The 250,021-nt window shown below is 51.9% G+C and overlaps 97 protein-coding genes and 1 non-coding gene across 98 annotated transcripts; 54 read left to right on the top strand and 44 right to left on the bottom strand.

Annotated features, from left to right (window-relative positions):
- The first annotated feature begins 15,554 nt into the window (after positions 1-15,554).
- On the top strand, positions 15,555-17,013 carry BO94DRAFT_536790 (bifunctional phosphatidyl-N-methylethanolamine N-methyltransferase/phosphatidyl-N-dimethylethanolamine N-methyltransferase). The gene is made up of 5 exons (XM_025612111.1): positions 15,555-15,689; positions 15,751-15,790; positions 15,855-15,871; positions 15,992-16,418; positions 16,553-17,013. The coding sequence occupies exons 1-5, from the start codon at positions 15,641-15,643 to the stop codon at positions 16,626-16,628; spliced, it is 609 nt and encodes a 202-aa protein (XP_025466102.1). The 5' UTR covers positions 15,555-15,640; the 3' UTR covers positions 16,629-17,013.
- Positions 17,014-17,329: 316 nt separating this feature from the next.
- BO94DRAFT_520137 (RXT2 domain-containing protein) lies at positions 17,330-19,382 on the bottom strand (the record flags this gene model as incomplete). The annotated part of the gene is made up of 4 exons (XM_025610094.1): positions 19,118-19,382; positions 18,932-19,053; positions 18,665-18,818; positions 17,330-18,597 (listed from the first exon to the last, which is right to left on the bottom strand). Exons 1-4 carry the CDS (start codon positions 19,188-19,190, stop codon positions 17,330-17,332), a joined length of 1,617 nt encoding a protein of 538 aa, XP_025466101.1. The 5' UTR covers positions 19,191-19,382.
- A 184-nt stretch (positions 19,383-19,566) lies between these two features.
- BO94DRAFT_625677 (uncharacterized protein) lies at positions 19,567-23,980 on the bottom strand. Its single transcript, XM_025617302.1, has 4 exons — positions 23,484-23,980; positions 21,660-23,277; positions 21,449-21,562; positions 19,567-21,389 (listed from the first exon to the last, which is right to left on the bottom strand). Exons 1-4 carry the CDS (start codon positions 23,772-23,774, stop codon positions 19,618-19,620), a joined length of 3,795 nt encoding a protein of 1,264 aa, XP_025466100.1. The 5' UTR covers positions 23,775-23,980; the 3' UTR covers positions 19,567-19,617.
- A 2,215-nt stretch (positions 23,981-26,195) lies between these two features.
- BO94DRAFT_469249 (alpha/beta-hydrolase) lies at positions 26,196-28,971 on the top strand (the record flags this gene model as incomplete). The annotated part of the gene is made up of 2 exons (XM_025608286.1): positions 26,196-27,972; positions 28,037-28,971. 2 exons carry the CDS (start codon positions 26,196-26,198, stop codon positions 28,969-28,971), a joined length of 2,712 nt encoding a protein of 903 aa, XP_025466099.1.
- On the top strand, positions 28,968-29,399 carry BO94DRAFT_124737 (uncharacterized protein). The gene has a single exon (XM_025605596.1). The coding sequence runs from the start codon at positions 29,105-29,107 to the stop codon at positions 29,348-29,350; it is 246 nt and encodes an 81-aa protein (XP_025466098.1). The 5' UTR covers positions 28,968-29,104; the 3' UTR covers positions 29,351-29,399.
- Positions 29,400-29,527: 128 nt separating this feature from the next.
- Positions 29,528-31,010, top strand: BO94DRAFT_536786 (glutaredoxin). The gene is made up of 3 exons (XM_025612110.1): positions 29,528-29,959; positions 30,030-30,405; positions 30,487-31,010. The coding sequence occupies exons 1-3, from the start codon at positions 29,885-29,887 to the stop codon at positions 30,786-30,788; spliced, it is 753 nt and encodes a 250-aa protein (XP_025466097.1). The 5' UTR covers positions 29,528-29,884; the 3' UTR covers positions 30,789-31,010.
- Positions 31,011-31,565: 555 nt separating this feature from the next.
- On the top strand, positions 31,566-33,237 carry BO94DRAFT_599870 (60S ribosomal protein uL6; the record flags this gene model as incomplete). Its single annotated transcript, XM_025616335.1, has 5 exons — positions 31,566-31,611; positions 31,865-31,912; positions 32,064-32,319; positions 32,477-32,654; positions 32,720-33,237. 5 exons carry the CDS (start codon positions 31,566-31,568, stop codon positions 32,768-32,770), a joined length of 579 nt encoding a protein of 192 aa, XP_025466096.1. The 3' UTR covers positions 32,771-33,237.
- Positions 33,075-35,753, top strand: BO94DRAFT_536784 (triacylglycerol lipase family protein). Its single transcript, XM_025612109.1, has 4 exons — positions 33,075-33,495; positions 33,555-33,685; positions 33,746-34,562; positions 34,613-35,753. Exons 1-4 carry the CDS (start codon positions 33,415-33,417, stop codon positions 35,366-35,368), a joined length of 1,785 nt encoding a protein of 594 aa, XP_025466095.1. The 5' UTR covers positions 33,075-33,414; the 3' UTR covers positions 35,369-35,753.
- Positions 35,754-36,233: 480 nt separating this feature from the next.
- Positions 36,234-37,853, bottom strand: BO94DRAFT_587201 (putative amino acid permease; the record flags this gene model as incomplete). Its single annotated transcript, XM_025615808.1, has 2 exons — positions 36,234-36,271; positions 36,332-37,853. 2 exons carry the CDS (start codon positions 37,851-37,853, stop codon positions 36,234-36,236), a joined length of 1,560 nt encoding a protein of 519 aa, XP_025466094.1.
- Positions 37,854-38,760: 907 nt separating this feature from the next.
- Positions 38,761-41,113, bottom strand: BO94DRAFT_557948 (uncharacterized protein; the record flags this gene model as incomplete). Its single annotated transcript, XM_025613964.1, has 3 exons — positions 38,761-38,888; positions 38,942-40,969; positions 41,101-41,113. 3 exons carry the CDS (start codon positions 41,111-41,113, stop codon positions 38,761-38,763), a joined length of 2,169 nt encoding a protein of 722 aa, XP_025466093.1.
- A 3,706-nt stretch (positions 41,114-44,819) lies between these two features.
- Positions 44,820-46,412, bottom strand: BO94DRAFT_547779 (uncharacterized protein; the record flags this gene model as incomplete). Its single annotated transcript, XM_025613349.1, has 1 exon — positions 44,820-46,412. One exon carries the CDS (start codon positions 46,410-46,412, stop codon positions 44,820-44,822), a length of 1,593 nt encoding a protein of 530 aa, XP_025466092.1.
- Positions 46,413-46,778: 366 nt separating this feature from the next.
- Positions 46,779-48,975, bottom strand: BO94DRAFT_520119 (rhomboid protease PCP1). Its single transcript, XM_025610093.1, has 5 exons — positions 48,081-48,975; positions 47,916-48,019; positions 47,528-47,861; positions 47,282-47,456; positions 46,779-47,218 (listed from the first exon to the last, which is right to left on the bottom strand). The coding sequence occupies exons 1-5, from the start codon at positions 48,916-48,918 to the stop codon at positions 46,951-46,953; spliced, it is 1,719 nt and encodes a 572-aa protein (XP_025466091.1). The 5' UTR covers positions 48,919-48,975; the 3' UTR covers positions 46,779-46,950.
- Positions 48,976-49,153: 178 nt separating this feature from the next.
- On the top strand, positions 49,154-49,624 carry BO94DRAFT_469584 (uncharacterized protein; the record flags this gene model as incomplete). The annotated part of the gene is made up of 1 exon (XM_025608293.1): positions 49,154-49,624. One exon carries the CDS (start codon positions 49,154-49,156, stop codon positions 49,622-49,624), a length of 471 nt encoding a protein of 156 aa, XP_025466090.1.
- A 245-nt stretch (positions 49,625-49,869) lies between these two features.
- On the bottom strand, positions 49,870-51,767 carry BO94DRAFT_536779 (Mob1/phocein family protein). Its single transcript, XM_025612108.1, has 3 exons — positions 51,071-51,767; positions 50,890-51,004; positions 49,870-50,811 (listed from the first exon to the last, which is right to left on the bottom strand). The coding sequence occupies exons 1-3, from the start codon at positions 51,306-51,308 to the stop codon at positions 50,307-50,309; spliced, it is 858 nt and encodes a 285-aa protein (XP_025466089.1). The 5' UTR covers positions 51,309-51,767; the 3' UTR covers positions 49,870-50,306.
- BO94DRAFT_587195 (Paf1-complex subunit LEO1) lies at positions 51,497-53,794 on the top strand (the record flags this gene model as incomplete). The annotated part of the gene is made up of 4 exons (XM_025615807.1): positions 51,497-51,588; positions 52,245-52,517; positions 52,570-52,744; positions 52,802-53,794. 4 exons carry the CDS (start codon positions 51,497-51,499, stop codon positions 53,792-53,794), a joined length of 1,533 nt encoding a protein of 510 aa, XP_025466088.1.
- A 449-nt stretch (positions 53,795-54,243) lies between these two features.
- On the bottom strand, positions 54,244-55,533 carry BO94DRAFT_442340 (Zn(II)2Cys6 transcription factor rglT; the record flags this gene model as incomplete). The annotated part of the gene is made up of 2 exons (XM_025607512.1): positions 54,244-55,337; positions 55,404-55,533. Coding segments are annotated over 2 exons (1,224 nt in total), but the record flags the coding sequence as incomplete, so codon positions are not given.
- Positions 55,534-55,758: 225 nt separating this feature from the next.
- erb1 (ribosome biogenesis protein ERB1) lies at positions 55,759-58,470 on the top strand. Its single transcript, XM_025612107.1, has one exon. It carries the CDS (start codon positions 55,807-55,809, stop codon positions 58,168-58,170), a length of 2,364 nt encoding a protein of 787 aa, XP_025466086.1. The 5' UTR covers positions 55,759-55,806; the 3' UTR covers positions 58,171-58,470.
- Positions 58,471-58,485: 15 nt separating this feature from the next.
- On the bottom strand, positions 58,486-60,884 carry BO94DRAFT_536771 (putative AAA family ATPase/60S ribosome export protein Rix7). Its single transcript, XM_025612106.1, has 3 exons — positions 60,800-60,884; positions 60,503-60,733; positions 58,486-60,414 (listed from the first exon to the last, which is right to left on the bottom strand). Exons 1-3 carry the CDS (start codon positions 60,845-60,847, stop codon positions 58,498-58,500), a joined length of 2,196 nt encoding a protein of 731 aa, XP_025466085.1. The 5' UTR covers positions 60,848-60,884; the 3' UTR covers positions 58,486-58,497.
- A 192-nt stretch (positions 60,885-61,076) lies between these two features.
- BO94DRAFT_536769 (ESCRT-III subunit protein VPS20) lies at positions 61,077-62,112 on the top strand. Its single transcript, XM_025612105.1, has 3 exons — positions 61,077-61,190; positions 61,301-61,664; positions 61,727-62,112. The coding sequence occupies exons 1-3, from the start codon at positions 61,147-61,149 to the stop codon at positions 61,949-61,951; spliced, it is 633 nt and encodes a 210-aa protein (XP_025466084.1). The 5' UTR covers positions 61,077-61,146; the 3' UTR covers positions 61,952-62,112.
- BO94DRAFT_495681 (PITH domain-containing protein) lies at positions 62,037-63,313 on the bottom strand. Its single transcript, XM_025609272.1, has 3 exons — positions 63,047-63,313; positions 62,875-62,986; positions 62,037-62,689 (listed from the first exon to the last, which is right to left on the bottom strand). Exons 1-3 carry the CDS (start codon positions 63,189-63,191, stop codon positions 62,278-62,280), a joined length of 669 nt encoding a protein of 222 aa, XP_025466083.1. The 5' UTR covers positions 63,192-63,313; the 3' UTR covers positions 62,037-62,277.
- Positions 63,314-63,677: 364 nt separating this feature from the next.
- On the bottom strand, positions 63,678-65,824 carry BO94DRAFT_547769 (putative ATP dependent RNA helicase; the record flags this gene model as incomplete). Its single annotated transcript, XM_025613348.1, has 3 exons — positions 63,678-63,809; positions 63,871-65,568; positions 65,600-65,824. The coding sequence occupies 3 exons, from the start codon at positions 65,822-65,824 to the stop codon at positions 63,678-63,680; spliced, it is 2,055 nt and encodes a 684-aa protein (XP_025466082.1).
- A 275-nt stretch (positions 65,825-66,099) lies between these two features.
- On the top strand, positions 66,100-67,862 carry BO94DRAFT_536765 (uncharacterized protein). Its single transcript, XM_025612104.1, has 5 exons — positions 66,100-66,259; positions 66,321-66,621; positions 66,681-66,905; positions 66,964-67,233; positions 67,294-67,862. Exons 1-5 carry the CDS (start codon positions 66,239-66,241, stop codon positions 67,650-67,652), a joined length of 1,176 nt encoding a protein of 391 aa, XP_025466081.1. The 5' UTR covers positions 66,100-66,238; the 3' UTR covers positions 67,653-67,862.
- A 158-nt stretch (positions 67,863-68,020) lies between these two features.
- BO94DRAFT_536764 (mitotic-spindle organizing protein 1) lies at positions 68,021-68,669 on the bottom strand. The gene is given in 5 exon segments (XM_025612103.1): positions 68,021-68,120; positions 68,198-68,275; positions 68,333-68,335; positions 68,350-68,358; positions 68,426-68,669. 5 exon segments carry the CDS (start codon positions 68,501-68,503, stop codon positions 68,040-68,042), a joined length of 249 nt encoding a protein of 82 aa, XP_025466080.1. The 5' UTR covers positions 68,504-68,669; the 3' UTR covers positions 68,021-68,039.
- Positions 68,670-69,059: 390 nt separating this feature from the next.
- On the top strand, positions 69,060-69,542 carry BO94DRAFT_587186 (GNAT family N-acetyltransferase; the record flags this gene model as incomplete). The annotated part of the gene is made up of 1 exon (XM_025615806.1): positions 69,060-69,542. The coding sequence occupies one exon, from the start codon at positions 69,060-69,062 to the stop codon at positions 69,540-69,542; it is 483 nt and encodes a 160-aa protein (XP_025466079.1).
- A 293-nt stretch (positions 69,543-69,835) lies between these two features.
- Positions 69,836-73,236, top strand: BO94DRAFT_124158 (putative transmembrane glycoprotein). The gene has a single exon (XM_025605594.1). It carries the CDS (start codon positions 70,128-70,130, stop codon positions 72,945-72,947), a length of 2,820 nt encoding a protein of 939 aa, XP_025466078.1. The 5' UTR covers positions 69,836-70,127; the 3' UTR covers positions 72,948-73,236.
- Positions 73,237-73,280: 44 nt separating this feature from the next.
- On the top strand, positions 73,281-75,640 carry BO94DRAFT_625656 (MFS transporter). The gene is made up of 5 exons (XM_025617301.1): positions 73,281-73,988; positions 74,042-74,174; positions 74,231-74,651; positions 74,707-75,150; positions 75,219-75,640. Exons 1-5 carry the CDS (start codon positions 73,526-73,528, stop codon positions 75,228-75,230), a joined length of 1,473 nt encoding a protein of 490 aa, XP_025466077.1. The 5' UTR covers positions 73,281-73,525; the 3' UTR covers positions 75,231-75,640.
- Positions 75,641-76,872: 1,232 nt separating this feature from the next.
- Positions 76,873-78,950, top strand: BO94DRAFT_547765 (PP2C family serine/threonine-protein phosphatase; the record flags this gene model as incomplete). The annotated part of the gene is made up of 7 exons (XM_025613347.1): positions 76,873-76,908; positions 77,296-77,614; positions 77,723-77,796; positions 77,860-77,944; positions 78,006-78,212; positions 78,267-78,446; positions 78,592-78,950. 7 exons carry the CDS (start codon positions 76,873-76,875, stop codon positions 78,948-78,950), a joined length of 1,260 nt encoding a protein of 419 aa, XP_025466076.1.
- Positions 78,951-79,139: 189 nt separating this feature from the next.
- On the top strand, positions 79,140-79,927 carry BO94DRAFT_124038 (uncharacterized protein). Its single transcript, XM_025605593.1, has 2 exons — positions 79,140-79,206; positions 79,228-79,927. The coding sequence occupies exon 2, from the start codon at positions 79,261-79,263 to the stop codon at positions 79,645-79,647; it is 387 nt and encodes a 128-aa protein (XP_025466075.1). The 5' UTR covers positions 79,140-79,206; positions 79,228-79,260; the 3' UTR covers positions 79,648-79,927.
- A 407-nt stretch (positions 79,928-80,334) lies between these two features.
- On the top strand, positions 80,335-81,874 carry BO94DRAFT_436964 (choline-phosphate cytidylyltransferase; the record flags this gene model as incomplete). Its single annotated transcript, XM_025607494.1, has 4 exons — positions 80,335-80,858; positions 80,911-81,261; positions 81,314-81,725; positions 81,788-81,874. Coding segments are annotated over 4 exons (1,374 nt in total), but the record flags the coding sequence as incomplete, so codon positions are not given.
- A 137-nt stretch (positions 81,875-82,011) lies between these two features.
- On the bottom strand, positions 82,012-83,658 carry BO94DRAFT_536759 (uncharacterized protein). The gene is made up of 2 exons (XM_025612102.1): positions 82,368-83,658; positions 82,012-82,338 (listed from the first exon to the last, which is right to left on the bottom strand). The coding sequence occupies exons 1-2, from the start codon at positions 83,402-83,404 to the stop codon at positions 82,179-82,181; spliced, it is 1,197 nt and encodes a 398-aa protein (XP_025466073.1). The 5' UTR covers positions 83,405-83,658; the 3' UTR covers positions 82,012-82,178.
- A 591-nt stretch (positions 83,659-84,249) lies between these two features.
- Positions 84,250-86,419, bottom strand: BO94DRAFT_536757 (DMT family transporter). The gene is made up of 2 exons (XM_025612101.1): positions 85,715-86,419; positions 84,250-85,633 (listed from the first exon to the last, which is right to left on the bottom strand). Exons 1-2 carry the CDS (start codon positions 86,066-86,068, stop codon positions 84,608-84,610), a joined length of 1,380 nt encoding a protein of 459 aa, XP_025466072.1. The 5' UTR covers positions 86,069-86,419; the 3' UTR covers positions 84,250-84,607.
- A 355-nt stretch (positions 86,420-86,774) lies between these two features.
- BO94DRAFT_520075 (UTP25 family protein) lies at positions 86,775-89,157 on the bottom strand (the record flags this gene model as incomplete). The annotated part of the gene is made up of 5 exons (XM_025610092.1): positions 89,043-89,157; positions 88,620-88,987; positions 88,374-88,570; positions 87,741-88,318; positions 86,775-87,693 (listed from the first exon to the last, which is right to left on the bottom strand). The coding sequence occupies exons 2-5, from the start codon at positions 88,939-88,941 to the stop codon at positions 86,775-86,777; spliced, it is 2,016 nt and encodes a 671-aa protein (XP_025466071.1). The 5' UTR covers positions 88,942-88,987; positions 89,043-89,157.
- Positions 89,158-89,422: 265 nt separating this feature from the next.
- BO94DRAFT_547760 (eukaryotic translation initiation factor 3 subunit F) lies at positions 89,423-90,583 on the top strand (the record flags this gene model as incomplete). The annotated part of the gene is made up of 3 exons (XM_025613346.1): positions 89,423-89,527; positions 89,595-90,307; positions 90,361-90,583. The coding sequence occupies 3 exons, from the start codon at positions 89,423-89,425 to the stop codon at positions 90,581-90,583; spliced, it is 1,041 nt and encodes a 346-aa protein (XP_025466070.1).
- A 615-nt stretch (positions 90,584-91,198) lies between these two features.
- BO94DRAFT_520068 (putative transcription initiation factor TFIID subunit 13) lies at positions 91,199-92,476 on the bottom strand. The gene is made up of 2 exons (XM_025610091.1): positions 91,940-92,476; positions 91,199-91,855 (listed from the first exon to the last, which is right to left on the bottom strand). Exons 1-2 carry the CDS (start codon positions 92,298-92,300, stop codon positions 91,407-91,409), a joined length of 810 nt encoding a protein of 269 aa, XP_025466069.1. The 5' UTR covers positions 92,301-92,476; the 3' UTR covers positions 91,199-91,406.
- A 13-nt stretch (positions 92,477-92,489) lies between these two features.
- Positions 92,490-92,844, top strand: BO94DRAFT_587175 (protein kish; the record flags this gene model as incomplete). Its single annotated transcript, XM_025615805.1, has 3 exons — positions 92,490-92,605; positions 92,667-92,748; positions 92,821-92,844. 3 exons carry the CDS (start codon positions 92,490-92,492, stop codon positions 92,842-92,844), a joined length of 222 nt encoding a protein of 73 aa, XP_025466068.1.
- BO94DRAFT_536752 (pentatricopeptide repeat protein) lies at positions 92,840-95,739 on the bottom strand. The gene has a single exon (XM_025612100.1). It carries the CDS (start codon positions 95,644-95,646, stop codon positions 93,103-93,105), a length of 2,544 nt encoding a protein of 847 aa, XP_025466067.1. The 5' UTR covers positions 95,647-95,739; the 3' UTR covers positions 92,840-93,102.
- Positions 95,740-96,069: 330 nt separating this feature from the next.
- On the top strand, positions 96,070-96,657 carry BO94DRAFT_495643 (CCDC12/cwf18 family protein; the record flags this gene model as incomplete). The annotated part of the gene is made up of 1 exon (XM_025609271.1): positions 96,070-96,657. A coding segment is annotated over one exon (588 nt), but the record flags the coding sequence as incomplete, so codon positions are not given.
- Positions 96,658-96,849: 192 nt separating this feature from the next.
- Positions 96,850-98,029, bottom strand: BO94DRAFT_567162 (zinc finger CCHC-type containing 10; the record flags this gene model as incomplete). Its single annotated transcript, XM_025614608.1, has 3 exons — positions 96,850-97,698; positions 97,751-97,876; positions 97,941-98,029. The coding sequence occupies 3 exons, from the start codon at positions 98,027-98,029 to the stop codon at positions 97,002-97,004; spliced, it is 912 nt and encodes a 303-aa protein (XP_025466065.1). The 3' UTR covers positions 96,850-97,001.
- A 758-nt stretch (positions 98,030-98,787) lies between these two features.
- On the top strand, positions 98,788-101,646 carry BO94DRAFT_123740 (putative R3H domain protein). Its single transcript, XM_025605591.1, has 4 exons — positions 98,788-99,042; positions 99,103-99,890; positions 99,950-100,090; positions 100,160-101,646. Exons 1-4 carry the CDS (start codon positions 98,992-98,994, stop codon positions 101,577-101,579), a joined length of 2,400 nt encoding a protein of 799 aa, XP_025466064.1. The 5' UTR covers positions 98,788-98,991; the 3' UTR covers positions 101,580-101,646.
- A 273-nt stretch (positions 101,647-101,919) lies between these two features.
- On the bottom strand, positions 101,920-103,034 carry BO94DRAFT_536749 (mitochondrial 54S ribosomal protein bL17m). The gene is made up of 2 exons (XM_025612099.1): positions 102,610-103,034; positions 101,920-102,504 (listed from the first exon to the last, which is right to left on the bottom strand). Exons 1-2 carry the CDS (start codon positions 102,823-102,825, stop codon positions 102,142-102,144), a joined length of 579 nt encoding a protein of 192 aa, XP_025466063.1. The 5' UTR covers positions 102,826-103,034; the 3' UTR covers positions 101,920-102,141.
- A 129-nt stretch (positions 103,035-103,163) lies between these two features.
- BO94DRAFT_495630 (MICOS complex subunit Mic12 family protein) lies at positions 103,164-104,020 on the top strand. The gene is made up of 2 exons (XM_025609270.1): positions 103,164-103,505; positions 103,584-104,020. The coding sequence occupies exons 1-2, from the start codon at positions 103,485-103,487 to the stop codon at positions 103,929-103,931; spliced, it is 369 nt and encodes a 122-aa protein (XP_025466062.1). The 5' UTR covers positions 103,164-103,484; the 3' UTR covers positions 103,932-104,020.
- A 1-nt stretch (position 104,021) lies between these two features.
- BO94DRAFT_536747 (DUF5315 domain-containing protein) lies at positions 104,022-105,299 on the bottom strand. The gene has a single exon (XM_025612098.1). The coding sequence runs from the start codon at positions 105,135-105,137 to the stop codon at positions 104,358-104,360; it is 780 nt and encodes a 259-aa protein (XP_025466061.1). The 5' UTR covers positions 105,138-105,299; the 3' UTR covers positions 104,022-104,357.
- A 174-nt stretch (positions 105,300-105,473) lies between these two features.
- On the top strand, positions 105,474-106,612 carry rps23 (40S ribosomal protein uS12). Its single transcript, XM_025612097.1, has 3 exons — positions 105,474-105,513; positions 105,718-106,006; positions 106,154-106,612. The coding sequence occupies exons 2-3, from the start codon at positions 105,748-105,750 to the stop codon at positions 106,330-106,332; spliced, it is 438 nt and encodes a 145-aa protein (XP_025466060.1). The 5' UTR covers positions 105,474-105,513; positions 105,718-105,747; the 3' UTR covers positions 106,333-106,612.
- Positions 106,519-108,574, bottom strand: BO94DRAFT_536744 (translation initiation factor eIF2B subunit beta). The gene is made up of 5 exons (XM_025612096.1): positions 108,444-108,574; positions 108,208-108,383; positions 107,846-108,141; positions 106,928-107,780; positions 106,519-106,870 (listed from the first exon to the last, which is right to left on the bottom strand). Exons 2-5 carry the CDS (start codon positions 108,303-108,305, stop codon positions 106,798-106,800), a joined length of 1,320 nt encoding a protein of 439 aa, XP_025466059.1. The 5' UTR covers positions 108,306-108,383; positions 108,444-108,574; the 3' UTR covers positions 106,519-106,797.
- A 587-nt stretch (positions 108,575-109,161) lies between these two features.
- On the top strand, positions 109,162-110,738 carry nemA (Nem1-Spo7 phosphatase catalytic subunit NEM1; the record flags this gene model as incomplete). Its single annotated transcript, XM_025613345.1, has 2 exons — positions 109,162-110,536; positions 110,596-110,738. The coding sequence occupies 2 exons, from the start codon at positions 109,162-109,164 to the stop codon at positions 110,736-110,738; spliced, it is 1,518 nt and encodes a 505-aa protein (XP_025466058.1).
- A 1,117-nt stretch (positions 110,739-111,855) lies between these two features.
- On the bottom strand, positions 111,856-113,600 carry BO94DRAFT_536742 (alanine--glyoxylate transaminase). Its single transcript, XM_025612095.1, has 2 exons — positions 113,061-113,600; positions 111,856-112,997 (listed from the first exon to the last, which is right to left on the bottom strand). The coding sequence occupies exons 1-2, from the start codon at positions 113,147-113,149 to the stop codon at positions 111,926-111,928; spliced, it is 1,161 nt and encodes a 386-aa protein (XP_025466057.1). The 5' UTR covers positions 113,150-113,600; the 3' UTR covers positions 111,856-111,925.
- An 870-nt stretch (positions 113,601-114,470) lies between these two features.
- BO94DRAFT_469527 (LOG family protein) lies at positions 114,471-115,222 on the top strand (the record flags this gene model as incomplete). Its single annotated transcript, XM_025608290.1, has 2 exons — positions 114,471-114,511; positions 114,574-115,222. 2 exons carry the CDS (start codon positions 114,471-114,473, stop codon positions 115,220-115,222), a joined length of 690 nt encoding a protein of 229 aa, XP_025466056.1.
- A 290-nt stretch (positions 115,223-115,512) lies between these two features.
- BO94DRAFT_536740 (vacuolar protein sorting-associated protein 29) lies at positions 115,513-116,517 on the top strand. The gene is made up of 4 exons (XM_025612094.1): positions 115,513-115,657; positions 115,716-115,730; positions 115,808-116,221; positions 116,273-116,517. Exons 1-4 carry the CDS (start codon positions 115,601-115,603, stop codon positions 116,387-116,389), a joined length of 603 nt encoding a protein of 200 aa, XP_025466055.1. The 5' UTR covers positions 115,513-115,600; the 3' UTR covers positions 116,390-116,517.
- A 537-nt stretch (positions 116,518-117,054) lies between these two features.
- BO94DRAFT_123574 (RNA-binding domain-containing protein) lies at positions 117,055-118,287 on the top strand. Its single transcript, XM_025605590.1, has 3 exons — positions 117,055-117,247; positions 117,390-117,788; positions 117,849-118,287. Exons 1-3 carry the CDS (start codon positions 117,179-117,181, stop codon positions 117,999-118,001), a joined length of 621 nt encoding a protein of 206 aa, XP_025466054.1. The 5' UTR covers positions 117,055-117,178; the 3' UTR covers positions 118,002-118,287.
- Positions 118,288-119,908: 1,621 nt separating this feature from the next.
- On the top strand, positions 119,909-122,940 carry BO94DRAFT_587160 (NEDD4 family E3 ubiquitin-protein ligase; the record flags this gene model as incomplete). The annotated part of the gene is made up of 10 exons (XM_025615804.1): positions 119,909-119,928; positions 120,031-120,053; positions 120,138-120,176; positions 120,251-120,356; positions 120,414-120,547; positions 120,621-121,824; positions 121,872-122,165; positions 122,213-122,350; positions 122,397-122,792; positions 122,841-122,940. The coding sequence occupies 10 exons, from the start codon at positions 119,909-119,911 to the stop codon at positions 122,938-122,940; spliced, it is 2,454 nt and encodes an 817-aa protein (XP_025466053.1).
- A 690-nt stretch (positions 122,941-123,630) lies between these two features.
- Positions 123,631-124,463, top strand: BO94DRAFT_547743 (GPI anchored serine-threonine rich protein; the record flags this gene model as incomplete). Its single annotated transcript, XM_025613344.1, has 4 exons — positions 123,631-123,788; positions 124,016-124,114; positions 124,269-124,386; positions 124,422-124,463. The coding sequence occupies 4 exons, from the start codon at positions 123,631-123,633 to the stop codon at positions 124,461-124,463; spliced, it is 417 nt and encodes a 138-aa protein (XP_025466052.1).
- Positions 124,464-124,744: 281 nt separating this feature from the next.
- Positions 124,745-126,572, bottom strand: BO94DRAFT_625632 (arylsulfotransferase family protein; the record flags this gene model as incomplete). The annotated part of the gene is made up of 3 exons (XM_025617300.1): positions 124,745-124,977; positions 125,026-126,147; positions 126,192-126,572. The coding sequence occupies 3 exons, from the start codon at positions 126,570-126,572 to the stop codon at positions 124,813-124,815; spliced, it is 1,668 nt and encodes a 555-aa protein (XP_025466051.1). The 3' UTR covers positions 124,745-124,812.
- An 855-nt stretch (positions 126,573-127,427) lies between these two features.
- Positions 127,428-131,178, bottom strand: BO94DRAFT_495600 (uncharacterized protein; the record flags this gene model as incomplete). Its single annotated transcript, XM_025609269.1, has 3 exons — positions 127,428-128,236; positions 128,324-128,756; positions 129,237-131,178. The coding sequence occupies 3 exons, from the start codon at positions 131,176-131,178 to the stop codon at positions 127,528-127,530; spliced, it is 3,084 nt and encodes a 1,027-aa protein (XP_025466050.1). The 3' UTR covers positions 127,428-127,527.
- Positions 131,179-134,060: 2,882 nt separating this feature from the next.
- Positions 134,061-135,957, top strand: BO94DRAFT_123378 (glycoside hydrolase family 5 protein). Its single transcript, XM_025605589.1, has one exon. The coding sequence runs from the start codon at positions 134,527-134,529 to the stop codon at positions 135,685-135,687; it is 1,161 nt and encodes a 386-aa protein (XP_025466049.1). The 5' UTR covers positions 134,061-134,526; the 3' UTR covers positions 135,688-135,957.
- BO94DRAFT_536734 (putative vacuolar transporter chaperon Vtc1) lies at positions 135,735-136,875 on the bottom strand. The gene is made up of 2 exons (XM_025612093.1): positions 136,548-136,875; positions 135,735-136,413 (listed from the first exon to the last, which is right to left on the bottom strand). The coding sequence occupies exons 1-2, from the start codon at positions 136,579-136,581 to the stop codon at positions 136,073-136,075; spliced, it is 375 nt and encodes a 124-aa protein (XP_025466048.1). The 5' UTR covers positions 136,582-136,875; the 3' UTR covers positions 135,735-136,072.
- A 1,422-nt stretch (positions 136,876-138,297) lies between these two features.
- BO94DRAFT_469565 (uncharacterized protein) lies at positions 138,298-139,365 on the top strand (the record flags this gene model as incomplete). The annotated part of the gene is made up of 2 exons (XM_025608292.1): positions 138,298-138,892; positions 139,004-139,365. 2 exons carry the CDS (start codon positions 138,298-138,300, stop codon positions 139,363-139,365), a joined length of 957 nt encoding a protein of 318 aa, XP_025466047.1.
- A 352-nt stretch (positions 139,366-139,717) lies between these two features.
- BO94DRAFT_576451 (dynein light chain Tctex-type family protein) lies at positions 139,718-140,880 on the top strand. Its single transcript, XM_025615138.1, has 5 exons — positions 139,718-139,797; positions 139,987-140,065; positions 140,198-140,236; positions 140,357-140,431; positions 140,493-140,880. Exons 2-5 carry the CDS (start codon positions 140,036-140,038, stop codon positions 140,775-140,777), a joined length of 429 nt encoding a protein of 142 aa, XP_025466046.1. The 5' UTR covers positions 139,718-139,797; positions 139,987-140,035; the 3' UTR covers positions 140,778-140,880.
- A 77-nt stretch (positions 140,881-140,957) lies between these two features.
- Positions 140,958-142,725, bottom strand: BO94DRAFT_536731 (WD40 repeat domain-containing protein). Its single transcript, XM_025612092.1, has 4 exons — positions 142,637-142,725; positions 142,517-142,538; positions 141,964-142,459; positions 140,958-141,902 (listed from the first exon to the last, which is right to left on the bottom strand). The coding sequence occupies exons 1-4, from the start codon at positions 142,656-142,658 to the stop codon at positions 141,261-141,263; spliced, it is 1,182 nt and encodes a 393-aa protein (XP_025466045.1). The 5' UTR covers positions 142,659-142,725; the 3' UTR covers positions 140,958-141,260.
- Positions 142,726-142,929: 204 nt separating this feature from the next.
- On the top strand, positions 142,930-145,361 carry BO94DRAFT_123275 (uncharacterized protein). Its single transcript, XM_025605588.1, has 3 exons — positions 142,930-143,141; positions 143,209-143,399; positions 143,534-145,361. The coding sequence occupies exons 2-3, from the start codon at positions 143,394-143,396 to the stop codon at positions 145,250-145,252; spliced, it is 1,725 nt and encodes a 574-aa protein (XP_025466044.1). The 5' UTR covers positions 142,930-143,141; positions 143,209-143,393; the 3' UTR covers positions 145,253-145,361.
- Positions 145,289-147,307, bottom strand: BO94DRAFT_536730 (SUR7/PalI family protein). The gene is made up of 2 exons (XM_025612091.1): positions 146,426-147,307; positions 145,289-146,366 (listed from the first exon to the last, which is right to left on the bottom strand). Exons 1-2 carry the CDS (start codon positions 146,829-146,831, stop codon positions 145,783-145,785), a joined length of 990 nt encoding a protein of 329 aa, XP_025466043.1. The 5' UTR covers positions 146,832-147,307; the 3' UTR covers positions 145,289-145,782.
- Positions 147,308-148,186: 879 nt separating this feature from the next.
- On the top strand, positions 148,187-150,077 carry BO94DRAFT_536728 (PI-PLC domain-containing protein). Its single transcript, XM_025612090.1, has 3 exons — positions 148,187-148,927; positions 148,991-149,590; positions 149,642-150,077. The coding sequence occupies exons 1-3, from the start codon at positions 148,351-148,353 to the stop codon at positions 149,860-149,862; spliced, it is 1,398 nt and encodes a 465-aa protein (XP_025466042.1). The 5' UTR covers positions 148,187-148,350; the 3' UTR covers positions 149,863-150,077.
- Positions 150,078-150,148: 71 nt separating this feature from the next.
- BO94DRAFT_536727 (peptide alpha-N-acetyltransferase complex A subunit ARD1) lies at positions 150,149-151,393 on the top strand. Its single transcript, XM_025612089.1, has 2 exons — positions 150,149-150,656; positions 150,793-151,393. The coding sequence occupies exons 1-2, from the start codon at positions 150,287-150,289 to the stop codon at positions 151,161-151,163; spliced, it is 741 nt and encodes a 246-aa protein (XP_025466041.1). The 5' UTR covers positions 150,149-150,286; the 3' UTR covers positions 151,164-151,393.
- On the bottom strand, positions 151,184-153,953 carry BO94DRAFT_495570 (uncharacterized protein). The gene is made up of 2 exons (XM_025609268.1): positions 153,894-153,953; positions 151,184-153,803 (listed from the first exon to the last, which is right to left on the bottom strand). The coding sequence occupies exon 2, from the start codon at positions 153,634-153,636 to the stop codon at positions 151,483-151,485; it is 2,154 nt and encodes a 717-aa protein (XP_025466040.1). The 5' UTR covers positions 153,637-153,803; positions 153,894-153,953; the 3' UTR covers positions 151,184-151,482.
- Positions 153,954-154,195: 242 nt separating this feature from the next.
- BO94DRAFT_536725 (COPI-interacting protein CEX1) lies at positions 154,196-157,383 on the bottom strand. The gene is made up of 9 exons (XM_025612088.1): positions 157,056-157,383; positions 156,835-156,972; positions 156,662-156,772; positions 156,457-156,603; positions 156,026-156,399; positions 155,676-155,970; positions 155,416-155,619; positions 155,193-155,365; positions 154,196-155,140 (listed from the first exon to the last, which is right to left on the bottom strand). The coding sequence occupies exons 1-9, from the start codon at positions 157,176-157,178 to the stop codon at positions 154,384-154,386; spliced, it is 2,322 nt and encodes a 773-aa protein (XP_025466039.1). The 5' UTR covers positions 157,179-157,383; the 3' UTR covers positions 154,196-154,383.
- A 1,951-nt stretch (positions 157,384-159,334) lies between these two features.
- On the bottom strand, positions 159,335-163,035 carry BO94DRAFT_469681 (putative PAB1 binding protein (Pbp1); the record flags this gene model as incomplete). The annotated part of the gene is made up of 5 exons (XM_025608298.1): positions 159,335-159,543; positions 159,600-161,951; positions 162,013-162,286; positions 162,342-162,528; positions 162,872-163,035. 5 exons carry the CDS (start codon positions 163,033-163,035, stop codon positions 159,335-159,337), a joined length of 3,186 nt encoding a protein of 1,061 aa, XP_025466038.1.
- A 1,804-nt stretch (positions 163,036-164,839) lies between these two features.
- Positions 164,840-165,654, bottom strand: BO94DRAFT_123138 (uncharacterized protein). The gene has a single exon (XM_025605587.1). It carries the CDS (start codon positions 165,520-165,522, stop codon positions 165,064-165,066), a length of 459 nt encoding a protein of 152 aa, XP_025466037.1. The 5' UTR covers positions 165,523-165,654; the 3' UTR covers positions 164,840-165,063.
- A 473-nt stretch (positions 165,655-166,127) lies between these two features.
- Positions 166,128-169,539, top strand: BO94DRAFT_123128 (formin-mediated actin nucleation enhancer). The gene is made up of 2 exons (XM_025605586.1): positions 166,128-166,388; positions 166,492-169,539. The coding sequence occupies exons 1-2, from the start codon at positions 166,236-166,238 to the stop codon at positions 169,486-169,488; spliced, it is 3,150 nt and encodes a 1,049-aa protein (XP_025466036.1). The 5' UTR covers positions 166,128-166,235; the 3' UTR covers positions 169,489-169,539.
- Positions 169,540-170,943: 1,404 nt separating this feature from the next.
- BO94DRAFT_495556 (uncharacterized protein) lies at positions 170,944-174,048 on the bottom strand. Its single transcript, XM_025609267.1, has 2 exons — positions 172,244-174,048; positions 170,944-172,168 (listed from the first exon to the last, which is right to left on the bottom strand). Exons 1-2 carry the CDS (start codon positions 173,575-173,577, stop codon positions 171,115-171,117), a joined length of 2,388 nt encoding a protein of 795 aa, XP_025466035.1. The 5' UTR covers positions 173,578-174,048; the 3' UTR covers positions 170,944-171,114.
- A 133-nt stretch (positions 174,049-174,181) lies between these two features.
- On the top strand, positions 174,182-176,144 carry BO94DRAFT_519970 (MFS transporter; the record flags this gene model as incomplete). The annotated part of the gene is made up of 2 exons (XM_025610090.1): positions 174,182-175,048; positions 175,098-176,144. Exons 1-2 carry the CDS (start codon positions 174,599-174,601, stop codon positions 176,142-176,144), a joined length of 1,497 nt encoding a protein of 498 aa, XP_025466034.1. The 5' UTR covers positions 174,182-174,598.
- Positions 176,145-176,369: 225 nt separating this feature from the next.
- BO94DRAFT_536721 (glycosyltransferase family 69 protein) lies at positions 176,370-178,348 on the bottom strand. Its single transcript, XM_025612087.1, has one exon. The coding sequence runs from the start codon at positions 178,166-178,168 to the stop codon at positions 176,600-176,602; it is 1,569 nt and encodes a 522-aa protein (XP_025466033.1). The 5' UTR covers positions 178,169-178,348; the 3' UTR covers positions 176,370-176,599.
- A 387-nt stretch (positions 178,349-178,735) lies between these two features.
- BO94DRAFT_t195 lies at positions 178,736-178,807 on the top strand. Its single transcript has one exon. It is a non-coding gene; the product is annotated as a tRNA-Met (tRNA).
- A 432-nt stretch (positions 178,808-179,239) lies between these two features.
- On the bottom strand, positions 179,240-181,371 carry BO94DRAFT_625613 (glutamate--cysteine ligase; the record flags this gene model as incomplete). The annotated part of the gene is made up of 7 exons (XM_025617299.1): positions 179,240-180,139; positions 180,194-180,746; positions 180,794-180,919; positions 180,970-181,079; positions 181,125-181,190; positions 181,236-181,308; positions 181,361-181,371. 7 exons carry the CDS (start codon positions 181,369-181,371, stop codon positions 179,240-179,242), a joined length of 1,839 nt encoding a protein of 612 aa, XP_025466032.1.
- A 1,784-nt stretch (positions 181,372-183,155) lies between these two features.
- Positions 183,156-185,030, top strand: BO94DRAFT_599803 (Zn(II)2Cys6 transcription factor; the record flags this gene model as incomplete). Its single annotated transcript, XM_025616334.1, has 4 exons — positions 183,156-183,228; positions 183,281-183,957; positions 184,006-184,701; positions 184,749-185,030. The coding sequence occupies 4 exons, from the start codon at positions 183,156-183,158 to the stop codon at positions 184,905-184,907; spliced, it is 1,605 nt and encodes a 534-aa protein (XP_025466031.1). The 3' UTR covers positions 184,908-185,030.
- BO94DRAFT_123075 (NAD(P)/FAD-dependent oxidoreductase) lies at positions 184,932-186,421 on the bottom strand. Its single transcript, XM_025605585.1, has one exon. It carries the CDS (start codon positions 186,239-186,241, stop codon positions 184,955-184,957), a length of 1,287 nt encoding a protein of 428 aa, XP_025466030.1. The 5' UTR covers positions 186,242-186,421; the 3' UTR covers positions 184,932-184,954.
- Positions 186,422-186,923: 502 nt separating this feature from the next.
- BO94DRAFT_576437 (MFS general substrate transporter) lies at positions 186,924-188,619 on the bottom strand. Its single transcript, XM_025615137.1, has one exon. It carries the CDS (start codon positions 188,512-188,514, stop codon positions 186,976-186,978), a length of 1,539 nt encoding a protein of 512 aa, XP_025466029.1. The 5' UTR covers positions 188,515-188,619; the 3' UTR covers positions 186,924-186,975.
- A 220-nt stretch (positions 188,620-188,839) lies between these two features.
- On the top strand, positions 188,840-193,192 carry BO94DRAFT_519956 (uncharacterized protein; the record flags this gene model as incomplete). Its single annotated transcript, XM_025610089.1, has 7 exons — positions 188,840-188,876; positions 188,924-189,779; positions 189,838-189,936; positions 189,995-191,424; positions 191,480-191,665; positions 191,716-192,919; positions 192,976-193,192. 7 exons carry the CDS (start codon positions 188,840-188,842, stop codon positions 193,118-193,120), a joined length of 3,957 nt encoding a protein of 1,318 aa, XP_025466028.1. The 3' UTR covers positions 193,121-193,192.
- Positions 193,193-193,682: 490 nt separating this feature from the next.
- On the top strand, positions 193,683-195,064 carry BO94DRAFT_536717 (uncharacterized protein). The gene is made up of 2 exons (XM_025612086.1): positions 193,683-194,916; positions 194,967-195,064. Exon 1 carries the CDS (start codon positions 193,688-193,690, stop codon positions 194,894-194,896), a length of 1,209 nt encoding a protein of 402 aa, XP_025466027.1. The 5' UTR covers positions 193,683-193,687; the 3' UTR covers positions 194,897-194,916; positions 194,967-195,064.
- A 389-nt stretch (positions 195,065-195,453) lies between these two features.
- BO94DRAFT_576435 (alpha/beta hydrolase family protein) lies at positions 195,454-196,541 on the top strand (the record flags this gene model as incomplete). Its single annotated transcript, XM_025615136.1, has 1 exon — positions 195,454-196,541. The coding sequence occupies exon 1, from the start codon at positions 195,483-195,485 to the stop codon at positions 196,539-196,541; it is 1,059 nt and encodes a 352-aa protein (XP_025466026.1). The 5' UTR covers positions 195,454-195,482.
- A 568-nt stretch (positions 196,542-197,109) lies between these two features.
- Positions 197,110-199,045, top strand: BO94DRAFT_495536 (cytochrome P450; the record flags this gene model as incomplete). Its single annotated transcript, XM_025609266.1, has 5 exons — positions 197,110-197,293; positions 197,354-197,571; positions 197,621-197,807; positions 197,857-198,884; positions 198,938-199,045. 5 exons carry the CDS (start codon positions 197,110-197,112, stop codon positions 199,007-199,009), a joined length of 1,689 nt encoding a protein of 562 aa, XP_025466025.1. The 3' UTR covers positions 199,010-199,045.
- Positions 199,046-199,059: 14 nt separating this feature from the next.
- Positions 199,060-200,651, bottom strand: BO94DRAFT_536715 (kinase-like protein). The gene is made up of 5 exons (XM_025612085.1): positions 200,378-200,651; positions 199,993-200,324; positions 199,600-199,940; positions 199,386-199,545; positions 199,060-199,309 (listed from the first exon to the last, which is right to left on the bottom strand). The coding sequence occupies exons 1-5, from the start codon at positions 200,560-200,562 to the stop codon at positions 199,137-199,139; spliced, it is 1,191 nt and encodes a 396-aa protein (XP_025466024.1). The 5' UTR covers positions 200,563-200,651; the 3' UTR covers positions 199,060-199,136.
- Positions 200,652-201,047: 396 nt separating this feature from the next.
- Positions 201,048-203,030, top strand: BO94DRAFT_536712 (putative GPI anchored protein). Its single transcript, XM_025612084.1, has 2 exons — positions 201,048-201,968; positions 202,030-203,030. Exons 1-2 carry the CDS (start codon positions 201,326-201,328, stop codon positions 202,557-202,559), a joined length of 1,173 nt encoding a protein of 390 aa, XP_025466023.1. The 5' UTR covers positions 201,048-201,325; the 3' UTR covers positions 202,560-203,030.
- Positions 202,847-204,234, top strand: BO94DRAFT_536711 (putative mitochondrial 2-oxodicarboxylate carrier protein). Its single transcript, XM_025612083.1, has 5 exons — positions 202,847-203,032; positions 203,087-203,097; positions 203,163-203,192; positions 203,253-203,339; positions 203,402-204,234. The coding sequence occupies exons 1-5, from the start codon at positions 202,955-202,957 to the stop codon at positions 204,105-204,107; spliced, it is 912 nt and encodes a 303-aa protein (XP_025466022.1). The 5' UTR covers positions 202,847-202,954; the 3' UTR covers positions 204,108-204,234.
- Positions 204,235-205,320: 1,086 nt separating this feature from the next.
- BO94DRAFT_469425 (basic helix-loop-helix domain-containing protein) lies at positions 205,321-206,808 on the bottom strand (the record flags this gene model as incomplete). The annotated part of the gene is made up of 1 exon (XM_025608288.1): positions 205,321-206,808. One exon carries the CDS (start codon positions 206,806-206,808, stop codon positions 205,321-205,323), a length of 1,488 nt encoding a protein of 495 aa, XP_025466021.1.
- Positions 206,809-209,667: 2,859 nt separating this feature from the next.
- On the top strand, positions 209,668-210,247 carry BO94DRAFT_536707 (uncharacterized protein). The gene has a single exon (XM_025612082.1). It carries the CDS (start codon positions 210,000-210,002, stop codon positions 210,210-210,212), a length of 213 nt encoding a protein of 70 aa, XP_025466020.1. The 5' UTR covers positions 209,668-209,999; the 3' UTR covers positions 210,213-210,247.
- A 3,752-nt stretch (positions 210,248-213,999) lies between these two features.
- Positions 214,000-215,968, top strand: BO94DRAFT_122613 (putative Golgi traffic protein SFT2). The gene is made up of 4 exons (XM_025605584.1): positions 214,000-214,542; positions 214,871-214,991; positions 215,242-215,392; positions 215,735-215,968. Exons 1-4 carry the CDS (start codon positions 214,314-214,316, stop codon positions 215,885-215,887), a joined length of 654 nt encoding a protein of 217 aa, XP_025466019.1. The 5' UTR covers positions 214,000-214,313; the 3' UTR covers positions 215,888-215,968.
- A 574-nt stretch (positions 215,969-216,542) lies between these two features.
- BO94DRAFT_576429 (tRNA ligase) lies at positions 216,543-218,999 on the bottom strand (the record flags this gene model as incomplete). Its single annotated transcript, XM_025615135.1, has 1 exon — positions 216,543-218,999. One exon carries the CDS (start codon positions 218,997-218,999, stop codon positions 216,543-216,545), a length of 2,457 nt encoding a protein of 818 aa, XP_025466018.1.
- A 289-nt stretch (positions 219,000-219,288) lies between these two features.
- BO94DRAFT_536704 (ankyrin repeat protein) lies at positions 219,289-220,610 on the top strand. Its single transcript, XM_025612081.1, has 2 exons — positions 219,289-219,460; positions 219,519-220,610. Exon 2 carries the CDS (start codon positions 219,535-219,537, stop codon positions 220,189-220,191), a length of 657 nt encoding a protein of 218 aa, XP_025466017.1. The 5' UTR covers positions 219,289-219,460; positions 219,519-219,534; the 3' UTR covers positions 220,192-220,610.
- Positions 220,611-220,803: 193 nt separating this feature from the next.
- On the top strand, positions 220,804-221,640 carry BO94DRAFT_469727 (vacuolar protein sorting family 37 protein; the record flags this gene model as incomplete). The annotated part of the gene is made up of 2 exons (XM_025608301.1): positions 220,804-221,078; positions 221,154-221,640. The coding sequence occupies 2 exons, from the start codon at positions 220,804-220,806 to the stop codon at positions 221,638-221,640; spliced, it is 762 nt and encodes a 253-aa protein (XP_025466016.1).
- Positions 221,641-221,864: 224 nt separating this feature from the next.
- BO94DRAFT_519926 (phosphatase PAP2 family protein) lies at positions 221,865-223,270 on the bottom strand (the record flags this gene model as incomplete). Its single annotated transcript, XM_025610088.1, has 4 exons — positions 223,029-223,270; positions 222,765-222,941; positions 222,421-222,704; positions 221,865-222,355 (listed from the first exon to the last, which is right to left on the bottom strand). Exons 1-4 carry the CDS (start codon positions 223,139-223,141, stop codon positions 221,865-221,867), a joined length of 1,065 nt encoding a protein of 354 aa, XP_025466015.1. The 5' UTR covers positions 223,142-223,270.
- Positions 223,271-223,481: 211 nt separating this feature from the next.
- BO94DRAFT_536702 (aldo/keto reductase) lies at positions 223,482-224,921 on the bottom strand. Its single transcript, XM_025612080.1, has 4 exons — positions 224,531-224,921; positions 224,207-224,468; positions 223,822-224,152; positions 223,482-223,759 (listed from the first exon to the last, which is right to left on the bottom strand). The coding sequence occupies exons 1-4, from the start codon at positions 224,668-224,670 to the stop codon at positions 223,560-223,562; spliced, it is 933 nt and encodes a 310-aa protein (XP_025466014.1). The 5' UTR covers positions 224,671-224,921; the 3' UTR covers positions 223,482-223,559.
- A 175-nt stretch (positions 224,922-225,096) lies between these two features.
- Positions 225,097-226,317, bottom strand: BO94DRAFT_599766 (uncharacterized protein; the record flags this gene model as incomplete). The annotated part of the gene is made up of 3 exons (XM_025616333.1): positions 225,687-226,317; positions 225,517-225,630; positions 225,097-225,471 (listed from the first exon to the last, which is right to left on the bottom strand). The coding sequence occupies exons 1-3, from the start codon at positions 225,867-225,869 to the stop codon at positions 225,097-225,099; spliced, it is 672 nt and encodes a 223-aa protein (XP_025466013.1). The 5' UTR covers positions 225,870-226,317.
- A 1,473-nt stretch (positions 226,318-227,790) lies between these two features.
- Positions 227,791-228,538, bottom strand: BO94DRAFT_536699 (GFA family protein). The gene is made up of 3 exons (XM_025612079.1): positions 228,491-228,538; positions 228,235-228,414; positions 227,791-228,140 (listed from the first exon to the last, which is right to left on the bottom strand). Exons 1-3 carry the CDS (start codon positions 228,496-228,498, stop codon positions 227,837-227,839), a joined length of 492 nt encoding a protein of 163 aa, XP_025466012.1. The 5' UTR covers positions 228,499-228,538; the 3' UTR covers positions 227,791-227,836.
- Positions 228,539-228,837: 299 nt separating this feature from the next.
- Positions 228,838-229,941, top strand: BO94DRAFT_536698 (coiled-coil-helix-coiled-coil-helix domain-containing protein). The gene is made up of 4 exons (XM_025612078.1): positions 228,838-229,226; positions 229,312-229,346; positions 229,472-229,586; positions 229,657-229,941. The coding sequence occupies exons 1-4, from the start codon at positions 229,177-229,179 to the stop codon at positions 229,757-229,759; spliced, it is 303 nt and encodes a 100-aa protein (XP_025466011.1). The 5' UTR covers positions 228,838-229,176; the 3' UTR covers positions 229,760-229,941.
- A 175-nt stretch (positions 229,942-230,116) lies between these two features.
- Positions 230,117-232,742, top strand: BO94DRAFT_495498 (nitrogen permease regulator 3 family protein). Its single transcript, XM_025609265.1, has 2 exons — positions 230,117-231,248; positions 231,310-232,742. The coding sequence occupies exons 1-2, from the start codon at positions 230,153-230,155 to the stop codon at positions 232,650-232,652; spliced, it is 2,439 nt and encodes an 812-aa protein (XP_025466010.1). The 5' UTR covers positions 230,117-230,152; the 3' UTR covers positions 232,653-232,742.
- Positions 232,731-233,292, bottom strand: BO94DRAFT_121924 (uncharacterized protein). Its single transcript, XM_025605582.1, has one exon. The coding sequence runs from the start codon at positions 233,139-233,141 to the stop codon at positions 232,809-232,811; it is 333 nt and encodes a 110-aa protein (XP_025466009.1). The 5' UTR covers positions 233,142-233,292; the 3' UTR covers positions 232,731-232,808.
- A 4,119-nt stretch (positions 233,293-237,411) lies between these two features.
- Positions 237,412-240,341, top strand: BO94DRAFT_121813 (La domain family). The gene is made up of 2 exons (XM_025605581.1): positions 237,412-239,583; positions 239,645-240,341. Exons 1-2 carry the CDS (start codon positions 237,812-237,814, stop codon positions 240,120-240,122), a joined length of 2,250 nt encoding a protein of 749 aa, XP_025466008.1. The 5' UTR covers positions 237,412-237,811; the 3' UTR covers positions 240,123-240,341.
- Positions 240,342-241,844: 1,503 nt separating this feature from the next.
- On the top strand, positions 241,845-243,635 carry BO94DRAFT_536695 (SPFH domain-containing protein). The gene is made up of 2 exons (XM_025612077.1): positions 241,845-242,381; positions 242,477-243,635. The coding sequence occupies exons 1-2, from the start codon at positions 241,906-241,908 to the stop codon at positions 243,306-243,308; spliced, it is 1,308 nt and encodes a 435-aa protein (XP_025466007.1). The 5' UTR covers positions 241,845-241,905; the 3' UTR covers positions 243,309-243,635.
- Positions 243,636-243,778: 143 nt separating this feature from the next.
- On the top strand, positions 243,779-247,971 carry hir1 (putative histone transcription regulator Hir1). The gene is made up of 6 exons (XM_025615134.1): positions 243,779-244,099; positions 244,246-244,320; positions 244,412-244,633; positions 244,710-246,267; positions 246,294-247,465; positions 247,531-247,971. Exons 1-6 carry the CDS (start codon positions 244,063-244,065, stop codon positions 247,626-247,628), a joined length of 3,162 nt encoding a protein of 1,053 aa, XP_025466006.1. The 5' UTR covers positions 243,779-244,062; the 3' UTR covers positions 247,629-247,971.
- Positions 247,972-250,021: the final 2,050 nt, after the last annotated feature.

The raw sequence follows: 250,021 nt of genomic DNA, 5'->3' as shown, positions 1-250,021 counted from the left end.
TAGCTAAGTATATAAAAGAGTGTCCTTATATCCTATCCTTTATCATGGCATCGCCATGATATATTATGTCGCTGATATATTATATTATAGCGCTGCCATGTCCTGTCATAGCGCTGCCATGTCCTGTTATAACACTGCCATATTATAACATGTCGGTGACATGTCCGTTGTGGTCACGTACTGTGTAACTGTCCTTGTTCATAGGTTACTCAGATCAGGATTCTACTTGATAAGAGTCTTTGCCTTTCAGACGTAGCCTTCTGCCTAACGAGTCCGCCTTATTAATTCATTTAGCTAGCAGGGGTCCGTAACACCACTCCCCTCCTTCAAGGTTTCTTGTTCCCAAGGAACATAAATGTGCAGTGCCTCTCTTCTGAGATGAGTGTTTAGTATCATTTCCTAAAAACTTTTGTTCAGATTATTAACCATATTATTTAGTTCTTCTGTTTATAAGAAGAGTCTTTACCAGTAGATTAAGAATAAAGGTTTTCTTATGGTTTTTCTTTATAAGTGCTGTATTCACCTTCATAAGGTTTACATCAAGTCTGAAAATTCTGACTGCTGTAATAAATATATTAAAATAAATAGTGTCTGTTGTAAAATACCTGATCCTTCCTTCTCTGATACTGAGTGGAAGTGTTTAGTCAAGGCTCAAAACTTTATTAAAAAGAAAGAAGAAGTTATCCTGGCAAAACTTTTTTGATTGTGGAAACAGAAATGATTATTATAAAAACGAGCTAGTGATTTTATAGTTCATGATATAAAGGAAATCAGGAAGCTGGAAGAGCTTGAGAAGCAAGAATAAAAGAAATATAAGATATAAATAAGACTGTGTGATTAGTAAGTTATAATATCTAAGATTAAGATTAATATTATTGCGGAAGATGTTAAACTAATTACTGTATCTGAGCTTGATCTTAGTTTGTCTTAACTTATTGGCTCTCCTTCTTTCTGGACGAGTTTTGACCTGTCTACTAGTGATACTGTTTCATAAGCTAGTAACAGTCTGTTAAATTCTTAATAAGTTCTTATATATTTTCTGAGATATCATATTCTACTTATTTTACTAGATACTGCAATCTGCTGCTAATCTTCTTATAATCTAGGATCTTTTTAATTTTATATTCTTTCTTTATATTATTATTAATCTCTATATTTTCTATAATTCTAACATTCTTTGGTGCGGGTTCCAACAATGAGATATAAAATACTGGATAAATTTTGCTCATTGATTTTAGCAATCTTAACTTATAGTTAACTAGTCTTTTCTTATCTTTGATAATAAATGGTCCTAGCTTGTGATGATTAAGTTTCTGACTTAATCATTTTATCTTAATATTTCTGCGGAGTAGAAACATCTTCTTTCCTCTTTTAAGATCAGGTTTCCTCTTATATTTATGATTGTAATATATCTTATTATATAAGTTCATGAACTCAATGTCTTGGGATAACTATAAATACATGTTTCCCATGAATATAATAATATTCTTAGCTATATTAATAACTTACTACCTTTTTAATAGCATCTCCAGAAACCTTGAGTAATATTTGTAATTAATGTAAAACAATAAGACTCTAATAATTAAGTAACTGATATTATTATATAAGAACTATATTATTAATAATAGATTTATCTAATTATTCTGCTAATAGTTCACGTAGTGTCTTAAATATTGTTTAATTATCTGATTAATTCTTTCTATTTACTCATTCATCTGCAAATAATAAGCTATTATTATTTATTCTTTAATTCTTATAAGATCTGCGAGTGATCTCCAAAACTTTAAGATAAATAACTTGTCTTAGTCTAATATAATGTACTTTAATATCTCATGGTATATAACAATATTTTCTAGAAATAATTCTACTATCTGTATTACTATTATTATTATCTTGCTTAATATAAGATAGATATATTTAGTAAAGTGATCAGTGATGATTATGATAGTATTAAATCCTTCTGATTCTAGTAATAGACTAATAAAGTTAATTATTATCTATTCTTATGGTTACTGTAGCGTTTTCTGTACTTATATTTATTTATAAGGTTAATATCTCACAGGCTTGTTCCTGATATAAGTCTTATATTATCTAATATAATCATATACTTTCTATCTAAGATTCAGAATATAGTAATTTTTTGTGATTAATTCAGTTATCTTTTCTACTTCTAAGTAACTTTTAAGTGGTTTGTCATAGTATCTAGCCATAATCTCTATTCTTATCACGGTTAATATAAAGATTAATCCGTAAAAGTACGTTAGTTTATCTTTATTAATAATAATCTTGTCTGGTAAGCCTTTGCTCATTTCTTAGAGTATTTTATTATTTTTTATATCTTTAGCTAATTATTTAATTAGATTACTATCTATTTTTAATGTTGCTGCTAAGTTAGTCTTATTATAGCTTATTAATCCATCCGTGTTTTGCTTTAGAATGGCCGGTTTAATAGTCTTTTTACTTAATTTATAGTCTGGCCTGCGGCTCAGCATATCTATATGTCTATTCTCTACTTTCTTACAGTATATGATTCTGAAGTTATATTATGACAGAATCTTAGCCTATCATGCCTGCCTTTTGGTCAATTCTTTGGTTGTTGTGAAGTAGGTTAAGTTCTTATAGTCTGTCTTTATAATAACAGTATGCTTTACTTCTTTAAGATAGACTCTCTACTATTTAAATATTATTACTATAGCTAGTAATTTCTTGTTATGAATGTTGTAGTTGAGTTCTGCTTAAACTAACTTCCTTAAATAAAATATAATCAGTCTCAGCTTTCTATCTTTCCTGGGTTGCGTTATACACATACCAACAGTATAATTTAATATATTGATTTCAATGGTTGTTTCTTTTTCTGGATTATGCTGTACAAGTACTAGTAATGTGGTAAGTTGCTGCTTGATATCTTTAAACGTGCTTTACTGTGGTTCTTTCTACTGGTACTTCTTCGACTTCTTTATAAGCTTGAAAAGTGGTGTTATATGGATGGCATATCCGTCCACAAATTATTGATAGTAGTTGACTAATTTAATGAACTACTGTAGTTTTTTCTCAGTCTTTGAAAAGATTAATATATTGTCTAAATAAGTGATTATAAACCTATCAAGATATTCTCTAAGAACTTTATTAATATATTACTGAAATAATACTGGTGTATTGGTAAGCTCAAATAGCATAATCAAGTATTTAAAGTATCTGTACTTTGTTTTGAATATGGTTTTCTATTCTTTATCTTTTATAATATATATATAATAATATATATCCATGATATTGAGTTTAGTAAACCACTTTATTCCTTATATTTTATCTTATATTTCCGAAATTAAAGATAACAGGTATTAATCCTTGATTATGATAATATTCAGTGACTGATAATCCATGCATAGCTATAAACTACTGTTCTTTTTTAGTATAAATAGGACTCCATATTCTACTAGTAACTTTGAAGGCCTGATATTATCTTTAGCTAGCTGGTTATTAATATATTTTTATAGTATCTGTGATTTCTTTTTAGATATCAGATAAATCTTTCTATATATTAGTAACTTTTCTTCTTTTATAGAAATAGTATGGTTATACTTTCTGTATTAAGATAATTTAGATTACTCTAGCTACTTAAATAAGTCTTTAAATCTTTTATATTGTGATAGAATCTATATATTATTCTTGACCGCAGCTAGAAGTTTCCATAAATCTTCTAGTTCTTAGATAATTATCTTAATCTTTATATTAGAGCTGTTAATGCTATACTTACAGTATTCTTTTATTATTATTAATACTTATCCTGATAATTCTATAAGCTGATCTCTTTATAATGGCTTGGTTACTGCTATTATTTATATAATTATACTTAAAATGTTATTTTTCTCTAAGTTATCTCTAATATCTGGCGTATTAAGCTTTTATAATAATCTTAATCTCTTCTTATTAGATTATTTAGTCCTTGCTTCAGCTCTATATTAAGTAATAGACTGTACAGATCTAGACCCTATATCTAGTCCTTGTTGGTGTTATCTTGGGCAATCATAATTCATGAATTAAAGACTCTTAATCTTTTAATCAATCTACAGATTATGATTCTTAAGTCATAAAATCTTTAATATAATATTATACTATCTTAAAGATGTTATATTAAAGTCTATATACTTATAGTGATCCTTTATAATCATAAATACAGTTCCTAACTTGACTGTTAATATGAGAGTTCCCAAATTCTCTCTATTTAATTTTGTGATTAGTTTAGGTTTTTCTTTCTATTATCTAAATATCTTAAGCTATTATATAAATCACAGATTTATGAAGTTCCCGGTTGTTCCAGAGTTTATTAATACTTGGGCTAATTAATCTAATATAACTACTTAAATCTTTAGATATGGCCCTGACTCTGTAACTGCTAACTACTATTCTGGTTAGTTAAGTTCTAACTATTATGGATATCTTCTTAGAAATCTTGAACCTTCTATCTTTACCGCGTAGTATATTATATACTAATTATTAAAATATATTAGTTAATATATTAATCTATAATAAGAATATCTCTGGTATTTTTTATATGCGCAATTAAAGATATTATATAAATAATAACTTATCTTAATTCTAACTATTTCCAGTATCTTAGATTAATAGTTAGTGATGTACTTCTAATTATGGTATGTTAAGCATATGTTTATATAGTATATAAGTTAAGAGAGTTTATTATATTTCTAATAATCTTTACTTTTTTTAAAATGAATATACAGATATGATTTATTATATTAAGACTCTGTTCCTGCAATGTTTATCTTCTAGTTAATCTCTAATAATTAGTAATAATAATCTATATTATCTTATCCATATATTAAACAAACTTTCAGATAATAAGAACATCTCCATAGATATTACTCCCAAGTCTTATTTTATGATTTTTAATATTTTAAATCTTAATGTGGGTAATACTATATAATTATTTTAAATTCTAGATAAAATCATGCTGGATTCTCTAAAATCTTCTTTAAAATATAGTTTAATTAATAAGTAATATCTTCTTAATTATTCTTTTAGTTCTTCTTATCCTTATCTTACTGTAATGAACAGAGTTTACTAATTTCTGATAAGGGTTTTTTAAGAGTATCAGGTATCTTGCTGAATCTTTTCTTACTGGGTTCAAGATCTTTAAATAATATACTATACTCTTTATCTGATGGTTTATCTTTATTTTAAGTTATACTAAGATAGTTATTTCTTAAAACTAGCTTATAACTATTATTATTAATTTCTGTAGTCTAAACTAATAGTACAGATAATTATTAATCTTTTTATTAACTAGATAATATTATTAACTCATCCGGGATGGCCTGTTATCTTAACTAATCATGATATATCTTATTCTCTAACAGCTAACCATGCTAAATAATATGTAATTTCTTATTATCTAGTGTCTGCGTCGCGGATTCCATCCAAACCTTGTGCTAAATAGCGGTGATATCATAGGCTTCTCTGCCTTAATCTTGGTTCATAGTTCTTAATTACTTCTGAGGCTGTTTCTGACTGCAGTCCTTTGACTGGTGACCTGCTTTGCCGCAGCTGAAGCACAAGCAGTCTTGTTTACGCTGTTCGAGTTCCTTCTTGGACACTTGAGTCTCTTGAGTCTGATGCTGTGCTGCATCCAGCTCCATGGGCTTCAGCCTGTAGGGATCTTTGTATTCCAAGCTTCTAGGTTGTACCAACCTTTCATTGTTAGCTCAGTAACCTGGCTGGTTATTGCGTCAAGGTATAGACCCACTGGTCTACCAACTCTCTTATTATTTTATATTAAAGTTATACAGCTTGTTATTAATCTTTACCGCTGCTTCAATCATCTTGATCAAGGTATCCAATTATTCTTATTAAATAATCTTCTCTTAGATCTCTATCTTGAGTCCTTTTTTAAATTATAAGATATAAGTATTATCATCCTAGTCTAGGTAATTGATAACTTGCTGAAACTCTGAAGCATATATAGATACTGATTCTGTCTACTTAAATCATTATAATTTTTATTTAGTATTTTATACTGTATCAATATCTCTGAATATTTATTTAAAACATTGTTTAAATCTAGCATAACTAATAAAAAGTTATTTTATATCATTATCCTGGTTATTTACTGACTTTTCTTATCGCTCGCGGATATATAGTTTAAACTAATTAAATACCACTCCAGTAAGATAAGTAAACATGAAAAAGATCTTATTTTCTTTATTCTTAAGCTTTTCCTTGTTCATGTTAAAATACAAGTCTAACTGGGTCAAGAAAGCCCTAAGCTTCGCTTGTTTGCTGTTAAATAGCTCGGGTAGTCAGACCTTGATAGATTTAACTAACAAGCAACCTTCGAGTAACTGGTTCTTCTGTTCTAAGGCCGTGATGCTTTCTTATAGCTGACTAACCATGTCCATTAGTTCCTTAGTTGTCAGGCCCTGCTGCTGAGGCGCATGTGATATGTTCAATATAGTTAACATGATGACTAGTTGTCACTGAATAATACTTGTACTGACTGGTGCTCAATGTATCAAATCCTAGAATTGTTTTTCTCTATTTCTATTAGCTTAACTCCCGTTCCAATACGTACCTTATAAACTGAATCAAAGATAGTCAGGTTGTTGACTATCTAAAGATAACTTGATCTAAACAGAAGAAGAGAAGTAAGGCCAGATAGTGCCGCGCAGCTATCTGTAAGTAAGTACAGATGAATGTTATTACTAAGCTTTATCAAAATATATGGTTACTTAAAGATAATTAGATTGAGCATGAAGAACAGAACTAGCTAAGTACATGAAAGAGTGTCCTTATATCCTATCCTTTGTCATGGCGTCGCCATGATATATTATATTACTGATATATTATATTATAGCACTGCCATGTCCTGTCGTAGCACTACCATGTCCTGTCATAGCGCTGCCATATTATAGCGTGTCAGTGACATGTCCGTTGTGGTCACGTGCTGTGTAACCGTCCTTGTTCATAGGTTACTCAGATCAGGATTCTACTCGATAAGAGTCCTTGCCTTCCGGACGTAGCCTTCTGCCTAACGAGTCCGCCTTACTAGTTCGTTCAGCTAGCAGGGGTCCGTAACATTATTCTCTACTCTCTTATAGTATATGATTCTGAAGTCATATTATGACAGAATCTTAGCCTATCATGCCTGCCTTTTAGTCAACTCTTTAATTATCGTGAAGTAAGTCAAGTTCTTATGGTCTGTCTTTATAATAACAGTATACTTTACTTCTTTAAGATAGATCCTTCATTGCTTGAATATTATTACTATAGTTAGTAATTCCTTGTTATAAATATTGTAGTTAAGTTCTACTTAAACCAACTTTCTTAAGTAAAATATAATCAGTCTCAGCTTCCTGTCTTCTCCAGGTTGTGTTATATATATACTAATAACATAGTTCAATATATTGATTTCAATAATTATTTCTTTCTCTGGATTGTGCTGTACAAGTACTAGTGATATGATAAGTCACTGCTTAATATCTTTAAACATGCTCTGCTGTGGTTCTTTTTATAGATACTTCTTTAACTTCTTTATAAGCTTAAAGAGTGATATTATATAGATAGTATATCCGTCCACAAATCATTGATAATAATTAATTAATCTGATAAACTGCTATAGTTCTTTCAGATTCCTAGATTAAGGTTAATCCCGTATGACTTATACTTTAGCTTGCTCAGTATAGATTCTCTCTATAGATATCTAATATTCCAAGAATTCTGTTTTCTGTACATGGAATTTATACTTCTTTAGCTTATATTATAACTAATATAAGTATAGTTTATATAGAATTAGTCTTATATACCTTACATATTCTTCCTCAGTCTTTGAGAAGATTAATATATTGTTTAAATAAATAATCATAAATTTATCAAGATATTCTCTAAGAATCTTGTTGATATATTGCTGAAATAATGCTAGTATATTAGTAAGTCTAAATAATATAATCAAGTATTTAAAGTATCTATACTTTATTTTAAACACGGTTTTCCATTCTTTATCTTCTACAATATATATATAATAATATATATTTATAATATTAAGTTTAGTAAACCACTTCATTCCTTGTATTTTATCTTGGATTTCTGAAATTAAAGATAACAGGTGTTAATCCTTGATTATAATAATATTTAATGGTTAATAATTTATATATAGTTATAAACTACTGTCTTTTTTTAGTATGAATAGGACTCCATGTTTTATTAATGACTTTAAAGGCCTGATATTATCTTTAGCTAGCTAGTTATTAATGTATTTTTATAGTGCCTGCAATTTTTTTTTAGATATTAAATAAATCTTTCTACATACCAGTGACTTCCTTTTCTTTATAAGAATAATATAATCATACTTTTTATATTAAGATAATTCAGGTTGCTTTAACTGCTTGAACAAGTTCTTAAATCTTTTATACTATAATAAAATCTATATATCATTCTTGACTGCAGCTAGAAGTTCCCATAAATCTTTTAGTTCTTAGACAGTTATCTTGATCTCTATGTTAAAACTATTAATACTATACTTACAGTATTCTTTTATTATTATTAGTATTTATTCTAATAATTCTATAAGCCAATCTTTCTATGATGGCTTAATTACTGTTATAACTTATATAACTATACTTGAGATGCTATTTTTCTCTAAGTTACTTTTAATATCTAGCATGTTAGACTTTCATAGCAATCTTAATCTTTTCTTACTAGGTTATTTAGTCCTCGCTTTAGCTCCTTGTTAAGTAACAGGCTATATAGATCCAGACTCCATATCTAGTTCTTGTTAATGTTGTCTTAAACAATTATAATTTATAAATTAGAGATTCTCAGTCTTCTAATTAATCTATGAATTATGATTCCTGAGTTATGGAATCTCTAATATAATATTATACTATTTTAAAGATATTATATTAAAGTTTATATACTTGTAGTAATTCTTTACAGTTATAAATATAGTTTTTAACTTAACTATTAATACAAGAGTTCCCAAATTCTCTCTATTTAATTCTATAATTAGTTTAGATTCTTTCTTTTATTATCTGAATATTTTAAGCTATTATATAAATTATAGGTATATAAAGTTCCTAGTTACTTCAGAGTTTACTAATACTTGGATTAATTAATCTAATATAATTACTTAGATTTTCAGATATGGCCCTGATTCTGTAGCTGTTAATTACTGTTTTAGCTAATTAGGTTCTAACTACTGTAGATATCTTCTTAAAAATCTTGAGTCTTTTATCTTTGCTGTATAGTATATTATATACTAATTATTGAAACATATTAATTAATATATTAATCTATAATAAGAGTGTCTCTGGTATCCTTTACACACGTAATTAAAGATATTATATAAATAGTGACTTATCTTAGTCTTAACTACTTCCAGTACCTTAGGTCAGTAATTAGTAATGTATTTCTAATTATGGTATATTAAGCATATATTTATATAATATATAAGTTAAGAAAGTTTATTATATTTTTAATAATCTCTACTTTCTTTGAAATAAATGTACAGATATAGTTTATTATATTAAGACTCTGTTCCAGTAATATTTATTTTTTGGCTAATCTCTGATAGCTGGTAATAATAATCTGTATTATTTTATCTATATATTAAATAAATTTCCAGGTGATAAGAGCATCTTCGTAAATATTGTTTCCAAGTCTTATTTTATGATTTTCAATATTTTAAATCTTAATATAGGCAATATTGTATAATTATCTTAAGCTTTAGACAGAATCATGCTGGATTCTTTAAGATCTTTTTTAAAATATGGTTTAACTAATAAGTAATATTTTCTTAATTATTCTTCTAGTTCTTCTTGTCCTTGTCTTGTTATGATAGACAGAGTTTATTAATTTCTGATAAGGGTTTTTTAGGAATATCAGGTATCTTGTTAAGTCTCTTCTTACTAGATTTAAGATCTTTAAGCAGTATATTATATTCTTTATCTAATGGTTTATCTTTATTTTAAGCTATATTAAGATAATTATTTCTTGAAACTGGCTTATAACTGTTATTATTAATTTCTGTGGTCTAAATTAATGATATAGATAATTATTAATCCTCTTATTAATTAGATAATACTGTTAACTTATCTAAGATAGTTTATTATCTTAACTGATCATGGTATATCCTGTTCTTTAATAGCTGACTATGCTGAATAATATATAGTTTCTTGCTATCTAATATCTGTGTTATAGATTCCGTCTAAACTTTATGCTGAATAGCGGTGATATTATAGACTTCTCTGTCTTAATCTTGGTATGTAGTCCTTAATTATTTTTAAGGCTGTTACTGTTTCTGACTACAGTTCTTTGACTGGTGACCTGCTTTGCCGTAGCTAAAGTATAAGCAGTCTTGTTTATACTGTTTGAGTTTCTTCTTAGATACTTAAGTTTCTTGAGTCTGATGCTGTGCTGCATTCAGCTCTATTAGTTTTAGTCTATAGAGATCTTCATATCCCAAGCTTCTAGATTGTGCTGACCTTTCATTATTGGCTTGATAACCTGGCTGGTTATTATGTTAAGATATAGACTCACTAGTCTATTAATCCTCTTATTATTTCATGTTAAAGTTATATAACTTATTATTAATCTTTATAGTTGCTTTAATTATTTTGGCCAAGGTGTCTGGTTGTTCTTGCTAAATAATCTTTTCTTAGATCTCTATCTTAAGTCCTTTTTTAAATTGTGAGATGTAAGTATTATTATCCCAGTCTAGATAATTAATAACTTATTAAAATTCTGAAATATACGCAGATACTAATCCTATTTACTTAAATTATTATAACTTTTATTTAATATTCTGTACTGCATCAATGTCTCTGAATATCTATTTAAGATACTGTTTAAATCTGGTATAACTAATAAAAAGTTATTTTATATTATTATCCTAATTATTTATTAACTTTTCTTATTACTTGCGGATGTATGGTTTGAATTAATTAAATACTGTTCTAATAAGATAAATAGATATAAAAAAGATCTTGTTTTTCTTATTCTTGAGCTTTTCTTGTTTATGTTAAGGTATAAGTCTAACTGGGTCAAGAAAGCCCTGAGCTTTGCTTATTTACTGTTAAATAGCTTAAATAATCAGATTTTAACAGATTTAACTGATAAGTGATCTTTGAGTAACTAGTTCTTTTGTTTTAAGACAGTGATGCTTTCTTATAGCTGACCAATCATGTCTATCAGTTCCTTAGTTGTCAAGCCCTGCTGCTGAGGCGCTCGCGATGTGTTCAATATAATTAATATAATGACTAGTTATTACTGAGTAACACTCGTACTAACTGATACTTAATATATCAAATCCTAGAATCGCTTCTTCCTGTTCCTGTTAGCTTAGCTCCCGTTCTGATATATATCTTGTAAACTGAATTAAAGATAGTCAGGTTATTGACTATCTAAAGATGACTTAATCTGAATAGAAGAAGAGAAGTAAGGCTAGATAGTGCCGTGTAGCTATCTATAAGTAAGTACAGATAAGTATTATTACTAAGCTTTACTAAAATGTAGGTTACTTAAAGATAATATGAATTAAACATGAAGAACAGAACTAGCTAAGTACATGAAAGAGTGTCCTTATATTCTATCCTTTGTCATGGCGTCGCCATAATATGTCATGTCGCCAATATGTTATATTATAACACTGCCATGTCCTGTTATAGCACTGCTATGTCCTGTCATAGCACTGCCATGTTATAGCGTGTCGGTGACATGTCCGTCGTGGTCACGTGTTGTGTAACCGTCCCGGTTTGTAGGTTGCTCTGATCAGGATTCTACTTGATAAGAGTCCTTGCCTTCCGGACGTGGCCTTCTGCCTAACGTATCCGCCTTACTAGTTCGTTCAGCTAGCAGGGGTCTGTAACACAATACTATTAACAGACAGGTTAAAGTTTGCCCAGAAAAAAGGAGAACTAACTAACTAAGTCAGACTAGAATTATCTGATATAGTGGCAAGCTGAGCAGTATTATACTTGTCAGCTAGATACTCCAGCTCCTGGAGATCCTCAGTGCTTGAAGAATCCTTATTATCTAGCAGATTTAACATATTCAAGTTGTGATCTAATATCTGACTACCATAATTCTTAAGAAATTTTTGATATTTTTATAAATATTTTATTTTCATAAATAACTGCTCAATCTACTCTTCAGTCTCTTCAATCTCTTGAGCTATCTTTTCTTTATTATATTAAAGTTTATCCTACTCGAAATCACTGTGAAAATGTTTTTTATACTTACAGCCACAACAAATGCAGGCCACATAATTTCAGCTCTTAGAATCCATAAAGCAAGAAAGACTGTGGAAATCACACCAGGTGTAAGAGAATTTGACCTGAATACTGCTGTGAATGATTCAGTTAGTCTAGTAATAACACTCCTTGTAGTGATTACACGGAGACATGATGATCTATCCTGGAAGAGAAAGGAACTGAAGGACTTAGATTAACACATACGGGGACACGCATCTTTATATTCTTGAGGATAAGAATCTTGAAGTAAGAAAGGTGGTGTTACAGATCCCTGCTAGCTGAATAACTAGTAAGGCGGGTATATCAGGCAGAAGGCTACACCCGGATGGATGACTACTCTTATCAGATAAAGTCCTGAGCTGAGTCATCATGTGTTATATATCATATAACCATGGTATATAGATAAGCATATGGTATATAATATATTATCATGGTCTATAACTATTAAACGGGTATATGGTAGACCCGATGGTATATAGAATAATATATAAGGAATAAGATATATAAAAACACTTCTTCATATACTTAGCTAGTTCTATTCTTCATGCTTAATATAATCATCTTTAAGTAACCCTATGTTTAGAAACTTAGTAACAATACTCATCCATACTTACTTACGGATAGCTGCGTGGCACTATCTGGCCTTACTTCTCTTTTCTAGTTTAGGACCAGTCACCTTTTAGATAGTCATCAGTCTGACTTACCTTGATTCAGTTCGAAGGTACGTATTGGAACGGAAGCTAAGTTAACAGGAACAGGAGAAGCGATCCTAGGGTTTGACACACTCGTACTGACTGGTGCTTAATATATCAAATCTTAGAATTGCTTCTTTCTGTTTCTGTTAGCTTAGCTTCACTGATATATATATCTTTAAACTGAATTAAGACAGTGTCAGATTAATGATTATCTAAGAGCAACTGATCATAAATAAGAAAAGAGAAGTAAGGCTAGATAGTACCGCGCAGCTATCTGTAAATAAGTATAGAAAAGTATTATTATTAAGCTTCTAAATATATGATTACTTAAAAATGATTATATTAAGCATGAAGAACAGAACTAACTAAATATATAAAAGAGTGTCTTTATATATCCTATCCTCTGTATATTGTTATTATAATATATTATACTATTAATATATTATCTCATATTACTGCTATATCTCATTGTAGCGCTGACATGTTATAGCTTGTTAATAACATGTTTATTATAGTCACGTGATATGCAGCCATTCTAGGTGTTGTGATGGTAGTTCTCAATAATAGTTCGGTCTCACCCGTGCGCTGCTCTTATCAGTGCTTTCTGCCTGACGAATCCGCCTTACTAGTCGTTCAACTAGCAGGGGTCTGTAACACTATTCTAAATAATATCTGTTTAAAAAACATGTTCACAAGCTTGTGAAAAGGCCTCTAAGAAATCAAGCTTATTGTTACGAACCCCTGCTAGCTGAACGGACTAGTGAGGCGGACTTATTAGGCAGAAGGCCACGTCCGGAAAAGCAAGGACTCTTATCAAGTAAAATCCTAATACAAGTAGTCTACAACCAGGACAGTTACACAACACATGACCACAACGGACATGTCACCGACATGTTATAACATGGCAGCGCTATGACAGGACATGGCAGCACTATAACAGAACATAGCAGCGCTATAACAGGACATGCCAGCAACATAATATATCATGGCGACGCCATGACGAAGGATAGGATATAAGAACACTCTTTCACGTACTTAGCTAGTTCTGTTCTTCGTGCTCAATACAACTGTCTTTAAGTAACTATACATTTTAGTAAAGCTTAATAACAACACTTATCCGCACTTACTTACAGATAGCTACGCGGCACTATCTAGCCTTACTTCTCTTCTTCTGTTCAGGACCAGTTGCCATTAGATAGTCATCAGTCTGACTTACCTCGATTCAGTTCGAAGGTACGTATTGGAACGGAAGCTAAGCTAACAGGAACAGGGAGAAGCGATCCTAGGGTTTGACACTTATTTATATAATTAATTCTTAAGCATGCCTGCTTCTCTATCAAGCTGCCGTACGCCCGCTTTAGAGGTGAAAAGCAGCCAATATTTAGAGACTGTAGTAGATGTGATAAATATATAAATATATAGATAGAAATAATATCATTCTTACTATATGTTTAATCAAACTAAGATATTAAATAACTACTATAGCCGTCAAGAATAAGAAGACAATATCTGCCAGTTATACAATTAGTAATAAGAATAACGAGATTTTGAAGCCAGTAAAGACCTATCTTATCTATAGTCCATCTGTTAGGATTAATCTCAATCCTACTATCACGTGGGAGTTTGATATCTTGATACCAACCCTCTATATAGACCTTACCTTTAAAGATCATATATAGAGGAAGCGCCCAACTAATAGAGTTAATATACTTAAGTAAAGTAACCTATTCTTGATTATCTAGCTATACAAGAGAGGTCTTTCTATAATAGTTAGCTCTAGTAACTACTTAAGCAGTAGTTACTAAGCCCATAGCAAAGCCAGTTTTATCAAAATTATAGATATCTTCCTGTGTGATCCCGTGTTATATTATCATGATTTATATACAGTTAAACTATTCTTATATAATCTTAGGATCTTTATATTTAGTACTTTGATAATCATAACATCAAGTATAGCAAGTTTTCAAACAATCTTATTATCTAATAAAGTTAGTGACCCAGTTCTCTTTAACTGATTGAACTGGGGTAGTATCACATTGAGTAAGTAGAATATTGGCCATTTTTCATATATAGAACGGTTAGGGAGGGGCTCTATATTAATCTAACACTAGAATTCATTATATAAGTAATTCCTCTTTATTTTGAGTCAATTTATGACTATTAGCGCGTGTTTCTGAGCGTGAAGATATACCGCGTAATCGTCTGCGAAGGGTTGTTTCAGAGACATTATATATACAAGCTGCTTCATGAATACTAGAGATTTCTGATTTTTTAAAGCAGAAACAGCTAGTACAGCTCTACCCTCTTTCTCAGCTAAATTTCTTGAATTTTGACGCGCTTTTGGAGGCATGGTTGGTGGTTGATTTGAGCGAGATTTTTAGTCGCGTATAAAATGCGAGAGGTGCGCCGCTCGCTTATGAAATACGTTAAATAACGTACGAAGTATGTATAAGCATAAATTATACTGTCTACATATAACTATAGTGTATCTCGTGACTGCTGACTGATGGGAATGCCAAGAAACCCGTGTTCCCGATGTCATGCCGTTTCGGGCTGTTGTGCCTCTCCACTTGTTTCTTTCTCTTCCTTCTTCCATCCCATCTTCTTCTTTTTTTTGCTCCTCCTCTCTCCCTGCTGCTTCTTCCTCCAGTCGTACTAATCTCTCATATCTCCGGCCCAGCAATCATGGCTTCCCTCTCCCACTTTGTCAACTTCTCCCAGCCGTCTCTCCAATGTACGTGGATCCCCCATTCTTTCTCCCCGCATGTGATTCTCAACTCCCATCTCTTCTCCAGGGGCCGCGCTGGCCATTGCTTTCAACCCCATCTTCTGGAAGTAAGTGCCTCAACTCGATCTGTCCGGTACGATCACCTCTGTGACTAACCGATCTTCTATCCAGCATCGTCGCCCGTGCTGGTTGGTCCTACCCACCCTCCCCTCATCCATGACCAGGCCCACAACTTCTGCCTGGGTCCACCTATCCACCCGTCTTCGGTATAAAAGGCTTATGGCACCCCCTGTCATCTTGTTCTGTAGAGTATCGGAGTCACTTCTTGACTCGTATATTCGGTAATGCCTATTACGGCTGCTACTTCCTCGCCATCACCATCTTCAGCCTGGGAATCCTGCGAGACCATATCTACCAAGTGGCCCTGGAAGATCAACCCTACTATGCCCCGGTGCACCAACCGATTCTTGGCGGCTTCCTTTTCGCCGTTGGCTCTGTCCTCGTTCTATTCAGCATGTATGCCCTCGGAGTAACCGGCACCTACCTTGGAGACTATTTCGGTATTCTGATGGATTCCCCCGTCACCGGATTCCCCTTCAATGTCACCGGGTCCCCCATGTACTGGGGAAGCACTCTGAACTTCTTGGGAGTTGCTCTCTATCGGGGCAAGGTGGCGGGCGTCTTCCTGACGGCCGAGGTCTTCATTCTGTACTGGTTCGCTCTTCAGTGGGAAGAGTAAGTGCCCGATCTTCTTTCCCTCTGTCCACAATGGTCATGGGTACCCTTGCAACTGAAGCCTATACCCACATGTTCCAAGCCCCAACGCAAAAAGTCATGGACATGGTACCCCACTAACCCCGGCCTGGTAGTCCCTTCACGGCGGAAATCTACGCCAAGCGGGAACGTGAGCGCGCCAAATCGAAGCAGGGCGGCAAAAGCTTGTAAGCCTAGGCCCATCGGCATTTTGGAGGGTCTGGGCACGTACTCTACTTCAACCCTCCTGCAATGCAATGCAGACCAATTTGCCTGCGGGAGCGGAACTTGGACCTTCAACTCCCACGCCATTCCTGCCAGTCATTGAGTGAAAACACAGACCTCCCCCCAGCCCTAGGATCTAGGTAGGTAGGTGTTATGGTAATGAAATTCGAAGCCTAGCAGAGGATACACTCGGTCTTCAACAATGATCTGCTAGTCCACCAGTCAGTCGAGAGAAAGGAAAGAGAAAGAACAAGAGTGTGATGGGCAGGTAAGCAGTATCTGGCCATGCAAGTCAAGCGAAAGGGGGAATTGCTTGTAGATAACTAGGAGGAGAAAACCACCATTTCTATCACCTTTCATGTAGCAGGAACAACGGGTATCATTTGCTACGCTTGTGTAGTTCTGCGATGATCACCAGTTATCATAACCCACACCGTATCCCAGAGGGAGTTGTAAAGCAGCTAATTCACTAGGCAAATCCAATCAAATACCATCGTATAATTGTCGCGGATAGCCAAATGACACCGGATTCCCTCAACCAAACCGCCAACTCCACGCTATGGATTTTCAAGAGTGGAAGTGATGCGTACGTACACCTGGCACCAGCGCCGTCCGAGCTACAAACGAGCAAAGGTATATAGTACGCCTGCCAACTTCCAAGGCTCGGTCTATGCCCGGCGACCTCTGCCTCTCTTGTTCGCTGTCCGGCTTTCCTCCACCGTCTCAATTTCGTCTTCGTCGGCACCCTTTTTTAGATCCTCCCCTTCCGCCAGCCCCCATCTCTGCCGGTCATACCAATCTTCCCCATCGCTCAGCTCGCCGACGTGGCCCTCCGCCTTGCACCACTCTAGCACGTCATCTTTCATCCGACAGGCTCGAAGGAGAGACTCCAGCATGTGCTCGAACCCACGGACAGTCTCCTCCTGTTTCTGGACATAGGACCAAAGCAGTCGACGTGTATCTTCTGCTTCATTGGGCGGGAGACCGAAGTTTGCATCTGGCCGGATCGAGTCCGGTATAAGGAAAAGCGGATGTGGTATTGGGAGACTCCCTAGAGTGTCGTCAGATGGGGACGGAGAGAGTGACCCGAGTTCTTCCTCCTGCTGTGGATTCGCTGCGTTGGCCTGGGCCCGCGTTGTCATTCGCCGGGGTGGCTCGGGTGATGATCCGTCTTGCATTTCTGCATCTCTGTCCGTCTCATCTGCCTGGATATTGTCTCGGCGGTCGGGGTCGGCATGCGCATTGCCCTGGACGGCAGAACCTCCGGGTCCTTTTCCATCTCTGTCCAGGGTGCCGTCTGAGTCCGACATCCGATCCTCATCAACTTTGTTGTTTGCTATATTGCTTCCGTTGACTTGCGGTTCCAGGTTGGTTGTCTCCGAGTGATGCGGCAGGTCGCCAACTGGTGTATCAACTTCTTCAGATTTGGGCTCTCGGGTCTGTTCAAGCGCATTCGAAACAAGGTCTTTGGGTATCGTTTCCTGCTCATGAGCATCGGCCATCTCAACGTCCTTTTCCGCCGCAGATTGGCTTCGGATATCCTCATTCTGCGTGGCCCGGGACAACTTTGCATCTCCTGTCACTAACGACGCACCTTGTGTGCCGTTCTTCTGAGCAGCAGGCGCCCCTGACGCCAAATTACTGGCAGTCCCGTTGGGCTTATACTGACTCACCGATGAGCTACGTGTAGTACTAGCCATCCGGGGCTCAAAGATCGATCGATCTTCAGACGTTTCAACCGCTCCCGATGGCATCCAGGAACTGTCGCCCAGAAACTGCCGGTGTAGATTTCTTGCCCGCCATAACAATGCTCTTTCCTGACGTAGCTTGGCTTCAATAGCCTGTGTCATGTGTAGCAGAGCCTTCGAAGTATAAGCGTGTGATAGAGAAGGATGAGTGGGGAGTTCGGACGGATGTTTCAGAGGGCACAAGAAATCTGGTTGCAGTAGATTCATTAGTAGGACACCTCTGATATCCAGCAGATAATGGACAAAAGGCCTCACTTTCTAGCGCGATTTCCGAAAATGGATTTTCTTCCGCCGCAGCGGCATCGGCCTCGGAGTCTTCATCATCCTCGTCCAGCTCATCCCCTTCCGAATCATAGCGCACAGGATTAGGCTGGAGTATATAACGCGTATATCCAGCATGTTCAATTTTCTGTGAATGGATACGTCCCACTAACCGTCAGTCGTCTTCAGTGCACATGCTTCATCACCGTCGTCGACCAGTAGCCCAGGGAAGAGATGAGGGGCTGCGGGGGTGAAGCCAACCTGTTTGTAAAGTTTCTCGGGGTGAATATAGCCCAGTGCACCCTCCCGGACAAAATTAGAGTTTGCGCGTAGCTTGTTGCCCCGGTTTGTTGGTTGACTGATCGGTTCATCGGGTCCGGAGTCTAACAAGAGCAACAGTCAGAGAGAAAGTCGAAGTAAGCAAGATGAACACGAGATCGGACGGACAGTCATTCTCCTTGCGGAGGGCTCTTTTAATGCCAACAATTGTGTCGGCAATCAGGGCCGCCTGCGCCGCCATGGCTAGTAGGATTGTAGTGAACGGACGACGGCAGAGGCAGCCAACGTGATAGCGACAGAAGTAGCCGAAAGAACGAGAACGGCCACCAGCGGTCGGACGAGGCAAACGGAAGGGTGGGGGGAGGGGGTTTGACAAGAGAGACTGACACCATACGGAGGAAGGGCCGCGGGGGAGAAGGAGCGAGACGAGAAGGGGGGGGGGGAGAAGGGAAGAAACGAGGGCAAGGAAGGAAGGGGAGGGAAGTCGAACGGGCGCAACTCTTCCTCTGCAGCCGCAGGCTCTCTACGGATTGGGACCAGCTGCGGGCGCCGTCCCGATCGCCGCCGCTAGGCCGCTTCGGGCAGCGCGTGGATAAAGGGCTCGGCACGTGATGGATACCAAGTATCTACAATATGTAATTCATTGTTGCAATATACTACCTCCTCGGTTAATCCTCCGCATCAACCCAGACTAATATCCCTTTCTTATCCGATCGCATCTCCTCCGTCGGAAGTACCCGCAGCGTCTTGTTGAAGTACGTATCCACCACAACGAGCTGGGGTTGGATCCACAAGCCTCGTTTGGACGCCAGCAAGTTATACCGGACCGTTTGCCGGCTCAAGGGCACCAACTGGACCACCATCGTCTTCGGCCCACTGAACGCGAAATTCTCACTGGCTTCCATGTTCAAATTGAAAGTCAGAAAGTGCATCGACGGGTTCTCTAGCGTGTAGTCAAGATGGATCAACCCGGACAGCGTATTGGAGGCCTTGGCCGAGGCGAGCACCCGAGGCTCACCGGCCGGAATAACAAAGCGGGGGATAGCAAGCGTGGATGCGGTGACGGCGGAACCGTTAGTGAGCGGGCCATCATCGGCTGCACTCCGCCTCCACTGGATTTCTAGGGCGAGGTTCAAGGCTGTGGATCGGCGGTCACCCAGTATCTCCTTCTGGACATCGACGATGAAGTTCGACTCGCGAAGCTCTTCCGGATGGATCTCCACCACCTCGGGGTTGATGGCCTCCTCCGGCCCGATGAGGCTGGAGGCTGCGCCGCTGAGCCCGAGCAACGTCAATGACATCTTCTCGATAACCAGAGGTTCCAACGCAAAAGAGACAACCTTGGAGTTGAGACACCATCTCTGTTGCAAACCCCCGGGTCTGGATTCCTCCCCATTCGTGAGCAAATCGTCTTCCACGGTGAAGAAATCCGGCCAGGACTGAGGATGAATGCGTGGGAGAAATTCGTAATTAGCCTCGAACGGCCGGGTGATGGTTAAGCCAACACGCATGGTTGCGATGATAGGCGTCTGGGTATCAGAGATTAGGTTGTATACAGTGGATATTTCTAGCTCGTAATTCGAAGCATCATTGGTGTCTGTGACCACAATCAATAGCTCTTGATGAGAGGAGCGCTCCATCACGCCTATAATCCGTTTGATGTAATGAGAGACGCCTTCAGTTGGGGTGCTTTCCCCAGAAGCGTGCATCTCCGAGGAACTCTCCTCATCGAACCATCGGATCTTGGCCGCTGACTCGGGACGACCGAAAAGTCTAGTCTCAGCGGAAACATCTGCAGCTTCGTCTTCTTCGTTATGAATGCCAACCCGGAGGACAATTTGTTCGTTCGTGTAGTATGTGCCCCGGAGATTTAGTAGCTCTATCCGTATCTTTGGCGGTTTGGGCAGTATCTTGCACCGGACAGTATCACGGCCTTTACCCACGCGTCGTCGGCTTGGGCCCTTCGTGGTCTGTTGCCACCAATATGACTGAGATTGGGTCAGATCAGTTATAGCGCTGGCAAGATCAAACTTTTCTTCTTCAACTGTTAGAGTTATCGATGCAACGCGCGACTCCCCGGCTTCTCTAGGAATACATGTAATGTCATACACCTTCGTCTGGGAAGGCCCGAGAGTCAGATCGGCAACCCCAGTCAAGGCCGCCAGCCCACTGGTGGGTGATTGAAGAGACGATGGATCTTCTGCTATGGTAGGATCACGTAGAGATGGCGACAGTATTGTGCAAGGGACAGTTTGGTCAGCATCCAGGTTGTGATCAGCTTGAAGTCTTATTGAGCGAAGGCAACCCTCGAAAATGACTTTAACCTCGGAGAACCTGATGGGGCTTGCTGATGGCTGGGCGCACGAGGATATCACGAGTTGGCCCTTCAACGACTCGCCAACATTCCCTTCTGGTCTTTGGAATACGAAAGATGCCGTGACTGGAACTCGGGAAACTGTAAGCATATGGATGTCACAGGAGGCTTTGGTGGCAACTTGCCGCTAGATGTTATATCCTCCGCGCGCATGACAACCGATGGCTTGGGCTTTACCAAAGGAACGCTCTCAAGGCTGCTGTGGAGGTCGTAAGGCCACTCAGGCCGCGGTGGAAATACTGATAAAGGATAAGTGGTTAGATGTGGGGTCATGTGGGGTATTTGAATCACAGTGGTCAAGCAATAGGACACAACTCGAAACAAGAAAATCCTCACCCTTGTGTAGCAGTTCCCAATCAACCCGCAGAACCATATCGCTGTCGTGTACTCGCAAGGCACATTCCCGCAAGGCCCAGCCGAATTGTGCCATGAGCTGCCACCAGCCCGAGCGCCGCCACGACAAGGTTGGCCACAGTGGGTGAAGAATTTCATAGGCCTCCGACCATGAGCCTAGACGCATGTGTTCTTCTGCAATCTCCAAGCAAAGACTCTCTGCTTTCCGAGTTTGGTCTCTCTTAGAGAACTCCTCGAGTGCCGCTTTCAGCGCATCTAATCTCATCAATGAGTGATTGAAACCCCTCGCTCCTGGCTGGGGTGCTTCAACATGGGGCTCAGGCACCAGGTAGGTGTCATACAAGTAAGACTTATTTGCGATCTGTGAAGCAGGGGACTGCCCGGGAGATAATCGATCATCCTCCGGGATTTGCTCCGCCAGAATTCGACGATACTTGGTGTGTTGTGCCGATCGATAAAACCAATATCCCTCGTGGTGAAGCTGTTCCCACGGAATGTACGCGTCTGGCGTCGATATAGACTTGTCGCGTGGGACGAAGATGGAGTATTGCTCTTGGAACTGATCCTGGGGGATACCCAGCGAGGTGAAGTGTGGGATACCGGCTTGACGGACTAGTTGAGCCATTACCATTGACCATCTGGCTTCCCAGGCTTCCCAGCCATAGTTTTTGGTGCCTTTGCCTCGACGATCGATGATGTCTTTTGAGCGGTTTCGATGACCCGCCCAAGACCGCACCGCGAGAGTTGTTTGTCCCGTCAGCAGCAAGCAGCGAACGATGCGTACGGCCAACGCGTCACCTAAAAGACGTGCATCATTGAATCTAGGGTTCCAGCCAGCTATGTATTCGAATACCTCTTGTCCGAATAAAGTCTCGTATGCGCTTTCGTAATTTCTCAATGCTGCATCTATTTCTTGGCGGAATTCCGCAAAAATTCCCAGTTTGAATTCGTATCGGACATTCCACCCCTGAGTCGACAAGGTCTGGGAGGTTCCACTTGTCGGCGGCGCTGTCGGCGGCGGAATGGTGCCTCGGTTTCGTTTGCGCCTGGCGTGCTTTGAAAGATCCCGGTAGTATTCCATCACCGATGGCTGAAGAAGAGACAACAGTGATGTTGCAAACTCCTTCAGTTCCACCGAAGTCGCATCGGATGGAAGGAGAAAGATGGATTTCTGATCTAGGTTGGTTGCCCTCCGGATGCTTGCCATTCTGTCCTCGGCATCCCCAACATAGTTGCCTGTGCTCTCCTCCGACAGGAGGACAACTATAGACCGAGTCTTGTAGGTAGAAGAGACCCATTCCTTCTTCAGCTCATTTATTTCTATCTTGAGTTGGTTGTCGCGCAGCGAGCTCATATTAGGGTCGAAGCAAAAGGGGAAGAAGTTGATTACTGCCGCAGGAACGAGGTCCTGGTGCTTCGTGACCCATAGAGGGCTAAGCAGGCCATCCGGGAAAGTTGGCGAGCTCGGCGTCAGCGGAGATATAGGCGAATGAAGAACAAAGGATGTTCCACGCGATATGTCACTGTCTTGTCCGGCCGTTGGGCTCGTCGGGGTAGATACGGGTGGGGGATCGGCTTTGCGCGGGGGGAGACTGTAGGACTAGACGGGCTGTCAGTGGAAATGCACGCGAGCCTGGGAGTAAGGGAATATATGGAGGCCGGATGGGGTCTAGCAGAGGAAGCCAGCGCGTCGTACGAGTATCACACTTTGTCTGTGGGCTCGGGTGGGCTATTTGTTTGTCTCCGGTGTCAAGGTGCAGCGGAGAAGGGGGGAATGGTTTTGGCAACCAACATGCATCGACTTACCCGTCCAACACTCTTGATTTTGTACTTGAACTTTGATGGATTCTCATATGCGTCATCCCTCAGGTCCCATGGGACACGGGAAGCGTCCTCTTCTAGGAGCACACGCCGTAATTCCCCCGCGACTGGGCCGCTCAAGGACGGGAAATCCGAGTATATCTTCACGCCCTTCTCCCGGAGGAGAGGATAGTCGGCCCGCACACCTTGCAGGTCATCGTCTGAGTTTGCCTCAAGACCGGAGAGCAAAATAAATGGAAGGTTGTGGGTGACATAGTCTTCCGGATAGGCGTCCATTGCGGACACAAGCTGCTTCGTGGTGCTGTCGGTCACCGCATCTCTGGCTGGATCGAGCAAGGCGTCTTCAACGGCCACCACGGGGTGACTAGTCTGATAATATCTAGCTTGCAAGGCAATGTATAAGGTTCCGTGCTTGATTCGAGTGCACTGTGGAGAAATATTCCTTTCGCTGTTTGCGATCGCGGGATTCCACCTGGATCAACATTCAAGTCGGACTGTCGGAGACGATTTGATGGTCCGTTTCGGTTACTATCGCCGAAACATGCCAAGCCTGTCTGTACCTGTCAGGCATCATCGGAACTTCAACCATCCCACGCCATGCCTTTTCTCGTGAGAACATTTCACTGTGGTCAGTCTGATTCCTTTTCATTGAAGACGTTGGATTTCAGCTGGTCTGGTTGTGTGGGACCTTTGGTGTCACAGAACCTTGCATGTCTATCTCATAGCTACTTGGGCCTGCCACGGTGAAGTCAAGATATATAATTGGTTCAACCAAATTCCCCAGGAGCTCAGTAGTAGCGAAAATGAAAACATGCACGAAGCTTTTACGTCTACTGCCGGTTCGAGTCCGGTTCTAAAGTGCTGGAGACCTCCCCTCCGCCTCCAAGCAGATTTAGATGGTTACTCCACTTCGTACTGAATTGAGTTTGACAACCTCAGTCTCTGCAGTCTCCAGACACCAGCGATATGATCATTACAGTATCTGTGCATTTGGCGCCCGAGTCAGAGTTCAGACATGGTCAGATGGACCTCTAGCTGCTTTAGGCGAGGCATGTGTGGCAGTGGATCCGCTTGAACTTGCGGATAATTCTGCGGTTTTTGCCAGTCCAGTCATTATTATTCATCGTCTGCTTTGTGTACATCTTTGGTAGGTAGATCAAGTGCGATATAACTGATATTTATATTCAGATGGACCGTACCTGGCTACTGTGTATTCGCACCATGACGCCATAGCATGCAGTCCGAATGCAAAACGCCCATCCAGATCATGGTCCTAACGACCTTGCATATCGTTCCCGGATGGGCGATCATCAGTATGGTTGGATCATAAGGAATTTGGGACTTAGGAGGCGGCAAAGTCCGCCCCAGGCTCACGGAACCATTGACCCTCATTTCGATCTCAGCCAGCCTGTGGTCCGGTGGGGAATTGGAGGGCGGAAGCCTCCATCCAGTCCCTGGCGATTTCGTCGCTTCCGTGGACAAAGGACAAGCTAATACAGAAGCATTGAACACATGCCACATTGGTATTGGGTAAATTAACATAGATTATCTAGGTTAGGGTGAGCCTGGTGGGACACTCATCGCCATCATCAGCATTATCAGTATATAATCCTAGTTCGCTCACTCTTACTCCCTTGATTACGACCAGGGGTTCTGTCCTATCCAATGTACAGTGCGGCCATGTTGAAAGTTGAAACATACCGGATCAACCATAGAAGGGAGCCAGGTTCCCCTGGATAGGCATGATGATATACTCCGTACGGAGTACAGTAAAAGAAACCTGCCACACCCTTAAAATTTGGATCTGCGAACTGTGCGGAGGATGAAATGGCGTATTCAATTGGAATTGAGGAGTGGAGGTCATGCAGGGACACTAACACCGGGCGGGGACCTGGCCGGGCAAATGACAGTGCAGAATCGCCCTCGGATTTCTCTTAGTCGTGAATTAATCTAGTAGTTCTCTCTTTCCTGTCTTGCCGTCCGCAAAGCATCAGGTGAGGGAACAAACGAAGCAGAGGGCGCTGCTGGTTGCGGAAGGAGGACCGGGGACACTTCTGGGCAGTGATTTTCTTTTCTTCATCTCAATGGCTTTGGACCAATTCTATTGATCTTCCTCTTTCTCCTTTCTTTCCCCATCCCCCGATCCTCCTGCCCCTCCATCCATCCCTCGTCGTCCTCTCTTTTTCTTTTTTTTGGTACTTCCCTCTATCGTACTTCCGTTCTTGCCTTTCCTGGGCTTCCCCCTTTCCTATTACGATTTAATGCGATAATTACCTTATCCACTCCTTTCACCAATTCCTCCCCATCTCCTCGCGCCCTGCCGCATACCTACAAACAAGCAGTCTCAAGTTCTTCAACTCCCCCTCTCCCCTCGGATCGGCAACCCCCCCTCCCTCTCCGTTAGGGTCTCGCTTCTAGACAATCACGTTCGGCAAGGGGGCTTACTTGCAGAGCGCAGGGGCTTTGATAGGACCACCCTGGATCTTCCAGCCTGCATTCTGACTGGCACATGCGCCAAGCGCCCGCAGTCTATTGATTATTGCCGTTAAGCTACTGAGCTTGCAGACGCTATCTTGCGTTCTCACTGGATCATGCAAGCGCGCACTACGCTCGACCACATATATCGTCGGTGACTGTCTCCTGACTCTGGCCGGGGTGAAGTCTTTTGGACCGTCATCTTCCCTGTCGATGGCCGCCATGGATCGCGTGGAGGATCCTCTGGCGTCAAAGGTTGATGCCCCTTTTCAGCCCTCCCCTCTGGTCCCCCGGCATCACAAGTCCATTCCTTCGCGCTCACATCCCACTGACCCTTCGACAACGGTCGACCCGGCCTCTCCCGAAGTTATCTCCTCTCTGATCTCGTCACTCTCTACGATCTCGGTGCCCCTCCAGTCTCATTTCGACAACGTTCCGCGCATTGGTTCGGAGACGGCCCCTTCTGCGCCTGTGTACATCCTTTCAGGTCAACATTTCAGCCCCGACCAACATCAACTCAGCGAACATGGTTTTGGAGTGAGCAACAGGGCGCGCCAAGCGTCCGAGGAGGCATTACAGACCCCCTTCCTGCATCCAGATGATGCGGCTGCTCCTCCTGTCATTCGCATGGCACGGGCGCCTCCATCCCCCAAATCCAAAGCGACTCTCGACCCCCCTTTGTCACCAGGAAGGCCAACATCTAGGGGCTCGTATACATCATCTAAAGCGGCCTATGAAGACTCTGCCTTTGGTACAATCACAACGGAACCAGGGCCTCGAGTCTCGACTGCTAACAGTGTCGCATCCTCGGGCTCCAGAAAAAGCCTGAGAAACCAATTTAACCTGCTCAAAAGGCCGTCCCGCGAGTTTTGCGGTGATAAGGATAGGCCGACTGACCGGCTGCGCAAGACTAGTAGTTTTAACGACGGTCTGAGACACAATATACCGCGCAGTCGTGCCAGTATACGCTCATTGTGTTCTATGGCCGACGTCGCCGAGGAGACACGCCCAGTACGTTCAGCCACCGAGCCCACCAGAGAAGCAACATTTAGCAGACCATCCAGTAAGGAACGCCACTCCTTGCAAAACGCTCGCGACAGTGCGCCGAACACGCCCGGCGGCATCGGCAGCGGACGGATTATTCCCGCCCGGGAGTCATCTTTACGGCACAGCTTCTATTCCAGCCCAAAGCATCGCAGATCCGCCCGTCATAGTCGGTACTCGTCAACAAGTAGCAGGGAAATGAAGATGGACAGCGCAGTGTCAGCCATGGGCAACGAGGCCGAACAGGTAACAAAAAGGATTCAAGAGTTGAAAGACCAACAACAAAAGATAAAGAGCGAATTAGAGATAGATGATACCCCAGACAAGCCTTCTAAATTTGCACCCGTCGCACCTGTTCGGCAGCCGCAACAGATCAGGGACAGCGGCGAATCTATTGGCCATGGGCAGGTGGCCCGCCAAGGAGATTGCGCTTTCGACGAAAGCGCGCCGGCCCCGGCAGTCATGACGGGCAAGAGCCGCTTCATTACTCGTAACGACCCTCCGCTGGCCTCCAAGTTTACCAATACATTGCCGCAGTCTTTGGATAAGTTAGACCCGCTCGCCCGCTATAGGGGACCTTTGGAGCAATCAGCTCCAGCTCTATCTCACAGGCGCTCTCCGTCTGATTCCGCTGCTCCTGTCTCGACTGGGGAGGATCGCCCCTCAAGTGCCGATTCCATTGACCTTGCGGTCTACGACTACATATTATCCCCAAAGCTTACCCAGAGGGTATCCCATCCCACATCAGGCCGTGCAATTGCGTTCTCGGAGGTAGGGGACCCTAAAGGTTATGTGGTACTATGTTGTCTTGGCATGGGCCTAACAAGATATTTGATGGCGTTCTATGATGAACTGGCACGGTCCCTGCGCCTTCGGCTCATCACATTGGATCGTCCAGGCGTGGGCGAGAGTGGGCCATATGTGGATGAGCCGGGAACTCCTCTCAATTGGCCTGGTGAGTATCATCTGTCTGATATGTTGTCATGCATTTGTTTATGGATCAACTGACGATATTCCAGACGATGTTGCGATTGTGTGTAACCACCTTAAAGTGACCAAGTTCTCGATAATGGCGCACTCTGCAGGTGCAATCTACGCGTTGGCCACGGCATTAAGGATTCCACAACATATCCGGGGTCGTATTCATTTGTTGGCTCCGTGGATCCCGCCTTCTCAGCTCTCTAGCATTGGATCACAAAAGGCCCCCGTCCCCACCAATGCCGTCCCATACTCGCAGCGTATACTTCGAGCACTCCCAACGTCTATACTCAAGGTGGCTAATTCGAGCTTCATGAGCGCGACTAGTGCAAGCCTTACGTCCAGTCTACCCAAGTCTCCTCGACGAGCTAAACGAAAAGCGATGCTGAAGGACACCTCCGGATCCACTGGTCCTGAAGCTAAGGGCACGCAACGACTCACTTCCAAGGTCTATCAGCAAGGAGCGGACTTTAAGGCCCTTGAGGGTCTGAAGGCACCGGATATTTCTGTAGGGGAGAGTTATCACAGGGCCGCTGAGCCGACAAAGAGTGAGGTCTTGCTTGCCTCGTCCCAAGAACGCGAACGCCAGACGGATTACGACAATCGACTTACCCATAAGATTTGGGAGCTGGCTACTACAAATGCGAATCCAGCGGTGGATTTGCTGGTTTGTTTAGAGCGTCGCCAGCCGATTGGATTCCGATACGTGGATATCACTCGAAATGTTGTTATTCACCATGGAAGTCGAGACACCCGTGTCCCTGTTGACAATGTCCGATGGTTGGGCCAAACGATGCGGCGTTGTGAGGTCCGAGTTCTGGAAGGAGAGGGCCATGGGCTGATGGCTTCTGCGGCAGTGATGGGCAATGTTCTAATGGAGATTGCCAAAGAGTGGGATGATTGGATGATTGTGGTCCAGGGCAAGCGTAGAGCAACCGTGGGGACACGTACAGGAATTGCAGTTCAAGCATCATGAATGCTGAAGATACAGTGAGTGCTGGGTGTTGCTCGCCCGGAACCCCTTTAGGAAGCGAGGAGAAGAATAAGAAGGAGGAAAAGAAGAAAAGAAGAGGGGAGTGACGGAGATGTCAGTCATTGAATAGATCCCCATGGGATCAGTTTCGAATGCTATGCGAATGGCTCAGCTGTATCGCTGCAGGTTTTGCGGTTCTTCGCTGCAGCTCTTCCCTCTAGCAGGGCATCCTACCCCCCCAGATCTTCAGAATCGCAGCTGTGAGCGGGCTGCGTCCATATGCCCCTGCATGCCACTATCAAGACTTGAAGCCTTGTTTTTTTTTTCTCTCTCTCTTTTGATCATGATACCATCCGTTTACAGCTACATACCCCGGTCATAGCATATATATATATAGACATTTGATAATTTAATCCATAATAAATTCCGAATCAACCATCGGCAGTATTGCAGTGTGTTGGCCGGGGCACCGAAGTACTAGTGCTCCGTGCTCCGTACGGAGTACCATACGGAGATATCGTTCGTTCCGCCCGACCCTCGCTGCCCCCACTCCTTACTACTCTTGTGGCCTCTACCTAGGAGCGCCCCATTCTTGCCCTGGGTTGTTTTGGAACCTTGCCCCGAAGGTCTCCTCTAAACCCCCGGTCTTTCCCCCTTCTTATATATCTCCGGCTTTGTACAAAGGTTGTAGGTTGCTTGCTCGCCCAATGTCCAGCCATTCTTGGTATTGGAGCTGCACCTATGACCTGTCGGCTCAACCAGCCTACTCTTGAACCACCCTAACTGATGCGCAAAGCTGCCATTGGCTCGCAAACCACCCGACGGTTCATAATAATCGTTACTACGACTCTGAGAAATTTCAGTGAAATCGCTCTTGTTCTGCGTCCTCCATCGAACAACGTGTCCCCTGTCAAAGATGCTTTCGCAGCGGCGCATTAGGCTTCTGACCATTGCCGTGCTGGTGATGGTCCTGATGGCCTTTTACTATTCGGTACGTCTCCTCTGGGCTGGTTTTCTTTGAATGGATACAATGGCTGATGCATTGCATGCCTTCCATCCAGAGTGAAGCACGGAGTGTCCAGAACCAACAATTCTATCGGTCGACCGTGGCGGCAATGGAAGCTCGAAAGCAGGCCAAGGAAGCGGGGACCCCAGCAAACATCCCGGCACCGAAAGAACAGACCATTCAGAATCCAATTAAGGAAGAGATGAAGCCTGTAGGGAACAACGACCGGGAAGAACCAGCCATTCCCAAGGCCAACGGTGCGGAAGAAATGGAAGAGATCCCAATCGCGGGCCGGACGAAGATGACGATACCCAAAAACCGAAATGATCTGGAGAAAGAGAATTCAGAACAGGCTCATGCCCAAGAGCCTGAGAGAGATGACCACGCGGCCGCGGTTGCTGAGTTGAATGGGATATTGAAACGAGCACCAAGTACGACGTTCATCATTTCTTCCGCGTTTGGAACTACTCACCCCGTGGGGATACCTGCTGACCATATACCTCCGCATCCAGTTATTGTCTTTTCGAAGTCCTACTGCCCGCATAGCGCCCGAGCGAAGTCCATCCTCTTAGACAAATACTCCATTGTCCCTGCGCCTTTCGTTGTGGAACTGGACCAGCATGAACTGGGTCGACCACTGCAGACATTGCTGGGAGAGAATACCGGCCGTCACACCGTCCCTAATGTGTTGGTGAATGGGAACAGCATAGGAGGAGGGGATGATGTGACAGCCCTCGACCAGAGGGACGAATTGGCGTCAACATTGAAAAGCTTGGGGGGCAAGTGGGTCCAGGAGGTCCGTCGCAAAGAATGAAGCCACTAGATAGTATGCAGATAGATAGACCTCATGACAGAGTGACCTGGATGTCTATGGCCAGAGTGACCGAGACATTGAGGGCTCGGTTTCCCGGCCATCATGCCAGTCATCGAAACCCTGGTCTCTTGTCAGTGGCACCCAATGGTTGGGCTGATCTCCAAAGGGGGACGTTGGCTCCGAGCAAATGGGATTACATGGGAGATGGGATTTGGGACGGGGGAGGGGGGAGGGGGTTTCTCAGACCATAATAGTACTACGTTGTATAATATTTAATCATCATGCATGTGATATTCTAGGATGAGACCCCTGCCACCATACTGCGAAGAGGGTGATTGTATGGAGATAACACCATCTAGATAGTAGTACGTTGCATGCTTCTACATAGTGGGACTTCCCATGGCATGGCAGGTGAGTAATGAGACTTCAAGACCACCGATGAGAATGAGGATGAGTGTAATAATACCTAGGTTATATTATTACTCTGTAGTATTATTAGTATTATGATGATTATTATTACTATTCTAATTATAATTAATATCATGAAAACCATGGGAGAAATAATACAAAGCCCGGGTCGAGACTATACCCAAAATGGGCAGCCCTAGGAAGACGGAACTAAACTGGATTGGGTCGTAAGCGACGCACAACCCGTGATTTTCGCTCCACCACTCCTCGACTGCGGTTTGCCTTGTCGAATTTCGATCCTTTCGACGACCGACCGCTCGACGATATCGACAATTCCCCCTCGGACACACCACAGCCCACGCAGTCAAGATGCGGTACATTTACTCCGAGGAACGGCTGCCCATCCCCGAGAATGGTGAGCATTCGATTTTCCCCGAGCGTCGTCGCTCTGTTCGCTGGTTGGAGGTGGAGGGAATCTGGATGGAGGGACAGGCATGCATCGAGGAGTTGGGGATGTAGGGATTGGGACGAGCGATGCGCCCGCTTCAGCTGGCGATCGCTGACAACAGAGATGCTTCTGATGCCTGTCCCGGTGCTTTTTACTGCACTGCGATCCAGTTTTGGTGATGTGGAGAGAACTCAGGACTGATTCGAATTTCCTCATACAGTGAAGGTTCACATTCGCTCGCGCATTGTGACCGTTGAGGGACCCCGAGGTATGCAAAAAATTCCACCATGCAACACCCCCGTCTTTCAACGAATTGGAGCAATTCGTTGTTTCGGACGTCGTGGCCCATCGCCTGGGCAATGTGCCCGGGTTTACTTGTATCCAGCGACACTAACATGGGCGTTTTCCCTACCGTTCAGGCAAGCTCGTCAAGGACCTCTCCCACATCGCTGTTACCTTCGGCCGCCCCGAGAAGAATGTCATCTCCATTGAGATGCACCACGGTGTCCGCAAGGGAATCGCTTCCCTTCGTACCGTCCGTACCCTCATCAACAACCTGATCATCGGTGTTACCAAGGGCTTCAAGTACAAGATGCGCTACGTCTACGCTCACTTTCCCATCAACGTGAACATTGAGAAGAACTCCGAGACCGGCCTCTACGACGTCGAGATCAGGTATGCCGAACTCACCCATCGCACGGATCGGAAGCTGGGGCTTGAAGCGGGTCGGAATGGGCATCATCTCTGCTCGGACTTGGGCTTCTTGACTCATGGTGGCAGGTCAATATTATGAAGGAGAAGACACTTACTGATGGGTATTGCGTTTGAACAGAAACTTCTTGGGTGAGAAGTACGTCCGCCGTGTGACCGCCCAGCCTGGCGTTGAGGTCATTACCTCCCCCAACGTCAAGGACGAGCTCCAGCTCTCCGGTAACTCCCTGGAGGGTGTCTCCCAGAGTGCTGCCGACATCCAGCAGATCTGCAGAGTCCGCAACAAGGATATCCGTAAGGTAAGCAGAACTTTGTGGTGTCCCCCACTAGTGCGACAGCTGCTGACGCGGGTTGCGCGGAACAGTTCCTTGACGGTCTGTACGTGTCGGAGCGGGGTAACATTGTCGAGGAGTAAACGGTGGTTGTCCGCCCTGGTGGGTAGTGAAGGATGTCTGGAGAATCTCTTTTTCGCCTACTTGCATAGGGAAGCAACGCGGAATTTAAAACCAAAATCATGGAATTCAAATGCCCCTTTACGTGTCCACGGGTCGGGATGGCTCTGTTCCTCCACCGGGGAGAGAGTGGTGTGTAGACAAAGAAAGAAAAGGTCGGATTTTTTTTTTCTCTTGTGGCGAACAATTCAATATCCGCTTGTCGTTCTTCCACTGCTTCGTCGGAGGTGTAGTGTAGGGATCCGTTCGTGTTCATGTTCGCGGAGGTATTGCGGGGAACCACCGTTGCGATCATGTCATCCATCATCCATCATCCATCATCCATCATCCATCCATCCTCCAGCCTATTCATCGTCTCTCCCGACTCACCCATGCATTGTCCATCGGTTCCTTCTTGCCCCCCCTCAATCCCCCACACCCGATTTTTCTTTTTTCAAAACAAAGAAAAACAAAAAACATTTGTCCTTGGTCGTGAAGGTAGCTTGCATGCTGTTCACGATCTCCGGAGTCCGGCGAGCATGTGAATGGTACTGCCCCTCGTCATGTGCCAATGCTCTTCTTGAACCAACGCCCCGGCCTAGAAATCCTCGGTTATACCTCAGTCGCCATGGAGACTTGGGTGACCCTCTGCGGGCTTTTCGCCGCGGTCCTTGGTATGATTTTCGACGTGGCGCGGTTCTGGAAAGAAGTACGTTGTCCTATTGAAGCTAGTAGCTGGATAGGTAGCTAATGCCGCCTGTCGTTCAGCGATTAATCTCCTGGTGGAAATCCAAGTCTCCTCAGAAGCAACTGCAACATGCTCTGGCTACAGCGCTCACCTTTGAAGAATGGGAAGAGGCTGCCTTCGAGCTCGATGAGCTCCTTAGCATGGACCTATGGTAAGCTCGCCAAAGGTCCTGCATCGAACACTTGGCCTCGTTTTTGACCACCTGGAGTAGGCGCCAGAACCATACTAGCCGGCATTACGACTACCGGCTGATTGTAGGTAGAATGGAGGCTCTTATGAACGCTCGAGCGGATGAGGATATCCTGAACCTAGTTAATCTCCTTCGGTCTGGGTTACTTCGCAATCTCGGCAACATTACCTCCCCCAAGATGTTTCTGCACGCCTATGCCGGCACCAAACTTCTCATCGATGACTATATCACGCAGGTTGCCCTCTCTATTCAGCAAGTCACGACCCTTCAGACTGTCCCGGCCCACGACAGTGGGTTCACCTCGCAAGCAAAGCTGGAACTTCTGCACGATACCCGGCAGGCGTTCGGGAGGACGACCTTACTCTTACAAGGCGGGTCCATCTTTGGGCTCTGTCATCTCGGAGTGGTAAAGGCTCTCCATTTGCGTGGCCTCCTGCCAAGAATCATCACCGGAACAGCGACTGGGGCACTCATCGCGGCCCTGGTGGGTGTTCATACTGAGGATGAACTGCTCACGTTCCTGGACAGCGACGGTATCGACTTGAGCGCCTTCGATCGCCGGCGGAGGATGAAGACCCCTGGCGAAGACAGCTGGTGGCTGCCGTCTGATCTCGGAGACCGTTGGCTGGGGACTCTATTACGGCGAATCAAGCGATTTATTCAGAAAGGCTACTTCTTCGATGCGGAGGTCTTAGAAGAATGCGTGCGCGCCAATCTTGGTGACCTGACCTTTGAAGAAGCTTATGCCCGGTCCAAGCGCATCCTGAACATCACGGTTGCTACATCGAACAAAAATGCGACCCCGAATCTCTTGAACTACTTGACTGCACCAAATGTGGTATGTGGCCTTGTACGCTCTCATCCCTCGTGAACTAACATGGCTCCTAGTTAATCTGGTCCGCCGCTGTAGCTTCCAATGCCTCCAACAACTCGCTTTACCAGCCAGTTACAATATACTGCAAAGATGAAACCGGCTCGATTGTGCCTTGGCCGCATTCTCGGGATGCGACCTTTCAATCCTGGCGTCACGTCCACTACAACGACGGAGAATCACCACTGGCCCGAATTGCCGAGCTATTCAATGTCAATCATTTTATCGTATCGCAGGCCCGGCCATACCTTGTCCCGTTTCTGCGGTCGGACTTGAACCTGCTAGATCGGCGCCCAACAGGCCAGTGGAATATCACTCGGTCGCTGGTGCGTCTCATCATAGCGGAGGTCCGCCACCGTCTTCGTCAACTGGATTACATGGGTCTACTCCCGACCGCCCTCGCACGGCTCCTCATCGAAGAGACCATCCCTGGACCCAACCTGACCCTCGTGCCCGATCTCTCCTTGATGGACTTCACCAAACTCTTTCAGAACCCAAGCAAAGAGAGTCTTGCCCACTGGTCCCTCAAGGGGGAACGGGGCGTCTGGCCCGCTGTCAGCGCGCTGAAAGTTCGCTGCGTCATTGAGATCGAGCTCGACAAGGGCTATCAGAATGTCCGCCGCCGCCGACCAGCAGGGGAAACGTCAACCGCGCCGCGTCGCGTACCTAACGAGGGACTCCCGCGCCGACGCCGAGGATACAGTATTGACTACGGAAGAGATGCGATCAACTTCTCGGGCAGTTTAGATTGCCAAGATGATTCCAATTACTGAGTTGTTTATGCTCGTGCGCAGGCCACGCCCTTCTTGCTCATGCTCAATAAGTATAACTATGGTTACTTAATTCCTGGATAAGGATTTACCATTCCCTAGCTTATTTCTCTTCTTCTTCTTCCTCGTACTTCCCCCCTCTTCCCTCTAATATTCCATCATCTATTGACTGTGATCATCAATCCCCACAAGTGTCACAAAGGTATAGTTATGCGCTGCCAACTTGCCTGAGGTCTCCTTGTTATCTAATTGATAATGCATATGCATCGATGAACCTGTTAATCAATCAACCCACCATGAGTTGGATTTTTAGTTATAACTATGGAGATTCATTCTCTCTGATTCGAGATGTGAATAAATGAACTACAAATTAATCAATAAAGAAGCACTGCGTTGACTATGCAGCTGAAGTCGCTAACCGCTATGGATACCTTATAGAAACTGGTATCAAGAAAGGGAAGATATATACCGGGTGGATGATCTAAGTTGAACTTTGTATAACTCACTGGAATACTAAATGTTGGGTAGGAGAGTATAATGGGTTTCTTACTTGAGCAAGTTGAGAGCTGTGCCTCATGGGGCGTTCGTCAGGACAGAGGATGTCACTTCTCAACAACTTTGTCTGCAATTTTTTTCTCTGCTTTTCAACCCAAGGAGTTGGCCATGAAGTCAATTGCACATCGGATAGCAGTGAATATCGCTCACACGATTCCTCTTCAAGTAGTGTCCTGTATAATAGTAGATAAGAGAATGCTATATAAATCACATATACTCATGACACTGATACTCCAGCCCGGACTAAGACCGAGCGATCCACCGTCATAAAGCAGCTATGTAAATCACGAATTGTCGTATTGATCACATGAAGTCATGATAGCTCGATTGATTCCGGCGGACCCTTGAAGGCTACAGCGCGGTTAGCTGTGAGAGAACATAAAGGTTTTATATGGGACGGGGTAGACGTACACTTCCGCGCATACACAGCGTACCAGAACGCCGAGATAACCATGAACCCTACGAAGACAACAGAGCCGTAGTTCATAGAAACTCGATCGACAGGCAATGAGGTCGGCATGCTGAAAAGAACCAGCTCGAAAGCGATCCAACACAAGGCGATGATATTGACGATCGGCCCGAGGATGGGTCCGCAGGTCCATGGCGCATGGGACACCTCGCGACGGCCGCTGAAAAGGCTCAATGCGATGGGAATAGCGTAAGAGGCCGCCAGGGCGATGACACCGACCGAGACGAAGGCCGTGAAGGCGCTGCTGCTGCCGAGGTTAATGAGCCCTAGGAGCATCTGAATGACGGTCCCAAAAGCCAAAGACCAGACGGGTACACCGATGTCTGGGTCCACGCGCGACCAGAGTCGTGAGAGAGGAATAGCATCATCTCGAGCGACGGCCCAGGTGGCTCGTGAGGCGGCGACGGTAATGCTGATGCTGGCGAAGAAAGTGATCATTAGTACAAGGATGGTGAGGGCGAGACCACCGCCGGGGCTGCCCACAACCAGATGGAAGATATATGGAAGGGCCTGGCCAATGGGGGCCTGGATGATATCTTCCATTGGGGGTAGGGTGAAGCAGATGGGGAGTATGAAAAATAGCCCAGCGATGCCGCCCACGGGAACGCAGAGGCTGATCGCCCGTGGGACCTTCACGGCTGGCTTGCTGCATTCCTCCGCCATGGACGAAATCATGCCAACAGCCGAGAAGGTGTATGCGGCCGGGAGAAGTCCGATAAAGAAAGTGAAGCCGGACCAGCCCGAGAAACTGGAGTCGTAGTGGCCCAACGCATAGGCAGCACCGTGCCTGCCCGCGCCTGCTTTGACGGAAAGCGCAACGAGGATGACCAGGATCGTCAGCAGGGTCCAGGTGGCGCATATGATATCCACCTGGGGTAGGTATCGGTTACCGAAAGTGCAGATAAGGAACGTTCCCAGGCAGATGGCGTAGAAGATCAGCAGAAGCTGCCAGTTAGCAATTGTCCATCCTGGATGGAACATTGAGATCGAGGCCGAGACCATCGACGCGAAACCGAAATTGACAGACAGGGTGATGGTCCAGTTGCCAATCAACCAGACCCAGCCGGTGACAAAGGACACGGCAGCTTTGGAGCTCCCTGCGATTTGGAAAGACCAGTAATAGGGCCCGGCTGAGGTGGGATACCGGGACACAAGCTCGGCCAGCGAGAGGGCAATGCACTCGCAGAAGACGCCAACCACGAGCCAACCGACGAAGATGGACAATGGGCCTCCGCCGTAGATGGCACTGAGCAGAGGGCCCCCTTCCCCAAAGGGAATCGCGGCAATGGCCAGCGTCTGGAAGAGGAGTGTGATGACCGAGCGGTTGCGACGCAGCTCCGACTTGTATCCCAAGGCCTCGAGTCCTTCCAGCTCGTGTTCGTCCCCCGGTTGGGATGCCTGTGCGACCTTCGCCTGCGTGGTGCCGTGAGGCCCCGCCAGTCCGTCATTTACCACGGTGTCCATGGTGAAAATTGGCATGGGCAGCGACGCTAACGAGGACTGCCCAACTGAAGCGGGGAAGGTGCAAGATCTGATGAGAGTGGCATTCGTCTGCGGGATATACATGCCCTTGCCTGTTGCCCCTGGGCTGCATGCCCGGATTCGGTCACACACACCCTTGCAGGCCTGCATTAGATGTGACATTGGCCATGTGACACAGCAGACAATATACGAAGTCATTAGTGACAATCAGGCATCATGTTCCTGCATGCACACTGGGTGAGCACCCTTGCATGGCGCGTCATGCGGGATAAGGGCTAAGTAAGGATGACGGCCGAGACACGAGACACAAGCTGAGAACCCAACAGATCGAGGGCCATTATGAAATCCAACCAAGGACAGCCAATGCAGGTACAACCTACAATCCTCTGCAGGGAGGCAGCAGACATGGTTCCCGGTAGGGCTGGTCGCCCGGATGTGCGGGCTGGACAGGTCAGACAAGTTGGACGATTAGAAATAGGGTTGAGCTCACACTCAGTGGTGGCATACAATCCAAAGAGATGCCCCGTCATGGAAAAACGCATCAAGGCAAAGACCTTGCGACAATGCATAAGGGATAGAGAACGAGTTCAAAAAGCTGTAGAGGTCAAAGGCTAATGATCAAGCTTGAGAAGCACCAACTGGAGCCGATGGGCATGATCTGAGAGCTAAGAGACGACGAACGGAGCTGATGAATGGGGACAATTGCATTAGGGAATCCAGATAACAGATTGTATATGACACACAAATGGATATATCCTACACAACCACAGGACAATGCCGGCAGTTCCAAAACAACAAGAGTGGCCGAGTCTCACCTAGATTTCGCACCATGCTGAGATTACTATTAGCGGTCACGATCGGTACGACCAACGAATCCCGCCAGTGTCTACTACAGGGCTGCACTGTGAGGACGCGCCGACTGGCGAGATGGAGGCCGAAGGGACCGAGGTCGTAGGGAGCGGGAGCGTGAATTAGGGCGAGAATCGGCTTCTGATGGCACATACGCCAATGCAGGAACTACACCCGAGGTTAGTGAACGAACATCAAGCAGAGATGCACAATGAACCTACTGCTGAACGCATAGCCGTCAGTCGCCGCCTCTCGATCTTGTGGGTTGATTTCCACTCGTATGGTTACGTCCAGCCCTCCTGGCATGTCACTGCTGCTGCTGAATCCATCGGCGGCAGGGTGACTGGAGCCGGCGTTCGCTTCGCCTTTGTGGAGTGGGGAGTGTCCGTCCATGGGGATGGGGAACGCGGCAATATCACCCTGAGTCGCTGAGGCGTTACCGTTGGACACGGGCGTGTCAATCTCGGTGATACAGGCATAGTTTCGCGATGGCATTGTTACCTTGTTCCAGGAAGCACTCTTCTCCTGCCCACCCGGCTGGCGGTCAAAGAAGTCCATCAGCGTCTCATCGGTAGATGAGTCCATATGGTGGAGCTTATTTCGCCGCGCGAGGAGGTTTGCGACGGCCTTCGGCGGCGGTTTGTTGGTGATCGCACTGCTAATGACATTGACCATGTACCGCGGGTCGTGCTCGCTGGGAATGCGAAGGCTGGGATTCGAATAGAACCGTCCGATGGCTGCCAAGTGTACGTCTCCACCCAGGATCGTCACACGCACCGAATGAATCTTAGAAAAGTCTTGGAGACGCTGGATAAAGATCCGTCGTTCCTTCTTATGCTGACGAGCTGTGTAGTGGTCATCCAGGTCATCCAACAGATCCACCTGGCCGTCAAACTGGTTGAACAAACCACCGGCAAAACCAAACCGTTTGTTCAGCAGGCGGATGGGGGCAATGATGGGAGAGCTGAGGATGTTCTCGAGCCACGCAAGGCGGGGATAAGCGATTGGGACGCCCAGGAGCACAATAAGGTGTTTGATATCCCCGTTAGCCGCCGCCACTTCGCTTTCCAGCCGAGAAAAGATAAGATCGTATGTGTCTGGGTAGTTCACCTGGTGACGGGTACGCTCGGTACGAGCATCAACGCCAATGAAGGCCATCCGCTTGCCGAGGCGCATGTACAGGTTCCTGCTCTTCTCTTCCACATAGGGCCCAGGTCGCTTCCCGACGATCCAGCTATCATCTTCCTGTTGCTCGTCCAGGACGAATGTGTTTTCCAGCTGCCGTGGATCTGCGCCTGCAGTCCCGTTGACGGCGTGCATGGTCTGTGGAGCATCTGTGGTGAAGGTCGACTTTGGCGGCGCAATATGATGCTGGAAGAGGCAGTAATACTTGAAAGCAACGCCGCCAATGCCCCGGAAAACGGAGCAACGCATGAAGTGGTCGGTGTAGGAACCAAAACCATCGATGATATCATGATCGTCCCATATATTGATCTGGGGAATCCGTCCGTTTGCTGCCTTGAATGGCTCGGTAGAGTACCATCGAATATAATTTGCGTAGTAGTATTCATCGCATCGGGCGCGCAGGTCATTGTCAAAGTCGTGCGCGCGCCTTGTGTGAGGATTAGAGATGGAAGTCCACTCCTTCAGCGGTCCATCTACCCGGATGCCGTCGTTGTAGAGTTGATCACCGCCACCGATCATGGCATGGAAGGGTTTCTGGGCATGTACTCGCAAGACATCATTCCACAGATTAGGTCCAACCCATGCATTCATGTCGGTGCCGACTGAAAAGCCGTTGCAGGAGTGGAACATGAGGCGCATGGACTGATTTACGGAAGAGACGGTGAAGTCCCACGGCGAGTAAACCTCGTTGCCCTCTGCATATCGAAATCCAGGAATGAAGTATTCCCAGCGCGCTTCATAACTCTCGAGGGGGAGGGCAAGGGAGAAGCGCCAGAAGGCTTTCTGGGGATCCTCGTATAGACGAACACCGTCAACGGCGACAGCAGCGTCGTTGGAGTGGGCTCCATTACCGGCTCCATTGCCTCCGACAGGACCAGCCTGGCGCAGGAGGAGCCGTGGCTGACTTTGTCCTGGCTGGATAACAATCAAGACGCTTCCACGCCAGATGGAGGAAGATGGGTTCACATCCATGTTCTTAAAATTGATGAGAGGGCCACAGATCACATCCACCTGCGCATGGAGGTCGGGCGGCTGGCCGTTCGTGACCGCGGCCGGAGCATTTTCTGGAGGGGTCAGTCACAACCCCCCAAGTAGTATGGTCCATGATAGAGCTGAGGGGATGCCGGGGAGGAGGGGGAAGGGATGGGTCGAGGGAGGTGGTGCAATTTTTGCAAAGACTGAGGAGAGGACTTACCGGGAAGAGCCATGCTGGAGTGAGAGAGAGATCACGGGCAGCCAGAAGAAGAGGTACAACAACCACAAAATTACCGAAAATGAGTACGTACGGCTTATTCAAACTCAAGAAATTATAAAATAAGAAAGAAACAAGTAGAAATCAAGAGAAAGGATAGCAAATGAAAAAAAAAGGAACTTGAAATGGAGACGTAACTACTAGTAAGGGTATCGAACAGCCAAAATCGAAAAGATGAACTAGGAAGGAAGGGAGGTCGGAGAAGGAAGGAAGGAGTTGGTTGTTGGGAAGGAGCGACGGGATACAGCCAATGGTTATAATCGACCAACCGCCAAAGGAAGGCTGGCTTGGTGCACCTGAATAAAGCGAATGAGAGAGAAGGAGCAAGGTTCTGGGCAGGCTCCAACAAATAACGATAGGAACAAACAGGTTCAAGCGACGGTCGCACGGAGAAGGGAAGATCGGACCGCGTCCAGAGGGAGGGGACGGAGTAGGGCTGCAGGGCTGAGATGGGCAAAAAGAGCGACGAACAACGAACGATGAGGAAGGATTATTATTGATGACGAGACTAGGCCTGCTTGCATGCAGTGACCTTCGTACCTAGGTACTATTAGATAGTACCTCAAAAATCAAAATGGTCCAGTACTTAGGTAGTCTTTCTAAATAATGGCACCAATTCTCCGACAGGTTAGCGATCTTGGCAGCAGCCGCCCTCAGGGGTGAGTATTCGTATATCGACGTAATAATGCAAATAAAACCTATCCAAGTATTCCAGTAGGCAGTAGGTAAGTAGTAGACACTACTAGGTACCACTACCTACCTATCTACCTGGTCCCAGCCAGTTGACCCGAGGACACCCGCCCATCCCTCTTCCCTTGGCTCATCTCATGAGCTGCCTTTTGATTGGACAGGAGGTGGACTGGGTGATGATGGCCAGAGATAGCGGGGCATTTGAATCCCAGAATTGGCCAATGACCAGCAGCCAGAATTTCTCGGTGGGGCAATTTATGACTTCAGCCCCATAGCCAAGCCACAGGCAGCAACACGAGCATTGCGGCTAATCCCGATAGGTGGGAGGCGGTGCAGCATGCTGTGGCTGACTGGCTGGCGGGTGGGCTTGGCGGTGGATCGTAATCATCCGATGGTACCTACATAGGTAGATAGTACATAGGAACTCCATACATATCTACTAGTACTATCTACTAGGTATGCAGATAACGTATTTGGTAAGCGAGCCGGCCATGTAAGCGAGCAGGCCGGTATGCCTCCCATATCGGAATTTTGATTTACATACAAAATTTGCAGTATATTAAAGCCTTTATATAGCTGTTTAAACGCTGGAATCAAGCCTCCTAGATGGGCATCTTGTACGTATATGTCCAAGGACTCCACACGCGCTGCAACGAGGTGGTGCCCGGCGGCGTGGTTGGTCATCTCCAGGCCCTGCATCACCGGCTGCTTCCTCCAAGGCCTGGACATTTGCAAAGACCTCACGGGCTTCCTGAATGGCTTCACCATTCAGGCCGTTCATTTGATGTTGATTTCGCTTCTGCTTTGCTTCCTTCCTCTCCACGGCCATACGGAGTTGGTGGTTCTCATGTTCCAGGAGAACCGCTCGGTTCAACGCCACCTCTGCGCCTTTAACAATATACGATAAAGCCGTTTGCATAGGTGAAGCCGGAGAATCAGAACGTCGAAGCAATTCAGATATCGCCGATTCATGTCTTTTAAATTGCTTCAAATTCATAGGCGTTTTGGTGATACTTGAAGTAGTGCCTTGGCTACTTGGACGGCTCTCCTCCCTGTAGAAGATAAGGTTATCTAGAACCTTGCTTGGATCAAAAGGAACAATTCCCGAGGCCCGAAAGGCACTTTGTATGTTCATGGATCTGAAGGCTTGAACATGGGCTTCTGGATATACATCAAGGAAGTCAATCTTGTCAATATGGTGATATCCAGTTCGTATAAGGTCCTCAATCCGGCGGCTGTACGCTTGCTTTAACGGTGAGAATACAGCTATATCCAATGGCTGACAAAGATGAGAAGAATTGGCCGGCATGCACACTGGAATAACATTATTCTCACGGCATATATCGTCGAACTGAGGCGTTAAATGAGAGTCATGTCCGTCAAGGATTAAGAGGCTATATTGGCCAGTTCTCCGGTCCTTGATATAGGGAATAAAGTGCTCTTTAAGCCAGTGTTCACCGATTTCTCGATTGGTCCATCCATTTGGTGATATAGCGATACGCCATGAAGAGGGTAGACTGCCTTCATACCATGCCTGAATATGCGTCTTGGCCTTCAATATCAAGTATGCTGGCAAGGCCCATCCAGCGGCGTTGATACACTCGATTGAGGTTACCCATTCGCGGTTTCCAGGCTGTATAAAGAAAGGTCTTCCTTGGCAGGATGAACGTGTCACTACCTTGGCTGTAGCCACCAAGCCCATGGCGAAGCCGGTTTCATCAAAGTTGTAGATATCTGCATCTGCAATTCCGTACGTAGCGACGGCAGTTTGAACACGTTGAAACCAGGCCTGAATAACGTCAGGATTCTCGCAGTTGGCACGCTTGTAGTTGATTTGACGCGTAAATCGACTCTTTAAAGAATTATGCCGAGCAATGAAGTTATACACCCATTTTTCGCCCACTGAGGAAGTCGGTTTTTGACTGCGTTTCTGCATCAAAATTGATGCCATATCACGTATTTGAAAGTGCCTTGGTGAAGCGCCACGTTGATCCAGTAATACAATCCATTTAATAAGTGATTCCTCCTCCGAAGGAGTTAGTTTATGGCAGTTGGCACGTGTCTCTTTGCGAAAGGTGACTCCCTTAAGGCGTTCCTGGAGAGTTGAACGCGGAATATTGAAAACTAACGCAGCTTTGCGAATTGAAGAAATTTGACCTTTCTGTATAGCCTCAATTGCAAGGCAAAGCCTGCCTTCTTGTTCCACTAATTCTTTTGATGATTTAGGCATTTTTGGTGGAGAAATTGATGTCTGAATACACTCAGTTTCATAGACGTGGTGGTGGTGGTTGAGGTGGTTGGGGTGGCCGGCTCGCTTACGTGGCCGGCTCGCTTACCAAATACGTTATGCGTTATTAGTCATCCCTACTGACATCTCGAGGGGTGGCTTTTGCAGGAAGTAAATGGATGTGCTCAACCACGTGATAGAAGGATGTATTTCCCTCTCCGACCAACGAGTCTAAGATTGGGTTTCCGATAAGATTCCATTACAGTATTGTTTTTCACATGATTCCACATGGTCGACATTGTTCGACATTAATCAAATAACCATTTTGTCAATATTTCTTCTACTCCTTTTCTTTTCGAAGTAGCCCAAATCTCTTAAAGCCTACTGGTTTGCTGATCCAAGACCCATCCGTACAACTGTCAAGAGATCAAGAGGCCAAGTTCCTACTCCAACGGCATAGTGCAGCAAGTCCTGCCATGTGAAGAAGAGTAACCGGACTCCAACAATACACCAGGATGGTTTATCAGATCGTTTCAAAGAGATCCCAAACGTCCCACGGTCAGAAAGATTGCGGACGAAAGTCTAGATTTCGTTGCTTCCAACGCACTGCAAGAGCTATCCAGCCAAGTTCACCCCAGAAATCAAAGCCGGGCCTGGGAAGACGTCCCTGTCCATCAGCTTAGTTACTTAGCTTCTCGTTCGCATGGGTTACAGTCGGCGCAACCATACCTTTGTCTATGGGTGTCTACACCATACTATGTTTCATCTCTGTCAAAATAGTTCCCAACTGACCACGAATGCTGAAATTGTCGAGTTCCGGATGTGCCTGCCACAGGTCTGACATCCGCCTTAAGAGCACCGGCACTGGGTCCTCGTGGGATTCAGTAGCTTCGAGGAAGTTGCTTTCTTCAGTCGAGGAGGAGAGGATTCCCGGATATGTAGGGATCCAGTCATTCTGGGGTTGAGTCCCAGATGGGGGAGGCGAAGTAGCCCGTGGAGTCTTAGGAGAAGGCAACATACTCGAAGACAGTGCCAATTTCGACCTTTCAACTATTTCTCTGAACGTGGCACTGGGGGACATGGGGGTCGTGCCCTTTTTAGGCCTGATAAAGACGTCCTGCAAGCTCTGTTCGCGACACTCCTTTCGTCGCCCTTCATACTGTCGGCGAAGTCTTTTGGCAATGTCCAGGTCCGGTGCACGCCCCTTGTCCTCTTTCGTGTCATCGTTCGTAGGCATGCAGAGAGCCATCAGGTGATCAATGTTTCGGTTCTTGGTTTTCTCGCATCGTTCCTGCTGTTCAGTATAGCCCTTCCGAACGTGTTCCCAGAACCTGGCTGAGGCACAGGCTAGAATTCCACGGCACTCTTTTTCGTACCGTTTGAAGTCTTGTATGAGATTCTCGGTCCTTGACACATGTCGTCGAATAAGCGGCTCTGTCATATCCAAGATCCACAGACAGAAGCTTATTACAATGACAAGCTCCATCCCAGGATCCTCGCTGGCTTCCGCAATCTCCCAGCTACCCACGGCATACTTGCCCTTGCTGAGAATGCCAACACCCGGATCCAGCTGACAGTCATCGACGCATTGCCTGAGGGTGTCATGCAAGGCTTTGATTTGCACTTCGTACCTGTTGAAGCCTTCATTCCACACGCACCAGACGTCGTCAATGTAGTCAGGGAACCACCCGAATTGGCGGACGAACAGATTCCCCGTATCAAAATCGAAGCCCAAGATATAGGCCTCTATGGCAGGAGAAGCGGGGTTTCTAATGACAGGCAAGCAGTTGAACAGCATGATGGGATCCCTATCTTGGCCGACACCGTTTGGAAAATATGTTCGTAGATCCGATAACTGATCGTAAAGGCAGGGACGACACTCTTCGCCATCAAACAGGAGCATACTGTTCCGTCTCAAGTGATCATTTATGCCTCTCTCGTTGTGGGCGAGATACAAGTGGTAGTCAATCCTATTCAATCCAAACCAGGTCAAAACATAAGCTGGAGGCTCGATATCTCGGCGTTCATCAATATCTGGACCAATATCTGGGATTTCATCCATAGATGTCCCGTGAGAATCGTCTGATGCTGCTGAAGCCGTTTCGAGATATTCGACAGCATGCCCGGGCGTCTCTGACAAGTCTGCCTGGATAGAGCTCGGGTTATGGTCCAAGGCCTTACCGTCTGAGAGGGCCTGGTCGGATTCCTCGAGGTATGAAGCAGAACTGTCGAGCTCTAGCTCCTGTTGATCCAATATGGATCCTTTGCAGCTCTTCACCAGTTTCAAGATAAGGGAGGGGGTCTCGACTTTAGGGTCAGCAAGGAGCATGGCTGGCATGTCGGCCTGGATAGGCAAAGATTCGGAGCACGCGAGAACTGGTTGTTCAACAGTCACGACGCAGCCACAAATTCAAAGGCTGTATCTGCAGAATATAAATGGTTGAGGGTATTCACAGGAGCAACGGAGAACCAGGGGTCAAGGTCAATAAACCGAGAGGAACAGCCAAGATGGATGAAAGGATCTGAGATCCTGGTGGAAGAAAGAGAGGGGGCAAAGTTAGGGAGGGCGCATTGTAACACTCTCACGCGCGAGCGAGGTGCCATTCACTGGCGTGCTCGACTGGGTCTCGCCGATTCCTCCCGACTACTGACCCGTCTACAGAGGAAATTTCTTGCTAGTCAGTGGATAGGGCATGATTCTTTTCGGACCAGGGAGTATGGAATTGATACTAGGGTGATGCGGCCATCCGCGAAAGATTGAGGAGAGAGGAAATATATATACATATATAGCATGCTTTCCAGCGGTTAAATCTAAAATTACAGATCAGCCGAGTCAGGGTATACTTGACTCTAGTCCCGGCTGATAGGCGATGAACTCAACCCTTGAAAGACCGCCACGTGAACCAATGATTAGCCTCGCGGGGGGTTCTCTCGATCTCCTTGCTCCGGTATAAAGCCCAGGTGATTCCTGTGAAGTATCCGCCCAGATGACACCAATGATCGATTTTGGGTGGGTTGCGGAGTCGGCGTCGCAGGACCAGAGAGAGGATATCGATGGAGACCACTGTGGCGATAATGGCCCATCCGGGGGCAGAGAGGACCTTCTTCCAATCATCCGGGAGGAAGGAGGCTTGGAGGTTTTGGCTATTCGAGGGTCAGTGAGCTGGTTCCCCGATGAATTCGACCGGGAGGGAAGGGGGTTCGTACTCTGCGTGAAGTGTGCAGTAGGCTGCTAGGAGGCCGGAGAGGGCTCCACTGAGGCCGAGAGCGGTGACAGTCCATTGTGCTTGGAGGCAGTGGACTGCCACGGTTGAGAAAGAGCCGACAACGCCCGAGGCTAAGAAGAGGGAGAGAAATTCGCCTCGGCCGATTTCATCGTGCACTGCGGTGGGAGGATGCGAGTCAGTCCGGAGCCTGGACAGGAAGGAGTCGGAGATATTGGGACACACTCACATCGGGGCGCGATCGCCGCGAAACACAGCATGTTCGTAAACAGATGCATGGGGTACTGATGGCTAAAGATACTGCCGACGAGTCTGAAGGGGGGATTAGGGTTGGCGACGACGTTGATGAAGTAGCGGTTGAGGAGTCTCCAGGCTGGAGGGAACCACCATAGACCGAAGATGCCGACATTGATGCCCATGATGGCCAGGGTCGTTGCAGCGGATCGAGGGATATTGGGCCACATCCGGTCAGCGTTGGCGGGAGGCTCATAGTACATGGTGAAGGCATAGCAAAGCCCCAGGGTCAGGAACATAAAGACAAGCGAGGGAAGAAGCTGGCGACTCTGTTCAGGATGTAGTTAGCCCAACGCCCTCCTCCCGATACAGGAGGACCCTACCATTGTGAGCTTGCTAATGTCCAGATCCAAGTCCTGAGCGGCCAAGTAGTTTTTCTGGACCCATGCCAGAACAGGGCGCTGCCGGGGGTCTGCAAGTTGCCGATCTACACGCATGAAGTCGGTCAGCACAAACACGCTACTAAGCAGGAGTCCATTTTCTCTTACCTTTCGGGGCAATTTCCATGGCAGTCTTCTCATCCACATTCTGGAGGGCAAGACTATTCGTCTCCAGCGAGCGCTTGAGCCTCTCGTCGTGGTGCTGCCCCCCCTGTAGCCATTCCTGGCGTTTCCTTTCCTGCTCGGCCAAGAGCCACGCCTCGTTCTTCTCCCGGAAGTCTTGCAGGACACTTCTGCCGGAAGGATCATTTGACTGGCCCAGCTCGGCCCCGTACGAACCACTCTGCGGCTTATACCGATTTGTATCCATCGCTTCCTCTTCATCCATTTCGCGGTGGACCCGGGCTAAGATCATGGCATCCTCATCCATCGGATACTTCGTGCGGAGATACACCAGCGCTGCCTCGAGACTGTGCGGGGGTATGGAGCGGTGGATATCGGCGGGTAGTTTTAGGTCGAGGGTGCCTTGAAGACGCCGGCCATGTAGAACGGCCAAGGCCCGGTTTCCCATAGCAGGGGATATTTTTGAGCGGGCTCCAAAGATGGATTTGAGTTCAGCGGCGGAGAATGGTTGGGAGCGAGGACTGACGCCATGTTCCACTGGGGGAGCCTGCCGGGAGCGGAGGGAGCTGGACCTGTTGAATGAGCGGACGGGGATCGAGAGAGAGCCGGGGGACGGTTTGGAAGAGCGAGATGCAAGAAGCAGCGGACTTGACCAGGAGCCCAGAAGGCGCCTGGAGAGGCTATCCGGACGCCATGGGAGAGCAGAAGGTGTGGAGAGACGCTGGGCGGAGCGCAGCGGTGATGAAGTGACGGGGAGGAGCCAGCTCGAGGCTCGGAGCCCCGGGCAAGGAATGCGCCGGGCTACGCCGAACGCATTGTTCATCTCCTGCAACTGGGGGGTTGAGGACCTTGCTACAACGGCAATGATGAAGAATCACGGCGTCGGGGACGATGTAATGAGGCCCAGGCCATGGTCCAGGAACCAAATCGATGGAGGGTCATCACGTGGTGATAAGCCTTCCTCACGCCGATAAGCCACAATCATCCATCGATGCTTCATCCATCATGGTTGATCAATGATCATCACGATTCCACCAGCCCATCCAATCTTGCCAGCCATGTCCAGCGAATCCCTCCCCATCGCCCCTGCCGCCTTCACCGAGGCCATCAAGGAGCTCCCCCTCCCCGTGCTCTACGCCAAGGTCTCCGAGATCCGCAACTCGATCGCGCACCTGCACCGCTCCAACCAGGAGCTGCGAACCTTCATCGCCGAGTCCTGCGAATCCGAAACCGACAAGCGAGAACTAGAAGGATACATCGTCGAGAATGAAGGTGTCGCCGTCTCTATGACGAAGAGAATTGACCTGCTCAAGGCGGAGGTCGAAAGTCGCGGTCAGCAGTGGATCGAACTGGACGAGAAGGAGAGAGGGGAACAGAACGGAAATTCAGCGCCGTCGCCCTCCCAGGCTGCTAATGGAACGGCGGAAGATTCAGAGGCTACAGCGCAGCGGGGTTCGCCCAACCCCGCATCGACGGAAAATTCTGGAGATGCACAGGCGGGCCAAGACGAAGAGGGTGTCTACCTTTGATGCGCATTCTTGTTACTCATATCTTGGAAATTCGAGACAAGCAAGGTACAGCGGAACTTGAGTAGGATCGCCTACTGCGGCTCTGCATGAGGGACGGGACTCCGATATGTTGTGCTACTAGTCAACCTGCTGTGGAGGTAGGGTTCTGCTACCATTCGTCCAGCCACTCCATCAGCAGTCAACTTTATCTACTCGATACGGTCAAGGCGCGTCGCGCCGGTGGTGGTATTCCTCAAGGCATCATGTCATGCATGCTAGTCGAAACGGGCCCTCCCGAGCTATCTCTATGGTCTACTCTATGGGACCGGGCTCTCTGTTGTATTGTTCATAATCTCAGTTTGGCTGAACAGTGCCATCTTCACATCAGGCTAGTTCCAGAAAATTCAACAACCCCTCGTCCAGCCAGCATGCACCATGTTAATCTAGGCTACAGTAATCGCATAGTTGGTGGGGGATTGCCACATGATATGCAAGAGTGACAGAAAGAAGATATTCACCGCATGCTAAATGCTTTAACGCCAACTTTGTGTCATATAATCCATGGGCTCCATGTAGAAGGCAAGACACCAAGAAATGGCGATCATAGGAACGAGTATGGCCGCCTAATCCGATAGTGAGTTCCAACGCCAGGTCAGACAACTTCTTGCTGGTGAAAGAATAATATGTTCGGCTACACTCTAGCTCAGCTAGAGGCTTGCTGCTGGCCCCAGTGGCCTCCTGACAGGGCCTCTGGAGGAATGCGCTGCTGCTTGATGAACAGGTCGATGAGTGGTTGCATCGGCTCCATCTCTTTGTCGGAGACGAGCTTGTAGTACTTGGCCACCGTGACGAAGTGGACGAAGCACATGTTGAGGATGTCGTGCTTGTTGATGTGCCAGAAAGGGTTTAGCCAGTGCGCATGGTACAGATGGGCGTAGCAACGGAACATCTGCTTCATGATGCCCTGGCAGTCTTTGTAGAACGTCTGCGGGAAGCCGCTAGACTTGCCAATCCACTCCTCCCCAGAGGTAGCGCTGGGGCCTCCCGCTTCATTCAGCGCAAAGGTATCCGGCATGCCCGTTACCTTTTCCGTAGGAAACATGACCGGGTCATGAATCTTGCTGACGATCCATTTCTCGACACGGTTGATGAACTTGGGGGCCGAGATCTTGGCGGCACGGCCGTCCACCAGCCAGGTGTATGTCAGACTATAGAGCAACAGACGTTAGGAACATTGACGCAAGAATACCGAGCGCGGACAAAGAGAGAGAGAGCGATCGACTTACCGGCCAGCCGACATGGTGGGGCAAGTGTTCTCGTTACAGATCGGCAGTCCAGTGAGGCTATTGACCTCTTGAATCACCTGAAGCATGCCGTGGAGCAGGCGATATTGTTCGACAACTGCAAGAAGCAAACGATCAGCACCAGGGGGCTTTTCCAAACGGAGGAGGTTGCAAGTCCGCTTACTCTGATGGGCCAGCCATTCACCCAGCTCCACGTTCTTGGGACAAGCACACAATGTCAAGAAATTGCCCTTCACATTGAGGGGGGCATATTTCTCTTGGAAGAAATACTTGGGAGCATCGGGGTCGTACGTGGCGGAGGTGTCGACGGAGAGACTCGAGGTGAGCGATGGAGAGTTGGGCACATGGCCGGCCGTGGGGATCTGAGGGGTCGGCGACGGGACCGGACTTCCATTGTTCATCTTCGCGTTGTTGTTGTTATTGTTGTTGTTCTTGTTGTTATTGCCTCTGCCAAACCCTTGGCGGCTGGAAAGGGAATCGAGTCGCAAGTCAGTTCTAGCTGGTTCAAAAGAATATGTGGGGAGGGGGGAGAGGCGAAAAGGAGAGCGCCAGGAGGTGAGGTGCTGAAACAAAGGACAGCACGGTGCTCATGGCCACAGATTCAGGGGCATCATTCTTTGTGCGCCCCGGCATGCAGCAGCACTGGTCCACCGGCGCCGAGATGCAAGAGTTAAGGGCCAGGTAGGAAGATGCATAGTTGAGAGAACAGGAGAGAGAAGGGGGGGGTAAAGGGAAGGAGGGGAACCACATACACACTCTGAAAGAAAGTCGCCATGATGAATGAACTAACACGTGCGCGGAAGACTGACTAATCTGGCGATAAGAAGAGGGGAAGGAAGGAAGGAAGGAAGGGGGTTCGAAGGGGAGAAAACGGGCGACGAAGGTAGGCGAGGGGATTAATGAGGAATGAGGAGGAGGAATAATGACTTTGGGGATAATAGTTCAGTTAGTTAGTCCCGAGTTACTAAGTCAGTCTCCCCCCGATCTGGGCCTTAATCAGTAATAATAATTAATGGGCGTTTCGGCTTTGCTCTTTCGGTCTGGCCCGTGGAGCTGCCCGCTGGCCCTAGCCCGCTTCGGGCCCGGACCGGATCATCTGGTCTCCCGCCCGAGAGTGTCTCTCTTCCCCAAGACATTAAAGACATTCTTATTCGCAATCCATACAATGTTCCTCCAGGTCGGAATTTGATATTACCCTTCCCCGGCCATTCTTCGCCTCCCCCCTACCACTTGTTCCTTCGCATTTCCTATCAGGCTCTTTTTCTCCCCTCCTCTCGGAAGGTTCTGTTGACGACAATCTCCCGACACCCCTCAAAACCAAAAGTTGTCCCTCTTAGCAGCAACGACCTTCATCGGCTGAATTGTGCGCACCCCGTCCGAGCTCCCTCGCCTTCAAATCCAATGTCGTCGTCAGATGAGGATATCGTCCGTCGCCCTGGGCGTGGCACAGGTGCCGCTCAACCAGGGAGCCCATCTGCTAGCGAACACAGCGAGGTCCCAGCGCGCAGCCAAAGTCCCATTGGCTCAGACGCGGGCAACGTGAACGGTTACGACGATGCGGACCTGTTTGGCTCGGACGCCTCCGATGGAGGGTTTGGCGATGATAATGAGTATAGTCATCCATCCCTTCTTGTGGCATGACATCCACTGACCTGTCCAAAGTCGACCCCAACGGAGACTCGACGACGAGGAACTCGATTCGGGAGATGACGTGGATCGCAACGATCGCGTGGGAGAACCCATGGATTACGAAGGGGGCGCAGACTATGAGGAGACGGTGAATATCATGGACCTGGGCCTAAGTCGGGCGCCGGAGCCAGTGACTTCTAATGGTGAGGTATGTTTCAAATATCTACCGACTCAGTTATTCTCTGGTTCACCGTTGGCATTCTAGGTATACACGATACCGGTCCCCCATTTTCTGTCCATCGAAACGGAGGAGTTCAACCCGGAGACCTATGTTGCGCCTCCATTTGCGACGGCGGCCACGTCTCTCTGCTGGCGCCATGATCCCGAGGACGAATCGCTCCTGCAGTCGAATGCTCGAATTATCCGCTGGGAGGATGGTTCCATGACCCTGCAGTTAGCATCCGCGCCGAAAGAGCAATACCGGATCTCGACCAAGCCATTGGCACCTCTCAGCAAGTCCGGCGAGTATGATACCAAGCTAGATTCGCACGTGTACCTCGGAGCAGCCGCAGAAGCCTCCTCGGTGTTCCGACTCACCTCCCACCTCACCCATGGACTTACGGTTTACCCTACGACCATGGAAACTGACGATGCAGTGCAGCGTCTGCAGGAATCGCTCGCTGCGGCCACCCGTGGTGCCAAGAAAACACTGGATGGATCGGCACCTGTTATTGAAGTGAAGGAAGATCCCGAACTTGCCAAACGGCAGGCGGAGATGGCGGAACGCGAGAAATTGAAGGCCGCTCGTCGCCGCCAGCAGCTACAAGACCGCGAGCTGGATCGCGGCCGTCGCCACGGGTTCCCCCATCGCACCGGAGGTGCTGGCCTTACCGTGGGTGGATTGGAAGATGACGACGGCCTACTGACGACCCGTGCGAAGAAGCCTCGCAAGCCTAACCGCCGGGGCGAGATTTACACGGATGACGAAGAAGAGTATGACCGCCGCGGCCGGACTCGGGAGGATGAGTACGACGAAGATGACGGTTTCCTGGTTGGCAGTGATGAAGAACCGGAAATCGTCGACGATGACGATGAAGAGGATGTTCTGGAAGATGACGATATGGACGCCGAAGGCGACGAAGAAGACATCCCGCCCGCGAGACCCAGACAGAAACGAGCCTCTCCCGAGGCTGAGAGGGGCACTCCCCCAACCCGGAAGAAGAACCGCTATATTGTGGACGATGACGACGAAGAGTGATTGGCTCTGCTGTCCCTCGTGTCCCTCGCGGTCCTATAAACCTTGACTTCCTATGCTAATGACATGTAACTGTACCATCCATTTTTGGGAGTCATCATCGGCGCATGAAAGGTCGTTCCCACCTCCAATGTTATACTTTGATATCAGGACTCTACGGCAGAAATACTTGACCGGGCGATTTGCGAATATGTACATACGGTGCAGGTAGATCAGCCTTGATCGTGAGAGCGAATGCTAATATCACAAGGGTAAGGACACTCAAAAGGTAGAGAGGTAAGAGTATAATCGTCGTGAATCGTGAGGTGAGGGCCGCCGATCGACCTAGAAAGGAAAGCGGTATTGCATGCCTCCGAGGACATAGCCACGGAACCCGATAACCAGCAACGCCGATTCCCCATTATTTGGCCCGAAATAGTAAGTGGCCATCGAGTCTACGTAGAATCCGGAGTGTCCGGGTAATCGCATGGCTCGAAATTGAATTTGGCGATGACATCGCGCGCACTTCGGATAATGCGCATACAGAGCGCATCCCGCTCGTGGCACGATTCCTCCTCTGATGAAGAGCCTAGTTCAGGCACAGGAAGATGGCGCTCCTCGACTGGCAGTGGATGTGATTGATGCCACCGTCGTTGACGTGCTTCCATTTCTTCAATGAGAGCAAGGAGACTGGCGGTGTCTGAGCACACGGGCAGACCAGCCGGGTCATATGGTCCTCCGATAACACCGTGTCGCACGGTTTGCCGCAGCCAGTCCTTCCAGCCTTCCATGGGATCCGATGAGCTATCGATTGTCGCTGCATAGGTAGGCGGTGTCGCCTGTCGGCCAAGATCCATGGCATTGGCTTTGGAAACCCGTAGCCAGGTATCGGCGATGACTGTTAACAGGGTCCCCGTGAAGGTGACGTTTTGCATGCCTGTCGTGAAGCGCATCGGACATATTTGACAGCGGATAACTGCCTGGGCAGTCCTAGCCCCAATATATAAGGAACACAGGGTATTGTGGGAGACTGGGAACGGCGCAAGGGAAGAAAGGTGGCTGAGACATAGGTATAGACAGGAGAGACAGGGGCATTGGCGGTCGGACGAATCCGAGTCCGGGGAGGAGGTAGGAGGGAACTGCATCTGGGACAAGTCGGGCGGTGGTGTGAATAGATTGGCGGATGACGAGGATACATCGGAGAAATCGGGCCAAGGGCTAACTGTCGTAGGGATTGTGTCTATGGGCTTGTTGAGGAAAAATTGCCCCGCGTGGTTGTCGTTGCCATCTGCAAAGAAAGTATGAGGACTGGGTTGCGATGTGCAGTTGGACGGCGTGTTCTCGGTTGTTCCAAAGGTTGATGATCCGAGGGAGGTCAAGTCTGAATCGTTGGTCCATGGCCCATTGTATGGTAGGCCAAAGGAAGGTAGATCGTCGTTGTCTTCTCGCACCCGTTTCTTGGGAGGGCGTCCCATCTGTTTCTGTACTGAATAGTGGCAAGGGAGGCCTTGTTTGACGCAGCGAGTGCAGCCGGTTGGCTCCCCCGAGCATTTCAGCTTGCGACTTCCTAGAAAAGGAGGCCACGATTAGCTCCCACCAGCATCGAGCTCATCCGGACACGACAGCAACATACTACACTCGTCACACGCCGCATGTCTCTTCGCCGACCGCGCCATGGCGGTGGCGGCATCGCTATGTGCCGCATTGTTCTCAAATGCCGGAGGGGGTTGACTGGGCTCGGAGTAAAGCTGCTGATGCATCATGATGCAGAACTCGAGGGGCTCAGCACCAGGAGGGGCGGAGGGAGAGAGGCAAAGAAGAATCAAGTATAATTAAGTATAATATAAATAGAATCACTGGATCGGGATCGATAAGTTATCTGCCTGAGGCCTGGGAGGGGAATCGATAAGCAAGGCGGTGTGTCACGTGAGCGGTCGGGAGGCCGCAAGGCTCCGCCGCAGCAAAAAAAAAAGTCGAAAAAGTTCAGCTTCGAGTTCTTCCAGAGGTGCTTCTCGACAAGGAAAAGGTACGCCGCCATGAATGCCTCAAAGCTTTCGAAGAAGCGCAAGGCTGTCACCAGAGACGTCGAGGAGGAGGCAGGTGTCTTCTCTGGGGACGAATTGAACGTGGGCGACATCAACGGCGCGCTTTCCGACAACGCCAACGAGCTGTCGAGTGACGAGGAGGATTCGGAGGTCGAACTGATCGATGATTTTAGTGATGAGGAGAACGATGATGAGGAGGAGGAACTGGACAGCGATGAGATTCCCTCGGACGGAGAGGAGCCTCTGAATAAGAAGGCCGGCACCCCCGCTGCGGACCTGGAAGTACCTACGAACGACGAAAGCTCGAGCGAGGAGGAGGCCGAAGTGAACTTCCGTATCGAAAAGGATGCCAATGGCAATGACCGTTACATCTATGATGAGATTAACCCGGACGACAATTCCGACTACTCTGACATCGAAGAGAACGCCAACACAATCGGTAACATCCCGTTGAGCTTCTACGACCAGTATCCCCATATTGGCTACGATATCAATGGAAAGAAGATCATGCGTCCCGCCAAGGGTGAGGCCCTGGATGCCTTGCTCGACAGCATTGAGATCCCCAAGGGTTTCACCGGCTTGACTGATCCCTCGACCGGAAAGCCTCTGGAGCTGAGCCAGGATGAACTCGAGCTGTTGCGCAAGGTGCAGATGAACGAAATCCCCGCCGAGGGCTACGACCCGTACGAGCCATTGATGGAATGGTTCAGTAACAAGCAGGAAGTCATGCCCCTCAGTGCTGCCCCGGAACCCAAACGTCGATTCGTTCCGTCCAAGCACGAAGCCAAGCGGGTCATGAAGATCGTGAAGGCGATCAGAGAAGGCCGCATTCTGCCTTACAAGCCCCCGTCAGAGGAGAAGGAGGAGAGCCTCGATCTCGTCAGCTTTGACCTGTGGGCCGACGAGGCCGAGCGGCCTGATCACCCCATGCACATTCCTGCCCCCAAACTTCCCCCGCCCGGCTACGAGGAGAGTTACCACCCTCCTCCCGAGTATCTTCCCAACAACAAGGAGCGCAAGGCTTGGGAGGAAGCCGATCCCGAGGACCGGGAGCAAGAATATCTTCCCACCGACTTTGGCTCTCTTCGCAAGGTTCCTGGTTACGGGGAGTTTGTCAAGGAGAAGTTCGAACGTTGCTTGGATCTCTACTTGGCCCCTAGAGTGCGCCGGAGCAAGCTGAACATTGATCCCGAGAGTCTCCTTCCCAAGCTGCCTAGCCCCGAGGAATTGAAGCCGTTCCCGTCTGTCTGCGCGACGGTGTTCCGGGGACACAAGGGCCGTGTTCGTTCCCTTGCTGTTGACCCCACTGGCGTGTGGCTTGCGACTGGTGGCGATGACGGCACGGTTCGCGTTTGGGAATTGCTCACCGGTCGCCAGTTGTATAGCGTCAAGGTGGGTGAAGAGGACGCTGTGAACGTAGTCCGCTGGAGGCCTGGCAAGGACGCTGTTGTTCTGGCTGCCGCTGCGGGCGATGATCTCTTCCTCATCGTGCCCCCGATCCTCGATCCCGAGCTCGAGCAAGCCAGCTTGGAACTCATGGATGCCGGCTGGGGATACGCCGCCTCGAAACCTACCCCCAAGGCCTCGGAAGAAAAGAAGACCACTCCTCCCCAGTGGGTGCGCCCATCGCCCGCTCTCGCCGACTCCGGCGTGTGCGCCGTCATCCCCCTTCGCTATGTGGCCAAGTCTATCTCGTGGCATCGCCGCGGTGACTACTTTGTCACCGTCTGCCCGGGCTCTTCAACCCCGGCTTCCATGGCCATTGCTATCCACACCGTCTCCAAGCACTTGACTCAGTACCCCTTCAGCCGGCGTATCAAGGGTGGTGGCCCGCCTCAGACTGCGCACTTCCATCCCTCGAAGCCCATCCTTTTTGTCGCTAACCAACGCACCGTTCGTGCCTACGATCTCTCGCGCCAACTCCTCGTCAAGATCGTTCAGCCCGGTGCCCGCTGGATCTCTTCCTTCGACATCCACCCGACCTCCTCCACCGCCTCTGGCGGAGACAACCTCATTGTCGGATCCTACGACCGCCGTCTGTTGTGGCACGATCTTGAGCTTTCCCAGCGTCCCTACAAGACACTCCGTTACCACCGCAAGGCTATTCGCGCGGTCAAGTTCCACCCCAGCGGCCGCTACCCTCTGTTCGCCGACGCCAGTGACGATGGCTCTCTCCAGATCTTCCACGGCAGCGTCACAGGCGACATGCTCAGCAACGCCAGCATCGTCCCTCTCAAGGTCCTCAAGGGCCACAAGATCACCGGCGAGCTCGGAGTGTTGGACCTCGACTGGCACCCGCGCGAAGCCTGGTGTGTCAGTGCCGGTGCGGACGGAACCTGCCGGTTATGGATGTAATTACACGTCGACTTGCAAGCGTATATTATCCGTCGTCCCTGTTCTCACAGCCGTCCTTGTATCCTGGTCCATCTACGTGGGAGGCGTTTTGGTGTGCATCCTTTAGAGTTTCTGATATCCATCCATACAAAAAGTTCACTCCTCACTTGACCTCCTATCCCCAGTAGACCACCATTATCAATGCCTCTACATCCTGTACCTGATCGTTAATCAGTCCAGCATCAAGCACTCATCTATCCACCTACCCAAAAAGCAGTTTACGATGCACCCTATATCTATGCACAGGAAACCCACCAAGAAAAAGTCGAAGATGTTATAGTATTGTATTTACATGACCCCACCACTCCAATCCCTGCGCAACTTCTCATACTTCTTTAAATCCGTCACACTGGGTCTAATAAATGCCTTGGCGGCAACGAAGTCCTCGAATTTGATGGTATCGCGTCTCTTGATAGCCGAGTAACCGGCGCGACGAAGCAAGCTACCCAGATCGGCACCACTGAAGCCCTCGCACTCCTCGGCCAGACGGTGAAGGTCCTCGTTGAATTCGATGGGCAGATTGCGGACGATGGTTTGCAGGATCTCAACGCGCTCGAGGGGACTGGGCAGGTTGACGAAGAGGAGGGTTTCGAGACGGCCAGGACGGAGCATGGCGGGGTCGATGATATCGGGGCGATTGGTGGCGGCGATAACATAGATGCCCTGGCGACTGCTGCCGAGGCCGTCGAGTTCGGTGAGGAGGGTGTTGACGACGCGGGCAGAGGCCTCGGAGAGAGTGTCGTCGCGACGGGGAACGAGGGCGTCAAGTTCATCGAAGAAGATGACGCAGGGGACGGAGGAGCGGGCACGGACGAAGACCTGGCGGACGGCGCGTTCGGATTCACCAACGAATTTGTTGAGGAGTTCGGGACCCTTGACGCTGATGAAATTGGCGCGGGACTCGTTGGCCACGGCTTTGGCCAGGAGGGTTTTACCACAACCTGGGGGACCCCAGAGGAGGACGCCGGTAGGGGCAGTGATACCAACGTTGGCGTACACTTCGGGGTTCTTGATGGGCTCGACGATGGCCGTGGCCAATTCGTCGCGGATACCGCCCAGTGCACCGATGTCGGCCCATGTGGTGTCGGGGATGGTGGCGAAGCCTTCACGCTTGGAGGAGGGTTGGATCTTTGGGAGGGCCGTGAAGAAGTCGCCGTTGGAAACCAGCACCGTTTGCGTTTCGTCGCCAATAGGCGTTTCTTTGGCGTGGGCGATGAGCTGGCGCAATTCCTTGACCTTGGGGCTGATGTCGTCCTGACCCTCGATCTCCATTTCCTCGCCGCTGTTGGCCTTGAGGAGCTCGAGATATCGCTTGATGGCGGCAGAGCCGGCGGTTGCGACGAGGTCGTTGAGATCTGCTCCCACGAAGCCGGGGGTTCGCTTCGCCAGGGTTTTGAAGTCAAGGTCGTCGGCGAGACGCAGCTTGCGGGTCAAGGCGCGCAGGATCTGCTCGCGGACTGGCTCAGATGGCACGGTCATGTTGATTTCCTTGTCGAACCGGCCTCCTCGACGCAGAGCTGCGTCCAGGCTATCGGGCCGGTTGGTGGCTGCGAGGACGATGACGGGCTTTCCGTCCGTCTTCTCGAGAGCCAGGTCATCCATGCAGGTCAGAAGTTGGGCGACAATTCTCTTTTCCATTTCTCGTTGGGCGCTTTCACGCTTGGGGGTGATGGCGTCGATTTCGTCGATGAATATGAGGCAGGGAGCGATTCTCTTAGCCTCTTCGAAGTACTCTCGGAGAGCCTTCTCGGATTCTCCCGACATTCCGGAAATGACAGATGGAGCGGATATGGAGATGAAGGGGACGCCCAGCTCGGCTGCGAATGCATTCGCAATCATGGTTTTACCGCAACCTGGCGGACCATGTAACAGGACACCCCGGGGAGGTTGGACGTTGGACGACATGTAGACTTGCGGGCGGGTCATGGGCAGGATGACGAGATCTCCAAGCTCCTGGACCACATCGTCCAAACCACCCAGATCGGCAAGACTGACATGAGTGGGAGGAGAGCGGTCGACTGCGGCATCGGCCTTGCGCCTCTTGGAGGACTGTGACTCACCGCCGTGGTGTCGTTTCTTCGTGGATGTGGACGTCGCCGGCAGTGCTGTAGTCTCGGCGGTGTTCGAATCGCTCTGTTTCGACGGCTTAGTGGCGGTGCCTGTGTTCCACATGCCAACCAGGCTCTTGTTAAGGCTGTTGGACTCCTGCTCCCGTCAGTACCGTCCGATTGCCAGCCAGATATAAGCCGCTTTCAAGGTGGGCATCCCGCGAAGCAGAACGTATGTTCCATACCGGAGGTGCCGGTTGTTCCTCCAGCCCTTCAAAGTCGCCGTCTATCGAGTCGTCCTCATCTTCCCCGAGTACTCCCACTACTCGCTCGATGCTGTCCTCGAGGATCCTCTTGGGCTTCCTGTTTAAGCTGGAATTGGACCGCTTGATGGTATCGTAGATCCCGGAGACCGATAGGCGGAATTGGTCATTCTCCGCATTGTCATCTATAATTTTGCGCACGATCTGGTAGATCTGTGAAGGGTGGGTTAGCGAACATATACATCGACATGGGCCACGCGACTATCTCGCTGCTCTTACATCCTTGTCGAGGCCCTGCCTCAGCGTCGGTCTGCCCCCACGGCGCATCTTGACCAATGCAGGGACTGGAATGGTATAAATGTAGAATCTGGCAGCTTGATAACGACGAGCGCAGGCAATCTTTCCCACAATTTTAGAACGCCGGAGAATCAATCTCCCGGCGGAGAGGCCCATAATACCGGCAGTTTCGCAAGCGGTCTAGCCCCCCCCCCCCCCATTGGGCCCACGGCCGTAATTATTACGATAACGGGGACCGGCGCTGATACCGGCGCTGATACCGACGCACGTCATCTGTCTTCAGGTTGATCTCTCCCTATGCTCCGTGATCGACCCAACATGCCCTGATAATGGGGAACACCAACAGCTCTCATAAGATCTCCGCGCAGGACCGGTAGGCTATTCCATATCCCTGCCTTGTCACCCGCTCCATCAGCGCCGTCCTGCATGGGTCCCTCACCCGTCAACCTATCCCCGGCCGACCAACTAACCGCAAATCCCCAGGGCAATCCTCGATCTCAAGAACCAGCGCGACAAGCTCCATCAGTACCAGAAGCGGATTACAGTTCTTACGGACCGCGAAACTGCAATCGCGAAAGATTGTCTTGCCCGGAATGACCGCAAGCGCGCCCTGCTCGCCCTGCGCCGCAAAAAGTACCAGGAGTCGCTCTTGGATAAGACCGATAAGCAACTCGAGCAGCTGGAGCAGCTTACGGGACAGATCGAATTTGCACTCGTGCAGAAAGATGTCCTTTTCGGCCTGCAGCAGGGCACCAAGGTCTTGCAGACCATCAACAAGGAAATGGGCGGCCTTGAAGGGGTAGAGAAACTAATGGGCGAGACGGAGGAGGCGAGAGCCTATCAGGAGGTAAGAATGCGTGATAGACAGTTGGATAGGCTTGATATGCTGATGAGGTGGTGGCTTTGCAGGAAATCAGCGAGATGCTCGCTGGGCGTTTGTCCACTCAAGATGAAGACGAAGTTGAGGAGGAACTGGAGGCGTTGCAACGGGATACACAGGGCCCAGTTGTCCTGCCCAATGCGCCTAGCTCTACACTCCCAGAGCAGGCAGAGGGCGAGGCGTTCAAGGAAGACGAACAAGTTGCGGAAGAAGCAGACGCCGCGGTTGAGGAGCGAGTTGCGATTCCTGCTTGATACTGACGCATACATACGATGCTCCCATACGGGAGGCTATTCCATTCGCAAACGTTGGCATTTGTGGCGTTGGTGGTTTCTAGGGATTCCAAAGTATAGCATTGTTAGATTTTCTGCTATTCGAACGCAAGTAACTAGACAGCTGAACATGGATTGGCGCGCGTTATCTCAGTAGAGTCCAGCCCCATAACCAAGCGAGGGGTTGCCGCTGCTGCTAATCCCCCGCCGTCTTTGGGATCTGGTCTTCTTAGAGTGGTTGGACCAGCATGCGAGTGCCTACGATCGAGTATCGCCAACCACACAACGATCCCATAAGACTCTTGCTCTCACAGTATTCTGCTGCCTACACCATTCACCCCCTGGATCGCGACATGATCATTTGGATTGGCGGCTGCCTCATAGAGGAAACTGATGGGCTCCCTATTCAAAGCCATGAACTGTCCCTTGAAGCCAATGTAGCCAACCTTGGTTATGTCTTCTTCGCCGTCGCTCCAGTTGTCCTCGAAGAACAAAGTGACGGAAGTGGTAGCGTTCCAGTGCGCACGATTTAGCGGCAACTCGAAGACATCCGCTCCAGGTACCGGCTGCGGAATATCAACCTTTTGCGTAGGCTTGAGTTCCGAGGCCGTTGCAAAGTCCAGGTCGTCCCGGTTCTTGAACAGCTTCAGCGTCTTGGGGGCGGACGATGTAGGGGCGGTGTAGATGAGGAGAGAGTGAACATTGACTTGACCGGTGAACCTGAAATTATTAAGATGGTCATTAGTTTGGGGGGTGGGCGCGTTGAACGGAAGAGAATGGTGAGTTATACGCGACGTGAAGGAGACGAGGGGATGAGGGGCATTTGGCGGGGTAAAACCACCACCACCACCAGAGAGTTGTCCGAAGATCATTAAACACCACAATAAAAAGGAGATATAACTTACGGGATATGCATCAACAGCTGTTCGTCGGCGTCGCTCTCTAGCTCCGGTTCATCGTTCAGTCTTTCGGACCATGTCTTTTGCACAATCGCTGCGCCCGACTTAGGGGTTGCCTCTGCAGCTCCGATCAGCATCACTTGTAAAGACTTAGCAGAGAAGATCTTTTCTCGCCTACCGTTCAATGTAGTGATCGAATCAAATTGGATTTGGGAGTAGAGAAGAGACTGGATGGCGGGAGTGATGTCGTTGGAATGATCATGGCCATCTTCTCCATGGCAATGTCCGCCGTGTTCGTGGTGATGATGATGATGGCCCGACATCTTTCGAAGGATTGTCCCCGGGGAGATGCTGGGCTTATTTGGTTGGATCCCTGACTTATGAGCAATTTAAAGGTTGAGATGAAACATGAGTCCAGGTGGTGGTGGTGGTGGGTGCGTTAAAGAGCGCCGGTCGTGCTGGTGGGAGAGCGACAGAGCGACGAACCTCCCAACCCTGGCAACCGAGCCCTTTTTCTTTTTCTTTTTCTTTTCCTTTTTTTGTTTTTGCCATCGCTCTACTCATGACCTTTTGCCTCTCTCGAGCTTGCATTTCCCCTGACCTCTTCTTACCCGCTGGCATAATTGGCATGGATGGTTCTACGTCAATGACTACAAAGGAAGATATGCATAGCCTAGTATATCAGGATATCACTCTAGAGAGCAACGCCGGTAGGTATAGTACAGAGAGCTTGTCAATGTCATCAGTGAGAATTACTAGGAAGCTCACATTGTATTCATCCCATAAATCGCGTTCCATGGCGAATCAAATCAATGGACTTGGTAATAGTTCGGGGCGTATTCCAGGAGATAGTTCTTTTCGATCTTGGTGATGTCGCGGATGAAGGTCTTCTCGCCGGTTTGCATTATCTCATGGAAGATGACCCAGTCGGCTTTTCGATTCTGCATAACAGTCAGCGAATGATCTTATGCATAGCACAGGGAATCCGGATTCATAACATACAAACATCAACGAGCTGGGATGAGCATGGAGAGTCAGGCCTCCGCTCACGGTCTTGAACGTCCCGTCGGGCTGCATCTTTGCAGCATGTGCAAAATAGCCCATAGTAAGACACCTTCGAATCTGTTCTGGGAGATTGCTTGGGTCCTCTTGCCTGGGCCGAGCGGAAAGGGTTTCGTCGACCTGGATCCCAAGGCGCTCAAGGTACCGCTTGAGCTGGCCCCTTACGCTCACAGCCCGCTGAAGAGATCGGTAGTTTAAGAGGTTGTCCCGACACCATTTGGAATCCTTCTTCCCCTTGGTGACAAATGCCTGGTAAACGTTAAGATACGTTAAATGGTCGCCTTCTTCGACAGCGAACTTCCTGCGGTGGCTCTCGGATGATTTCCTATCACCCTCATGCTGAACCCATACGGATCCCTGAAGGCTCACCATGGCTGCGATTGACAGAATCTCGCTCAGGCAGTTGAAAGACGGCGCCGAAAGAAGCACCTTCGCCATCATGGGGTCGACTGCCAGCTCCGCCATTCGCATACCCTGGGGTTTGGTGAGCTTGGCATAATCGTCAATTGCCCCCAGCGAATACAGAAGTTCGAAGGCGCGGATAACCAGCTCTGTGGGGGGGGAAGTCAAAAAGTCGAACCTGACGATATTGTCGATGCCGAGAGCCTTAAGCTGCATGATAACGGGTGCTAGGTTGGATCGCTGAATCTCTGGGACGGTAGCTTCAGGGAGCTCTTCATATGCTTGCTGATTATAGAGGCGGAAACACTTCCCAGGTTTGGTTCGGCCAGCTCGACCTGCACGCTGGACGGCTGCTGCCTTGGAGATTGGCACTGCTGTCAGGGTTTCTATACCCGTGTTGGGATTATAAGCCCTAAGCTTCGCAAAACCACAATCGACAACATACACGATCCCGTTTATAGTAACAGAAGCCTCGGCGATGTTTGTCGACACGATGACCTTACGTGTATTCTCTGGCGCTGGTTCAAAAACGTACATTTGTTGATCCGTTGTGAGGCCAGAATAGAGCGGCAGCGGCAGGATGGCATGCGCCTTGGGATGCAGAGTCGCAGCCCGTTCGGCAATCAACTGGACCGTAGTATCGATTTCCTCCCGGCCAGTCAAGAACACTAGAATATCGCCTTCTGCCTCTTGTAGGTGAATGTCGAACACGGTTTTGACCGCACGTTGGACGTACTCTTCTGCAGGAGACTCGAGGAAGAGCATGTCCACCGGATACATGCGACCTTCCAGGCTGATGATTCTTCCCACCTTCCCACCAATTTCACCGGACTCCGCCTTGCTGTCGAATTCCTCGCCGGCAAAGAATCGCAGAAAGTCTTCGGCCTGTAAGGTTGCACTACTGACCACGATCCTAAGCTCCGGTCGTCTTTTCAGGATCTTCTTAAGGATCCCCAAGAGGATGTCGGTACTGAGAGATCTTTCATGAGCTTCGTCCACCATTATTACGGAATACCGTGACAGCAGAGGATCTACGAGGGCCTCTCTAAGTAACATTCCATCTGTTAAGAATTTAATTCTTGTTGAAGCCGAAGTCAGGTCCTCAAAACGGATTGAGTAGCCCACCTCTTCGCCGAGCTTGCAACGCATTTCTTCAGCTACCCTAGCTGCCACAGTGGTAGCTGCCACCCGACGCGGCTGTAGTGCATCAGCTTCATCTGCTGCCCCGAGGTTGGGCTGGGAAACAGGAGACAGGGAAGGGAATTACCTGCGTCACGGCGATGGCTTTTCCGTCTGCACACCATCCTGCTTGGTCAAGATACTGGGGTAGCTGTGTTGTTTTCCCACTTCCTGTCTGTCCGACAACGATGGTCACGGGATATGTTTCGGCTAGATACAATAAGCTCTGTCTGTGCCTTGCAATTGGAAGCAATGCGGCCGGCTTGTATAGAGACGGGATGAAGCTGGCTGAGAGATCCAACTCGGAAGTCATTTTGATTGGGTCGAGCGAGGAGTGTATTAAGAGTGCGCTGGCAGACCTGATCTGAACATGTCGATATCAGCATGCACCGAAAATCCCTGCGTCAGAAGCGAAAGCCTTCCACTGCCCGAAAGACAGAAAGGCATCTCGTTATTATTATTGTTTGGCCGGCCGGGATGCCGGGGCACATACGGCATTGCTTACCTAATCTCCGGTGCCATCACGTGGCGCAACGTCACTCCGCGGGCATCGGAAGGGGGCTGAGATCGCGAGCTCCAATCGCATCACCCCCGTCTTGCTTTCTGCCTGTTGGGCAAATTCTCCCATTGCATAAATACTTTCGGAGCCTGCGCGATCTTGGCATACTGGTCGATCTCCCAACCCACACTCTTGCGAGGCTCGTTCATCGCCAGAGTCGTTCTCACGATGTCAGAAGAAGACAAGAATGTAGGTGGTTCTTCCTCTATATCCGCCGGTTACCCCATGCCACCCACTCACTCGAAGCCAGACTACCAACAAACTTCCGGTTGGGCCCCTCAGCCCCAAACCAGAGTCGCCAACTACTGCGCGCCCGCTGGATTTTGATGATGAGCCTCAGGAGACAGGCGTCATTTCAGCCTCGTCTACAGCTCCTGCTCAGCAGGGCGCTGCGGAAGCTGCCCCGCCAAAGCCACCCCGCCCATTGAGCCCCCGGCAACAGGCCGAGAACACCCTTAGGGAAGCATTTCCATCTATCGAAGCATCAGTGATTAAGGCAGTCTTGGTGGCAAGCAACTGGGACGTGGAACGATCTTTCCATGCTTTGCTTAGTACGTGCGGGAGTGAATCGGAGGTACTGTCGGGCGGCATCACTAACAAGCCCCTTTAGGCATGACGGACCCGACTGCTGCCGAACGCGATGCGCCTCCCCCGAAGCCACCACGCCCAACCGCTGCGCAGAGGCAGCTGGAGGCGGATGAGCTGTATGCTCGTCAACTGGCCGAACACTACAACCGTCGTGCGCCGCAACCCCGTTGGGAAAACGAACATCCACAGCAGCGGCCGCGAAGTGGAAGTGACATGTCTGACGAAAGAGAATACAGTTTCTTTGATGGTTTGTGGTCTGGATAACATGATTGTCTGTCCCAGATGCTGACCGATGGCCTGTCTAGATGATCTCCCCGTAATCCGTGAGAATATCCGCAAAGGATTCCTAGATACCCAGACGAAAGTCAACTCATGGGTCCAGAACCTGAAGAAGCGGCTTGATGGTGAATCACCAGAGTCCGAACCCTCTGCCCAGGGCCACCCCGAAGAAAGCTACGGTAGACCCAGACGAAGCGGGGACCTAGGGCGCCGTAGCGGTGATCGTGAGCGCTACGATGCCGACCACCGCATTCTGAATGACGACTTCTCTGCGCTTGAGCTGAGAGATACAGAAGGTGTGTCGGCTTTAGTGCTTTCTTTTTATACCGACCATTTCGACTAACCTGCATATATAGCCCCTCCTGCGCGACCCCCACGACCGCTTGCCAACCCCAACCTGTTCAAACCCTCCTCACCTTCCCCCGACAGACGCAAGGTCTCCTTCCAGGAGGGCCCGCCAGCCGAGATTGACAATTTGTACGATGCCTCTGAACCCGTCAGGCGCGCCCCTCATACAACAGGAAAATCAAGCAAGTGGCAGCCCCTGTCAACCGTTGAACCCTCCCCTGTCGGGGAGCACGATCCATTCAGTCTAGGTGACAGCGAGGATGAGAAGGAAAAGGAGACCAAGGCCAAGGACCATACCACGACCGAGGCGGCGGCCGGAGAGGCGTCACAAGACAGCAATAAGGCAGAGAGCGCTGGCAAGTCATAGTGCTGGCTCGATCACTTGATTATCCTTAATTTTTTTTATTACCCCCCACCTGACACATCCCGTTCATCCTTAACACATACTGCTACTTGTACTCTGCATACCATTACCTTACCAAAGCCTCAGGCTGACGTTAAAGATACCAAAGACTGCAATTGGGCGATCACAGACCATGGTAGTCAATTCGAACTGACTGACGAACATCTGACGAACATAACCACAATCAAGTAGACCTTCCCTGTAAGGTCCTCTCTGCTCCGTAATAAAGCCGGAATTGCAAGATTCAATCAAAGACGGGTATCACTAGTAAACCACATGCACCCAAAAGCAAAAAGAGACCAGACACCTCCAAGGCAGAAACACCAGAGATACTCCGTATTACCTTTGCAATCATTCCGGCAAGGTCTGCTGGTCATTCACGAACCCTCGCGAAGTCATGGCCGCCTCTTTCCGGAGATCTTTGATCACGGCCTAATCCGACATCAACCCCACGAGGCCTCATAGCAAGATAAGAGGGGGAGGAACATGATAGAGCATCAGAAACTTACCGCGAGAGCATCCGGATTGACTCCATTCTCGATCAGCGACACGCAAAGAGAGAGCTCCGTGCGGTCTAGGTTGGTGTTCTAGATGGGCCGGAGGCATCAATCAATGTGTCAGATGAGACGGCAAACCGAGTAAGCAAGCAGGCATATACCTGAATGGGGTGCTTAAACGCCATTCATAAGAATGATACTGAGGCGGGGAGGAGGGGGGAAGGAAGAACTTTCACGTACAAGAAGGGTGGAGATCTCGTGAAGAATGTCAATTACTTCGCGGGCGGCCTGTCGTTTGTCGTCGGCTTGGGAGGGCATTTTTCGGGAGAGAGGTTGTCTTTGTCTTTGTTTTCGTCTTGATTTATTTCTATTTTTAATTTTTTTTTTCGAAGGAGGAGGTGGGGGGGGTGGTTGAAACACTGGGTAGAATACTGGGAGTACGCTGTATAAGACTTTGACTAGGTTAGATATTAGAGAGAGAAGTTGGTTGTTGTAGTTGGATGATAGATGTTGGATTCCCGGTAGGTCTGTAATCTGCCGTATGTCACGCTCTGCTGTATTGGACTAGGCCCGAGTGAGACATCGTGCTATGATTGGTTCGGGCCATCCATCTTCCCGGTCACCGTACTGAGTTTCTTCTCCAACTGGAAGGATGGAAGTATTCCGAGCAAGCTGAGCCTGAGACCAACTACACCATTGCTTGCAAGCAATTGGATCATCACACGAGATTGGGTATCTGCTACAAGCCTAAAAGCCTACAAGACGGTGAGGGGTAATTTATTTACCACCACAGTGCCGCATTTCCGGTGGCACCCGCCCTGTCCCTCCCATCTTCAAACGATCTTGGATGTAGATCCTGGAGGGGCTCGCAGGAATGCCGGCTGACCTGACCATCTCAGACATCCATTCCTTACCAAAAGACCAAGCACTCGAAATTCTTGCCGAGATTCAACGCGTCGAGAAAAAGACGTTCCCCACTAATGAGGCATTCGGGTTCGGTGAGGAACTCTGGCGCAAGAAGCCCAACACCAGGGTCCTGTATGTGACCCGTGCGGTTCCAGATGCTCGCCCAACCCTGCTGGCCTATGCCGTCTATGTCCGCCAGAAGGGAGTAGCCCTGCTGCACAAGGTTTGTGTGGGAGAAGCCTATCGCCGTCAGGGCGTCGGGATGCACCTCATGAATTATCTTCGTGTTCGGCTGCAAAGGGAGGGATGCCAGCACGTTCAACTATGGGTCGACAAAGCCAGATCTCCCGCGCGGTCCCTATATGCCCGCAATGGCTTCAAGGAGCGCGAGCAAATCCTGGACTACTATGCGCCAGGGCGCACTGGGATCAAAATGATCCTCGATCTCTAGTGGGGGCCCTTGACCCGCCCTGTCGCCTAACTGAGCATGGCCCTCGGCCCCTCGATAGGACTGTCTCCCACTCCCCTCATGCAATGGAAGGGACCACGAGACTTTTTTTTCTGGTACCGAACATAGGGTGTCGGTGCCTGTCAAATATCCCTTAAGCCTTCGGGGAATACGAAGCCGCCTAGAGGGGTTGGGATGGCTATGCTCCTACGCTCCTGCAGGTCATCCCTTGCAGGGGCGTGCATTCGCAACGTGAGCTTCAACACTCGCGCCGCGAACCACCTATCTCGGATCATTCCCATACTTTAGTGACGTCAAACATATCCAGGTATGGCTCTGTTGAAGGGGCCACACGCTTCGCGCCTCTCCTGTGCCCAATTGGCCCTTGGGCGCGGATGCCCTTGGGAAAGTCCTTGCCCTAAGGGCAGGATGATTCCAATGATTTTGCTCCCCCAGCTGTCATTCCTCTCTTCGCTGCCTCTCTCTCACACAACTTAGCAGAGTATATCGGGCTGTGCTCGGATGATATCTCTGAAAGTTCTATAGGAACGTGTTTCCAGCGCGTTGTTTGAATATTTGCCAGGAGATATGGCGCTCTTTGCGTTGGTTCTCCTCAGCATCCTGGTGACAGTTGATGCAGTTCTTCAAACCAGCTACCCCGTTAATGCACAGCTTCCTCCCGTGGCCCGGGTTTCGCAGCCATTCGAGTTCGTCTTCTCCCAAGGCACGTTCGCCGGCAGCAACGCCAATACACAATACTCGCTTTCCAACGCGCCATCATGGCTCAAACTAGACAGCCAAAGCCGTACATTGTCTGGAACACCTCAAAAAGACGATCAAGGATCACCGACATTCGATCTCGTGGCATCAGATAATGCAGGGTCAGTGAACATGGGGGTCACTTTGATAGTAACGACCGACGACGGACCGAAACCAGGAAAGCCATTACTTCCACAGCTCGAAGAGATGGGGCCCACGTCGGCTCCGGACACCATCATCATACATACCGGCGAATCGTTCTCGTTATCCTTCGACCCTGACACATTCACCAACACACGCCCCTCAACCGCCTATTACGGGACATCTCCAGACAACGCCCCACTGCCATCATGGGTTGTATTCGATTCAGCCTCACTCAGCTTTTCAGGTTCGACGCCGAACAGTGGTCCTCAAACATTCAGCTTCAATATCGTTGCTTCGGACGTGACTGGGTTCAGTGCAGCCACGATGACCTTTGAAATGGCAATCAGTCCACACATCTTGGCGTTCAATCGGAGCACTCAGACATTCTTCGTCTCCAGGGGACAGCAGTTCACCAGCCCGCAATTCGCAAGCAATTTAACCTTGGATGGACATGATGTAACGAAGGATGACTTGGTTAATATCCAGGTGGATTCGCCGGATTGGTTGTCGCTGGACAATGAAACCATTTCTCTGATTGGCACCCCCCCTGCAAATGCAACCGACAACAATGTCACTGTTAGCGTGACAGATGAATTCCAAGACGTGGCGACACTTATTATCAGCTTACAGTTTACTCAGTTTTTCCATGACGACACGGATGAAGCCGATGCCATTATTGGGGGTTTCTTTGTGTTTGTCTTTGACAGCTCGGTCTTGACCAATGATTCTGTCCAGGTAGATGTGGATTTAGGGCAAGACGTCCCTTGGCTTCATTACAATCGTGACAACAAGACTCTCTACGGACAGGTTCCCTCCGATATCAGCCCGGAAAGTTATCATATCAACCTGACAGCCCGGGAGGGTACCGCAGAGGACACTCGCCAGTTCACCATCAAGACAGTGGCAGGAGGGACCACAGACGGGCACAACACGACCAGCTCTACAGAACCTAGTCAACAGGATACAATTCGTGGAGGCCAGGCCGGGATCATTGCTATCGCCGTCGTCGTTCCCTTTGTTTTTATAAGCACCGTCCTACTTCTGTTCTGCTGCTGGCGTCACAAACGTAAGGCGGCCGCAGCAAGCCCCGAGGACGGGCAGCCACCCGAGAAAACACCACCACCACGGCCAGAGCGCTGTGATGTCTCACTTAGTCAACCTTTCGAAGAGACCACTCATGGCGAGCCCCCGAAGATACTCAGAATCCCTTCACCATCATCCGAACCTCCAAAGTTGGAGCTACCTTTATGGAATGAAAGCCCTCTAAACGATAGTGAACAGGTTCCCGAAGCAGCTGACAAGGAAAATACCTTCTCAGATTCCACATTTGACTGGGGGTTCGCTCCCCTGAAAGAGTCTGCGCCAGAAGAGAACAAACCAGTAGAAGATACGCCCGCACAGCCGAAGCGCTTATCGTTCCAGAACAGTCCTCCCTTACACAGACGAACCACCACTAATTCCCGGAGACGAGAGCCACTTCGGCAGATCCAGCCCAGGAGATCCCTAAAGCGGAATTCGACGGCGTCTCGATCACGGAGGTATTCCAAGCGGTCGAGCGGCATTTCGACGGTTGCTTCCGGGCTCCCAATCCGGCTCAGTGGTGCTGGCCATGGAGCCGGTGGATTTGGGCCTCCGGGGCACGGGGTGGTCCGTCTCTCCTGGCAAAATACGCAGGCTTCGTTCCAGAGCGACGAGAGCGACGTGGGAAACCTCGCGCCGCTGTTTCCTCGACCGCCACCTCGGACTAGGGAGAGCGGGGACTTTTCAAGGCGACTGAGCCTTCGCACAGTAGAGCCTGACGCTCTGACAATCTCGGAGACCGACTCGTTGGAGGCATTTGTCCACAGCCGCGCGAAGAGCCGGAACTCTTCGAACCCGCTGTTCGCCGGTCAATTCGGTCGCCGTGCATCGGCAGGCCGGGCTCTAGAACGCGCCCGCAGCATAGTGAGTCGGACAGAGACGTTGGCCAGTTCCAATTATGTCGACGAATCTCGGCTCTCGACCCAGGAGCGTCCGTGGTCAACAGCCATGTCTGCATCCATATACACGGACGACAATCGCCAGTCGGCTTATCTGCATAGCCTGTCAGAAGAATCCGCCGACATGCTCCCTCCCCGCCCTGTGAGCAAATTGCCCAGTCAATCGAGTTTGGCTCAAAATTACTCAGACGCGATCGCACCTCTTCCTCGGTTCTACAGTGAAATGAGTTTGGATGGCAAGAAACCGATGGAAGGACTTGTTTTTGGTAAGGAAAATGATCCGCCCACTGAGCGGCAGATCGGGGAGAGCAGTCGACCTTGGTATCAGACCGGGTTCTACACGCAGGGCGACATGGCTGGTGCCGGACAATCCCTACGGCGAAGCCCCTCTCTTTACTCCCTTCCTCACGACCCCAACTCACGCCGGGTGAGCTCGAACCGAGCGGGAGAGCGCGGCTGGGATGAGCAACCGGGCAGCCAAAGAGAGCCGATGGCAAGCTTGAGAAACGAAATGGGTTTCTTGTAAGTTTGTTTGTTTGTTTTTTTTGGGGGGGAGGGGGAACGAGATAATGCTTGGTCTTTCTGTTCATATTTGATTGGGGTTCCTTCGAAAAGTGTTCGGCGAGCGTGATATCCATGGACTCTGACGGGTTCCTCTGAATTGCTTTCTTTATTTATCCATGGGCCGTTGGACGGTTCCGTGTCTAGTGTCTAGTGTCTAGTGTCTAGTGTCGTGTCCAGTTAATACCTCCATTCTATTGGGCCGATGTTATCGGTCTTGCTTACGGCGCTGTCGGTCAATGCACAACAATGCAACCCTCGTACTCCAAACTCCGTACCTACCTAGTAGATACCTATCGGGCATCGGAGAAGGCCCATGTGTCACCGACGGATCCTTTCGGTTTCAGCGCCTTAGGATACGAGGGTTTGCGAACCCCCTGGCTGCGCAATCGTTAGTTCGTTTAGCGTCATTTGGACCTGAGGCTGAACGAAGCCCATTCTTCTTATCAGTATTGATGAAATAAGCGCCATTTCGTTTATCACCAGCTCAGTCCCGGGGGCTTGGGATTCTTTTTGTCCATCCTTTGCCCTCGGTCTTTTATTATGGCTATTGCTTCCCCTCAACCAGAGCCGCCGTCTGAGACAACCTCTCTCTTAGCTGAGCACGATGAACACCCTGTGCAGAGGAAGAGTGCTACCCGTAGAGCACATCGGGTCTTGCTGTATGCGTGCCTCATAGCGGTCACTCTGGATTTTGGCAACTATCTCTCCGTTGCTCCCCAACTCCAGGCATTCGAGTCGATCATCTGTCAGCGCTTGCATCCTGAGCTCTTTGCTTACACCCCCGGCGGGGGTCTTCCTTTGGTCGCTTCTCCATCTTGTAAGTCTGCTGATGTGCAGGGAGACCTAGCATTGCTCAAAGGCTGGATGAACACATTTGACCAGCTTCCGGGCATCATCCTGGCGCTTCCATATGGTCTCATGGCAGATCGAATTGGTCGCAAGCCAGTCCTGGCTATGAGTCTGCTTGGGATTGTCATGGAGGAGATTGCTATTCGGCTCATCTGTAAGTGGAACTGATACGGCGAGCTGGTGAGAACACTAATTCCAACATTCTAGGCTGGTACCATACCACCATACCGCCACAAGCAATCTGGTTCGCGCCGTTGTTCCAGATCATTGGTGGCGGTTCTCAGATAACCAACTCTGTAGCTTGGACGATCATCGCAGATGTCTTCCCGGTAGAGAAGCGGTATTGCTGCCTAGCCAGTCTTTGTGTCCCTTCCCACTGACCATAGAACCCTATAGTTCAGTTGCATATTTCATTCTGTCGGGGGCTATTCTGCTGTCCGAAATTGTCGCAATTCCACTAAGTGCCTGGATCATGTCCTCGAGCGTTTGGATACCATGGATGCTGGGGTTAGCCTGCGAGATCGGGGGTGCGCTGATTGTTCTCTTGTTGCCAGAGACCAAACCGAAGTCAGCTGAAAATCCCGTGAGTGATGTCGAGTCTGAAACAGCGGACCGCCCTGAGGGCTCATCGGCGTTTGCATGGTCGAGCATTGTACGCTTTGCTCGCTCGCAGATCACCGAGCTGAAAGACTTTGTTTGCGAGCATCCGAGCTCCCTCGTCGTCTTTCTTGCATTTTTCATGTCTAGCTATGGAATCGTAGCTGTTCCTTTCATGCTCCAATATGTCTCCCGGCGCTTTTCGTGGAGCTTGGCAGAGGTACGATTGCCCCATGTGTGAAGTATTTGGGTTCATATGCTGACATGGTTTCAAGGCAAGCCTGCTTATTTCCGTCAAAGGTGTACTTAATTGCTTGGCTTTGGTGTTCATCCTCCCTATGGTTTCAAAGCTTCTCGGGAGGTATTTCACCCCCGTGAAGCGAGACCACAGGATTGTACTCGGCAGCGCATGTATCTTGGTTGCCGGATTTGGCTTCATGTCTCTTGCGTCCCACCCGGCACTATTTGCAGTGGGAGTTGCCTTGATTGCTCTTGGATGGGGATACTACGCTGCCCTGCGCAGCGTCAGCAGTGCACTGGTTGGTCAATCGCACATTGGACTCCTCAATACAACCATGGCGCTCGCCCAGAGTGTTGGGCTTATGGTGTCCGGGCCTCTACTTGCTGGGCTGTTCCGGGCAGGATTGGCCTGGGAAGGGATTTGGATGGGTCTGCCATGGATGTTCGGGGTTGTGCTATACGTGGCAGCTGGCCTGGCAGTTTATTGTCTCCATATCCCAAGCTAGTCGGCGAAGGTCGAGGCGTATCTGCTGTTAACCGCTGTCAGTATCACCTCTAGCCAGATGGGTTGGCAAACGACAGGCTTAGCTAGTCAAGGAGAGAGAACAGGCAGAGGCGTGGCTCCTGTGACTCTAGTCTCTACCAATCCAGAACGGACTTTCTGATCATTGTGTTATAAACCCTGCCCGAATAGCTGGATCCCGGGAGAGTTGATGCCCCCGACGGTTGACAATAGCAGGGGATGGGATCGCTACTCGGCCAGGAAGGAGGGAAGTCTGATGGGGGAAGGCACGACCATGCCTGGCACATGACCTCCAGCCGTCGAGATTCTGAAATAGATAGTAGGTACCTCAAACTCCTCAGGGTTCCGTTTCATCTAATGCCCATGCCGACCTCTTCAAGCTCCTAGGCAGTTACGAAACTAGGCAACCCTGATCCCTTGCGGGAGCTAACCTTAAGTCTTAAAGCAAGGTGTAGGTAGACTTTCTATAGATTTTACGGCTTCTGGACCGATGTAAATAGGCGGTGGTACCTATCTAGGACGTATTCCGGACCGGTTTAGTTTGCATGTATGAACACGTACCCGGATGCATGGGTCTGATCTGTAGCCAAATTCCACACTCCTGGGAATGATATATTTAGTAAAGTATACCCCCGGTACTCCGTGCCTCCCTCTCGCCCGTTCTAGGTCGGATATCCCTAACGTCAATTCGACGACGTGCTGGGTCAGGTGAGGCCCGTAGCACGGACGCCATTGCTGAAAGACAACATGGAGCTAGATACGGGCTCAGCTCCGCCATGGGCTCTTCCGTTGGGAGGCTGCATGTTATCGCCTGTCGAGGAATCAGGGGAGGCAGGGAGGTACATGGCGAGTACTTGGTCAGCCGACGCCAAGGGATTTTCGTCATTGTCGATTCACTGCCGGTTCCAGAGGCACGCGACTGGCACTGCGGGCAGCCTCCGGCTCTTCCCTTTTCAGGCCTACCGCCTGCCCAGACGGACCATTGACCGTACGGTATAGTGTAGGTACCGGGAGAGTACCTTACCTTTGCCGCCTGGCTAACTTACCACCTCCCAGCAGAAGTGGAGGTACACTGGGAGTACATGCTCACTCTGCCTGCGGCTGACGCCCTTGGGGGATTATTATGATGATTGATGCCCATTATTGTGCAGAAAATCTCTGCCCCTTCCTGTGACACCACCCCTCCTAACGTCTGTGTGTTATCATAATAATTTTGGAATTGTCCGTATATTGGCGCCTTTCTTCCCACGTCTCACCCAATAATCCAGAGCTATCGTCATCGTTGAATCGGGTCCCCACTCTCCCCATTGATAGGTGCTACCTACCACCACCAGCCTCTGAGCCAGTGAGCCAGCCTACTTTACTTACCTACTATCTGCTAGTGCTAGTAGTAACCCGTACTCCGGATACTCCAGGCTGGGTTATTGATTCCTCTTGGGTTTTCTGCTGGGCCCAGTCCCGCTCGCCGCCTCCCGAACAGTCATTCTGCCCTTGCCCTCAATCCAACCTAATCTTCCCTTCCACCTGATCTGCTGGCTCTTCCTCTCCCCTCCCCTCCGTCTCCCCCCCTCAAAGATCCTCTGGCCTTAACTTCCTTCCTGCTCCTCCCCCTCCGTGGTGTATGTTTGTAACGGACCTTCTGTCTGCGTGAACAGTTAATTGCGATCCACTAGAAATCATGGGTCAGACCTTGTCCGAGCCCGTCGTCGATAAGGTGAGTGAAAATGAGCACGCCGTTTGCCTGGTCTTTGATCTTCCCCCACACTGCAAACCACATCTTACGCCATTCCAATCTCGCACCATCCGCACTGCCATTCCATTCCATTCCTTGCCCTGCCCTCCCCGCATGGTGTTTCAATTTTTATTTTGTCCAGCGTGAACCACTGTCCCGTCCGCGGGTCTCTCCTGTGTTCATTTTATCACTTCTCTTTGTGTCGGAGGGGCTGCAGCGTGGTGATCTCCCCCCCTGCGGGGTCCCTCCACAGAATGATGAAATTTTTCCTGCACGCGATTTCGGGCGGATGACCTGTCACCATTCCATTGTGTTCCGGACCTCTCGCTCTTTCCTGCAACCTCACTAACCAAATCGGGTGACACCTAGGCTTCCGCTGAGGGTCAAGATGAATGCTGTATATACGGTGTTTCGGCCATGCAGGGCTGGCGAATCAGCATGGAGGATGCTCATGCATCTGTGCTAGACCTACAAGCCAGATTTGCGGACCAGAACGAAAAACCAACCGATCCTGACAAACGACTTGCTTTCTTTGGTGTATATGACGGGCACGGTGGAGACAAAGTAGCTTTATTTGCCGGGGAAAATGTCCACAAAATCGTCGCGAAGCAGGAATCTTTCGCCAAGGGCGATATCGAACAGGCCCTCAAGGATGGCTTCCTCGCTACCGACCGGGCTATTTTGGAAGGTTCGTGAGCGCTATGCTATTATCGGAGTCCGGGCAACCTCTCCATCCGCCCCTCCCCTTTCATTCTCGTCTTGTCCCTCCGTAGTAGCAACGGACTGACCCGACTAGACCCGAAGTATGAAGAGGAAGTGTCTGGCTGCACCGCAGCTGTCAGCGTCATCTCAAAGCACAAGATCTGGGTGGTACGTATTCGGCTTGTGAAGAATAGGCGACATTTGTCCGACATGTTTACTAACTGGCTCTAGGCCAATGCCGGTGATTCTCGCTCCGTCCTCGGTGTCAAGGGCCGCGCAAAGCCTCTCTCGTTTGATCACAAGCCTCAGAATGAAGGTAAATAAGCTCCTGTATATTGGCTCAAACCCAGCCGGGATGGTGCTGACAGCAACAATAGGCGAGAAGGCTCGTATTAGCGCTGCCGGTGGCTTCGTTGACTTTGGCCGTGTCAATGGTAACCTGGCTTTGTCGCGAGCCATTGGAGACTTTGAATTCAAGAAGAGCCCCGAGCTGTCCCCTGAGCAACAAATCGTTACTGCTTATCCCGATGTTACGGTACATGACCTCAGTGATGATGACGAGTTCCTCGTGATTGCCTGTGATGGTAAGTCTCTATGATCGGCGCAGTTTGCTTCAAGGTCACTAATTGGGAGTACAGGTATCTGGGATTGCCAGTCCTCTCAGTCCGTGGTGGAGTTCGTTCGCCGCGGCATTGCCGCAAAGCAGGATCTCTATCGGATCTGTGAGAACATGATGGACAACTGCCTGGCCTCCAACAGCGAAACCGGCGGCGTTGGTTGCGACAACATGACGATGATCATCATCGGACTTCTGAACGGTAGGACCAAGGAGGAGTGGTACAACCAGATAGCTGAGCGCGTGGCGAACGGCGACGGCCCTTGCGCTCCGCCCGAGTACGGCAAGTCTCTCGAGGATCCCACGGCCTCCAATCCCAATCCCTACTGACTGAACGGGGGGTGCAGCTGAGTTCCGCGGCCCCGGTATCCGTAATCAATTTGAGGAGAACCCGGATGACTTTGACATGGAGAACGACCGTGCGCGTGGCTTCAGCGTCCGCTCGGGCCGCATCATCCTCCTGGGGGACGGCACTGAATTGATTCCGGAGCAGAACGATGACGAACTCTTTGACCAGGCTGAGGAAGACCAGGACCTTGCCAATCAGGTGCGCCGTGACTCTCCCGATGCGGCTCGGAATGAACGGGAGGGGACTCCTGGGCCACAATCCAAGGACACCCCCCGGGCGGATGCGGCTGAGATCTCGGAGTCGCCGTCCACCACCGCGGAGGGTTCTGGAACGCCGCAAAAGCCTACGAGTTCGTAGTCATGATGGATCTCTTGCATTTCTCCCTAATATCTCTTTTCTTTTTCCCCTTTTTTATTTTGGTTCTTTGAAAACCATCCTCGTGTGATTCTACGACCGCCGTTTCACTTTCCCTTACATTTCCGCGCTCTTCCTTCTTCCTCGCCCCTTCTGAGGCGCCAGGCTTCCATCCATTCAGCCAGCCAGCCAGCCCATCCATCTATTACCCTCCTGAATCCTTTTGAAAGGCCCGGTGGTTGCAGGGGAGGCGGACTACGTCGCGAGGGTTTGTCTCTAGTCACTCGCGATTTCGGCATTAGTTGCGGGGCAGATGCATGGGATCTGGTCGGAGGGTTTTGTTATGTTTTCCATTTTATGCAGAGCCGCGAGCGGCAGGCCTCACGAGAGTACGTCTGTTTCATGCCATGAACAAGATACCGCACAAAACGCACTGTTGATGAACGATGATATCTCCATGATTGTCCGATTTCTTTGCTTCTCCCGCTTCCATCACCACCGTGACCATCTCGGCCGTACCTGGGGGGAGAACCGACGGCTCTGGGATGGCGTAACCAGCCGGTCATGTCGGAAGAGGACCCGGCGGTGCCTGTTCGAATGCTTCAGCCATGGCGTTTCTGGACGAGTGATGAAAGCGGGCCATGTATGTCGAAGCCTTTCATATCGTATGCATATAGAAACGTTGGCTGTGCCGGTGTAAGAGAGGGATCAACGCGAAGTGTAGAGTGTAGAGTGTATCGTCGAGTTCGGCCGAGCGATCGGATGGGGAGGGACCAGTGGATTGGTTGGGGGATGGGATAGTATAGTCCGTACATACCATACGGTACCCGGGACCCGTAGTGGAACCCCCGACCGTACACCGCAAGGATTCAGTAAGGTCAGTAAGGTACGCGGTACGGCCGCGGTATGAGTCGGCCTCTCTTCATAGTACGGAGAGTTAGTAGTACTGACTGAGTACTGACGGGCAGATTTTGAGCTCGTCGTGAGACTTACCTAGTCGTTCTTTAGTCGCTTCGCTTCTTCGATTGTCTCTCGATCGCCCGCCTGTCAAGGACCCTTTCTCTCCCACGCCTCCCCCTCCTCCCCCTTCTTCTCCTTCTCCTTCTTCTTCTTCCTCTTCCTCCTCCTCCTCCTCCCAGTCCCATGGTTTGTTGAGGGAATTCGCTCCCCTCTTGCCTTGGATCCATTCCCCGGCACCGCCCGTACTGCTCCTCCTCTCCCTCTCCCTCTCCCTGTCCCTCTCCCTCTGCTTTTCTGTCCTCTTGTCTTGTCTCACCTCGCGCCTCCTGATTCAATTCCCACCACTCGCTTCGATCTTTCTTCCGGTTTATCTTTCGCCGTTTAATCCCCCCGACAGCAGTCGAGCTGTGCTCCTCGGTCAGCCACCATGTCCTCTCCGCCGTCTTCAAAACGCAAGCGCAGCGGTTCCCAACATCTTCCCACCAATGTCGCCATTCCCTCGCCTGCAGAGCTCCTGCAGCCCTCCTCCCGCGACGCGTCCGGTGAGGAGGGCGATGAGTCCACCGGCTCTGCCATCCCCCTGCCCAGCAAGCACAAGAAACAGTCGTCCCTAGACGTCACCTCCGGCACAGTCCCGCCCCCCAAACGGGCCCGCAAGGCGTCCGTCAGTGAAACCCTCGTCCCAACATCCAACGGCGACCTGCCCGACGCACCATCGGCCGTCAGCAAGGAGGACCCTGGCGAGCCGTCCGAGACCACCGTCGCCAGCAGTGACATCGAGAGTCGGAGCAAGAGCCGGCCGGGATTGCAGGTGGACACATCAGAGCGGTTGATGCGGCCGCCAGACCGGGGTGGCATTCAAGATCCTGTAGGTTATCGCACTAACCCTCCTCCGACGGGGCGGCCGGTGCGCGTGTATGCAGATGGCGTGTTTGATTTGTTCCATGTAGGGTATGTGTCTTCCGTCAAGCTTGCCGATCTGCTGCTAACAAGGAGTGCTCAGTCACATGCGACAACTGGAGCAGGCCAAGAAAGCGTTCCCCGAGGTGTTTTTGATTGTGGGCGTAACCGGGGACGACGAAACACACAAGCGCAAGGGTCTGACGGTGTTGAGCGGTGCGGAACGTGCCGAGAGTCTTCGCCATTGCAAGTGGGTGGATGAGGTGGTTCCTGACTGTCCTTGGATCGTGACGCCGGAATTCATCGACGAGCATCAGATCGATTATGTGGCGCATGACGACCTGCCCTACGGCGCGGACGAGGGAGACGACATCTATGCCCCGATCAAGGCCCAAGGCAAGTTCTTGGTTACGCAGCGAACGGAGGGAGTGAGCACAACGGGAATCATCACCAGGTGAGTAGTGGTGGCTTTGGGAGACGAACGGCGGCTAACCCGAGGCCTCCAGAATTGTTCGCGACTACGACCGGTATATTTCCCGACAGTTCAAGCGCGGAGCGTCCCGCCAGGAACTGAACGTGTCCTGGATTAAGAAGAACGAGCTGGAGATTAAGCGACATGTGGCGGAGCTCCGGGACAGCATCCGGACCAACTGGACGACGACAGGCCAGGAGCTGGGCCGGGAGCTGCGACAGTTCTGGCAGAACAGCCGGCCCAACAGCCCGCTGTCGAGCGCGCGGAATAGCGTGGATCTAGGCAGCTCGCGCAGCGGGGTCACCAGTCCGGTGCTGGGCAGCAAGGCGCACGTTTCGCGGGTGGAGGCGCTGGGGCGTCCCGAGAGCACGATTGGCAACGGCCGGAACGAGCCCGACTTTGCGACGGGCTACAGCTTGGGGCTGATTGGGGGTGTTCGGGCATGGGTGAGTGCGCCGTGTGTTTTTTTTTTTTTTTGAGAAGGAGGAATTGACTAACCATGGCCCAGATGCGCAGTCGGCACTCTCTGGTGGGCAGCCGGGCGCCGTCCCCGACGAGCGAGGAAGACCACGAATCGGAGGTGGAGCGCAGCACGACGGAGGCGACGCCTCACTCTTAATCTAGGATGATGTACTGGTTGTAAGTTTAGAATCGATCATTCGGTACGAGTAATGGCTGGTTGGACCTCTTGGTTGGGGGGTTGGGGGGGATTTTGATGATGAAATTGATTGCTGGGATGTCTTGGATGGGTAAATTGCATGGGGATTGGGATGCATGCGATGGATTAATGTACAGCTAGATTGTTAGATGCATTCTGATTCGGGACGGGTGTGTGTAGTGTGTAGTGTGTAAGTCTATAACCAACAAGTCTATCTTGATCCACCACGGCAACCCTACATTCACGCCGCCAATATCGCCAACCTCGCCTTTCTCCCCCCATCATCATCCTCATCCTCATCCTCATCCTCCACTCCATCCCTCGCACGACAGACCACCCCCCTCAACCTCCCCCTCAACCCCTCCACATCCCTCACCAACCCCTGGGCCTCCAACACCCGCCTCGCAACCCGATCACATTTGACCATAACCCCAACTCGAACCGCTTCAACCCCCGCAGCTTCAACAACGGCTGCACCCAATTCTCCTCAATCCCAAACGGCACATTATGTCCCCCCGTCACCGTCATCCCCCCATTCCCATTCCCATTCCCACCACCACCACCACCACCACCAGCAAGATTCACCCCCACAAAACTCCCCAAATCCAACCCTAGCTTCAATTCCTCCAACCCTCTACACCGTCTCACCACCTCCCAGACCCCATTCCATAGAGCATCATTATGAGTATGCGTATACACCGAAAACGAATGTTCCTGGCCTGACAGCGGGGTCCAGATCGGCGTGTAGTGAATCGTCAACGAGCGGATATTATCTCTATTCAAAGGGGAGATCTGCCCCGTGAAGGAGAGGAACGTGTATAGATCGTCTGTGTCGAAGTGGAAGTTGCGGTAGAGCAGGGAGGAGGACTCGGTGTACATTGCTCGGCAGACGTGCAGGAGATTTGTTGTTTGGGGGGTAAGGGTATCGGGAAGGGAGGGGTTGGTGTGTGGGTAGAGTTTGGTAGTTGTGGGTTCTGTTGATTCTTTGGGAGTGTTGGGGTTGGAGGTTGGTGATTTGGGAGGGGATATGGATGTTGATGTTGCGTTTGTCGTTCCGGTGGTGGTGGTGGTGGTGGTAGGTGTAGTGCGCCATCTCGCCACCGTCGCTGGACAACATTGACGGTGTTTATCCAACGCACTGGGGTTGGTGCATCGCACGTGGCGGATCTTGTTCTTCACTTGCACGAGGTGGATGGTGGTGTCTTGGTCGAAGACGTGGGCGTAAATCATGAGTCGGATTTCCGGGGGGAGGCGTTGGAAGAAGGTGCTGGTGGGTTGGGAGGTGCTATCTGCTGATGGGATTGGGGTGGGTGCATTGGAGGAATAGGAGGAGGAGAAGGCATCTGGACTGCAGATTTGGCGGGTTTGAATCAATTCGCGGATGGTTTCGGGCCAGCGACGGCCACTGGGGTAGTAGTGGAAGAGGGAGTAGGGGTCGCGGACGAGCCAGGTGTCGAAGTGGCGCATTTTCTCTGTCTCTGTCCGTGTATGTGTATGTGTAGGCAGGGGTGGTGATGATGATGGGTGTTATCTATGAGTGCTTTGGGTGTTGTGATCTATAGATAAATGTCCGGTGTGTAGATCTAATCAGGTAGCAGTGTAGAATAGAAATGAAGGAATATAGGAGACTGTCTATAGAATTGAGATTGAAACAGAGAGAGAGAGAGAGAGAAAGAGAGAGAGACCTAGGCCCAGAGGCCATATATACGGAGGAGAGAAAGAACACAGCACCGCAAGTTATCCCACCCGAATGTTAATATCAAAAATAATAAATAATACCAATTAATATAAGAGATAATCCCAGTAACACTGATCCATATAAAAACGGCTTTTGTCTGGTGCAACCCTATGACGTGGTGGCGGCCAATCACATTTGCCAGGCTGCGAGGGGCCCTTCTTCGAAGGTTGGAACCGCCATGGTGACAGGCTTGGGGACAAGCATAGGATCAGAGTGCTCCGGAGGCTGTATCTAGATACTATGTAGTAGTAGTGGTTGTTGTAGTAGTAGCAGCTGGTAGGTGGTAGTGGTAGTGGTAGTGGGGCACCAGGAGAACACTCCACCGCAGCTACAAAGGATCTTGATCTCATCTTTGGTCCTTTGGATCCGTGGAAGCAGGCTCATAGCGTGCCTCGTCCCTAGGTACCTGAGACTCTGTTATCAGTCTGGAACCGGTTTGAGAGGCTGGAGACTGGACTCTGGAGAGACTCTGGAGAGACCCCGGATCGACGCCTCCACCCCATCCGACAGCTCGAGCCAGTCACAATTGCCGCTGTGCCCCCACCACCACCCACCCACCAATCACCACCAGCTGCTGCCATTGGGGGATGCCATTGGAGTGGAGCTCTCTGTGACCCATGCCGCATCGGGACTGGCGTCATTTACTAGCGCGTACAGGAAGGACGACCGCCTCACTTCAATGCACCATTTGCAACTTCCATTATCCAATCATCCAATCCATCCGTTCATTCACATCATCATTCATATTTCATGCGTTCCAGCCGTCTATATATATGCCATGCTATGCAATGCAAGCTTCCCCCCCCCCAGACAGACATGTGGCATCGCTCGACCGAGCTCCCCGCAGTCGGTCCATGCGTCCTGACGCCGTCGTGCCTCCTCCACGACGAGGCATGCTCATCAAATCCCTCAGATCGTCGTTGTGCGTTGCCTCATACGCTGATTCGTTGCCTTTCCCCGCCTTCCTCCAAGCCTTCGTCTGCAGCTGCAGTCCGGATGCCCTCCGCCCCCTCATTCTCCTGCTTCCCTTCGCTGGCGGCCCCCTTCGCGCCCTCGCGCGCTGTGGCCACATACATGGCGCTCACCAGGATCAGCACCGAGCCCGCCCAGCTCACCGCTGACAGCGAGCTACCCCAGACCGCACGGTCGTAAAACACCGCAAACAGCATCTGCGTGTACAACATAAAGGTGGCCCGCGACCCGGACGATGACGGCTTGGCTGGCTCCCCATCGCGCGACCCATAGTTCCGCTGGTCCCACTCCGCTGGGCCCTTTTGCTTCCGCGGCGGCGGTGCATACGACAGGCCTGCGGTGAGCAGGAACTGCAGCAAGAAGCCACTCACACCCAGGCCCAGGAGCAGCGTCCATTCCAGCATCGTGCCCGGGAGCTCCATTGGGATCGAGGGCACGAGCAGCATCGCCAGGGTGGCCACGACCGTCGTAAATGACGAGAAGTACGTGACCGAGACGAGCGGATGGCAGCGCTGTCCGATCATCCGGATCGTCGTGTAGGCGCACGAGGCGCCCAGCACCCCAACCAGGGCGACCACGATGGCCAGCACGTGGTGGTAGCTGTCGGTGGCGCCGGGCTTGTCACCTTGATCCGACTCGGGGTCGGCTCCCGCTCTCATGAACGGGAATGGGCGGGCGATGAGGATAACGCCCGCCAGAGAGACCAGGCCGGCCAGCTGCTGCTTGCGCGTGAAAGTCTCATTGGGGATCAACAGCGAGCAAGCATAGCAGCTGAGGATGGGCGCCAGGAAGGTCACCACGGTAGCCTCGGACAGAGGCAAATACTGAACGGAGTAGTAGAGTCCGTAGACACCGAAGAAGCCACCGCTGGCGCGCAGCATCAGGAGGGTGAAGACATCTCGCGTTCCGAACGGATGGGGAACTCGCGCATACCACATATAGAGGTAACTAGCGACGACAGTGATGGACATGCGAGCGAAGAGGATCTATACTAATCAGCCAGGCCCTACTATATCCCTCCAATCATCCTGCTCCTGTCCTTGAGCAGACACCAGAGACAAACGCACCTGGAACGGATTATACCCCTTGCCATCCCTCCCCTTAATCTCCAAAAATTGGGTCATGACATTCATCGACGCGCCAAAGAACATGGCACACATGACCAGAATCATCCCCTTCCCTTGTAACCAGACATCCTGAGCCGTCGTCCACCAAGATTGTTTAGGACTCATGGCAGCAGCACCAGCACCAGCACCAGCACCAGCAACAGGTTGCAAATTTGCAAGTAACGGAGTGTACTCATCCTGGCCGTCTTCCTGCGCCAGTCGCCTCTCTCCCGAGTTTAAACCCTGAGCATGAGCCTGTGCAGACGATTGGGGGACCGTGACGCAAGCGGCGTCTTGTGAATTCGAGGAAGCCATAGTTAAAGTACTTTAATTTAAGTATTGTTCTTTTTTGTTTTCAATCAATCATTCATCAATCATCAAACTCGTCAAGGAGGCACTCAACCCCACTCGATTGTGGATTGGAGTTACTTTCCAACAATCATTCATAAGGCTTACTTATTTATATTTTCTCCCTCGGAAAAAGAAAGGAATGCAAAAAATGGAGCCGCGATCAGCCGCCTGGTTTCTGACTAATCGGTTCCTAGTACGTACCTTGTGACCCCTTCAGCTCAGCGCTGGAAATATATCCGGGGTTTTAGGTATCGAAGTCAATGGAGTTGATTGGTTTGAGGGGTAGCTTTTTGCTTTTTTTTTTTCTTTTCTTTTCATGTAGGTGTTTGCCATGCTTGGTGGTGGTGGTGGTGGTTCCTTGGGAACATATACATGGTACGATGCATGTATTAGTATCACAGGGAGAGATCGCATGATGAACCTACACAGTGGTTAGTGGGAAGGATTACATATTTGAGCGGGAATTCCGCTAGAGGGGAAATACAGGATCTACTATCTATCTATCGAGTACTATCTAGTATTTGTTAAAATTTGGGCAGTTGGTTAGGATCTGCAGGTAAGCACTCAGCGTGGTATGTGGAGAATATGTATGCATGTGCTACCTACCCGAGCTGGGGATACAGCCAACCATCGAATATTATACTTGTAGTATGTAGGAGTACTCGGTAGACTACATGAAGGTAAATGTATCACCACCCTTCTCGCGTAACATATTGCCCACGCGCTTGCTCCCCACAATCCGCTCCAGCTTCAAGGCATCCCACTTGGAGAACAAGGCGCGCACGCCTCCCTCGGCCGCCTCGACCACCCCCGCTGGATCCAGTCCCAGGAACCCGACCAGCTCGCCATAGAACGTCGGGTTCTCCGGCACGCCGTACATGATGATGCGCTTTACCCCCCGGATCTGGTACCGCCGGAAGTGGTGCAGTCGCTCCGTGTACAGCAGCACTGACTGCCGCCCGTTCATGAAATGCGACCGCACTCGCGACGTCTCCCGCCCGTCAGTGTACTCCGAGATAGCTCCGAATGACACGTTGGTCGTCTGCGCCGATGTGGCAAGGTAGTTGCGCACCCGCACAAAGTCCAGGTACGACGGGATGAAGATCAGTGTGCCGCCTGCGCTGGACTTGCCGTGACCTGATGCAATGTCACGTACCAGCGACGAGAGTACTGTCGTGGTGAAGTGTTTGAACCGGGCATCGGGGTCTTTCGCCGGCGAGAGACAATCGAAGCGGGAAAACGTCTGCTTGACCGAGACCGGCAGCGGCACGTCGGCGATCGCCCCCGCGTGCGTCGGCGTCGCCTTGACTTTGCCCGAGGTGTTGTGCATCTGCGTCGAGAACACCGAGTTGATCTCGGGGGTGACAAACGACGCCAGCATGATCAGCTGCCGCACATACTGCGCGTTGTTGTCCAGGTACCACGTCCGCACGCGGCTGAAGTCACACCCGTGCGCCTCCCGGGGTTGCAGATTGAGGTGCTTAAGGATGTAGTCAATGTGGTCCCAGTTCTGCATGAGTAGCGCATCTGCGTGGTCGACAATCACCACCTCGATGGATGACAGGAAATCGTGGTCCCGTTTCTTCGCACTGCGAGGGGTTAGAGCGTGGTTTTGGATGACGGGTGGTGGACTTACTCTGCCTGGTCCATGATGGTGCGCAGGCCCAGGGGACTAGCCAGGATCATGTCGGAGGTGTAGAATTGCGCAAAGTACTTGACAGTCTTGCGGGTGAATTTGACGCCCAGGCGGAACATGTCGTCGTCGTTGCCACCGAACAGGTCGCGGAAATCGTCCGGCTTGCTCTCCCATGACTTGTCGTCGGCAGAAGAGAAGGTGTCGAGGAGACGCTTCTTGTTCTCCTGCTGCTCGGGCTGGAAGAACCGCGTGATGGACTCGACGGCCCGCACGCAGGCCTGCTTAGTCGGCAGCAGATAGAGCACCTTGGGTCGAGTAAAGCCCTGATCCCGCACATCGAGGTCGGCGTCTTGTTCCTTGGCCAAGCGGGCGTTGTTCTTCAGCACGCGATCGCGAGTCTTAAGCACGTGGTTGGTAGCGTGGAGAGCCAGAAGGTCGCGCATCTGGGCCGAGTTGGATGCAGTCCGGGCTCCATACAGGACGTCCTGGTAGCCGAAGATGTAGGGGGCGAGATGCTGGGCCTGTCCGCTGATTTCCGGGATGCTATTCGTTGCAGGCTCTTTCAGTTTCCGCTTGAGCTGTATCATATCTCCATCAGTCCCCATTGCGATAGATAGGTATCATCACCCTCACCTTGACGCTTGAGACATGCTTCATTGGAGGTAGCCAGGACGGTTCATCCCCAGTGTCGGGAACAGTGCGTACAAGCCGCAGCCCATCGGGGAGCTCTTTCTTGATATTCTTCCACTTGTTCTCCCCAATAGCCTTGATCTTCTGAGCGAGCTCGTCTTCTTTCGGGATCGTAAAGTGCGTGTCAAAGGGATCATTGTCTGATGAGTGTTAGCAGAGCCAAACAACAAGCCGGATCAACGGTCTTACCATCTTCATCATCGCTATCCCGTGCTTCAGCCTCTTCCTCTTGGTTCCCATTGTCCTCTTCATCCGAAGGCTCTTGTTGCTGTAGATCGTCCCCGCCGACCGCTTCCTCGTCCTCCGCCACAGGGTCCTCGCGAGCCACCTCAATGGTTTCGGGTTTCCCATGATCGACCTTTCTCTTCTTTCGGGCCGGGCCCTTGGAGTCGGTGGAGGTGTTCAGGAGTTGTAGCAGCTCGTTATACGGACGCCCCGCCTTCTGGTCGTCCTCTTCGTCGCTGGACGAACCGACGTCCATCGGTTCCTCCTCGGCAAACCCATCCTCCATACGCTCATCCACCGAGCTACCTTCACCCTCGGAGGAATCTGCCGACCTAAAGAGTTGGTCAGCTTGCATGTAAAGCCCGGCGCGGGAGGAGTACTGCTCACTCTATCTCGTCGACTCGAGACGCTTGAAAGCCGCCACGGCGGCGAACGGGGCCGCCTCTGGAGCCTCTTCCCCGACCTCCTCGGCCTCTGCCTCCTCTGCCTCTTGGAGGAGCCATTGATAGAGATAATAAAAGCAAATCGCAGCTGTGGTGCCGACCGTTCGAGGCAACTGGGCGGATTATTTTTTCGCGGCGTTGGGGAGCGGCTTATCTTATCTTAGCGCGAAATTCGCTTTGCGCACACACAATTTGAGCCTCGCAGCAGAACCTCCGCCGCAGCAGAGGCGGAAGATTTAATTAGAAGACCGACCCCAGAGAGCCACTCTCCCCCACGGCCAGGACGCGATCAACCCGAAGAGACCGTTCGACCTACTTCCCATCATGGCTGACACTGATTCCTTCCTTCACCTCGCTCGCCCCTTGGGCCCCGTGGCAGTGGGGACTGCACCGACTACCGCCCCTCTGAACGTTGTCATCCAACCCCAGGTACGTGTTGCATGGCTGGTCCTCATGACTCTACAAGCACGATCACGTTGCTGACCCATCTGGCTAGGCCCTCTTCTCGGTCCTGGACCATTCCCTCCGTCGCAACGCCGACCAGGAGCGTGTCATCGGTACTCTGTTGGGAACCAGATCCGAGGATGGAACCGAGGTGGAAATCCGCAGCACCTTCGCTGTCGGACACACGGAGACGACAGACCAGGTCGAGGTGGACATGGAATACCAGAAGCAGATGCTGGCTCTGCACCTGAAGGCCAACCCCAGGGAGGTGCTCGTCGGTTGGTACGCCACGTCGTCCGAGCTGAACACCTTTTCCGCCTTGATCCAGAACTTCTACAGCGGCCAGGGTGATGGCACATGGCCTCACCCTGCCGTCCACTTGACCGTGTCCACCGAGGCTGGCAAGGACATCGAGACCCGCGCCTACATTTCCGCCCCCGTCGGTGTGACCGCCGAGAGAGCCGCGGACAGCGCCGCATTCATCCCCGTTCCCTACGAGATCCGTTACGGCGAGGCCGAGAAGAGCGGTCTGGAGGCTATTGCTTCGGCCCGTGATGCTGAGGAGCGTGCCGCCAACATCTTCACCGACATCGAGGCTCTGGAGCGTGCGATCGAGGATGTGCTGGGCATGATTGACCGGGTTTCCCGCTATGTCGAGTCGGTCATTGACGAGGAGGCGCCTGCTTCGACGGCCATGGGCCAGTTCCTGCTCAACACCCTGGCCCTGGCGCCCAAGGTGGAGCCTGCTGATATTGAGCGTGACTTGTATGTGCCCTCTGCCCCGAACATTTCTGCGAACCCCACTAACCCATGCACAGCAACAACCACATCCAGGACGTTCTGGTCGTGTCCTACCTGGCCAACACCATCCGTACACAGATGGAGCTGTCCAACCGCCTAGCAACCGCCCAGCTGACTCTGGGAGGCGAGTCCGGCAACGCCGAGTCGGGAGGTCAGCGCGGCGGCCAGCGCGGCGGCAAAGGAGGCCGGGGCGGGCAACAGCGGACCCAAGAACGCAGTGGAGAGGAGGCTCGCGCGTAAGAGTGATATAGGGTTATTATAACGATACCTTTCCATTCTTCTTTAACATTTATTCATTGTGCAAATTCCTTTCTTTCATACTTCCCCCCCTTCTCTGTTTATTTGCAACAATCACCGTCCCCGCCATCTTACCTCTTGGAAATCTATCCAAAGCCCCGTCCCGTTGTCAGCCATGGTCATTTGGAGATATCCCTACCTACGATTCGGTCTGGTGTGGCATGGCAGGGCATAATAGCCATCTGCAAAAAGGAGCAAAAAGAAAAAAAACTGGGTGAAGGGAGAGATAAATCGAAAAACGAACAATCCGGTATGGAGTGGAATGGAAAAGAAGGAAAGAAAAGAAGCACGGCGTATGGGAGTCCATCTGGCTTTGTTCAGAGTGCTTGGAAATGGAAAATGGGAAAAGAGAAGAGATGATGACCTATGATTCTGTTGTCGTTGTTGTTGATGATGATGCTAGCAACTTTATCTACCTCTGTTGAGGGTTGAATCTGCTCTTGCCCCTCAGTTGATGATGTAACGTAGATTGGGAGCCCGAGTAATCATGTGTATGCAGATGGATGCGTTGGTTGAAGCCACTACAGTCTAGTTGAGGAGTTGGAGCATTCTTATCTCCTGCAGCTTAACCCTTTTGAGCAGGATGGATTCCTCGATAAGCTAAAAAGCATTAAACTGTCTATCTGTTTCGATAAACGCCCCCGATGCCGACCAGATAGTGGATATAATATATATTAGATGAAAGAAACCCTATCCCCAGTCCCCCAACGCCAGTTAAATGTAGATGAAAACGAAAGAACCAGCCACAAAGCACAAAGCATATGGCTCATCCCACGACCTTTCTCTTCTTCGGCATCGCATCCTCCGTGACATCCGAATCTCTTCTGGCGTTTTTCTTTCCTTTTCCCTTGCTCTTCTTTCCATCGACACTTTCACCAAGTTCCTCGAGGCCCTTCTTGCCGGCATCTTTCAAATTTCCAACCTGGTCGTCATTCTGATCGAACGCCTTTCGAGCTTCTTTCAACTCGCGCTCCATGCGCAACAATTCCTGAACACGACCCAGCTTGTTCGGGTCCCGACGAAGCGCGAAGCGGAAATCATCGACCTTGATCTTCTGTCGGCGGGAGTAACTCGCGTACTGCGCCGCGCCATGACACATTTCAAGGACAAAATCGGTGACGATTTCATCGAGGACGCGAACAGTTTCGGGGAGAGGTTCAGGGGAGAAAGAAGGGTGAGGGCTGGGGTCACCATAGGCAAGGAGTAGGAGACGGACTAACACAGCATCGTGCATGTTAGCAAACACAATACAGCCATATGGACTAGAAAAATTGCGTAGACGATCATGGAAATACATACGTTCAGATGCAAAGTTCATCTGGCCCTTGTGCCGGGCGGCACGGGCTCGAGGTTCAGCCATCCTCTTGGGCTTTTGGGAAGAGGCGTTCTCTTGGTCTGCGGCGACGGGTTCCGGAGTGAAGGCGGGACGATATCCGGCTCGGATTAGCGCTGTTTCTTGAGGGTTGAATGGCCAAGGAGGAGCGAGCTGACTCGAAACATGGCCAGTGCTAGGTTGACGGGGAGGGCCGGATGGAGCCCTGGACGTATGCTGCAACGGCAGAGGATAGGCAACCGACGGTTTTCGTGCTGAAGGAGCTGCGGCGGGATGACGGCCGGAGGTCACGGTGGGTAGGCGGTGAATGGGGATGCCGGATGACATCCTGGCAGAATGGCTGGTCTCTTGTTGCGATCTTGTTCAGTGCCACTCAAAAGTGCAGTGCTGGATTGTCCTGGTGTGCGAGCAAACAGAGCAAGAGAGGCCGTCAGCGACCGGAATCTACCAAGATGGTCAGTGAAAGGCTTCTGCCCACCTCCAAGCTGCTGGCCTGATATCATTAACCAGTGAGATATGCAGTCTGCCTTGTTCAATTTCCAGTCACTTCTCCTTGTGTTCCTGCTCATCATCTGCACAAGCACCTATGCACATTCGATGATGCCAGGAATCATGGACCGCAACCAGAGCGGGTAAGTGTTCTGGCGTTCAACTCTCATCGCCTAATTGACTTTCGATTGACCGGATCTGTAGCTTCTTTGGCATCTTCTGGAAGTGCGCTCGAATCGGCGAACGACTGAGTCCATATGTCAGTATATGCTGCGTGGTGATGGCCGTGAGTACCCCGATCATCTTGCAGGAAATAATGAGGTTATATCTTGGATACTGACGGCGATGATACTGCCAGGTCTCGATCTTCTTCGGCGGCTGATGGACTCGCCTTATCTTCTTACGGTCTCAGAATAGCATGGTCATTGTACCAGGCGGTGGCGTTACTGAAGCTTCTCTTTCCGCGTCTGTTTTTGTTGCAGGATCCCTCATGGTCATTGATCTGTATATCGTACACAAAGTCCCACACTATCCGGACACCAATGCTCGATAGGATTTTATCCGAAACCACCGTATTTACATGCCAGCGCTAGAGATGCAAGAAAAGATAAATAACACGGAAAACAGACGGAAGGGTATCTCATGCGTTGGCTTTCAGACGCTGCAGGCCTCGGTCGAGGAGCTGCTCATCTTCCAACTCATCTAGCTGTACAAGGGTAGGAGTGGGGATCCCATCTTCCACCTCATCCAGCTCCCGAAAAGCAGGGGCGAGCTGCTCATCGTCTGTCTCGTCCAGCTCCAGAGGGGTAGGAGCGGGCCGCCGAAAGCCCTCAGGTCTCAAGTGCGCGGATTTCAAGTCTAATTGTTCCATCGCAGCCCAGAGTTGTTCCGGCTCTCGAAGGTAGCTCAGACTCTTCATCGTATAAGCATCGGCGATGAAACCTTGAGCTTCCAGTTCCTTGATGGACTGCGCGACTCCCTGTGCGTCTTGTCGGGCCGCCAACCCCGCGATGATGACATTCCACGTACCCATGTCATACTTAATTCCGTGACTAGCCATCATGCCTTTCACCCTCTCACCCGCGAGTGGCTGTTTGTTCCAGATAAAGGCACTCAACAACAGCGTCCACGTCCGGACCGTTGGCCGGGTTTGGGTGATAGTTGCCTCGGGGCTGCCAGTATCGCCGCCACCCTCATTTGCGGAGCGGAGCATGTCTTCCATGACGCGACAAGCAGCTCGGAGCCCGTGAGGGTTCTTCCGATACGCAAGCATGAACTCGTTGTAGGTATGATCGGTTGCAGCGAGAGGGGCGATATCTTTATGGCCTTGGCTCACAAGTTCCCGGAACTTGAAATAAAGGCGGTCGACATTGGCCACCTGGATTTGGCATCGGAGCCAGGTCGCAATCATGAGATACAGGGCAATGGTAGAGGGAGGTGTCTTCTCGCCGCTTGTTGGAGGATTGTAATCGCGAGGTACTATCGAGAGATCCTGCAACGGCGTAATGTCATGCACTTCATGATATATTTTCAACAGAGAGTAGAAGATCTCGCGGCGGCTTGCCGTGGCATCAAAATTCTTCACGTTGAAAACAAAATGGGAATGGAAAAGCTTGCTCGCTATGTAAGGGTTCTTCTTGAGCTCCGGCCGTGCTTCGAGCTCCTCCATCAAGTGCGCAATCCGCTCTCGGTCTAGACGAGCGACTGCATCGTGTAGTAAAGACAAATAACTGTAGGAGTCGAGCTCGAAGCTTTCAGCCTTCATAAAGCGCAGCACGTCAAGACCTAACTGAGGATCCCCTGTCTTAAGAGCGTTGGACAGAACCACGTTCATCATGTCTCGATCTGGTTCGATCCCCATACTGATGAGCTTGGGGAGAATGCGAAAATTGCGCCCATCCGGATGGTCGACAACTGAGTCAAGTGTTAAGAACTTCGCGCAATGCCGGGCAACCATCAGATTCATGGGGGGTATATCCATTCTTGCAAACATGTACCTTGCGAGTTTCAGGGCCCAGAATGCGTTGTTAACGTCCCCGAATTCCATAAAGCGGTTCATAAAAGCAAGAAAAGTCTCGCCCTTCAACCTGTGTTTGCGCTTGGACACGTATGTCCAGGCGACGTAGACATGCTTGCGGTCTGCCATCCTTATGTAGAGACGCACACCTTTTTGCGGTACAAAAGCGACAGGCCAGCGGCTGGGATCCAAGCAAAACCTTATAACAGACCGAAAATCGTGGGGACCACTTCTCCATTGCTCCACCTCAGCACGATGCAGGTCTTCGAGATATATCAGGCAGTCCGCGACCATTGTAAAGGGCGGTCTGGTGTGGAAACTCCGACAAGTGGCAAAGAGGAAATCCAAAGTTAGCGCGGGAGAGTTCCGCAATAGCCACAGCGACAGTGGTGCCCAGTGGACTTCCTTTTGCACCTCGTTTAGAGAATTCCACTCTTCACAGAACTTTTCCAGGCCACCCTGTTTTAGGGTTTCAAGTAGGTGCGTATCGGTTTCGTCCAACGGAAAGTCGACAAATTCTTCCTCCACTTCTCTCCCATCCCATCTAGCCTGGTACAGCTCTCTGTTGGCCAATTTCCACTGTCGAATCTCCAATCCATTGTACAGATATGCTTTTGACCTTACAGCCAGATCATGGTTTTTCACTTCCTGGCCAAACCACAAGACCCGTGAGGGGTTGTCAAAAGTGAAGGTGTCTCGAATACGTCGCTCAAGTGTAATGGGCAAACCACGCGGATGGGCGTAATTCGCCCTCACCCCGGAAGACGGAGTATCATTGTTGAAGGCCGCTGATGACGTTAGTTTGCGAGCTCCAGTACATGGCGACACCAGCGAAAAGACCCCCCGCCTCATTGATATCTGACTGTGAAGCAAACCATTTCCTGCAGATCGGTCAATGGTTAAACCATGAACGGATGTGATATTGGAGGGATGTTGCCGTCTGTTTTCCGGGATATTCGTATAGCGGACGTTAAGCTGTTTCAGATCTCCCTGAGCAGCGTAAAGATCCTCCGACGGCGACGTATTCGAACGCGGTGCATTGTCGCGAAAGAGTGCAATGTCCTGAGCTCCTCTCCGTCGCCCGAGGCGGAGCCTGTGCTGCGGGACACCGGATGGCAATCCAACGCAGACGCGGGAACGCGAGAGTTTAGGTGGACAAACTAACATTCAGAACCAGGTTGTGTTCATTTCATAGCTTGGCAGGACTAGAAGGTTGCCAGAACAACTATCAGCGCGCGGGTTTGGGCCCGGGAAAGGAGGGAAGGAAGGTTGTTGAAGCCAATCTTTCTTTCTGCCGCCGGATTTTCCTCCGGCGCCGGTGTGGCTGGTGGGACCTGGCAGTGTGGCGCATCACCGCCTACTACGGAGTACTTCCTGTGTATCATCCACTGAGAGATTTCATTATTACTCTTGCACTTTACCCCTGTGGTTTCGGATTCTGGCGACCCTGAAACTATCTTTCCAAGACTCCCCGGCCTTTTTTGAGGGAAGACCCAACGATTATCCCCTGAGTCCAAGCCTCGTTCGGCACGAAGCTGGGAAAATCCTCTCCCCGCTCGATTTTTATACTCGATCTTCTTCCCCGCCGTCATGTCGTCCAATCATGCCTCGCTCGATGCGGCGGCGACAGAGCGCAAAGCTCGTCTCGCAAAGCTTGCTGCGTTGAAACGGAAACAGCCCGAGCCAGAGCCGGAGTCATCGACGGAAGCTCCTACCGCCGAGGACGAAAGAGAAGATGCTGCTTCCGATGTAACAAAGCAATACCTATCTGGGAGGAATTATGATGCAGAGACTCGGGGCCCGAAGCTGGGCTTCGACATGGCCCCCATAGATGGGCAAGTCACCGTGGAAACGCAGGCTGCCGAAATCGCAAAGGCCACCGCAGAGCAAGCCAAGAAGGACGAGGAGGGGGATCAGCCGATCGACCTTTTCAAGCTGCAGCCGAAAAAGCCGAATTGGGACTTGAAGCGGGACCTGGATGAGAAGATGAACATCCTCAATGTGAGGACACAGAATGCGGTTGCGAAGCTCGTTCGTCAGCGGATAGAGGATGCGCAGCGCGCAGCTCAAGCCAGGGGGCCGGGACCAAATGGAGATCAACCGGGAGAGGAAGTGGGCATTGAGGGTGACATGTTGGTTCAGGGCATCCACGTCCGCGAGAGGGAAGAAGAGGCGGCAAGAAAAGAACTGGAGGACGAGGAGACGGCATGATTTTGATACCCTAGAAAAAGATGGATAGTAGCGGTTGCGATTCGGTCTCATCTCTTTGCATCTTGCTTTTCAGGCGCTCACAGTCGAGGATTTGGGACAGTGTCGCAAGGCGTTGAGGATATTTGCATACGGATTTGGAAAATTACTTTCAATGCATTAGCCCGCCGTATGGTCTTACTATAGTACAGACCCCCGTTGATTAAACCTCGGGGAATCAACCTGCGTTGATGAGCCTCGAAAGAGGAAAACGCCTAACTCCCACACATCCCTGCCCAGTACTTTTTCTATTCAAAACACCAAGCCGAAGACACCTAATCGCCCAGATTCATGGCCTGCGTCAACGCAAGGCGCTTGCTATAAGGACTGAGACTCCGTTCCCGTCGCGGACGTCCCTGGCCGCTTCTATCACCGCCTGAATTGCTGGCATGGCTCTGCGAGGGACCCGAACGATTTGTATGATCCTTTGGGTCCGGATAGTTACTCTCAAGCAGCCTCTCCGGAGTCACCGACCGTCTCGTCCGTGTGATTCGATTTTGGTCAACGCTTCGACTTCGAGACCGATCCCGCCGTTCACGATCCCGCGACATGTGTCGGGGCCGACCTCGTTCCTCGGGACTGGATTCTCGACGCCTCCGCCGGGTGTTTCTGTCATCCTGCCACTCAGGCGACCGAGACCGGGGCCCTCTTTCTCCCGACGAATAAGAAACCGCCGAATTGTGGGAAGAGGCATCGCTATAGCGTCTCTTTCTCTGTCCGGAAGGGTGCGAGGAGACGGATCTCGTTCGATCATCGCTACTTCTTGTACCATAGTCTCCACGGCGAGGAGGGGATCGTGAGTGTGACCGACTGGTTGATATTGTCGCTACAGAGCTGGTGGAACTGGAGGATGCTGACCGAGCTCGTTTGGCCATCTGCGTACGGTTGTCTAGAGGGTCCGCCTCGTCGAGGTCTCTTTTGCGACCGCGTTCTTCCTCGCGCTTGGCGAGAATTTCGGTGGCTAGTCCTTTCCTGAGGGTGTCTTTAGCTAAATATCTTATCGACCTACAGATAAACAACGTACGTGCGCGAAGAGTCACTGGGGACGTCGGCCGAGAGTTGCGGCCGCAGCTTCGGGTTCTGCAACTGCTGCGTGCGCGAGGGACGAGACATGTACGGCCGCTCTTGAGCGGTGACGGTACATTCATAACTATAGTGTCGTGCTAGAACCGTCAGCGTGCATTGGGGGGGAAAGAGATCGAAATGGCAGGGACGTATCTCGTTTCAAGCATTTTTGACACAAGGTGCTGGGGGTTGCCTTGGTAGGGCCTCTGAGCCCGGGAGCATTTCGATAGCGATTCATGGAGCTGAAGACAATAGCTACCTGTCTGCAGAGCGAGAGCAAGAGAGCAGGATGCCCGCAGCCAGGATTTGCTAGATCTTTTGTTCTTTTGGCCTGGAGATGCCAACAGCCCAAACCCAAGCTCTTTCCCCCGCGGCTGTCGCAGGCAGTGTGTGGGCCGGACAGGCCTGGGCGAGCCGCGCGGCTGAGAGGCTAAACAGGTTAAGCGCGGGCGGCAGCCCACGAAGGAGGAGCAGACAAGCGAAACCCGCCCGATCGACTCAAGCGTTGCTCGTTCCTTCTCAGCCCAAAAGATCCAAAAAGCCGGTCCAGCATCGTCGGCTTTGCCTTACCCACTTACTCTCCGGCCTTAGTGGAAAGTCGAAGGCGCGCTTTCGTCACGACTCCCTCTTCAGCTTGGCTTTGGTTCGTGTCCCGATCACTCTTCAGGAGGAAGCCTCATTTCCCCCTCTTGAATCTTTTTTTCTAAACAAAAGAAAGACAAGAGTTCCATCCCCCTCCCTCCCCCCCCCCCGAACAAGCCATGAGCCAATCGTTCTGACCATCGTGTAAGAGCAGTCACCTCCCTTCCTCCCCCCCTTCCTCTGTCTCTGCGTGCCTGCATCGTCCCTGGGTCTGGCGGCTTCTCAGCCTGTCACCTCCAACCCCCCGCTTCTTCCACTGCACGCCTTGTTGGTGGCATTCCGACCGGATCTAACGTCGAAGCAGCTTTCCTTATGGCGAACTACGTTTTCCAGAGATGTACCGTCTTTCTTTTTGGGCTTGTGTGAAGTGGGATCTTTGAGTGGCTTTTGATCGATTCGAATCTCGGTTTCGTCCCCGTCAACATCTGAACGGTTGGACTACCGTCTCTCTCGTCGGGTTTTTCCCTTATCCAATCCGTCCGTATCCGATCGTTTTTCATACCCGCGGAAGGACCGCTAGAAGAGACCTCGACCTTCTGCTCAGCGAGTCAGGGAATAATGGCATCCAACAGTTCCACCAGAGACGACCATCGTCTTTCCTTTGCAAAGGTAGGTGTCGCGACGCGAATCGCCCGTCGAAGGGTTGTTCCTGCTGACCCGTTGGATCAGATTGCGGCCATGCCTCCACCATCAATCCCGGAAGCTCCCGTCTTACCTGACGAGGTGCACGGCTCACAGTCGGTCGACGGCCTCTCATGTTCCGAACAGCATGGCTCGGAACACGTCCCCTCCGACCAGGGAGCCTCGAGTAACGTCCGAGACGAGGCTGCCACTGTGGATCGAAACGTCGACTGTCTATCCCAGGCCGTGCATAACGTCCACATCGAAGAAAAAAAGTATCATGGCAGCCCTGTGTTCTCCGGTGAAGCCCCAGACAGCGGTTCTCTGAAACGGGAGACCTCATTTGAGGATGACCGTACCCACCTTTCGAACTCTTCGACCAAGCCCACGAGCTTCGATTCTAAGAGCATGGCATCGGTGACTACATTCGCAATGGACGAGAAAGATTCACTGCGTCCCGATGATAGTGCTAGCGTCCAAGCTGTGGATGAGGAGGAGTCCCTATCCGGGCCTGCCTCCGGTGCCCCGAACTCGTTGACAGGCTCAGAGTCGGGTGCCCGTGGTTTTCGGGACCTACAAAGACCGCGAGGAATACTGCAGCCTCCGGGCCCGATCTTTAATGATGGTATCCAGCGCACAAACGGTGCCGTTATTCCGGACACTGTCGCAAACAATTACGCCGTCCCGAATGCTGATGCTTTCCTAAATGGACGGCCTATCCATGGGTTCCCATCAGAGCCGGACGAGAAACTTCTTGAGGCTATGAAATCTCCCAAGGACCGTCTTCTGATACTTCAACTAGAGGAGAAAGTCCGACACTTTATACAAACTTCCAAGTGAGTCGGCACGGCGCATTACACACCCGCCCGTATTCAATTTTCTGATATTTTACTAGGGAGCATTCTTTGGAGCTGCCACCTTCAAACGCTTTTGGACGGCTCCTCGCGCATAAGCTGGGCGATTACTATCATTTGACCCACTTTGTTGACAACAACGTCACGTCTGTCAGACTTCACCGGACCCCGTTCTGTCGGCTGTAAGTCCACCATTGCCTTTGTCATATCTGCATGCGAAGGTCGGATCAACTGTTTGCTGATCTTGATAGGCCCACACCACTCTCGGTTCTGCACGCTGCGAGCAGCAGTACCCCGCCTCCAGCCATGCCTGCCATGAAAATCATGCGTCGTACTGATAGCGAACGACCCTCCACAGAAGGAAGCATTGCGGCAAGTTCCTCCGCTCCATCGAAGAATGGTTCAGAGGCCGGCGACAGTGGTGATGGGGAGCGCGGCGGTTCCTCCGCCGGCGCTACCCCGGCCAAAGACAGGCTGGCTTTGACCCGGGAGGAGCGAGAAGCCAAGTATCAGGAAGCTAGGGAGCGGATCTTCCGGGATTTTGCGGAGCCGAAGCCTTCTGAGAATGCGAATGGCGAGATCGGTGCCAATATGTCACGCTCGAGTTCGGCGAGCGGACGCAGAAAGGGACACAGGCAGAAAACTCCTCATGATGACAGTTTCGAAGCTCGGTCTCAATTCAACGCATATTATCCTGGGATGCACTACACCAATGGGACCATGCCTTACGGCATGGCTATGAACGATCCGTCTTTCCCCAACCAGCCTTGCATGGTTGGCCCGGGCGTGTCCCCGCCTACTATGGGCTATGGTCCTGGTGGCCAGACCGGTCCAATGTATTCCGGACCCATGAATATGAACGCTATGCCGCATTACTCGATGCCAGTATCGCCTCAGATGACCCCGAGCGGCCCGTGGCAGAATGGCCCTGTGCCGCAGCAGTCCCCTTATTCGGGATATGCGACCATTAACCAGTCGCCAGCGATGGCGTCCACCAAGTCCTCCCCTGCATTAAACAGCTATCCCATGCCCAACTCTGTTCAATATCCACCCAATCCCGGTTGGTCCACTCCACCTTATCCTGGCGGTTACCCACAGCCTTCACATCGCAATCCTCCTCCGTCTGCGTGGGCCAGCTATCAAACCCAGCCTCCTACACCCACCTCCTACCCCTATACGCAATATCCCGGGCAGCCGTTGAGTCCCGGAATGCAGAGCCACTCGGTCGCCCACCCCTTACCGGGAAGCTTTAATCGGTCACCTTTCAACCCTCAAACCCGTTCGTTTGTCCCCGGCAGCGCACCGTTAGCGAGGCACCCAAGCAAGGGCAGTCAGCATGGAATGAATCCGTACCCTGGCATTCAACCGGGGATTCAGCCTCAGTGGCCCGGATTTCAAGATGCCAACAACAAGCCTCAAGAAGCGTCTGGCTCGGTTGGGCATGGTCCGAGTCGCGGTGGTCCTTCGGGAGGTAGAGATTCCATTGCAAAGTGGGGGACACCGTCGCATCTTCCCCCCAAACCGCCACCATCCGAGGTTCCTTCGGACTTTGACTTGAAGCCGCGGAGTGGCCCTAACTCGACCCATCCTTACTCGGGCAACACGCTTCCCACCCCCAAGAACGGGCCGCTCGTCGTTTCGGGTGGTGCGACTCTCCCGAGGGTCAACTAGGGTTCTTCTCCCTCTGGCCATCTGGGGGGTGGAGGGTTGGTTGACTGCTGTTACAAAAGTACATATGCTTCCTTGTTGTCGTGGAGTGTCGCCAGGGGCAAGGTTCCTGACATGGCCGTTCTATCGCTGGCAGATTAGACACGGGGACGGATGCTGTCATTTGGCGTCATCCGTCGGAGCGAGAAATGACTTGATGAGCGGAATCTGGGTTTCATGTCCTGTCTGCGCCGGCTCACCCGTAGTGGTCGACGACTGGGATTTCGTGGGCGTTCGAGACTTGGTTGGAAACCTGAATTACTCATGTACTTTCAGCATTGCTATGTTTGCTAGATCTTGCTGGCTTGGGGGCGGGGAATAGTGCTTAGATAAATAAACTGTATGACTCCACTTCTTCGATAATGTCGACGATACTCGAGTAGGAGGGGGGAAACAGCTAGAATTACAATCATGATGGCCAACTGGATGGAAAAACGAAACACGGTGGTAAGATAATACAATAGACCCCTCTGCCCCCGGGGGGTACAGGCTCTTCTAGCAACCCCGACACATGCCTTTCCCCCCTCTATTGCTTCGCGGGCTTGGCGGGCTTCGCCTTGTCCTCCCGGCCATGACCCGTAATTTCTAAGCGCTTGATCTCGCGCTCCAGATCCGCCACGCCGCCTTTCCTGAACCGCGTCACCTTGTTGACATTCATGGTAGTGAGTTCATTGAGTGTCTCCAGTCCTTGCGACCGTTGTCTGGCGACCGTCCGTGCCGTCAACGCAAACCGCATATCTTTCGGCCCATCCACCAGTTCCAGGATGGCGCTGGCCGCTTGATCATCCTTCTTGGGCTCGACCCGGAGCACGCGGGTATAACCGCCTGGCCGTTCGGCGTAACGTTCGCGCAGAGGACCGAAGAGTTTGGGGAGGATCTCGTGTGGGGTCTAAATTAGCTGGGTTAGCTGCTAACTATCCTTCATTGCTTCTTCCCTCCATGCACATGTTGCGTCCTCGGGACAAGGTGCTCCATCTAAAGGTGTAATGCATACATAGAACGTTGACAATGCGCGTCTCCGACTAGCTTCGGAATTCTTCTTGCCCAGAGTGATCAGCTGCTCGGCTAGTCGTTGCGCCTCCTTCGCCTTGGCCCAGGTGGTTGTGATGGATTCGTGCTTGAAGAGAGAGGTCACCAGGTTACGGAGGAGAGCTTGACGATGAGACGACTTGCGGCTCAAGTGGCGGAATTTGGCTGCACCTCCGGCCATGGTGAATGTTTATGGGGATGGGGTGGAGGGTGGAGGGTGAAAGGTCGGGTTTGGTTTCGGGGTTATCGAAGGCCCAGGTGCTGGGGTGGTGGGCGGATGAGGTAGGTCAGTTCGGTCACGCCGTGGGAAGATTGAAAGGAGATGAATTGAATTGGATGGCCTGGCTGGGGGATCGGATCTTGGATCAGTTGTTGGCGTCGTCGTCGTCGAGGTCGAGAAAGCGATGGCCATCTGCAGCGGGAAAGATTCGATTCAGCCGCCGTAGCCAATCGGAGTGCGGCCTGGTCGGCCCCGATCCCGCCCCCTCGAAGAACTTCCATCACAACTGACACGATCGACTATCGACTATCGACTTCATCGGTTGCGGTGGCTCGTCTTTTCAAGGGTTCTTCGAATTGGGTGTACAGTGTGTTCCATAGAGTTGGAGAGATATTTGTCTATTTTATACCTGCTCTTTCTCGCAGTGGACTATCTAAACCATCAATCCAATTCATTTATCCTTCCAGATTGTCTTGTTCGCAAGGAAGGGCTTTGTTTCCCCCGCTTTTCACCTACCTACTACCCTGTCGACATACCAATCCCCCCTCTGGCCAAGATACCTCGTGGGATATCTCGACGCTTTTACAATAATCAAAATAAAAAAAAAACATAAAGACAGAATGGGCTTCTTCGCCGGCTTCGTATGTCCCACTGCCCCTCTCCCTCTCACTCTCACTCTCACTCTACCCAAGACAGAACAAAAGCTAACGCGCCCACAGTTCAGCGGTTTCGCCCTAACCACCTCAGTCCTGTACATCACTCTCCAAGTCCACAAGGCCAATCGCCTCGAGCAGCGCAATGCCATCCGCGAACAAACCCGGGCTTTGAACTGGATGACCTCGTCTACTGGCGCGTATGATCGTCGCCTACTACCCAGTGATGCCGAGCAAGAGGAGATGAAGAAACTACGGGAGTCGAAACCGCCCATGAAGGATTTCTTGAAGCAGCGGTGGAATCAGGAGGTGGAGACGTTGGCAAGGAAGGCGTATGAGAGTCGGTGGGAGGATGCGAGGGATACGGCTGTTGAGGGATGGAAGACGGTGGTTAGGTTGGTTAAGAAGGAGTAGGGGCTTTGATTTATGTGTGTGTGTGGTTTTGTTGGTTATATATGTGGATGAGATGAGGGGGTGCATACGATGTGGAATACGTTTCAGATACCCTTGTTTTGTTATTTGAATAGCGATAATGCTATACTTTTCTTTTTGCTGTTTGTTTGTTGGGCTTGACGGGTATGTATGTTCTGGGGCGCTCGATAGCGGTACTACTGATGTAGTCAGGTGGGCGTGCTTCAAGGCGAACAATGATGTACAAGATCTCAGACTCGACGGGGTTGCCTTGACCCTGCTAGTTGGCAGTCGGCTGTATACTGCATTGCCAAGATGTATACGCCCTCCCAGAAGGGTTCCATCCGCCAACATGCAGACCAGTTACCTCGCTCTATAGAGCGGCACACGGTTCCAATCATATGAACGCTGCCTTGGGCAAGCCAAGTCTCACCCAGTATCAGTCGTGGTCTGCGTCGTTGTACTCATGCTATCGGTGTCGCTCCAAATATCTTTGCTCTCCCTCTCAACCGCGCGCATAGCCTGAGCAACTTCCTCCAGCTTTGCCACAACATCCAGCACACCATTATTAACTCGATCAAAGTACCGATCATTCGCCTCACGTCTCTCCCGCGCAAGAAGGATATCCTTCTCTGTCTCTTCATCCAGGTTTCTAGAGGCCCCATCCTCCGCATTACCCGATTCCCCCGCACCAGCCGTACTGCGCGACGCCGGCCGCAAAGAGGCATTACTCTTTGCGACAGGGGCCCCCTTTGCCTCCACAACCTCATCGCCCGCCTCACTGCGCGCCCACGCCTGCGCGAGCTTCAGCTGTTTCGTGCGGAGGTCCTCCAACGCCTCGGAGTGCCTTTCTCCAAAGACATGTTCACCGGTTGCGGCACTCAATTCCACCTCCGACAATGCACTCTGCATCTCCTGCCATATTGCCTCGGAGCCGTCCACCTCCCCCTTGGACTGTTTTCGGCTGAGGAACGGCGACAGGGACCCCGGGGCATCTAGGCCCCGAGAGGAGCGATTCCGCTGTAGAGGCGGGCGCGGACTTGTTCCTGCCGTTGGGACAGCGGATACCGGGGGTGGTAGGGAGAGATTGGAGGCGTTGTGTGATGGTGGGCCTTGGAAGAGGACAGGCGGGGGAAGACGCTGGGCGCTGATCTTCCTGGTGTCCATTTTGGGATCCATTTTGGGATCCATTCTGAGAGGGGGGTCCATTTTTGTCTTCTCTTTTTGCTCCTTGTCAAACTGTAGAATTAAACATTAGATGAGTGGTGAATATGCAATGTTGAAGATGGAATGTAGTCAAGCAAGTAAGTCAAGTATAAACACAAACACATGACCGCATGGAAGCATGCCGATGCTTATCGTTATCAGCGGCGCGCCGGGGGGCGGAAGAAGGCGGAGGGGAAGAGGGAGGGAGGGAGGGGATGTTTCTCCGACGCCGAGTCCCGTGCCTCGCTTAGCGGCCGTTTAGGGCGAAGGCGCACAGCAGAACATTTTCGATCTAGTCGAGCGACCGCCGGCCGTGAAAGCGAACCCCCTTCGACTTTCGACAACCATCCCCCATCCAGCCAATTTATCCATCAGTTCGGTACGTATAGAGCCCACCCCCCTTATATTCGAAATTTCTCGATTGCGCGGATCCAGGAAGGGAAGAAGGAGGAAGGAGAAAAGACATACCCCCAATACCTAAATCACGGAGTCTCGTTACCCGCCCGCACGCCACCAACCTATCCGCAAAATCGAGGAAATAAGAAGAAGGAACCGTTTCTAACGCAATTTTTGCTCTTATCAGTTCACCGTCCTTCGAACATAATCCGACAAGATGGGTAAGGGACAGCCCCGTGGTTTGAACGCCGCCCGCAAGCTCGCGACCACCCGTCGTGAGAACCGCTGGGCCGATCTTCACTACAAGAAGCGCCTCCTCGGTACCGCCTACAAGTCCTCTCCCTTCGGAGGTGCCTCCCACGCCAAGGGTATCGTCCTCGAGAAGGTCGGTGTTGAGGCCAAGCAGCCCAACTCCGCCATTCGCAAGTGTGTCAAGGTCCAGCTCATCAAGAACGGCAAGAAGGTTACCGCTTTCGGTGGGTAATCCTTTTCTTTATCTTCCCCCCGGTTTTCAATGTGGAATGGAGTGCAGTGTTGGTGATATCAATGAAGAGGGGAGGAATATACATTGGATTCAGATGGGGGAACAAATGAATGAGGAACCTCGCTAACTATATGTTTAGTCCCCAACGATGGTTGCTTGAACTTCATCGATGAGAACGACGAGGTCCTCCTCGCCGGTTTCGGTCGTAAGGGCAAGGCCAAGGGTGATATTCCCGGTGTCCGTTTCAAGGTCGTCAAGGTCTCCGGTGTCGGTCTGCTCGCTCTCTGGAAGGAGAAGAAGGAGAAGCCCCGCTCTTAAATAACCCATCAAAGCGGAAATGATGATATTCGGGACAGGGGGCCCATTCCATGGAAGCTCGGGAGGCACAGTCTATGGTCTGGAATTGATGGTTCAGGACGGATGACCCTGCAAATACCCTTGCAGCTACTACGATTGATATATCCATAAAAGATGGCGCCATGATTTATTTCTTTGGGAGGGCCCTAAAATATCAAATCCTTCAAAAACACTACTTGTGGTGTCTGTAAATTCGGGTCTGTCGCACCAGACAGATCGGTAGTGATGTAAGCTACGGAGTACATGCTAGCTCTATCATATCGATAAGACGCTCCCATACAAATTCCCGGGTATCGTTGCGTTCCATTGTCAATGCCCTTACGCCTTTTATAACCGTACTTTTGCATGTCATGATGCAGCTATGTGCAATCCCATTGACTGTTTCACATTGGTCCATTGTCATCTCTGATCTTTGCGTCAAAGCAATCAGACGTTGATGTCCTCCTTGCGGTAGTGGTCCGAAACGATACGGTAAAGATAAGACGGCGCATGGCCTCCCCTGTAGTGAGATATCATGTCAGTTCCGCGGAGTCTACAGGCAAGGCAGGGGACTTACAGGTTAGTGATGTAAAGATCAATCAGTTCCGCCGGGACATAGTCGTACAGCGGGTTCTGCACGTCGATCTGATCCACCAAATCCCCGTCTTCGTAGCCGATCACCTTGCTGACGTCGCCATACTCGATCAACGAGTCGAAGTCGAAGGGATAGACCGGGCTGAGCTTGTAAACACCGCTCACGACCACCACTGGAGTCTGGTGCACCTTAGCCGCACGGGCGATAACCCGTGTGCCAGCCGCAGCCACCAATCCACCATTGGCGAGGACAGAGTGCGTGCCCAAAATAACCTTGTTGACACGGGACATAAGCGCGAAGACCGCGGAGTCGGGGATCAGGATCACGGTAATGCCCAGAGCAATCAAAGGCTTCTGGAAAGCCTCGGTGCTCAGGATGTCGTCGTCCTTGGGGGCCTGGCCGCTGACGGTGGCGTGAGTCGCTTCATGGTTGTTAGGATAAGACTCCGCATGGATCACAGTAAACTTCCGCTTGGCTGCAGCCTTCAGCAGGAATTTCTGGACGGTGGTCGAAGAGGTGTGTGTGAGAATAATTTCGTTGGAGTGGATGTGTTCGAGGGCATAGGCCGCAATCTGGTCGTCTACTTGGCCCAACTCATCGATAATTTCGTTGATTCCGTCGAGGACTTCGGCACGGATGTCCTTGTTGTGGCTGTGGCCCAGCAGCCGGCCGGGCGGGGAAGCGGAGGCCGGAGTACCAGGCAGAGAAGTCTCGGGCTCTGGGTGTGAGAGAAGACTGAACATAGAGATGGGTGTAGCCGACAGCGAGGTGAAGGGCTGTCTCGAAGATGACCGATCGGAGCCGTCATGGCGATAAGATAGAACTTCGGAGGGGTCTACGGATGGCGATGGTGGTTAGCTCACGCCATCCAGGTTCCATGCGCTATGAGTCAGTACTGACCATCCAAGGCACGAGGGGTCTGGGGTTGGCTCTCCGAGCCGGCTTCGCTCAGAGTGAAGTCCCCGTCTCTGTCGTCTTCCGCCTCGTCGCGGATCAATCCGAGCACACGTCTGACAATGTTGCCGACTACCATCTCCCGAGGCTGGGCCGCCATCACGCGCCTCCCGACATATTGGACCCGCTCGATCAATTTGTTTGCATCCGACGTCCGGCAGGCCGAGATGACACTGCGCAGGAGGTAGGCAGTCGCCGTGGCGCACGATCTAGAATGGCGAATCTGTCTGCGCTTCAAGAGCCTAGATGCGGGTCAGTATGGCGCACGAGCAGTTGCGACAAGAAGTGATATGACGCCGGGGACGCACGAGATCAGATCGTCAATGGATGTATCGATTGGATTGGTCTTCAAGGACTTGAGGAAGGACGCCAACCCAGGCGTCAGGGCCACAGAGTTGGATGGCATGGTCGCGATGATCGCTGAGAGGTCCCGTGTTGAGCTGATGAATAGTATTTGGGGTTTTAGCAAGCTTCAATGGCTTCCTGGACAGGCACCCACACTGTGAGAAGATGGAGGAGTCACGATGTCGCAAACGGGACATACCTTTAAGGATGACTAAGAAATCCCTCGGATTTGGACCGACAAGGTTTTCTAGCCGCAGCTCCAACTGGAGACTGATAAGATCCACGAGAGGGGAGGGAGTTGGGAGGGAGGGGGAGGAATGACGGGGGAGGAGGGGAGGGGGAAGAGGAGGAGGAGAAGATGATGGTGGGATGTGACGGAGGGAGAATTTGCCCGCTTTCTTCCTCAACTGCCGCTCGGCCCAACGTATCAGTACCATACGGCCAGTAAGCCGCCAGGCCGCCTCCTCAGGCTCTCCCCACACTTTCTCTGCTTCGCCCTTCGCCCTCAACCGACTTCCCATCCGGCTGCTGCTGCATCGGCTGCTGTCCGCCATCTCCTCCCCCTCCTGTTCCCTCCCTCCTCACCTCTCGCGAGGCCTACCTCTCGTCGCCTCCTAAACTCCGCTCGTTCGGGCCCTCCTTTCCGCCCGTTCCCTCTAGCGGATCAACCTGTCGTCATTCCGCCGTCGAGCAGGTCGGGGTAACGGTGATTCCGAAGCACGGGTTGTCGACTGGCGCATTGAGGTCCGTAGGCCCCGATGGCGTGGCTCGTCGCATCGTCGCATTCAGAAATGCTCCCGGATGCCCGTTCCATTGCCGGCCTCGAGTGCCTTGTACAAGTGATTGCTTGCTGACCCACGCTCCTTCTCCCTCTAGACACCTGCGCCAGCCCGGACACCCGTGGGCCGTGTGGGAAGATGAACTCGCTCAACATCCTCTCGTCTCGAGTCATTGGCCAGTCCTCCCTCCCAAGTCGAAGCCGCCAGCGTTCACGTTCTCAGGGAGACGTCTCTAGAGCGAGCGAGCCCGGCGACCTTGCGAAACTCCGGTCGTACAGCGAGGACAACTTTCACTCGGCCGAGGCCCCCGAGAAGGGCCATGACGCAGAGGACGTAGATTGCCATGAGATTACGTTTGACGAAAAATCACCACTGTTACGAAGCATTCACAAAGATGGTTCGTTTGCTACGAGAGGCACCTTAGGATTCGTTGGTCAGCGATTCTTTGATGCGATCGCTGAAACGATTAAGTTTATTCTATCCACGTTAGCCGCTCCTGGGTTTTATGTTGCTCAGTGCTTTCAAGACGAAGACGGTCATTACTCCCTCATGGCTCCAGTGAGAAAGCTGCGACGGTCCGTATCTACTCGCCCAAAATCAACTGGCACAACGACGACGGGCAGAGGTAGTCGACAAGCGGAAAGCAAGCGACGCACCGGTGCTTCACGAAGGGCAAAAAGTCATGTATCACGGGATTCCATCGCCTCAAGCACGTCCGAATCTGAAGGGGATCGGAGGGGCAGCAAGGGACTCAGCAGTGGTCGGTCTCGGCCCTCCAAAGCAACTCCAGAGCCGGTGCCAGATGAGACCGCTCCTCGACGTTCGATCCGGATCAAGCTCCATAGCGAAGAGGTTAAGCGACAGAGGCAACGTCGGTCCCAAAGCGCCGATCTCCGTCAGGCACCGGAAAATGGGGCTCAAGGGCCTCTCAATCTCGACAGCCTCAAATCTCCCACGTCTCCGTCTGTGCACCGCGTCACCAGGTACCCGCATTCCCCGGTACCTCCTCGCCCGCTGATTCCACCCCGTGTGCCGTCTTACACGGCCAACCTCCGCAGCCCTAAAAGTCCGCAAAAGACCCTGGTCCTTGACCTGGATGAGACTCTGATCCATTCACTGGCCAAGGGTGGCCGCATGTCTAGTGGCCACATGGTGGAGGTCAAGCTATCCACGCCGATGACGACCGCTCTCACACCCGGTGGACCGCCCACGACACTCGGCCCGCAGCATCCCATCTTATACTACGTACATAAGCGGCCGCATTGCGATGAGTTCTTGCGCAAGATCTGCAAGTGGTACAAGCTGGTCATATTCACGGCCAGTGTGCAAGAGTATGCCGATCCAGTCATTGACTGGCTTGAGCAAGAGCGGAAATACTTCCAGGCGCGGTATTACCGTCAACACTGTACCTTTCGGAACGGCGCCTATATCAAAGATCTCAGCTCGGTGGAGCCTGATTTGAGTAAGGTGATGATTCTGGACAACAGTCCTATGAGTTATATTTTTCACGAAGGTGCGTATCGACCTAGGCAGCTCTCACTATGCGTTGGTCGTTTCTAACGCCAGCGACAGATAATGCTATCCCGATCGAGGGTTGGATTAATGATCCAACAGATAATGGTTTGCTCCATCTCGTCCCCATGTTAGAAGCTTTGCAATATGTGACCGATGTGCGGGCATTCCTGGCCTTGCGTAGAGGAGAAGCGGAAGCTTGACCTGGCGGGGACGGGGGAGCCTTCGACAGACCATAGAAAAGAAAACCAAAAAAAAGAGAAGCACCGTTTGATGTTCACGGAAGCCTTATAATTCATTCATAGCTCAGCTCATGTAAAGACGAGGCTGCTGGAAAGCATGACGAGTGTCCAGCATATTACTTACTCCATACCCCTCTCTTGTTATCCTTACCACCCTACCGATTCTTGTAATTCCTTATATTCCTTCATCTTTCCTATCTTTATTCTGGTTCGTTTTCCCTGTCCATGTTTTTTTGTTGTCATTTGCCCCGAATGGAGTGTCACGAGTCAGGATCATCAGCTATTGCGCCCCCTCAAATATACTATACCTTCTGTCGGAAGACAGATTTACTCCCGTCTTGGATGAATCGTTTTGGTCTGCCTGCCTGCCTGCCTGCCAGTATTTCCCGGAAGCCGGAGATAGATCGCCGCCTCGCAAGAAGGAATTCCACCGTTCTCTTGATTTGGACTGTTCTCCATTCGCAATGCATACTCGGAATATAAGCATATAAGCTCAGATTTCAGGAAAATCATGATTCTCGATATTTCAACTCAACATGCGGGAAAGCATGACAAGAGGATGGAGAAGAAGAATCATGAAGACATAAAACGAACTAGACAACACGTACTTCGATCACATGACATACTAGAGCAGAAATTTTAAATCTGGTATAGTGCAGTGTTCACAGATGCTGCGTATCCATGATCTATTATTACTCTACATACTATGTAGAGTTAAAGTGACCGGTGTATATATTACCGAGGCACTATGTGTATCTTGATGGGCTTACCACGCACAATATTTCTATCGAGTGTGGTATGAAACTAGGAGTACGTAGAGGCTTGGATTGATTTAGAAGACTATTCCAATTAATCAGATATCTGAAAGCAACCCCTCTTGACATAGGAGTTCATCACCTAACATGACGAAGGATATAGTCTATAGTATTTAGGCCAAGTGGGGAGCAGGATTCGGCGGGAAATGATAACCCGATATGGTAATCTGTATCACTATCGGCGATATGTCCGAGATCGGGCTTTACTACGGAATGGATAGCTAGATAGTGTGACTCTAGGAGGGGTAAGGGCGTGCACGTTGTTTGATATTCATATTTTTATTTCATTTTTTGTATATTGATAGATCGTAATAGTAATTTATTTTGTGGTCATTAGATTCCCTTGGCTTGCTTCGCCTCCGAGACGGCTTCCTTCAAGGCGGCGATGGCCTTGTCGATATCCGAACGGTTGGGATCCGTGACGCTCACGCCCATGTGTCCGAATCGGATGTACTTGGTCGCAACCTGCTTGTGCAGACCCGCTGCAAAGATCACACCGCGCTTCAGCAGACCAGGCAGGACATCGGGGGGAGCCAGACCCTCCGGCAGCCAGATGGCCGTCATGGCGTGGGCCTGGTTCTCCCGCTTGGAAGCAACCTGCTCCAGGCCGAGTTCGGCAACGGCAGCCTTGACGCGCTCGGAGGCGTGAGCGTGGACGGCGAAGCGCTCGGCCATGGGGCGGGCGGTGATCTGGGAGAGGGTAGTGTGCAGAGCGTGGACGAGCTGGGTGGGAGGGGTAGCGAAGTAGGAGGGCTTGAAGTTTTCGTAGTTCTGCATGATGGGGAGCCAGTTGGCGATGGAGGAGTAGTAGGAGGACGGGGGCGTCTTGCGGGACTTGAAGGTATCGATGGCACGGCCAGACAGCATCAGGATACTGAGGCCGGGCGGGCAGCCGATGGCCTTCTGGCTGGCAGTGAGAACGACATCGAGATCCCACTCATCAAAGGCGACCTCCTCGCAACCGACACTGCAGACACCATCGACGACGACCAGGGTCTCGGGGCTGACGCGACGGACAATCTCGGCCACGCGCTTGATGTCGCTGAGCACACCGGTCGAGGTGTCAACGTGGGTGATGGTGATGAGCTTGTAGGGCTTCTCCTTGAGAGCCTGTTCGATTTCCTCGAAGGAGGGGCGTTCACCGATTGGGGCCTTGAGCTGGGTGGCATTGGCGCCGTAGGTCTCCAAGCAGGTAGCGAAGGAGTCGGCGAAGTAGCCAGTGTGCAGGACCAGGGCATTCTCGCCCTTCTCAATCAGGTTGGAGGCCACGATATCCCAACCTAGGGTGCCGCTACCAGAGATGACGAAGGGCTGAGCGGCTGGGTTGGTGGACTGGAAGAGCTTCCGGACCAAGGACAGGGTCTCTCCGAATGTCTTGACGAAACCGGGAGCGACATGGCTCTCACTAGAATCGAGAAGGTGTCAATGAGGGGGCAATGGAGGTAGTCAGGTGGGTAATTGAACTTACGCATAGTGAGCCATGGACTGGAGGACAGCATCATCGAACTCGATGGGCCCTGGGATCAACAGGGTGGGGTGAGGGGCTTGAGAGGACATTTTGGCGGCGGGGGATGGAGATGGAGAAGGAGGAGAGGGAGAGGAAGGAGAAGTAGGAGTGGCAGCTGTGCGATCGAGGGGTTTATATTCAATGTCGTCGGGAGGACGCGAATTCCTCTCGGTCGAGAAGGGGGTGTTAAGGTCCGGCAACGGGAGGCGCTGATCCAGGTGCCTGGAAATCAGGCTCAGGCGCTGCTGCGTCCGTTTGGCCGCCAGGGTTGCGACAGTTTCGGCTCTCGACGGAGAGCCTGCGGGGTAGACGAGGATAACGATAACTCTGTCGCTATGGAGGGGGGGGAACTACCATGGGTGCTCTCGGGGATCGCCGGGCCTGATCAAGTATACGCTTCCCAGCCTTAGCGCAAGGGTGGAATCCGGGTGATTCGATGCGACCCGACTTGAGGAGGGTGTGAGAGTGAGAAGGTGACGGGAATTGGTGAAAAAGAAGAGTATGGCGATGGTTTGGGCGGTTTCTCTCGCAATTGTTCAGAAAATCCCCCCTTTTTTTTCTTTTCCCCTTGCCTTCTATCGGCCGGAAGAGGCCATTGTCCCCAACGGGCGGAACCTTCCGTCCCACGATTTTCTCCGCGATCATCCTCGTCGCTTGACTCATACAAATGACATCCACATACTCCATATCCTTACTACCTATGCGGCTCCAAATACTGGCCTTATTGTTACATATATCTAGATCTAGATACAGTAGCTGGGTAGAAGCTACAGAGGTAATCCATGGCTCTGTCCGATGGAGATCCTAGTAGCCACAGACAGCCACAGCCGGCCCATTGACGAGTAGCATCCATGCCGGCAATCTCACTGAATCAACCCTCCGATTCCCAGATTGGTCCCCGTGACAATTCCAAGGAGTATTAACAGTCAGCGTGGCTGCATGTTCTTATCCATCGCTCAGGTCTGGCCAGGACAGAGTCAGGAAGGCATTCAGGGCTTTACAGCAATTGTGACTTCTTTCAAGGACGGATATTTCATGCGATCGGCTCCCAGCGGTCGGTCCGATGGCACATGAATCTCTCTGAGCTGACTTGGCCGACCATATCCTGGTCGCTTGCAGCGCCCACATGCTGTCATGGAGGGTTGTTGTTGGTGTTGGATCCAACCACGAACATTGGGGAGCCTTGGTTCTCCCAAAGTGGGTCTTTCCCAGCTGGCCGGGCTGACTACCTAGTATCTACCGGCCTTTGCTCGGTTCCTCCTTCAGTCACCAAAGCAAGACTATATATATGTATCCCTTCGATCCTCTGGCCTAGATCAATTAAACAGAAAACCTCTGCACCTCTTCTTGTCCCTCCAACCGAAAGTCATCATGGATCCCCAGCAAGTGAAACCCGCGGTGGTTTGTGTCTTGTAGGCTTTCTTCCCTCGAGCTGTCCATATTCCGAGACGTTCTCATACTAACCTCATATTAGCTGTGGCTCACAGGCGGGCAACTCCCCAAGCCATCTAGAAGCAGCTCGCACGCTTGCCCAAGAATTCCACATGCATAATGTGCAGCTTGTCTACGGTGGCGGCACTGTTGGAATTATGGGGGAGCTCGCGAAAACACTGGTATCATTAGCAGGGCCCAAATCAGTCCAGGGGATAATCCCCCAAGCTTTGGTGGAGGTTGAAGAAGGCTACAAGGACTCGGGCAGCAAGGAAGGCAAGGCGGCCGAGCGCATTGTGAACCAGTCCGTTCAGGAGTCCAACTTTGGCATGGTTACGGTTGTCCCCGATATGCACACTCGCAAGAAATTAATGGCCCAGAAAGTCCTGGAAGGCGGTCCTGGGTCTGGTTTCGTTGCACTAGCTGGAGGATTTGGCACCATGGAAGAGCTCATGGAAATGACAACCTGGAACCAGCTTGGGATTCACAAAGCGGGGATCGTCCTACTTAACATCAACGGTTACTGGAATGGACTGCTGCAATGGATCCAGACCTCTGTCCAAGAGGGTCTGGTGAGCTCCGAGAATGCCCGTATTGTCGCCGAAGCCACCAAGGTGGAGGATGTACTCAAGATGTTGAAAGACTATCAGATTAGCAGTGACCGGATGGCCTTGAACTGGGGCCAAGAATAATGGTCTGTTAAATGAGCCGTTGGTCGGCAATTTTTATACTCAACATGATACCGTGAAAGGCTTACGATCTCTTACATTTGGCCTATTTATGAGCACCTAGATTGCTATCAGGAGCATATAGGTAGATATAGTACTAGAACTATAGAAGATGCCTCCTGCCAAATGACCTCGAGGCTAATCCCAAAGGGACTGCAGGATAGGGCTTAGGGCAGTGCAAGCCAGGCATCAGCGCCAGGCATCAGCTTTCCCCGCGGAGCTCCATCGAGCCGGAGGAGCAACTGATAGTCATACGTAGCTTAATTTCCATCATCACTAGCCATCCCTCCGACAAAGCGCCCATTTGGAATGGGCCCTTAAGTTCTTGCTGCCTCTTCCAGGATGACTTCGCGCCTGGTCCTGGTCATTGGTGACCTCTTCATCCCCGACAGAGCCCCCGTAGGCCCCCGTGTCGCGTCTTCGCATCTTGATCTGTCTGCTGACTCCTAATCGCTAGGACCTCCCGGCCAAGGTGCGCACCATCACTCCCTTCATTCTGATCCTCCCCTCAGTGCTGCAGTCCCCCGTTCTCGATTGACACGAGCGCAGTTTCGGAAACTCCTGACGCCCGGCAAGATCGGCCAGATCCTCTGTCTCGGCAATCTCACCGATCGAAGCACTTTCGAGCTCCTCCGGCAGGTCGCCCCAGACTTGCAATTGGTCAAAGGAGACTTTGATGTCGACTCTCCCAACCTCCCTCTCTCCAAAGTCGTGACTCACGGTAGTCTTCGCATCGGCTTCACTCATGGCCACACCATCATCCCCCCCGGGGACGCCGATGCTCTGCTCATCGCTGCACGCCAGATGGATGTAGACATACTGCTGTGGGGCGGCACTCATCGTTTTGAAGCCTTCGAACTGGAAGGCAGGTTCTTTGTCAACCCGGGAAGTGCTACCGGAGCCATGAGCACGGGGTATTGGCCGGAAGGGGAGGAGCCGACCCCGAGTTTCTGTTTGATGGATGTACGTCGCGCTCCGCTACATGGGTTGCTGCAGTATACTAATGCTCTGCAGATCCAAGGCGATGTTCTGGTGTTATATGTTTACCAGTTGAAGACGGACGCCAATGGGGTTGAGACGGTCGCGGTCGAGAAAGTATCTTTCCGCAAGAACAATTTCCCATCTTCATGAGTTGACGCTTCTATAATTCCCCCTTGTACATACCATAGAACCAGGCACGATAATGATGTTCTTCAGATCAGTCTATGAGGATGTTTGTATTTGTTAATTGATTGATACTTGTGTACAACTGTTCTCCGCCAGGATGCTATCTATGATGCTATGTTGTTTATGAATAAATTACACTGCGTAGGGCAGTGCATATAATAAACATCCGTGATGTAGATGGTAATTTATCAACACTATTCCGTCTGTAAATATTACGTAGGTAGACCCAGGCTGTCAGCCATTCTTACGTGATACTTGGATGTTCCCACAGCACAAGGGAGAGAGAATAGCTTAAAGCCTCACTCTCGGAGAGGCACTCAGTGAATGGAAACCAACAAGTTAACCTCCAGAATCCACCTGCGTGCGCCAACATCACATCACCTGGGTTGGTTGGCCGAATCATGGGGCTTCTTGTTGTAGAGCGGTACCGACGGGAGTGGTCCAATGACAAACCTGCTAGGCCGGAAAGAGCAGCAGTGACTTCGGCGTCGATCAACGCAAGCATCACATTCGTTCATTTCTACCCCCTCCAGTCCCCCTATCACCTATCCTTACCTCTCCCTCCTTGCCCAGGCCCTGATTCGAACTTGGGTGCCTGTACCTTTTGACCCTCCCGGACCTTATATTTTCCCTGCAGATTTTCCCCCTCCGCCCGCTAGGCAAGGCCCGCGGAAGCTACCGTTGCCGCTCGAGCTTTCATTGCGACTCCGTTACTTGAAGGAAAACGCGACTGTCGCGAAATTTCTAATCATAATGGCTACGGAAGAGAATGAGATTAAGGACGAGCGCCTGGAACACCAGGAAGAGGCCGGTGACGATGAGGTAAGGTTCACTGCTTGCGCTGCTAGAGCCAAGGCCCCGAGCTTGATTCTGCGTTTTTACTTGCTTTTGCTTCATGATGATTTCCGCGAGATGCCCCGTACTGGATTGATCTAACATGCATCGCTTTTTTTTTACTCTTTAGGAGGAGATTGCGGCGATGAAGAAGCGAGTGGCCGAAATGGAATCCGAAGCCGCGAAGCTGCGCGAGATGCAAGCTACACTCGATCAGCAGTCGGAGAATCTGCGTGAGGACAAAGAGGAGATCGACGCTCGGAGTGTCTTCGTCGGTAACGTGGACTACGGTGCCTCCCCCGAGGAGATTCAGGCACATTTCCAAAGCTGCGGCTCAATAAACCGTGTCACTATCCTCTTGGACAAGTTTTCGGGTCAACCTAAGGGGTACGTTGCAGCGCATCCGCCAGTCAGGGGCTCATGTGCTGATCCGATCTACAGTTATGCCTATGTAGAATTCGCAGAACCCAGTTTGGTGGCTCAGGCCCTGGTCCTGAACGAGAGTGTCTTCCGCGGTCGGAACCTGAAGGTAGGTTGTTTGATTCAGGTCATGAGTTCGCGAAGTTGGGCTCTAACTCTCGATGCACAGGTCGTTCCCAAGCGTACTAACCTGCCCGGCATGGCCCGTGGTCGTGGACGAGGTGGATTCCGAGGCGGCCGGGGCTACCGTGGTGGCTTCACGCCCCGTGGAGGATATCGCGGTGGCTACCGTGGCCGGGGTCGCGGCTATGCGCCCTACTAAGGGCATTCCGTACGAGGCGACGAGGCGACGCGTGCCGGTGAAGTTTGGTGCATAGACTCGACAAAGAAGCGCGGCGGAGACGTCCGTTGGGACCGCTGGTCGGGGTCTTAAACGCACATATCTCTGATCTAAGACAACGTTCTCTGAAGTTATGGACTGGGTGTACTTTGTATGATAACAATCCGGCAATCTCGGATTGGGCCAGATGGGCGAAGCACTGAAGTCGCTTGTTTCTGTGGTGATTGTCATAAAGCCTACAGAGAATTGCTTACGATCAAAGCATCGGGGAGTTTAAAAGGACGGTCATTTGGGACAGCGTCTTGAAAACCGACATATTAATGGAATTGCTCTGGAATTGACTGAACGTATGCGGTGTACTAGGTCGTTAGTGTTAGATATGTAGGAGGAGTAACCTGGCCGCCGTAGTGAAATATAGGGATGGCGTCACATGGGCCCCAACCACCAATGACGAGGCAGCAGGGCCAGCCAGGACAGCCCTACACTATCGGCAAGGCCGGCATGAGGTGGTGCTGAAAGAGCTCGTAAGTGGAAAGACGTGCATTCCTTGACCGTCAGCCCTCGAGTCTAGAAGGGCGACCATGCGAGGCGCTGACGAGTTTATTCCCGGAGCGGAGCAGCAAAGAGGAATCAAAACGCTTTTTCTTGGGCATCGCCCCACCGTGCTGTGTAATCGGTCGTAATAGCGTGCCCGATACGTTGTCGGAACGGTTCATTGGCGAGTTATCTGTTTCTGAGAGGAGAGGAGAGGAGAGGAGAGGAGAGGCGAGGCGAGGAGGATAAGCTGGGAAAGGAGGGCAATTCCCCGTAGATTAGGAGAATCTCGCTGCCTTGGATAGGGAGGAAATTGAGGTGGTGGTGGTGGTAGTAGTACTAGTAGTGATAGTAATCTAGTACCTATTAAGATTGAAACCGACGCGGGGCTGCCTGCGTATTGGGCGGGATTCCGTTAGCCGCCCAAGCGATCGGAAGGAAATCCATCCTCCACTATTCCTAGTGAGTAGTGACTTCTAGGTCGGTGTCTTGTCTACTCTGTACGGGAGGAGTACATACTACTACTACTTGGACTTCTATCAGACTCCCTTCACGGTAACATCGGATCCCCTCCACGGCTCCACGGTTCATTCCTCCGGTAGCGGATCAGGTCAGTCCTAAAACCTCAGGATTTCCGAACAAATCCAGAGGACCAGCCGGACGATTCAGACGGCGTCGTCCTACCTAGCTAGTACCTACGGAGACTAGGACGAGTTGCCTACTGCTGCTAACTTGCTACTAGCTGCTTGACGTTTCCCAGTTCACCCCTCCCTCCTTTCCCTTTGCCACGATCTTTCCTCCCGACGCCCACCACATCGAACCTCATTTCTTCTGGATTGATTCTGGAGCCGTCTAGCACTGGCGACCTTCCCTTCTAGTATCTAGACTAGACTCTAGACTCTAGACTCTACCTACCTAGACTCGAGACCTTTTTTATTGCCCGCCCGAGACCAGCTCTGCAACTCCCGGGTGAACCCCTCGCGGCCGCGTGATTGGCTCCAGCGGCGCAACGTCAGGACTGACTGCCCTGCTCAGCCCCAACTGGAACGAGCCCGCGCCTCCTCCATCTCCATCCAGCCTTAGCCTTAGTCCGCCCGTTGGTTATCGTCAACCTCACTTTTATCGACTCCCCTTCCCGTGCCCCTTCCCCTCTCTCCACCCTCCTCCGTTCGCTTTCAAACCCCCTCCCCCCACGCCTTCTCCGTACGCAACTCTCCCGCTACTGCTCGGTGTCCGTGCCTGTCGACGGCGGTGGATGCGCACGCCGCGATTTACCTTTTGAGGCTTGCCCGGATCGGCCCTTTGCTGCACTCAGAGGCGCGTAACTGCCTGCCTGCCTGATCCCTCCCTCCAGGATGGGTTCCAACCTGCCACCGTATGTGCATGTCCTGGGTCCCTTGCGTGGGATCTGAAAAACCACGTCGTGTGTGCGTGGGCTGCTGACGGCGGATGCTAACCATCGATCGATCACCTCCAGACAACCAAATCTTCGGGTCACCAGTAAGACGCTCAATCCGTGGCGGATCCCGAGGGATCAGATGGAATACGGGTGATGGACCGAGACTGACTGGATTTGTTCGATAGTTATTGCGGCGGATGGGTTATACAAGCGAGATGTGTTCCGTATGTCCCGCACTGATCCTACACGCTGACCGACTGACTATCCGGGAGACTTCGAGCTGACGATTCTCCTACAGGGTTTCCAGATCCCTTCGCTGTGGCCACCGTCGGGGGTGAGCAAACCCACACGACGTCCGTGATCAAAAAGACGCTGAACCCCTACTGGAATGAAATGTTTGATCTGTAAGGACCCGACCCCGCTGGTTGCGTCTGCGGACTGAACTGATCCGGTTCATGCAGCCGAGTCAACGAAGACAGTATCCTCGCCATCCAGATATTCGACCAGAAGAAGTTCAAGAAGAAGGACCAGGGTTTCCTCGGTGTTATCAATGTGCGGATCGGAGATGTGATAGATCTACAGATGGGTGGCGACGGTGAGTGCATCGATGCGTTCTATTTCCACGCTCCGGACGTCATGAACTGACATTCGGCCTCGCCCGTTGATAGAAATGCTCACCCGAGATCTGAAGAAATCCAACGATAATCTTGTCGTGCACGGAAAGCTGATCATCAACCTGTCCACCAACCTCAGCGCACCCATCCCTAATCAGGCCAATGGCCTCCACCGCTCACATGCCCAGTCCTCGACCTCCAGTGGGCTCGTCCCGCAGGTCTCGTCTGCTTCGCACCCATCTGCCACACCCAGTCAAGCGGAACCGTCCGCCACTGCGTTGAATGCGTCTCTTCACCCGCAACGAGTGCCCTCAACCACCCGACCGACCAGCACCGTCGGCCCGGTAAATGGCGCCCCACCCCCTGCAAATGCCCCCCACGGCTCTCGCACCAATCTCAGCTCATTTGAGGACAGCCAGGGTCGCCTGCCAGCCGGCTGGGAGCGACGGGAGGATAACCTGGGACGGACCTACTATGTGGATCACAACACGCGGACCACCACCTGGACTCGGCCATCATCAAACTACAACGAGCAAACACAGCGCACGCAACGGGAGGCTAACATGCAGCTGGAGCGTCGCGCTCACCAGAGCCGGATGCTGCCGGAAGACCGCACGGGAGCCAACTCGCCGAACCTGCCCGAGAGCCAGCAGCAGCAGGCCCATACCCCGCCGGCCGGTGGCAGCGCTAGTGCTGTGTCCATGATGGCCACGGGAGCAACCACTGCAGGCACTGGTGAGCTCCCGCCCGGATGGGAACAACGGACGACGCCCGAGGGCCGGCCGTACTTCGTCGACCACAACACGCGGACGACGACGTGGGTCGATCCCCGGCGACAGCAGTACATTCGCATGTACGGGCACAATGCTAACGGCGGCAACACAACCATCCAGCAGCAGCCGGTGTCCCAACTGGGGCCTCTGCCTAGTGGATGGGAAATGCGCTTGACGAACACGGCTCGCGTGTACTTTGTGGACCACAACACCAAGACCACCACGTGGGATGATCCTCGGCTGCCATCGTCGCTAGACCAGGGCGTCCCGCAGTACAAGCGGGACTTCCGCCGCAAGCTGATTTACTTCCGGTCGCAGCCCGCGTTGCGGATCATGTCCGGACAGTGCCATGTCAAAGTGCGGCGTAACAACATCTTCGAGGACTCGTACGCCGAGATCATGCGGCAAAGCGCTTCGGATCTGAAGAAGCGCTTGATGATCAAGTTCGATGGCGAAGACGGTCTGGACTATGGTGGTCTCTCCCGGTAAGTATCCCACGGTTGAACGAGTGATTCCCAGCTAATGAGTCCAGTGAATTCTTCTTCCTTCTCTCCCACGAAATGTTTAACCCCTTCTATTGTCTTTTCGAGTATTCTGCACATGATAATTATACCCTGCAAATTAATCCCCATTCCGGCGTGAACCCGGAGCACCTGAACTACTTCAAGTTCATCGGACGCGTGGTCGGTCTGGCCATCTTCCACCGCCGCTTCCTCGACTCCTTCTTCATCGGAGCGTTCTACAAGATGATGCTGCGGAAGAAGGTCTCGCTGCAAGACATGGAGGGTGTCGACGAGGACCTGCACCGCAATTTGACTTGGACTTTGTATGTGTGATGTGCGATGAGTGGATTTTGATTCTAACGCCTGGCAGGGAGAACGACATCGAGGGCATCATTGAGCTCACCTTCTCGGTCGACGATGAGAAGTTTGGCGAGCGCACTACGGTCGATCTGAAGCCCGGGGGCCGGGACATCCCGGTTACTAATGAGAACAAGGGCGAATACGTGGAGTAAGTACGCTGCCACAGCTGGATGACATGCGCTGACAAATGGCAGATTGGTCACGGAGTGGAAGATTGTGAAGCGCGTGGAGGAGCAGTTCAATGCGTTCATGTCGGGTTTCAACGAGCTGATCCCGGCCGATTTGGTCAACGTATTCGACGAGCGCGAGCTGGAGCTACTGATCGGCGGTATCGCGGACATTGATGTGGATGACTGGAAGAAGCACACAGACTACCGTGGGTACCAGGAACAGGACGAGGTGATCCAGAACTTCTGGAAGATCGTCCGCACCTGGGATGCGGAGCAGAAGTCGCGCCTGCTGCAGTTCACCACCGGAACGTCTCGTATCCCGGTCAACGGATTCAAGGATCTGCAGGGCTCGGACGGACCAAGACGGTTCACGATTGAGAAGTCGGGCGATCCGATTGCGCTGCCCAAGTCGCATACATGGTATGTTTCCTGTCCATTACCTGTTGAATGACTGGCTAACTGTGGTAGCTTCAACCGCCTGGATCTGCCCCCCTACAAGACCCACGATGTTTTGGAGCACAAGCTGTCCATTGCCGTGGAGGAGACACTAGGATTTGGACAAGAGTAGAGACAGGTCAGAGTGGCCAGGCCGGCAATTGCATATGACCTCGATAATCCAGACGCAAGGCAAGAAGACATGGCATCCGTCCGGACGGCGTTGGCGCGCGCCGGATGACTTACGGACCAGGCGGATTGCCCGCGGCGGGCGCACCGCCGCTGATCCCTCGGAAACCCTCTTTTGTTGCCGATTTGTGTTGCTTTGGGGCGGCCATGGTGGGCGGGGGGGGGGAGGGATCTTTTGAGGTTGTTTTAGGAGGAGAATTGTATATAGTGTATTATTGCGGAGCACCTTGCCATTGGCGGGCAGTGACACTGGTGTACGGAGTAGCTTGATTCGTTTTTTGTGTTTCTCACTGCTCAGTACACCGACATGGTCTTAGGGTTAAGATTCGTCGGACCTCTCATATTGGCCCCCGCCTAGCTTCAATAATTCGCTCGGGGTGCAGGACTGGTGGCTGGTATAGTCTATGCAGGTGTTCATGGCCTATCTCTGCCATTTCCCTGGAGGAGTCTCACGAGTCTGTAGCCCGGCCTTGCTGGTCGAGATATAAGTAATTGTCCTTCCTGGTCGATTCTTTTTCCTCGTAGTTTCTCACTTCTCCCCTGCCATACCATACATATAATACCTTCATACACACATATACCTATATACAACTCCCAAGACATAGGAGAGAGAGAAAAAGAAAAGACAGACAAAATGTACATTCTCCATCTTCTTCACCTCCTCTTGACCATCACCCTTGCGACAGTCTCCATTGCAACCCCCACAGCAGCTGCCGCCGCTGCCGCAGATACAGCGCCAGCACCCACCAGCACCAGCGATAGCAGTAGTCCTTATGTGCAATGTGCGAAGAAGTATGTTCCCCTCTCTCCCTCCTCTTGGCCATTACCATATGTTCTATGCTGCATCCAGTCCCTACACCCTATGCCATATACTATACTCTCAATCCCACTACACCCGTATCCCTATCCCTATCACAGCCAAACATACTACCTACATACATACACATCAACACACTCCGATCCCAATCGACAACCCAAACCCATGAACCATGAACCAGAAGCTAATAAAGATTGACCAGCATCCTCGAAGCCTGCCTCGCCCAAATGAAACCCGAAATGGACAACTGTAGCCAAAACGACTGGTCGTGTCTCTGTACTCAGAGCAAGAATATGCTTACGTATGTTCCCCCCTTCTGTACCCTATTCCATACCCTAGTATCTATACCTTATCTACACCTTGTACTCTACCTACCTACCACCCTCCCTTCCTTCCTACTAGCCCCGCCCCCCACACCAAAAACAAACACTGATATACTGAATACACGACAATAGCTGCTACAACGACTGCCCCTCCGACCCCAACCACGTCGGTGCCGACCAACAAAAAATGGAATACTGTAACGCGGCGGAAGCCAACTCACTGTACTCGACCACGACGTCGTCGATGCACGTGAGTCGGACTACTGCTGCTGCTGCAACGACGAGCTCGACGGCGTCGACGAAGACGGCGGCTGCAAGTGCGGTTAAGTCTTCGGGGGCTGCGGCGCCGATGGTGGGGATGGGGATGGGGATGGGGATGGTGGTGGGGGTCTTGGTGGGGGTTTTGGGGGTTTAGGTTTAGGTTTGGGGTTATGTGGTGGTAGTGGTAGTGGTAGTGGTGGTGTGGGTTGTGGGTTGTGGATGGGTAGGGATCAGGGGAGGGAGGGTATTGTGGGATGATTGAGGGGATGTGAGGGGAATGGGATGGGGTAGGGTTAGACTGTATGTATAAGTTATGCGGTGGAAGTCATAATGTATAATGATGTGGTGATGGTATTGTGGTAAGAAATAAATGGTATATTGAAGAAATCACTTGGTAAACAACAACACATGGGTATCAATGCAAACGCAAACAACGCCTCACCATCGACTCAATCCGCTTTCGTCCCCGCCACGCGCCCACCACTACAGCCCCCGCTGTGAACGTCCCCACGAGCATCCATTGAAATGCCCGCTCCGAGAATACAAAGAACGAAGACCCAGAGTCATCGTCTTCCGCATCCTGCCTTATGTTAGTACGGTCCGGTCAGCCACTGCAGACACCACTTACCCATGGCCAGATCCCCTCAAACCCTCGCGTCACCCCCATCTTGTTGCCCTCGAGATCCACCGCCACGAGACGAAAGTACCCCTCGCCTATCAGGTCCACCTGCGTCTCGAATCCCTCCTTCGGCGTGTACTCGATGCTCTCGAAATCTGCCTCCACAGCGCTGGAATTGCTTGCCCGCTGAAGCACCCAGCCTGCGATGTCTGTCGCCCCGTTCCAGCTCACAAACGCCGTGTGACTGTCCTCGTCCACTGCCACGTCTGGCGGTACCCGTGGCCGGCCAACCCAGTGGAACTTCTGCGCCCGGTATGATTTGATCCATCCCAGCCAGAAGTATATGCGCGGCCCCCAGTGGAAGTCGCAGAGCACCTCGCCGTCCTCGGTGAACTCGGTGTATGCGGACGGCTTTCCCCAGCCGATGAACACATGGCCCGTCCGGGGGAGCACCTGCAGGTTACCCTGTGAGTGGCTGCTGAAGTAGCCGGGACTATCGTAGACATGCAGGGTGTTGGCTGTCCAATCGTCGAAGTTCAGTTCAATCATGAACCCCCGCGAGTGGTCTCGCGTGTTCAAGTGTTCGTGCGCCCCGTTGTCCAGCAAGCTGATGACCGTATCTGACTGCCAGCGTGCATCATGCTGCCAGGTGATACCTGTCGCCGACCCATCAGGTGAAATATCCTTGAATGTGTTGCGTTTTCCGCCCAGAACCCAAAGTATCTCGCCGTCCGGACTGATGCAAGTGACCGTGTGCATGTAGCGGGACGATACCAGGTAGTTTCCGTTTGAATGTTTGTCGATGCTGTTGATGTGGAAATAGTCGTAGGCGTCCTGTGCCGACGGCGAAGTGCCCTTCAAGTCGAGTGGGTAGTACGATTCCTCAATGTCGTAATAGTTGCTCGCTCGCCATTCAAAGATCAGCTCGCCTGTCTCGATGTCGATCTCCTGGAACAGCCCGTCGTAGATCCAGCCATTTTTCGGACCGTCCACAGCGGTGAGATCTGCCTCACAGATGTCGTAGATGGTCATGAGCGCGGTGTCCTCGTCGGTGATCTTGAATTCGTGCACATCGCCTGTGAGACCGTTGGCGGCGGATATAATATAGACGACGTCGTAAGAGGAGTTCAGCTATGGCCGTCAGCTTGGTTCATTGTCATGTGTGAGCCACCAACCATATAGTACTGGCCGATTCCTCGCGTGCCATCGTCCTCGCCCGCCCAAAACGTCAGGTAATCCTCGCCTCTGTAGTGCTGCACCTTGAGGTCCATGACTTGACCAAACTCCCGTTCGATCCAGACCAGATTGCCCTGGTTGTCGTAGACCAACGGCCCCGGCTCGGGGTAGGAATGGCCGCGCGGGCTAAGGAAGATGTATCCTTCTTCACATCGAGGATCCCATCGCATCACATTGACCTCCGGGGACTCCTGATCGAACGACTCATATTTCAGGGTCGGATGGGACCCGAGAAAGCCCAGTTCATACCAAAGGCTGCGCCAGGAGAAGGCCGTTGCCAGTATGGGCAGAAAGGCCCAGAAAACCAGCAACACGGCCATCTACCGCAGATATACTCCCTACGCAGTGTGAGGGGAATCAGTCGACAGGAGATGGCCAGCCTGCCGAGAGAAATTCGTGCATTGTGAAGGGGAAGGATGTGCTGGAGCTGCAAACGGAAGAGAAAGACGGCGTAAGAGGGTGGGACACAGCATGACGCGGATAGTCGCAAATCATGCCAAAACGACCCAACGAGCGACGGAGTAGTACATAGCCGGCCCCAGAAGTTCGTGGTGGATGCAACGCTAGACTGAGTCGGATGTCAGATTCGTATGCTTGCTCGGGGGCCAGCAATCAGCAGAGAAAGCAGGATAATTTGGCGAATCCGGATCCACTGTTGGCTGCACTAGTGGACTGAGCGTGGAGAACCACGCGGAGTCGCACACCAATGGCGTCGCCCAGAAGAGAGCATCCAGAGGGAGCGTCCCAGGGATTTCCGGCCGTCAGGCTGGGCAGCACACCGGACCGCGTACTCTCAACCTTATTCTGGCCGTTGCTTCATGCTTGAGCCTTGAGGGCGAGAGGCGATGGCATCGGGAGAGGCGAGGTTGCGTGAGAAATGTGAGGAGGCGAATCGATCGATCATTGGTCGGGAGGCGGAACTGGAAAAGACTGACGCGTGCGTCGGCTTGACAGTTGACAGCCCGAGAAGGAGTGGATGCAATAGGGATGAGGGATGAGGGTGGTGGGGATGCAGAGATGCAGAGAGTTAGTTGGTTGCAGTCTTGCAGAGGGAGAAGAGAGAAGAGAGAAGAGAGCCCAGTGGCCCGTGATCCATCCGATACGTCGTACGTACAGCCAGTGGTACGTATTCCTTCCGGACTCCGATAGATAGATGGTGATTACTCTCATTTCTTCGCCTGATGATCATCTCTAATCATATCCAAATTCCAACGACTTTATTGATATGGAGCTAGGCAGCATGAATCTTGATACGGTCCACTCTCCACCTCGATCTCATCCCCGGCTTAATCTCTTGCTCCTCCGTCTGCCAGTGCCATCCTCTCCTGGCTGCTCCAACGCTCTCTTCTCGCCCCTCTTCTCTGTCTTCTTCCCCTTATTCTGCTTCTCCTTATCATTCTCCTGCTTGTCCTTCTCCTTTCCCTCAAAGGATACCTGCTTATCATCGTCACCACCACTGCCACCACCACTACTCACCCCCTCCAACCCACGATACCTCACCACCAACGCCACCTTTTCCACCTCCAAACATGTTCCTTCTCCCAATAACCTCCGCAACCCCATCACCCCCTCCCACAACCCCCGATACTCCTTCACATCATATTTAACATTCAACTCCCCATTCACCCGTTTATAGATACCCCGTTGGACCCTCTCTTCCGCCTCTCCACCCATTCCAGGCGAGGATTCCCCCAAACACACCCACAAATACACATCATCACTATAAAACGGCACCCCCCCACTACCACCAGTACTAGTAGCCAGAGACAAAATCAACGACGCCGTAGCAACCCCCACGCCCCTCAACGGCTTCACCAGCATATCCAATGCATGTGCTGGGAATACCTCTTCCCCTTCTCCTAGTTTAGTAGTACTAGGAGTGTTATGAAGCGCCGCAAACGCCTCCCCCGTAACCTTCCGGACCAGGGGCTCGGGATTCGAGCGAATCAACCCCAGTAATGCGGGCCGGAAAATGCCGTGTTTCCTATCGTCAGTTGTTATTATTTTATCCCTTTGTAGAGTATAATCACAATCTGACATTAGGGGAAGAAAAAAGGGGGAAGGGACATACATCTTCCATTCCATTAATTTCACCAACTCATCTTTCTCTATATACCCACCTCCACCTCCAGATGTATCTTTAGCTCGAGCAGCCACTAAACCAGGCAAAATCTCATAGCGGAATCGATCCAGGGATAAGAATTCCTTCACTTCGGTTTGGATGTGGGTTTGTTGGTCCGCGGTGAGGAGTCCCGAGTCATTGGTCACTGGTGGTGGTTGTTTCGTCTTTGTCTTCTTGCCTGTGGATGAGGACGACTTGCGAGACAGGATCTTCTCGGTGGCTTTGTGGCGCGCGCGGGCTTCCACGGTGACCGGGTAGAGGGTAAGGAGGTCCTGAAAGGTGGATTTGGAGATGGACTGGGGGTTGAGATCCATGGTGGTGGGTGAGGAGGGGTTTCGTCTGCAGATGACTGTGACAAGGAAACTTTGTTGTGTCGAGATATCTATCTACTGAAGCTCCAACAAGCCTTATCGGAACCACGGACCGAGACAGGATTCGGTACACATGACATCTCATACAAACATATACATACATATCTGTAGCTGTAGCTGGCACCACTCTTTATTAATCAAATACAGGCGAGTCGTCTACTTAACATCATCATAAGACATCGCCGCGCTAAATTGCCAGTCCATGAGCAGCCGGCATCCCGGCCGCGGCGCAAAAATTCAGACCCGCAAGATCAAGTACCTGAAGTCTCATACAAAGAAGGAATGAAGGCACCCCATTACAGCTCCGGGACAATCAAAAGTACCAAGCAAAATCTATAGTGTTTATCGTCCCTCGCCGGGCCGCCGCGGACTCTCCTGCTTGCTTTTCGCGGGACTCGTGTCCGGACTGGCGAAGCTCACCCGCTTCTCATCCCGGCCGCGGCTCAAAGGCCCAATTGATGCTGACAGAACGCGATCCTTCTTCTTCGTACTGCCGCGCCGGAAGGACTTCGCCAGATGCGGACGCGGAGCCGCGCTCGTCATCCCCATGTCCGACTTGCCCTCTGGCGCTGCCGTCGATGCCGTGCTGTCCTCGTCGTCTTCTACATCGATATGACCAAAGTCCTCCGGATCGCCCGCTTCGGACGAGCTAGGCCCAGGGCTCTCCGAGTCTGAAGCCGCTTCATAGTCGTCATCATCGCTAACCAGACTCGGCGCTTGGTTCGACTCGACCGTGTTCGGACTGAGGTTGGACGAGCGTTCCTCCCGCAGCTCGTCTAGCTGGGTCGACCGGGAAGAGCAAGGCACGGGCCCATAGGAGGATGGATAGGGAGCCGGTTTGGTCGGGGTCAGTGACTCCAACGGAGGGGGTTTGTGAGTCGTCTTGTCGAGCCCCTTGCGGCTGCCGGGGCGTTGGGGCGCGGCCTGCGAGGCTGTTGTCCGCATCGGTTGCCTGCCCGCACGGACGGCAGCCGCCGTCTGCTCGTGACTCATCGCCGCCGGGGGTGGCACAGGCTCCAACTCTGACTCACCCTCGTCAGAAGAGTATTCGCCAAGATCAACGACGGTCTTCGCCTCCCCAACCAACCGGTCAAGGTCAAGGTCCACGCCCCGGGACTGCAAAAGAGATGACAGGTGAGGCGTGGCAGGAGAGCCCGTGAACGAATCACCCCAGCCACCAGTGGCAGCGCCCGACGGAGGACGGGCAGGTGCACGAGGAGTTTCCACCCCGGACGATGCCCGTTGGCTCAGGCCAGATCGCTTCCGGGGAGTGGCCTGGTCACCCGCGGCCTCAGATGCAGAGGACGGCGTTTTGGAGGGCTCAATCCCATGTGCAGACCGAATCAACGGGTGAACATAACCGGCTGTGGATGCACAGGAGATCTCATTCTTGCCACCAACAATGGCGCCAGCCTCATCGACTTCGACGGGCTCGCCGGACGCCACCGCCGCTGCATCATGGCTGGCGAAGTTCCGGTTATGCGCGATACGACAGTGATTGATGAAGCCCTGCGTGCTGGAGAAATTGTCCCGCCTGCAGTCCAGGCAGACGAGCTTCACCAGAACATTATCCGATTTTCGTCGAATAAGCATGGGCCCAGCCTTCTCCTTCGGTGGCGGGTAGCCGTTGGGCAGAGACTGAAGCTTCGCACCACCCGAGCCACGCTGCGGTCGCGTCTTGCCAGCCAAGTAACCTAGATCCCCTGAACTTCCGCGTGTCGTACGACCTTCCAGCAAAGGGTATCCGGCCAGAGGGGTGCCGGGATCGAGATCCCCGCCGTCGAACCGAGGATCAGAAAGTAGCCATCGGGTGTAGTGACGCGAATAAGGGCCCTCCATCACACCCCATGGTGCAGGAGATTGCGGCGCAGGCCCATTTTCAGGAGCCCATACCGCCGCGCCCGTACCGTTGCTGACAGATGGCGAATAGCCCGCCACGCACGATCCAGGGTATGGTATTTCGGCGCACCGACGGAGTTGCTCCAGTGCAACTTGGCATTTGGCGATCTCCTGATCGATCAGCCGCAACTCGTTGTGCTTCAACAACACCTCCAGGCTCAGTTGTGCTTCCAGTGTCTCGCGCAGCGTATCCGCGTCGATCTTCCGGGGGGTGATGTCCTGATTCGTAATTGGTGAGTCCGACGCGATCGCGCTTTGACCAGGTTGCGACGTATGCGACGACTCCGAGATTGGCTCGGCGCGACCGTCGCCCCCAGGTTCATGCGGCACGGTAATTGTGCTATTGACGGCTGGGGAGAAGCTTTGTTTAACGATGATGGGGCTAGAGGGCGTGTCATCCGCGCGTAGCTTAGTTGCGACCGGGGCATCTCGAGCGGAGGTGGGATCACTAGAATCAGAGCGCTTGCGCTTCAGCTGGGGTAATGGTAGACCCGCAAGACCAGGCGCAGCGCAGTGCGGCGAGGTCGCGAGCATTTTGAGCTCCTCGGCCATCACCTTGTTGCCCCCGATTGCAGAGGACCAAGGAAGCAACCGAAACATGCCATGCGAGGTAAGCGCGCAAGAATGTGAGGTGGTCGGATCTGCGCGATGCGAAGGTATGTGAAGGTATGCGACAGGGTTAGAGGCGCCACGTAAGAGGCACAGCACAGTCCAGATTTATGTGCCGCACAAGTCACCCATGCACCTGTGCATGCAAATGCGATCTAAATCCGGGGGAGCAAGATGGGGGAGGTGGAGTAAAGGGGAATAGGCAACGAGGGAATGAGGTTGCCGCCGATCGGTCAGACGTCGTTTGCGACCGGTTGACCCAGCAAGGAGGAAGGAAACACGGGGAGACCCCAACAAGAAACGACGGACACCCGAAGCCCCAACAGTGGAAGCATGCAACAAGGCTGCGCGATCGAGGAAGGTTATTGGATTAGGTCGGGAAGTTGGACGGGGATTGGGATTGGCCGGGGCAAGGGAGCGCACGATAGACAAGTAGTAGGTAGTAGTAGTAAAGTAAAGTATATGAATGATAACAAGTTACCGGCAGGCCAGGATGACCAAGAATGACTGGCGAGGCCTAATAACAAAGGGATAGGGAGGAATGAGAATGATCAGGGCCGGCGCGGAGTTGTAGGAGGCACTCCGTCCGGGAAGGATCTGGATGGAAGAATCCAACTATCCAGAACCCAGCAAGAACTCAGCGCTCAGAACTGAGAAGATCCTCCCCAGCCAGGTCACATGCACGCCGGGAAGGGGAGGAAAGCTGCCCGGATCCACGGCTAGGCAGTTCTTGTACGGCGTCGAGAGAGGCAACCTTTCCACGGACGGCCGGTTGGGCGGTGGCGTAATCTAATAATAATGACCAAGCGGTATCTAGTACCTACTATGTAGTAGGTAGGTAGTCGGTAGGTTGATAGTTGGGTAAGTAAAGACTGCACCCGGGGCTAAGAACAAGTAAGGTAGATAAGAGTTGAGCCCGACAGAGAGAGAGAGAGAGAGAGACAAAGTGAAAGAAAGAGAGGTAAGAAGGATGAAGAAGGAAGAAGGAAAATCGAGTTCCCAGTGGTGTGTGTTTGTTTGGGGCACCGTTGTAGTAATATTCAGTCAACTGGAGGGGAAATGCTGATAGAACGGTGATAATGGGCAGATTAATTAGGAACCCGATGGAGGAAAATGAAAAAGGTGTCCGACCAGGGACCAAACCGGTTTGAGAGGCAAAAAAAGGTTATTTGGGAAGATGAGGGAAGACGAAGGATTTGGGTGAGTGGAAAGGGCAAAGAAGTTGGGAGAAGAGGGAAGAACCCGGGATAACGGGGAGGTATCAAGGGAGGAGAGGTGGGAGGGGAAGTAGTAGGAGTAGCAGCAGCAGCAGCAGACAGGGCGGGCAGGCAGGCAGACGAGCAGAACCAAAGAAGGGAGACGAGAGACATGGTTGGTTAGTCATTACTACTGCTACTTATTATGTATTACTCTACGGGAGGGACTTTCTGAGCCATTCACAACCGGTCTGCAATACTGTCTGGTTTGGTCTCAGACGGGGGACTATTTATTGCACCGTTCTTTGCTTGCTTGCTGGGGAGGGCAGCGGGCGGATGACACGTCGAATCACTGCCTGATACTGCGGGTGGGTCCATGATGTGATGCCGGGCCTGGACTGGGCCATGGGTGGCCATGGATGGCCGGGGTACTGCCCGCGCTAAGAACTGCTCCAGCAGGGGTCTGCCGCCCGACAGAAGTACCGTACAGCTGGCGCCATACCCGTACTCGTACCTGTATGTATGGTTGCCCTGAGTCCCGTATCATTACACAGACCTGCAGGTTACCGTCTGTCGTCCCTTCCTGTTTGAAAGAATCCATACTTTGTTATCTGTAGATAGACTTTCTCTCTCTCGCTCTCTCTCTCTCTCCACCACCACCACCACAACCATCACCATCACCATCACTATCGCCATCAAGGCAACAACAATGCCAGATCAATAGGCAACCACACGCAGCCAATAATGCCTCCTCGCCCATCCGAGAAGTTCCATGGGTCCGTTCCTCAACCACCCGGGTTAAGGTTCACTACACATGGACATTGTTCCCTTTCCACTATCTCTCAACGCCGGGCTTGCTCGCCTGCCGTCCTGGCAGATCAGCCTGATCGGCGGTTGAGCACCTCTCGTTACATCATCCATTCGCGTCGCTCTCCTCCTATCATCTCCACCCTCCACAGAAGAGCTAGCGATTGAGTTCACCATGACTCCTTCATGGGGCTCTAGTTGCTTGGCCCCCCACCCCAGATGGCCCATTATGGATACCTGACGAGGGGTTCCGGAATTCAGACAGACTTTGCGACGAAATACCCTCATCAGGGTCCCGATAAGATTCCCGCTCGATAAGCGGGTATGTCGCTGGAACATATACCACCGCCGATGCACATTGCCCAAGGCCAACAGCTTCCAACGATCTGGATCAACATTCCGTATCACATTCCGTCGCGAGTTGCCGTAAGCTCAGACAGCTTTGAATGTCTCATATATGAAACGGCTGACGAGTCACTCACTTGGCTCTTTAAGCGGAGAGACACCCAAAGTGGTACATATTTCATCAGGAAGCGCACTGTCTGTTGAAGGGCAGGTTGGTGACAGGCCAGACCAGCTGGGACCCCCAGGATTTATAACCAGTGCCTAACGGGGCGATCATCATCCCCCATCGGGACTCCCGAGACTCTCACGACCTCATCGGGCGTCTTTCTCCCGAGGTATGGAATTCCCGAGTTCTTTCCAACGTGCGAGAGTCCTAGGAGCCCGCTGATCCTTTTAGAGGTGGGTGATTCGGCGCCCGATTGCGCAGGCAACGCTCTTGTGACGAGTGATTAAATTCTCATGAGCGGCGCTATTTCCCCACACCCCGCACCACGTTCCGACAGGGTCATGCGGCGGAAAGTCCACGACTGCAATTAATTTCCTAGGCCCGGTGAAGATGATCCTCCCGGTCAAATTTTCCGGTAGTCACTCTGTTATGGATCTCGCTCTTCGTATCGAATGACAACATGGGCTTGGTCTCACTGAGCTGCTCGGATGGCCCGGACTGTGTCTTGGCTTGTCCTGAGCTTCTTCTTGTCGAATGACTTGCTATTCCCACGCCGGAGGATCCTTCAGCTGGTCCTCAGTCAAAGGACCCTTAGTCGGAAAATCCAGATGCCCTCGGTATGGGACGAAGGCTATGTGCCGGCGGCACACCCATGTTTACGATATAAACCGAGCTGGATCTATTCCCTGGGGATGACCTTGTAGCACCAGGTCGATAGTATCTACTGCTGCCTTGCCCATTACTCTGAGCCTGTCATCAATGTACGGTCTACTAGGATTTCTCGCCGCGCTGGGCTGCGTCCCGCCAGCCCTTGCAGCCCCCTTGACCACTCCTCAGAAATCTGCTTACATTGACTGGCGGACCTTTCAAGCCAACGGTGTCAACCTTGGAGGATGGCTGGAGCAAGAGTCCACCATCGACAGTCATTTCTGGGCAACATACTCCGGCGGCGCATCGGACGAATGGGGACTCTGCATGCACCTGGGATCCCAGTGCGGTCCAGTACTTGAGCATCGATACGCAACTTGGATCACCAAGGAGGACATTGACAAGCTGGCTTCCGGCGGAGTCAGAATCCTTCGAATCCCCACCACCTATGCAGCCTGGCTCAAGGTTCCGGGGTCCCAGCTATACTCGGGGAACCAAACCGCCTACATCAAGGAAATCGCTGACTACGCGATCTCAACCTACGACATGCACATCATCATCGACACGCACTCCCTTCCCGGCGGCACAAACGGGCTCACCATTGGCGAAGCCACGGGCCACTGGGATTGGTTCTACAACGAGACAAACTTCAACTATTCTATGCAAGTGATCGAGAAGGTGATCGACTTCGTGCAGAAGTCCGACTCGCCGCAGTCCTATACCATCGAACCTATCAATGAGCCTGCTGACAATAACACGAATATGATTGTATTCGGTACACCAGTTGCACTCACAGACCACGGCGCAGCCTGGGTCCTCAAGTACATCAAGGCCGTGGTCCAAAAGGTGGCATCAGTGAACCCTAAGATCCCTGTTATGTTCCAGGGGAGCTTCAAGTACCCTCAATACTGGGAGGGCGATTTCCCCGCCGATACGAACCTCGTCTTCGACGTACACAACTACTACTTTGAGAACCGGCCTACCTCCTCGGCGAACCTGCCGGAGTTTCTGTACTCGGACGCACGCACCAAGTCCGGGAGTGGCAAGTTCCCAGTGTTTGTTGGGGAGTGGTCGATCCAGGCGACATATAACAATTCGTTTGCGCTGCGCAAGAGGAATGTCAATACGGGGCTGGCTGCGTTTGGGGAGTATACGCAGGGAAGTTCGTACTGGACGGCCAAGTACTCAGGGAACACGAGTGTGGATGGGCAGGGGGAGCAGCGTGATTATTGGAATTATGAGGCATTTATTGATGCTGGGTATTTTGAGTGATTGGCCTTGAGGTTGAATCAGAATGTACATATACCATGATGCTGACATCTGGAATGACTCTTGAGGTGAAACCTTGGATGGGTACTATTGATGACTTTACTTTTGCCAAGCCACAGTCTAGAATAAACAAAAACAGAAACAAGAAAGCGACGAACGTCCACGAATGCTCAACACAAACAAATGATGAAGAAGAAAAAAAGAATACAAATCATTCCCCCAACGACTCACCATCCATCCATCCCCTAGTTGACCACCTGAAGTCCAGTCTAATCCACCTTCATCTACATAACGAGATATCCACACCTCAATCAGTGACCAGCACTAATTCCCGCAAACCTCTTTCCCAGCCACCCCCCAAGAACCAACGACAATTCAAGAGAGGAATTTACTCCTCCCCGACCATCCTCAAAATAAAGTTGACAACGACCGCTGCCAACAACGCGAGAGCCAGAATCGTCGGTCCGAAGCGATCGTCAATCCCACTCTGTCCGCGTTTCCGAATACTCTGGGCGCGCCAGTGAAACGTGACCAGGGCGTAGATCATGGCCGCCATGGCGATGATGGTAAAGAGGCCGGCGGAGATGCGGCCAATGCGGTCACCGAAGTTGAGGAGACCGACGGCCAGACCGCCCAGGATGACGGTGAAGTTGAGCCAGGAGAGGAAGGTACGCTCGTTGGCGAAGAAGACTTTGGGTTCGACGCGCGTGGGGAGAGCAATGCGCTTGCCTGGGTTTGATGGGTCAGTTGGGGGTTTGGATTGGGACTGGGTATGGAAATGGGAATGGAGGTGGTAGGAAGGGGGAGGAGAGATTGTTGGGAGTAGGGATAGGAAGGAGGAGGAGGGAGGGGAAGAGAGGTACCTGGGGCGGTTTGGAGGAGAGGTTGGCTGGACATTTTGGTGAGGTGAGGTCGGGTGAGATGAGGTGAGATGTGCTGATAGTGAGAGATAAGACAATTTGGTAGTCTATGGGGTAGGTAGGAGGAGGTAGGAGGCAGAAGGTGTAGCTGTGTCCGATTGTTTTGTGGTGATGATCGGATTCCCAAAAGTGAGAGGAAGAGTGAGATGCGAGCGGGGAGAGAAAGAAAGAGAGAATTCTGCACGGCTCAATTGACGATGGGATGGGAAAAATAGCTCGCAGAGGATAAGTGAGTGGTGCTAACGGTTTCCAGGAGGAGGATTTAAGCTCGGTTTGATGTAATGCCATTGGCACCGCCCGGCGGTAAATAATGTACTAATCAATCGAGACGAGCTCCCCCCGCTGGGAAGCCCCCAAGCTTGCCCCCTTCCAGCTTAGTCCCGCGCGCCGGGGGGTTTTCTGCTGTTTCTTACCGCCGGGTAGCGCGCACGTGCCGCTTTCGATTGCTGTGATTCAGTGATTGACGGGGTTCGACCCACGGCGGATCATTGTTCAGCCGTGGTGCCGGTGACGGCGTCGATTGGTCTGGGGTACTATCGTACTAGTCGTGTGTACAGGTCTCTGTGTAGTAAGTAGTATCTAGTGTGTATTCCTTCGCTGCGTATCAAATGGGCTGGATCTACGATGCGTCGGAAATTATTTCCTGCAACAGTGCTTGCTGTCCAGGGCCGATTGTGTGGGCTGCCAGGAACCGTTTGCATGGCGGACCTGGCGCCTGCCTTCTTTCCTCGTGTCAGCCAGAGCCATGGGACTCTTATATTTCATGTCTTTACATCTCATATTAGGGAACGAGTCTGTGTAGGTGCTCCCTATATACTAAAATGACAGCTGCTTATTCTTGGCTCTTATTTACATCATAGTAGATAGCACGATTCTAGGGAAAGATGTGGATGTAGTCTTGGATATGGAAGGCTCCTCCTGCCTCTTGTCACCACCCTCCTGCAGGATCAGGTGATCTAGCTCACGTTTTGTTCCTGACTCTTCTTTCCTCATCTGCATCAAACCTCAGTCATCAGTCATTGATGTCGCTCATTGAATTGCATCGCATGTCATCGGTTTTCATCAAGTACCTGGCCCCCGAGTCTCATATGCGCCCTTATTACTCTGTTTATCTTGATATCTTGATGGCTGATGGCTGATGGCTTCATAGCTTAGTGCGCTGATACGCTGGGTCTCTTGACGAGACTAGCATGCCTCTGTCACCACCTGAAATCATCAATTGATCGATCCGGGTATGTTGTTGCTGTTCAAACAATCTCTGTTCAGAACTAGATTGGTGACTACAAGGGGTATTCCTTCATGCGATCTACTCGGTGTATTCCCCTCAGTCTACGGCTCTGGAGGCTTGCCTTCTTTATCCCCTGAGTCCAACTAGTCATCACAAAATCATCTAGATCTGTTCGGATTCCATCAAGGTTTCATTATCTTCTTCCTATACAATGGCGCTCTACAGGGTGTTTGCCGGGTTTGCTCATCAAGGTGTCCGTCTCGCATAGGCAGCCTTCGATGGATCTTGTGACAAGCAAGCAAGACTATCTATACAGAGCAACTCCCGATCTTGTCCTTTCTTCTTTCTTCTTCTATAGCCAATCTCGATCGGTTAACATTACCGGATCTATTACACATCTAACTCCATCATAGATTTTATCCTTCAAGGGAAGCTTACGACAATATGGTATCCAAGAAGGACAATATGATCGAGGAATCCCATGTGATTGACCCAAATGGCGAGGTGATGATTATCCTGCGAAACGCCAATGCTCCCTTTGCAGTTTACGGTACTCCTGAACAACTGAGAGCAGGTCAGACGAAAGATGACATTCATGAAGACGTTCGCATCCAGGTATCCGCAAAACACCTGATGCTTGCCTCTCCGGTGTTTGAGAAAGCATTGACCGGTCCTTGGAAGGAGGGTGTCAGTCTGGATATGAAGGGGTCAACAGAAATTAGTGCCGAAAACTGGGACACCGAGGCGCTATTGACTTTTCTTAGGGTTATACATTGCCAATTCCAATCTGTACCTCAGGAAATGAGTCTTGAGCTTCTGGCAAAAGTGGCCGTAATATCCGACTACTACGGATGCCAGGGTGCACTGAGATTCTTTTCCCGCGTTTGGGTCCAGGAGAAAATCATCCCCAGGAATTATTCTCGGGATTTGATCTTATGGCTATGGATCACCTGGTTCTTCGACTTGTCAGGTGAGTTTCATAATGCCACGTCGATTGCGATGTCGCAGTGTAGCGGCGAGATTCCCTCTCTCGGGCTTCCAATCCCACCCACAATCATAGGTGAGCATGCACACCCTTTACTGATGAGCTCCTGTCAAGATTGAGGATGATTACTGGAAGAAATACCCTCATAGTTGATATATTTCGGCTTTTCTGACAATATAATTACAGAGCACATGAACACGCTCAAAAAAGCCTCTCTCATGGAGATATGGTCCCTACTTGAAGGGGCCCGTGTACGACTTCTCCATGGCGAACATGGTTGCCATTTTGAGTGCCGTGCAATGCTGTATGGGGTTCTTTCAATGCACATGCATGACAACCAACTAGGTTGGCCAATTATCCTGGAGCAAAGCTACGAGAAAAGTGCACAAGCAATAGAATCAGTTAGGCGACCACGATGGCGGGAGCCATGTAACGACAGCGGCACTACGGCAAGCAACCGTCGCTTGCACAACTGTCCTGACTGCAATTTTACCCGCCTACTGGGTCATGTGGAGCAGAGTGTCGAAGGTCTCGATTTGGACACTTGACTCTCTCTATATCTCTCCCTGTGCGTGTGTATGTGTGTGTGCATGTGCCCGCAAAGCTTTGTTTATGACATAATGACATAGGATTAATGAGTTCTTAATACAATGCTTGGAAGTCGCGTCTCAGAGTGTACGGAATAGACATGTTTTGAACCTCTAGATTCGGACTTGGCATGGATCTCCGACTGATAAGGCGCTAATCCCATCCAGGAAACCAGCTAGTCCGATCTGGGACCGGAGGCTAGACCCCTTGCAGGCTAGCGGAAATTCTCCTCCGGCCAATCAGAGGCGGCACAGGATCAGCCATGATGCCAGTCAACGGCTTGCCCCCAAACATTCATTCTTCAACACCAGCCCGCTAACTGTTCTCTCACTCTTGTCGCACTCACCTCGATTGCTCCGCACATTCCAGCATAGCATAGCAAATTGAATTGAGTAAGTGAATCTTCCGGCCGTCATTCCCAGCAGTCAATGTTGTTTCATGTTGTTCGCCGGCCTCGGAGCCGCATTACCTCTCCTTCCCCCACAATCGCATCTTCAGCATCCCGTGGTTATCGTGCCCCCCCGACAAGCATCCCCTGGAACCAAGACCCGCGCGAACATCGCTAACTGCCAGCCTGCAAGTCTCGCAAAATACCCTCCACAACTACATCCGCGAATCCATCCACTCACAATGGCCGTCGACGTTGCTACCCCCTCTTCGGTGTGTCACCACCACCCCCGTGTCTTCGTACCTGGATAGTCCGCACCCCGGACGTCATCGACCCCTCTCGTCCAACCCGTCTCTATCTAGACGGAAATTCGCTATCACCTACTAACTCTTCCACTCACATAGCCCGTCCCGATCCCTGAATTGACCAAGATCGCCACCGAGGTGCGTTCACTCACCTACCTATCCCCACCAACACCAACAAACAACCAACCTCCCTCCCCAAACCCCTCCCCGCGACACAAACTCCTACAATAAGCTATTAACTTGACTCCCACAAAACAGGCCTGCGACACCTCCCTCAAAGAAGTGACCGAATACGAGCACACCAAAGTCGGCGAATGGAACTCCCAAATCATTGTACCTACCTCCACCCACCCACCCACATCCCCAACCCGACCTCTAACAAGGAAATAATTAGAACACCATCCTGAAATCCCTCATCACCGCCACCGCGCCCTCTAGTCCTTCTACCGCCCCTCCCTATCGCTTCACCGTGAACAGCACCATCGTGCAACAAGGTCTGATCGACAAGTCTGCTGCCGCCGACGGCGCAGCCAGCAACACCGGTAAGCGCGGGATGCACTCGGCGTCCGGAGCCTTCTGGGATGTCAACCGCGATGGCATGTGGACGTTCAAGTATCCAGGTGCGGAGGAGCGCGGGCTGGATGTTGTTGTTAGTGTGACGTGGTTTGCGTTGGGGTAGGCGAGAGTGTCGTTGGGGTTTGGGGGGTTTTCTATATAGAGTAATGAATGGAAGGGTGTTTATGAGATTCTTTTCTTTATTTTGGGTGTGTTTTTATGGTTGGGTTGGGTTGGGTTGGGCGGGGTGTCTACTAGTAGGTCTGGTGTTTGTGCTGGTGTTGGTAAATACGGAATTGATCTGTTCGTTGGTCACATTGTTGACAGACTATATATCTTCTTGCAGATCCCTTTGGGATACTTGAATCTCCTACAGAAAACGCAGTTGATGAACTTTATCTTGCATATACGGGATATCATACCTGGATAGCTCGCTAACATCCAAAGCACACAGTGGGAACTAAGCAAACCTGAACTCCAATGCCGAAGGCGACTCGCCTCTGTGCTCCAGCCCAAACCAGGCTCCATGCTGACCATTATCCCTGAACCGGAGAAAGAAAATGAAAACGACGAAAACTCCTGCCGCCAGGCAGCTTCCTCCGCTACCTCAACGTGGCTCGGAGTAATCATTCAGCGCTACGCAGACCGCCCCGCGGTGATGTCCACTGTACTGACGAATGATCTGGCCAGACGCCAGCTCCCATAATCGCGCATAGTGGTCGCTAGATACTGTGACGAGGTATGCGGAGTCGGCGGAGAAGGCACAGTCCCAGACCCACCGTTGGTGATTTGCAAGTGTGGTCTCCAGGAAGAGCGTTCCTGTTGTGGAGTCCATCGGGGGCCCGTCGGGTTGTACAGGGAAGGACTGCTGGGGCTCGTTATTCACGGGGGGTGTCACCCCTTGGAAGAGACTGAACGGGTTGACTTCAACTTCTGCGCCGTTGGGGGATATATGGTTCAGATGCTGTGGAGACTCTGGTGAGGAAGGCGTATCGCTCATCTCTGGTGAAGAGAGGGCTTTGGCCTTCGCTTTGGCGGCAGCCGTGGCGGCGGCAAGTTTGGCTGGCGGATAATCGAGGTCAAGGTTCCATACTTTGGCTGTGTGATCAGCGGAGCAGGTGGCAAGATGCTTGACATCGGGGGAGAGAAGAACGCGCGTGAGGTAGTCCTTATGCGCCTGGAAGGTACATATCGGAACGATGCGGGTTATTTCCGCATCTTGGATCATACGCCAGATATAGACGTTGCCCTAAGATAGACCATGCCAGGTTAGCTGTGAAGATCCTGGCCATTAATACCATCTTCTTTACCTTCTTGTTCCCGGCGCAAAGCAAAGAGCCATCACTTGCGACACTAACACTGTGTACGGCGACATCGTCTTCAGGAATCAGCTGATGAGTGCAGACACTCTCACCCAGGTCCCAGACCCGAACGATACCGGCGCGGTCTCCGCTAATAAGTTCGCCTTGGTTGGGATGGATGACAACATCGTTGACAGGAGCTTTATGCGCGTAGTTGCGCTGCAGACTGCCTGTGCGGGTATCCCAGACTTTGACCGTGCCGTCCTCCGAGCTGGTCACCATCCACTTTCCTTCACAGTGGAATGCGACACCAGTGATGTTGTTTGTATGACCATCAAAGGTCATGACTGGGTTGGGGTTGGTCGATTTAATGTCATACAGTTTGATATTACTGTGGCCCGCAGCTGCCAAATAACGTTTGTCGGGGGTGATGCATAAGCGATTAACTTGAGAGTCGGGGTGTTGGATAGTGCGCGAGCAGATTCCGGACAATGCTTCCCAGAATCTGGTGGGGGGTTAGCACTGCGAACTCTCTGGGCGCAAGTAACACAGTCTGACATACCGAATGGTGTGGTCGTAGCCGGCTGGGATCACCGAGTTATAGAACATTAGTCAGTCAATTCCCAATGGGACAGCCGCCAAAAAGCTTCCAGGGCCAAGTAGTGACAAGGAAGATGCATACCCGTGCAAAGAATCACGCTCATTTTGGGAGTGGGGATGAGCGCAAAGGTTGAGGAAGTTTAAGAGGCGAGGAAGGGCGGAGGACTTTGGGGGGTTTAATGGGCTTAATATGCTTAATATGCAGCGACGGTCAGGTTCCTGCCGGCCTTAACGCTGCTGGGGAGCGGCTTGGCGGGCGGACACCCGGTCGCGCACGTGAGCGGTGGCCGAGGCGGTGGCCAAGGCGGCAGACCGCGGCGCGATTAAATTTGGAAGAAAGGGAATCTTTTCGTCGGAGTTCAATTCAAAGTCCCTCCGGTTGATGATATGATATACTTGCTGCCCTCCTGTCTCTCTTGAATTATGCAATAAGGGCGCGTATCTCTGGCTAGCCTGAGTCTGCTGATGGGCTACCTCCGGAGGCGCCTGGTGCTCTTAACCCTATCTACTTCTTGTTTTTTTTGCCTTCCATCAATAAGGCTGCCGGCGTCAACTTATCTTGCAAGCTAGACGTTCGCTCTCAAGAGGTACGGTTCTTAGGCTCTAAGGGAACGGAACTTTGGTAGCCCCAAACCTCATTCTTACCGTGTGCAGAGCTGGGTCGGAAGTCGATGGAGCGCTTTCTTGTCTCCTAAAAGTCCCCGCTACACCGGCGTACGATTAAGATCAAATTTGCCAACACTATTCCGCTGCAAAACCACGAGCGGGATCGCGGAGCAATTTAGTCCTCGTCTCCTCTGGGTCTCGACCGGGGTCTGAATTCTTCGCTGCGAGCATGGATGAAGGTAATTCTACCTCTTTCCAGACCTGCCCTACAGACCCCCAAGGTCTTTTTGCCCTTGAGGGTCTTCCGTCTCCCCCACAACTCTCTCATTTGCATGTGAATGATCTGGGGCTTACACCTCCCCCTGGGTCCCAGCTGCACCACCCTGCCCACACCATTCAACATAAAGAACGCCTCTTGTCCGTCAGAGGTGTACATACTACACCCACACTCCATAATGACGCGCCAAACTGTACGGACCGGCTCGAAAATTTCGTGAAGAGCCATACCGGTGACGAGCCTCACACCAAAGTCGGTTGTACAACAGAAGAACAGCATTCTGTCTGCTCTCAAAGAGATGAATCGGCAGGGACTTCGACCGGAGCCACACCCCGTTCCCCATCTTTCGATATAAACCCTTCGGGATACGACGAGTCCAACAGCAATACTGAGGATTTATACGACCCTCTCTTTGATGACGATTTTGATCTCCAGGGATTCGATGCAGTCTTGCCTTCCCGGAAAAGGGATGGAGACGAGGCTTTTCCCGATGAATGTGCTTCTTGGGACCAACCGAGCAAGAGGCAGGTCACTGAGCCCAAACAAGATCTGACTACAGTGTCTCCGGACAATACACCCTCGTTATCATCTCTAGATTCTGTTCAGCCTGATCAGGGTGGCACGGGACCACATACGCCATCGGACATCGAAAAGCAACAGTCGCTAGCTACTCTCTTCGACCCTATAGACCTCCTGCTTGAAGACCCGACGTGCGACATTGCTTTGAATATTCCAGATGGCGAGATTCCTTTCAGCTTTGATTTTCAAGGCGCGTGCAATGGACAAGAATTGAAGGAGGATATCCGAACAATCTATGATATACCCGACCAAGCCCTCGAACTGCCCTCGATCAGCGAAATTACCAAGGAACGGTTCTCTCTCAATGATTCAAACATCATTGACAACACTCACCGCGAGGTCCTGCAGCAGGTCTACGTCGAGCCAGAGTATGCCTCGCCATATCCGGCTCATGGAGGGCCCTTGGGATATCTTCCATCAGCCCCAGGGCTCCACGTCAGGTGCATGGAAGTGTCCGAGGATCGGATAAACTATCGTCTCTCGAACCTGCGGACCAAGGTTCATCAGCTGACGCTTGAGCGCAACAAATACAAACAAGAGTTAGCACGGGTGTCGGACCTGACAGCCGTGGACCCGGAAACGGGTAAGACGAAAAGGCAGTTACTACTTGAGCAGAATGCTATGCTGCGGCGGGTGTGTTCGCGGCATCGACAACGTGTGGAAGAGTACAAGCAAGAGGCTGCTGATTGGAAGAATAAACTTCACCATCTTAGCGTGACCCACAATTGCCTTCTGTATGAGATCCAGACACAGAACCAAGTACCCAAGGTGAATCCAATGCCACCGGGATACAAACCGCCTCGGGTTCGCCATGTCAACCCAGATGCACAAGCCGTGGATTCCTCGGCACCGCCAAGTGCTTCTGCTGGGGGCCCTTCAGTGCCTGGAGCTAGAGCTGAACCACTGATGATAGACCTGACGGACGAGCCGGGCGATGATGTGCCCGCGGAAACTCCCGAAGAATTTCGACGACGCACGGAGATGTTCCAGTCGTTACGAGCGAAAAAATACCCTTGGCTTGCCGATGGTGAAGCGGAGGTCGGCAATCCTGCCTTGCGCATGACCTCTGGGTCTCCGGCGCAGGGTTCCCCAAGCTCTGCGGGTGGGCCTCAGGATTCCGGGCGGAGCCGGGACCACCGGCCAGCGAACCCCCCACGCGACATTGCGTCAGCCGATCCTGCCCATCATGACGCCGACTTGGCTCAAAACATGGAGCCAGAGTTGGGGCAGGTCTAGTTGACGTATGTGAAAATTATCTTGATACCCTTGTTTATTTATCGGTCGAATCACGACCTGGTGGGGCGTTGAGGATTGTGTAATCCATCCATCAATCAACATGAATTTTTTCAAAGTCTAAACAAGCTTTCCTGCCATTGTACCGAACCGAACCCCCTAAGATACGCACACTCGTAATATCATAACAGAGTCGTAAAGATCGTAACCTATCCACCTGGATGGCATGCGAGTCCCCCGCTGTCACACCCATCCAAGTTGGATATCCTCCAGTCTATATTGCCCGCATCTATACAGAACCAACCAGTCTCGAAACAAAAAAAACAACGTACAATATACATATCCAGATCAGTATATATTTGGGGAGCCCTGCGATGCTCACCCGTTTATGTTCTATTTAGTATCAAGGGCAGACAGGCGGATTTCTCTCCTGGTGTATAACCCGCCGGGATGGAGCGAGAAAACTCAGAGCCTGCATGAAGGGTTTGGGAGGGTAGCGACGGGATCATCGGCACCCGTAACGGCGAGACAGCTCACTCCGTCGTAGCGGGACTACGCGGATGTTCCTTCTCGCGCAGTTCGGGGGAAATCGAGCTGCTAGTGCCGGTGCTGACGCTGGTACCGTTGGCACTGTTCCGCTTGAGTTGCTTGCGGGCCTTGCGGCCACCGCAGCACGAGGCACAGCAAGACCCGAGCTGGAGGATGAAGGCGATCAGGTTGAAGCCGGAAGCGATCCACATAAAGACCATCATGCGAGTGCCGATCCAGGCGTCGATGTTGAGGTCTTCGCTGGCAGAGGTGAAGACATTGCGGAAGATGATGAACATGACTGTGGCGACGACCGAGGCAACGACGGTGAAGAGGGCGGTCAGGAAAGTGAGGATGAGGAAGGGGAATGAGCGAAGAAGCACAAAGGTGCGGCGACGGTGTTGCGGGTGCGCTTGGTTGACGGCCGGGTCGGAGGAAATGGTCTGGGGAGGCCGCGAGGAGACGGCGAGTGGGGAGAGGAAGATGAGGATGAAGGTTAGCACGGTGGCAGTGATGAACAGGCCGAACATCCAGTGAGAAGCTATGCGGGCAATTTTCAGAGCGGAGGTGATGTTGGCGGGCAGGGCAACTGGGAGGAATTGGTTAGTGATGGAGGATGGCTCTTCAGGATTGGAAGCATGCACGTACTGGTTGCGCCGGAAAGCAGCTCACTGAGGATGATCTCGACGGGATTGAACCAGTATAGGACCTTGGGCTTGGAGCAATGAGTGATGCCCTGCTCCAAGTAACCCTCGCAGTAGTTCCATAGTCCGACCTGGTAGAAGTCGTGCAGCCCAATGGTACGGGCAATGGTATCGATCAGCATGGCATTGGGGGTGGACAGCGGGATGATGTTGGCCAGGTTGATCTCCAGGAAGTACGTCTGCCGGATCACGGGCTTGTTGGCGACACTGCCAATGACCACCAGGATGAGGAAGATCCAGGCAATGAGGTAGCAGAAGGACCGAAGGATGCGGTGCCAGAGCACCTTCGACCGACTCCGCCCGACCTGCGGCCGTTCAGGAGCCTTTCTAAACAGGGGCAACTTTGCCATGGACCGCTGTCAAGCACGTGGCGGTGGAGGGGGGAGGGGGAAGTTAAGTTCGGAATGGGCGGAAAAGAGGGTCGAGTCGGAGAATAGATTAGGAGGGGAGGATGCAGGACAGATCCAAGTGCAAGTGGGAAGCAGTAGTAGTAGCAGTAGTAGTAGCAGTAGTAGTAGTGCTGGGATAGTATAAGAGGAAGAGCAATCCGGATGGCGGAGGGACATTCAACGAAATGACGTTACACCCCATGGACCACGTGCTGTGCTGCACAGACTACAGTACAATTGATCGGTTCAGGAGACACAGGGAGGAACGGAGCACTGACAAGACCAAAAGATGAAGAATGGACAGTAAGGGCGACGTCCACGTCCCGGATGTTGGAGCGATCCGCCGTGGATTTTGGGCTTTAAGGTTGAAAAAAGTTAGACGCCTTGGCAGCCACCCAAAGAATTTAAAATTCCCAAAATCAAATAAATTATTTCTGGGCCGTAACGCTGGCGGCTTCATTCTTACTCAGGGAGAGTCAGGGCGGCAGGATGGTATTCTTAGCAGCGCCGCGGGGGTCTAGACCCGGTGGCCAGTCATTCCTTTGGGCTGCCCGCCCCCTACACTGGTCCTGTTCCTCTTTCCCCCTTGGGCTGGTGGCGGAGGGCAGATCGTGAGCAGATTTAGCAGATTTAGTAGATTAGCAATTTAGCAGATTATCCTGGATGGCGCCGTTGATCGGGGGGAGGGGGGTACTCACGCCGTTACAACTCACCTACCAGGACCAGTAATCACGTCGGAACCACTTACCCAGTCGTGGCTGGTGACGGGGTACTGCAGAGGTGATTGGCGTGGTAGCCGCTGATGACTTTCCGATTGCCCAATGAAGTGGAGATCGTGGCTGATCTGGCAGCCCTCACCACTTCAGGAGACCGAAAAGAGACCAGAACTGAGACCCCCCATAGGGCCTGGAATTAAAGCCACTGCCTATTTTCTTGCAATGTTCTGGTGCGGGAGCTAGCGATTGGCCAAGTGTGAGTGGCGCGACGTCATCGATAGTGCGGGTCCACTTGGCGCCTCTTAGATTCTGGCTGCCTGGGCTTGGGAGGGGCTCTAATTGGAGGGTGGCGTCGAGGGGATTTTCCATGCGGCCGATCTGGCACTCCAAGCCCGGGCTAAGATCGGCTCCTGGCCAGCTTTACGGGCGGCGGGGCGGGCAGTCAGGGGCTTCCCAGCCAATGGTGGCCGAGGGCAGCCCCCTACTGTGTTACTGGCACTTGGCAGTAGTACCCTGACCGGGGGGTTGCCATGCGGCGTGCCCATGCGTGGTAACAATACCTTACCTACCTAAAAATACCTTAGCAGCCCAGCATCCATGGTTGACTTCATCGTGAGACATCCGCCCGACTTTCCTTCTTTCTCAGGGTTCACAGGGTTCTCAGGGTCCTGGCCGCATGATCCCGACACTTCTCGCTGTCCGTCCTTATATCCAAAATCTCCGAGCCTCGATAGATCAACTCATCTCCTCTATCGACCTCCGTCATGCGGTTGATCGCTCACCTGCTGCCACTCTTGGTGGTGGGCGTCCTGCCGTCTCTGGCTCGGGATGACTCTACCACCACCACCACCTCCTCCTCCTCCGCAACTGATGGCGGCGTCCTGACCCTCGAGGGGACCGTCACCTCGTCCATTAGTGAAGCAACTCTCCCCACCGGTCACTACCTCTCGTACACGACCACAGTCACCCTCGATAATGGACATACCGTCACGAGCACCGGCGCGCACACCGTCACCACCACCAGCTCCAACTCCACAACAACAACCGGGAATTCCACCACTACCACCTTATCCTCATCGTCGCAGTCCCTCACCCTGCTGGTCGGTGGGCAGACCGGCGCCGTCAATGGCACCAATGCTACCGCGACAGCGACGTCATCCGCCTCGTCGACCCCGGTTGTCAACACCCAGCCCTGCAATGGATACACGGAGTTTTGCGCTCGCAGGTACTCCAACATCACCATGGTTGCTGCTCATAACAGTCCTTTCGTCAAGCCCGGTAATGCCGCAGCCAACCAGGCGTTGCAGGTCACTGACCAGTTGGACGACGGGATTCGGATGCGTAAGTTGTTTGGAGCGGACAAAGCTTAGCTCTTCCGTGGATGGCTGCTGACTTAGTGGACAGTGCAATTTCAAACCCACCTGGTCAATAACACCCTTTACCTCTGTCACACCACCTGCGATCTCCTAAACATGGGCACCCTTGAAGACTATCTGACGACCGTCACGAAGTGGATCAAAACCCATCCATACGATGTGGTCACCATCCTTATCGGCAATTATGACTATGTGGATCCGGGTAACTTCACGGCACCCATCCAGAACTCTGGGCTTATGGACTATGTGTTCACGCCGTCGAAGATCCCAATGGCCCTGGACGATTGGCCCACGATGTCCAGCCTAATCCTGTCCAGCAAGCGGGCCATTGTCTTCATGGACTACCAGGCTAACCAGACGGCGTACCCGTGGCTCATGGACGAGTTCTCACAGATGTGGGAGACGCCGTTCTCGCCCACGGACGCCGACTTTCCCTGCACGGAGCAGCGACCGCCGGATTTGTCGACGCAAGACGCCAAGGACCGGATGTATATGGCCAACCACAACCTGAACATCGATGTGAACGTTGCCAGCATCAGTCTGCTGATCCCGAATACGGCGTCGCTCAACCGGACTAATGCGGTTTCTGGCTACGGGAGTCTGGGACGGATGGCCCAGAACTGCACGGGTAAGTAGCAAGCTGACTGTATCCTTGTGTAACCTGCTTACGTTGTCTCAGATATGTGGAATCGGCCGCCCAACTTTCTCTTGGTGGATTACTACAACTACGGCAACTTCAATGGGTCCGTGTTCGAGGTGGCTGCGGAGATGAACAACGTGACGTATAGCGGGACGTGCTGTGGCACGGCGTCTGCAGCGTCAAGCGTGATGCCTGGAGTGAGCGTGATGGGCACGCTGCTGATGATTGCAGGTGTGCAGTATATTGGGACCATCTTTTAGTGTTGTTGTTCTGGCGCGTATATAGTGGGAGTCTGGAGTTACGGAAGAACTTTGATACAATGATGCATGATGACTGTACAGATAGATTATGACAGACACTGTATCAATAGCAGACCAGCTGAGATACTACTACCTTATCCATGTATTTAGTTCTACAGTCTACCGTCTCCAGTCTATCTAGATACTATGAGACCAACGGCCCTAACCCAAACCAGCTAGCGCGGCACTCAGCTGACCCGAAGCGCCAAACCAACCAACTCTCCGCACTCAATATCATCCCTCGAAACAGCTCCTCTACTTACCACCTCTACATCCTCAATTCCTTATACTTCCGGGGCTATTCTCCTCCTCCTCCATCCCCCCCCTTCTACACTATCACCACCTCTCTCCCTTCCCCGAAGGAAAAACCAACCAACCCACCAAAATGGTCGACATCCTCCCCCTCTCCAGCTACCCCTCCTACATCGACCTCCTCCCGTCCGTCCAAACCTGCAACATCACCAACCTCCCCGAGAACTACTTCCTAAAATACTACCTGTACCACGCCTTGACCTGGCCGCAGTTATCGTTCGTGGCCGTGGTAAGGCCCAAAAACGGCTATTCGAAGACCACCACCGGCACGCCCAATGGCACCGGTAGTGCCGCGGAACAATACCCCAAGGTAGTGGGGTATGTGTTGGCGAAGATGGAGGAGGAGCCGACGGATGGAGTGCCGCATGGGCATATTACTTCGATTAGTGTGATGAGGACGCATAGACGGTTGGGTATTGCCGAGAGGTTGATGAGGATGAGTCGTATGTTCCCCTCCTCTTTTCTTTCCTTTCCTTCTCATTTCTGTCGTTGGTGCTTGGATTTCTTTTAGGGGAATTGAGTATTATGTTTGTGAAAAAGGATTAAGATGAGCTAATGGATATGAATTTGGGGGTTTAGAACGCGCAATGGCCGAATGTCACCGCGCACAATACGTTTCTCTGCACGTGCGTGTCTCCAACACCGCCGCTCTGCATTTGTATCGCGATACGCTCGGATTCCAGGTCGAGACGGTGGAGAGCAAGTACTATGCCGACGGGGAGGATGCGTATGCGATGCGCATGGATCTGTCGAATATGTTCATTGATTGGGCGGAGATTGAGCGCAAGGATCGGGAGCGGGCGGCGAGTGATGAGAAGGATGCGGATGAGGGGGATGAGGTTGGGGAGGCCGGGAAGAAGGAGTCGGAGAAGACCGTGCGGGTGAAGGTTGGTCGTGGGTTGGGTGTCGGTGATTTGGTGGAGAAGAATGAGGCGCAGACGGCGCAGTAGGAGGGAGGAGTTTAGTACTTCTCGGCTTATTTTCTAATTTCATTTTTGGAGGGAGGAGTTCTTTGTATAGATAGCATGGTTACAGGTAGAGGTAAGTAGATTCGGGTATATTGAACCGTGTGAGTGCTCTGGTTCGAAAAAAAGGGTGGCACGTTGCTCGTAAGATGAAAGAAAACATAGCACATGCTAATTACCACTGTATCACTAGTTCGCCTGTATAATGACAGATAATACATGAATGAAATCCCCAACCCCAATCTTCACTGAAATATAAACACCGCTGTGGTCATGCATCGTTCCGTGGATAAATAGTATAGCACTAGTTGCGCCGAGATGGCCCTCGATCACGTCGATCGGGATCCTTTTCTTTAAATGACTTCTCTGGGTCTTTGCTCTGCTTTTCTAGACCAGATTTCTCCCCTTTCTCGCTTTTCTCACCTTTGCCTGGCATCTTCTCGCCGTGGCCCCGCGAAGACTTGGTGCTCGGCGTGCTGATCGAGCTGATCTCACTGAATTCGGATTCCGCCAAGGATCGTGCTGGGGACGGGATGGACGTAAATGATTGCACCGTGGATTGGCTCTCGCGATGGGTGTCCAGCTCCAAACGCTGCATGTATTGCTCCAATGGAACCTCTGGGGGAACCCCTTGCGTCTGACGGGCTCGCTGCTCCTGGCGCCGGCGGTTGCGCTTGATCCGCCGCTTCTCACGCTGCTCCTCTCGGGCGCGGCGGAGCACATCCCGGAAGGCCTTCCGTGTGGCCCGCGTTTCTTCTTTGACTATCCGCTTGTCTGTCTGCTTCTGGTGCTGCTCCTGTGGCGATTCCCATCGTCTCCACCCGTGTCGCCAGTTACTCCGTCCAGATGCGCGGGTTTGACGCCGGGATTGCTGCACGAGATCAAGCTGACGTCGCAGACCCACAGCGGCTTTGTAGAGCTCACGATCATGGTGGTCATTCAGAGACAAGAGTTGTGCGCGGACAGTAGTCAGATCAGAGGCACTGAGATCAGATGTCGTCGACAAGGAATCAATCGATGAAAAAGACAGATCGGACGCCTCCGAGTCGATCGACGCCCTGCGAGGGCGTTCAGCTGGAACTGTCATGGCGCGTTGAGGTGTTGTCGCAGTCACAGGTGTCACAGGCGCAGGTGCATAAACAGAACTGGGCTGAACGTACCCCGGCTTGGGGGGTTGATTCGCTATCCAATCATCGCGAGACGGATTGGCGAAGCCCGTAAAGACATCCTCCACCTTCCGTCCTTGATAGCCAGCCTGCTCCTCAATCCACCGACTGTGACCAAAAGCCTGTTCCTCCACCTGCCTTCCATAGTGTTGTGCTTGCGCACTGATCTGGTCGCCGTATAACTGGGCTTGCTCCGTGAAGCGCTCTCCGTACTTTTGAGCCTGGGAGGCTAATGATGCGATCCAACCAAGTGGCCCACCCTTCGATGTGCTCGTATCCTGGTACGGAGCCCCATATGGGGGCGCGCTCCAACCCCAAGGAGGTGGTTGGGGATACGGTGCTGGCGGTGGCGGTGGCGGCTGTTGGGTAGGGTACGGATACACATGAGCCGGATAAACAGTTGGGTTGTATACTGCAGGAGGGCCATAGGGTACGTAAGGGGCAGGAGGTGTAGGATAGGTGGGGTAAACGTAGGGTACTGGAGTATGTGCGGGGTTTGCTGGAGGTGCAGCATGCTGCTCAGCAGCTGCTGGTGGCACGGTTGATGGTGACGGCTGTGAGCGACCTCGACCGGCGTCGGACGCTTGGGCGATTCGATTCTCCCGCGTCTCCCGTGTCTCCCGCGTGGCTTTTGTAGCGGCAGGGTAGCACCTGGGACAGAGGGATGATCGCGGCGCATTCTGCGGGTCCATCACATAAACATACATGACGCGAGCTGAGCGAGGTTCGAAAAAGTACTGGTTCCATTCCATAATGACCGCAGCAACTCGTCGCTTGCGCTCCTCATCTGTCTCCTGTGGCCGGTCTTTGCGGTCTCGCTGGATCTCGGCTCTCAGTTGGCGGGGCAGTTGTGTCGAGGTAGACGCTAGACCGAGATGTGGGGGGAATAGGTGTCTCAGGAAGACATCCCAGTCCTGCTGGGTGATGTCTTGAGTTCGAGAATTCCAACATCGAGGACGCCGCGGAAAGTCCTTCGACTGACTCCGTGGATAGATGGCAATGCAATGGTCGACAGTCTGTCCCTCTTGGGTCGAAGTAGGAGGCGGCCTCTCCACGAAGTATCCCGCACCGGATATGAAGTGGGCGGGCAAGCCCGCAGAAGACGTTAGAGGATCACCACCGACGGAACTGGATGCAGGACTCGATGGCGTGCCACCCAGAGCTGCTTCTCCCCCACGCAGACGTAGCAGGACACGGTTCACCTCCGCGGTGGCAGCGGCATTGCTATTTTCTTGGGCGATTAATGGGTCGACCCTCGAGTATGGCGGAGGAGGAACCTCATCGGAATCCATTGCAGCAAGGGCGAACGATCCGGTAGATGCGGGGATTTAAAACCAAGGGCCGAGTTGATCTTCACATTTAACGACCGCCATCCATCGCGCATGGGATAATATGCAACACCCACCAGCCGTCCCAGACACACGTAGGCACGGAAGACGCTGGAAGGCAGCAAGATTATCTAGATTCCGCGTACGCTCGTCAGCTTTGTACGACGCACACGAGGGGGGAGGCCGGGGCAGCGGGGGAGGGGAGGGACACTGGAACTTACGAGTAAGTCAGTCGACAGAAGGCGTGCTGGACGCAAGTGACAAGCGGGAGAGCAGGCGGGTGCAGCAGCAAGAGGGACGCTGACTTGGCCGGCAAGTCGGGCGGCGGAGGATCAGCGGCGGATGTGATCACGGGGCCGCCGGCGCCTGATTGGCTCCGCCGTCTGCCTTATCGAGTCGATCCTTTTTATCGCGCATCAAACTAACTAACCTTCGGTACCGGCGTTTCAGGTTGACTTGCAGTGGGCTGGCCTAGGTAGATACCGATCCTCGAACCGGTTGCATAGATTATGTCCGTTGTACTATTGGTTCTATCCTATCGCAGGGTCATATGCATAGTATGCAAACAGTAACGACCGATCTACCAAACTATATACTGCATGCGCCCAAACTCCCTGCCTTTAATGCCGTGGATATGTCGCAAAATATGATCAAAAGAGTAACAAACACATAGGTGGTGTATAATAGAAGAGCCGATGGTCATCTTGCGACTTAATCCCATGCGTCCCCCCAGCCATCCTCCTCTTCTTCTTTGGGTTTCGTGTCGATCTTCTTCACTGGTGCGACAACGGTCTTCGGCTTAACCGTGCTATTGCGACTAGATGTTCGCGGTACGGAGGTAGGACTGGACTTGTTCAGGCCCTTGGGTAATGGCTTCTTGGTCTTGGACTGTGCGGCGAGCCAGCCCGCAAAGTCTGGCTCTCCGCCATCATCATACGGGACCGGGGCGGGTTTGGGCGTGGGAGCAGAAATGTTCGGGCTAGCGGTTACTGCAGCACTGAATGGATCCTCCTCCTTGTGCTGGTTGTCTTCTTCGTCGTCATCCATTGCACCCCACGCATCGTAAACATCTTCTGCATCATCCTCTTCTTTAGACAGAGTTGGTGGTTGCTCCGATAAGGACCGGTTCAGAGACTGAGCCGCGGGCCGTAGCGTGTCTTTCTGCACCGAGGAAGCCGTCCTTGCTGGACGGGGAACAGAAGCCGGACGGGCAGGTTCCAGCTCGACAGGTTTGGCGCCGTTGGCAGTGGACTGGATATCCCCATTGGCCGCCGTAAGCTTGTTGGTGAACGAGGAGATTGCCCACCCCGCCCATGATTTATCATTAGATGTACCAATGCGGGCACTATCTTTGGTCGGATCTGCACTGACTGACGGGGAAATCACCGTATCTGCCATAGTATTGCCAAATTTGCGGATGCGCTGGAGATATAGGTCCAGAGTCTTATTTGCTTGGTCTCTTATCATCCTATTTTTGTCATTAGACCGGATCCACGAGACAGCAAGTAGGAAGCACTCACCTTTCTTTATCAAGAAGCGAGGGGCAAATAGCTGGAAGAACTTTGGTTGCACAGTCCTCCTCGGTGAAGAACTCCAGCGTCGCCCCGAGGGCCAGTAAACCGGCGTTCCGGGCGTGTACAAAGGGGTCCCGAAGAGACCGCGTGAATGCCGCAATGAGAACTTTCGATCTCGACTAGCAGATGATCAGCAACACGCAGCTTGTCTCGAGAAAGATCTACTCACTCCCTGTCCGAGGTTCTTCGCTATCTTGCCCAGGCAAATAGTGGTATTCGTGCGGATTCCCGGTTGCTCGTCGTTGGCAGTTCGCGCTAGGAACTTCAGCAGGTCACCGTTGATGACCCGATCACTGAGCTTGTTAATGATTGGCAAAATAGACTTGACGGTCTGCTCTCGAACGACGGGCGCGGCGTCGGTGAAGCCGGAGGTCTGCAAGACGTGAGCGTTGGCATTGAGTGCAGCTGGGTATCCCTTTTTTAACTAACAATCTGGGGGAAGATCTTGTCATTGACGATCTTCTGGGGCAGGTTGTCGATCATCACAGGGAGTTTATCGAGCAAGCAGACCCGGAGCGCTCGATCAGGATTTCCAAAGAGTCGGACAATAACTGGCGTAAGCCTCGAATTGAACTCTTCTTGAGATAGCTTTGACCCGATTTTCAGGATGGCCCCAAGGACCTTGGGACCACCTCCGCCAAACTCGACTGACTTCAATAGTTCTGGCAGCACTTTCATCTTGAAGAATTCCTCGGGAAAGTCGTCAGAAAGCTCATCAAGTTCACTGTTTCAATAAGCATTCAGACGCAGTAGCGTGTTTTAACGGGGATGGGACTCACTTGACAAATTCCTCTCGCTCGGCATCATTTTTAAGTCCCAGGCTCTCTATATCGTCCGTCAACCGGATAAGGGTTGTTTCAAAGAAACCACCGCTCTTCTTCCCTTGCTCAACAAAGTGCGCAGGGCTCAACCGGAGTTTAGGGTTGGCCGTGCACAGGCGTTTGTAGCTTTGATGCATGCTGGGTGGAATGTTCGTCGTCTTGCCCACCTGGTCTCCACTGGTGAAGTTGCCATTAAAGACCTCATAAACTAGTATTCCTAGCCCGTATGAATCAATTGCTGTCAGGGGGTTACGTTTGATCGTGTCCCAGCCGCCTTTGACGACCTCCGGAGGCGTGAATCGAGCCGCATCGGGTACGAGACTGCCGTATGTCTATTATATGCCGTTAGCAAAGCTGTATCCGTGGTCCACAAAAGGTGGCGAACAGACATAGATAACAGCGTTCTCATCGTTCATCGAACTCAGGACGTCGAACCCGCCCAGCTTCCACTCCCCGCTCTCACTCGTAAAGACCGAGGATGCTCTGACGACACCGTGTACGGAGGACGCATCTCCGTTAATAAATTTGAGTGTAGACTGTAAGGGCGCATATGTCAGACCAGCTCTAACCATATCCTCGGAGTCCCGAACATACCGCCACCGTGTATAAGCCCCATTTCGATGTCTCCTCGCTCAGACTCCTCCGCTTAACATGCCAGGAAAGGGGGACGACTCGCTCGGTCACGATGTAGATGTTGGCATCGGTCTATAGCTCGTAAGCTGGTTGTCCATCTATGAAAGCGCTCTGACTGTCGTGTGCTCCGGTACCTCTATCGTGTCCAAGACCTTGATCACCCCCGGATGTCTCAACGTCCGGCACTTTCGCACCGCATTCTTCGCTAAAGGGAGACGGGACTTGTTGGAAGCGATATCAAACGTAAAGACACTGCACGGCGAGCCGTCATCCTATATGTACCGATCAGCATCGCATTAGCTCCTTGGGGTCATTCCGCGGGCCCGACAGCCGCATGAAGCATGACAGTTCGTACCCGTTTCGTAGCATTGTGCAGCGTCCATATTGAATCGGAGAGGTCGACTCTGTCCCCAAGCGAGAAAGGAGATGAGCTACCTTTTGCGATCGCCGACGCGACGGCGGATTTGAGAAATTCCATGGCTGTGGCTAACAGACGTTCTGTCTCCGGGGCGGCTAACTACTAGGTACTAGCTGGTCTCAAGATACCGCGGCGCGATGGTGGGGAAACCTCGTCCACAGAGGAAAAGGGGGGGCGCGGAAAAGAAATGAAGCCCCGATGAGATGACACGTATGCGATGGTATCTCTAGTTCAAGGTAGAACAGTCACAGCCCCCAAGTTCACAAGCAACCCGCGGAGGGGAGATCTGAACAGCGAATAATACGCGGACGGTAAAGCGGCCGAATGTCCCCCTTGGCGCTGCTGTGGTACCCCGCCCCCAATCGGGTTTAGCCCGGCCCGGTGGGAGCTTCTCAAGTCTCCCGCCGAAGCTCTTCTTTTTCTCTCTCTCTCTCTCTCTCTCTTCCCCCCTCTCCCTCTTCCCTTTCACAAGTTCACAGTCAAAGCGCCTAAATGATGGCAACAATACCTGCGCTATGCGGCTCTCTACGCCCTTGATCTCAAACATCATCATGCAGCTACCCATTCATCCCGACTTGAGCTAACCCAAGGCACGTCCTATAACCTTTCTATGTCCCTGTCATCTCGCCCCTTCCCCTCCCTCCCCCCGAAGCAGAAAGCAGTCATTCTCCTATGATGTGACACTGGTAAAAGGTCCGACCGCGTGGACCAGATTACGCGTCACCTTAGTCTCCGATGTGTGCTTCCGTCACCCATCTCGACAATCGACCTTACCAATGGGCTCAGAATCCTTTCGTCGATTTCGTCGCGTCGTGGAATTTCCCCGTGTATATCTTTCGTTCTTAACCTGCCCTCTCTCCGTTCGCTATGCGGGCACATGCTTTTGTGAAAGGCACAAGGTCCTAGCCGCGAGGCCCACGGCGTTGGTTGGCTTGGAAAGACATGTGTACAGAGACACGCTCCCGAGCCGCAATTTGGGGTTTCTGGTCCGCTTTGCTCCTATGAGGAACTTCAGAAACTAATGGCTGCGGCAAACATGCAATACTATCATATGACACTGTTGAACGGGAGATGGGCGGGAGAGAAGGTTAGGTTGAAGCGGAGATTGAACATGAATTTGCCTCGACTTGTTGTTATGGAATCTGTCGTTCTTCTGGTGGTTGGTTTCGGTCTGGGGACTCAGTACCGCGGCGGTGACGTTATTCCTGGTTGAATGAAGACCAAAAATAAACTGAAAAGACCTGAGGAGAATGCTGTTCTTTCCAATGTGACTTGCCTCTTTTGTTTTACTTGTCCATTCTGCATCACCACCATACTGACAAAAAGTGCACAATTATTTGCTACTCTACAGCGATAGAAATTCTACTTGAGGCCTGGAGCTGGGTTTTATGAATGTCATTTATCTCCTTCAAGTTGCTAGCAACAAGCCACCCTGGACCACTTCTCATATGAACTCACATCGAAGGGCTCACCTCACAACCAAACCACCCTTGTACAACGCAACGTTTCTCACATCCACATTGATCCTGTCCCCTTTAACCGCTCGACTGTCCATTCGCGCTTTCCCTCCCTTGGCTCATATCCCCACAGCTAGAGATGGTAACACAAAAGACGTGAAAAGAAAAAAGAAAAATAAATCCCAGAACATCATTGGCAAATAGCAATGAGTACCCCAGTAACTTGGAAAGTAATGTTAGTTGAACTCCCTTTGTGAATTCTCGTAGATCACTCCCAAGAAGCCGTATAGTATAGGTCTGCACATGATGGCCAGAAGGCCATCGGATGCCGAACTATTTGTCGACGCACCAATCCCTAGAGTCACCTCTCAACTTATAGCCCCATGGCTTTATTCATATACACTCCGGATCAGACTGCGATACTTCACAAGAAGCTGGCACTTCACCCAGGTTGGTTAGCAGACGATTTTATGCAGGATCCCCCGAGCTGTCCGGGAGAAGCTCACCAGCAGTAAGTCGCAATTCGCCCACCGGAAACACTAGGTGTCCGGTACACGAAGCACAGCGCAAACGTACAAAGTACAGATAGCTTTGGTAAACATAGCGAGATATTGGACGATGCGAGAGAAATAAGTCACCAACGGTGAACTTTGGTTCACGTCCAAGTGGAGCCTAAAAGCCCAATGAGTTGGAATGGCGATATCGGTCATGTCGCTTAGCCAGCGATATGGCGTCTCACGCTGCTCAGGTGAGAATAATTCATTTCACTTCATCTGCAGCCTCTTGCGGTTGAGGACCAGATGCGCCAGCAGCTGCAGGTTGAGCAGCCATTTGAGGGGGGATCTGGGGCATCTGGTTATAACCACTGCTAGGTGTCCGATGCTGGTGAGGTGGGTAATGGTGCACTTGATGGGGACTTGACTGGAAGTGCGGTTGTTGCTGAGGATAGTTTCCGCGGACGGGAGGCACTGTTAAAGTCAGCAACGTGATGCCATTAACGTCTTCCAAATGGGTTGTAACATACTGTGTGCCGGCTGTTGAGCAGGATACACGGGCTGCCCATGCTGCCCAGGTGACATGAACATGACGGGTTGCGGGGGCTGACCTGGCTGAGAGTTCTGGTGCATCATCATAGGTGCACCTCGACTGGGACTCGGGTAGCCACTATGAGGCTGGGGCGGAGGCACATGCTGAGGATAAGCGTGGCTAGGATTGGGGGAATACATCTGCATCTGGGGCGTATAAGGGGCTACGCCCTGAGGAACACCCATGTAAGGTCCGCTAGACGGCTGCTGAACCATCATGGGAGCACCCATGGCCGTTTGTGGGTTCACGAATTGTGGGCCGCCTGGATAATGTCTCATGTGTGCAGGCTGTGGGGCACCCTGGTTAACGAAGAACTGTGGCATGCCCTGTCCAAACGCCAGCTGCGCATGTGGTGCCATAGGGGATGGGTAGCCATGCTGCAATCTCGGGGATGGGAACATCTGCGAGGTCGAGGCAGACATCTGCATACGGTGGGGATCGTCGAAGTGCGGTGGGCCGGAACTATGATGCTGCTGAGGGTGCAGATGAGGCCCATGCGGTGGGCCAGTAGTGGGAGGGATTCCCGGAGTCGTCTGAGGGAATTGAAATGGCATCTGTGGCGGATGGGGGAGTTGTGGATTCGACGCAGAGCGGCTCTGAGGGGAAATCGCTGGCACAGAGGCGGGGGATTTGAACATTTGCAAATAATCCTTCTCCTCGTTCCCAGCAGACACATCCCACGTAGGGGGGGTCTTATAAGCAGGAGGAATGCCTCCATTGAAGGTGTATCCCTTGTCACCCTGCTCCGTGCCTTCTTTCTTCATGCGTTTGATTGGGTTAAATTGGTTGTTGAGAGAAGGTCTTTCAGAGATCGGTCTTGGCTTTTTCGCACCGAAGAACAACGAGGGGCTGGTGGCCCGCGAGACAGAGCGTCCTCTAGTGAATGGCGACGAGGTGGATGAAGCACCGGGAGTGAAAGTGCTTGCGGCGGGGTTCGGCTTGAACTCCAGAGCTCTCACATTAAACTTGGTCGACAAGGCCGAGGTTGGTGTTTGTGACTTATTCGGGCTGGTAACAGCAGGCTGGTCCCCAGCTGGGCCGGCCGGGGGAATGCGAACATCATGGATAGGCAATGGAGCCGGAACAGCCCCAACGGCAGCTCCCTTCCGCTGCTGAATGTTATCTGCTAAACGATGACCGAGCATACCGGTAGCTTGACGACCCTGGTGCACAGCCTGCTGTGGAAGTCGCCCACCAGGCCCTGCATGCGGACCGGTTGGGGGAAACATTTGACGACCCCGAGGATAATTCGAGCGGTCAGACTGCGTGGCAGGCAGCACGGTTCCGCTTTCCTGGCGAGAAGCTCCAGATACACGAGCAGCGGGCTTCTGTTCAGTGCTCGCCGAAGCCTTGGGCACTATTTTCTCCTCGGCATGTTGCTGGGCTCTTTGAATAATCTCCTCTTGCTTGTGCGGATCTTTGGCTAAAATTGGCACTAGATCCTTAGGCACGGGCGTTGCCAGCTTGAAGCTCTTCGAGAACCTCATCAATTCATTCAACTTGATCGTTCGATCATACGTGGCCTGGTTGCGACGGCGTTCTTGTAATTTCGCCTTCTCACTGTGTGCGAACTGACGGAAGGAATCCAGCACCTCAGCCTCCACGTTTGAGGTGGCATTTCCAGGAGCCGATCCTGTGGCGCCAGTAGGGGTCTTGGACAATGCAGGTTTCTGCTCCGCATCAGCACTAGAGCTTGTAGCAACACTGGTGGGTGCGGTTTGAGCCTGGACCTGTCCGTTCTCCTTCGGCGGTCCTGCGGCGGCAGCCTCTTTGGGCGCAGCCGGAGCTTGTTTGATAGCGCTTGCAGTGGCGCCCGTGGCCATGGCGGCGGATTGAGCGGCATTTTGTCGACGCGCCGGTGGGGTGTACTTGTTCGGCTGGCCCGACACAAGCGGGGGGAAGTCCTTCTCATCGCGGCGGACACCGCTGTATTTGGCCTCCTCATCAACATCATCCATAGATACCAATCCTCTCTCCTCTCGGACATGTGCATTATCCGCCGTAGTGCCTTCGATCTCACGGGCAATGCGAGCAGCGTCGGCTTCTTTCTGCTTGTAGGTGGGATCAGATCGATCAATTCGAGTGGTGTATATGTTCTCATCGTAACTGCTAGTAGCACCGAAGAGTCTGGCATTCGCCTCGAACTGGTCCCATCCAGTCTGGTTGTTTGTCGTTTCGAGTGATAGGTCGACATCCGTGTCCGCCGCTGGTTCCCATCGCTTCAAAGTTCTTTCACGAATCGCAAGATTTCCGGAAATGTCAGTATCCGTTCTGAACCCTACAGGAGTCCCTGGAGCGTATGTTAGCACCCGAAGATGTCTTCCACGCTTTCCTAGGTCAAGACCGCCTACCATTCGAGCTTTTGGCCGTAACGTCGGCAGTGGTGACGTTCGGGACCGATATGTCGACCACATCCTTGACGTCAAAGGACATGCTATGGTCCGGGGCCGACCCCATGAATGGGCTCGAAGCCTCGCTCGCTCCGTTTGCTTTGTTCTGATCCGACTTAGGTGGTCGTTGCACCATTTTAAGTACGAATGAGGAGTCACTAGGTTCGAGCGACGAGGAAGAAAAGATTCCCGTGAATTTCTCCCCGTTTCTGGTCGTAATGGTAGCGTTTAAACCCTAGATGACGTGAGCCTTTCACGCCAACATATGCAGTGTGGAGCATCAAGCGTACAATAAAACTCGTAAGCAGGAAAACAAGGCGGTCGTGTGCGTGGTTGTCGGGAGTGTTTGACTCCTTGGACGTAGCCCGAGGAGAGGCAGATTGTTTGTGGGACATGTTGCCGTTCTGCTGTGCGTATGAGACCCGTTGAGTGATTGGGTTTGTGCCGTGAGACCAAGCCTTCTGGGAATTACTGCGCCTGTCATGTAAAGAGCCAAATTAGTCAATGCGCAACACAAGGCAATGTCTCCTTATACGAAAGCTATGAATAGACGGCTGCAGCCCTATCATGGGCAAGGAGCCTGATCATGGGGTACTGAGTTGGAGAACTGGGAAGCTGAGGAACAATGACCCAGAACGAGCGACAGACGAGGAACACACAGCTAGAGCGAAGGCATTGGAAAGAGGAAAGCGAGAGCACGGCAAGAGAACACACGACTATGCTCTCGTGAGGGGATAAGCGGTGAAGCAATGACAATGGGAGCAAATGGGTGGGATGGGCTGCGAGGAATGGAGCATAACAGATAGACAACGCAACGTACCTCTGCCCGCCCTCGAGAGGGCTGCCGGACTGGCGCCGGCCCCCCTCCGACGCTTTAGGATTGGCACTGGATCTCAAAGAAGGTCGAGCTCCGGGATTTTGCGCATTTGCGGCATTGCCAGACGCATTGTTGGCAGCCGGCATCGAATTGACGGTAGAAGCCATCTGGCTGGATCGTCACCAAACGAAGCTCTACGTCGTCGCACGACGCAAAGCCGTAAAAAGGACGGAGGGAAGGCACGAAGCCAAATCACACCGCCTGCGCTAACAGGGCCGGGAAGGACGGTGATGGAGTGGGAAGGAGGGTTGGAGGAAGGAAGAATGGCGGGGTGGAAGGGGAAAAAGAGAAGCTGTGGTACTGGGAGAGCAAGAGCCCCGACAAGTCACGGGACCGCCTCCAAACGATTTTCCACGGAATGGGAAAACGGGGAAAGGGGAGAAAAGAGGGGACACGCGGATCCGGGAGGAAAGACGGGAAGTGGAGAAGCGAGAAGGTGAAGGTGAAGGAGGAAGAGAATGAGGATGAGGAAGAGGAAGAGGAAGCAAGAAGGAAGGGAAAGACGGAGGAGGGAGGAGGGGGAGAGAAAGAAAGTAACAATAGGTCCAAATATCCAGGCCAAAAAGGAAAGTCGAAGGACGTTCCAGTTGGGTTAGGTTGCCCGGCCGGAGGAGGAGGAGTAGTAGTAGTAGTAGTAGTAGTAGTAGTAGTAGTAGTATGAGTAGATCGAATGATCGTTAGGTTGGCTGGATGAGGAGACCGCCTGCCAGAGAGCCAGAGAACCAGACAAGGCCTGTAACAAGTAACAACCACAGAACCACAGGCAAGGTTCGGTATGTACGTACGGAGTAGGTCAGTGGGCGGTTAGTGATGGGTCTGGCTGATGGGTTTAGCTTGTCAGAGGGCAGTTTAGGTGGGCAAATCCCATGGATTTCCAAGGGTCTCCTCTCCGTCTTGGTTGGCGGTGGGCAAGCAAGTGGGGAACCCAATGGCCATGGGAATGTGCTCGCCTTTATGATGTCTCTTTAGTAATTAGTTAGTTTCTTCTGCTCCGTTTCAACTTCTCAGCTTCCATGTCGATCTGCTGATGAGCTGGTGAAATTCTTCCATCCAGGCCGTGTAATTGGAGGGCTCCTGGCGGCTGCTGGTTCTCTGCTGGTTCTCCGTAATCTAAATTACAATAATTGGTCTTTCTCATTCCCTCCCTCCAGCTCCATGAATCGGGTTGCAGCTCTGTGTATCTATCTACCTATCTAGTGTGTGCGTGTGTGCGTGTTCCACCTCGCTACTGAGATGCACCATGTCGCCTCACTCCACTTGCCTCTGCTTCCATCAGTCGGGTTGCCAATCTCAATGGACTCTGCCCTTGCGGCCTGTCAGAACCCACTCTGGACAGGCCCACCACCGCGGTATGGTGAAATCCATGCATACTAGGCTAGCTTACTCTGTATCTATGATTTATCCAGGTCTGGAATGATCCCTTGCTGCATGGAAGCTCTCTTCCAGAGCCCCCGTCCACTCAATCCTCTCTGTATAATCTCTTTGCTGTTCCCGCAACAAGAAAGGCCACAGGGTACGTCCGGCCTCCGAGAGCGATCGGTAAGTGCAACGAAACCCAGCTTTGCGCGAGCAAGGGCTGCTGTCCTGCCAACACATATGGCAATCACCAAGAATGGATGTTCTCCAGGGAAATTGCTCTTCAAGCACTCCCCGCTGCGCTAGGCTAGATTTAAGGGCTATAGATCGAGTGCCTCGTCACAACCGTGTCTCCTTCAGCCGGGCCCTCCCCGAAAAGCAATACAGCGCCTCATCCAGCCCATTGGGAACTGCGCCGTTCTACTGCGGCTGTTAGGGAGATAAAAAGGCGACCTTTGTAAATAAGGGCTTGCTAGCTAGTTATAATCAGGCAGCAGACGGAACTGTTCCTGCAAGCCTCCTTATGTTCCTCAACGATTCGATGGGCAGTGGAAACCTGGCAAAGCAAACCACAACAACCCAGCAAACCAGCTTGCGCTAAGAGCCTTTCATCGACGCTTCAGCGCGCTACCCAATTGATGCTATAGATATCACATTACTACGGGGCTAGGCGCATACAGTAAGAACTAAGGCGAGCGGACGGGGCAGTCAACCGGGCCATGCTAAGCATTGTTTGGTTTAGTCCATTGAGTGTCAGCCCGGGCGGCCAGCGGCCATGCCTAATGCTGATGGGTCGGACTGGTTATTGTGATTGAATTGATTGAATCGAACCCATATGAGGCGATGTTGTTACGTAAGAGGGGCCAAGAAAAGATATGAGACGAGAAAGAGACACCACGAAACATTTGAGTCGCGCGTTGAGACAATCGACAATCGGTTGAGAGAGACCCTTGACCACGAGATATTGTATATCTGGGTTGAACCTGGTCCAAGGGGGGCGGGCCTTCGGTAGACTGCAGAACCCTAGTACCCATCATAGAGTGACACAGGATAGGATTCCCGGAAGATTGATAGGAAGTGACCCTCCGGCCTGGAAACTCTAAACCGAAGTGGTTCTGCAGTCTGACATGGGCGACCGATGAATCGGCGTCATCATGAGCGTGTCCGCACATTGGAGAAGTGGCCATCTGATCGGGTTCTTCTCCGAGCAGCGGCAGTACTCCCTGTTGCAGGAGCATATCCACTGGATGCCAGATGGGCGGGATGGGGCTGAGAATTGAGATACGAGATATCTCGAGTTTAACTACCTATCTATACGTTGTGGTGAATCGGGGCGCTGTTGAGGTGGATCCGCGAAACGAAAATCCGGGAGGCTGGTGGAGCAGGTGACCTGGCGTTCTACTTCATAATCATAGTACTTATGTAGGAAAAAAGACTTGGATGCCTCAGGCTGAAACAGGCTAGGCCGAAGAAAGCGAGCGAAGGGACTTGTGCCCAAATAGGCGTCTATCAGATCCCTAGTGGCAGTCCAACAGTCCAACAGTCCAAACTGTGTGTATCATCACCACCACCACTACCTACTACCTACTTCCTCCTCCACCGGAAGAGGCTGGTTCCTTGGCTATATCTCCCGCTGTCTCTCGCTACCTCTTTTCGTGCGGATCCTTCCCTTCCTACCTGCCTACCTGCCTGCCTTCTTTGTTTTTTTCCCTTCTCCTTCTTACTCCTGTTTGATCGCCCTCGTTTCCCTTTATCGGTTTTGTCCATTTCCATCCATCCCGCCGTCGCTTCTCCTTCTCCCTTACACATACCTCTAAAACAATACTCAAGTCCCAACCCTGTGTCATCCTTGCACCCTGCGTCTTCTTATCGCTCTTGATAGACCCCCGTGTCTAGGTCCTTCTTCTACTGTCGGACAGAGTAATCTCCCCCGGATCCTCAGTTGGCACATATGCAGTCCGGCTCCAGCATTTCCCGCGCCCAGCGAAGTCCCTCAGCCCAGCATTTCCCGTCCGGTTCAGGGAGCAGCGTTGAATCCGCCATGACCTCCGCCCCACGCAGCTCCTCGAGCTCGACAAGATCTCAATCTTCAAAGGGTATCGTCGTAAGTCTTCCTCCTTCATTTTGGCTGGCATGCAGTCATGGTTCCCCAGCCCTCTCAACTCCACAAATCTTCCGGCTGACCTCGTGGTGCATCTGATCCACAGCCCGAGAAACAGATCAACCAGATTGAGAAGAGTGTCACCCATCTCTTGGTCGCTACCAAACAACTGCTAGAAACACTAACACAATGGTCGCGCCGGCAAGCATCGGAGAATGAAGTGTCGGACGTCTATGTCCGGTTAGGCTATGAGTTCAACCTGGCCTGTCGCGCCTTCAATGCCATCGGAGTTGACACCTCAGATCTTGGCCCCGTACCGGATCTCCTTCGTACGATCCTCGAAGATACCCTTAGCCAAGATGCGTCCCCTCAAAGTCTCGAACGTTACCTTCCACGAGTGCGCGATATTATCATCAACCTTCTTCATGGTCTTAAGAAGAAGCAAGCTCGACTGCGTTCACGGCAACAGAAGGAGGAAAGCAGACCATTGCCCGGTCGGCATACAAGTGCAAGTAGTGCAACCTCGGCGCAGGCGGCATTAAACCAAGCGTACGAGGAGACTGCTTCCACGGTAAACTCGCCGAAGCGATCGACTCGTCGGTTTGGCAGCAATGGCTCTATGGAGGATCCGGCAGTGGCCCGGCCCTCTTCGACGACACCGGCGGATGCGCGGGGCGCGAGCTTTTCCGAACGAGAGGCGTCGAGGCGCGAGGCACAAAGCATCCTGTCCCAATCATCTCAACCAGAGACCGGGTCGGCTCCCAAAGGCTCCGCGTCTTTGACCAATGCGCCTCCCTATCCCACACCGCCCCCTCCGCCCGCCCCAAAACAGGATGATGCTCTCGGTGCTTTGCAGAGAAGCGGGGAACTTGAACGTCGGGCATCTCGAAGGTTTTCCGCCTATCAGATTCAGAAGCATCTAGGTGCTTCTTCCAGCGGGGTTCCTGTCCTTCCGACTCAGAATTCTCCGATTCCTAATCGAGGGCGCGATGTTCGTGAGTCCCTGAATGCTGTGCGTCTACGTGGGTCTGTCCATGGGCGACAGCGGTCGACAAACAGGCTACAAGACGTTAAGGTCGCTCCGCAGGCGCCCTCAAACGTTCCCAGTATCGAAGAGGAGCGCCCGAAATCCCGCGTTGAATCACCTGCAGAGCTACCAGCAGAGGGTCCCGCTGCTGCGAAGGACAAGCCCGTCGAACGCCCCGAAAGTGGACAGGCAGACACTTCCGCCATTGGACGGCCCCCTGATCTTCCTCGTCCTTCCGAAGAACCATCTCTTGCAGAGGCATTTGAGCCCATAAAGGATACTGCGCCTACTGCAGCTAACCCCCCAGGAACGCCAAAGTCTGAACGGCAACAGCCTACTGCCGTTACTTCAACCCCTCCGCGATCGTCTCAGTATTCCCCTGAGCAACAGTCTCCGGGCAAGGAGCTCACCCTGTTTCTGCAATACAGGAGCAAGATCAAGAAGTACGTTCTTCCAGAAGGCTGTGCTGGTCTAACTATCGGACGACTTCAACTGGCTTTTATTGAAAAATTCGCCTGGAACACACACAACAACGGGGTTGATCTGCCGGAAATTTACATCCAAGACCCGGTATCCGGGGTTCGGCATGAATTGGAGGATTTGAATGACGTTAAAGATCGAGCTGTATTGGTGCTCAATGTTGATATCCTCGATGAGGTCAAGAGGCATTTCGACGATGAATTTGGTGGAGTCCGTCGCATGATCGAAGGGGTCAAAGGTGCTCTCGAAGGCCAGGAAAGTATGATGCAGCGTGTCTCAGAACGTCAACTCGAAGCAGCGAAAGAGATGGCCCGTCTGGCTGCTGCGCCCCCTGCGCCCGTCACGGCTGCCTCCAAGACCGGGGAAAGCCCGAAGGCTCCGATCGCGGGAAGCCAAAGTCAGATCGCAGAGCTCCAGAGCTTGCGGCGTGACCTGGCAGTACTACGGCAGACGTATTCGAATTTCTCCGCGGATATTGCAAGCTCGATGAGCGCGATCCGCACCAAGGCGGGCGGACTGAAGACTGCGGCGGCAGATGTCGCCGTCCCGTCGATTGAAGGCGATGCGGGCCGTGTGCGCGTCAATTCCGGGAAGAAGGAGCTTGCTGAGGAATCCGAACGTCTTGTGGCGCGCGTCGATGACCTCCAGGATCTGGTTGAGGACCTCCGCAAAGACGTGGTAAGCCGCGGTGTTCGACCCCTGCCCCGGCAGCTGGAGACCGTGAGCAAGGATATCAGTGCCGTTACCAAGGAGATCAAGAAGATGCAGGACTTCCTCAAGCGAGAGAAACCCATTTGGACGAAGATTTGGGAGAAAGAACTTCAGCAGGTTTGCGAGGAGCGTGACCAGCTTACTATGCAAGAAGATCTCGCAGCCGATCTCCAGGATGATCTGGAGAAAGCTGCCCAGACCTTTGCCCTGGTCGAGCAAGCCACAAAGCAGCAGGCGATGCAGAACAACACCGGTGCTCCCGCGCTGCGTCACACCTCGCGCAACGTAGTGATTGATCCGGCCGTTGACCCTATGAAAGCTAAAGACAGCGTTCTCGGTGAGGTGCGCGCTTTGCAGCCCAACCATGAGTCTCGATTGGAGGCAATTGAGCGGGCCGAGAAAGCACGTCAGAAGGAGCTGGAGACTCGCCGGGTCGGGCTCTTCCAGAAGGAGCTCGGGGCTTTCGTCGAGGAGGGCAAGCTGAAGAAGAGTGGCGGCGTGGAAGAAGCCGAACGGCTCCGCCGGACCAAGGATGACCGCATTCGCAGGGAGGTCTGGGAGAGACAACAGGCTCGAGCTGCTGAGATGGAGAAGGAGGAGGCAGAAGCAGCAGCAGCGCAAGCGGAGCAGGCTGAGTCGACCGAAGATGCAGAGACCGCCGATGCCGAGCCCAGTGCAGACGCCAGTGAAGAGGCAGAGACCGAGAAGGATGAAGGGGGACAGGAAGAGGAGGTAATCATGGTCAAAGGGAAGTCTCCAGTCCCTGACGACCAGGATGAGGAGGAGACGGAGGAAGAGAAGAGAGAAACGTTTCTAGATGCGGAGAACGAGGAAAGTGGCAAAGAAGCCACCGAGGATGAACATAAACCGGGCCCTGAACGATAGGGATACGCACCCGTTGGCCATCCAGCGGTCAACATTGCCAGTGTGATGCTCCTTTTTTTCATCATCTACATCTTGTGTTCCGCCTGACTTTCGCCTGACCTTCAGGCTGCTTTCTTTTGGCTCTTCTCCTTTGTCATTGTCGTCATTTTGTCAACCCTCATTGATATTTCCTTGCTATTCGTGTCTGTTATTCCCGTGTCTTGTTCGCTCAGTTCCAACCGCAAGAGCTGGCCCTGTCCGAATTGATGACCAGTTTGAGGGGATGGAGCTGCAGCCTTGCCTGTTCGCATATCGACGATACCCTGCCAGCTTGTGGCCTGTTATGACTATTGATGATATACAGGAGGGTCAGGTTATCTTGGTCTATCCTGCTTTGCTGTTTCAGACGCGGTTGGTTGATAGAAGCGTTAGTCCGTTGGCATTATCACTAGAGCTGTAATTTAGTAGATAATGAGTGATTATGCGAAGAAACATTCTTTATTCCCTACTAATATGTTGTGCTATGTTTTCCCATTGTTTTTCCATTGGTTTTCATGATCCTTGCAGTTAATCCGAATCCCTGTCTAGATAGCCATTTCACCCTACTCATTCATTCCCTGAGCCCGGATTGCCCAGGTGCATAGTAGCATAGCAAATCCCATTCACGACATTCTTCACTCGTTCTTGTCCGCAATTCCCCCATCTCCCTGAAGAAGTATAAATAGGCCTCCTTCCACTCTCCAGCCCTCTCAAATCTATCCATCATCATATCATCGAGAATGATAGGACCATTCCACATAATCCTCCCATTACATACTCGTTACGAGCAAAACAACCCACTCTAGCATGAATATACTTTCCAAAGGAGCATCATAGCCAGACATGATTATGCTTAAGCGCACCCTAACTGACTACGAAAAAATTTGCCCCCACCCCTATTATTCTGCAGATGACATACCACGAGTACAGATAGCTTAGCAGCCAAGTTCTTAATCAAGACTCTACAAATACAAACATATATCAAACACTGATACACCCCCTCCCATTCTTCCCAAAAGCCAAGGAAAGAAGGCACAGACCCTGTGGCTGCAACACCAACCCGCCATACCAAAATGCGGTCAAGACATTACATAAAGCACAAGATTTCATATGCAGAGACTTCTGTGATACAAGGCTGTGGAATATATATGAGTTAGAACAAGGGTCTTGTTCGACTCTCGTTGGAATAACCCGTCTTGGGGTAACATGTGAATGTGCTTCAATTTCCTGGGGAAGATATAGTATCTATTTCTACTGTGGATGGTTGTGATTGTTGTGTAAAAAAAAAAGGGGGGGGGATAGATATGAAGCACTCAGTATGACGAGGGAGGATTGGCTTGCGTTTGGGAAGGTTATATGCTGTCTGTGTCGATTTGGCTGGGAGGGTGTCTTTCCAATGGAGGTATGGCAATAGGGCTTTCCGTTGAAGTCATATCACAGGGCTATATCTTATCTAGACGTCATACGATGTAGAGTATGTTGACTACTTCATGGAGGGTGGGCGATTCCATATTATCGATGGAGAGTGCTGATCGATGCGGGTGGATATGATTGGTTTCTGGTTGAAGTGGGTATAATCATCGATTGTGAATATTTGCAGCAACGTGGTTACACTTGACCATCCTCGGTCTTCGTAACTTTCGTCCTATTCCACCTTCTTTTTCTCCCAGGCACCAGGTCCTTCGTAATCAAGCCTGGCGCGCCCACTGCCAGATGGAATGGTGGCTCTAACCCTTCTTCCTTTGCTCTTTCATCCCTATCCTCGCCGCTCTTGTCACCATCGACGGAGACCCCCGAGTAAACCGTCTGAGACTCGTTGAAATCAATTTCTGTAGAAGCGGATTCTCCGACCAATTGATTGACCAGGGGTGGGTTCTCCTTGGCACCATGCCTTTCTTCTGGTTCCCGCTGTTCATGATTGTCCACAACGCCCACAAGTCCATCAATACGGGTGAGAGCCGCCAGATCCCGTTTATCTGTGTCTCTAATGCCAGCAAAGCGAACATGCTGGACACGCTGCAGTTCTGCGCCCATACGGAGCATAGCAAAAGCATCAAAGCTGCCCGTCCAGGTGGGGACCGAGTAACAGTAGGCTATGATCAGACAGAGGCCCAGAACCTGAAGGCCAATAAGGATGGAAACAGTAATCACACCCGCCAGAGTCCATCTTGGTCTGATAAGTACCGTGCCACTGTCAAAGTAGATCTCGCGAGAGTTGTGCGTATAGCCTTGCGCTGCCGTATTAGTTAAGACAGCCTCGTTGGCAAAGTAGGTTGCTATGTTTAGGGCGGTAGTAGCCGTCTGATTCTCGCTGAAGGAGGCGATCCATGTATACACAGTGTACATAAGTTGCAGATAGAAGACGTCGTTGTCCTCGTTGTCTAGCATCCACTGGAGCTCGCTGCAGGTGTCCAGGGCCGTGCTAAATCCCTCTGAATCAAGTCGGGTAAATGGAATCGCATCAAACAGGCAGATAGAAGATAGCGCAGACCGTGCGGTGCTGCTGTTGGTGGCGTTTCTGGCGACGCTGAAAAAGCTCTGGTTGCCAAACAGAGCCAGCGCACTGGTCATCAGCGGCCCAGCAGCATATAGCTCCTCAATGTTGAATGGATCAGCTGGTGCAGGCCCCAAGATGAACAGGTTCGAATCAGTATCATTATTACTATCACAACTCATCAGTTACTATCCAGCAGCATCGTGAAGGGTTGCAGGCATATAGAATAGAGAAACCTCTTACATAACGGACGGAATGGCAAAATCTCCACCTACCCCCAAGTAGTCATTGAAATCTTTCTCCAGCTCTTCCTGGCTCGGCCACTTCTCGAGGAGTGGTCCTGGGTTATCATTATTCCGGTAGTTGCTGATCTCAAAATACCCTCTGGTGGAATTTGTGGTACATCGCAACGTGAAGTTGTATTGATTGATATCGTACTCCCAGAGTTGTGGAACGACATCAATCCACATTTCCTCCGAGATATCCTGCCGGTCCCGACTCAGGGTCCAAGGAGTTTGTCCATACACCCCGGGCACACAGATTCGGATATCCAGAGTGTCAGGAGCAGTCAGGTTGGTCACAAAAGGTCGGTCACCGGGGCATGTCTGCGGAAATTCAGATGCTGGTACAGTCACACAAGCAGATGTTGAGTTCAGTCGAAGGGCATGTTCACGCAGAACACCGGTGTTGGTCCCATTCTGTAACGCAGAGACAAAATACTTCTCCGAAGGAAAAGCCTCATCGTACCAGAGGAATGTTCCCGTTTCAATGGCCTCGGCATCGGAAATGGATGTCCAATGTTCCGGCCACAGGTAAGGCTGCACATCCAGCTCGCTTACCAACTGCGTTTTCTTAGCCACCTGCTGGACAGCAAGGCTCTGGGGGAAATATTCTAGAGCGGCCGGTTCCGGGTCAAGGCCCACGACCGTAGCAATGTTCGCCGGATTGCATGACCAGACAGGCATTTCCCCACAGGTGGCGATGGTGAAGACCTCAAACTTGACTAGAAGCGATTGAATAGCAGGGGTAACCGCCACCAACAACACGAACAGGCCCCCGAAAACGGCAAGCCAGGACCCAGTCCCATTGTTGGAGGATAGGCACCGAAACCATGATATGACGTTGGCCCAGGGACGGTCGGCTAGAGCGATCAGCTGCTGCAGAGATAGCTTTTGATCAGGCGAGCGTCGCTGTGCATAGACAACGGCAGCCTGAGCCAGGAACCCAGAGACGATGGGAATAGCGAGAACGGCCTGGATCTTTTCGAGGACAGTGATAACATCCAGACTGGCGAGAATGTTCAGAAGTACAGACGCTGGCAGGCCAAAGCCCTGGCGCGTATAAGAAGTGGCGTCCAGGGGGCGTACCATCATGACACAAGTCATCACCCAGGGAATCAACAGAATAGCGACATAGAAGGCAAGGAGGTACAATGACTTTGTCCGATACCGTAGCGGCTCCTGAATGGGGCTTTTCTTTTGGGATATTTTCTGGCCATTTCCAGCCGGGTTCGAGGGGGTGTTCAAAGCAGCCATTCTGTATACCACAACGATGAGATGTAGGGGAGAACGGTGCATCGCATGTCAGAACCGCGGGGTCCACTCAGGGGTTATTTATATTTGTCCTTCGAACCCTGTATCCTTGTCCCTTTGCAGAGGTCTGTCCGCAAAGCTGACTGACTGAGGGTGTGATTGGGGAGGACTGTAAGTGTAAGCCCAATCTAATACCAAACAGGCCAAGCTCATGGGGCACAGGTCGTTTAGCGTTGAAGCAATTTCGCATAAGCAATAGTGGGTGCTTGGTCCCCCAACGCGAGGCTTGTTTTGGCCCTGGTCGGTCTTGCTGCGTCGTCTTGCTTCGGCATTTTGTGCCGAACGTTAGCGGACTTAGCCAGGGTGTTCAAGAAAGGGGTCAAAGGAAATCAATTATTTGACAGATTATAATGGCACCCATGGACAGGCAGATAAGTCGGGGAAGCCAGGATAAGAGAGTCGACAAAGGGAAGGGAGGAAAAGAAGGAAGAGAAGAGAGAAGAGAGAAGAGAGAAGAGAGGATGTGGAGGGGAGAAACAAGAAGACAAGAAGACGAGAAAACGAGGGAGGCTAAATGAATGAATTCCTCAGGCCATCCATCCACCGCGCCATCTCAACTTCAACTTCCACTTCAACTTCAACTTTCCCCTCATCACTCTCGCAACACTCTTACTTGTTGCAATATGTCGGCAGGGAGCAACCCGATAGGTTCCAATAGTCAAGTCGACTAAATCTTCGCACACATCCGCGAAATGAATCCTGCAGAGATAATCTCCGACCCCCAATCTCAAGCCGGTTTCACATTCTAGGGATAATGACACAACATGTGGCCCGGCAGGGGATACGCAGGTCTCAGATCACCTGGGTCCATCATGGCACCTCATCTCCATGTAGATCATGCAAGGGCCTCGGTAGATCCTGTTCCTGTCGCGGATGGCTTACGCAAGAGGCTCACTGGAATGTGTCTGCATAAACTGGGCAGGGCCACGCTCCATGGTATAAAAAGGGCTTTTCACATGCAGAAATGCCCTTGACATGACAATGATATCGACAGAATCCCCTCAGCATGGACGACAAAATCAGCCAGGCCATTCACGAAGAGAAAAATGATCTCCCCAACAACCAGATCGTCATCATCGACTTCGATCCTCATGAACACCCGCACCAATGGCCCAACTACCGAAAATACACTATCCTCCTGACCGTCACCCTGCCGATTTTCCTCATGCCGTTGACATCTACAATTATTGCTCCCGCTGTAGACGCCATCGAAGCGGATTTCCATGTCACCTCGACGGTTGAAGGCCCACTGACGGTGTCATTGTTTCTGCTCACCTACTGCCTAGGCCCATTGCTGCTAGGTCCTCTGAGCGAGCTGCTCGGTCGCGTACCCATCCTATTTGCAGGGAATCTCTTCTTCCTGGCCTTCAATCTGGCATGTGGCTTTTCAAAAAGCATCACGCAGCTGCTAGTATTCCGCTTACTGAGCGGATTAGGCGCGAGTGCCTCACTAGCTGTACGTCTCCCTACCTCACAGTCCTAAACCACATACTTATATGCGTCAGACCGGCGCCAGCACCATCGGCGACGTCTTTCCTAAGGAAGAGCGTGGCCTAGGCCTCGCACTCCTCAACATGGGTCCAGTCCTCGGTTCCTGTCTCGGTCCCATCGCTGGCGGATACATAACAGATTACTCAACCTGGCGGTGGGCGTTCCATGCAACCTCCATCTTCGGGGGCATCATCATCCTCACAGGTCTCTGCCTCTCGCGCGAAACTTACGCTCCGGTCCTCCTCCAGCGCAAGAAACAAACCCTTCAAGCCACCCCAGCGTACAAAGACCTCACCCTCCTCACCCAGTTCGAAAAGGACATCCCCATCCCCTCCACCTCCTCCCCCCAAACCAAAACCAGATCCATAATAACCCTCTACCGCCGCACACTCCTCCGCTCTCTATATCTTCTCTTCACCCAACCCATCGTGCAAGCCCTCTCCCTCTACTACGGCTACCTCTACGGGCTCGTCTACCTCGTACTCTCCACCTTCCCCACCCTGTGGAGAACCCAATACCACCTCAGCACCAGCACCGGCTCCCTCCACTACATCGCCCCCTGCATTGGCTACCTACTAGGAGCGCAAACCTGCGCCTTCATCTCCGACAAGATCTACTCGCACCTCAAATCCACCAACAACGGCATCGGCAAGCCCGAGTTCCGCCTCCCGCTCATGATCCCCGCCAGTCTCCTCGTCCCCATCGGCCTCTTCATCTACGGCTGGTCCGCGCAGTACAAGACCCACTGGATCGTCCCAGACATCGGCATCGCATTGCCATTAATGGGCGCCACAGTAATCTTCCAATGTACAAACGCATACCTCCTCGAGGCATACAGCGTATACGGAGCAAGTGCCAATGGCGGCGTATACATCCTTCGAGGCTTAACGGGATTCGGATTCCCTATGTTCAGTCCCATCATGTATCAAGTTTTGGGATACGGGTGGGGAAATAGTCTGTTAGGGTTTGTAGCGGTGGCAGTCGGGTGTCCGATTCCGTGGGTGTTGTGGTGGTTTGGTGAGAGGTTGAGAGGGAAGAGTAGCTTTGCTGATAAGGATTGATTTATTCACTTCCAGCTTTCTATTTTTTACCACTCTTTTTTTAGTTCTTCTTTTCCCCTTCTCGATATTTTATTGGGGTTGGGTTTTGTTTCTATACCCGGAGCTCTCGCCCCCGCAACCGGCCGCAGCTCCATGGGTGGTTTGAAGAGGTGTCTGGGATTAGTGGATAATCAATTTGATTCACATGTCTGTCTAGTTTATTGTTTAATCTTGTTCTATATATTTGTTGTGATTTTGGGTTTATCTCCATACTTTTTGGTTGCATTCCATTCTAGGTTCGGGTTAGGGCTAGCTGCCGATATATATTATCCAGAGAGACCCAATGACTGATTCGCCATTGCTGTCTGCAACTTGACGCAAATAAAGAGTAGGATAAGATATCATACAATAAGAAGACATTATAACGCTCACTAGAACTAGAACCCCCCCACCAACAGAGAGAGAGAGAGCATGTGCTAAGCGGACGGTACCGGAATAAACTTCCAGCCCCCCTCCCCATTCTCCTCTCTCCTTGAGAGAACCTGCATATCCCATCTTCCACAGAACCCATCCCCATTTGCAATTCTTTTTACCGTCGAGAATTTTCCACCACGTGGACTGGATTGATCAGCCACCCACATCTTATTTTGGACTTCCTCGCCTGCGACTTCCGTCCGACGTGGATTATATACAGGCAAAACGGCAATGCGACTCGTGATCCTGTGGACCAAAGAATAAAGTTTCTCGAACCGTCGAGTCACTCCGAGCCAGCTGAGAGATCGAGGGTGGTATGCGACGCGGATGAATGGGTTCATGTAGATTCCTGTGTCTGTAACCTCTTCGGGAGACGAGGACAGTGAGGGTGGGGTTTGGATATCGGCGTGGATGAGACAGCATTCAGACGATTCCCAGAATAAATCGGTTTCGGCACGGAATCGGACGGGGGAGGGGCGGTTCATGTATTCTTTTTGGTTGTTGGTTTTGTAAGTGGAGGTGATGGAAGGTGGATGTAGAGGTGGATGCTGGAAGAAACCGGCATCGAATGCGACCATTCCTCCCCAGCAACTGCGCACTCTCACGGCATCTTTCCCGTCGAGTACATCTTGTCGACTTTGAGCTTTTCCGGCGGTGGTGAACCATGGGTAGAAGGGGATGCCCATGCTGTAGCCTTCTAGATCGCGCGAGGCGAAGGTATCGTAGAACTTGAAGGGATTGATAAAGTCCACTGCACATACCGCGCGGTAGTCCGAAACACCGTTCTTCGTGTTGGTTGAGAAGAGGAGTTGCAGGGCGTCCAGTGGATGGAAGTAGACATCGTTCAGAAACAGGAGTCGGTCGAAACGGAGCTCGGGGTATTCATCTAGAGGGCGTAGGGCCCGGTTGCGCACTTCGGCCAGGAATTCGACGCGCCTGATGTGTTCTGATCCATCGGGGAGAGTGACGGTGGGAAAGCCGGTGAAGTTGAAGTGGTCTTCGTACACGATGGACTTGTTGCAGGGAACACGGTCGCTCAGCTGCTGAAGAGCCCCCTCCCCGGCCACGCCACTATCGTTCTCGTAGATGCTGAGAAAGACGTTGTCTGGTCCGATCATGTCGATCAGATCGAGGAGTGCCTGGCCCCATTGTCCGCCTGCCAGGGCCCCGTTCTTGTCATAGAGGCTGACGGCAATGAAGACGGTCGAGTTGCGTAGGTTCCCTCGGCCGGATTTCGTTGACTCTTGTACGACCTTGCGAAGCGCGGCATAATGTAGCGGTAGATGGGTATAGGATGGCACAAAGAGGAAGGTGAAACTGATGAGGGCCAGAAGAATCCAAGCGATGGTGGATAAAAGTCGACGCAGATTCCAGGCGATGGGAAGCCAGTGTCTTGTCCGTCTCCTCACACCTCTGGCTGCGCTGATCAAAGCCGAGAGGCAGTAATGGACCGGGAAGGCACGACGGTGAGGGTAAGAGGTGGATGATTTGAAGTCCTCGAGATCGATCTCTTCACCATCGAGAGATGAACGGGCAACAGGCTCATAACCATCTCTGGAAAGACGTGCCATGGGGACGAGCAGTCAATCAGACAGAGTGGTAGGATGGCAGGCTGGCAGTGGCGGGGAAGAACTGAACTGCAGGGACCCCGTCCAAGACCCTTTCCGAACGGGGCAATGCGCCTAGCCTGGTGGTAGGGCTATGAACGGTGAATCCTGGCCAGCACTACCGCTGAACTACTGGACACCAACTGACATGGATCCGAGACAATTCTCCCTCCACCCAATCATCGCATCTCCAGGCGCTTCTACCTAAAGTGGACCGTCTGGCGCCGGTCTAAATTGAACAAGCATTGAGTCGGATTGCCATGTTTGTGGCTCGGGGCACTGTTGGCCTTTTGCGCGATTTTAAGTGGTACCCAGTGGCCCCCTAAATCCTCTCTCAGGGTCTCTGCGAGAGTGCGAGGTTTGCTGGAAGTAAAAGCGTAGGAACATTCATGTTAAATAGGTTTTTGACACGCTGGACGAAATTTATCTTCGGAAGGATTGACACCATCGAGGCAAGTACTGGTGTTTATAACGCATATCCAAAAGATGTGTTGTTATGAATACAAACTTAGGTTCAAGTTTCCAACCAGCAGCATGTTAGCTCAGGGGAAGAGCGCCGGGCTCATAACCCGGAGGTCCCTGGATCGAAACCAGGACATGCTATCATACCTCATTCCTTTTTTGGAGGTCGCTGGATCGAATCCCGGGTATGCTACTTACTTTTCTTTCCTTTTTCCTTTTTCTTTTTCCGACTCCTTTCCTCAGTACCATCACGTGTTGGCGCCTTCATTTTTGTACCGTTTTATTTTGCGATAGCTCGAAAGCCGTTGGGGTGGCGGAAATAATGGGCGGGTGTACCTAGGTATGAGCTGCATGACATGACACTCATTGATTGTTATTGGTCAGGTGTGTGCCCGAAGGCCACAATCGCTGGTTCGATCATAGTACTGTGTTGCTGAAGTATTATAGTTCTGCAGCCTAGGTGAAGTTCTCAATCATTGTATCTAGTGTCATCATAGATATAGCGTCAATCGTTATTTTACTGAACTATGCATCATGAAATAAAGACATCGAAGGCAAATTATATCTACTCATTCACGCCTCCATCCGTACAATCTCCCGCATCAGGTCATAACGGATCTTCTCACCCACGTAGCTATCCCGCCGGTACTCCTCGTGTCCAGTTACAAATGAACGCATCCATTGGGCTGGTGTCGGAAGCTCTCCATTGGCTCGCTTGCTGACCACATCCAGGTACGGCATGATCTTCTTCTGCTCCATCAAGGACGTGTTCTTGTACTGCAGATATGCCCGCACAATGTTCACCAGCCCCGGAAAGCTGGACGGCACCTTGGGGTCCTCGCCATTGATGATCTCATCCATGGTAAGGAGAGCATACGGTGAGGTATGGCCACTGGACTTTCCACAGCAGTTGACACAACCCTTCCGCTGGCGCTGTGGTCGATCACACTGCTCCACCGACGATGACCATCCACTGCGACGGAACCAGATCCGCTCTTCGACCGCGGCATTCCGCTTTTGTGCGCGCTCCATCGACTCCCCCAACTTGTCCACCGGGACATAGAAGTTCAAGTGAAGGTCTGTAATGGCTCGAGAGAGAAGATACATAAAGATTGAGAAGGCAGCGTTGTCGAAGTCGGTTAGCTGCACTTCCATCGGCCGGAATTCAACCCGCCAGCCGGGTCCGTCATCGCTCAGTGGGATCTTGAGTCGGACGTGTTGCCACACACTGCTGTAGTACACATCAAACACGCCCGTACCATTGGGGTCGAAATTCTCCAGATCGGCTCGGTTGAGCATGATTGGATCCCGCGATAAGATTGTGGCAAAGTGCATCGCCAGCGGTTCGTCCATGCCTCCGTCTAGTAGGCGCTGTTTAACCGTCTCGTCCATAGGAGTCAGCGAGGACTTGCTGTTTATATCTGCAGGCTTTCCTCGGGAGACGTATGTGCGATTCCAGGAATAGCGTGGCGGCTGTATGGGATTAGTTATCGGGCCAAAAAAGCACTACGGGACGCTTAAACCTACTGTTGTAGCCAATTCTTCCGGCGTGCGGTCATCGAAGCATTCGGAGATGCGATCCCAGCGCACATCAGTGTCTACCAGATACCCCTTGTAGATGGGCGTGGCAGCAGTCAGCGCAAGCATGACTGGCCCCATCGCAATCATCTGGTCATGCAGCCATCGGGCTTCAAACTCATTAAAAGCCTGGAACGTAACCTGGATGCTGCAGCTCCCGAGCCCAAGACCGATTCCATCCAGATGGATATGGCCCTCTTTTGCGTCACCTGGGGGATGCTGTTCTGCTGGATACTCGAATGACCCAGCCTTGTCATAAAATGGAGCTTCTGTCTGCTCGTCTCGATAGACAGGGATATAGCTTTCAACACGCCGCTGTCGCCGGGCAGTTAAATTCTGGACCATCATTATGTAACGTGAAATGGGACAGTATATTTGGCCAGTCGAGTTTTCAAGAGATTCATCCGGTATCGTAAATTGGTTTCTGACTCCTAGGCCAGGGAAGACACAGAGTGATACGATATGCTGGTCGCGCGATAGGCATTGCCGGATCAACTTTCGTCTAACGAGATCAACAAACGGTCGGGTTGCAGAGAGGGTATAGCCTACCGTTGCTTCATGTTGCTTTCTACCCTTAGTAAGTCCGCAATATCCCCTCCGTATGGCTCTCGAGGGGTCGCCTCGATCATATATCTACCCCATTCCGGCTGTAATGCGATTTCGTTCCAGGGTTCACTACGACAAATCAGAAACCTTATCTTTCTAATTATGTGACGTATACTCACACATCTGCATTGGCGCACTCGTCCGTGCCTTTTCGGAGGACCTCTTCTTGGTTTAGGAGCAGTGTAGCTCGAGATGTGTTCGCGTCAAGGTTGATTAGGGTATATTCGATCTGACCGGTCAGCAACCTTCCTTCGTGAGCTGTAAGTGATCATACCTCGTCACCCCAGAGCGGCTCAGGATCAGTTCTATCTTTCTGTCTCTTCCAGAGAGATAACAATTGCTTTCTCTGTTAGCGCAATGAATCCAAATGATGCGATGTACAAACCTCCACAGCACATTGACGAGCAATAGGTGCGACACTTTGCAGTTCCTGCCACGGCATCGGCGCTCCTCTCACTCTGCTAGAATGTTAGCTTCATATCATAAAGATAGGGTAGGGGCTTGACATACGGTGGGCCCATTTTTGCTGAAAGTTCAAGGTTAGTCAAGACCAGGCTCTTGGATCAGATAGACATGGATAGACAGGTTTCGATATCTGGGCATTGCTTTATAGGTCTCTTGAGAAGGACGCAGAAGCATTGATTTAAGGACCCGATCACTCGCGCGGTTGTCGATCATAGTAACACGACAAACCATGGCTTGGCTGATGGCAATATGCGACCTCGTACGTAATCCTCGTGGAAGCAGAAAAGGTCATGGAAGATCAGTCGTGCATTCTCAGATAATACGCTTTTTCAGCCCCACGACTGGCGTAATGGATGGCTACAGCTTGCTCGTTGCTACCCCTTGCATCGTGGTTCGTCATGTCCGAAAAAATAAAAACTACGGGCGTAGGGTGTATTCGACAGGTATACCGAGGAAAAGAAAGCTTCGGCATCTCAGCCCAGACAGCACGGGAACAATAAGCTTTAGCTTCATATGTCTCAATCTTATTTGCGTCTGAATCAGTAATAAGACAGCGGCATCAATTAATAGTTTATAGGCGGGCGGGTTAAATCCCCTGCATCACTCGAAGCGGTATGGCTCACATATTTCTCGTCTGGGCAGGATCATCGAACCCCGAAGGCAACATCATTTCCAAGTGGCTCTGGCATTGATGGTGCCAATTCGAAATAGATCTTCAACCGAAACATTGTCTCGAAGACATGATTTCCGGGTCATGTACACGAATGCATTATCGCCAAGGCCTGCATAATGCAGATCGTCAACCACTCGGAGGGCGTACCTACAAGAAGTGAAATCCGTAAGGGGGGAGGAATAGAGCTGAAGTCGAATGAAAACCCCACCAGCGTCTGCAATTGTTGAGGTCCACTGTAACGGGGATCTTCCCTCTTAGCCACGGCTATCCGCTCTTCGTGCCAGCCTTGTGATTTGCGTTCACTCCTAGCTTGGAGCTCAGGTCTGCTCGTCGAGCGTACGTATGCCTTTGCGACTCACGGACCGTGATTTCTTCTTTTGCTGCAGGGAAAGGCTTCGTAAGTGAAAGATGAAAATCTCTTTGGCATGTGAAGTATCCGGGAGTCGGTAAGCTTCCAACCATGGTATTGTATCACCGGATGACTGGTATAGGCTGGGAAAGGTTTGTGATCAAGCTTGTCCTCCATGATTGGACTTTGAAGTGCGGGGATAATGCGCGGTCATGGACGTCATCATATGTTCCACGAGGCTAGCATGCGAGGTCAGCAATCTGGGGGATACAACACGGACTTGAGCATGCTTGCTACCGGATTTTTGCATGGCTGGTTGCTAATGAAGTCATTGGAGGCTGTCAGAAGGGTGGCGAGAGATGGGAAATAGAAAGAAGAGGAAGAGGAAGAGGAAGAGAAGGCACGTGCAGTTGATGTCACGGGCTGTCGGCTCACCCTTCACCCCTCCTTTACCTTTTACCTCCTTCACAATAAGTTATTATGATGGCTAGTTTTAGAATCAGTGGTTCTGATTCAGGCGTTGTGTAGAGTGGCAGAAGATCCTGATATAGTCCACTACTCTGGATAGATGAAACTGTTGCACTCTTGCTATAAGGTCAAAGACTTTTCCCCTATGAGTGGGCAGACTCTATGAGGTATCCAAGTCGCGCAAAGGCGTCATGAATCTGAGGGAAGACAGTGTCATCTAATAGGTTACTGAGTTATATTGATGGTTTACTATGTATTAAGCTTTGCTGATAAGACCAGCCTATGACTGGGCGCGGATAAGCGACCCCTCTCGAGGCTCTCCGTTCCGGCTTCTTTCTTTCTCCCCAAACATGGCAGCCTCGACCATTTCACGCACCCGCACGGGCTGCTGGGCCTGTAGAGCTCGAAGAGTCAAGTGTGACGGTATGATATATTCTTTCTGAAATCAATCCTGGTTCTGATCCCATCTATGAAGAGACACACCCCGTCTGTCGTCGCTGCGCGCGAAACAATCGGTCCTGCGGATACGGTCTGCGCTTGACATGGCTCGAGGAATCGATCGCCAAGGGCATTTGCCATGGACGCATGGGTGTGTGGTCAAAGAACGGCCAGAAAAAAGGGGAAACAGATCCGTTGGATCTCGTCAAGAGTGTATGGTGCTCCACGCCCAGTCCACACCGACGGTGGATGTTTCTCCATACGTCCGTCCACGATGTGGAACGGTTCTGTGTAGGTTACCAAGGGAGCAAGAATCACAGAATATGGCCAAAAGATCTATGGCAACTGTCAATCTCTCCAGCGATAAGTACAAAGCCCGTCACATGCCAGAGTCAATCCACCGACGACTCTACGCTGCTGGCCTTCTTTGAGACGGTCATCTGCAGCAGCTCGACCTTGGTGGACAATGCGCAGTCAAATCCATACCGGTATCTGATCTTACCCATGGCGTTCGACTCCGAGGGCATATACCATGCGGCGTTGGCCATCTCAGCCAATACTCTGCGGCTCTCCGAATCGCGGTATCATGTCCCTGCCCTGAAGCACCATCACCGAGCGCTACTCTATCTCCAGTCTCTCCTCGGCCGAGGTAGTTGGACAGATAGGGAGATGATCGAGATCCTGGGACTCGTCCTCATGATTTGCTGGTTCGAGGTAAGCATCTGTTCCTCGCGAATCTGAAGTGAATGCTGACACCGGCAGATTTCGGATAATAGCCGTCCATCGTGGGTGACTCATCTCGATGGATTACAAAATGTCATGTCTGCGCGAAAGAAACAGTGCCAACAAGCCTTGTCATGGCACAGTCAAGAGCTTCTGGGATTCTTCGACCGCTACTTCGCCTTCCACCTCGTGCTCGCCCGCACGGCGTTTCGATGGACGAACCCGCAAACCCAGCCGTGTCTTTCCTCCATCCCATTGTGTCCCTCCTCCCCGGATACTATCGACCCATACATGGGATTTAGCCACTCTCTGCTGCTCTTGATTAATCGTATTGCTGATGTAGCGTGGGCAGAGAGTGATGTGGATGCTCAGACTGTGTATGGACTCAAAGATTCACTGGAGATGCTCCACCAGACGCCTCCCGATGGTGATGTCGACTCGCATTCTAGCATGACCATTGCCGAAGCGAACCGCTTAGGGGCGATGCTCCTCTTGTATGAAATTTGCTCGTCCTCTAAATTTACCCCTTCGTTCCCGTCCTTTGCCCCTGAGGACAAAAACACTTGTGTACGTCAGATCCTTGATCTCATACAGGCGCACAAGAACAACATAATGCGCACCGCTGTGCTGCCTCTGTGGCCTCTTTTCTTAGCAGGCTGCTGCGCCCCGAGCGACGATGAGCGAGTTGCAGTCTTGCAGCTCTTCGATGAGCTGGAGGGCATTCGGCGTTTTGGAGTATGTTTATCCCTCTACATCAGTTGTTCTAAATAGTGACATGATAGAACATTACACCGGCGAGAGAAGTGATCGAAACAGTCTGGCGACACCGCGACCTGACAAAGACTGACCTAGCAAACGACATCAGGGTGGAAAAGGCCACCCGCTTTGAATGGGAACATGCCATGGTGACGCTGGGCGGGTGGAAGCTTGCGTTGACATAGATTCATTCTGGCATTTACCATCTAGCTATGGGGATGGCTACTACCTACTACAAGCGCGGGCCTCTCTCACGGATCTTCCGCCCCTTCCATCCCGTCAGCTCACTCAGCTCCAGTTCCGGGTCCAGATGAGCCAAATTCTTCGCCGTCACTGTCTGGCCCGGGCGCCACTGCCACTTGCAGGCGATCTCGGGCTCCAGCGTCCCCTCCAGCAGGTCAGCAATGTACTTACCCAGCACGGGCAGAAACTTAAACCCATGCGCGGAACCCCCGGCAGCCAGGTACAGCCCCTGGTGATCGGGATGCGGTGAGATCAGGAAATGGCGGTCGGCGGTATCGGCATCCCAGCAGAGGCGCGTATAGCAGAACGGCCGGTCGGCAAGCTCCGGCAGCACACGCCGCAGGTTGCGGCGCATCTGGGCTTCAATTTCCAGCGGAAGATCGTCTTGCGGGCTCTGCAAAAAGGTGTGAGGGACGGAGGTCGTAGTCCCAGACTCGGCGTCTGTCTGCATGTTGGTGATGAATTGACTGTGCGCCATCTTAAACACTCCGTCGGTCTGCGGCGGGAAAAAATAGCCCAGCTCCAAGTTATCCATGATGGGAAACGCCGAGTAGTGCGTCGTTTCCGTTGGGGAGAGCTGAATATGCGCCACGCTGTGCCCCTTGGCCGTCAATTGGCCTGCCACATCCAGCAATGAGGGCGTCCACGCCCCCGCGGCCACCACGACCAGGTCAGCAACTTGCGTGGACCCATCAGCTGTAACGACCCCAGTGCAGCGATCTTCCTCATTAAACACCAAGCGCTTGACCCAGCCTTTCTCCCCGGAGATATACTCCACCCCCTTCTCCTGCGCCGCAACCGCCATGCGACGTAGCGCCTCCCCTGCAGCCGCCCAGCCAGCCGTGGGGTTCCAGACATTCACATTCCACCCGTCCAGCTTGCCTGTAACCAGGGGAAACCGCTCCCGAATTTGCTGCGGCGACAGACGCTCCAGTCCCTTAACCCCAAGCTTGGTGCTCGTCTCAATCGACCCTTCAACAAACGCACAGGATAGCTTGTACGCGCTCAGAACCCAGCCTGGCACATGGTACAGGTCACGGAACATTTCCTCAGACTGCCAGGCAGCAATGGCCTCAATGCCCAGACGCGCATACAATGGCTCATTATAGTCGCTGCGAATGATCTTGCTGATGTCGGTTGATGCGGCCTCGCACGACGGTGCTGCATATCGATCCAGCACGCGGACGGAGGTGAAGCCACGCTGAGCGAGGTGATATGCAGTCGAGGTGCCGAAGCAGCCAGCCCCAACAATAAGGATGTTCTTATTCGGATCCATGGTGTGAATGACGTGTAGGTTTCTCTGATTGCTCCTACCCAGACAGAGTATTTATTTCGATACGTCGTGTCATCAGTCCTCGGACCAGTGAACAGCTAATCAGAACCTCAACCGATAATTAAACCCCTCATTTGTTGTGTACCTCGCACCGACCTGCCCTGCCCACCTTAGTTCTCTCCCCCTTATCCCCTCCTAGATCCCTCCTAGCAAACAAACAATTGGAAGTCGTTATCGGGCCCCGATAAGCGATAGGTAGATAACCCCGTACTCCGTAACGTAGAATCAGATAAGCCCTCGTTCCGACCTTCCCTTCCTCCTCTCAGTCACAGTGCCCAACCGATAGACAGATTAACAGATAGATGAGTACCAAGCTCTTCCCTCACAGTCAGTGTAAGTGGACGGCTTGCAAATGGCGAGTGCTAGTTGTTACACAGTATTCCGCTCCGGACGAAAATATGTAGTCTATCTATCTACCCCGCATTTGATTACCATTATGCCATGCAAATAGCAAATAAAAATGGCTGTGCTGGACTAACTTATTAGCTCATCCTGTGTGTTCATTCATTGGACTGCTGGGCTGTGTTATAATGTATAAGACACTAGGAGTACTATATTATTCTCTGGATTTGCAATGATATAAACAAATAAGAGTAGCTATTTACTACAACAATTATCCCACGTGCAACTATTCACTAAAATCTTTTCGCAAGATTGATATGAATGAAAGGGACAAGTTAATAAGTATACCGAAACGACGGCTTCTCCTTATCCGTCAAGTCCGAGAACGCCGCATCCTCGGACACGGGGACTACGTGGTCTGTAGCATCACGACGGCGATTCTCCCAGCGACAGAGGAAGCCGTAGGCAGAGATGGCGACAATAGCAACGACAAGACAGGCGAGTAGGCCCTCGTATCCGTGAGAGTAAGTGGGGGCGTCGGTGGAGCGGAAGACCTGGGGGCCGATGATGTTGCCGACGCAGTAGGCGAGGAAGAAGATGGCGTTGAGGGTGAGTTTCTTGGAGTGGCCGCTGGTGTTGGCCATGGGGAGGGAGGTGGAGAGGACGTAGGGAGCCCAGTAAGTGTAGAAGACGTAGTAGGAGGCGAGCAGGCCGTGTTTGTTGGAGCGGGGAAGCTTCCACATGAGGATGGCGCAGGCCATGGGGACGAGGTTGGAGACGGCGATGATCACGCAGCGGGAGTTGGGGATTCGGGAGGCTAGGAATGAGAGGAGGAGTTGCCAGATGGTGGCGAGGACGCCGGTGGGGATGCCCAGGACGGTGGTGATGAGGGATGAATAGCCTAGTCCGGTGACGATGAGGGCGGAGAAGGTGACGAGTCCGCCGTTGGGGATGTTCTGGGCGAGGGAGAAGAGGGCGAGGAGCCAGGTCTTGGGGTCGAGGAGACATTCTCGGACTTGGTACCATTTGATGGTTTTGTCTTCCATGCCGGTGTTGTTGTCCTTAACGCGCTCGAGGCAGACGAACTTTTCGCGGTCGGAGAAGTACCAGCATTGGACGGGGGAGTCGGGGAGAAAGACGTAGAGGATGATTGACCAGAGGATAGAGAAGGCGCCGAGAACGAGGAAGAGGAGCCGCCAAGGGTGGAGGGCTGTGTGGGTGTGTCCGATGCCGTAGCTGACGACGCCGGAGAAGACGGATGATAGTTGGTTGAACCAGAAGGCCACTCGGATGGGTTGCTCGCTGGTCTTCCACCACATCACAGTGAGGATGCTGGAGATGGGGAAGACCGACGCTTCCAGCATGCCCATGAGGAAGCGCACGGTGGCGAGGCCGGCGAAGTTGTGTGTCGCTGCGGTGCAGAGCATCAGGACGGCCCAGGCGAAGACCATGCCCGCGTAGAGCTTGGCCACTGGGAGGCGCTGGATGAGCAATGCGGCTGGGTATTCGAAGGCCAGGTAGCCAAAGTAGAAGATTGAGCCTACCCAGGAGTACTGGTTGCCCGTTAGGTGGGTGTCTGTTTCCATGCCATAGATGGCGGCGTTGGAGATGATGACTTTGTCGACGGCGGCCAGCACGACGGTGACCATGATCAATGGAATCATGATCAGATCGATCTTCCACAGCACACGGCGCGCTTCTGTATCGGCGATGGGAGCCGCCATGATGGCAGGATCCAGCTGGGCGAGAAAGCGCACTGCGACATCCTCCCCTTGGCCCGAGGGACGGCCGAGGACGTCGAGCTCGCCCTGCTTGAGGATGTCGTCGTGAGGGACATGGCTTTCGAGGCCGGGTTTCTTCTGGTCAGCAGTCATGGTGACCGGTGCAGGACCTGGATTGATGGGTTGGGGGAATCGACCCCGACCATGTCGCCGTTTGACAAGTTTTATATCATCATGTAGATGCACCTGATAACGAGTCAGTGTCTGTTATCTGGACTCCACCGTGCTAGGGACTAGGGCGCGGGGAAGGTCGGAGCGAGGCCGATAACAGAAGACCGCACGATAAGATAGCGCCGGCGTTAGTTAGGGCGAGACAGCATTGGCAATAATGACTGGAGCCAGTCTATAAAAGCCACGCCAGTCGTTCGGGGAACAAACGTCTCATGCATGGGTTCTGTCCGTATCGTAGCCAATCATCATGTCCTCATCAAAACTGAACATTAAGATCGCCATCGGTGAGATAGCTTGCCTGAGATGGACGACCGAAAGCTGACCTTTATAGATCGTGGTGGCACATTCACCGATTGTCTAGGCATTGTCGAAGGCCGCGAGGATGATATCGTCGTCAAGCTGCTTTCGCAAGACCCATCCAACTATTCAGATGCCCCCATCGAAGGAATCCGTCGAATCCTCGAGCAAGCAACAGGAAAGAGCTTCCCCCGGGACCAGAAACTCACCACATCAGATTTTGGCAGTGTCAGTATCCGCATGGGAACAACAGTAGCCACGAATGCCTTGCTGGAGAGAAAAGGAGAGCGCGTGGCGCTGCTGATCACAAAGGGCTTCAAAGATGCACTCCGCATCGGGACCCAATCGCGTCCCAAGCTCTTCGCCCTGAATATCCAACGACCTGATGTTCTCTACGAGGACGTGGTCGAGGTAGACGAGAGGGTCACCATCGAGGGATATCAACAAAATCCCCTTCAAGATATAGAAGGCCTTGAGGCAGCGTTGCAGACAGACCCGTGCCTAAAGAGGGGAGTCAGTGGAGAGGTCGTCCGCATTCTGGAGTCGTTGGATGAGATCAAGACGAGACAGAGCTTGCAGGCGCTCTACGACGAAGGATATCGCTCTATCGCCGTTTGCCTCGTGCACTCGTATACCTTCCAGGAGCATGAATTGGCGATCGAGCGAATTGCCAGTGAGATTGGTTTCACACAGATCTCGCTCTCCAGCCAGCTTCTCCCTATGATCAAAATGACATCGCGAGGCGCTTCAGCGACGGCAGACGCTTATCTGACCCCGGTTATCCAGCGATATATTCAAGGATTCCGATCCGGTTTCCAGGATGAGTTACGGTCAACAGACACACGCTGCGAGTTTATGCAAAGCGACGGAGGCTTGGTTAACTTCCAAAAGTATGCCCCCCCCCCCCCCTTCCCTTCTGCATTAGTATACAAAGCTCACTGGAATTAGATTCACCGGGTTACGGGCAATCTTGTCAGGCCCTGCAGGTGGTGTTGTAGGCTATGCAGGCACCTCCTTTGACCCAGAAAACCGGACACCAGTGATCGGGTACGTACTTACTTCCAGAAGTCCCGACGAGGAACTATAAACCGCTGACTGGATACAGTTTTGACATGGGTGGCACCAGCACCGACGTCTCGCGGTACGATGGCAAACTGGAACATACCTTCGAGAACACCATTTCAGGCGTAACCGTAATGGCTCCTCAGCTAGATATCAACACAGTTGCTGCAGGGGGCGGCAGCATTCTGTTCTGGCGCCATGGACTGTTTGTTGTAGGACCCGAATCTGCAGGCGCTCACCCTGGTCCAGCTTGTTACCGCAAAGGAGGCCCTTTGACTGTGACGGATGCCAACCTATTCCTTGGCCGTCTGCTGCCTGGATATTTCCCCAAGATCTTTGGACCTAATGAGGATGAACCGCTCGACATTGAGGTCACTCGTCGTAAATTCACGGAATTAGCGGACCAGATAAATGCAGAGACAGGACATCAGAAGACACCAGAGGAGATTGCCCTGGGCTTCATCCAGGTCGCAAACGAATCTATGGCGAAGCCCATCCGGGCCCTGACCGAGGCTCGCGGCTACGACACCTCTGCCCACAACCTGGCCTGCTTTGGAGGAGCGGGTGGACAGCATGCATGTGCTATTGCATCGTCCCTGTCCATCAAGACCGTCATTATCCATCGCTATTCGTCGATTCTATCAGCATACGGCATGGCTCTCGCCGATGTGGTGCATGAATCCCAGGAGCCTGCCTCCGGAGTCCTTACAGAAACCGCGATGGAATCAATTCAAGACCGTATCACGGCCCTCAAAGCCAAGGTCACCGAGGCCTTGACCACAGACGGCATTGAGGAGGCTCGGATCCAGTACGAGATCTACCTCAACCTTCGGTACCAGGGCACCGACAATACGCTCATGGTGCTCAGACCAGAGAATGGAGATTTCGAGGCGGCATTTATCCAGGAACATCAACGCGAGTTTTCATTTACCTTCCCGGGCCGTAATATTTTGGTTGAGGATATCCGGGTGCGTGGAGTGGGTAAAGCCATCTCCGTCCCTCCAGAGGCGCCGCAGCCCGAGCTTCGGTCCTTGATGAGCTCTGTCGTCAGCACCGAGAAGCAGGATGACTCTACAGAAGTGCACTTTGCTGGCGTTGGACGCGTCGCCACGCCAGTGTTCTTCCTGGACCACCTGGAACCGGGCAGCTTCATCCAAGGGCCGGCCATGATCATCGACAAGACGCAGACCATTGTCGTGGAGCCGAACGCAACAGCCACCATCCTGTCTCGTCATGTAATTCTAAACGTCCAATCGGTCAAGAAGCAGCATGACGATGCCACGGTGGTTGATCCCATCAAGCTCTCCATCTTTGGACATCGGTTCATGTCGGTTGCCGACCAGATGAGCCGGATGTTCCAGAAGACTTCCGTCTCAACCAACATCAAAGAGCGACTTGATTTCTCCTGCGCAGTGTTCTCACCTGATGGGAAACTTGTTGCGAATGCACCTAATGTTCCTGTACATCTGGGAAGTGAGTGATACTCTGTCCAATATTGAATGTTATCAGAGAGCTAATTGAACCTTAGGTATGGAGTACGCTGTCCGGTATCAGCATGAACAATATGGCAGTGATTTGAAACCAGGAGATCATATCCTAACCAACCATCCCCTTGCTGGAGGAACGCATCTCCCAGACATTACCATTATCACTCCAGTCTGGGATCAACATGGCAGCAAGATAATCTTTTACGTTGCCTCCCGAGGCCACCATGGTAAGAGAAGCCGCCTATGAACTGTCACCATTGTCTAACCATTGTTGCAGCGGAAATCGGAGGAATCGCCCCAGGATCTATGCCATCGGACAGCAAGATGCTATACGAGGAAGGCGCCATGACGATGGGATTCAAGGTAGTGTCAGAAGGCCGATTTGACGAGGACATGGTGCGGAAGTTCCTGTATGATGAGCCGGCTTCATACCCTGGCTGCAGCGGCACTCGCACATACAAAGACAACGTCTCCGACCTAAAAGCAGCCATTGCAGCCAACCATAAGGGTGCACAGTTGTTAGAAAGTCTGGTTCGCGAGAACACTCTCGAGGTAGTCCATTTCTACATGGACGCGATCAAAAAGAATGCCGAAACCGCGGTGCGCCAATTACTGAAGACCATCGGCAAAAAGGCAGCCGGCCAGCCCCTCCGATTCTCCGATTTTATGGATGACGGTACCGAAATTCGTCTGGAGATTCGCATCGACGCCGAGACCGGGTCAGCCGAGTTCGATTTCACCGGCACCGGACGCGAGACTTTCAACTGCCTGAACGCCCCCAAAGCGATTGCCCATTCGGCAATCATCTACAGCCTGCGGGCCCTGATCGATGTCGACATCCCCCTGAACCAAGGATGTCTAGCCCCGATCAACGTCATCATCCCCTCGGGCACCCTCATCAACCCCTCCGGATACGCAGCCGTCTGCGCCGGAAACCCCATCACCTCGCAACGCATCACGGATGTCGTTCTGGGAGCGTTCCAAGCCTGCGCGGCCTCTCAGGGATGCTGCAACATCATCTCGTTCGGCATGGGCGGGCTTGACGAGAACGGCAACGATATTCCGGGCTTTGGTGTTGGCGAGACCATCTGCGGTGGCTCCGGCGCTGGTTCAACCTGGCATGGGACTTCTGGAGTCCACGTCCACATGACCAATACTCGGATCACCGATGCTGAAGTATACGAGCTGCGGTATCCGGTTATCCTGCGGCAGTTCTCCATCCGCAAGGGGTCCGGCGGTAAGGGGCTCTACCGCGGCGGAGACGGGGTGATTCGGGAGCTGGAGTTCCGTATCCCCTTGTCGGCTTCCATGCTGAGTGAGCGCCGGGTGTATCGACCGTATGGATTGGCGGGTGGTGAGGCAGGCCAGGCGGGGCTGAATCTGTATGTGAAGAAGGAATTGGATGGGACTGAACGAGTGATCAATATTGGTGGGAAGATGGAGCTGAAGGTGCAGCCGGGGGAGAGAATCATTATTCACACGTAAGTCCAGGGTTCCTGGTTCTGGCCTTTTTATGCTTTGCTAACGACGTGTTCAGACCTGGTGGAGGTGGTTGGGGAGCGCCATCAGAAGAGGACTCTATACCTATTAGCAGTGGGAATAATCCGGAGTTGAACCGGGTGGGGTTTGAGCCACGGGGGAGCGTTCACAATTTCAGCGCTACTGCTGAAGCAGCTTTATAATCTTGGCCTTGGTGGAGAATGTATTGTAGTTTTGCCAGGTTATGATGAATTTTGAAATTCAAGGGATACGAGATTTCACAAGATCCTAGCGGTGAAATCGAAATCATGTGATAGTACAGTGTTTGGTCACGATCGATAGGGAATAGAACACCAACCTGTAAATAGGTTCCAAGTACGCCGAGTTCAATGGCTATATTAGACCTATGTAGACAGATCAACACATTAGAATAACTCGTAGATTAGGAGCTATAGCCAATGGCTGTGAGGATATACTGTATCAGAGTGTGGTGCTATACAGTGGTTTCTTCTACGGAGGATGTATTCACTGACCTCTTTACAGTGAATAGTGAGTGAGTCAATGATCTAGCTCCGCTCTATATATGTAGAGTGCTTAGGTCTGTCAAGCTCGAATTTTTATTTCTTTTACATCTATTCAGTGCCTTCATTATACTCACCCAGACTGTGTCAATCTCCTCGTCGATTATCTCTTACCTCTATAACATACAAATTATCAGCAGCATGCCTGACACAGACGATACAGACGCTGAAAAGCCACGCACACCCACCATGGAAGAGCGATTTGGCACCCTCCTTACCATCAGCCTTGACACTCTCACCACCTTGGCCAGTGAGGTCCGCCGAAAGCTCACAACAGACACATTCACCACCGCTACCGTGATCGACCGCCTCGTGGGCAGCAACAATCTCATCCATGTGGTCGAATTTGACGACAAGCTGCGCTGCATCATCCGTCTGCCTCGCAGCGGCAGACCCGGCCACTTCACCGAGACCGCCAGACGTGCCCTCATTGCCAAAGTAGAAATGATGCGATTCGTCCGCAAGCGAACCATGATCCCCATGCCCGAAATATACGACTTCAACGCCTCAGTGGAGAATATCCTCGGAGCGCCGTACATCGTGGAGAGTTTCATCCCCGGAACCTCAGTTGCGGACGCCTGGTTCGACGCCTCGGGTCCGATGTCATTGGACGAGAAACGGCTGCGGATCCTCGACAGCGTTGCAGAGGCGATGGCACAGCTTCACGGGTTCTACTTTGACAAGATCGGTACGGTGGGGGTTGATGACCAGGGTCGTCGGCGTATGTATCCCTGCTTCTATGTGGAAAAGTCGGAGACAGATATCCGGTATGTGGAGTACGGATCGTACGGGTCAACGGTGGAATTTCTGCGCGATCGTCTGGCGGTCACATCCGGCGAAGGTGTGGGAGACAATGCGTATGATACTGGATGTCGTATATTCTTGGACATGATGATCTCGTGTATGCCGTTGTCGACGAAACGGAGGACGGATGACCGCGAGACGTTCGTGCTGGCAGTGCCGCAATTTGAATCTAAGAATATCCGCATCGACGAGCAGTGCAATGTGATGGGCATCATTGATTGGGATGGGGCACACACGATGCCGCGGTTCCTAGGCTATGCTGTTTTCCCGGGCTGGATCACGAGAGATCTGGACCCAGTAGGGTATGGATGGCCTTATAACACGCGAGAGGATTCTCCGGAGCAGTTGAAACGGTACCGGCTGCTGTATAATCGGAAGATGCAGGGGCTGCTGCGGGGGGTTGGGGATGCGAGGTTCGTGAATAAGACGCATATCTTTGAGGCGATCTTGGCTGCCATTGAGAATCCAGCGGCACGGATGGAGATTGTGCGGACTCTGGTTGCGAAGTCATTTCCGGCGAGTTTGGATACGGCTGCGCGATTGATTGAGGACGCTGGTGATGGGAGTTCCCGCGGCGGGATAGTGAGCGGTTGAGGGGGGGTTTCGAGGCGCTGCTTTCGATTCCTCGTTAGTTTGATGAGGAAAGGACAACTTCGTGGCTTACCTTTTTTTCAATAGTTTGATGGTTTTCTGATGGGTCGCAGTGGTTTAAATGGTGTGGTGGAGTTGAGGCAATTCGGATGGTTAATCAGAGAAGACTCGGCGCAGCGGCATGTCAGATTATCAACTTGATAGTTCGGTTTCCTTCTCAATGTGCAGTGAAATTCAAGCATTACCAACACATTACAAAAAAGCATATCGTTGCAAGGGATGCCTTCTCCACAGCCATCTGGACTAGCGCTTACATGTGCGCCTTGTGATCAAAAAGGCACGGAATTAAGCTTGATCCTGGGCTTATCTCAAGCCCGCTTGCCATTTAGTCTGCCTGTTTTGGGAATGCTACTCGCTATAGATCCGTTTCGACGAATTCTTCGCGAGATGCTAATCCGCCATTCCATACATCCAACCCCCGAGCTAGCAATAATTCCCCAGCATTTATGCTATAAATACAGTAGACCCGTCCAACTCATCTTCCATGTCATCCTCTAATCCGTTCACCTCACCACTCAATATATTCATCATGGACTCTCGCATCCCCAACATGTCCGACCACGCCCTAATCGGGCTGGCCTCACAGCTCCCCCTCAACGCGCCGTCTCCCATCATCTCCATCAGCCCCATCATCCTGCCCATGCCCTCACGCATCACCGACCTCCACCTCAAACTCACCCTCCCGGTGCCCAACACCAACCCCAGCACCCCCCACCCCATCATCCTCCTCTCTCACGGCCACGGCGCATCCAACAACCTCTCCTCCATGCACGGCTACACCCCCCTGGCCAACTTCTGGGCCACCCACGGCTTCGCCGTCATCCAACCCACCCACCTCGCCAGCAAATCCCTCAACCTCCAATCCGAGAAATCCCCCACAGACCCCCTCTTCTGGCGCTCCCGCATCACCGACATGAGCACCATAATTGACCGTCTACCTGAGATCGAATCTTCATACCCGGCCCTCCTTCATGGCCGTCTCGACCACACCCGGATCGCCGTCGCCGGCCACTCTCTAGGCGGACACACAGCGGGGATGCTCCTGGGTGGAACGCTCCTCGACCCAGAGACCAACCACTCCCTCATAAACCTATCCGACCCCCTCATCAAAGCAGGGATATTACTCGCTGCTCCCGGGAACGGAAACAGCGGGGAGGGGTTATCGAAGATGGTTGTGGAGAGGTTTGGTTTTCTGAAGGATTATAGTCTCAGGGAGGTGGAGAGGGCGATGTTGGTGGTGGTGGGGGATTGTGATGATGCGCCGCATCTGACGAGTCGGGGGGCGGAGTGGTATGCGGATGGGTTTTGGGGGAGTAAAGGGGTACAGGAGGGTGGGGAGGAGAAGGTGCTTTTGACGTTGTTTGGGGGAAGGCATTGTTTGGGAGGTGTGTCGGGGTTTGATGCTGCGGAGGCGAGGGAGGAGGAGAGTCCGGAGAGGGTGGCGGTGGTGCAGAGGTTGAGTTGGGCGTGGCTGAGGGCGAGATTATGTGGGGAGGAGGAGGTTTGGGAGGAGGCGTGTAGAGTGTTTGGGGGTTGGAGAGGGTGGGCAGAGTGGAGAGGAAGTAGTTGTTATAGAGTATACATATAGATAAGGTACGGCGATGTGTATTTGATGTTATTATCAGATACTATTCGAATGAAGATTCTGTTGATGATGTATGGCCTTATGGGTCTACTTTGTAGTAGTAGTAGTATGCTTAAAAGAGATAAAGCTCTTTTAGCTTAACTCTATCAATAAAATCAACAATCGTAGTTCTTCCATTTTCAAATATCTATCCTCTGTAGTGGTGCATGTCACATTCCAATGACGTCAGGCATGTAACCAGACATCCACAAGCAGAGGAGTATTATTAGTAGCTTATCTCTCGACAGGATTAGGTGTGCTGTATACCATATCTTGATATTTAAACTAGTTCTGGGAAGGGCTCTGATATGAGAAACAGCAAACGGTATATTCCGCTAGATAGGGGTTTATTAAATGGAAAGAGGCAATGCACCCCTTCAAAGTAAATGACTGCTTCCCACGAGTACGGCAAGAGCCATGGAGAACTGGAACGCCAGCCACGGGACCACTGGAGGTCTCACAAAACAGGGAACACTTCCCCTCATATCATCATCCCGTACTTCAAACACCCATTTGGCGGATATGCGGCACAATGTTCACCCAAGCCATCCTCTTCATCCTCCTGTCTCTGCTACTCTCCTATCTCTTGAACCGGGCCCAGCACTTGCGCTTCAAGCAGTATGGCAACTGGCCACAGCTCACCCCGTCCTTCATTTGGGGGCATATGAAAGTGATCAACGAGTTTATTGTCCGGGGTGAGAGAAAGAGGCATATTGGTACGAGTCATCATTCCCTCTTTCCGTTTGGAGTGTGAGAGAGTTGACGATGCTCCCTAGACATCGTGTTTCGCGAGATCCAGGGATATCTGGACAACCCTCCTCTGGTTCTATATGATCTCCGCCCCTTGCAGTATCCGTTATGCGTGGTCGGAAACCATGAGGTTGCAGAACAAGTATCCCGGAGTACCAAGAGTTTCCCGTATGGCATGGGAAAGTCGCCGTGGATGAGAGCGCTAGAGCCTTTGTTGGGGCCCTATTCTATTATCACGTCTGAGGTATGTCAGTATTCGATTTAGTCTCTTAGATTAATGCTTAACGTCTTAGGGAGAGCAATGGAAGGCTCTGCGCAAGCGATTCAATCCGGGATTTGCGCCTCAGCACCTTTTGACTCTGCTACCATGCATCCTTGACAAAACAATGCGGTTCACCGAGATTCTTGATGGTTATGCTCGCAGTGGAGAGGAGTTCTCGCTCAACGACCGATGCATCGGCCTTGTCTTCGATATCATTGGTATGTCATATGATAACCCTGGCGTGTGCCAAATATTGAATTGCCCCAGGCGCAGTGATCATGGACAAAGACTTCCACGCTCAACATGATGTCAGCAAGCAGGATGAACTCGTCCGCCTCTACCGAGAGCTCACAGCCACATACCGCAGTGGTAGTAGCGTACAATATGTCTCGCTGAACCCGCGTGTGATCCGGCAGCGTCGAGCACTGACTCGGCGCATTGATGGTCTGGTAATAGATCACGTCAAAATCAAGTTCGCGGAGCTCAAAGCCCAGTCAAACGAGAAACCTTCTCGTAGTGTTCTCGCACTAAGCCTGCAAGACATCAACATCTTGAACGATCGGGTCCTCCAGGAGACGTGCCATCAGCTGAAGAGTTTCCTTTTCGCTGGACACGATACCAGCAGCATTCTGCTGGAGTGGGCTTTTTATGAGCTCAGTCGCACCCCGCGCGCGCTGGATACGCTTCGTCGCGAGTTAGACAATATTTTCGGACCGGATTCATCCCCCGCCGTCGTGCAGGAGAAGCTGCTCGCTCCGGGCGGGGATGGACTCCTCAAACGAATGTCATATACTTCTGCTGTCATCAAGGAAATCCTGCGGTTGTACCCGCCCTCGGGATCGGCGAGATATATGCCCCCTGGCACGGGGTTCAACGTTCAGTTGCCGGATGGAAAGACACTATGTCTGGATGGGGTTATCATCTACAACTGTACAACGCTTGTTCAACGAGACGAAGCGGTCTATGGACCAACGAAAGATGAGTTTCTGCCGGAGAGGTGGCTTGGATATATAGACACCGGGCTGGGCTTGCCGATGGATAATCTGGATGATACAGGGAACGGTCCGGTCGCAGCCGATCGAGTCCCTGCCACTGCGTGGAGGCCATTCGAGCGGGGTCCACGCAGCTGCATCGGACAAGAGTTAGCCAACCTCGAGGCACGAGTAATCCTGGCATGTACCGCAAGACGATTCGATTTTATGAAAGTGGGATTAGGGGCGGTTGCGCGGGACAGCACCGGTGCGTTTATTCTGGACGCTAAGGGGCAGTATGAGGTTGAATCGGAGTTGTTCAATGTGGGTTCTTTTCATATCTGTGGACGCAGACGGTCGCTAATATAGACTGTTAGACCATGCAGGTCACCGCTAAGCCGGTCGATGGGACGATGATGAAAGTCCGTGTTGCCGAGCTGTCGAACTGAGCTCGATGTTTAAAACAGGATCGTTATTACTAAGGGATGCTGCTAGAAATGCTTCTTTCTGACTCTTATATTCGTAACTAATATTCAAAACGCATATACTCTCACTCGTTGCAATAATGCAAAGCGACTAATTAAATTGATCCTCATCTTCAGATCCCAAAAGATCAAGTGCTTCCGACGCTGTGATGCGCTCAGAAGGCAGGAACCCCAGCAACCCTCTGATGACCGGCACGAGGGGAGCGAGGTCTGGCTCATTGATTTCCTTGTTGAACAGTCCCTCCAAATCCAGAATCTCATCGCCTGTCGGGAAATCAGTAAGACATTCTAGCATCTGCAGCAACCGAGTCGTGGGCAGGGTTCACTCCATCTCACTCACCCTGGAAGTCCATTCCCTCTTCAAAGGTCTCTTGCATATCATCCCATGTCGGCTGCCATTCCTCGGGCAAGTCCCCCAGGAGGTCAACCATCTCCGCAACCAGAACCTCATCATCGACCTCGGATTGAAATGGGTATGTCCCGAACACGAAAAAGAAAAGCTGGAACAATCTCCAATGAGTACATCTCAGCAAAGCATTTGGTGATTAACGTACCATGCAGCCAGTGCGCCATAGATCCGCCCTGTAATCCGACGTTTCCGTGAAAATTAGTTCAGGAACCCGGGCTGGCCCGGGTTGAGCTAGTTGGGGAGCGATTTCTTCCTGGAAGAAGCCTTCGCCAAGATCCAGAATCCGGATATCCTCATGGAACTCCTCTAGCCAGTCCTCCCAATTGACTGGTTTGATCAGAGAAGGTGGGAAGCCTTTGTGCAGCGGGGTGCCATCGAGACGTGTCACCGGTTCGTGCTCCGGAGAGCCAAAGACGGCAAAAATGATGCTTTCCGATACATAAGACAGACTCTTCCCAGCGAAGACAATGTTTCTGCCGCTGATATCTGATTCTACTTAGCAAAGGTGCTTGGGACGACCGTGAAGTTAAGCGCTTACCTAGCTGCCCCACTCCCGCGGCATGGGCAAACTCAACCGCCTTGAGAAGCTGCTTCGACAGTTTAAGGATGGTTTGCGGATCGAGGGAATCGGAAAGCTCGCGGTAGTCACTGATGATGCGATCGACGGTCGGACCGATCATCTCGAACACGAGACATTGGTGGATGCCGTTGGGGCCGTAGTGGATGAAGGCGTCGAGGAGGTGGCAGATGTACCTCGACCCCAGACCGTGTGGGGCGGCAAGTTTCTCCAGCTGCTCAAGGTTGGGGAGTTCTTGGGAACTCTGCGAGGTGTCGGCCGTTTTGATCTTCAGTGAGACCCATCGATTTTTCCTGGGGGTGTTAATATATATGGGGGCTGTGAAAGGAGGAGTTTCATGGCGCACTGGATGTCATGAGCCAGCCAGAGGGTGGAGTATCCTCCCCACCCGAGCTTATGGTGTATCGTGTAGCGGCCATCTTTAAATGTGTCGCCCAGATGGACTGGCAGGTAGCCCCCGAATTTGTATCCCGAGAGCGGCTCCTGAGTGTAGATAATGTCGCTGGGATAGTCACTCGGCGAGTCCTCCATGATTGAGCGTGAAGGGGATTGTGAGAGAAAGTGAGAGGGGAGGAGGGAGTCGAGGAGGGACACACGGCGTTTAACAGTTGACGGTTGACATGGGGGGGGGGGGGGGGGGGAGGGGGAGGGGAGGGAACAACCCTGTCACCCAGCAAGCGCCGTGCGACTCAGCCCCAGCACTAGCACGACGCGGTTCGTCCGGAGCGCCAGTTTATCTCGTTGGATTCGATCTACGGGATATTGTACGGCGTATATTCGTTCCTCCCCCTTCTCCTCCTGTATACTATTCTAAAAATAAGCTTTCCGGTGCGGAGTCACAAAGGCTATCCACTCTCGAGCCAGCATTCCAGCCCAGGACCCGCCCACCGCCATGACGCAAAGCGGTGAGGGGTACTGCCGGCACAATCAGGTATCCATGATCCATGGCCTTCCCGATCGGGACGGTGCCCACTCTGTTAGTTGTGCCCACTTTCGACTGCCCACTTCCCAGCCACGCATTTGTTGCCCCCCAACGTTGTTTAGTTGGCCTGGCATAAACCATTGTTGATCAGTGCGTCGGTTATTTAGTGCCGCTATGATCTGCAGTTGATCCTTGTCATTTCCTTTCTGTGAGTTCTGTCACCTTGATGGCCGACATACCACGGACATCACCATCGGGCAGTTGTGTTGCGTAGACCTGGTCTATTAGACGCAGTTATACTCTGTATGTTCGGGTTAAATCCCCCCTGTCAGGTCTGGAAGTTAATTTTGAATTAGTTCTAAGAACTGCATCATGCTGTTCGCATCCCTACTGGCCTGCGTGCTCGGGCCATCAATCGCAGGACAGGCCTCCGCAAGCAATATCTCGATACCCAGCGACCCCCAAGATGCAGACGCAATCCTCCAGCACAATGCCCTCATCGAGTCATATCTGTCTCAGAAGCCTGTCCGTGGTGTTCGAAAAATGACCGACGACGAAGGCGAAAAGTTCTTCCTCGACTACTGGCTGTTCGACGAAGCCTATACAGCAGGCAACACATCAGACATCGATCGCTCGTTGTCGCAAATACAGCCATCTAATCTTAACACCACCGAAAAGGTTGACTTTCAACCTCGCTCGTATCCCTTCCGACCCTCGTACCCGAGCGACCTTGAGGTCGACAGGCGCGGGTGGAGCGAGCATTTTTCACCGCTTCTTCGACGAGAATTCAAATGCCCTACCGGCACATACGGGTGCACGTCGATTGATCGAGCCGACAGCTGCTGTAGTACAGGTGACACATGCGTCCTGGTTACTGACACTGGATCTGGAGATGTGGGCTGCTGTCCGAAGGGAGACACTTGCTCGGGGACGATCGGATCATGTCAGGATGGATACGCCAGTTGTTCGTCATCTTTGGGCGGAGGATGCTGCATCCCGGGATATGAATGTGTTTCTGGAGGATGTAAGTGACCATACCTTTCCAGAAACAATCCCTGCTTCGCATCGAGACTAACTGCTCAGGTATGCGGGTCTACACGATCACGGTGACCATAAGCTCAACCGTCATGCTCTCGACATCTACCCACACAATCCCTGCAACCACGGCAACGCAATCGACGGGCGACTTGGTCCCTCCCGCTCGACCTACTACTGTCTCCACCGCCACGAACTCCGAGACCACCAAGACCACCAGTACAGCATCGGTCTGTCCGACCGGGTTCTACGCCTGCTCGGCCGTCTACCAGGGAGGATGCTGCCGAACGGGTCGCAATTGCGACACGACGGACTGCCCCGCAACGCCCTCGACGACTTTGACAAGCGATGGAGTAACAATCGTAGTCCCAGTGGCCACGGCCACAGCCACGGACACGATATCGGCATTGACAACCAGCAAGGCAGCACATTGTGCAAGTGGCTGGTTCAGCTGTGCCGCGACTGTCGGAGGAGGTTGCTGTCCGACAGGATACCAATGCGGAACCAGCTGTACCGCAGTGTCAACGGCGACGCAGACGGTGGCCAAGGAGCAGGCCACGAGCGGGGGTGAGAAACGGGGGTGGCGGTGGGGAATGGCGGGGATGGGCGTGCTGGTGGCCCTGGGGAATGGGATATGAGATTTGCACGATGAAACGTATGTTATGAGTCATGTATAGACACGATAATGAAGTAAGTGCGTGCGAGATGATGAAAGCGGCCACCGGTATAGCAACAGTCAGAGAGAGATTCCGAATGTCAAGCCCCGTGGGGCGGCACGTGGGGCGGGATTATACCCGATCGGGCGACATCCCGGTGAGTCCCCGACCCTCTCCGACTCCGGCTTCCTCCCTCGATAATCTCCATCGCTCGTCTCCTCTCTTCATCTTTCTCTTCCCTTCCCCTCCCCCGACTCGTCTTCTCCGCCTGTTGTTCGTCTGCACGCCTTCCCACGGCCAATTCAGCACCATGTCGAGCAACCCCAACCAGAAGCCCTTGCCCTTCGGCTACCAGTTTGTTGCTGGTGCCGTCGCCGGTGTGTCCGAGGTACGTATGGTATGATCCATTGACAGGCCGGGCACGCGACTAACTTCACCCTAGATTCTTGTGATGTGCGCAATTCCCCCCCAAAACACACCCTCACATCCCCACGACGCCAAACTGATCCCCGCTCCAGGTACCCCTTGGACGTCGTCAAGACCCGAGTGTAAGCGCCCCCTCTCTGTGTCACTCAATTGCTATCTCGTCCACTAACAACTCCCCTCAGTCAACTCCAGAAGGGAACCGCGGTCGCTGGTGAAGAATACTACAATGGCATGTTCGACTGCATGCGCAAGATTGTCAAGAACGAGGGGTTCGTCAATCCATTCTGCCTCCCTACCCCAACCCCTCCACTAACCATCTCACCTCCCACAGCTTCTCTCGTCTATACCGTGGTATCTCGGCCCCCATCCTGATGGAAGCGCCCAAGCGTGCGACCAAGTTCGCTGCCAACGACAGCTGGGGTGCGTTCTACCGTAACCTCTTCGGTGCCAAGGAGCAGACCCAATCCCTCGCCATCCTGACCGGTGCGACCGCCGGAGCGACCGAGTCTTTCGTCGTGGTTCCCTTCGAGCTGGTCAAGATCCGTCTGCAGGACCGCGCCTCTAAATACAACGGCATGCTGGACGTGGTGAAGAAGATCGTCGCCGCAGAGGGACCTCTGGCTCTGTACAACGGTCTGGAGTCCACACTCTGGCGTCACATTCTCTGGAACTCGGGTTACTTCGGTTGTATCTTCCAGGTGCGGGCGCAGCTGCCCACCCCCGAGCCCGGCAACAAGAGCCAGCAGACGAGAAACGACCTGATTGCGGGTTCGATTGGTGGAACGGCCGGTACGATCCTCAACACGCCCATGGATGTCGTCAAGTCGCGGATTCAGAACACCTCCAAGGTGGCGGGTCAGACCCCCAAGTATAACTGGGCCTGGCCGGCCGTGGGCACCGTGATGAAGGAGGAAGGATTCGGAGCCCTGTACAAGGGCTTCTTGCCCAAGGTGCTGCGTCTGGGACCGGGAGGTGGTATCCTCCTGGTCGTGTTCACCGGAGTGATGGACTTCTTCCGGAACATGCGCGGAGAGTAAACTCTTCCACTTATTGTTCTTCCCTTCCCTTCCCTTCCCTTCCCTTCCCTTCCATTCCCTTCAATTCTACCAATATATCTATCTCTTCATAGAAATAGAGGCACTCACGGCCCGGACTTGTGGGAGGTGATACTTTGAATAGAGATATCATGTTGTTTTTTCTGTTCATCACGATACGATTGTCAAATACCGAGTAAATTTCCTGCAAAAGCACTTATTTACATTTGGGGTCTCCCTACTAAGATACTATCTACTACTATTCCCTTAGACGCACGTGACCAACACATGATTGGTTGAGTGGTTGAGCGGTTCTCCTGCATAGTATTCAAGAACTGTGTGGATAAAGCTGGAGTGCATGTGACATGTCATATTGTTCTGCGGTCCATGGATCCATCCATCCCAGGGATTCCGGTACCTACAGTAGTAGTTCGGTTCGGTCAATCATGGTTGAGGAATTGGGGACTGCATGGCGCTACCCGTTCGGTTTGCTGGTGGGGGGTCTAGAACCCGGATGTGGTAGGGAACGTGCAGGACACGTGAGCAATCATTTATTCATGTAAATACCATCATTATGCAGAGGAAAAGAAACAGAGCATTGGTAGATAGAGGAGAAGGTACATGCACCGAATGCACCACTGTATCAATGAATCAGGCTATGTAAATCAACATGGAAATCTCAGCCGTAAATGACATCCGAAATGGGGTCAAAAGCCAATAAAAGCCAAAAAAAAAGATTAATGATGTGATATGAGAGAACGGGAAACGGGAAATGGGAAAGGGAAAAGGGTATCGATGTAAAACCAGATGACGCAAGCAAGGTCGTATCCGACCTTGGTTACCATGCGCAAAGAACCACAAGAAAAGTGCAACCCAAGACAGCGAGCTCGATGAGAAACAGACGACACGAAGAATAACTAGTTCGGACAAGAAACCCAGCAAAAGAAGTTAATCGAAATCAAGAACCAGGACCAAAATCAAACAAGAACCGAGACGGTCAATCCTAGACAAGCACAACTAGAACCACACGCGAGGAAATTAAAGCCAACGACGAAAGCAACGAAAGTTCGACTGGACCATTAGCCCCGATGAAGCGCAAAGACTTCCGCGTACGCCGGTCAACCACCTGTCCGTTTGACGCCTTGTATGCAACAGGTCATGTCATGCATTTAGAATAAATGGAAGACAGAGCTTCGACAGTGAGGGGGGGATGCATCTAATTCATTTCCATCGCATACTCATCCTCCTCTTTGAAGCTCATCCCGGCGTGACCCGAGCTGCTCCAGTACTGAGCCTGCCCGGAGCCTCCGCCGTTGCTGCTGCCGCCGCTGTTGAACGGCGGGCTCAGGCTCTGTGGACTCAAAGCTCCATTGCCCGCCACGGAGTCTCCGGCCATATTTGTGTGCTTTGGCACTCTGAGTCCGCTTCCTGGCGCCCTGCTGTAACTGAAAGAGGTAGGATCATTCTTCTCCAGCGCATCCAGAATTTCGGTCCGCATGCGCTTTTCCTCCTCCGTTTGCTCGAATGGCCAGGTGCCTCCAAGGCTGCTGATCAACTCTGCCAGCTCCGACTCCTGTTGGAGCTTGACATGCAGAGCCCACATCAGGTCTCGCATCCAGCCTACGGCGCCGTTGAGAATATCACCTTTGTTTGGGCCCTTCTCCTTCTCCTCAATTGGCAGACCCATGGTAATGTTACCAGCAGTTGCCCGACGGCCATTGCCCCCGGCCAGCAGAGAAGTGGCGGCATTCGAAGGGGCCCCGGTGGCAGACATTGCTGTGTTATTTACCAGCTGCTTTCGGACTTTGTCGTCCTCTAGGCGATGCTGGGGAACTAGATGGGAAAGATCTTGGATGCGTTCATTGATGTTGTCACGCCGGCGGCGCTCGACCAGATTGTGGGAAGCCCGACGACGACGTCGCTTCGCCTCCTGAGACTCCAGATCCTGGGCACTGCCCGGCATGTGCGCATCAACCTTGGCCGGCAAGGAAGCATGCTTACCAGATTTGAGAATTTCAGAGATGCCTGCATGGTGCGAGGGGTGGCCTGGAGAAGAAATCGGTGACTCCACGAAAGAATGTGCACTACCTGGCGTGCCGTCCCATTGGTTCGATAGGGTCTTCTGGTGGCGGTGCTGGAGGCCTGTCCGAATGGGCTGGGTAGGGAAACTTCCGGACTCCGGGGTTCCGAGGGTCAATCCACCAAGGGCAGGGGTCTTGGGGGTCATCGGGCTGCGTGCATCGAGCGATGCGCGGTCAACGGCCTGCAAACTAGGCCTGCCTTTGGAGCTGAGGTAGCTCTGTTCGAAATGGGATCCACTCTGGAGATGAGAGCCAGGTTGTCCGGGTTGGCTCATGTTCCGGAAGTGATCATAGTTGAAGCTATGCATGAAAGGGCTGTGCATGGGAGCCCCCTCCGGCGTGTTGGAAAACATCTGGGACATCTGACCCGGATGACTCATGGACATTCCAGCGCTCGAGTGTTGGTCTTGCATGTAGTTCTGCTGCATTCCATTCTGCCCGTTAATCTCCAGATCCAACAACTCGTCTGTGTCAATACCCGAATTTCCGAAGTTAAAATTCTGTTGTGAGGTAAAAGGGTAGGTCATGAATCCACTGCCCTGCATGCTAAGGTCCGACGGGTCAACCCCTTCATTGGGGTTCCCAAATTGGTTGGACACGGAGTAGCCGGATTGCGACATCATGAGGAAATGGCGTTCTCTGCTGCGTTCGTCAGGCTCGTTCTTGATGGAAATGCTCGTCTCCGTCATACTGCAGCTAGCTCGAGCAAGCTCCAAGCAGAGAGCCGACCGCTTCTTGTAGGGAAGTCTGACGGTCCAAGATCGAACTCACGGGTGATTGTAGTGATTGTAGATTAAGGGATCAAAGACGGCTAGACCCCAAGCTTGATTCGGAGCGAGATGTGCTCCAAGGGTAAGCGCTTCGCCTCTCCGCGGTATGGTAAAGAGGTCAGGGAGTGATCGAGGGTTGACAGGCGGTGAAGTAGACTCATCAACGAGATTCGACGAGAGTGGCGAAGAGAGAATCTGACAGATCGAACAAGACTTCGTTAGTCCTCCATCAACCAGGGGAAAATTGGTGCAGTAACGAGCCACGGTAATATTTAGGGAGGAGAAAACGGGGGGTGGCTCAGACCACCACAAATCAGGGAGGGTATCGGGTTACCAACCTGGAAGAAGGCTGCGAAGATCTATCCAGTAAACAGAAACAGCGCTGTAGACGCCTCCTAGATAAGTTGAAGATATGATTGGTTCTAAACCCGGGAGATGTTGGAAGTAATGCGAGGGGTGTTCGCGATCAGATTTGACTGGTCGCGGTGGGCAAAGTTGTGGTGAAGGTAAGAATTGAAAGCGGACGCCTCGGAAAATGCCAATGCCACTATCGTGGGCGGAGTCCGAGATCCAATAGGCGACCTCGTCGATCCTCAACCGCACAGAGAGGAAAATCCGACTGTGCAAAGAGTCCTGGTGTAAGCGACCGGAGTACGGGAAAAGAAGTAACTGGAGAGGAAAAAGAAAAGACAAGACAAGACAAGACAAGAGGAGAATCAAAGGAGGGGACGGAGTTGCGTGGCCATAAGCGAGGCAAAATAAAGGAGGGAAAAGGCGGCCAGATGGGGCCGCGGAGGCGATGGGCTGAAAGCCTGGAACAATGGGGGGGGGGGGGGGGGGGGGGAGAGAGTGGGAGAGGGAAGCAGAGGGAAAAGGAAAGCGATAAGAGCAGGCTGTGCCGGTGAGAGTGGAGGAAGCCGAGCTGAAGAAGAAGAAGAGAAGAAGATAGCCAGTCGGAGTGGGGGAGCACGTTGCTGGCGAGAGAAATCTTTTGATGCGGTTTTGTCTGGGGTAGATAGAGAAAGTGATGGGGAAGAAGTGGAGGGGCGAGCGATGGAGAGGAGACGGCGATTGATGATTGATTGATTGATGGGCTGAAACAGGCACCGTGGGGGGGGAAACGGAGGAGGCAACACAGCCTGGAGGCACCCTCCAGCGGGCGGTCGGCGGCGGCAGTATGGGGGGTGGAGAATAGGAGATCCCATCGTTCATTTGCCCCGGAATCTGCCACCCGCTGCGATCCAGTCGGCCTCCCCGTGGTTCCCCCCTTCCCCGGCCCTGGCAATGGCGAGCATGGTGTTACTGAGTGTGACGATAATGATGACGCTGATGGACTCCTCCATCCTCCCCGTTTCTCATTCTCCCCTCTTTTCTCGCCGAGTACCGCCCATCCCCCGCTTCTCTCCAACCGGGAAGATCTCTCCGGCTCGGGGTCCGTGAGACAAGAATGAGCCTTCCAAGGTTGCCCCGCGGTAACTCAACCACCCCTTGGGATGTCGGAGCAAATTGGAGCGTCCCATAGGCGCCCTCCCACTTACTTCCCGCGAACTGTTCGACCTTCGACCCGCGCCCAGTGGGTATCACCCTCCCCCCGCCGCGAAAGCATGCAGGGGTTGGAGCCCAACGGCGCTGTGCTGCAACTTTCGGTTGTTCTCCCCCAAAAACAACTCGGTTGAGGGCATGCCAACCCCGGCAGTCTCCTTGCCGGGCATCGCATCCTGGAGAAATGAGGAGTAACCCGTACCCCTCCTTTTCTCTCTCTCTGTTGCTCGAATGGAAAGGGTGGTGCTCAGGCTCACATCTCCCTCAGGCGGGCACCCACTCCCCAATGCGACAGGGCTTTAGATGATATGATGAAGGACAAAAACGGCCAAGAATAATGTGCGGGACAATAGAAAAGCTTGCTTACCAGATGTCGAGGTGTCCTGGTCTAAGTACGTTAAATCAATCTTTCTTCACGGACCTGCAACAAGAGGCATAAGTATATGTCAAACCCTTCGAGTTGTGGTGGTGAGAACAGGGCAGTTGATGGCGCAAAGTTCAGAGATAGAAAATACAAAAGGAATAAGTGTTCCTCCAATATAAGAGAGGAAGAAAGAGTCAACAGTGAGGCTCAAGCCTCGGGGCCAGGCAGAAGTGAAAAAGCAAAGAACTGGAGGAGTAACAATGAAAGTGCCCATGAGCAGCCTTATCTCAGCGGCCGGAGGGGCTTATATGCGAAAGTATCGATAGCCCGGGGCAAAGGAAACACAAGTATTTAGCTGTGATTACTTACCTGCGCCCTGTTCAAGGTGAGATGCCGCAACCGTGAGGGGTTCGTGCTCAGCAACAGACTGTACAGCAGGGTTACTACAGACCACCGTAAACAGGCAATTCGCGGGAGTCAATTCGGCGCCGCCGGCCGACGCGATGATTGAGCGGGGGAGGGTAGACTCACGGTGTAAAGTGGGATGAGAGTATGAGCAGCAATAGATCAAATCAGATCCAAGGGAAACGAACACCCAGGCTGGAGGGACGAGGGGAATGGGAGACTTTAAAGACTCCCGCGGCGTTCTTCACAGCCTCTCATTTGATATATCACAGTCAAGGTCATGCAGGGCGTCGATCCTCAAATCGACGAGGCTTAACAAGCCATCTACGGCGATTACGTGCGTAAACCTGTTCTGCAGCGGGAGTAGAATGCAAGTAAATTAAATCAATATTCATTTATTCCAGAGAAAGAATTAAAATAAAGTGGCTTAAAATAAAAAGGGAAAATTACAGAAGAGCGACTACTTAATCAATTACCGTAAAGGAGGGAGGGAAGGAAAGGGCACGATCCAGTGGCGAGGAAGCTAAGCAGAGGAAGCTAAGCAGAGGAAGCTAAGCAGAGGCAGCTACTGTAAGTATGTAAAGATGGAGGGGGTGTGGAAGTCGAGTAGGAAAGAAAACATACCAATACACGCAGAAGAAAGGGGGGCGTGTGGTTGGTGGAGAGGAGGGAGGGGGAGTACTCTACTAGAGACGGTCAGAGAGCATCGATCAAGGAGGGTAGCACCGTCCGGATGGAGGAGGATAACGACCATCCCGATCCCATGAGCAGCCAGGTACTACTATATTTGTCACCTGTCCCTTTTTGTCAGGAAAAGAACTCCATGACTCACCCGGGTCAGCCTCTAGGAGGGGATCCCCATCGCTATCCGGTTTATTATCACCCATCCCATCCCGAGTCGGGTGGGCTGCTACCTATTATCTCGTCGCGCCATCCTCCGTACTAGACTTCCGTCGTATCAGGTTGACGCTAAGAATCATTATCGTCGTCGGACTTACCACCCGACGCCTGCGATAGGATTAGGAGTACAGGGATATCTACTAGATAGATACTGTGTTCTACTATGGCTGTACTATACTTCCTACGGATAGGAACCCACCCGGGAATGTATCAGATGCCAGACTAGGCAAGCCCCAAGCATACCAGATCATTCACCCTGCTAGGCGGACTAGTGACCATGGAGCGTGAGATTAGAAAAATCATGGTTTTTTTCTTCTTAAAAAAAGAAACGATGACATCATTTCCAGCTGGTGGGGGACTCTAAATTGTAAGAAACGGTCGGGGTGAGAATTTAGAACCGCCCGTGTTGGTAAGTATACCGCGCCAACCTGCCGTAGCGCTCCAGGGCGGGTATCGGGGAAAGGAACGGATGATCGTGGCGTACCATGTGGAAAGCGAAGATAGAGGAACCAGATCCCCTTCCAACTACATCAATCACACTCACAACACCCTCGAACTTGTAAATGATCAAGGTCGGGATCGCTGGACGCTAATAGGATCGACGAGCGGGACAGAACACCGACTTACCATGGAACACCATACGATGTTATCGTGGGTTTAGTGCCAAACGGACACTCTACCGGTACAGAGTACTACTGCTATTACCCGTATCTCCTCCGTATCTTATAGCCTTTCAGAGATACGATACGGTCAGGCAAGCCTGGCTCGGCTTCGCCTGTCAAAGCGCCCGTCCACGTCAAGGAGTACGAGGAGGATGAGGATGGAGCCGCCTGGTTGGGAACTTCCAAGACTCCATCCGAAGCAGTCAGACTTCCAGAAGAGACCCCCCAGCGTCCGAGCGTCTCCAGGTTGGGGCTGACACAGACAGACACAGACACAGAAGGCGGTCCGTGACACCGTGCAGCCTGTCGCTTCCCGAGAAACAGTGTGCCGGTCTTCGCCGTCTGATAGGCCTCTTCTCCAACTATGGGGTGGGGTTGGCTCCAAGCGATGGCGTTCCAAACGCTGGCCTTGGTTTAATTTCCTATTGTTCCTCCCTCTCCCTCTCTCGGCGGCGCTCCATTCTCCGCCGTGATTCCGAGCAGTCTTGATCATGCAGCTCCTCGATCCTCGATTGACGCGCACCACGACAAGATTGCTACAACCATTCCATCATTTCCCTTTTCGATCTCCACGATTATTTGAAATGCAAGCCATCAGGAATGTGGAGGGGGACAAGAGAGCTTTCATCTAGCGAGTGGGAAAACAATTGAGCTGCTCTTGGAATGCTGTCAAAGTAGCTCACCAATCACTCCTCAGCATCAAACCAATCGGTGGCCTTGATAGACCGAAAGCGGCCACCAGCAGTGATTAGACTGTCGACTCTGGTACGGGGTGCCGCAGACCCGATGGGTGGTATGTCACGATCCAACCAGATACACCCAGTACAGCCGACTGACTCGAATTCCTGCACCGATCGTTATGTCGGCCTCCCCCAGCGGAAGATAATGTGGTATGCCACACCGCGTCTACATTGCCCACGATGATACCATCGTACATACAGCTGCTGGTGGAATGACGAGAATGGATGACCGGAGTCAGGCCATCCGGTCGAATCTGCCAAATGCGGCAGCCAGAGTGGAAAAGCGCGAGGAATGAACAGCATTGGTTCCCGCAAATCGTCCCCGTCCCGTCCCGTCAAGGTTCGGAGGGCATGGCCGATATCCACGGTTACTGCAAGGGAGTTGCGGTACGTATCTGATGGGGGGGGGGGGAGGCGATGGCAAGAGCTGTTTCGCCCCATGCTTCCCCGCCGTCCTTTTTACGTGCAGATGCTATAGGACCTAGTAGCTACTAGCTACTTCTAACCTGCAGGCTAGGAAGCTACACTTCTTCCGGGAACTTGTGACGTTAATCGTACCATAACGGGTTCTTGTTTATCTGCTTCAAAGTACAGGAGGCTTATTGAGCAAAATACCTACAACATTCAGGTCGAGCTGAGACATGGGCCCCCCCCTCGAACTTACTTAGCAGCAGAGGGCTAATTATCCGGCTGGCAACCCCCCTTCTCTTGAGACTAGCACTGGCCTAGTGCTTGGAGGAGATAAAGCTCGCAGCTGGAGTCTCTATCGGAATGACATGGTAAATCACTCACATATACTTTTGACTTTAGCCAGTCTTAGGCTGCCATGTACGTAATGTGTCTCTCCCTGGAGTTGCCTGATGCAACTTAACTAAGGATTTATCGGCTGGAACGAGTATCTTAGTGCAGATACACCATGGATAGGTAGACTGTACTGAGGTCCAAGTAGGCTTCTGCATCGACGGCTGCTCTAACCAGGGTTGACTGGCCTAGGAGACGAGCCAACCGGAATTGGGCTTCCAGAGCGCCACCGGTCCAACCAAGGCCTCCCCGCTTCTCATTCGACAGGCCGAAAAGATAGCACCGGAAGAGCAATGCACCTTCTCAATCCTAAGCAGGTTTTCCTTGGAGTCAGTCCCCTCCTAAGGAGGACTAGTAGTGGTCGTGTCTTGACCTGGACGAGCTGCTGTCGCTACTAGTGGTTAGGTATGGTTCCGCTGTTACCGTATGGTAAGAACAGGCCCTGGTCAGCGGAACAGGCGCTAAACGGGTTTAACCCCATGGGCGGTGTGGTCAAACTCTCCAATGGTCTCAAGCACGGAGGGCAATGCTCCCGCGGTCAGCCAATCAAATGCATCCAGGCTGCCCGCCATGGCGCGGTCTCAAACAGCCATTGGTGGAGCAACAGCTCAGCTGGGGTCACCAGCTCGGTTTAGGCTTAGTCCCATCACCCGGACACCGTCCCGGTAGATGAGAGCGATGATTGGCTGCCGAGGCAGTCCACCCCAGCTTGCAGGAAGGAACGAACTCCCATTCCAACCTGCGATCCCGATAATGGGCTGCTGCTCACCACCGATATTATCACGACATCCGTGGGGAACGACCACCACCGTTCAACGGCTTTCTTTTGTGAGAGATCAACTCCGACGCCAGCTTGGTATGTAACCCTACTTTGAGCCTGCCGCTGTCTCGCCGTGGTGATTTGGGGAGCTCGGTGCCTGCCTGCCTGCCTGTCTCCTACCTTCATCGCGACCACCTGCTCACTCACCAACGCCCACCCACACCCACACCCACACACACACACACCTTCCCCCCCTCCCCTCCCTTCTGCTTCCCCTCCCCCTCTCGTCTTTGCTCGACCTCCTCCTTCCCACCCCCTAAAGTCAGATGACGACTGGCTAATCTTGCAGCCTGTGTAGAGCCGATCTCTGTCTTGAAAATAGGGTGGCCCCAGCGTTACGCCATCCAGGATACTCTCAACCCCCATCAATCGTCATCGTCATCATCTTGCAGCGTCCTCCCCCTCCCTCCCATTCTCCGGTCGGCGCAGCTCCTCACCTTGCCGGGTAATTGGCCTATCGATCTCTACATTCCTTGCGCTTGGATGGGCGACTAACCCCGATTCCTTCTTGTGGGACTGCCTGGTCTATAGAACTGTTACATCGGTCCTCGGAGATACTGTTTCAGTCTGCGCTACTGCCGGGCGTACCTTCTCGCAGGTGTCTCTCTCTAAGAATAGGCCGGCAGCTTCAGACACGGATTCCTCTCGGGGGGGTGGTTACGATCGATAACACGACCTTTACGAATCGGGCAAGAGGGCGATCACAAGCTTATCAGCTTCACTCTGCGAGAGACCAGTGGACCACCACCAGCCTAGGATTCTATTAGCGGGCTCTAGGTTTGTCCCGTGCCCAAGCTCCTCGGGAGTCTAGTCCGGTTGCGCAACAGTCATCTGGCCCGCTCTAGTTCGGTCCTATCACCGCCTGTTTCGCTCTCCCCCGTCGTCTCCCCCCTCCTTCACTGATATCTGCAGATCATCTGCACGCACATATTGGTTTCCGTCGTGCATAGTCCCTGCAGAGCCTTCCTCACCTTGTCACCGCAGTGTTGCTCCCCCAGTGGTCGACTGGCTGTGCACACTAGCCCGGTAGCATCATTGTCTGCAGCCGAATCCTCTGCTTCCCTTTCATCCTCTCCCTCACAACCGGGGTGTAACTAGGCTCGACAGGGAAGCGAATAGCAGCCATGGCGTCTAATACATTCCGCGATTCAGTCAACTCCCTGGGCTGGTCTCGGAGAGACCCCGATCTCCCGGCCCGCACCAACTCATCGAACACCCCCATCCTATCACGGTTACAGTCTTGGAATCCATTTGGCCAAGGGGAGGGTTATCTGCAACTGCCCACTCACGAAGCTCCAGGAGCTCCTCTTCCCGCCGCAAGTCGCCGGGAGGAGGAAGATACTTTCTTTGCCTGTGAGTCCTCCGAACGCATGACCGATTTTCCGCAGAGATGCCCTCTTCCTTGATTTGCTGCACTGCCTGGTCCAGGTGACAGAGACTCAGTTCCTGCGTCTGGCTGGGTTTCACGGAAGCCCTAACAATAATGGATGATGTATTTCCCCGTCTATCTATCTACGAGGCTGTACCTTCTCGACCACTTCTGAATTTCCTTTTTTGTTTTTTTCTTTCTTCTAATTTCATTTATTGTTCCGCTTCTATGCATTTTCTATCTTTCCTGTCTCGCGTTAATTCCTCCGTCTTTAAACTTTTGCCTAATGCTAATCATACATTCCCTCTACAGTAAGTCGATGGGATCGGATGCTCATCTTCATTGCATGCAACCTTGGCGCCGCCGTCTGTTTCCTTCTTTGCTTTTTCCTATTCCCGGTGTTATCGCTCAAGCCCCGCAAGTTTGCCATCCTGTAAGTTGCTCTCTAGACCCCGGCTGATCCTCTGAAACCCCAAATACACCCCCTACTTGACAACCCGGGGAGGCACGAGGCGGTGGAGTGCTTGTCATGCCCTCCTGGCTCAGGAGGATGCACCATGCATGTCCGATCCGGCTACATTCCAACGTCGGTGCTGAAGCTCGTCACGCCTCGCCCACATTACTTGCCAAGAACTCTTGTTGTGAATCTGTGGCTGACCGAACCGGTTTTCTCTCTGGAATAGATGGTCGGTTGGTTCCCTGCTCTTTCTCCTATCATGGGCGGTCCTCATGGGACCCCTGGTCTACGCAAAACATCTGGTCTCGGGACCACGCCTGCCCTTTACGGCGGCCTATTTTGGCTCGATCGCCATGACCTTGTACTTTGCTATCGGAGTAAGCACCCCTGTTGTTTTGGCCCCTACCAAATTTCCCAGGCTCTCCCATACCACACCTTGTCGAGGATGCCTGCACTACTATCTGCGCGCGCACCCCCCTGCGATCGCGTCCCAACCTGTCGTTCGAGGATCTCGCATATGGGGTCGTGCGCGTACACTCGGAGCCTTCAGCCGACGATATGACATCATCATGCACCTCCACCCCGGTCGTGGATATGATCTCTCGTATCGTCCTGCAACAGTAGCAGGTTGAATGTGCATACGCTACTGTCGACCCCAGTCGGCCCGTGCACAAAATACAGTCGAGATAGCAGTCACTAACCTTTCTTGTGTCGTCCAGCTCCATTCAACCCTCTTGACACTCGTGTCGTCACTGTTTCAGCTCGCTGCCCTGCTCTGGTACCTTGTCAGCTACTTCCCCATGGGTAGCACTGGACTGCAATTCATGGGAAGATTCGGTGCTCAGCGTGTCACTGCGTGGATGACCAGCTGATGCTGTCGACATCTCCATACAACCGGAGACCGGACTATCTCGCCTTGCCCCTCTGACCGTGCATACAATGTATAATCAATTCCCTTTTGGTTGCATGGTCCATCATCATAGACGTGAGTTTGATGACAGGTATACGTTACTATTGTACAGTTCACTATCCTACTACATATAATACAAACAACTCATTACGATAGAATCATTATAGCAGGGATGTCCAGTGAGGACCTGAGAAGCTAAAGAGGCGGTCTTTGGATCGTAGGCTGGTCCATGGGTGCGTAGATCACTACATCCTGAGCAGTTCATCATCTGTTTCTCGACAGTTCTGAATAAGATATCTCTCATTAGACAGCCATGTAGCACCTATCCTTCCTATCACCGTAGTTGAACTGGACATGTATGGCTCCAGGACATCCCATGCTTAACGATAAGTGCTCCGTAGTGTCCTCAATTAACTTGCGACTTATGTCGCGGACCCAGTATAATATTCTTAAATTGTCTCTGAAAAGCAGGCGAACACTCAGTTCATTAAGTTATAAGCATGATAGTAAGGCCAAAGTTCTTTTCCGCTCAAATTGTATTCATATTTATGAAACACTAGTAATCTAGTACTTTTTTTCTTTCATATCATTAATCATGACCCGTCATCAGTTATTACTTATTTCCGGCTCATCACCACTCCCACATTTCCGTGCACCACCTTGACGCCTGGGATCTCGGCTTCCCAGAGACCTGTCTCGCCTCCTGAGCCGACTTCATGCCACCATTTCAGCAAGTCATTGCTCTCTTTGGGCTTGACGTCGGTTGAGACCGTGCCTACGGTGACATGCGGGGTTTCGTTGGAGCATGGCCACTCTGCCTGGTTCTGGTCTTCTGGGGGCATGATCCGCGCTACGAAGGCCATGAGGCGGCCGTCCCAGATGAGACGCTCCAAGCGCACGCGAGCCGGAGCCAGTGTGGGGGTGATGGTGGGATCAGACTCGGGTTTGCTCTTCATCTTGTCAATGTATTGGCGGGTATAGCTATCCCAGATGTCTGGGAAGTCTTTCTTCGATGCGCGGTGGATGAGGGTCACATGGAATGCGGGCTGAATGCGTCGGCTGTTGGCTAGCTGATGGTATAGGCGTGCTTTTTCGGGAGGCGTGGATGGAGGGAACAAAGACTGAAGGACCTGTTTCACCTCTGCTGTGGGCAGCGAGATGTTGAAATACTCGATCTTCTTGGCTAGGTCTTCGGGTTGAGGTGCGGCTGCGACTCCGGGACTGCCGGTCATTTTGTTCTTGTTCTTTGGTTTCTGGACCTGTTTCGCGGATCCGTACTGATGGCTCAGGTCCAACTGCACTTCGTAATCATTCATCGCCCAGTTGATCGCATCGTCTAGTTGCCCCGATGTTGGGACTTCGGTCACGAGATGAGGATAGAATGAATGCAAAGCCTTTACCACCGTCTCTAGGTTCTCTCGCGAAGAGGCCCCAACGTCGAGGTCAATCACTTGGTCGAAATGGCAATCTGGCTCACGGTCGGCGTTAACAGCCTCGAACCGGTTGAGGAAACCTTCCATGATTCCGATGATCTCCTCGGGATTCTTGCTTCCTGCGCGGATGGTTTGGTGGTTATCTCCGCGGTCGAGGACTCGTCGCCGCGTCACCTCGCGGATTCCTGGAAGCAGTTGCCCCTTAGGCTCGTGGACGTACTGAAGTGCGACAAAGCGAGCCCGGGAGATGACAGCGGATACATCCTCTACAAGTTGCTGTCTTTCGCGCCTCATGTGGTTGTTGCGGTCCGCGATCACCACTCGGTGTTGGCCAAGGAGATTGGTAATGTCCAAGGCGAATTTCTTGGGTTTGTTCTTCTGCTTTGGGATATTATCGTTCTGCACCTGGCCCCATCCAAACAACTTGGATAGAGCAAGAGCCAGCGTGGTCTTTCCACAGCCTAGCGAGGCGACGGGGACTATAATAACATCCCTCGTCACTTCGTCACCCTCGGCTTCCAGTTGAATGATTTCAGATCCGTTAAGACCTCTCTCCTTCAGGAAACCCTCTCGCATAGCGATGATTCCATGATTTTGCTGGTAAAGATGCCCAAGGTGAGGGTTTTGAGCGAGCTGCCTCCGAGCATAATGCAGATATTCTTCCGTGATTTTCTTGTGCTTTTTGATATTAGGATATTTGCCGGAAATGACTGCCTTTGTACATTCGCGCCACTGCCTGTACATCAAATAGGGCTCCTCGAACTTGTATTTGAAGAACCAGTCCTGGTATGGGGGGCGTCCCTGAATGCTCATGTGGCATCGGACCACAAAGCCTTCAGTCTCCCGGCCATCCCAGGTCCCTGTTTCAGCACATTCATCCAAAAACTTCTTCACCTGGTCAATGTCATCGTACACGACGAAATTGGCCTTTTTGAAGCCCCAGGCATCGGCGAACTTGTGTACCTCCGAGCTAGGTTGAGTTGCGAAATGCGGGACGTTGAAGTTGAGTCCATGTAGATAGAAACCCGAAGCGCTCTCATCGTAAGCAAGAACATGCTCCTCGAAGTTATCGTCACACAACTCGCCTACCGCCGTGACGTTCAGCCTGCGCAGCTCTTGTGCCAGCTCCTTGACGGTTCTTCCGACAGAGCTGACATGGCGCTCGACCCAGCGCTCACCAGCTTGAGCATGGCTGAGGTTCCTATCCTCCCGAACGCCCGTCGAATGTTTGCTACAGACCAACAGGGTGCCATCTTCCAGGCCAGAGAGGAAGATGATGCATCCATTTTCCTTCACACTCAGTTCATAAGGGCCCCGGGTATTCATTTCAACATTCCTCCATTTCGTTTCATTTACTTCATCCACATTGAAGAATTTGTCGTATCCGCGGACAGCAATTTCGTGAGTGCCATCCTTCCTTTGGGTGGTGAACAGTCCGCGGGCGTAGGTGGGGAGATCGCTGCGCTTGTAATCCCAGTCCATGAACTTCCACGAATGCACCTGGATCTTGTTTGCTTTTTCCACGTTGAAGGTACTCTTCTTGCACGTGAACGACTTCTTTCCCCCGGCTCTGCCTTTCTTGGTGGCAGCCTCCAGGCTGGCCACCAGCCGAGCGACTTCCTGCGCGTCCTGCTGCACCATTGCAATTTCTCAGGTTTGAGTATAGGGTATCTATCTCAGCCGGCTAATGGTGACCGCTCGTGCGTGGAGTCGTGGGAGGGGTCAAGAGGGGAGTAGGTAAGGAAAGGATGGGCGGCGGGCGGAAGGTGAAGAGAGAGTGACGGTGGAGGGGGATGAATTTCCACAAGGTTCGCTGAACCATTAAAGCAAGGAGACTTGCCCCAAGCTCCAATCCAGACTTGTCTGACGGAAGATGATTGGGGAGAAGTTGAGTCACGGTCAGCCTTGTGTTGCCTTGCCTCGCCTGGGCCCAAGAGTTGGAGGTTCTTATCGACCATGCGGGGCAGCCTTTACAGCCTTCCGCCATGCGCTTTTTTTCCCGCCCGCGCCACACTCCGACGGTCCCTCGATTTCTGGTCGGATTCTCCCCTGCTTTCCTTGGACCATTACCATCGCCTCTGCATCTTCCTGTGTGACTCAAGGTATGATGGAGCTATGTGCCTAAGCCACCGGTCACCGTCGGGACTGACTCATCTTTAGCCCCAAAGCTTTCGCGATGACTCAACCCAACCCGTACATTCTGGCCGCCGACAATCCCGGCGCGGTCCTGACTCTGTTGCAGTCTAACCCATCGATCGCATCCAACCAGGACGAGCATGGCTACTCGCTACTCCATGCCGCAGCTTCTTATGGACATATCGACCTCCTGCGCGCTCTGGTGAAAGATTTTCACGTTGACGTAAATCTGCTCGACGAGGATGGTGAAACCTGCCTGTTTGTGACGGAAAGTCTCGACATTGCGAAATGTCTAGTGGAGGAGCTGGCTGTGGACTACAACAAGAGAAACGACGAGGGATTTACCGCCTATGAGACTATCGAGAACGATGACTCGTTCCCCGAAATTGCTGCCTACCTGCGGCAAGTCGCAGGCGTGCCAGCCCCGGCGGCGCCGGCGGCGGGCGATGCCCTGAACCCGGCTCCGCCGCTGCCTCCGAACATCCACTTGAACCTGGGCACCATGTCGGAGCAAGAAGCAAACGCCGGAACTGACGAGGTTGACCCCGAGTTCAAACGGCGCATTGACGAGCTGGCCGCACGGGAGGATTTCCACAGCGAAGCTACGCAAAACGAACTGCGTCAGTTGGTCATGGATGCCATCTCAGGCTCCAACATTGAAACTCAAGATCGGGACGTGCGGCGCAGAACGGACTAAGTAACATAGCAGAAATCCCAGTGTTCTATGGCCCCTGACAGCAATGAATACCATCTTGCTTGCTTAAAGAAGTCGAAGCAGTTCCGGAAAGGCTGTGGGACTTCTCGCATCAAATCGAGGCTAGGGCGTTTGGCGGCTGCAGCACTTGCAGCTTGGGCATACCCACCGTACTGCGGTATCGTACATGATGTGGTCTCAAATAGCGACGACAGGAGGGTAGGCCTCCGATTGGCATGATGGTAGCAGTTTTGCACAATCAGGCGGCACTCGGAGCGAGGGCCCTACACATGCGCCAAGTTTCGGAAAGAACATGATGCGCAGGGGTAGAGGCATTACAAGGCGCAAACGTGCCAATAGTTGATGTCTGATACTATTGAACCCATTTACAATACCCTAAATATATTCCGACTACTTTGCTCCAGCTGCTGGCCATAGACTCGTAGACTCGTAGCTATACAGTAGAATAGCATGCCTCTCACGTGACGCGCATGCTTTCCCCGCATTTGGGACGTCACGTCAGGGGGCGTGGCTCTCGGCTTCGCCCATCCACCCAATTGCTGCCTCCTCCTCCGGTACCTTTCGCTGTCGCTTAAGCTTGCTTGGCTCTTCACCATGAACCCAGCACTCAACCCGGACACTCCTCCTCCCCCGCCTCCCAAACCCAGCAGCCACGAAGCCAGTCGTCGGGGCACCCCTCAAATCAACCCGTCACATCCGGGTACACCGCAGCAGTTCCAAGAAGGTCACCATGCACAAGATCGATTGAACATGCATCCGGGAAACAGGTACTCTTCTCCGGGAGCGCCCAACCCCGGCTCTCAAAATGCTCTACCTAAGCCTCCGACGGTCGAGGAGGGCTGGCTCCCCAGCGGGGTGAAAGAGAAATCGTACGGTTCCCTAATAACAATCCACTCTTTCCTCCTCTACAGAACACGGCTAATACGCACGTGTTTCTTTTACAGAACTGTGGATCTACAAACCATTCTTAAAGACCCTAGCCTCATCTCCGCGCTCTCTAGCCATCACCCATCTTACGCGGCGCATCAAGAGAACCTGCAGTCGCTCCTCAAATACAACAAGGACCTTACGAATTGCCTTCTAGAGCTCCAGTCTCATCTTACCGAGCTACGGTCCTCTTCCGAAACTCTTCTCCTGACACATCAGTCACTCGAGGTCTCCTGGCGGAAAAAGCAGTCTGAGATGGATGCTGCGCTGGCCCCGTGGTCGCCCAAGGCTCTGTACCAACGGCTTGCGGCTTCGATAGCCGAGCAGGAAGCTGTGTGTCAGGCGGTGGAAGAGAGCTTTCTGGAGGAAGAACACCATGGACGGGCTACTGAGAAAGAAGTTGGGGATTGGATAAGACGGGTCAGAGCGGAATCCGCCAAGTTGGCAGCGAGGAGAGAGGCCAAAGCTAGGTGGGATGAGGGGAGAGTTGGGGGGTGGAGGTGATCTTAGGTTAATTTGGGAGCTTTGTGCGAGCGGAGCATTGCTGATATTGACTAATAGGTACACTATCTTGGTTGCAGTATCATGGTTGCCCGTCCATTACATCTCTGCAATATTGCTGGAATCTCAGAGAAATGAGGAAGAAGACAAACTAACGTAGAGTCAAACGCCATCGCTCCAAAACGCCCTCTGTCAAAATCGAACCGAAAGCGGTGTCGTCGCTCTGATCATTCATTCGGGCCCCGTCGAGCACTTTCGAGGTCCGCATCTTGTGCTCGGTTCTCTGCAGCGTCAACTTTATCTCTCACGGTGGCCCAGTTGTCGGCGGCAACATGGCTTGGGAGTCCCACGCCCGTGAAGAATGCATGCTCGCGGCTCCGCGCCCCCCAAGCCCAGCCTGCACCGCGCATGATGGGAAGCTGATACAGTCGGAAGCCAACCCATGCAAAGACCATTCCCATGACGGAGCCGAATATAATATCGAATCCATGATGACGGTAGTCGAACCACCGCGATGCAGATATGAAGAAAGCCACTGCGATGGGCACAAAGGCAACTATGAGCATATAGACCGGAGGAGCTGCACCCTGGTTCCGGATGCTACCGCGTTCCTGCCTGCGCAGATCCGGACTAAACGGCGAGTATGCCAGGAACGGGAATCCGATAGAAAACTTAGCGCATAGCCAAAGAGCGAGATATGTCAATCCCGCAAATGACACTATCACCCTGTCAGACATCATCAAGTCCAAATCCCTCCCTCCTTAAAAATCCAAACCCACTCACTAGAAGAATGCCCACTCGGAAAACTCGCAAACCCATCCATCGTCAACTCCTCCGCCCTGTTCCGACAAATCTCCCACGTCACCATCACCGGCGCCCCATCAAGCCTCAACCCCAACCCCCCAACCGCAAACTCCTCCACCGCAGCGATATCCGGATCACACCTCTCCAACAAATCCGGCCTCGGCTTCCCATATAAATCCTTCAATCCCTGTGTAGCTATATATGTCCCCGCCACGGCAATCCCCAATCCCATCCATCCCACATTCCATTCCCATAATTTGCCCCTCCAGTTTATACCCCTGATACTGGTACCGGCATTGGTACTGATAGTCCGTGTAGTGAACACCACCGCCACAAAAGCAATAATCACGGCGGGTGCTATCAATGATACAACGACTAGGACGCCCGTCGACACAGTGTCTTTTTCTCTATGGGGGAGGGAGATGTTCGCGTCAGTGAGGGAAAAGGGGATGTGGTTTGGGGTCACAGTTGAGAAGGCGTAGCCGATTAGGGCGATTCCTCTGTTGGTTTTGTGGTTTTGTGGTTAGTTTGGGATATTGATTGAGGGTTTGGGGATTGGAATTGGGAATTGAGATAGGAAGACGTACATGATTAGGATCCAGTCGATGAGGTAGGAGATGAGTAGGCGTTTGGGGAGGTGTTTGTGTGTTGATTCTGGTGATGGGGTGGGATGTGAGGATTTGGTGGTGGGATGGGCCATTGGTGCTTTGCGGTGGGTGTGGTGAAGAATGGTTGGGAGAGTTGTTTGCTTTTAATTGTGGTGGAGGTTTTTGCTGGTATATGTATATAGTTCTTGGGGAGTATAAAGAGTCAAGGATGAAGGATGAAGTTGGACCGGGGGCAAGGGTCGTAGAGTAGGCATGTCTACAGTGGCTGCCTACCGTGTATGGTATTGTATATGGGCTGGGAGGTATGGCAGGTGACTGAGGAGGATAAAGACGGGCACTGATGCTGAGGGTGGTACGCCCATTGCAAAGTGAACTTTAACTCCGCCACGGCGTAAATCTATCTACGGGGATATAGGTAGACACCTTATAGGTGTATCATTGAATTTCGTTTCTCATTTAGGACTTATTATTATACATTTTAGAAGGCTTCAGCGTCATGGAAGCTGCAGCTTATTTCTTGCCATCCAGATCGGTGAACATTTCTCGACCAAAGTCAGCGCTGCTGTCATTGAATCGAAGCTTGCGGTCAATGCCCCGGATCTTCTTCACATCCTCTGCATCAAGCTTGAAGTCACCCTCGAGGTTGGCCTTGATGCGAGACGGGGTCTTCGACTTGGGAAGCACCGAATGACCTTCTGTGACACCCCAGGCTGTAGGGGGTTAGCTTGTTTCTTCTTCGTCATAAGGGTGGGTGGTCAGTAGGTCGACTTACCAAGTGCAACCTGGGCTGAAGACTTGTTGTACTTCTTTCCGATCTCGACCAGCACGGGATCATCGATCAGCTTGCCAATGGTGGTACCCTCCTTGGAGTAGAGCTCGTTCTGGTTTCCGAAGGGAGAGTAGTGGGTGACATGGATGCCCTTGGACTTGTGCCAGTCGGCAAACTCGCGCTGTTGCAGCCATGGGTGGCTTTCGAGCTGGTGGACTGCGGGGACGACGGAGGTTTCCTTGAGGAGACGTTCCATTTCCGCCTTGGAGAAGTTGGAAACGCCGATTGCCTTGACCTTGCCGGTGTCGAGGAGCTTCTCTAGGGCTTTGTATGTCTATTGGAGCCGTTGCATTAGTGATTGCAATCATACGGGATACATGAGACATACATCAACATAGTCAACGTCCTGTAGAGCCGGCTTGTCACCATCCTTCGGGAACAACTCGGTTCCTCTCTTGAAGGCCACAGGCCAATGGATCAGAAACAGATCAATGTAATCCAAGTCCAGATCATTGAGCGAGTCCTGAAGGGCCTGGGCCACGTCGTCAGGGTGGTGCTTGTTGTTCCAGAGCTTGGTGGTAATGAACAGCTGGTCGCGGGGCATGCCGGCCTTCTTGATCGCCTTTCCCACGGCGGGTTCAGTTCCATATCTGCAGTCGGATGTGAGCATGTCGGTTTGACGAAGGTGACTAGTCGAGTGGTGTGAACTCACACTCTGGCGGTGTCAATGTGACGATAGCCAGCCTTGATAGCTTCAATGACCGCCTGCTCCTGCGCCTCTGCGTCTTGCCAAGTTCCGAACCCAATGGCGGGGATCTCAGCACCGGTGTTGAGTTTGAATGTGGTCGGCATTGTGAATGGTTTGAGTCAATTGGAGTGGTGTTGATGGATGTCGTGTGCTGGAAGATGACTTTCACCTGGGACGAAGGCCCCATTTATAGCCAGCCATCTTCAGACGAAGGATGGTGTGATAGAAATTGGCAAACGCAGGATCCAAAACAGGAGTCGACGTCAAATTGACGCAGATCGAACCCTGGCTATGACGTTTCCAGCCAGACCCACTACAGCTCGGACCCAGGGCTGAAGGTCGACAAAGCTTGAGCTCTGGAGGTTACCTCATGGGTCCAACCCAAACAGGATCACCATCACAACTGTGGGGCTGCAACTATATGTAGCAGAACTAAACTCATCGTTAGAAATTACGCTGTTCAGAATCCAAAGTTCCCGATTGATTGTATTCACTAGTGATTAACTTGAAGCTCAAGTACTCAATCTTATCTATCGTAATGTTTTCAAATTCCCAATAGCCAGGTCCTGCCTTCGCTTATGTTTCACCACTGACATAAGTACCTCGTATTGGAATCCCTCAAATTGGTTCAACATTTTACGGAACTGCGGCCGTTCTATAAAATGATGTATATGGTCGGCCGTAAGTTTCACGAAGAGACTGCGAAGCTTGGATTGGGGGATGACACGTTCCAAGTACAGTACTTTCTCCAGGACATCGAGAAACGCGACACTTCTCCTATATTCTCCTGCCCAACGATGGAGCTTTCGGGCGGCCAAAGTCATCAACGAGGAGAGTTGGTATTTTTCGGCGGTTCTGTAGACCTCGATATTAATCCACGCAACTTGGAGGGCGATCGGGCAGTCCTGAAGACGCCTTTAACAGGCAAACTTCCCTTCTGTGGGACTAACATATTGCGCTATATACCCCTCCTCCGTGTAGTCTTCGGTATAGAGGTACTCAAGGACCCGATAGATTGCCACAGGCTCATCATCGGGTAAGTCAAGAACCCAATTGCCCGGCCCCTATATGATGAATTAGTATGGATTTAAAGCTTGCTTTGCAGTTGCACACAGCCTACCTTGAAAGCATCGCTCATGGGCGGGTTGAAATGATGCCACTGGGGGCAGATGATGGCACGATGTACTTTGAAAGAGTACTGCTTGCAGGTTATAGTCAGGTCTGAGTAATCTCCGGTCCCCAGCAAGTCTCTCATCCTATCCTGCAAGATCCTGGGATGTGAGACATGTGCGTCAGTGGACATCTTGAGTGGCTAACCCCAGAGATCTCTGCCTTGGCAATGTTGAAAAGTCAAGAATGCAGCGAATGCAGTAAGAACTTAAGAACCGATGACTCCCAGAAGAGACAGGGCTGTAGGACAAGAAGGAAGCACAGATCAGGGTGCATCTTATATAGCCATTCTTATTTACTTTATACAACAATAGGTCGGCGATTGCCTGAGGGCAGACATATTCCTTATGCAAGCGCCTGGTGCAGACTGTGCAGCTAGAGCTTTGTGGCGCTTTGATCTGACCTTTAAAAGTGATAAACGAGATATATCATCTTCATCGGCCTGAAAGCTCCAACAAAGAGTCCATTGTCTCTGGCCGTTCCCGTCGGCAGGTTCAGAGCAGAATGAAAGGCTGCGGCGGCTAATGCCAAAATATACGCAACTCAGCGGTCAGCTTTGTTCTCAGGTTCAAACTAAGAACTAAAGAACTAGATTTCGGGACATTGTGGAGAAATCCGGGGACTTGGAAGAGACCTGTAGAGAGAAGTAGAGAGAAGTAGAGAGAAGTAGAGAGAAGTAGAGAGAAGTAGAGAGAAGTAGAGAGAAGTAGAGAGATGCAGCAATTGTGCTGTGATGGAGGGGTGGGTCCAAGAGCTCCGGACAAAGCAGTGTTTGTCTCCGCGTCAAACAACCCTACGGAGATTTTCGCTTGCCGTGGTGCCAGCTTCCGACCTATAAAAGCTCGCCGCAACCCACAAGAACTTTTTTCTCAACTTGCCCAAGCTTGCAACCGCAACAACATGCATTCGCCGACACCCCCAACTTGAGAAAGTTGGTTTGCTGGGTGTGCTCAATACAATCAAGTGCCCTTGAATGTCTGAACATACCCAGTCTGATATCCTGATATCGTCTGATGATGACACAATATCCGGACGCGACAAGATACAATTGCTATAAAAGGTAGGCAAGCACCGATTCGCATTTCTTTGACACCCCTTTGTATGATGACCCTATGACACGCTTTAAGGCATTCCTCAAACTTAATCACCATGTGGAATTCGTGTTTTAACTCAAGTTTCAGCCTTGTCTGACAACTACAATTTCATCTAATTGCTTCAATCAGCTTGTGGTGACCAACGCTAACATGCTATTGATAGGTACATATCATCTCTCCCATCTCCTATGCCTTTGTTGGCCGCCTCGATGAAGATATTTTGAACGAACGGGCGGACAGAACGTGTACACCGACCCGCATCCATCAAAAGCAGAGCGTACAAACTTTGCGGGTGCTGGGGAAGTGTATAACTTGTTGAGAACTCGTCACCTGAGCTTTCATCAATCGTTCTGCGGTTTCCAGAAACCTTCGGTTGCAAGTCATACTAACAGGGTATGATAGGTACTGCCACTCTTGCTTCTCGTATTTTCCTTGCCCCAAGTCAACATCACATGATGAACTTGTTATTCACACTATTTGATCCATGCACTCTGTGTACGGGCGTGAACACTAAACACAAAAATCTGATTTAATGAGGTTGGTAACTTCCACTCCAGTTTGAGACCTCCATGCTAATTGCTTCTTAGCCTGACTTCGTTGACATATCAATGCTTGATTTACTCATCGCATGTCTTGGATATGTGGCTAATTCTGAATCAAGTTCTAGGAATGGATACAACTGTAGCCTCGATGTGACATTTATAGTGTGAGTGCTGTCTCTCCCAGTTTCCTGGATTTTGCATGATGAATTCTTAATTCGCTGTGTTCTTACCGAACCACTTTGACGAAACAAACAAGATTCACCTTGGAGAACTGAACTTTTCATTCTCGAATGTTTATGCATGAAAGTCTGCTGGTGCGGCTGCTAACTCTCATTCTGCAGGTTACCATCGCATAAATAATAATCAATATAATGAATCATGATCTGCAATTTTTACGTCCATATGTCTTCGAAGTGTAGTAGATATTTCGTAATGCTTCGTACCCTTGTCCAAGATTATAACTGCTACTCGACAAATAACTTGTGTTTCTTGTGCCAGTCTTCTAGACTATCCTCCGGATACACATCGTATACCTGCTTTTGCCCTTCAGGCCACCGCACCCAGGCCGGTTTCGAGTCCCCCATGAGGCAGACCATGTCATCCGGAACCGGCAGCTCGGTATCGATCGCCGAAGCAAAGGGATGGATCAGTTCTGGCCAATGGTGATCCCAGAGCCAGAGCATCGTGCTGCAATTGGAGCAAAAGTTCCGCTCCGACGAGCAGAGCTTCTCGTCTGGAGTGCCGCGAGCCTTGATAGCGGAATATTTCCTAAACCGGTCAGCTTCGATCTACCATGTTTCTAATACCTATAGTTTCTTCATGGTTCGAAGAGGGTATGAAAGAAGAAAACCACATCACCTACCTGATTAAATCCTTCCCTTTCTTGATCTGCAGGCTATCGGCAATACCGCCCAGATTGACACTGCCGCTATACCCACCCACCTTCCGGCAGATGCTGCAGGCGCAGAGCTGGTAGGGCACTGGGGTTGATGATTCGAGAGTGAACTCGATGCTGCCACATTGACAGCTACCTTCCAGTTTCCTGCGATGATTAGCATTAGCATTGCATGTTGGGTTTGGTTGATATAGTTCTGAATATGAGGATTAGATGAACATACATCGGCATGTTGATATGCTTATCGGAACGTCAGCACCTGAAAGGAGTCTTAATATGTTAAACACCCAACAGGACAAAGCGTGGTTTTATACCCTGTCCGGAGCTGGGTCGGATGCAACGTCATTGGTATATAAGAGGCATATCATGCAAACTCGGATCTTCTGGATCCATGAGGGGTTGACTCCGCCGATGCAAACTTGGATTCGCGGCTGGGCTCGGTTTACAGCTGGCATCCGTGCACCTATCGCAGCTTACCTAGACACCCTGTATCCTATTATTTCATCCCATACTTGTTTGCGCGGGTGATTGTGTCGCATTGCGGTTTCATACCCCGCACTATGCAACCACGGAACGGAACGATAATCAGTCCTGGCAGACATACGGGAAAGACTCATATAGTACGAAGCAGACCATGAGAACTCTAGCGATAAGCCAACAGACAAACTGACTCTATTTGTGAACCATCGCCGTGCTATCTCGCCCCATCCTCATAGATCAGTGGATGTTTGCTCTGTTTGTACCGTTTATCCCTTTTGTTCTGTTTGTCTTATCGGACCACTCGCCGTGTCGTTTTTCAGCAACTATCATTTCCCCGACTGTCAGATACAGAGCACGAATACCGGTCTAGTCGATCTTTATCTTCTTTCTTGATCAATTGATCTCCGTCGCAAACAGCAATCTTTCAATATGGGGTTCGGAGCTCCCGGTGGTGGCGCAGTTCCTGTCAAGCCTACGCCGTAAGTTACCCTTTCAATCTTGGAACATCAGGCACTGGACTATCCCAGAGGAATGAGTAGAGCTAACAACTGTCCGTTACCTTAGTCCCGAGCGTGGCAGCTTTCCTCTCGACCATGACGGTATTACTCCCTTGTACCTGGTCCGGTTCGCATCAGCAGCATCATGAGCCTTTGCGCGACCTATCCTATCAGCCCACTTCTCCGACACGAACAAGAACTAACATGACACTTCTCCATTGAAACAGGCGAATGCAAGCACATCATCAGCAGCTATCTGAAATGTCTGAAATCGCAACGAGGCGTGAATGACGAGGAGTGCCGGAAACTCGCCAAGTCGTATTTGTCGTGTCGGATGGATAAGTATGTTGACAAGACACCTTTCGGAATATATGATCAATTGGAATACGGCTAATATATGCTCGATCGTTAGCAACCTTATGGCGCCGGACGACTTCAAGAATCTCGGGCTGGTCTTCGCACAGGACAAGGGGACATCGAGTGGGCCTGCTGAGAATGCGGAGAAGAAGGCATAGTTGGGTTCGCTTGGAGGATATGGTTCTGGAAGCTGTATGATATGCTGGGATGTTCGTGTATAAATAGGGTGGTTTTTGTGTGATGATTGATGATAGATCTCCGTTTCTGGCGTTGGGTTGCTTGTTCTGTATATATTGTGTATCATACGTGACTAGATGTGCAATCTTTTTTGGTGCTTTTAGATCAGTAGAAGGAATCAATATATGTATCAAATCAATTTTAATCTACCCCTAAAATGTGTATGTCCTGGAACTGGAGTCTGGCAGACCTGCAGCATGCGGGGAAGCTGTCCCGCTAACGCCAACCCCGACCAGCGATCAGTCACTCCGCCCGTCCCAAATGCCAGTAGGTAGTCCCAGCTATCACTCTCCCATTCACTCAGCCCACGACCAATGTCATCCATCGCGCGGCCACCAGACCCATGCCTGGTGGCAATCATCCTAATAGTTCGCTCCCGAGCCGGTCCGCGCTTCGTCTTCCACTATCCTCCGAATCCACTCAGCGAGAACGGCCTTCGAGGCGCGCCCAAAGCGCGACGCCCCTCGCGCACGAAATCCAAAAGCAATGATTCCAGCTCCAGCGAAGACAGCAGCTCCTCCTCGTCTTCCGAAGAAGATGAGGCCCAACCACCGAATCCAGCCCCGAACCCACCGAATTCAATCCAGAACCAACCGCATATCGGAGGGTGTCACCCCATAACGGGCAGACGGTTGAGTAACTTCGGCCTCGACGATGGAACCATATCCGGTTCGCCGGGCGGGGAGTCCCAGCGTGCGGGCTCGGTAGGATCAGGAAGGGGATTGTTGATGATGCGGAAACGAGGGACGAATTCTGATGCCGAGGACGATGCCGGCGCTGCGTCGGATAGACAGGAGGATGAGGCGGGACCGTATCGCCCGCCGTGGGAGTCGCTGTTGGGGCTCCCTGCGGATGTCTGGGAGAAGCTGTTGAGTCCGTCGCGATCGTGGCATAAGCGGCGGTTTGAGGTTGGAATCAATGATTTGGCGTTTGTGGGGTGGCCGGTCTTTGTCCGGGAGGATGGGACGTGGAGGAAACAAAGGAGGAAGAAGAGGAAGCCTCGTGCGCATTGGGAGGGGGGAGAGCTGGGGCATAATGAGAATCCTGGGGATGATGCGGAGGATGATGCGCGTGAGGGGAGTGCGGAGCTTATTGCTGCTTCTACGGAGACTTTGAGTCCGAAGCAGATGGCACCTTATGAGTCTCAGAGGGCGTCGATGCAGAGTGTCAGGTCGTTTAGGACGCTAAGTGAGGCGTTGGATCCTGATGATAAGGATTGCATGACTATGTTCAATGTGGTGTTTGTGTTGGATCCTCCTTTGTTGGAGTATTCCATGCGACTAAGGGAGATTTACGACAACATCATCAAGAAGTTCTCGAAGGCACTGAAGTGGGAGCAGGCCCGGACGGATTATGTGTGGAAGGAGGCGCAGCATATCTCACATATTAAGGAGAAGGCCAAGGAGAAGCGTATGTTTTGGCCAGTGGTGTTTGACTAGAAGAGCGTTGCTTGCTGACCATTAATCAACAGGGATGTCTGTTAACAGCCTCTACTCGGAGCTGATCAACCAGTCCTCTCTCGCAAGAGCTATCTGCACGGTGTTCACCAGTATATCGGCGTCCAAGATTGCCTCCGTCACATTGAATGCAGACGTGTCCATCTCACTCCAGATACCACCTTTAACGTCAACGCCATGGCTTCCTGGTCCAACTGACAAGGCATATCCGGGACTCTGGCTTACGACTGCAGATAGTGTCACTCCAGTCGACGATCCCACCGCTGACGAGAACACCGCGCCCCACCAGGTGCTCGCCAAACACTTCGCCCTCTTATTGCTGGACAATGAAGCAGCGATCCTTAAAGATGTAGAAGCATCCGGGGGTGCTCTGGCTCCTGCACTTGCCCACTATATCCGATGCTCGAAGCCAACAAAGTCGTTTGCGCAGATATCTGTATCATCCGGCATACCGCTCTCCACGATCCAAATGCTGGCTAGTCATCTTGTGTACTGGAGAAGAGCGCGCGCCATTCCCCCACTCCATCAACGGGATACTTACGTCGTGTCACCAAACTGCGACCTAAGCAAGCTGGAGGTAGCCACGGTGGCTTATCAGGCAGCGTTCCCGACGCTTCCCAGCCTCCCCAAGATGCTATCAGCTATGAGCGGGACTCCCAGACCCTATGGAAGCTTTATCCCCAGCAAAGACCACAAGGACACATACTTCTCTATATTAGCGTGGCTATTGCGAGGTGGCTGGGTCACTCAATTGCGCGCCTTTGCGAGAATCAAGATAAGCCCCGAGATCAAGATGGCTGTGGAGACGGCCCTTCGGCAGGAAGAGGTGGACAAATATCTGATCAAGAGGGGGTCGATGCCAGACGCTGAGCAACAAGACAATATTGATGATGCCAGCTCGTCGTCATCGTCATCACTCGAAAGCCACGAGAGCGGCGAGGAAACCCCAATGCCAGGGCGATATAAACGGGACAACGAGCTCGACCTCTCCCATTCCTTACTGGATCGGAACACCTCTTTGAAGACATCGTCGCTGATTCTCTACCCACACCGCGCCTCACCATTGGAATCCCGATGGTTAGAGGAGATCATGTCGCGATTCCCCGAACTCAAGGGCGATGTTCCTGACGGGGACCTCGAATACGCGGGTCTTCAAACCTCGCTGAAGAAGTACTGGCCGACCTTCACCAAATACTTCAACGGGTATGATGCACTCGAGAAGATCCCCGTACGAGAGAACCTGAAGCGCAAGCTAGTCTGGCAAATCCTCATGCGCTTGGGTTTAGTAACAGGCCAGCAGTCATCCATCCCACTGGATCCAAGAGAGCAAGTCCTCGTCAGCGTCAGACATTGGTAACAACACGACCCATGCATGATTTATGTCCCATAACGCGATCAAATAATATATATGTATATATATACAAAGACAAGCACCTACCCAACAAACACGATAGACAATATCCCATCCAACGACTGGCACTGACTCGACTACATGCCCCAATCAAGCATAGCATCACCCACTCACCCACCCATTCACCACACGTGACCTTCCCTCCACCGACCCACCCTCTCCACGAATCATGAACATCCGACAACCCAAAAACCCCGTCGGCTGTACAGGAAATATCTCGGACCTAGGCACTGATCGAATCCAATCCAATCCAATCCACGGCAAATAATTGCGTCGGGTCGGATCCATCCATCCATCCACATCCCTCTCCTTCCGAGGAATTCCGAACGAAACGAACGATTCTTCCACGGACGAGTCGCGCGTCTCAGCCCTAATTGACGTGAACCACGCGGGACCTGCTAAGCGATCATCCATCACCCATAATCCATAATCCATAACTCATTTAATGTACTCCGTATCATTTTAGATAGGAATGGATAAATGTCCGGAGCGTGTCCGTCGGTGGGCGGATGTAGTTTGGTTTAGTTAGTGTGTTTTGCCGACGGGACCGGAGCTTTGGTCTGTATTTAGTATTCGGTGGTAGTGGTGGTTGTGCTTGGCGAAGAGGAATATAGGAATATTGTGATTGGTTGGTTTATTGTGATTGCTTTTGGGATGGAATTTATTCGATTTTGTGTAGGTAGAATCGGGGGATGGAATCGGATCCACGGGTTGGCTGGTTGGTTGCTGCGGGAGTATGCATGACAATTGGAATTATTGTATTCTGACTGATCTGACTGGTCGGGGTTGGTTGAGTTACCTACAAGGACAGGGGGACGGGTGGGTTGAAGGGGAATAAATCGATAGGTATACAGTACCTACCTTAGCCTACTCATATGTAACTATAGATATGCCAGAACTTACGTGTTATGGAATGACCCCTGCATTTTAACCCGCCTACGTACTATTAATGGCAGCAAGACAATCCACTTATATGCATGCATACATCAGTTATTTAGGTTGGGGGAGCCGGGATAACACATGTCATACGGTTGGAGTTGACTTCCAGGGTCCCTCGGTTTTCCTCCCGTCCGGTGATGGCGGTGGTGGTCAGTTTCTTCATAATTTATTCTTGATTAGGGCCGACAGCGCACTTGGCTGGATGCGGTTAGAGGTCTGTTTGATGTTGATACGGTATGAAGGATCTCGGAGATTTGCGGTTGTTGGTACTTATCTAGTATCTAGTGTACTATCTGAATGGTCTGCCTAGGGATATGGCTTGGGTGGAGTCAGAATAAGCGCAATGGATCATCATGCTTTGGAGGCATACGGGAAATGCCTGTGTCGAAGCAAATTCAGGGAATCTCATTAATATACCCTTGAGCATTCTTGGCGTAGCTCAAAGGCTGTTTTCTGTTTGCTTTTGTAGGTCACCTCTGATAGGTCATTGGTATCCAACCCTTGGCAGTTGGCGTAGTGTTTGACGCGATTGACATGGAATATACCCTTACTTAGATACTCGGACTCCGAAAATGTCGTTGATTTACATACCTGATCGCAGAGTACAGTAAGCACCTTAGTAACCGACATTCAGGTCGTCCTTTGTGACTGGTCTAGACTGGTGGGTCGGGCCAGTAGATCAGGCTCGATGTGAGATTGCAACTCAGTATCCTGGAAATAATCGACGATCAATCCCAACTGGTGCGTAGGATTGACTTAATAAGGAGGCAACCTTCTTGCATCTGGGTAGAGAGGTGGTGAGATTGGTAGCAAAGATCTGATAAAACTCGAAGTTGGCGTTGGGCAACCTGGGCGGTATGTTTGAGGTTGAAGTTATCTTTAAAGTGCCTTGGCGGTCTTGTAGATCGGGGTTGGATCAGTTGTGTAGTAAAGCTTTGATCCACTTCAATGGGTGCTACTGGCCTGGATTAGTTGGTCATTTTCGTCAGTCACTGTATAACTTTGATTAATATTTGACGACCATATTGCAGATGGATGTGGACCTTTCTGTTCTTTCTGCTTTTTCGACCATCATCATAAGCTCGACAGCTGCTTGACACCAATAGACAACGCAAATGGGGTTGTCCTGCAAGAGCTGTTGACAAGCCAGAAGTAGACGGCAGTAATCCGACGAGATTGTGTGATTAGTATGGAGAAAATCAGTTCGGTGGATACCCAATCGAGGATTACCGGGATGATACTATAGAGTATTCCGTAATGAGGCAAAATACAATAATGGCATTGTCAGCAGTGCTGAGATGCAAAGAAACCAAAGGCAGATTCAGGCACATAACTGACAGATCACCTGACCTGCCTGTAAGCACCTACACCGATACTCGTTTCGACAAACTTGAGATAGCATCCTTCTCTGCTCAGTTGTATGACTTAAGAAAATAACAGGATGCTCACTTGCTATGCATCGTGATTATAGATGTTGTGCTCTGTAGGACCTGAATATAGTATCATGTCCCACGTAGGTCGAGCGTGGTCTAAACGCATGGTGAGCGCCTCTTCGAATTAGAACCCAGCCTGATTGCCGATTTTCTGCTATCTTCATGTGCCCCTCAAGGCATTTGAATTGATCGACTGCAATCGAGGGGCCCGTAGACCCTGCAAGAACCAGTTAGGTACGAGGTCGAGCAGTGGCATCGGCCCCATCCATGCATTGATCACAGGAGTGCAGAACCCCTCCGTGCCCCGCCATCAGTGTGGTCGCGGGTCAGAATCGAGCACCTGCAGTCCATTGCATTTTCGGTAAGTGAGACGTTAAGTCAAATTGGTTAGCATCGGAGATGTACGGAGTCTGCGAGGTACTAGAATGGTTGTCGTGTCACTTTCCCCAGGCTGCGGAGAGTATTTGATGTCCTTACAGGATGAACTATAAGAATTAGACTTCTAGGTGTCAAACCATCACGAGTGACCTGGATGTTGGGTTGGTGTTCTGTAACAGCCCGGTCATTAAGACCAAGATCCGAATTGAGCTCGGAAACCATTACGGCTAGTGCCGCTGAACGTCCGAATTATCATGTCAGTAGCCAGTCAAACGTTTGGGCTTGGGCATAGAGGGGAAGTGAGGGGTTGCAGCTGAGAACTCTGGAAGAAGTAGTCACAGTGTACACAGTGGGATGTGGGATGGCTGGCTGGGCAGGGAAGGGAAGGGAAGCTGCCACCCACGACTCACTTCTTCGTTCTTGCCTACCTTAGATCCCAACCCGTACCTACCCCAAGAAGCCTGAAGGTGCCTCTGAATAATATCGGTTCTATACCCTCGGAGGTAATAATACGCCCGGCTGTTATGGGCGGCCCCATATCTAGGGATATTGATACCTCAGGAAGCTACGACGAGGCAGGAAAATATCGCATATCCCCTCTTCTTCTCCATCCAATTGCCGTAAATCCGACTCCAGATTCAATGGGGATCTTCATGCAAATCTATTAGCAATCCAAAATTGACGGCTGGTACATTATTACCACATACAGTTCCAGATCTTACCCGGAATATTTACAGTAGAAAGTGAAAGGATGGTTCATACCCACAGAAGCCCTGGTGTCGACAAACCATAGCGTCCGCGGTGTGGGGATATGGAAAGAATAACAATTTCTTACCTCTTTTTCTGCGCTTTTTGCATATTTTCACACCCTTACCTCTTTGCCCTTGGTTGAGCTGCGTGCTGTTGTCCGGTACAGTAGGAATTTTGATACAGATGCTGTACCACTAATACGGGTAGGAATCAGCAGAAAACCCCGTTTTTACCAGCGGGAAACTCTTTACTTTACTGTACCTTGAAGTAGGCCGGTTTCTGTTCAATTTTTTGATTTTCTAATTTTTTTTTTATTAACCCTCTGGGTTGGCGGATTCCACAATTCTGGCTAGTACTTACTTTTCTTGCCTGCCTTCTTCGGCTTTTCCACGTCCCTCCGGCCTGTAAGTGATTTATTATTATTATTTTTCGCTCTCTTACACACACAGTCTCTACCTTCTCTCTTCTTGTTTCCCCTTTACCCCCCTCTTCTCCTCCCCTCCCCTCTTCGCCGTCTCAACGTTCTGGGATTCTGTCCCTCTCTGTGGTTCACTCCATCGGCTGCCCGTGACCGTGTTGCTGTAGTGAGGTGGTGCTTCTTCTTCAGTGCACCTTTTCCGTTCTCCTTCACACACAGACAGAGGTATCCTTGTCTCCAGCGGGACCACCTCTTATCGTATTCTTTTTTTTCTATTTCAGTCCTCATTGGCAAGTTGATTTGATCGTTGATCACTTTCATCTTGCTCTGCTTATTTTTTGTTTTCTCCGCACGGGTCCTGCTTCGAACTTTTCCGTCGCAGCTCCTTACATTTTTTTTCCCTCTTGCCCTTCCGTACCTGGCAAATCTCCCAAACCACGAAGTTCAGTAGCGGTTGTCGCCACGTGCAAGTCGCGCCTTTCGTTCACGCTTCCAAAGGGGCAAGGTTAACGAGTTTTTCTGCAAACAACAGTGTTCATCGATTTCCATCGTGATCGCCTATACTACAAATAGCCAAGAGGCAGCACAGTTGGATTCTCCGACGGCCCGACTAGCATAACCGCACACCGCGAGTGCTTTTAGTAACCAGTCTTACAACAAGCACCCCGACGTGAAGTATCCCCGTGCCAGTCGATTAGATATCTGTTTTGGACGCCATCCTACCGTGATATCGTCTACACGAGTTCCACCTCGACTTACAGTTGATCCTCTCCTCGATCGCAATTTAGCGGACCTCGACACAACAATACCTTGTGACAGCACACCGATGCGATTCGCGTGCTAGGTTTAAATACAAGTTCAAGGATTCTCCGACTCCATTTGTCTCTACACCACACCTATACCAAGGAACTTTCACTGTGTCTTTGATCGATTGAACAAAAGCCAACCCAGCAATTCGCTGCCGAATAGGACCAATATTCAGTGACGGGAAGTTACAGCTTGGTGGGGTTGCCTAAAGGGTGGCATATACTTTTCATTGCCATCATTGTTGGAGTGATTCCAGCCAAACTTCGGTTGAGAGCTACTCACGAGGTATCTGTTCTCTGGTAGAACTGACTTCTTCGCTCTCCTCTCTTATTCACTAGAACGGGCTCGTTAGACCACTTTTTATCTCTCACGTAACGAAAATGGCCGCAACATTTTCCTACGCCCAAGCTGCCAAGGGCATTGCCCCAGCCTCGTCCCCGGACAAAACCTCACCAGAAGAACCAATCCAGGCGGCTTCGAACCCCGAGGACCAGAGTGTAAACTCGAGCTCGCAGACGAACACAGATGCCGAGTCTTCCCAGGCTGAAACCGCCCAGGAGACCCAAACGACCGACAAGGAAGTCGAATCTGCAACCACCACGAAGGCCAATGTTTCCGAAGCATCTTCTCCAAGTGATGGCAACTCCTCTACGTCCTCCGCCCCCAAGGATGATGAGGGAACGGATACCACCAACGGGACCTCGGAATCTACCTGGGATAAGCAGTCCCAGGCCTCGGGAGCTGAGAAGGTGAACACCGAGGAGGAGGATGTCAAGGAGAAGTCCGAGAAGGAAAAGAGCGTACCGGCTAAGGAGCTCAAGGTCGCCCCTCTTCCTGCCGTGAACATCTGGCAGCAGAGAAAGGAGGCACAGGAGGCCAAGGCGAAGGCCATTGCAGCATTGAAGCCTGCTGCTAAGACAGGAACTTCGAAGACTACGTCCGCCGCGTCCTCGATATCGGGAGATCAGCCGGAGTCGAAGCCGGCTCCCAAGAAGAAGGGTTCCGATATCTCTTCGGAAAGCGCCAAGGACCGGAAGAAGACTGACGGAGCTAAGGGACGTGACGACAGTGCCAACCTTCCCCCTGTTGGAGATGAGAGCCTGTGGCCTACCCCTCAAGTTGCGCAGGGTGAGGAGAAGAAGAAGGCCCAGGAGAAGTCTGAGAAGACCGAGAAGAGCCCTGTCATCCGTCCTCATGGCAAGGAGAAGTGGATGCCTGTTCCCTACGTTCCCACCGCTGTGTTCAACACGCCTCTTCCTTCTGCCCGCAGAGGCGGAAGAACTGCTCGCGGTGGACGCGAAAACTCTCGCAACGGAGCGCATGGCGCTGGAGCCGCTGCTGATAAGGCTGCCTCTGGTCAGGCTGCCGCGGCGAAGCAGGCTAATTCTACGGACAGGGGAAGGAACGAGCAGACCTCTGGTCGCGCTACCTCGCTCCCCGCACAGACGAGACGCTCTAACAGCGCTGATGCCGGCCTACCCGACTCGCGTAAGCACCAGGCAGCGCGTGGGTCTAAGGGGGCCGAGAATGCCAACGGCGCATCGGCTGGGAGAAACGTTAACGGCTCGGACAATTTCCCTCGTCATAAGCAGTTCGCTAGAGGCCATGATGCAGGCCACAAGGGTGGTGAGCATGGCTCTCGGAATCCCCAACTTTCCGTGGATGCACAGGCTGGTCCTCGCTCCGGCTCGAATAATGACCGTCGCTTCGAGAACGGTCCCAAGTCGGCGGATTTCGCTGGTTTCCACGCTGATCGCGAGCGCAAGGACAAGGACTTCCCTCGTGAGTCGCGTCCTGAAAGAGGTCGAGGTGGACATCGGGGCGGCCGGGGAGGCCATGCTGGTTTCAACGGTGCTCAGAACTCTCACTTCCCTAATAACCACGTGTCGCACCACAATTTCATGCATCCCAAGTTTGGCTTCAACGACCGCCAAAGGTCCCAACAACATGGCCCTGTCAATGGTTCGCAAGGGCACAGAATGAACATTAGGTCACCTTCCCTCCCGAACTCCACTACCATGTTCTATCCCTACCCTGGGGATATGAACACAATGTACGGCTACCAGGCAATGCATGCTGGGCCAATGACCGCCTATCCCTATCCCCAGCTCATTGAACCTTACTCCCATATGTCCATGATCTCCATGCAATTGTGAGTGCTTTTTCGAAACGCCACCAGCTTGATATGCACGACAAAACTAACTCGTGGACAGGGAATATTACTTCTCCGTGGATAACCTGTGCAAGGATATGTTCCTTCGGAAGCACATGGACTCTCAGGGCTACGTTACCCTCGCTTTCATTGCTAGCTTTAAGCGCATCAAGAGCTTGACTGAGGATTTCGAGCTTCTGCGTCATTGTTCTCGCCAGCTGAGGACCGTTGAGTACCTTCAAGGCGAGGATTGTCTAGATCGTCTGCGACCGAGAGAGAAGTGGGAGGATTGGGTCCTGTCTCGGGAGCTGCGCGATCCGTCTGCACAGAACGATGGCCCTTCTCCTAGCAGTGTTGCTAAGCCGGAAGAGACCTTCGTTGATGGACCAGTTAATGGACAGGTTCCCAACGGCACCGCTGAACCTCTTGGCCTGAAGACAGCATTGTCTTCCACTGCCCCGGAGTTTTCGCCTGCCAGCGCTCTGAATGGCCAAAGTGAAATCCCAACTGTATGGAACCCCGGTTTTGACTGTTTTTGATTGATGGATGTGGTGTATGCGACAATCTCCACACCAAGTGGTCACATACCGGCCCTAAATTTGTTTGTGACGTATCTGTTGACATCTTGAAATAGCAGGTAGACTAGCTCAGCCCACTGAGAACTCCTCCCTCGATACCCGGGATTTCGGAAATTATACTCTCAGGTGCGACATCAATGGGAACTCCCTACCCGACAATTGTCGCTAACCTCCCGACAGCCCAGTCATAGAATTTGCGAAACTCCAACCCATAGGCTGGTCAATCACAAGATTACGAAAACCCATGATTCGGCATCCCGGGTAAAGAGATTCTTCGTCAAATTGTTTCTTTCATTATTCCCCAACACTTCTACGCGCTTCGATTACGAGTACTCGACAAGCGAATTTTTAAACGGCAACCCAAGACGGTGACCGTGGAATGGATGTTCTGTACCAAATATGGTCACGTTTCTTGGTCCAAATTTCAATGCACAAATGTACAATGAATTTAAGAGTCTAGCGTTTGATGATCTCTTTGCACGAAACATCAGCAGCGGCCTCAGCAGACTTCACCTTTTACGGCGTCTTTCGATGAGCAACAGGGACTTTCTCGGAGGGGTTACTTGGACCTCATTGCACTGAGCGGGAAGTGATTCACTGGCAGCCAAGCTACGCGTAGGGTGATATTAGCCCTGTTCGCTATGGTGAAGTGCATTCTTCGAACCCCGGAGCCGCAAAGGACGACTGTACTAGGGATGCTAACCTGAGTGCCGAGCTGCAAAAGTAAATATGTCTTTTTCGTTTCCCTCACTCTTTTATCTTCCCTCGCCCTGTTTGATCGATTATTTATGTTTCTATCATCGCTTTCTGCTCATGACTTGCATCTATCTTCTCTCACGCCGACGACCTGTGTCCATCAAAATGGATTACCTATGCACATTGAAAGTCTCGGCCTCATATCACCTATTCTTTGCTTCACGTTTTCCTGTTTCCGTCATGGGAGGTTTCGAAAATTTCTGGAGTCCGGGCATGTTTTACTGGGCAGACTTCTCTGCTCTGATGCTTGCTTCTAAGGTGCACCGGGCTGAAATTCTTTCCACGACCATAGATTGTTCATCCGGGGTTTATTTTCTTTTAATACCGCGGTATTGTTTACCCCTGCTATCTCGATTTTAGTACGAATGGAACCAGAAAAAACCCCAAAAGGATTCATGATTCTTGCTTCTCTTTCTCAATGCCAGGCGGGGTGGAGTCAATATGATATTCCAGCAGATGAAATGATACTCGACATGCTGCAATGAAGGAATCTACGCACATGGCCATGCGAGCTTGATATGAGCGTCTTCGCCCACTTGGTCAGGTACTGGCTTGGGCGCCATCCTAATTTCCACTCTTCAGACTTTGCATACTGGCGGTCCACTGCGTGAGGGTATAGTCATGAGTAATTTGTTCCTTGGAAATGGGACGGGATAAAGAAAAGCTGGGTCAAATGCGTCTAACTTGGAGCTTTCCTTATTGTTGGCGTTTTCAGCGGTGTTTTAAAGTTTGGTTTTATGAACAATGTGCCAATATATAATTATCTGGGGAAGTCCAAGCTGTCTAGAACTCTAGATCTATACCAAGTAGCCGTGGCGCCGTAATGGTCTGGAGCCGCTGACTCAGCAACCATTTCTGCCTGAGGCAGAGACCGGAGCAGCCAGCTTCCGCCGAGAGGCTTGAGCTTCACTCCGGGCTTCTCCAGCATCTCCGATCAATCCAGTGCAACCCTTCCCTCCATCCGTCTCCCAGATCCCAGACTACCACAATGGATGTGGCCTCCCGGCACACAATGAGGGTGCTTCGGTCCTCAAATAACCGAAGCCTCATCTCCAACTCTCGCCTTCCCGGCTCTGCTATCACGACATACCCTCTGAATCGCATTCTACGAAGAAACGCTTCCAGCACCTCTCGGAGGCTTGCGCCAGAGTCTTCGTTTCTGCCCCTGGGGTCCGGCTCGTCATCCAGCGCACCGCCTACCTACTTTTCCAATCGCACTTCCCTTCCTGTCAACACTGTCGTCCGCTTTGTCCCCCAACAGACAGCATGGATTGTCGAGCGAATGGGCAAGTTCCATAGGATTCTAGAACCCGGTCTCGCGATTTTGATCCCCTTCCTTGACCGCATCGCCTACGTCAAGAGCTTGAAGGAGTCCGCTATTGAGATACCCAGCCAAAATGCCATCACGGCCGACAATGTCACCCTGGAATTGGATGGTGTGCTGTACACGAGGGTTTTCGATGCCTACAAAGCTAGGTGAGTCTGGAATGAAGCAATGGCTGCAGTGTTGCCCCGGGGAATGGGCTCTGTTCTTCCAGTTATCGGATATCCAAACTAACCACGCAGTTTTCTGTCTTCAGTTACGGAGTGGAGGACGCCGAATACGCCATCTCCCAGCTTGCGCAGACGACCATGCGTTCGGAAATCGGCCAGCTTACCCTGGACCACGTACTGAAGGAGCGCGCCACGCTAAATACCAACATCACACAGGCCATCAACGAGGCTGCGCGTGATTGGGGTGTCGTGTGTCTGCGGTACGAGATCAGGGACATCCATGCCCCCGAGGGAGTTGTTGCAGCCATGCACCGCCAGGTGACGGCAGAGCGATCGAAGCGGGCGGAGATTCTCGAATCCGAAGGTCAGCGACAGAGCGCGATCAACATTGCCGAAGGTCGGAAGCAGTCCGTCATTCTGGCTTCGGAGGCCATGCGGACCGAACAGATTAACCGCGCTTCTGGTGAGGCCGAGGCCATTCTGCTGAAGGCACAGGCTACCGCGAGAGGCATCGACGCCGTGGCGAAGTCCATCGAAGCTGGCCAGGAGAATGCTCATGGTGCTGTCAGCCTCAGCGTCGCCGAGAAATACGTTGATGCCTTCTCCAACCTTGCCAAGGAGGGTACTGCTGTGGTTGTTCCTGGCAACGTCGGGGATATGGGTGGTATGATTGCTAATGCCATGGCTGTTTACGGCAAAATCAGTGAGGGCCAGGCCAAGGCCGTCGCAGCGAAGACCCTGGGAGTGCAGGAGCCCGCTCAGACGGAGACCTCTTCTACGACCAAGTCTGAGGCCCCGGAGTATGACCAGGCTGAACTTGAGCAGGGCCAAAAGTCCCACGATCCTGTTCAGGATGTCCTTGAGGGGTTCGACCAGGTCAGCCAGCAGAAACACTAATGAACAAAGCGGCTCCTGTGTTCTTTTAGCTTCTCCCTAGCCTTGTTGTTCTATTATGATTGACCATTCTCCCTTCGCGGTTGCCACTCTAATCACCAACTCACGAATTATCTGGATAACTTGCTGATTATCCAACCCGTCTTGTATCTCTATTGCCCTATGTCTCCGTCAGGTACTGATGCATGATGCTTCGGGAGTCTCCTCGAATGAGGGCTATGGCTACCGGGTATCGGTGCGTGCATCAGTCACGGTAGTTGGTGAAGGGGTGTTGGTATTTGTCTGGATCATGTACAGTAGACAAAAGTGAATTCAGGGGTGCATTCTCTGCCTTGGAACGTAGACAGCAGTAGATAGCAGCTCACCAATCTATACTCTACTTCGAGCCTGGATCGGCGGCAGAAGCTCGGGCCACCGCCTCCCGCGCCGCCCATCCTGGGGATCGCGACTTTCATTGAAACCAGGCGCGGCCTCATCGCTTGTTTCCTTGCGCTGACCCTCCTGATCCTTTCTCGCCAGCCCGAACCGTCGCTCCCACGAGCCCCCTGCCTGCGTCTGACGGTTTCACTTGCGATCGGACGGGCCCGTCATCCGATCAACTGGGGACGAAGTTACTTTGCGATGGTACAAAGAAGTTGTCCCTCTACCATCACCACCAACACGACGTCTACTCGCCAGTGCAACGGAGCTCAAACACACCCACACGCAGATAAAGAGGAGGAACGATTCTAGAAAGGGCATCCACAGTGTCTCCGCAATGCATATCATCAAGCCAGTGTGGCTAACACATGGGGGTAATGTCTTCCCTCCCTTTCGGTTTCCGTCAGACGACAAAAATAATAATTACCACTATTATTATTATAACTATTGTCCTAGCTCACCCACGCAATAAATCATCTTCCGAACCCCCACTGACATCTTTCTCGTTTTTGATCTGCAGGTGAACGGAAAGATTTCGAGGTGTATAGTTGCGATGTTTCCCCCGATGGGAGTCGTCTAGTGACAGCGGCTGGAGGTCAGTGTCCCGTGTATACGAATCATACTTGCTGTTTACGGGGGAAGCTTCACGGAATGGTTTATTGACGGGGAGACATTGTGGAATACAGATGGATATGTTCGGATTTGGTCGACGGATGCTATTTGCAACACCGACGACCCGCAGTATGCCAGTAAGCCGAAACAGCTGGCGTCGATGAGCAACCATTCCGGAACGATTCACACGGTGCGATTCTCGCCAAATGGGAAATACCTGGCGTCGGGGGCCGATGACAAGATTGTGTGCATTTATACGCTGGACGCTAACCCGCCGTCTCATGCGTCGACGTTCGGTAGGTGCTGCCGGTGGCTGAGGGTGGGTTTGGTGATGTCGATGGTGCGGTGACTGATTGGTGTTGTTGTGTTTAGGATCAAACGAGGCACCTCCAGTTGAGAACTGGCGCACGATTCGGAGATTGATCGGTCACGATAACGATGTTCAGGATTTGGGTTGGTCGTACGATTCTTCGATTTTGGTGTCGGTTGGGTTGGACTCGAAGGTCGTGGTGTGGTCTGGAACGACATTCGAGAAGCTCAAGACTTTGTCTATCCACCAGAGTCATGTCAAGGGGATTACGTTCGATCCCGCAAATAAATACTTCGCTACGGCGAGCGATGATCGCACGGTTCGGATCTTCCGGTTCACATCTCCGGCTCCTAATTCCAGCGCACACGACCAAATGAACAACTTCATCCTTGAGCAGACCATTTCTGCGCCGTTCTCCAACTCTCCTCTGACGGCCTACTTCCGCCGATGCTCCTGGTCCCCAGATGGTATGCACATCGCCGCTGCCAACGCAGTAAACGGCCCCGTCAGCTCCGTTGCGATAATCAACCGGGGCTCGTGGGATGGCGATATCAATCTTATTGGGCACGAGGCGCCGGTTGAAGTTTGCTCGTTCTCTCCGCGGTTGTACTCGCCTCAACCGGCCACCAAGCCGGCAGTGGATAGTCAAGGGCATGCGGTGCAGAACGCCGTTACGGTCATTGCCTGTGCGGGCGGTGATAAATCGCTCAGTATCTGGATCACCAGTAACCCTAGACCGATTGTTGTTGCACAGGAGCTAGCCGCGAAGTCCATATCCGACCTTGCATGGAGCCCGGACGGCAAATGCCTCTATGCCACCGCTTTGGACGGAACCATTCTCGCAGTACGGTTCGAGGACGGGGATCTAGGCTATGCGATGGCGATGGAGGAAAATGAGAAGTCGCTCACCAAGTTTGGCACGAATAGGAAGGGCGCGGGCATCACAGAGACCACAGATGGACTGCTTCTTGAGGAGAAGAGCAAAGCTGGGGAGATCAAAGGGGTTGAGGGCCGCATGGGGGCTTTGATGGGTGACGATCATGCTGCGACAGACAACACAGTCAACGGCAAACCGGGCTCGGGGGCATCGAACGGTGTGACGCCGGCACGCGTAGCGTCTCCTCCACCAGATGCACCGAAAGCTCAACCGAACGGGACCGCAGCAACGCCTGCGGCGCCAGAACCAGAGAAGCCCGATCCGTACCAGGCCAAGCTTGAGCGGCTGAAGCAGCGTCCGACATATACCAAGGATGGAAAGAAGCGCATCCAACCTCTTCTGGTGTCTGGCGCAGGAGCTGCCGAGTCCTCTCTGCCACAAGCTCGACTAATGGCTTCGGTCAGTAGCCAAGTGAAGGCCGACACCCCACAATCGATTGTGGATCTCTCCAAGCCTTTCGATGGCTTGCCCAAGGGTGGTCTGCAAGCACTTCTTTTCGGAAACAAGCGGAAGCTTGCCCAGCTGGAAGGGGATGACGATGGGCATGTTGAGAAGCGCGTGGCGCTGGCCAGCCAGAACGGCGCCACCCCGATTCTGGCAAGCACGCCGGATGGCCTGCTTCCTGCTCAACCGCAGCCGGCTGCCGCTGGCCAGCAACAAACCCCGAGTTCATTCGACCCGCCGTGATGAATCCCTGCATGGCAATCAGCCAGCTTCGGTTGGCGGTTCCAAAGATCCGCAGTCAGATTCTGCGAGCGATCGATAACACGGGGAAACCGATGGAGCCCCCCAATGCATCAGGCGAGTCCAGCAAATCACGGGTCGATATTGTTTTCGAAGCACGCAATCCGTCTCCGGCCAGCTTGACAGGACGAGCGGTCGATCGAGAGCCGGTGCGCCTCACGCTCTTCCGTGGTGAGCAGCCGTTGTGGCAGGACTTTCTTCCCCGGACCGTCCTTCTGGTGACAGGTAACCACAGCCTGTGGGCTGCAGCCTGCGAAGACGGCTCGGTGTACATCTGGACGCCGGCTGGTCGTCGCCTGGTCAGCGCCCTTGTACTCGAAGCACAACCAACGATTCTCGAGTGCAATGGCCCATGGATTCTCTGCATCTCCGCCGTGGGCATGTGCTACGTCTGGAATGTGAAGCATCTTTCCTCTCCACACCCTCCCATCTCACTGCAGCCGGTGCTTGACGCAGCCGTCCACACGCTGGGCGCACATCCCACGGCCGCACCTGCCATCACCAACGCCCGGATCAACTCCGAAGGTCGAGTGGTGGTTGCCTTGTCAAATGGCGAGGGTTATTCTTACTCGCCGTCCATGTACACCTGGCAGCGAATCTCCGAAGTTTGGTGGGCCGTGGGCAGTCAGTATTGGAACACCACGGATGCACCCGTGGGCAATCTCCAATCGACTGACTCACAGCAGGATCAAGATGCTAAGGCAGCAGTGTCGGCTGGAATCGTTCCATTCCTGGAGCGTAATACCACCAACGAGACGCTGTTGCGTGGACGGGCCTACTTCCTTCAGCGGCTTATCAAGGTGCTTCTGTCGCGTGAGGGCTACGAGAGCTTCGAGTCCAGCGTCTCCATTGCTCATATGGAGAACCGACTCGCTGCCGCTTTGTCCTTGGGCGCCAAGGAAGAGTTCCGTCTGTATTTGTCGATGTACGCTAAGCGACTGGGAGCCGAAGGGCTGAAGATGAAGGTGGAAGAGCTCCTGAAGGGGTTGATCGGCGGGCTGTTTGAAGAGGACGACACAGGCACCGTCCGTCGTTTACAGGACAACGAGCAGGATGACCGAAATTGGCGCGAAAGCTCAGAGACTCTCTGTGGCTGGCCACGGGAGGTGTTATTGAAAGAGGTTATCCTTTCCCTTGGTATGTGTTTATTTCCCTTGCTCTTATTGTTGTCATGGCCCGTCTGTCTTACTAACCGAATCCAGGAAAACATCGCGATCTCCAACGCGTAACAGTTCCGTATGCCAAGCTTCTAGGAGTCGTAGACAACGAATCTGATGCCGGTGATGCTATGGAAACATAGGCCACGCGATCGCACGGCTTGTCTTCGTTTTTTGTTTGGCGTTATGCTGGCGTTGGCTCGGTGCTGCTTCTTACTGGTCCGGAATGGCCGGACGTATGGGCTGGATGGATGGGGAGGGAATCGTCTTCGTGACTTGCATTTCCTTACTTTGCATGCTATGTATGTACCATATTATTTATTGCTTTGGCGATGTCTCTATTTTGAGTGGTGCTTTCTTTGCCTTTCTGTCGTCATCGCTGCCAGCATGGATATTATTATTGCTCGTTGCCAGGAAGCGGTGCACAATGCGGATACCAGATGACCCTTATATCTAGCGCTACAACCATTAATTGTTTTTACGATGCTAAAGATGCTGACAGCATTTTTCTTCTTATCACTACTCCGTAGATGGCAGCTCACCATCGCCATTGGCCCAGGAGAAGCATATTCGAGGTTGCTATCCTCTATAAACTGTTTGAGTGTCCCGAGAATTGCGGTAGTATTGGCTCATTAGTGACATGGCCTGGAGGTCCCCTAGGATCCTGTGGCATCTTCCTGCATATACTGGAAGTTGCCCATGTTGAGATGGGATATTCCGGGTGAAGGTCATATAGAGGCCCCTTTACCCCGGCCTCTCACGGGTTTTCTTGTGCAACCCGACTTAGATATATTACTCGAACTATCGTTTCTGCTGCCTCTTTCATTCTTACCCATTTGTTCTCTTTGTGCATCGACATCGACATCTTCATCTTTCATCTCAATCCCTTCATTCGTGCTCCTTGTTACCCTCAAAATGCCAACCCCCACTGTGAATTCGACGGACATTCCACTGCTCACCGGAGCAGAAGGCTATAGAGACTGGTCAGCTGCGATAATCACTTCTCTACGCATCCACGGACTCTGGCGATACGTTACGGGAGATTACACCAAGCCGGAAACTCTTGTCACTGTGCAAAAGACCAGAACCCCTGCCGAGGAGACCGAAGACATCAATACTGCGATTGCGAAGGATAAATTCAAACGGTGGCAAGACGCTGATGACAAGGCATACGGCATGATCTGTCAGGCCTTATCGAACTCCATCAAGCACGAGGTGATGGATAAACCATCCTCCAAGGCCGTTTGGGACCACCTGGAAAGTAAATACAATGTCTCTTATAGGGTCCTGTCCTTTAAAGAGCTGCAAGACGTCACCAACACCCGATACGATGAGAGCACTGGAGCAGGAGAATATGTGACGAACATCACGGCAGCGCTGGACAAGCTCGATCAAAGCCTCGGGGATGAGCACACTCTTCCTGAGCCATTGAAGATCCAATACTTGCTTGCCAATCTGGGTGAACCTTGGAATGACTTCTTGACGGCGTACCTGAGTAATCGGTTTCAGAAGGGGAAGACCTCGTTCAATGACGTTGTTCATGACCTTATTCAGGAGGAGTTGGATAGTAAAATGGAGATTGTAATGGCTAAAGTCAGGGCCAACAAGGAGAGGATGGCCGGCAAGAGTGGGGATCAGAGTTGATCGATTTGCATAAGAGCTGGGGATGGCCCCTCCTGAGGTGTGACAGGAAAGCACGTGGTTGACGCCTTTTGTTGTCTGTCCGGGATTGTACCATCACGCTCAGTCTAGTATCATCGTCTTTCTCCATTTTTATCTAGGAAACAACAAGGAAACGCTCCTTAGCAGCGAGTTGCTGTTGAAGAAATCTTAATAATGACAGTGTCTTTCAGTTGAAATACTCACTCTGAGTCCTGTTTCGTGTGTCTCAAATATCTAACATGACTATCGCCATGCCATCTTGCAATACGGAATGGCTATGACTGGGTTGGTCTGATAGCCTCCCCACCTCACAGCCATATAGTTGAGAGCATCCAGAATCCGCATTATTTGGCCACATCGATCCGAACCGTCATGGAAGATCCAACTTTTCCGAGGCGACGGTGCTCCGGGGATGTGTTGATAAGACCCGAGACAATGCTGTGGGTAGTGGTCTATCCATGCAACGCTATGAGGCGCCGGTGCTTATAGCGCATTTGGTGCCACGCTTCTAGCGCATCTACAGCATGTGAAACAGGTCCTATCCAAGACTTGCCCCCACGTGTCCATTTGACATTCTTCGACGCAATTTATCTCGAATGCACCCTTATCAACCGCAGTTGTTGGAATCTTGGCTGCATCGTGAATCTGGCCAGATTTACCAGGCGCTATTTCGTCGTCTCTTGCTGGCATGATTAAAGTAGACACAAGCGGAGCACATGCTAGGCTTCTCTGTTTCTAACTCCCATTATTTACCTCTCTCCTTGCCTCTTCACGCTGCTTCCCATCGACCTCCTCACTGACAGTGCAACTGCTCGTAGGTGGTCTATCCTGACGGCTCAACATGCAGATTACTTTTACATTCAACAAACCCCCA

This window comes from Aspergillus sclerotioniger (genome assembly GCF_003184525.1).
Source record: "Aspergillus sclerotioniger CBS 115572 chromosome Unknown BO94scaffold_19, whole genome shotgun sequence".
Classification (NCBI taxonomy): Eukaryota; Fungi; Ascomycota; class Eurotiomycetes; order Eurotiales; family Aspergillaceae; genus Aspergillus; species Aspergillus sclerotioniger.
The sequence above is the reverse complement of the archived record's forward strand: the minus strand, read 5'-3'. Positions and strand labels throughout refer to the sequence as shown.

What these genes read in the sequence shown, in the direction of transcription:
- BO94DRAFT_536717 (XM_025612086.1), top strand. Translation starts at nt 193,688, where the DNA reads ATGGAAGAGCGATTTGGCACCCTCCTTACCATCAGCCTTGACACTCTC.
- BO94DRAFT_123128 (XM_025605586.1), top strand. Translation starts at nt 166,236, where the DNA reads ATGCAGTCCGGCTCCAGCATTTCCCGCGCCCAGCGAAGTCCCTCAGCC. An exon ending in AATCTTCAAAGGGTATCGTC is followed by an intron (nt 166,389 to 166,491) that starts GTAAGTCTTCCT and finishes TCTGATCCACAG; the next exon opens with CCCGAGAAACAGATCAACCA.
- BO94DRAFT_536727 (XM_025612089.1), top strand. Translation starts at nt 150,287, where the DNA reads ATGGTCGACATCCTCCCCCTCTCCAGCTACCCCTCCTACATCGACCTC. An exon ending in GAGGTTGATGAGGATGAGTC is followed by an intron (nt 150,657 to 150,792) that starts GTATGTTCCCCT and finishes TTGGGGGTTTAG; the next exon opens with AACGCGCAATGGCCGAATGT.
- erb1 (XM_025612107.1), top strand. Translation starts at nt 55,807, where the DNA reads ATGAATGCCTCAAAGCTTTCGAAGAAGCGCAAGGCTGTCACCAGAGAC.
- BO94DRAFT_536759 (XM_025612102.1), bottom strand. Translation starts at nt 83,404, where the DNA reads ATGCGCCACTTCGACACCTGGCTCGTCCGCGACCCCTACTCCCTCTTC. An exon ending in TTGAAGCGGTTCGAGTTGGG is followed by an intron (nt 82,339 to 82,367) that starts GTTATGGTCAAA and finishes TCGGGTTGCGAG; the next exon opens with GCGGGTGTTGGAGGCCCAGG.
- BO94DRAFT_536784 (XM_025612109.1), top strand. Translation starts at nt 33,415, where the DNA reads ATGGAGACTTGGGTGACCCTCTGCGGGCTTTTCGCCGCGGTCCTTGGT. An exon ending in TGGCGCGGTTCTGGAAAGAA is followed by an intron (nt 33,496 to 33,554) that starts GTACGTTGTCCT and finishes CCTGTCGTTCAG; the next exon opens with CGATTAATCTCCTGGTGGAA. An exon ending in ACTTGACTGCACCAAATGTG is followed by an intron (nt 34,563 to 34,612) that starts GTATGTGGCCTT and finishes CATGGCTCCTAG; the next exon opens with TTAATCTGGTCCGCCGCTGT.
- BO94DRAFT_124158 (XM_025605594.1), top strand. Translation starts at nt 70,128, where the DNA reads ATGGCGCTCTTTGCGTTGGTTCTCCTCAGCATCCTGGTGACAGTTGAT.
- BO94DRAFT_536702 (XM_025612080.1), bottom strand. Translation starts at nt 224,670, where the DNA reads ATGCCGACCACATTCAAACTCAACACCGGTGCTGAGATCCCCGCCATT. An exon ending in CACATTGACACCGCCAGAGT is followed by an intron (nt 224,469 to 224,530) that starts GTGAGTTCACAC and finishes ATCCGACTGCAG; the next exon opens with ATATGGAACTGAACCCGCCG. An exon ending in AGGACGTTGACTATGTTGAT is followed by an intron (nt 224,153 to 224,206) that starts GTATGTCTCATG and finishes CGGCTCCAATAG; the next exon opens with ACATACAAAGCCCTAGAGAA.
- BO94DRAFT_536786 (XM_025612110.1), top strand. Translation starts at nt 29,885, where the DNA reads ATGCTTTCGCAGCGGCGCATTAGGCTTCTGACCATTGCCGTGCTGGTG. An exon ending in TGATGGCCTTTTACTATTCG is followed by an intron (nt 29,960 to 30,029) that starts GTACGTCTCCTC and finishes CCTTCCATCCAG; the next exon opens with AGTGAAGCACGGAGTGTCCA. An exon ending in GATATTGAAACGAGCACCAA is followed by an intron (nt 30,406 to 30,486) that starts GTACGACGTTCA and finishes CTCCGCATCCAG; the next exon opens with TTATTGTCTTTTCGAAGTCC.
- BO94DRAFT_495570 (XM_025609268.1), bottom strand. Translation starts at nt 153,636, where the DNA reads ATGGATTCCGATGAGGTTCCTCCTCCGCCATACTCGAGGGTCGACCCA.
- BO94DRAFT_536752 (XM_025612100.1), bottom strand. Translation starts at nt 95,646, where the DNA reads ATGTTAGTTTGTCCACCTAAACTCTCGCGTTCCCGCGTCTGCGTTGGA.
- BO94DRAFT_122613 (XM_025605584.1), top strand. Translation starts at nt 214,314, where the DNA reads ATGGCGTCTAATACATTCCGCGATTCAGTCAACTCCCTGGGCTGGTCT. An exon ending in CCCCGCAAGTTTGCCATCCT is followed by an intron (nt 214,992 to 215,241) that starts GTAAGTTGCTCT and finishes TCTCTGGAATAG; the next exon opens with ATGGTCGGTTGGTTCCCTGC. An exon ending in CCTTGTACTTTGCTATCGGA is followed by an intron (nt 215,393 to 215,734) that starts GTAAGCACCCCT and finishes TGTGTCGTCCAG; the next exon opens with CTCCATTCAACCCTCTTGAC.
- BO94DRAFT_536779 (XM_025612108.1), bottom strand. Translation starts at nt 51,308, where the DNA reads ATGAACAATGGAAGTCCGGTCCCGTCGCCGACCCCTCAGATCCCCACG. An exon ending in TGAATGGCTGGCCCATCAGA is followed by an intron (nt 51,005 to 51,070) that starts GTAAGCGGACTT and finishes TGCTTCTTGCAG; the next exon opens with TTGTCGAACAATATCGCCTG. An exon ending in CCCACCATGTCGGCTGGCCG is followed by an intron (nt 50,812 to 50,889) that starts GTAAGTCGATCG and finishes GTTGCTCTATAG; the next exon opens with TCTGACATACACCTGGCTGG.
- BO94DRAFT_576437 (XM_025615137.1), bottom strand. Translation starts at nt 188,514, where the DNA reads ATGACTGCTGACCAGAAGAAACCCGGCCTCGAAAGCCATGTCCCTCAC.
- BO94DRAFT_536725 (XM_025612088.1), bottom strand. Translation starts at nt 157,178, where the DNA reads ATGGAATTTCTCAAATCCGCCGTCGCGTCGGCGATCGCAAAAGGTAGC. An exon ending in AGGTCTTGGACACGATAGAG is followed by an intron (nt 156,773 to 156,834) that starts GTACCGGAGCAC and finishes TACGAGCTATAG; the next exon opens with ACCGATGCCAACATCTACAT. An exon ending in ATGAGAACGCTGTTATCTAT is followed by an intron (nt 156,400 to 156,456) that starts GTCTGTTCGCCA and finishes GGCATATAATAG; the next exon opens with ACATACGGCAGTCTCGTACC.
- BO94DRAFT_495556 (XM_025609267.1), bottom strand. Translation starts at nt 173,577, where the DNA reads ATGCACCGTTCTCCCCTACATCTCATCGTTGTGGTATACAGAATGGCT. An exon ending in TTTGCCATTCCGTCCGTTAT is followed by an intron (nt 172,169 to 172,243) that starts GTAAGAGGTTTC and finishes GAGTTGTGATAG; the next exon opens with TAATAATGATACTGATTCGA.
- BO94DRAFT_536711 (XM_025612083.1), top strand. Translation starts at nt 202,955, where the DNA reads ATGTCGAGCAACCCCAACCAGAAGCCCTTGCCCTTCGGCTACCAGTTT. An exon ending in GACGTCGTCAAGACCCGAGT is followed by an intron (nt 203,193 to 203,252) that starts GTAAGCGCCCCC and finishes AACTCCCCTCAG; the next exon opens with TCAACTCCAGAAGGGAACCG. An exon ending in AAGATTGTCAAGAACGAGGG is followed by an intron (nt 203,340 to 203,401) that starts GTTCGTCAATCC and finishes CACCTCCCACAG; the next exon opens with CTTCTCTCGTCTATACCGTG.
- BO94DRAFT_536740 (XM_025612094.1), top strand. Translation starts at nt 115,601, where the DNA reads ATGACTTCGCGCCTGGTCCTGGTCATTGGTGACCTCTTCATCCCCGAC. An exon ending in CGAGTTTCTGTTTGATGGAT is followed by an intron (nt 116,222 to 116,272) that starts GTACGTCGCGCT and finishes AATGCTCTGCAG; the next exon opens with ATCCAAGGCGATGTTCTGGT.
- BO94DRAFT_520068 (XM_025610091.1), bottom strand. Translation starts at nt 92,300, where the DNA reads ATGTCATCCGGCATCCCCATTCACCGCCTACCCACCGTGACCTCCGGC. An exon ending in GATGAACTTTGCATCTGAAC is followed by an intron (nt 91,856 to 91,939) that starts GTATGTATTTCC and finishes ATGCTGTGTTAG; the next exon opens with TCCGTCTCCTACTCCTTGCC.
- BO94DRAFT_625656 (XM_025617301.1), top strand. Translation starts at nt 73,526, where the DNA reads ATGGCTATTGCTTCCCCTCAACCAGAGCCGCCGTCTGAGACAACCTCT. An exon ending in GTCTTCCCGGTAGAGAAGCG is followed by an intron (nt 74,175 to 74,230) that starts GTATTGCTGCCT and finishes AGAACCCTATAG; the next exon opens with TTCAGTTGCATATTTCATTC. An exon ending in TTTCGTGGAGCTTGGCAGAG is followed by an intron (nt 74,652 to 74,706) that starts GTACGATTGCCC and finishes CATGGTTTCAAG; the next exon opens with GCAAGCCTGCTTATTTCCGT.
- BO94DRAFT_625677 (XM_025617302.1), bottom strand. Translation starts at nt 23,774, where the DNA reads ATGGACGCCTATCCGGAAGACTATGTCACCCACAACCTTCCATTTATT. An exon ending in AAATCAAGAGTGTTGGACGG is followed by an intron (nt 23,278 to 23,483) that starts GTAAGTCGATGC and finishes CAGCCCGTCTAG; the next exon opens with TCCTACAGTCTCCCCCCGCG. An exon ending in GGAGGATATAACATCTAGCG is followed by an intron (nt 21,390 to 21,448) that starts GCAAGTTGCCAC and finishes CCCGAGTTCCAG; the next exon opens with TCACGGCATCTTTCGTATTC.
- BO94DRAFT_536721 (XM_025612087.1), bottom strand. Translation starts at nt 178,168, where the DNA reads ATGGCACGTCTTTCCAGAGATGGTTATGAGCCTGTTGCCCGTTCATCT.
- BO94DRAFT_536765 (XM_025612104.1), top strand. Translation starts at nt 66,239, where the DNA reads ATGTCAGAAGAAGACAAGAAT. An exon ending in AGAATACAGTTTCTTTGATG is followed by an intron (nt 66,906 to 66,963) that starts GTTTGTGGTCTG and finishes TGGCCTGTCTAG; the next exon opens with ATGATCTCCCCGTAATCCGT. An exon ending in TGAGCTGAGAGATACAGAAG is followed by an intron (nt 67,234 to 67,293) that starts GTGTGTCGGCTT and finishes CTGCATATATAG; the next exon opens with CCCCTCCTGCGCGACCCCCA.
- BO94DRAFT_536734 (XM_025612093.1), bottom strand. Translation starts at nt 136,581, where the DNA reads ATGTCCAGCCAACCTCTCCTCCAAACCGCCCCAG. An exon ending in TCTCCTCCAAACCGCCCCAG is followed by an intron (nt 136,414 to 136,547) that starts GTACCTCTCTTC and finishes CATCAAACCCAG; the next exon opens with GCAAGCGCATTGCTCTCCCC.
- BO94DRAFT_536704 (XM_025612081.1), top strand. Translation starts at nt 219,535, where the DNA reads ATGACTCAACCCAACCCGTACATTCTGGCCGCCGACAATCCCGGCGCG.
- BO94DRAFT_536764 (XM_025612103.1), bottom strand. Translation starts at nt 68,503, where the DNA reads ATGCCCTCCCAAGCCGACGACAAACGACAGGCCGCCCGCGAAGTAATT. An exon ending in TCAATCCGGATGCTCTCGCG is followed by an intron (nt 68,121 to 68,197) that starts GTAAGTTTCTGA and finishes ATGTCGGATTAG; the next exon opens with GCCGTGATCAAAGATCTCCG.
- BO94DRAFT_536731 (XM_025612092.1), bottom strand. Translation starts at nt 142,658, where the DNA reads ATGAGCGTGATTCTTTGCACGG. An exon ending in GGCTACGACCACACCATTCG is followed by an intron (nt 142,460 to 142,516) that starts GTATGTCAGACT and finishes ACCCCCCACCAG; the next exon opens with ATTCTGGGAAGCATTGTCCG. An exon ending in TTTGCGCCGGGAACAAGAAG is followed by an intron (nt 141,903 to 141,963) that starts GTAAAGAAGATG and finishes GGTCTATCTTAG; the next exon opens with GGCAACGTCTATATCTGGCG.
- BO94DRAFT_536715 (XM_025612085.1), bottom strand. Translation starts at nt 200,562, where the DNA reads ATGGAGGACTCGCCGAGTGACTATCCCAGCGACATTATCTACACTCAG. An exon ending in CGCGGGAGTGGGGCAGCTAG is followed by an intron (nt 199,941 to 199,992) that starts GTAAGCGCTTAA and finishes AAGTAGAATCAG; the next exon opens with ATATCAGCGGCAGAAACATT. An exon ending in AGAGGGAATGGACTTCCAGG is followed by an intron (nt 199,310 to 199,385) that starts GTGAGTGAGATG and finishes ATTTCCCGACAG; the next exon opens with GCGATGAGATTCTGGATTTG.
- BO94DRAFT_121813 (XM_025605581.1), top strand. Translation starts at nt 237,812, where the DNA reads ATGGCCGCAACATTTTCCTACGCCCAAGCTGCCAAGGGCATTGCCCCA. An exon ending in TCCATGATCTCCATGCAATT is followed by an intron (nt 239,584 to 239,644) that starts GTGAGTGCTTTT and finishes ACTCGTGGACAG; the next exon opens with GGAATATTACTTCTCCGTGG.
- BO94DRAFT_123378 (XM_025605589.1), top strand. Translation starts at nt 134,527, where the DNA reads ATGTACGGTCTACTAGGATTTCTCGCCGCGCTGGGCTGCGTCCCGCCA.
- BO94DRAFT_536730 (XM_025612091.1), bottom strand. Translation starts at nt 146,831, where the DNA reads ATGGCAAAGTTGCCCCTGTTTAGAAAGGCTCCTGAACGGCCGCAGGTC. An exon ending in GCTGCTTTCCGGCGCAACCA is followed by an intron (nt 146,367 to 146,425) that starts GTACGTGCATGC and finishes AATTCCTCCCAG; the next exon opens with TTGCCCTGCCCGCCAACATC.
- BO94DRAFT_576451 (XM_025615138.1), top strand. Translation starts at nt 140,036, where the DNA reads ATGGCCGTCGACGTTGCTACCCCCTCTTCG. An exon ending in ACGTTGCTACCCCCTCTTCG is followed by an intron (nt 140,066 to 140,197) that starts GTGTGTCACCAC and finishes CCACTCACATAG; the next exon opens with CCCGTCCCGATCCCTGAATT. An exon ending in AATGGAACTCCCAAATCATT is followed by an intron (nt 140,432 to 140,492) that starts GTACCTACCTCC and finishes GGAAATAATTAG; the next exon opens with AACACCATCCTGAAATCCCT.
- BO94DRAFT_536769 (XM_025612105.1), top strand. Translation starts at nt 61,147, where the DNA reads ATGGGGAACACCAACAGCTCTCATAAGATCTCCGCGCAGGACCG. An exon ending in AAGATCTCCGCGCAGGACCG is followed by an intron (nt 61,191 to 61,300) that starts GTAGGCTATTCC and finishes GCAAATCCCCAG; the next exon opens with GGCAATCCTCGATCTCAAGA. An exon ending in AGGCGAGAGCCTATCAGGAG is followed by an intron (nt 61,665 to 61,726) that starts GTAAGAATGCGT and finishes GTGGCTTTGCAG; the next exon opens with GAAATCAGCGAGATGCTCGC.
- BO94DRAFT_520119 (XM_025610093.1), bottom strand. Translation starts at nt 48,918, where the DNA reads ATGAACAATGCGTTCGGCGTAGCCCGGCGCATTCCTTGCCCGGGGCTC. An exon ending in CATGGAAATTGCCCCGAAAG is followed by an intron (nt 48,020 to 48,080) that starts GTAAGAGAAAAT and finishes TCATGCGTGTAG; the next exon opens with ATCGGCAACTTGCAGACCCC. An exon ending in ACATTAGCAAGCTCACAATG is followed by an intron (nt 47,862 to 47,915) that starts GTAGGGTCCTCC and finishes CATCCTGAACAG; the next exon opens with AGTCGCCAGCTTCTTCCCTC.
- BO94DRAFT_536695 (XM_025612077.1), top strand. Translation starts at nt 241,906, where the DNA reads ATGGATGTGGCCTCCCGGCACACAATGAGGGTGCTTCGGTCCTCAAAT. An exon ending in TACACGAGGGTTTTCGATGC is followed by an intron (nt 242,382 to 242,476) that starts CTACAAAGCTAG and finishes ATCCAAACTAAC; the next exon opens with CACGCAGTTTTCTGTCTTCA.
- BO94DRAFT_495630 (XM_025609270.1), top strand. Translation starts at nt 103,485, where the DNA reads ATGGGCTTCTTCGCCGGCTTC. An exon ending in TGGGCTTCTTCGCCGGCTTC is followed by an intron (nt 103,506 to 103,583) that starts GTATGTCCCACT and finishes ACGCGCCCACAG; the next exon opens with TTCAGCGGTTTCGCCCTAAC.
- BO94DRAFT_124737 (XM_025605596.1), top strand. Translation starts at nt 29,105, where the DNA reads ATGGGATCAGTTTCGAATGCTATGCGAATGGCTCAGCTGTATCGCTGC.
- BO94DRAFT_536771 (XM_025612106.1), bottom strand. Translation starts at nt 60,847, where the DNA reads ATGCGCCGTGGGGGCAGACCGACGCTGAGGCAGGGCCTCGACAAGGAT. An exon ending in GGCAGGGCCTCGACAAGGAT is followed by an intron (nt 60,734 to 60,799) that starts GTAAGAGCAGCG and finishes CACCCTTCACAG; the next exon opens with ATCTACCAGATCGTGCGCAA. An exon ending in AGGAACAACCGGCACCTCCG is followed by an intron (nt 60,415 to 60,502) that starts GTATGGAACATA and finishes TGACGGGAGCAG; the next exon opens with GAGTCCAACAGCCTTAACAA.
- BO94DRAFT_536698 (XM_025612078.1), top strand. Translation starts at nt 229,177, where the DNA reads ATGGGGTTCGGAGCTCCCGGTGGTGGCGCAGTTCCTGTCAAGCCTACG. An exon ending in GTTCCTGTCAAGCCTACGCC is followed by an intron (nt 229,227 to 229,311) that starts GTAAGTTACCCT and finishes CCGTTACCTTAG; the next exon opens with TCCCGAGCGTGGCAGCTTTC. An exon ending in TTGTCGTGTCGGATGGATAA is followed by an intron (nt 229,587 to 229,656) that starts GTATGTTGACAA and finishes CTCGATCGTTAG; the next exon opens with CAACCTTATGGCGCCGGACG.
- hir1 (XM_025615134.1), top strand. Translation starts at nt 244,063, where the DNA reads ATGCATATCATCAAGCCAGTGTGGCTAACACATGGGG. An exon ending in TCTAGTGACAGCGGCTGGAG is followed by an intron (nt 244,321 to 244,411) that starts GTCAGTGTCCCG and finishes TGTGGAATACAG; the next exon opens with ATGGATATGTTCGGATTTGG. An exon ending in CCGAGTTCATTCGACCCGCC is followed by an intron (nt 246,268 to 246,293) that starts GTGATGAATCCC and finishes CATGGCAATCAG; the next exon opens with CCAGCTTCGGTTGGCGGTTC.
- BO94DRAFT_536728 (XM_025612090.1), top strand. Translation starts at nt 148,351, where the DNA reads ATGCGGTTGATCGCTCACCTGCTGCCACTCTTGGTGGTGGGCGTCCTG. An exon ending in GGACGACGGGATTCGGATGC is followed by an intron (nt 148,928 to 148,990) that starts GTAAGTTGTTTG and finishes CTTAGTGGACAG; the next exon opens with TGCAATTTCAAACCCACCTG. An exon ending in GATGGCCCAGAACTGCACGG is followed by an intron (nt 149,591 to 149,641) that starts GTAAGTAGCAAG and finishes ACGTTGTCTCAG; the next exon opens with ATATGTGGAATCGGCCGCCC.
- BO94DRAFT_536742 (XM_025612095.1), bottom strand. Translation starts at nt 113,149, where the DNA reads ATGTCCTCTCAAGCCCCTCACCCCACCCTGTTGATCCCAGGGCCCATC. An exon ending in CAGTCCATGGCTCACTATGC is followed by an intron (nt 112,998 to 113,060) that starts GTAAGTTCAATT and finishes TCTCGATTCTAG; the next exon opens with TGAGAGCCATGTCGCTCCCG.
- BO94DRAFT_123740 (XM_025605591.1), top strand. Translation starts at nt 98,992, where the DNA reads ATGGCATCCAACAGTTCCACCAGAGACGACCATCGTCTTTCCTTTGCA. An exon ending in ATCGTCTTTCCTTTGCAAAG is followed by an intron (nt 99,043 to 99,102) that starts GTAGGTGTCGCG and finishes CCGTTGGATCAG; the next exon opens with ATTGCGGCCATGCCTCCACC. An exon ending in CGGACCCCGTTCTGTCGGCT is followed by an intron (nt 100,091 to 100,159) that starts GTAAGTCCACCA and finishes TGATCTTGATAG; the next exon opens with GCCCACACCACTCTCGGTTC.
- BO94DRAFT_124038 (XM_025605593.1), top strand. Translation starts at nt 79,261, where the DNA reads ATGCATGGGATCTGGTCGGAGGGTTTTGTTATGTTTTCCATTTTATGC.
- BO94DRAFT_123574 (XM_025605590.1), top strand. Translation starts at nt 117,179, where the DNA reads ATGGCTACGGAAGAGAATGAGATTAAGGACGAGCGCCTGGAACACCAG. An exon ending in AAGAGGCCGGTGACGATGAG is followed by an intron (nt 117,248 to 117,389) that starts GTAAGGTTCACT and finishes TTTACTCTTTAG; the next exon opens with GAGGAGATTGCGGCGATGAA. An exon ending in TCCGCGGTCGGAACCTGAAG is followed by an intron (nt 117,789 to 117,848) that starts GTAGGTTGTTTG and finishes CTCGATGCACAG; the next exon opens with GTCGTTCCCAAGCGTACTAA.
- BO94DRAFT_495498 (XM_025609265.1), top strand. Translation starts at nt 230,153, where the DNA reads ATGTCATCCATCGCGCGGCCACCAGACCCATGCCTGGTGGCAATCATC. An exon ending in GGAGAAGGCCAAGGAGAAGC is followed by an intron (nt 231,249 to 231,309) that starts GTATGTTTTGGC and finishes ATTAATCAACAG; the next exon opens with GGATGTCTGTTAACAGCCTC.
- BO94DRAFT_536707 (XM_025612082.1), top strand. Translation starts at nt 210,000, where the DNA reads ATGGAGGAGGATAACGACCATCCCGATCCCATGAGCAGCCAGGTACTA.
- BO94DRAFT_536712 (XM_025612084.1), top strand. Translation starts at nt 201,326, where the DNA reads ATGCTGTTCGCATCCCTACTGGCCTGCGTGCTCGGGCCATCAATCGCA. An exon ending in CCCGGGATATGAATGTGTTT is followed by an intron (nt 201,969 to 202,029) that starts CTGGAGGATGTA and finishes ATCGAGACTAAC; the next exon opens with TGCTCAGGTATGCGGGTCTA.
- BO94DRAFT_536757 (XM_025612101.1), bottom strand. Translation starts at nt 86,068, where the DNA reads ATGGCTTCCTCGAATTCACAAGACGCCGCTTGCGTCACGGTCCCCCAA. An exon ending in AGGGGTATAATCCGTTCCAG is followed by an intron (nt 85,634 to 85,714) that starts GTGCGTTTGTCT and finishes TGATTAGTATAG; the next exon opens with ATCCTCTTCGCTCGCATGTC.
- BO94DRAFT_121924 (XM_025605582.1), bottom strand. Translation starts at nt 233,141, where the DNA reads ATGGATTATGGATTATGGGTGATGGATGATCGCTTAGCAGGTCCCGCG.
- BO94DRAFT_495681 (XM_025609272.1), bottom strand. Translation starts at nt 63,191, where the DNA reads ATGTCGGGCCATCATCATCATCACCACGAACACGGCGGACATTGCCAT. An exon ending in TTCGATCACTACATTGAACG is followed by an intron (nt 62,987 to 63,046) that starts GTAGGCGAGAAA and finishes TCGGAGCTGCAG; the next exon opens with AGGCAACCCCTAAGTCGGGC. An exon ending in CAGCTGTTGATGCATATCCC is followed by an intron (nt 62,690 to 62,874) that starts GTAAGTTATATC and finishes TAATAATTTCAG; the next exon opens with GTTCACCGGTCAAGTCAATG.
- BO94DRAFT_123138 (XM_025605587.1), bottom strand. Translation starts at nt 165,522, where the DNA reads ATGCTCCTGCAACAGGGAGTACTGCCGCTGCTCGGAGAAGAACCCGAT.
- BO94DRAFT_536790 (XM_025612111.1), top strand. Translation starts at nt 15,641, where the DNA reads ATGGCTTCCCTCTCCCACTTTGTCAACTTCTCCCAGCCGTCTCTCCAA. An exon ending in CTCCCAGCCGTCTCTCCAAT is followed by an intron (nt 15,690 to 15,750) that starts GTACGTGGATCC and finishes TCTCTTCTCCAG; the next exon opens with GGGCCGCGCTGGCCATTGCT. An exon ending in TTCGCTCTTCAGTGGGAAGA is followed by an intron (nt 16,419 to 16,552) that starts GTAAGTGCCCGA and finishes CCGGCCTGGTAG; the next exon opens with TCCCTTCACGGCGGAAATCT.
- BO94DRAFT_536744 (XM_025612096.1), bottom strand. Translation starts at nt 108,305, where the DNA reads ATGCCATCCAACTCTGTGGCCCTGACGCCTGGGTTGGCGTCCTTCCTC. An exon ending in GACCCCTCGTGCCTTGGATG is followed by an intron (nt 107,781 to 107,845) that starts GTCAGTACTGAC and finishes CGCCATCCGTAG; the next exon opens with ACCCCTCCGAAGTTCTATCT. An exon ending in GATCTTTACATCACTAACCT is followed by an intron (nt 106,871 to 106,927) that starts GTAAGTCCCCTG and finishes ATCTCACTACAG; the next exon opens with GGGAGGCCATGCGCCGTCTT.
- BO94DRAFT_536749 (XM_025612099.1), bottom strand. Translation starts at nt 102,825, where the DNA reads ATGGCCGGAGGTGCAGCCAAATTCCGCCACTTGAGCCGCAAGTCGTCT. An exon ending in GCGCATTGTCAACGTTCTAT is followed by an intron (nt 102,505 to 102,609) that starts GTATGCATTACA and finishes CAGCTAATTTAG; the next exon opens with ACCCCACACGAGATCCTCCC.
- BO94DRAFT_536699 (XM_025612079.1), bottom strand. An exon ending in AAAGGGAAGGATTTAATCAG is followed by an intron (nt 228,141 to 228,234) that starts GTAGGTGATGTG and finishes TGACCGGTTTAG; the next exon opens with GAAATATTCCGCTATCAAGG.
- BO94DRAFT_536747 (XM_025612098.1), bottom strand. Translation starts at nt 105,137, where the DNA reads ATGGACCCCCCTCTCAGAATGGATCCCAAAATGGATCCCAAAATGGAC.
- BO94DRAFT_123075 (XM_025605585.1), bottom strand. Translation starts at nt 186,241, where the DNA reads ATGGATCCGAATAAGAACATCCTTATTGTTGGGGCTGGCTGCTTCGGC.
- rps23 (XM_025612097.1), top strand. Translation starts at nt 105,748, where the DNA reads ATGGGTAAGGGACAGCCCCGTGGTTTGAACGCCGCCCGCAAGCTCGCG. An exon ending in CAAGAAGGTTACCGCTTTCG is followed by an intron (nt 106,007 to 106,153) that starts GTGGGTAATCCT and finishes CTATATGTTTAG; the next exon opens with TCCCCAACGATGGTTGCTTG.